General features: G+C 44.9%; 2 protein-coding genes across 4 annotated transcripts in view; one reads left to right on the forward strand and one right to left on the reverse strand.

The window, feature by feature from the left end:
* The window catches only part of LOC145359198 (growth factor receptor-bound protein 7-like), a 138526-nt gene extending 100668 nt beyond the window's left edge, over positions 1-37858 (forward strand). For both annotated transcript variants that reach the window (XM_080213663.1, XM_080213664.1), the window contains 8 exons: positions 4304-4411; positions 11232-11330; positions 11921-12001; positions 14726-14842; positions 20790-20850; positions 23474-23561; positions 25225-25318; positions 37379-37858. In XM_080213663.1, the coding sequence (XP_080069789.1) occupies positions 4304-4411; positions 11232-11330; positions 11921-12001; positions 14726-14842; positions 20790-20850; positions 23474-23561; positions 25225-25318; positions 37379-37525 (795 nt within the window). In that variant the 3' untranslated portion in view covers positions 37526-37858. The remainder of the gene's footprint in view (positions 1-4303; positions 4412-11231; positions 11331-11920; positions 12002-14725; positions 14843-20789; positions 20851-23473; positions 23562-25224; positions 25319-37378) is intronic.
* Positions 37859-107368: 69510 nt separating this feature from the next.
* On the reverse strand, positions 107369-234231 carry LOC145359049 (zinc finger protein Aiolos-like). 2 transcript variants are annotated; one of them, XM_080213408.1, is made up of 7 exons: positions 234183-234231; positions 231428-231544; positions 184547-184807; positions 181124-181291; positions 145607-145723; positions 123147-123269; positions 107369-112053 (listed from the first exon to the last, which is right to left on the reverse strand). In XM_080213408.1, the coding sequence occupies exons 1-7, from the start codon at positions 234229-234231 to the stop codon at positions 111341-111343; spliced, it is 1548 nt and encodes a 515-aa protein (XP_080069534.1). In that variant the 3' UTR covers positions 107369-111340. The 2 variants fall into 2 exon arrangements, with proteins under 2 accessions (XP_080069534.1, XP_080069535.1); XM_080213409.1 differs by lacking the exons at positions 181124-181291; positions 184547-184807; positions 231428-231544; positions 234183-234231 and having other exon boundaries at positions 123147-123272; positions 145607-145686.
* Between the last annotated feature and the right edge of the window lie 27815 nt (positions 234232-262046).

Genomic DNA, 262046 nt, shown 5'->3' on the forward strand with positions numbered 1-262046 from the left:
GACACTTTAAATTCTTATACAGAAACAAAAGAACAGACAGGTCAGATCAGACAGGCAGACTGCCGAAACCTTTATCCTTCTCTTCCTGTTACTTCATCACAAATTGCAGTCAGGCTGATGAAGAGTGATCTTCACTTTCAGAATCAGGGTTGATTATTCTTTATTATATTTTTGGTTTCTAGATGGTTCCTACTGCACCTCGCAGTGAAGATTCCATTGCCCTTTCAACACTGACACTCAGCAAATTAGTCTAAAGTTTTCTAGTCATGTTCTTTCCCATTGTAAACGTAGCAGTAACATTAACTGTCCACCAATTGTCTAGCACCATTCCCTTTGGAAATGAATGTTTCTATCTATATTAATTCTGAGCTATTTCTTCCCTTGCTTCCTTTACAATCCACCATGCAATCCATATCGACCAGACCTTCTTATCTGCTCAGAGTTTGACTCAGTTACTCCGTGGGTGGGATTTTACAGCCTCACTCACCCCAAAACCATAAAATCCTCCCCAAGGTCAACAGACCTTCCCATGCTCCATTCCTCACTCACTCCGATTCCCGTGGTGGGTAGAATGGTAAAATTCTGGCCCTTTTCTCCCTCCCTTTCCCCAACACCCAGCCCTCAAGCCTCAATTTTCTAACTTCCATTTATCGATCTGTTCTTCTCCTGTTACAATGTGGAGATGCCGGCGTTGGACTGGAGTAAACACAGTGAGAAGTCTCACAACACCAGGTTAAAATCCAACAGGTTTATTTAGAATCACGAGCTTTTGGAGCACTGCTCCTTCATCTAGAAACCTGTTGGACTTTAACCTGTTGTTGTGAGACGTCTCCTGTTAGTCTGCCTGATAATTGTGTTGCCCTGTATTTGTAAGGCAGGTTTGGTGCTGAGTTGAAGATCCCCCTGGTTTATTTCAGCTCTAATCATGCCGTCTGGAGTTTGATGTCTTCCAATGGACAACACTTTAGCTACAATGAATCCCATCAACCATTGCTCCGCCTGCTCAGACATTTTCATTTTGGAATCCTGTCTAATTGTTGTTTGAAATTATAGTTGTTCAGATGATGCTGAAGGTTACAGCGGATAAGCAGTCCCACCAGTTTACATGGAGTGAATCTGTGGTTACGTGTTCCAAATGCAACTCCTAATGTCAACCTGGGCCACATTCTCAATGATGCTAATTATGTAGAAAGAGATGCAGATTATTGCATGAATGCAAATTCTGCCAACTTCAATCTGAAATGAAAGTTAGTGCGGGGGAAAGGTCAGGAAGCAGCTTCCAATCACACATCAGCAAACAAAGGACAAGGATTCCTGTGCCTCTGCATTTTTGCGAAAATCTTTAAAAACTTTGTGACAATTTTATAGCGAAAAGGACAAAAAATACATTCAAAGAGCTGACAGACTTGGTGTGAGATCAGGTTTTGGAAGATTACTAAACTAGTTTGTGGATTAAAGGATTATTTATTTGCTGGCTTTTTGCTCATCTACTGACATGACCACAAGAATGTTGGATAAATTGGGATCTGATTCCCATTGTGGGCCCACACACTCACATCATTCACAAACTGAATTTATGCATCCTCTTCTGATTGACAATAATAAGACTGAAAATTAGAAAAGCAGATTTTTTTTCTAGTGGTGAGACGCTGGGAATGTTGTTATTCAGAGGAATCTGGGTGTATATTCCACAAATCACAAAAGGTTACACTGCAGGTACAGCAAGCAATTGGGTAATAAAACATTGTGTTACCCTTTAAGACAAAGGGATTGAATATAAGAGTCTCGTTACAATTATACAGAGTGTTGGCAGTTCCCCTCTTGTGGAATCTAGAATTCAAGGTTGCATTAACAATAGCACAGTTCCAGCAACACACAGAAAGCTTATCACCATCCATAGAATCTCCATAGAATCCCTATGGTGAAGAAGGAGACCATTCAGCCCATCAAGACTGCACCAGCTCTCTAAAAGAGCATCTTACCAGTCCCCCTGGACCCTATCCTCATTACCCTATGCATTTCCTACAGCTATTCCACCTAACCTACACATCTTTGGACACTCAGGAGCAATTTAACATGGCCAATCCACCTAAAAAAGCAGCCTGATTGGCACCCTATCCACAAACATTCACTCCCTCCACTACTGACAGTGGCAGCCATGTGTACCATGATGCACTGCCAAAAACCCAGCACTCAGCCCAAACTCTGTTCACAGCTGTGGGACTGGAGAATCCCAGCCACGGACAAGGTCGGAGAGTCCCAGCTGTGGGCAAAGTCAGAGAATCCCAGCAGTGAGCAAAATGGGAGAATCCCAGCTGTGGGCAAGGTCGGAGAATCCCGACCATTGTCTCTCTCCACTAATCTATATAACCAGTCTAATTTGGCCAATTAAATCCTTGTACCTTCATATTTCCTGTCCTCTAAGTTTAACACTGATATTTCAATCCCAATTTTCTCATACTCAAGCTGAATGCTAAATTCCATCATATTATGATCACTATTTTCCGGAGGATCTTAAACCAACACATTACAGATCCAGAACAGCCTGTCCCCAGTTGGCTCCATGATGTTTGCTCCAAGAAGTCATCCCGAATGTGCTCTCGTGGCTGCCATTTCCAATTTGATTTTCCAATCTATATAAACATTAAATGTACCCATGATTAAATGCATTGCTCTTTCTACATGCAACTTTATTTCTTGATTTAAACTCTTTCCTACACTGTGGCTACTCTTCAGGGGTCGAGACAAAACTCCTGCCACTCTTTTCCTTCCTCTGGTATTTGTGACTTTCACCCAAATCGACTCCACATCCTCTGATCCGAGACCATCCCTCAGAACTGGAATTACTTCCTCTCTGATTAGCAGAGCTGTTCCCACCAGCCTTCCCTTCCCTTCCCTTCCAGCGTGTCTTTCCTAAAAGTCAAATTACCCTAAAACCCAATTTCCCAACTTGGATTTCTTTACAACCATTTCAAAATGGAATTTGATGAATCCAGCCCAGAATTCCAGGATTCCCGTGATGGGAGTGTCCAGGGCGGAGCTTGAATCCTGTACCCACAGACCAATCAATGATTTGTTTCAGTGCCCAGGTGAGACAGACCTGACTCACCTCTCCACCGTTGTGACTCCTGGCACTGTGCTTGGTAGGAGGTACCATTGCCCCAGTGATTCCTCTGTCTTTGCGAACTCCTACAGAAGCCCCACGAGAATGATATCAATGCCCAGGGCACCTTGTGACCTCTCTGCACTGGGTGAAACATTAAACCAAATTCCCAACTGCCCTCTCAGGACAGATGCAAACAATCCCATGACACTACAGGTACCGGCTGGATTCTGTATCCAGGGAGCTCGGGACTGAGAGAATCGTGGATTTGGGAATTTGCTGCATTTTGGATCAGGGAATGGGGTGGGGTGGGGGGGGGGGGCGATAGGATAATTGAAACCAGGCTGATTTCTTTGTGGATCTTGATGGGAAAAGGAAGGGATGAGGGGTGAACCTAAACAGCTGTCACTGTTAATGCCGATGCAGAGATTAGCACACAGTGACCCAGTAATGACAGAGAGTAATGCCTGATGGGGGTTGTGGGGCAGGACCCAGATTTTGGATGTGCCTGGAACTGGGGTGCCTGATAAGGGGGTGCAGGACCTGTACTTGCCAGAAGTGCTGGAGCAAAGGCAGTTCTCTCCAGTGTGGCTCAGTCAACATCACTAAAACTGATTATCTGGTTATTATCACATTGCTGCTTGTGGGATCTTGCTGTGTGTAAATTGGCTGCTGCGTTTCCTACATTACAACAGAGACTACGCTTCAAAAATACTTCATTGGCTGAAAAATATTATCCAATGGTTTGAAAAGTGCAGCAGAAATCATGGCCTGAATTTCTAGTCTCCACCACCCCTGCCGACTCGGACAGCCTGGCGCTATTTCACTCTCCAACAAATATTGATTGGCGTTAGGTGGGAATTCGGCCCCTCACTCAGGAGAATCTGATAGGTTGGCAGCTCTCAAATCCCTCCAGCAACAGCGCTCCAGTGGCTGGAAGAGAAACTGCATGGAGCTGCCTGATACAGAGTCCCAGAACGGGTGAAAAAGACAAGTCAGGAAAAGGCTGCCTGTCCCCAAGTAAAATCTCAGAGAGATCGGGGCAGACAGGATCCCAGACACACTCCCCATCACCTCAGAACCAACCGGTGTGGGGCGTGGGGGAGGGGGTTAAATCCTGCCCCAAGAGTTTCTTTTCTCTGTAATCCAGCAGTCTCTGTTTATATTCCTGTTCATTTTTTTCTTTTGTTTTCTGATCAGGAACCAAGGCACCTTCAGTATTTTGCGGATGTGAAAGAGAGTAACATTTACACAATAACAAACAGAAAGATGTACAATTCACCAACAGAGTTTGGGTTCTGTATAAAGGTATGTGCCTTTGTGTTTATTACAGACTGTCACCACTGGGGGGTAGTATTTGCTGCAAACATGCTTTATTTGTGGTGTTTGAATTTTGGGGATTCTGTAAACCTTCCCATTCTCAAGGCCAATCCTGCATCTGAGACGTGATAAATCTCTGATATTCTTCATAATCCCATCACATACCCCAGAAACCAAAATCACTCAGTAATCCCCCCACCCCCAGCACCCAGCACCCTGTGTTACCAACTGTATCTGTACTGATGTTAAGAACATAAGAAATAGGAGCAGGAGTAGGCCATCTAGCCCTTCGAGCCTGCCCCGCCATTCAATAAGATCATGGCTGATCTGAAGTGGATCAGTTCCACATTCCCGCCCTCTCCCCATAACCCTTAATCCCCTCTCTTATCAAAAACCCATCAACCCGCATCTTAAAAATATTTAGCGAGGCAGCCTCCACCACTTCAACGGGCAGAGAATTCCAGAGGTTCACCACCCTTTGAGTGAAGAAGTTCCTCCTCAACTCCGATCTAAACCGCCCCCCCTTTATCTTGAGGCTGTGCCCCCTAGTCCTACTATCCTTTCTGAGCAGGAAGAATCTCTCTACCTCTACCCTATCCATCCCCTTCGTTATCTTATAGGTCTCTATAAGATCCCCCCTCATCCTTCTAAACTCTAACGAGTACAGACCCAGTCTATTTAGTCTCTCTTCATAGTCCAACCCCCTCATCTCCGGTATCAGCCTGGTGAACCTCCTCTGCACTCCCTCCAAGGCCAAAATATCTTTGCACGAGTGCAGCGACCAAAACTGCACACAGTACTCCAGCTGCGGCCTCACCAGTGCCCTGTACAGTTGCAGCAAGACCTCCCTGCTTTTATATTCTATCCCCCTCGCTATAAAGGTCAGCATCCCATTCGCCTTCTTGATCACCTGCTGCACCTGCAGGCTGGGTTTTTGCGACTCATGCACAAGGACCCCCAGGTCCCTCTGCACCGTAGCATGCTGCAGCTTTTCGCCCTTTAAATAGTAATCCCTCCTACTATTATTCCTGCCAAAGTGGATAACCTCACACTTGGTAACATTATACTCCATCTGCCAGGTCCTCGCCCACTCGCTCAGCCTATCCAGATCAGAAAGGACAGTAGGACTAGGGGGCACAGCCTCAAGATAAAGGGAGGGCGGTTTAGAACGGAGTTGAGGAGGAACTTCTTCACTCAAAGGGTGGTGAATCTCTGGAATTCTCTGCCCATTGAAGTGGTGGAGGCTGCCTCGCTAAATGTATTTAAGACACGGGTAGATAGGTTTTTGGTAGGCAAGGGGATTAAGGGTTATGGGGAGAAAGCGGGAAAGTGGAACTGATCCACTTCAGATCAGCCATGATCTTATTGAATGGCGGGGCAGGCTCGAAGGGCTAGATGGCCTACTCCTGCTCCTATTTCTTATGTTCTTATGTTTAGATCCCTCTGCAGACTTTCCACACCCTCCATGCAATTTGCTTTTCCACTCATCTTCGTGTCATCAGCAAATTTCGTCACCCTACACTCAGCCCCCTCCTCCAGATCATCTATATAAATGGTAAATAGCTGAGGCCCCAGCACCGATCCCTGCGGCACTCCACTAGTTACCAACCGCCAATCAGAATAGCACCCATTGATACCAACTCTCTGCTTCCTATTAGACAACCAATCCTCTATCCACGCTAACACCTTACCCCCAACTCCGTGCACCCTAACCTTCTGGATCAACCTTTTATGAGGTTAATCCAGCTCCCTCACACTGTCACTCAGTGACCCCTCTCCCCCAGCACCCTGTGTTACTGACTGTATCTATACTGATGTTAATCCAGCTCCCTCACACTGTCACTCAGTAACCCCTCTCCCCCGCCAGCACCCTGTGTTACTGACTATATCTGTACTGATGTTAATCCAGCTCCCTCGCACTGTCACTCAGTAACCCCTCTCTCCCCAGCACCCTGTGTTACTGACTGTATCTGTACTGATGTTAATCCAGCTCCCTCACACTGTCACTCAGTAACCCCTCTCTCCCCCCAGCACCCTGTGTTACTGACTGTATCTGTACTGATGTTAATCCAGCTCCCTCACACTGTCACTCAGTAACCCCTCACCCCCAGCACCCTGTGTTACTGACTGTATCTGTACTGATGTTAATCCAGCTCCCTCACACTGTCACTCAGTAACCCCTCTCCCCCCAGCACCCTGTGTTACTGACTGTATCTGTACTGATGTTAATCCAGCTCCCTCACACTGTCACTCAGTAACCCCTCTCTCCCCCCAGCACCCTGTGTTACTGACTGTATCTGTACTGATGTTAATCCAGCTCCCTCACACTGTCACTCAGTAACCCCTCTCTCCCCCCAGCACCCTGTGTTACTGACTGTATCTGTACTGATGTTAATCCAGCTCCCTCACACTGTCACTCAGTAACCCCTCTCCCCCCCAGCACCCTGTGTTACTGACTGTATCTGTACTGATGTTAATCCAGCTCCCTCACACTGTCACTCAGTAACCTCTCTCTCCCCCCAGCACCCTGTGTTACTGACTGTATCTGTACTGATGTTAATCCAGCTCCCTCACACTGTCACTCAGTAACCCCTCACCCCCAGCACCCTGTGTTACTGACTGTATCTGTACTGATGTTAATCCAGCTCCCTCACACTGTCACTCAGTAACCCCTCTCCCCCAGCACCCTGTGTTACTGACTGTATCTGTACTGATGTTAATCCAGCTCCCTCACACTGTCACTCAGTAACCCCTCTCTCCCCCCAGCACCCTGTGTTACTGACTGTATCTGTACTGATGTTAATCCAGTTCCCTCACACTGTCACTCAGTAACCCCTCACCCCCAGCACCCTGTGTTACTGACTGTATCTGTACTGATGTTAATCCAGCTCCCTCACACTGTCACTCAGCAACCCCTCTCTCCCCCCAGCACCCTGTGTTACTGACTGTATCTGTACTGATGTTAATCCAGCTCCCTCACACTGTCACTCAGTAACCCCTCTCTCCCCCAGCACCCTGTGTTACTGATTGTATCTGTACTGATGTTAATCCAGCTCCCTCACACTGTCACTCAGTAACCCCTCTCCCCCCCAGCACCCTGTGTTACTGACTGTTTCTGTACTGATGTTAATCCAGCTCCCTCACACTGTCACTCAGTAACCCCTCTCTCCCCCCAGCACCCTGTGTTACTGACTGTATCTGTACTGATGTTAATCCAGCTCCCTCACACTGTCACTCAGTAACCCCTCTCTCCCCCCCCCCCCGAGCACCCTGTGTTACTGACTGTATCTGTACTGATGTTAATCCAGCTCCCTCACACTGTCACTCAGTAACCCCTCTCCCCCCAGCACCCTGTGTTACTGATTGTATCTGTACTGATGTTAATCCAGCTCCCTCACACTGTCACTCAGTAACCCCTCTCCCCCAGCACCCTGTGTTACTGACTGTATCTGTACTGATGTTAATCCAGCTCCCTCACACTGTCACTCAGTAACCCCTCTCTCCCCCCCCCCGAGCACCCTGTGTTACTGACTGTATCTGTACTGATGTTAATCCAGCTCCCTCACACTGTCACTCAGTAACCCCTCTCCCCCCAGCACCCTGTGTTACTGACTGTATCTGTACTGATGTTAATCCAGCTCCCTCACACTGTCACTCAGTAACCCCTCTCTCCCCCCCAGCACCCTGTGTTACTGACTGTATCTGTACTGATGTTAATCCAGCTCCCTCACACTGTCACTCAGTAACTTGTTGTACCTGCATACTAACTCTGTGTTTCCTGTACTACAACACCCAGATCCCTCTGTACCATTGAGTTCTACAAACTCCCTCTATTTAGTACTTTCAGAAGAATGAGTTTCCACTCTTCCTGAAATGAACATGTTTATATTTTCCATGTTTTATTCCATCTGCCAAATGTAATCACCCTAACTCCTGCTGTATATTCTCTACCTGCTCTTGACAACTTTCTTTCCCATCTGCCTTGGTGTTATTAACACATTTTGCTACCATACATTTGGTCCCTTCATCCAAACAGATGCAGATTGTTGTTGTGACCCCAGCATAGATCCTTTGAGATTCCACTAGCTACCGCTTGCCAAGCTACAAAAGACCCATTTTCCCTCCTCTGTCCTTGCTGTTAGTTAACCAATCCTTTATTCATGTTAATATGTACCCCCCACCCAATACACTACATGGTCTTATCTTGTGTATTAACCTTTGACATGGCATCTTATCAAATATCTTTTGGATTTTCAAATACACCACATCTCCAGATTCCACTTTATCCACTTTGCCTATTTCTTCCTCAAAAAACTTGTGAATGAGTTAAACACAAGTTCCTTTTCACAAATCCATATTGACTTTGCCTGATTCCATTATGATTTTCTAACCTCCTTAATAATGGAATTCCGTCAATGTTCTTGTGACAGGTTTTAGGCTAAATGGCCTGTAGTTTCCTGCTTTCTGTTTCTCTCCTTTCACGAATAAAGGTGTTACATTTGCTATTTCCCGATCTACTGGGACCCTTCCAGATGCAGACCATCTGGTCCTGAGGACTTGTCAGCCCTTTGGGTTGAATAGTTTTCCCAGTCCTTTTCCCTGCTGATGGTGATTGTTTTAAGTTCCTCCTTCCCAATCACCTCTTGAAAATCAAGTATTTTTGGGGAACTTTCCAAGTTTTCTATAATGAAGAGGGTGGTGAGTGTCTGAAACAAGCTGCCAGAGGTAGTAGGAGAGGCGGGTACATTTTTGTCTTTTAAAAAGTGTTTGGGCAGTTACATGGGTACGATGGGTATAGAGGGATATGGGCCAAATGCAGGTCATTGGGACTAGCTTAATGATAAAAAAGGGCAGCATGGACAAGTTGCGCTGAAGAGCCTGTTTCCATGCTGTCAGCCTCTATGACTTTATGACAAACACCTCTGCCATTTCCTTGTTTCTCATTATCAATTCTGCAGCTGTCTAGAGGACCAACACTAGTTTTTGCTTACCTATTTCAAATTTAGTTTTCCATTTAAACACTTGTAGAAACTCTATCTGTTTTCTATTTCTAGCCAGCTTTCTCTCAGCCCCTGCTTTATTCCTCTTCATTTTTTTTTAGTCTTTTTTTGCTGGTTCTGAAAATTTATCCAATCCCCTGCCCTTCCAGTGACCTTTGTAGATTCGTACAGCCTTTCTCACAATGCTAATCTAAACTTCTTATTCAGACATGGGTGATGCATCTTTCTCAAAGAACCTTTCTTTCTCACTGGGCTAAATCTTTGCTGAGAATTATTAAATATTTCCTTAAACATCAGCACTCTACTGTTCCCACCCTCCCTTTAACCTAGTTTCTCAGTTCAGTTAGGCAAATCTGTCTCATATTCTGACAGCTATCTACATTTAGGTTTAAGACACTAGTCTTAGACCCATACTTAGACCCCTTCAAACTGAACATGAAATTCTATTGCATTATGATAGCTGTCATTGAGAGGTCCCTTTAACAAGAAGTGATCGATTTCTCTTGTCTAATTGTACATTGGAGTCAGTGGCTTGATTTTCTAATCCCATTCCCGGGGTTTCTGATTTTCAGGAGTGTCTTTTAAAGTTGTGATTTTTGTTCACAATCTGTGACCTGACCCCTGACCTGGCTGGCTCCAGTGCAGGTATAGGCACAATCTTGTCCTTTCTTGCATTTTCCATGGAGTGACACTTGATTTCCAAAGAGTTACAGACCACTGCCCTGAAGAGGTGTCACCAACCGTAGGGTGAAAGGTAAGTTCAAACGGTCCTCCTCATGCCAAACCCCACCCCCTTGCAAAGGGACAGCACTTTCATGCTTATTTATCCACGAGACACTGTATAGACAATAGGACTTATAAAAATAGCTTTTAAAGGAAGTCATTCATCGATAACTTTTGACTTACTTAAAAATAATCAAGCAGCCAGTCGTCTTGAGATACCAATAACAAAAATCACAAGCCCTTGAAACCTCTTTAAATTTGTAAATAAACATTGTGAAATTGACAGAAGAGATCAGAGAGCCTGAACTGTCAAACAAGCAATGTTTTCTCTGGGGCTCAGGTGTTTCAATACTTCAATGGATGTTTCAGTTCCTCACTATTCTTGTGAGCCACAGGGCCTTAGTGGAGATTAAGTGCTAAGACGACTCTTTTAAATAGCCCACACAGGCACCCAAACTCCTATGGCTTTCCGGATTCTTCCCTAGGTCAGCTGGCCTGACTGCGACTGATCCCTCCATACGATAAAATTCCCGTCTTTTTCCTGGCACTTTCTCTCAAAGCAGTCAGCTCATGCTGGGAAAAAAACAGAAAATGCTGGAAAATCTCAGGAGGTCTGACAGCATCTGAAGAGAGAGAATAGAGCCAATATTTTGAGTCTAGATGACCCATCATCAGACTTCTGTTACCTCTCCGCAGAGGCTATCAGACCTTCTGAGATTTTCCAGCATTTTCTGTTTTTGTTTCAAATTTCAGCATCCGTGGTATTTGCTTTTATCTAAGGTCATACTGGAAGTTTTCCCAACTCCCACAGGGATAGAACTCCAGCACAAAATCTCTCCTGATGTTAATCCAGCTCCCTCACACTGTCACTCAGTAACCCCTCTCTCCCCCAGCACCCTGTGTTACTGACTGTATCTGTACTGATGTTAATCCAGCTCCCTCACACTGTCACTCAGTAACCCCTCTCTCCCCCAGCACCCTGTGTTACTGACTGTATCTGTACTGATGTTAATCCAGCTCCCTCACACTGTCACTCAGTTAGGCCAGCCCTCTGTGTCTGTTTTTGACAATGTTCTTGCTGACAGTTTGACAGGATGGGCAATAGCCGGAATGATTTGGGAGCACTGTGCTCCGAGGATGAGCAGAGTCGTACCTGCTGGATGACTGCGTTCCGCCTCTTCAAGGTCAGTCTGATTGGTGTGGATGTGAATGTGGACAGTGAGTATGTGAGGACCCAGGGCAGAGTCCATGTGCAGGGGGCACTAATATTCCGGTGTGGGGGTGTTTCTGGGGTGGTGATTTTGGACTGTAGGAGGTGTGTGGGGAGAGATATCCTGACGGGACCTGTGTCCCGAATTTTACGATCTCACTTGGACAAGGCTTGTGAAATCCTGCCCGAGGCCATTGGAGAATTCTGTTCCGTGAGCCACACTCGCCCCGATTCCTGAGAGGGCAAGGTGGTAAAATTCTGGCCCTGTGTCTGGGGGGGAGCGGTGATTACTCTATGAAAGCATGTTTTACACTCACTAACCCCAGGACTCTGCAGCTCTCGGGCCCAAACCCAAATTGGAAAAGTATCTCATGAGGGAAACATTTCATTTTTACAAATAGGGGAGAATCAGAGAAGTGAGATCATCCTTTCAAAGTGCCAGCAGAGACAGGATGAGCTGAATAGGCTCCTTCTGCACTGAATGATTCCATGATCTCTGCAATGATTAATGTGCTGATACTTGCTGGAACTGTCTGCTGCTCACTATCTCTCTTTGTTCTGTAGCTGGGTGAGCAACTCTGCCTGAACCATCAGATAACACAACAAATGAAGAAACAGCAATCCTGGATCCAGCCGTCCATCGTGGTGAGTCTCCCCCATCTGCCCCCCAGCCCCAGTCACACAACAGTGATTCAACACAGTCCCTGAAGCCCAGACACAGTCCCTGAACCCCAGACACAGTCCCTGAACCCCAGACACAGTCCCTGAACCCGAGTCACCCCCTGAAGCCCAGACACAGTCCCTGAACCCCAGACACAGTCCCTGAACCCGAGTCACCCCCTGAAGCCCAGACACAGTCCCTGAACCCCAGACACAGTCCCTGAACCCCAGACACAGTCCCTGAACCCGAGTCACCCCCTGAACCCGAGTCACCCCCTGAACCCCAGACGCACCCTGTGAACGCCAGATATAGCCAGAGAACACCAGATGCAGTCTGTGCACCCTAGACGCTGCCCCAGTATCCTAGACAGTTCCTGAACTCCAGACGCAGTCTGTGCACTCCAGACACAGTCCCTGAACCTCAGACCTAGCCTGTGTACTTGCCGACACACAGTTTTATTATTTAATGATTTGCAGAATCATTTGATGATTGAGAAATGTTTCTGTGTTTTTATGCTTTCTCAGTTTCAGTTCTGACACCTCATGTGAAATTGACAGAACATCACGTTTTACATTCATTACATTTCAGAAATGACAGGTCATTTCTAACCTCAGCGATTTCTTACCAACTCCAACCCTTCACATCGCTCGGATAAGCAAACTGCAACAGTTGTGATTGAGTCACACTGACTGCCTTCAGTTCTCGGTTTAGCTGAGTGGAAGATGCTTGGGATAAGGACTGGGGGCCTTAATTATTGATGGGGAGCAGGGTGGAGGCATCAGTGAACAGGGCTTGGAAAGAGAAACCAATCACTGCCCCATATCCCCCTCTCTGCCCCGTATCCCCCTCACTACCCCATATCCCCCTCACTGCCCCATATCCCCCTCTCTGCCCCGTATCCCCCTCACTACCCCATATCCCCCTCTCTGCCCCGTATCCCCCTCTCTGCCCCGTATCCCCCTCACTGCCCCATATCCCCCTCTCTGCCCCGTATCCCCCTCACTACCCCATATCCCCCTCACTGCCCCATATCCCCCTCTCTGCCCCGTATCCCCCTCACTGCCCCATATCTCCCTCACTACCCCATATCCCCCTCACTGCCCCATATCCCCCTCACTGCCCCATATCCTCCTCACTGCCCCGTATCCCCCTCACTGCCCCATATCTCCATCACTACTCCGTATCCCCCTCCCTGCCCCGTATCCCCCTCCCTGCCCCGTATCCCCCTCCCTGCCCCGTATCCCCCTCCCTGCCCCGTATCCCCCTCCCTGCCCCATATCCCCCTCCCTGCCCCGTATCCCCCTCACTGCCCCATATCCCCCTCACTGCTCCGTATCTCCATCACTACCCCATATCTCCATCACTACCCCGTATCGTCCTCACTGCCCCATATCTCCATCACTACCCTGTATCCTCCTCACTGCCCCGTATCCTCCTCACTGCCCCGTATCCCCCTCACTGCCCCGTATCCCCCTCACTGCCCCGTATCCCCCTCACTGCCCCGTATCTCCATCACTACCCCGTATCCCCCTCACTGCCCCTTATCCCCCTCCCTGCCCCTTATCCCCCTCCCTGCCCCGTATCCCCCTCCCTGCCCCGTATCCCCCTCCCTGCCCCGTATCCCCCTCCCTGCCCCGTATCCTCCTCACTGCCCCGTATCCCCCTCCCTGCCCCGTATCCTCCTCTCTGCCCCATATCCCCCTCTCTGCCCCATATCCCCCTCTCTGCCCCATAACCCCCTCTCTGCCCCATATCCCCCTCACTGCCCCATATCTCCATCACTACCCCATATCCCCCTCCCTGCCCCGTATCCCCCTCCCTGCCCCGTATCCCCCTCACTGCTCAGTGTTTGTGTGAGGCGGTGTCAGGAGGAATGGAATTTGGGATTTTGGATAAGGGCAGAAGTGGGTTTTCTGTGATGCTGCTATGGTTGAACAGCCCTTAGAATGCAGTCCTGGGTCAAAGCCCAAAACAATGAACTTCCATTCAAAGGAAAATTGGGCAGGGGTAAATCTGAATGGGTTTAAATTGGGCTGCAGTAAATAGTGGGGTAAATTAGGGGATGAATTGGCAGGGGTAAATGAGGGGATAAGTTAGTGGCAGTAAATCAATGGAGTGTGGATCAGATGGGGGGGTAAACCTGGTTGAAGTTAAATTGGGCAGTAGTTAGATAGGATGGGGATTAAATCAGGTGAGAGTTAGGTTGGGTGGGAGGTAAATTGGGCAGAGGTTAACTAGGGCCATGATCTGCATGTTCTCCCCATCTCTGCGTGGGTTTCCTCTGGGTGCTCCAGTTTCCACCCACAGTCCAGAGGTATGCGGTTAGGTTGATTGGCCATGCTAAATTGCCCCTCACTGTCAGGGGGATTAACAGGGTGAATACATGGGGTTACAGGGATGGGGCCTGAGTGGGATTGTTGTTGGTGCAGGCTCAGTGGGCTGAATGGCCTCCTCCTGCACTGTAGGGATTCTAAATCGGGGATAAATCAGTGGGTAAATTGAGGGAGTAAATTGGGGGGAGGAGGGTTAAGTGTGTTCTTTGTGTTGGTAATGAGTGATATTGGGGAACCTGTGGGGGAGGTGTTGAATTTCCTCTCCATACCTGTGTGAGTTCCGACAGGTGAGTGTGGCTTAGGAGTGGGCTGTGGGTGATAGCCGTGTCAGTACACATCATTGATCATGTTTCCATTTCTTCACCTTGTCCACAGAGGAATGTGTCGGAGAATTGCCTGGTTCCTATGGATTTCTCGGGATGCACGGGCAGAGTGATCGAGAATCTGAAGGAAGCTTCATCAGTTGCTGAGGAAGAGGGACACGCCTGGAGAGTACGGATCCCCGTCACAGGGTCACTCCTGCCAGCTGTTCACACATTTGGCAGATGTTTCTGACTGTGATAAAGAATGATGCGACACAGAAGGAGGCCATTCTGCCCATTGTGCTTGTGCTAGCTCTTTGAAGAGCTATCCAATTAGTCTTCTCCACAGCCACACCCCCATCCCGCTCCCACTCATTCCCAATATCCTGTCATTTTTTTTCAACTAGTATTTATCCTTTTGAAATTTACCTTTGAATTTGCTCTCACTGCCTTTTCAGTAAGAAATCTCCCAGCGCCAGGTTAAAGCCCAACAGTTTTATTTAGAATCACAAGCTTTTAGAGTACTGCTCCTTCATCATGTGAGTGTGGGTTTGAAGGGTTTTAGATATAAGGAGAGGTTGGATAAACTCCGTTTGTTCTCACTGGAGCAACAGAAGCTGAGGGGTGACCTGATAGTGGTGTGGACAGAGTGGATAGTGAGTGGTGTGGACAGAGTGGATAGTGAGTGTTGGACAGAGTGGATAGTGAGTGTTGGACAGAGTGGATAGTGAGTGTTGGACAGAGTGGATAGTGAGTGGTGGACAGAGTGGATAGTGAGTGGTGGACAGAGTGGATAGTGAGTGGTGGACAGAGTGGATAGTGAGTGGTGGACAGAGTGGATACTGAGTGGTGTGGACAGAGTGGATAGTGAGTGTTGGACAGAGTGGATAGTGAGTGGTGGACAGAGTGGATAGTGAGTGGTGTGGACAGAGTGGATGGTGAGTGGTGTGGACAGAGTGGATAGTGAGTGGTGGACAGAGTGGATAGTGAGTGGTGTGGACAGAGTGGATAGTGAGTGTTGGACAGAGTGGATAGTGAGTGGTGGTCAGAGTGGATAGTGAGTGGTGTGGACAGAGTGGATAGTGAGTGGTGTGGACAGAGTGGATAGTGAGTGGTGGACAGAGTGGATAGTGAGTGGTGTGGACAGAGTGGATAGTGAGTGTTGGACAGAGTGGATAGTGAGTGGTGGACAGAGTGGATAGTGAGTGGTGGTCAGAGTGGATAGTGAGTGGTGGACAGAGTGGATAGTGAGTGGTGTGGACAGAGTGGATAGTGAGTGGTGGACAGAGTGGATAGTGAGTGGTGTGGACAGAGTGGATAGTGAGTGGTGGACAGAGTGGATAGTGAGTGGTGGTCAGAGTGGATAGTGAGTGGTGGACAGAGTGGATAGTGAGTGGTGTGGACAGAGTGGATAGTGAGTGGTGGACAGAGTGGATAGTGAGTGGTGTGGACAGAGTGGATAGTGAGTGGTGGACAGAGTGGATAGTGAGTGGTGTGGACAGAGTGGATAGTGAGTGGTGGACAGAGTGGATAGTGAGTGGTGGACAGAGTGGATAGTGAGTGGTGGACAGAGTGGATAGTGAGTGTTGGACAGAGTGGATAGTGAGTGGTGTGGACAGAGTGGATAGTGAGTGGTGTGGACAGAGTGGATAGTGAGTGGTGTGGACAGAGCGGATAGTGAGTGTTGGACAGAGTGGATAGTGAGTGGTGTGGACAGAGTGGATAGTGAGTGGTGGACAGAGTGGATAGTGAGTGGTGTGGACAGAGTGGATAGTGAGTGGTGTGGACAGAGTGGATAGTGAGTGGTGGACAGAGTGGATAGTGAGTGTTGGACAGAGTGGATAGTGAGTGGTGTGGACAGAGTGGATAGTCAGTGGTGTGGACAGAGTGGATAGTGAGTGGTGTGGACAGAGTGGATAGTGAGTGTTGGACAGAGTGGATAGTGAGTGGTTTGGACAGAGTGGATAGTGAGTGGTGTGGACAGAGTGGATAGTGAGTGGTGGACAGAGTGGATAGTGAGTGGTGTGGACAGAGTGGATAGTGAGTGGTGTGGACAGAGTGGATAGTGAGTGGTGGACAGAGTGGATAGTGAGTGGTGTGGACAGAGTGGATAGTGAGTGGTGGACAGAGTGGATAGTGAGTGTTGGACAGAGTGGATAGTGAGTGGTGTGGACAGAGTGGATAGTGAGTGGTGGACAGAGTGGATAGTGAGTGGTGGACAGAGTGGATAGTGAGTGGTGGACAGAGTGGATAGTGAGTGGTGTGGACAGAGTGGATAGTGAGTGGTGGACAGAGTGGATGGTCAGATGCTCTTTCCTAGGGTTGAAAAATCAGGTAAGGGGACAAAGGTTTAAGGTGCATGGGGAAAAGTTTAGAGGTGATGTGCAAGGCAAGTTTTTTACACAGAGGGTGGTCAATGTCTGGGACACGCTGCCCGGGGAGGTGGTGGGAACAGATACAATAGCGGGATTTTCGGGGCAACTAGACGGATACATGAATAGGAGGGAATGGAAGGATACGGACTCCAAAAGTGTGTACGGTTTTAGTTTAGTTTGGGCATCATGATCGGCACAGGCTCAGAGGGCCAAAGGGCCTGTTCTTTGTTCAATCAGGTGCCTTTTCAGACAGATCACAATAACTTGCAGAATTAACACTCTTCTTCTTAGTCTCCCTCTCAGTTCTTTTACCAATGATCTTAAATCTGTTGTGACCAACCCCTCTGCCCCCAGAAATTATTTCTTCTTTGTTGCTCTATCAAAACTATGCCTGATTTTAAACTCCTCAATTAAATCTCCTCTTTACTGAAAGGAGAACAAGGCTGCTCCCTACAGCGCTAACTGCAATCTCTCCTTGCTGCTTTAACTGCATTCTGCTCAGTCTGTTGCTCAGAGCTGGCTCCAGCTCTCCAGGCTGAGACAGTGCTTTATAACACTTCATTCCCTTGCTTTATGTGCTCACTGCCTCTATCTATACATTGTTGTAACAGGCTTCTCAACTTGCCACCTTCAATCATTTGTTTACAAAAGCCCCCATGTCACAACAACAACTGGCATTGATATAGCACCTTTAAAGTAACCAAATGTCAGAATCCATTCTGAGAAGCAATTATCAAAAAAAATTAACATAAGCTACTTCAGGAGATACCAGCACCGATGATAAAAACTTAGTCAGAGATGTAGATTTGTTCAGAATTAGTCTGTGTAACAAGATCTGCACAACATCCCAGACAGATCTGATAATGAACAAGTAACATTTCACCACACACATGTCAGGTAAGAGAGAATTTAACCACCGCCCTTTGACATTTAATGGCATTGCCATCACTGAATTCCCCAACTGTCAACATCTTTGGAGTTACTGTTGATCAGAAACTCAACTGGATTCACCACATAAACACAGTGGCTACAAGAACAGATCACAAGCTGGGAATCCTGTGGTGAGGAACTGACTCCCCAAATCCTGTCCGCCATCTACAAGGCTCAAGTCAGGAGTGTGATGGAATACTCCACATTTGCCTGGATGATGCAGCTCCAAAAACTCAAGAAGCTCTCCCCCATCCAGGACAAAGCAACCCATTTAATTGGCACTCCATCTGCAAACATTCACTCCCTCCACCACTGACACACAGTGACAGCTTTGTGTACTATCTACATGCACGGCAGAAACTTATCAAGGCTTTTTTGACAACACCTTCCACTACCTTCTAGAAGGACAAGGGCAGCAGATAAATGGGAACACTACCAGCTGGAGGCTCCCCTCCGAGTCCCTCACTCACTATCCTGACTTGGAAATATATCACCATTCCTTCACTGTCACTGGGTCAAATTCCTGGAACTCCCTCCCTAACAGCAGTGTGGGTGTACCTACACCTGAGGGATAGCAGCGACTCAAGAAGGCAGCTCACCACTGCCTTCTGAAGGGTAACTAGGGATGGGCAATAAATGCTGGCCAGCTAGCGATGCCCACTGTAACATATATATATATTTCTTTTAAATAAAGCAGTATTTTAACAGACAACGGAGAGGCTGTGATTTAGGGGGAAATTTCAGATTTAGGTCCCCGACTACTGAAGGCACAGCTGCCAGGTTCGGAGGGATAACTGTCAGGGCCGTGCAAGAAGCCAGGATTGGAGGAGTCAGTTCGCAGAGGGTTGGATAAAGAAGAAAGGGTGATGGTCGTGTCAAAGACTGCAGGCAGCTCAGATAAACTTGCTCCAGTCACACAGCAGCTGTATTTGTGCTATTTTACTGGTTCAACATACAGTTACCTCATCAGTTTGCACTGCTCTGTTGGTGTGTGACAGCAGCCTCCACCCAATCGGCTAATCAGTCGACAGCCAGGATGTGTGTGAGCATCAGGAGTGGAATTGAGTTTGTTCTGATGCCCAAAGCTGAGTGACTGGCCTCACAGAGAAAGCAATCTCTAATGTATACACTGTTACCGTTCCACTCAACAGCACTTCTCCTCTGGCTATTTAGGACTTGAACTTCTCCAGGTTAATATCAAATACTACAGATATCACTATACTGCATTGATACAGAGTTACACTGTGTCGATACAGAGTTACACTGTGTCGATACAGAGTTACACTGCGTCGATACAGAGTTACACTGCGTCGATACAGAGTTACACTGCGTCGATACAGAGTTACACTGCGTCGATACAGAGTTACACTGCGTCGATACAGAGTTACACTGCGTCGATACAGAGTTACACTGCGTCGATACAGAGTTACACTGCGTCGATACAGAGTTACACTGCGTCGATACAGAATTACACTGCGTCGATACAGAGTTACACTGCGTCGATACAGAGTTACACTGCGTCGATACAGAGTTACACTGCGTCGATACAGAGTTACACTGCGTCGATACAGAGTTACACTGCGTCGATACAGAATTACACTGCGTCGATACAGAGTTACACTGCGTCGATACAGAGTTACACTGCGTCGATACAGAGTTACACTGCGTCGATACAGAGTTACACTGCGTCGATACAGAGTTACACTGTGTCGATACAGAGTTACACTGTGTCGATACAGAGTTATACTTTGGGCACCAAGTGTAGTGTGTCAAAATTCGCAGATGACACTGAGATGGGTGGAAGAGCAAAGTGTACAGAGGACGCTGAAAGTCTACAAAGGGATATAGATAATCTGAGTGAGTGGGTGAGGGTCTGGCAGATGGAGTACAATGTTGGTTAATGTGAGGTCATCCATTTTGGTTGGAATAACAACAAAATGGACTATTATTTAAGTGGTACAAAAATGTAGTATACTGCTGTGCAGAGGGTCCTGGTCCTTGTACAGGAATCTCAAGGAGTTTGTTTGCAGATGCAGCAGGTAATTAAGAAGGCAAATGGAATTTTGTCCTTCATTGCTAGAGGGATGGAGTTTAAAAACAGTGAGGTTATGTTGCAGCTGTATAAGGTGCTGGTGAGGCCACACCTGGAGTTACTGTGTACAGTTTTGGTCTCCTTACTTGAGAAAGGATATACTGGCACTGGAGGGGGTGCAGAGGAGATTCACTAGGTTGATTCCAGAGTTGAGAGGGTTGGCTTATGAGGAGAGATTGAGTACACTGGGGTTATACTCATTGGAATTCAGAAGAATGAGGGGAGATCTTATAGAAAACTATAAGATTATGAAGGGAATAGATAAGATAGAAGCAGGGAAGTTGTTTCCACTGGGGGGGTGAAACTAGAACTAGGGGGGCATGGCGTAGGACTGAGTTGAGGAGGAACTTCTTCACACAAAGGGTTGTGAATCTGTGGAATTCCCTGTCCAGTGAAGCAGTTGAGGCTGCCTCATTAAATGTTTTTAGGGCAAGGATAGATAAATTTTTGAACAGTAAAGGAATTAATGGTTATGGTGAGTGGGTGGGTAAGTGGAGCTGAGTCCATGAAAAGATCAGCCATGATCTTATTGAATGGTGGAGCAGACTCGAAGGGCCAGATGGCCGACTCCTGCTCCTGGTTCTTATGTTCTTATGATACAGAATTATACTGCATCCATACAGAGTTACACGGCATAGGTATAGGGAAATTCTCACCCCAATTTAGGTCCAAGTCAAGTTTTTTTCATCTGTGATTCAATGTATCTTTTTACAAACAAACCTTGTTCTTTGTTTTTGCAGAAGAAAGGCTCCCAGAGGCACAGTTTGCCTAGTTCCTGTCAAGGTTCAGTACTCAGTGCAGGTGAGTTACCTTCAGCAGATGAGGAAAAAACTCGTGTGATATAAACAGATTCTTTGAATGAAAAAACTGACAAATAGATTTCAATGTAGGCATGAGTAAGCGTGTCCGCCTTGGGTCAAAGAGGTCAAAATGGAAACTTGGTCTCCAAGAAGCATTGGAGATACAAAGAGACTGAAATCTCTGTCCTATACTGACTCATTGTCCATGGAACATCCTTCTTATTTACTCAATCAAAACCCTTCATAATTTCAACACAATTAAATCTCTGAACTTTCTCTGCTCTGAAAGGAAGTATTCCAGCATCTCCATTCTCTCTGAGTTGAGTCTTTCCAATGATTTGTACAAAGTCAAACAGCAGGAACATAACCAGAGTTCCATAAATGTGTAAACTGCGATGTCGCAGGTCCGATATCCCAGACTGCTAAAAACACTCCTTCATTCAAATCAGAAACCACAAAGCTTTCCAATCAAAACTCCCAACTTCTCAAGTGTGAGGTTATCCATTGCAAGTGTGAGGTTATCCACTTTGGCAGAAATAATAGTAGGAGGGATTACTATTTAAAGGGTGAAAAGCTGCAGCATGCGACGGTGCAGAGGGACCTAGGGGTCCTTGTGCATGAGTCGCAAAAACCCAGTCTGCAGGTGCAGCAGGTGATCAGGAAGGCAAATGGGATGCTGGCCTTTATAGCAAGGGGGATAGAATATAAAAGCAGAGAGGTCTTGCTGCAACTGTACAGGGCACTGGTGAGGCCGCAGCTGGAGTACTGTGTGCAGTTTTGGTCGCCGCACTTGTGCAAGGATATATTGGCCTTGGAGGGAGTGCAGAGGAGGTTCACTAGGCTGATACCGGAGATGAGGGGGTTGGACTATGAAGAGAGGCTGAATAGACTGGGTCTGTACTCGTTGGAGTTTAGAAGGATGAGGGGGGATCTTATAGAGACGTATAAGATAATGAAGGGGATGGATAGGGTAGAGGTAGAGAGATTCTTCCCGCTTAGAAAGGACAACAGGACTAGAGGGCACAGCCTCAAGATAAGTGGGGGGCAGTTTAGAACGGAGTTGAGGAGGAACTTCTTCACTCAAAGGGTGGTGAATCTCTGGAATTCTCTGCCCATTGAAGTGGTGGAGGCTACCTCGCTAAATATATTTAAGTCACGGGTAGATAGGTTTTGACAGACAAGGGAATTAAGGGTTATGGGGAGAAAGCGGGAAAGTGGAACTGGGCCACGACAGATCAGCCATGATCTTATTGAATGGCGGGGCAGGCTCGAAGGGCTAGATGGCCTATTCCTGCTCCTATTTCTTATGTTCTTATGTTCAACATTGACCCATTTAAAAGCAGAGTTCAGATCCCCATAGTAATATTGTACAGATAGGCATCTTCAAAGGGTAAACCAGCACTTAAGCGATAGCGGTAGGGTGCATGGTGTGTGCTTGATGGGCTGAATGGCCTTTATTGGTCAGTGCTGTCCAGAATCCCATCAATTATGTTTTTAACCATGGTCATTTTAGCTACAGAAATGGGGAGTTGTGATTGTTAAAGGCCTTTAAATTCTACCCTTCTCTCTCTCCCTTTTTTGATTCCTGCATTTGCCTCTCATCTTCTCAGACTGTCTCGCTCTCTCCCTCTACTCTCTCTCTTCCATTTTCTCTCCCTCTTTCTCCCTCTGTCCCTCTTTCTGTCCCCTCCCTCTCCCTTCCTCTGTCTCTCCCTCAGATTCTCTTTCTGCCCTCTCCCTCTCACTCCCCCTTTCTTTCCCTGTCCATGTCTCTTTTTCTGTCCCACTTCCTCTTCCTCTGTCTGTCTATTTCTGTGTCTTAGCCCCCTTCCTCTCTCTGTCTTTCCCTCCTTCTTTCTCTGTTGACCTCTCTCTCTCTCTCTTGCCCTCACACTCTCTGTCTCCTTTCTCTCTACATGCCTCTGCCCCCTTTCTCTGCCATTCTTGTTCCCTCATTCTCCCCCTACTCTCTCTGTCTGTCTCTCTGCCTCTTTCTGTCACTAACTCTGCCTTTGTCTGTCTGTCTCTCTCTCTCTCTCTCTTTTTCCCTCTCTGTCACAGCCTATATGTCTTTCTTTCTCTGTTCCCCTGACTCTATCTTCTCTCTTTGACTCTGTCCCCCTGTTCTTCTGTCTGCCCCTCTGTTGCTGTCTCTCCCTGGGTATCTCTGTTTCTCTGTTTTCTGTCTCTCTCTTTATCTCTGCCTTTCTACTTGTGCCTACCACAAAGGTTTTTTCCCTATCTACTCTCAAGATTACACAGATCACTTTATTACGGGAGAAACAGTGAGAGGTGGTGTTACACTTATCTGTGTTTTTAAATATTATAATCAGTGTAGCACAAACACTGAGACCAGTGTGATTGCTGAGGGCAGAGAGGAGCCAGAGGACTAGACAGCAAGTTCCCACATTCTGACACATCCTGCAGGAATCCAGGTTCTGTGAGGGATGATCCAGGGAGAGACAGGGAGAATAAAGTGTCACCGATCCTGTGATAGTGCAGGTGTACTGGGCAGGTGGTTTTAGCTGTTATTGCAGTAGGTTTTTTCCTGTGGTGAATATGGATGTGGGGCAGAGTGTGAGGTGGAATAATGACAATAACAGTTTCATTTCTCATGGATCCAGCAATACACAGGAGTCAGCCCTGGTTTCACGGAAGGATCTCGAGAGAAGAAGCTCACAGACTGATTATCCAACATGGCCACATTGATGGGTGAGAACACAAGACTGGGACCGAGATCCAACCTGGGGGAGGGTTTCACTGTTTCATTTCAGAATAATTTTGCAAATGAGCTGTGAGTGTGAAAGTCTGAGAGGGAATCAGGAATTCACTGACTACAGATAAGAAAGTCTGAGAGGGAATCAGGAATTCACTGACTACAGATAAACACAAGAACAGAACAGATAGGAGTCTTCATAGAACAAACCATCTTGGAGATCTCTGGGTGAGTGAGTGGGGAGCCCCAGAGTCCCAAGTAACCAATTGATGGTCGACTAGTTAGGTTAACTAGTCCCTTACACCATTCCCAGTAATTCCCAGGAATGTGTGTGAGCCACTCTCTGCAGGAACAGGGGAAAGGGCAAAGAACAGCATTGCTTCAGAACCTCATACCCAGGTGAAGGGATGGAGCTAAAATATCGCCCAGTCCCCAAATTACATTGGATCCCCCCAGGTTCAAACTCGAGCCAGCAATTTAACCCTGGTCACTCAGACAGCACGTGGGCTGACTGTGGCTGTAAACCCATCTCCAAAACCATCCAAATCGTTTAACGTGGAAAACGTTCTGAAAAACACGGTCCTGTCTCACTGATTGTATCGCTATTAAATCTCCACTTTCTAAATGTTCTCCCAGCCAGTTTTACATCTTCAACCCCCTGTAAAACTTGTCGCTTTCAATGATTTCATCCAAACCTCTGCCATCCAATTCCTAACTGACAGCAAACCCAGTTCCCTATCACCCCCGTACTCACTGACTAATTAATGTCTCAATTTCAAAGTTCTCATCCCTGCCTCTCCATGACTTTCTCTTTCCAAATGTCTGCAATCTTCTCTAGCTGCGCAACCCTCCCGGATCTCTGTGTTCTTCTCAGTCTGGCTGAGTCAGCATTCCGAGTGCTGGTTACATCTTCAGCCAACATCTTTCAGCTGCCTGGACCCTGAGCGCTGAAATTCCACCACCCCCACCCCATCCTCTCTGCTTCTCTCCCTCTCTCTTGGGTCAGCACGGTGGCACAGTGGGCTAGCACTGCTGCCTCACAGTGTCAGGGACCAGGGTTTGATTTCCAGCTTGGGTCACTGTCTGTGTAGAGTCTGCACATTCTCCCCATGTCTGTGTGGGTTTTCTCCGGGTGTTCCTATTTCCCCCCACAGTCTGAAAGCTGTGCTGGTTAGATGCATTGGCTGTGCTAAATTCTCCCTCTGTGTACCCGAATAGGAGTGTGGCGACTCGGGGATTTTCACAGTAACTTCACTGCAGTGTTAATGTAAGCCTACTTGTAACACTAATAAATAAACTTTATCTTCAGTTCCTTCGATCCTGCCTCTCTGACTGAGCTCCTATCCTCTGATCTCCTCACACAGTTTGGTGTATTTTGCCAGACACCATTGTATGGCTGAAGCCACCAATGATAATAGCTCACTATTACCAATGTCCAATCGATCTCTCTGAGCCATTTGTCTGGGATATGATCACATTCATCAGGAACACATTGAACCACGAGACAGGTGCACATTATCACAAATATTCCAGTTGTGTTGTTGGTGCTCTGAGATTTAATACATGGGAATAAACAGCACCGGTTAATGCAGACAGTCAGAGCTTTCAGTATTGCCCTGAGTAACAGATGTTTATTTCTCTCTTTTCCTTTCGATGCAGAGTGTTTCTGATTCGAGAGAGTCAGAGGACACCCAGGAGCTTTGTGCTGACCCTCAGCCACCACCACAAGACCAAGCACTTCCTGGTTGTTCCGGTAATCTCCGCTCACACAATTATTTGGTTGTATTCAGTTATAGATCCAACACTGATGACACAGCCCAGAGACCCAACACACCACAGGCTGCTCCAGCCAGCAGGTCACTGACATGGTGAATCACTAACCTGACTGGACAGAAAACAACAACATTAGCAAACCACAACAGGGGCTATCAGGGGTGGTGAATTGTAACTGTACAGGTACCGTATCCCAGTGAGAGTCAGTATGTGTGGAACTGTATCCCAGTGAGAGTCAGTGTGTGTGGAATTGTATCCCAGTGAGAGTCAGTGTGTGTGGAACTGTACCCCAGTGAGAGTCAGTGTGTGTGGGACTGTATCCCAGTGAGAGTCAGTGTGTGTGGGACTGTACCCCAGTGAGAGTCAGTGTGTGTGGGACTGTATCCCAGTGAGAGTCAGTGTGTGTGGAACTGTACCCCAGTGAGAGTCAGTGTGTGTGGAACTGTACCCCAGTGAGAGTCAGTGTGTGTGGGACTGTATCCCAGTGAGAATCAGTGTGTGTGGGACTGTATCCCAGTGAGAGTCAGTGTGTGTGGAACTGTATCCCAGTGAGAGTCAGTGTGTGTGGAACTGTATCCCAGTGAGAATCAGTGTGTGTGGGACTGTATCCCAGTGAGAATCAGTGTGTGTGGAACTGTATCCCAGTGAGAGTCAGTGTGTGTGGAACTGTATCCCAGTGAGAGTCAGTGTGTGTGGAACTGTATCCCAGTGAGAGTCAGTGTGTGTGGGACTGTATCCCAGTGAGAGTCAGTGTGTGTGGGACTGTATCCCAGTGAGAGTCAGTGTGTGTGGAACTGTATCCCAGTGAGAGTCAGTGTGTGTGGAACTGTATCCCAGTGAGAGTCAGTGTGTGTGGAACTGTATCCCAGTGAGAGTCAGCGTGTGTGGAACTGTATCCCAGTGAGAGTCAGTGTGTGTGGAACTGTATCCCAGTGAGAGTCAGTGTGTGTGGGACTGTATCCCAGTGAGAATCAGTAGGTTGATTCAATGGGCTCAAAAACATGATAAGGTTGGTACGAGATGTGTAGTGTGATCCGAGGCTGCCTCTGTGGCCCTGCCCCCTTTACCAAGAGCCTTAAATGGCGGCGTTTGTGACTGTGCCTGGAATGGGTGTGACAGCAATTTAAACACATTTGGATTGAATTAATGAGCTGCACACCAACTTTACCAGCATTTCCCCCTTTGCCACCGCATTCGCCAATTCAGAATCGGTGTGGATCAGGCACGCCCCATAAAAGTCTGATTCAGGTGTTCCATCAGTGAGGGTTAGTGAGGAGGTCAGTGCATAGTCCGACAGCTCTCTGCTGCTCACGGGTGTCCTGTTCTTGCAGCAATTTTCTGTCTTGAGTTGGTGAGGACTCTGTGGGTGTGTGTGGGGGTGGGGGGGGCAGTTGCTCTACAGGGTCTCCGATGCCCCACTTGCAGCACGGATCCGGGCCTCAGCACTGACCTCAGGTCTTGCGATGCTGCTGGGTCCTAGTGCACTCAGCTCACTTCCAGCTGAAGGATGTGCAAAAAGGCCTTGCAAATTGCACTGCTGCAGCCTCTCAACTTTGCAAGAGGCTGTGATTGAGGGGAGCATGTGGCTGGGGAAATTGGGGAATTATGGACAGTGACTGTTGATGTGCTAGGGGCAAGCAGTGTTCCATAATCCTTACATGTGTTGCTCTCCATCTCCAACTCCCCCACCTTCCGCGCAACAACATGGCTTTTTCTCTGCAAGCAATTGATCTTGCTGTTCTTTTGGTTGCTACTGGAGCTGATCAGGGAGAGAGGAGAATGAATTGCGGGCACAGGAGGCCCAGGTCTTACTACATGCAGGAATAGAGGGAGACAACCACCAGAGGCAGGAAGTGGCCATCGTTCATCGGGGGGAGGGGGGAAGGCAGGGGATGGTCATCGGAGAAGGAGGGAGTAGAGACCCCGGCAGTTCCATGCACGAGTGTCCTTCGAGCAGATATTGGACACCATGTACCACCACCATCCGTGACTCCGAAAGGAGACCGTGCGACAGCCGTGCGAACTGTTGCAGGAGCTGGCATCTTGGGGAGGGGGAGGCGGGGGTGGGGGTGGGGGGGGGCGGTGGTGCGGGTAGGTGGTGCACCCACTCTCAGTAGCTGTCAAATTGACGGCTGCTCTAAACTTCTAGGTGTCTGGCTCTTTCCAGACTCCGAGTGGAGGCGTCTGTGGCATCTCCCAATCTGCTGTGCACGCCTGTGTGAGGCAGGTCACTGAGGCCCTGTGTGCCCAGGCCGGTCACTTCATCAACTTCAACCTGGACCAGGCCCAGCCTGAAGCCTGGACTGCAGGGTTCACTGCCATTGCAGGAATGCCTAATGTACAGGGGGCAATCGACTGTACACGTCACCCTCAAGTCCCCTACAGAATCTGCAGAGATTTGTCAATAGGAAGGGGTTCCACTCCCTGAATGAGTTTTTTGAAGGGGTAATCAAGAAGGTAGATGAGGGCAGTGCAGTTGATGTTGTCTACATGGACTTTAGCAAGGCCTTTGACAAGGTACCACATGGTAGGTTGTTGCATAAGGTTAAATCTCACAGGATCCAGGGTGAGGTATCTAAATGGATATAAAACTGGCTTCTTGACAGAAGCCAGAGGGTGATTGTAAAGAGTTGTTTTTCAAACTGGAGGCCTGTGACCAGTGGTGTGCCTCAGGGATCAGTGCTGGGTCCATTGTTATTTGTCATTTATATTAATGATTTGAATGAGAATATAGGGGGCAGGGTTAGTAAGTTTGCAGATGACAGTAAGATTGGTGGCATAGTCGACAGTGAGGAAAGTTATCTCCAATTGCAATGGGATCTTGATCAATTGGGCCAGTGGGCTGACGAATGGCAGATGGAATTTAATTTAGACAAATGCAAGGCGATGCATTTTGGTAGATTGAGCCAGGGCTGAACTTACTCAGTTAATGGTAGGGCATTGGGGAAAGTTACAGAACAAAGAGATGTAGGGGTACAGGTTCATAACTTGTAGCCACCCACATGACAGTAGAGAGGTGCATTGGAGTCCTCAAAATGTGATCCTGGTGCCTGGATCAATCTGGCAGGGTACCTACAATACAACCCAGTGATCTGTTCCTGTACAGGGGTCATGTGCTATGCCTTGCACTACCTGGAACAACACAGAGGTGATCTACTGGAGGAGGAGGAGGGTGTGGAGGTTGGGGTGGGTGACCAGCAGGAGGAGGAGGAAGAAAAGGAAGAGCACCAAGGAACACCAACCAGGCACTGGAGGCCTGGCAGCCCAAATGAGGCAGCAAGGGAGGCCCTGATAACCAGGTAGTCCTGCAACTAGGGGTTTGTGTCTGTGGGTTCAATCCCCCTCCCCTTCCACAATATCTTGCACATTGTCACACCAGAGTGGTGGGTACTCTGTGTTAGTGAGTTTCTTTGGCAGGCAGGAGGGTGATGATGACACCATTACGATGATGCCCTGGTGCAAACTCTGACTCTGTCCTGAGCTTCTCGTGCACGCTGGCACCTGGGCCCATGTTTGTGTAGTGGGTAAGGGGTCTGAAAGCCCCATACAGGGCCCCGGGGCGGGTGAGGTGGGGGGATGGGAGGGAATCACTGATCTGGGGGACCAGTGCCCTCCTTTTCTAAGTGACACAGCATTGAGGGGCCTCCCCAACTGACATCAACATGAAACATCCCCCAGTGATGGTCAAGAGGATTCCTATTGGAGACAAATCAGTCACAGGTCAGTGGTGAAAAAGCATTTAATTGCAATAAAGGTGTTTAATAAGATGTTGTAACATAAACACTTGTGAACAGAAATATGAAGGTGATTAAATATCTTTCTAATTAGTGCAGTCCTCCACCCATGCCACCTCAATACAACTACAACATCTGAACCTTATGTGGTCTGTGTCTCAGTGACTCCCCAGAACGTACGGTGAGGGTGGAGGGGGCAGCCGGCCTTGCCCCGTGGCCTGTAATGTGTGCGGCGGGCTGGGTCTTTGAAAGCCCTGGCCTGTTTCCAAGCATCTGGGATGTTTCCATGACAACCCCTTCAGCCTGCTGCCCTCAGATGCCCCATGTCAGGAAGGGGAGAGTCAGAAGGTGTGGCCACAGCCACAGTCTCCAGGCTGGGAGGCCCCAGCGTGGGTTCACACCCTTCCTCCTCCTCCCTTGGGGTTCCGGTGGGCCCCTGGATCACTCCACGGGACGGTGATGCTTCTATAGCGAGCTCCAGAAACTCCAGCGTTACCTGGCGCTGCCAGTCCTCTGCGATGGCCACTTGAGTCATGGGCCACCTCTCACTGCCTCAGCAAGTGCCCTCTGAGACTGGGCCACCTTCTCAAGGGCTGCTGCTGTAGTGGGCTGGGTCTCAGCCCTGTCCCACTGGGTCGCCTGTAAGCTCTCGAACCTCTCAGCTGTGACCCGCTGTGACTCAGGCATCGCTTGGAGCCTGCTACTCATGGTGAGGATTCCCTGCCCCAGACTTTCACCGCAGACACCACCCCTACAGTGTTGGCCTGGGAAGCACACAAAACAGGCAATAGCTGGTCTGCCTGAAAGCTTTGGGACTCCTCCCAACAGCCTCACAGGGGGCCCAGTGTGGCCGTCATTCCCTCTGACATTCCCTGACTCTGTTGCTGCTTCTCCAGCAGTTGAGGGAGAAGATGATCTCAGAGGCTCGGTATGTATCCTGGGGCCAGTGAGACCACGCGTCCCGCAGGCCCCCGCGTGCCAGAGGCCTCGAATGTTCCCTCCTCCACCCGGTGTACATTATCAGGTGTGTGGTGCCCACCAGGGAGTGACCCAGAAGCCTCAGCACTAACTGGACCCCCCGATGTGTCAGTATCTGGGATGGTGAGCTGTGAGGTGGAAGCTGACACCAAAACGGTGCCACCCTCGGCAATCTCTTCGGCCGTATCCTCCGAGGATTTGTCCGAGCTGTCCTGAAGGCCAGAAGGCCCCAAAGTGTCCGGATCTGTGCCTGTAACACAGGACACAAGTGCAAAGGGAGAGAGAAGAATCCAGGATGCCAAACACATCAATCACATTTCCCCATTGAACATAGAGCAAAGCAGCAAGAAAATTACATCACAGGAACAGATTCTTCAGCTGTCCAAGCCTGTAGTGACCCCCTACCCTTCCGGGGACCGTATGCCTCCATTCCCATCCCATTCACGTAGCTGGAGAGAGGCCCCTTAAAGATCGTTTCTGCATCTGTGACCTCCCCTGGCAGCAAGTTCCAGGATCCATTACTCTCTCTGCACAGATAAACATGCCTTGTACATCTCCTTTAAACCTCATCCCTCGCACCCAAAACTCCTGCCCCAAGAAGCTGCCTCAAAGTGATTGAAGGAATGACAGGCGCTTACATCCTGACAGCAATCTGACCATGCTGACAGCCCACATCTCCCTCTGAGAGCTCCAACACCCACCCCGCAAAGGGGGGGTGAGGACCCCCCGGCAGTCTGCCTCACCTCCTCATGGGTGTTATTGTCAATCTTCTCCTCCAGAGACAGAAGAAGCCATGAGAGAAATGGTGGTGTGACTCCTGCAGAGTATCGGGTGGTGGTTCTGAGAGGACAAGCACAGTGGGGCTCACTGGGGGAGAGGAAGGAGGTGCCTGGGGGGGTCAGGGTGCTGGGGATAGGAGGATCTGGGGGAAGATGCAAGATGATATCCAGCATTAACCATTGCTGCATGAGTGAGGGCACTGAAGATTTTCCAGCCCTGCTTCCCGGTTTCCCGGTTCGGGAGGGGGGCCAGTGCCCCGGCACTGACTGAGGCAGCAACTTCCTGCCAGGCCACATTTCCATCAGCCCCCCCCCCCATGGTCTGCATCCTCCTGGGGGGGGCAGAGGATGTTCTGCCTCGTCTCTGCTGCACCCAGCAGCCCCCCCCCAGGTCACCCTCAGAGTATGGGGGGTGGGGGGGGCTGGCCATGCGCACATTTTGTGCAGGATTGCCTACCTGTCTGTCTATTCTTGAGTTTTTAATGGAGTTGCCCCTGCTGAGGGCAGATCAGCTGCAGGTAGTTTGACAGAACATTCCAGCAAGTTCCATGCACTTTGCTTGTTAGAACTGAGGGGAAAGCAAGTGAGAACTTGCAGGATTGCTGCTGGGGGGGTTGTTTGGGGGGGGAGTTGGATCAGTGTCTCAGTGATTGGGGACAGGGGAGATGGAGGGAGGTGTCACACACCCATTGGAGTCTGGGGGAGATGGGGGCCTTGTGCGGGAGGGTCCGGGGAGAGGGTGAGGGGGAATCAACCTGCCTGAGATCTGTAGACTGGAGGGGGAGGGAGGATCACTCTGCCTGAGGTGAGTGAGGGGGAAGAGGGGTCTGCTGCCACTCTGCCTAAGTTTGTTGTGGGGGAGGGAGCCGCGATCAGTCTGGGTGGCTGGTGGGTGGGGGATGAGGGGGTGAGTAATGTTGTGGGGGGTGGGGCAATGTCTGTGTGAGCCATTATCCACCTTTCTTTTCTGCACATGCGCAATTGGAGGTGCCAATCAGAGCAGCAGGGTTTTCGGGTGCGTTAAGCCTCGCCCACGGGCTTGTGCATCACAATTCGGAATTGCTGATACGTTTCTAGGCAGGGTGCGTACAGGGGCACCTGAGAATGGGTCTAAAAGTCGGATCTCAAACACTCCCAGTTTCAAGTCCGTCCAGCACTTAAAATCAAAATGGTAAAATAGGGCCCAGTGTATGTGTGGAACTGTATCCCAGTGAGAGTCAGTGTGTGTGGAACTGTATCCCAGTGAGAGTCAGTGTGTGTGGAACTGTATCCCAGTGAGAGTCAGTGTGTGTGGAACTGTACCCCAGTGAGAGTCAGTGTGTGTGGGACTGTACCCCAGTGAGAGTCAGTGTGTGTGGAACTGTATCCCAGTGAGAGTCAGTGTGTGTGGGACTGTATCCCAGTGAGAGTCAGTGTGTGTGGAACTGTATCCCAGTGAGAGTCAGTGTGTGTGGAACTGTACCCCAGTGAGAGTCAGTGTGTGTGGGACTGTATCCCAGTGAGAGTCAGTGTGTGTGGAACTGTATCCCAGTGAGAGTCAGTGTGTGTGGGACTGTATCCCAGTGAGAGTCAGTGTGTGTGGAACTGTATCCCAGTGAGAGTCAGTGTGTGTGGAACTGTACCCCAGTGAGAGTCAGTGTGTGTGGGACTGTACCCCAGTGAGAGTCAGTGTGTGTGGAACTGTATCCCAGTGAGAGTCAGTGTGTGTGGGACTGTATCCCAGTGAGAGTCAGTGTGTGTGGAACTGTATCCCAGTGAGAGTCAGTGTGTGTGGAACTGTACCCCAGTGAGAGTCAGTGTGTGTGGAACTGTACCCCAGTGAGAGTCAGTGTGTGTGGAACTGTATCCCAGTGAGAGTCAGTGTGTGTGGGACTGTATCCCAGTGAGAGTCAGTGTGTGTGGAACTGTATCCCAGTGAGAGTCAGTGTGTGTGGAACTGTATCCCAGTGAGAGTCAGTGTGTGTGGGACTGTATCCCAGTGAGAGTCAGTGTGTGTGGGACTGTATCCCAGTGAGAGTCAGTGTGTGTGGAACTGTATCCCAGTGAGAGTCAGTGTGTGTGGAACTGTATCCCAGTGAGAGTCAGTGTGTGTGGGACTGTATCCCAGTGAGAGTCAGTGTGTGTGGAACTGTATCCCAGTGAGAGTCAGTGTGTGTGGAACTGTATCCCAGTGAGAGTCAGTGTGTGTGGGACTGTATCCCAGTGAGAGTCAGTGTGTGTGGAACTGTACCCCAGTGAGAGTCAGTGTGTGTGGAACTGTACCCCAGTGAGAGTCAGTGTGTGTGGAACTGTATCCCAGTGAGAGTCAGTGTGTGTGGAACTGTATCCCAGTGAGAGTCAGTGTGTGTGGGACTGTATCCCAGTGAGAGTCAGTGTGTGTGGGACTGTATCCCAGTGAGAGTCAGTGTGTGTGGAACTGTATCCCAGTGAGAGTCAGTGTGTGTGGAACTGTATCCCAGTGAGAGTCAGTGTGTGTGGGACTGTATCCCAGTGAGAGTCAGTGTGTGTGGAACTGTACCCCAGTGAGAGTCAGTGTGTGTGGAACTGTATCCCAGTGAGAGTCAGTGTGTGTGGGACTGTATCCCAGTGAGAGTCAGTGTGTGTGGGACTGTATCCCAGTGAGAGTCAGTGTGTGTGGAACTGTATCCCAGTGAGAGTCAGTGTGTGTGGGACTGTATCCCAGTGAGAGTCAGTGTGTGTGGAACTGTATCCCAGTGAGAGTCAGTGTGTGTGGGACTGTATCCCAGTGAGAGTCAGTGTGTGTGGAACTGTATCCCAGTGAGAGTCAGTGTGTGTGGAACTGTATCCCAGTGAGAGTCAGTGTGTGTGGGACTGTATCCCAGTGAGAGTCAGTGTGTGTGGGACTGTATCCCAGTGAGAGTCAGCGTGTGTGGGACTGTATCCCAGTGAGAGTCAGCGTGTGTGGGACTGTATCCCAGTGAGAGTCAGTGTGTGTGGGACTGTATCCCAGTGAGAGTCAGTGTGTGTGGGACTGTATCCCAGTGAGAGTCAGTGTGTGTGGGACTGTATCCCAGTGAGAGTCAGTGTGTGTGGGACTGTATCCCAGTGAGAGTCAGTGTGTGTGGGACTGTATCCCAGTGAGAGTCAGTGTGTGTGGAACTGTATCCCAGTGAGAGTCAGTGTGTGTGGGACTGTATCCCAGTGAGAGTCAGTGTGTGTGGAACTGTATCCCAGTGAGAGTCAGTGTGTGTGGAACTGTATCCCAGTGAGAGTCAGTGTGTGTGGGACTGTATCCCAGTGAGAGTCAGTGTGTGTGGGACTGTATCCCAGTGAGAGTCAGCGTGTGTGGGACTGTATCCCAGTGAGAGTCAGTGTGTGTGGTTCTGTGTCCCAGTGAGAGTCAGTGTGTGTGGGACTGTATCCCAGTGAGAGTCAGTGTGTGTGGGACTGTGTCCCAGTGAGAGTCAGCGTGTGTGGGACTGTATCCCAGTGAGAGTCAGTGTGTGTGGAACTGTGTCCCAGTGAGAGTCAGTGTGTGTGGGACTGTATCCCAGTGAGAGTCAGTGTGTGTGGGACTGTATCCCAGTGAGAGTCAGTGTGTGTGGAACTGTATCCCAGTGAGAGTCAGTGTGTGTGGGACTGTATCCCAGTGAGAGTCAGCGTGTGTGGGACTGTATCCCAGTGAGAGTCAGTGTGTGTGGAGCTGTATCCCAGTGAGAGTCAGTGTGTGTGGGACTGTATCCCAGTGAGAGTCAGTGTGTGTGGAACTGTATCCCAGTGAGAGTCAGTGTGTGTGGAACTGTATCCCAGTGAGAGTCAGTGTGTGTGGAACTGTATCCCAGTGAGAGTCAGTGTGTGTGGGACTGTATCCCAGTGAGAGTCAGTGTGTGTGGGACTGTATCCCAGTGAGAGTCAGCGTGTGTGGGACTGTATCCCAGTGAGAGTCAGTGTGTGTGGAACTGTGTCCCAGTGAGAGTCAGTGTGTGTGGAACTGTATCCCAGTGAGAGTCAGTGTGTGTGGGACTGTATCCCAGTGAGAGTCAGTGTGTGTGGGACTGTATCCCAGTGAGAGTCAGCGTGTGTGGGACTGTATCCCAGTGAGAGTCAGTGTGTGTGGAACTGTGTCCCAGTGAGAGTCAGTGTGTGTGGGACTGTATCCCAGTGAGAGTCAGTGTGTGTGGGACTGTATCCCAGTGAGAGTCAGTGTGTGTGGAACTGTATCCCAGTGAGAGTCAGTGTGTGTGGGACTGTATCCCAGTGAGAGTCAGTGTGTGTGGGACTGTATCCCAGTGAGAGTCAGTGTGTGTGGAACTGTATCCCAGTGAGAGTCAGTGTGTGTGGGACTGTATCCCAGTGAGAGTCAGTGTGTGTGGAACTGTATCCCAGTGAGAGTCAGTGTGTGTGGAACTGTACCCCAGTGAGAGTCAGTGTGTGTGGAACTGTATCCCAGTGAGAGTCAGTGTGTGTGGAACTGTATCCCAGTGAGAGTCAGTGTGTGTGGAACTGTATCCCAGTGAGAGTCAGTGTGTGTGGGACTGTATCCCAGTGAGAGTCAGTGTGTGTGGGACTGTATCCCAGTGAGAGTCAGTGTGTGTGGAACTGTACCCCAGTGAGAGTCAGTGTGTGTGGAACTGTACCCCAGTGAGAGTCAGTGTGTGTGGAACTGTACCCCAGTGAGAGTCAGTGTGTGTGGAACTGTACCCCAGTGAGAGTCAGTGTGTGTGGAACTGTATCCCAGTGAGAGTCAGTGTGTGTGGAACTGTATCCCAGTGAGAGTCAGTGTGTGTGGAACTGTATCCCAGTGAGAGTCAGTGTGTGTGGAACTGTATCCCAGTGAGAGTCAGTGTGTGTGGAGCTGTATCCCAGTGAGAGTCAGTGTGTGTGGAACTGTATCCCAGTGAGAGTCAGTGTGTGTGGGACTGTATCCCAGTGAGAGTCAGTGTGTGTGGAGCTGTATCCCAGTGAGAGTCAGTGTGTGTGGGACTGTATCCCAGTGAGAGTCAGTGTGTGTGGAACTGTACCCCAGTGAGAGTCAGTGTGTGTGGAACTGTACCCCAGTGAGAGTCAGTGTGTGTGGAACTGTACCCCAGTGAGAGTCAGTGTATGTGGAACTGTACCCCAGTGAGAGTCAGTGTGTGTGGAACTGTATCCCAGTGAGAGTCAGTGTGTGTGGGACTGTATCCCAGTGAGAGTCAGTGTGTGTGGAACTGTACCCCAGTGAGAGTCAGTGTGTGGGGAACTGTATCCCAGTGAGAGTCAGTGTGTGTGGAACTGTACCCCAGTGAGAGTCAGTGTGTGTGGAACTGTACCCCAGTGAGAGTCAGTGTGTGGGGAACTGTACCCCAGTGAGAGTCAGCGTGTGTGGAACTGTATCCCAGTGAGAGTCAGCGTGTGTGGGACTGTATCCCAGTGAGAGTCAGCGTGTGTGGGACTGTATCCCAGTGAGAGTCAGCGTGTGTGGGACTGTATCCCAGTGAGAGTCAGCGTGTGTGGGACTGTATCCCAGTGAGAGTCAGCGTGTGTGGGACTGTATCCCAGTGAGAGTCAGCGTGTGTGGGACTGTATCCCAGTGAGAGTCAGCGTGTGTGGGACTGTATCCCAGTGAGAGTCAGCGTGTGTGGGACTGTATCCCAGTGAGAGTCAGCGTGTGTGGGACTGTATCCCAGTGAGAGTCAGCGTGTGTGGGACTGTATCCCAGTGAGAGTCAGCGTGTGTGGGACTGTATCCCAGTGAGAGTCAGCGTGTGTGGGACTGTATCCCAGTGAGAGTCAGCGTGTGTGGGACTGTATCCCAGTGAGAGTCAGCGTGTGTGGGACTGTATCCCAGTGAGAGTCAGCGTGTGTGGGACTGTATCCCAGTGAGAGTCAGCGTGTGTGGGACTGTATCCCAGTGAGAGTCAGCGTGTGTGGGACTGTATCCCAGTGAGAGTCAGCGTGTGTGGGACTGTATCCCAGTGAGAGTCAGCGTGTGTGGGACTGTATCCCAGTGAGAGTCAGCGTGTGTGGGACTGTATCCCAGTGAGAGTCAGCGTGTGTGGGACTGTATCCCAGTCAGAGTGATTGGTTTCTGGTATGAAGGAGAGAATCTATGAAGGTCAGTATTAACGAATGCTAGTTGGGATTAAATGTTGAGTTTATGGGATTTAAAATGAAATTGTGAATCTGTGCCGGCACCCAGGAGGGTGCTCAGAGTGAATCATAGAATCCCTACAGTGCAGAAGGAAGCCATTCGGCCCATTAAATCTGCACCAACCACAATCCCATCAGTCCCTATCTCTATATCCCCACATATTTACCTCGCCGATCCCCCAACACTCCTGTGGATGTCCAATCCACCTAACCCGCACATCTTTGGAATGACAGATGGTGTATGTGCCAGGCTGTTGGGTGGGGGGGGGGGGGGTGGTGGGGGGAGGTGATGGGGTGAGGGTGTGTTGGGGGAATCCAGCATCCCTGGACTGACAGAGTTTAAATGAATCCCAAAGAGGATTTACAGTTGGCCAAGGGAGAGACGCAAAGCACCAACAGCAGTGTGTGAAGCAGGGCTCTGGGGAGGATTGTCAATGTCTGTTTTCTTTCTCCGAGGCAGTGTGAGGAAGACGGCCAAACGTATTTCACCGTGGACACTGGGCAGACCAAATTCTCTGACCTCATCCAGCTGGTCGACTTCTATCAGATCAATCGGGGAGTGCTGCCGTGCAGTCTGAAACACTATTGTACCCGCATATCGCTTTAACCCTGGCACCTGCACAATAGACATCAAACACTGCCTTGCCAAACTGCTCTAATGTATGCACTTGCTGCACAGCGCCCGACAACTCACTCATGAATTGGCAGAGTTCAGCCAGCCTGCATCTACAGGGGGTGTGAAGGAATATCTCGTTCTCACCGGTTGTTCCATTTTTAAACAACGTTTTGAAGAATTTCCCTAATTTTTGAGAATGTGGAAGGGTGGGATCTGAAACCAATGTTCTTCAATCCGGAGACTGCGGAGGCAACAGTGATTGGTCCTTTCTGAAAGGCCATGTGACTCAGGGTCACAGCTCCATCATTGCTTGTAGAGTAAGTGGTGTGAAATTAGATTGAATCAGAGAATTGTCTGCTGCTGAAGAAAGTGTGAAGATGATCGGAGCGTGTAGTCCCAGGGCAGAGACAGCAGCCCCAGTGACACGCCAGCACACGTGTGGAACTCATCATGTCATTACTCTGATGGAACGGACACAACACGGACACACATGACCGGTTACACACACCCTGCGCCCGTGACATATCAAATCCCAAACCAGCCAATTATTCTTATCCTGAAGATTCCCACACACCGTCAGTTACTGCGCGACTGAGCGGTTCCCCTTCGCTGTCCTCGTAAACACAGAGTTTAATTTCCTCTGATTGTTGGCAGTGGGAAATCAGAACTGCAATAAATATCATGGAAATCCACCCCCCCCCCACACCCCCAGACACACAGCTCCTTAAACTGATCCCCTCATTAACATAAACAGGTCCTCATTAACATAAAGAGCTCCTTATTAACATAATCTCCTCATTAGCATCAACAGATCCTCAATAATAGACATATTCTCATTAACATAATGAGCAGCTGATTGACATAAACAGATCCTCATTAACATAATGAGCTCCTCATTAACATAATGAGTTCTGTTCGACTCCAGTCGCTGCTGAGTTCATTAATTATTACAGTAATTAGCCAATTGCTGACCAGTCACCACAGCAACTAATAGAAAGAAATGAATGAGGGGAGAGTGACCAAGGGGAGAGAGTGAGCGAGGGAGAGAGTGAGCGAGGGAGAGAGTGACCGAGGGGAGAGTGACCAAGGGAGAGAGTGACCGAGGGGGAGAATGACCAAGAGGGAGAGTGACTGAGGAGAGAGTGACCAAGAGGAAGAGTGACGGAGGGGAAAGTGAGCGAGGGAGAGAGTGACCGAGGAGAGAGTGGCCGAGGAAGAGCATGACCGAGGGAGAGAGTGACCAAGGGAGAGAGTGACTGAAGGGAGAGAGTGACTGAAGGGAGAGAGTGACCAAGGGAAAGAGTGACCGAGGGAAAGAGTGACCGAGGGGAGACTGACCAACGGGAGAGAGATCAAGAGGAGAGTAACTGAGGGTAGAATGACTGAGGAGAGAGTGACCTCGGCAAAGAGTGACTGAGGGACAAAGTGACCAAGGGAGAGAGTAACGGAGGAGAGAGTGACTAAGGGAAGAGAGTGACCGAGTGGAAACTGACCAAGGGGAAAGAGTGACCGACAGGAGAGTGACCGAGGAGAGAATGACCGAGGGAGAGAGTCACCAAGGAGAAAGGGGAGAATGGCTGAGGTGAGAGTGATTGAAGGAGAGAGTGACCGAGCAGAGACTGACCAAGGCGATAGTGATTGAGGACATAGTGACTGAAAGGAGAGTGACCAAGGGCAGAAAGTGACCAAGGGAAGAGGGGAAAGTGACCGAGGGGATAGTGACCAAGAGGAGAGAGTGACTGAAAGGAGAGGGGAGAGTGACCGATGGGAACGTGATTGAGGGGAGAGGGTGTCTGAGGGGAGAGTGACCATGGGCAGAGTTATGAACAGTGTGTCCAGTAGTGGAGGATTCGCTACTGTTGGGGTCAGATGTCAGGGAGGGAGTGTCCGGGTTAATTTGTTTCCAGCAAATCTGTTGATGAATTCCGTTCTCTACATTCTGTCAGCTTAGTGGGGTTTAAACGCACACTCTCTATTTCTACAGGATGCACTGTCCTATAGGGTGATGTTGGTTTTCTATAGGGTGCACTTTCCCCTGATATCTCCTCTGTACCTACTCCCCAGCACCCTAAACCTGTGTCCTTTTGTGGCAGCCATTTCAGCCCTGGGAAAAAGCCTCTGAGAATCCACTCGATCAATACCTCTCATCATCTTATACACCTCTATCAGGTCACCCCTCATCCTTCATCTCTCTAAGGAGAAAAGACCAGCTCTCTCAACCTATCCTCATAAGGCATGTCGCCTAATCCAGGCAACATCCTTGTAAATCTCCTCTGCATCCTTTCAATGGCTTCCACATCCTTCCTGTAATGAGGCTACCAGAACTGAGCACAGTACTCCAAGTGGGGACTGACCAGGGTCTTATACAGAGGCAGCATTATCTCCCAACTCCTAAACTCAATTCCTCAATTGATGAAAGCCAGTATACCATATACCTTCTTAACCACATTCTCTATCTGCAAAGCTGATTTGAGCGTCCTTTGAACCCGGACCCCAAGATCGTTCTGATCTTCCAGACTGCCAAGAGTCTTACCTTTAATATTATATTCTGTCATCCTATTTGACCTGCCAAAATGAACCACTTCACACTTATCCGTGTTGAACTCCATCTGCCACTTCTCCGCCCAGTCTTGCATCCTATCCATGTCTTGCTGCAACTTCTGACAGCCCTCCAAACGATCCACAACACCTCCAACCTTTGTGTCATCAGCAAACTTACCAACCCATCCCTCCACTTCCTCATCCACATCATTTATAAAAATCACAATGAGTTAGGGTCCCTGGACAGATCCCTGGGGCACTCCACTGGTGACCCACCTCCATCATTCCCAGCATCTAACCTGCTCCTATAGCCATAGTATTTATACAGCTGGGTCCAGTCCAGTTTCTGGTCAATAGTAACTCCCAGGATGTTGATAGTGGGGGATTCCATGACGGGGAGTCTGGATTGGTGACTGTTTAAGCACCAAAGTATGAACATATGAACATAAGAACTAGGAGCAGGATTAGGCCATCTGGCCCCTCCAGCCTGTTCCGCCATTCAATAAGATCATGGCTGATCTTTTCACGGAGTCAGCTCCACTTAACCTCCCTGCCTCCGCACCCCCTCCCCCCAACCCCCCAATTACCCTTAATTCCTGTCCTGTTCAAAAATCTATCTATCCTTGCCTTAAAAGCAGTTAAAGACGAATCTGGGAATTCCACAGATTCACAACCCTTTGTGTGAAGAAGTTCCTCCTCAACTCAGTCCTAAATCTGCTCCCCCTTATTTTGAGGCCATGCCCCTTAGTTCTAGTTTCACCCGCCAGTGGAAACAACTTCCCTGCTTCTATCTTATCGATTCCCTTCATCATCTTATATGTTTCTATAAGATCTCCCCTCATTCTTCTGAATTCCAATGAGTATAGCCCCAGTCTACTCAGTCTCTCCTCATCAATCAACCCTCTCAACTCCGGAATCAGCCTAGTGAATCTCCTCTGCACCCCCTCCAGTGCCAGTATATCCTTTCTCAAGTAAGGAGATCAAAACTGTACACAGTACTCCAGGTGTGGCCTCACCAGCACCTTATACAGCTGCAACATAACCTCACTGTTTTAAACTCCATCCCTCTAGCAATGAAGGACAAAATTCCATTTGCCTTCTTAATTACCTGCTGGACCTGCAAACCAACTCCTTGAGATTCCTGGACCTACTCTCGAGATTGGGGAAGGAGCAACTGTTTATGAATTCCCTGAATCACATATCCATCTTTTCTGTCCTGTCAGGTTTCTACTAAGGCAGCTGAGTTCAGTGACAATGTCAAATCCCTCCTGTAGTTACACAGCGCAAACAGCAGCTGAACACGAGATTCAGAATGGTTCCTGCAAAAATTACTGTACGTTTTGAAAAAGTCCTTTGTAATTCACCAGACAGATCCCACAGAAACAGTTCTGTCTCCTCGAGTCACCTCCTTCTCTCTAAACCTGTGCTCCTGCACTGGGAATCAGCTAAACAGTTTAGAATAACGTGTAATGAAACAGAACGTCTGAAAAGACAGAACCAAGATAAATATGAAGACTTTGCTTACACCGAAATCATTCAATTTCTTCATTGAACAAGTTTGGAGATTATATTGAGGCTAAGATTTAATGTTTAAAATAACTGGAAATGTGAATGATCTCTGATCACCATTATATTATTAATGATGTTTCAATGGTTCTGCCATTATTTACAATGATGTCATTTCCTCTCATTCTCTTTTCAGGATTTGTGGAATAAAATACATTTTACTGATTGTTTTATTTCCAATTACATCATTTCCTTTAACGGTGAATGCTGTTTCCCTACTTCCTGGTACTGTGTATATTCTCAAGGCCAGTAAACAGTTAATGTATTTTTCTACAAAAGATTGGTTTGTGTTTGAAATCATTTGAAATAAATTTATTTGCTACTGTTACAGCACCAACATCTGTATTTTCTTCCCGATTTTCTAGAATCTTCTGCCTCAATGTGATTTGTCAGACAGACTGTAATAACTCATGGAGGCGAAAGTCCCATCACCAAGTTACTTTATTTACACCGTGTACACAGCCAGCTCGCCAGACGCTCCCTGCCGAATGCAGGCTGGGAGTCTGACACACCTGCTTTAAATAGGGAGCATGAGGTTCCCTGATTTAACTATCAATTAGGAACCATCAGATAGTCTATACTCTAGCAAACCAACCTCATTAGCCTTGGCTGAAGTCAGCACAGAAACCCTCCGTAGAGGTACAAGAGGTGTAATGGTATAGTGACAGGAAACCTGGAACCATGTGTCAGGTGCAACGTCCCAAGTCTGACAGAAAACAGAGTATTTCTTTACACAAAAAGGTGGTGAGCTGCACTGTAGGACAGAGTATATAGCAAGAAGTGGGAATTTTCAGCTCTGAGGAGAGACTGGATAGGCTGGCCTTGTTTCCCTTGGAGCAGGGGAGGCTGAGGGGGATCTGATAGAAGTGGACAAAATTATGAGAGGCACAGATAGGCTGGGTTGTAAGAATCTTTTCTCCATGGCAGAGGTGTCTAAGATGTGGAGATGCTGGCGTTGGACTGGGGTAAACACAGTAAGAAGTCTCACAACACCAGGTTAAAGGCATGGAGATGCTTAAAACCAGACCTTAGAGGTGTCCACTAAAACCGGACAGACCACCCACAATTCATCGAGGCACTAGAAATGACAGCGGCAAACCCAGTCCTGGTGACCATGCAAGTCCTTCTTCACTAATGTCCGGAGACTTGTGCCAGAATTAGGAGAGCCATCTCACAGAACAGCCAAACAACAGCCTGACATGGTCATCTGGCGGAATCATACTTTACAGACACTGCCCCAAACACCACATACGATATCCCACTGTGTCGCCACTGCTGGGTCTGTCCTGCTGGTGGAACAGGACATATCCAGGGATAGTGATGATGACACCACCATTACCATCCTTGGGTATGGCCTGTCCCACCAGCAGGAGAGACCCAGCAGAGGTGGTGGCGACACACTGGTATACAGTTGAGAGGGAGTTACCCTGGGAGTCCTCAACATTGACTCCAGACCCCATGAAGTCTCATGGCTTCAGATCAAACACGGGCAAGGACACCTCTTGTTGCTTACCACTTCCTGCCCACCATTGTTCCCTACCCACACCCCACCCTCCCTCAGCTGATGGATCAGTTCTCCTACATGTTGAACACCACTTGGAGGAAGCACTGAGGATGGCAAGGGTGCAGAATGGACTCTGGGTGGGGATTTCAATGTCCAATATCGGGGATGGCTCAGCAGCTCCATCATAGTCTGAGGCCACCTAAGGGACATCACTGCAGCAGGTGGTGAGGGAACCCACAAGAGATAAAAACATACTTGACCTCATCCCCACCAATCTACCTATCACCTATTGTAACTATCCATGGCAGTAGCGGGGGAGTGACCACTGCACAGCCTTTGTGGAGACAAAGTTCTGTCTTCACATTGACACAATATCATTTAGTGGGATGCTAAATGGGGTGGATTCCAAACTAATCTAACAACTCATCCAGGAGGCACTGTGAGCCATCAGCAGCAGCAGAATTATACTCCAGCACAATCTGTAACCTCACGGCCCGGTATATCCCCCACTCAACCATTACCATCAAACCAGGGCATCAACCCTGGCTCCAGTGCAGGAGGGCACGCTGGGAGCAGCACCAGGCATATCTAAAAATGAGGTGTTAACCTGGTGAAGCTACAACACAGAACTATTTGCATACAAAACAGCAAAAACAGCAAGTGATAGACAGAGCCAAGCAATCCCACAACCAATGGATCAGATTAAGCTCTGCAGTCCTGCCACATCCTGTTGTGAATGGTGGTGGACCATTGAACAACTCACTGGAGGGGGTGGTCCCACAAATATCCCTGTCCTCGATGATGGAGGAGCCCGGCACATCAGTGTAAAAGATACGGCTGAAACACTCGCAACAATCTTCAGCCAGAAGTGCCAAGTGGATGATCCATCTCTTTCCAGACTGTGTGGGTGTTGCTGGCTGGGTCAGTATTTATTGTTCATCCCTAATTGTCCATGAACTGAGTGTCTTGTTGGGCCATTTTGAAGAGCATTGCTGTGGCTCTGGAGTCACATGTAGGCCAGACTGGGTAAGAACAGCAGATTTCCTTCTCTAAAGGACGTTAGTGATTCAGATGTGTTTTTACAACAAAAACTGCAACAAAGGTCAGCCTCAGTTTAAATTCCACCAGCTGCCATGGGATTTGAACCTGTGACCCCAGAGTATCATCCTGGGCTTCTGGAGTGTTAGTCCAGTGACGATATCACTACATCACAATCTTCCCCACTTGAGGTCCTCACATCTCAGATGCCAGTCTTCAGCTGACTCGATTCACTCCATGTGATATTAAGAAATGGTCAGAGGCACTGGATGCTGCCTGATAACAGGCCCTGGGTGGGCCCTGATAACGTTCCGGCAACAGTATTGAAGGCTTGTGCTCCAGAACTTGCTGCTCCCCGAGCCCGGTACAGTTACAGCACTGGCATCTACCCAGCAATGTGGAAGATTGCCCAGGTATGTCCTGTACACAAAAACCAGGACAAATCCAACCCGGCCAATTACCACCCAATTGTTGTTGGGTGTTCTCCGGGCCAGTGGTTAGACCGCATTTGGAGGACTGCATCCAGTTCTGGTTACTCCACAGGTGCGTGGGTTCACCTTGTTGTCTGACGAGGGGCATACACACGGTGGGTCATGCGTGGGCTGCTCTTGGATGTTTCGAGAGTGGCCCAGTATTTCACGTTGTTGTGTGTGCTTAAAATTGGACCAGCAGATGGGCACCACGACAGCTCAGTGACTATCACTGTTTGCTGTGCAGATACATGGATTTGGGTCGGTGTCTGTGGGAGTTTGCGCATTCTCCCCGTGCTTGCGTGGGTTTTCTCCGGGTGCTCCGGTTTCCTCCCACACCCCAAAAATGTGCTGTTAGGCTGATTGGTGTAACAAATTGTCCCTAAATTATTCTCCCCTTAATCTGGTTTCCAATGGGGGAACCATAAGCATAGACATGGGTCAAGGGTAGAGGAGGAAAAACACATTGTTAAGATGGCAGTGCGGGCTCGTTGGGCCGAAGGGCCTGTTTCCCGTGCTGTGTTGTTCTTTGTTCTTTAATCCGTCTGCTCTCGATCATCAGTAAAGTGATGGAAGGGGTCATCAACAGCACTATCAAGCAGCACCTGCTCAGTGCCGCCCAGTTTGTGTTTCACCAGGGTCACTCAGCTCCTGATCTCATTACAATCTTCATTCAAACATGGACAAAGAGCTGACTGCCAGAGGTGAAAGGTGAGAGTGACAGCGCTTGACATCAAAGTCACATTCAGCCGAGTGTGGCATCTGGAATCAGTGGGTATCAGGGAGCAAACTCTCTGCTGGTTGGAATCATACCTGGTACATAGGAAAATGGTTGTGGGGGGTCAGTCATCTCAGCTCCAGGACATCTCTGTAGGAGTCCCTCAGGGCAGTGTCCTAGACCTGACAATCTTCAGCTGCTTCGTCAATGACCTTCCCTCCATCATAAGGTCAGAAGTGGGGATGTTCGCCGATGATTGCACAATGTTCAGCACCATTCACCACTCTTCAGATACTAAAGCACTCCATGTCCAAATGCAGCAAGATCTGGACAATATCCAAGCTTGAGCTGACAAGTAACAGTTATGTCACACAAGTGGCAATCCATTCATTTCCCCTTGACATTCAATGGCAGTCCCATTGCTGAATCCCCTCCCCCACCCTCCCCCACTATCAACATCCTGGGGGTTACCATTGACCAGAAACTGAACTGGAGCCAGCCAGATAAACACTGTGGCTACGAAAGCAGGTCAAAGATTAAGAATCCTGCCGTGAGTAACTCACCTCCTGACACCCCCTCCCCCATCATTCCCTCTCTCTCCCTTCCACCCCCAAAAGTCTGTCCACCATCTACAAGGCTGAAGTCAGGAGTGTGATGGATATTATTTGCCTGAATGAGTGTAGATCCAACAACCCACGAGACAAAGCAGCCCACTTGATTGGGCTCTCCACAAACATTCATTCCATCCATCACTAGCGCACAGTGGCAGCGTGTGAACCACCCACAGGATCCACTGCAACAAGTCAACAAGGTTCCTGAGGCAGCACCTTCCAAACCCACCACCTCTACCATCTAGAAGGACAAGGGCAGCAGACACCTGGGGACACCATCACCTGCAAGATCCCCTCCAAGTCACTCACCATCCTGACTTGGAAATAAATAGCCTGTTCCTTCACTGTCGCTGGGTCAAAATCCTGGAACTCCCTCCCTAACAGCACTGTGGGTGTACCTACACCACATGGACCAAAGCGGGTTTGAGAAGGCAGCTCACTTACCACCTTCTCAAGGGGCAATTAGGGATAGGTAATAAATGCTGACCTGGCCAATGGAGCAGAGGGGGTAGATTTGGCTCTCCACCGTTTTATAAGATGATGGCCGATCTGCTTGAGAAAGCTTCACTTTACCACCTGCCCTACGTAACCCTGTCCTCAACAAAAATCTGTCTCATTTCCTCAGCCGTGCAATAAATGCAAAGAGCCCCGTTTGCTGTCTGGGGAAAAAAATTCCACAATCCTCTGAGAAAATAAATCTCTTTATCTTTGTGTTAAATGGGTGACTGCTTCTTGTTAAACTGAGACCCTGAGTTCTTGTTTCTCCCAGAAGAGGAAACGTCCCGTCAGAGTCCACACTATTCAGTCCCTTTGGAGAACGGGGGATAGACAGAAATAGACAGCTGAACTCATGGGGAAATCAACCAGGATCTAATGAATGGCTATGGAGGCTCGAGGGGCCAAATGGCCTCCTCCTGCTCATAATTTAATGTTCTTATTAAACAATGGAGTAGGTTGGGGAAGATGATGGAGACTAAGTGGTGATGTAGTTGAGTAGGGGATGTTTCACAGCTCCTGTGTGTCTTTTGTGAGCAGAGGAATTCCCAAAACAAACTCTTTCTATTTTTAATGTATCGTTGCCGTTGTAACGTGGGGTTTGCAGAAGCCAATTTGTGCACAGCAAAATCCCACAAGCAGCGCTGTGATAATAATTCTGGAAAGAGACAGCAAGGTTTGTTTGCCATCAAACTGATCTCACAGTGAAACTCCAGACCACCAGCTTCAGAATTTGTAAAAATAACAGTTGGGTTTGATCAAGAGAGTTGTCAGGAGCAACAGTCAATGAGAAGCAGAATTTAAATGTTGCTATTGATCCAAGCACATATGAAACCTGTCAGTTTGGAAAAGCGAGCTGTTATAAGTTTCATGAACAGAGTCAGGTCCAACCACAACGACACTTGATGGTATTTGGGTTTCAATAAATGACTAACCATTCCCTCCCTAACAAGTTAGCTGACTGCTTCTCTGCACAATTTGCAACAAAGGAGATTTTTCTGATTATTGCACACTCCTGCCACTGGGAGAGCTGCGTTCAGCATTTTCACACATATCAAAGAGGCATCAAACTCACCGTGATTCCAATAACCAGCTCCTCCCGGCTCCCAGATCCTCCCAGATCCTGCCACTCACCCATGGATCTATGAGTATGACCATCCTCAACTCTTTCAAAGAAACAGACTGGGTCCTGCCACCTTTACCCTGACTAATAAGACATTGACATATTTAGTTTTCAAATCTCTCAGTCACTTTGCCCTCCCAGTCTCTGTGACCTCCTCCAACTAGTCCCCAAACCCTTAGCGATGTCTGTGCTCCTTTAACTCTGGCCTTTCCTGCAATAACTCCACCATTTTGCAAGAACACAAGAGATTGGACCAGAAATAGGCTGTTCGGCCCATCGAGTCTGCTCTGCCATTCAATGCGACCATGGCTGATCTTGGGTTTCGACTCCATTTTTCCAGCCACTCGCCACATTCCTTCATTCCCGAGACACCAAAAATCTTCCAGCTCCAGCTTTAAGTATATTCAACACTGGAGCATCCACAATCCTCTCGGGGAGAGAATTCTGAAGATTCATAGCCCATTGAGTGGAGGAACTTCCCCTCATCTCAGTCCTAAATGATTGGCCCCCCGAGACTGAGCACCCCCCCCCCACTCCACTCCACCCCACTGCACAACCCGCCGCCCCCAACACCCCCGCGCCTGTTCCCCCCAACCACCCTGTGTTTTTGACTCTCCAACGAATGGAAACAGCTTCTCTGCATCCACTCAATCAAACCCCCCTCAGAATCCTGTCGGTTTCTGTGAGATCATCTCAACATTTTTCTAAACTCCAGAGAATATAAACCCAATTTACTCAGCCTCTCATCGTTGGATAACCCCCTCATCCCAGTGAACCAATCTAGTGAACCTCGCTGTACTCTCTCCAGTGCCTGGATATCCTTTCCTAAATGTGAAGACCAAAACTGACACAGTGTTCCAGATGTGGCCTCACCAAATCCCTGTAAAACGGCATCAAGACTTCTTTATTCTTGTATTCCAATCCCCTTGCACCAAAGGCTAACAAGTCATCTGCCTTCCTAATTACTTGCTGCATCTGCATGCTAACTGTATGTTCTTGTACAAACACACCCAAGTCTCTTTGACCATCAACACGAACAAGTTTCACACCTTTTAAAAATATTCTGCTTTACTATTCTTGTGACTAAAGTGAATAAGTTCACACTTCCCTACATTACATTCCATCTGCCGTCTTGTTGCCCATTCACTTAATCTGTCTATGTCTCTTTACAGCCCCTCTGTGTCCTCCCCACAGCTTACCCTCCAACCTACTTGATATCATCAGCAAATTTTGTTACATTGCCCTCTGTCTCTTCAACTAAATCATGGGTGGCACAGTGACACAGTGTTCAGCACAGCGCCTCACAGTGCCAGGGCCCTGGGTTCAATTCCCAGTTTGGGTCACTGACTGTCACAACTTAAGAAGAATGTGACTGATTGAGGGAGGATTGTGGAGCGTGTCTGAGGCACCAGCGTAGATCACTCTGTTATTCTGGCCGTGTGACAATGAACACGGGGTAGTGTCATTTTTTGGGGAGAATTCTGCCCTGTGTGTATACAGAGGCTGCACTGGAGAATCAGCTAGAACATCTCCCCCCTCCCGAATAGCAATGGTCCTACTGAGCCCCAAACTTCATTACACAACACAGACAGCGTTCAAACTAAGGCAGACAGGGTATTGGAGGCCAGAGAGCTAATGCCTGCACCTTTCATAGAAGCTGCAATTCTCTCGAATATATTCAGGCTTTACTATTCCTTGTGATAAACATAGGGGTTGTTATTTTCTATAATACAGAGCTTTCTATTCTCTAGAATACATACAGACTTCTATTCCCAATAACATGTATAGGGGCTATCAGTCTTTGTAGCTTTCACTGCAGCTGCGACTCTCTATAAAACAAACCCAACGGCTGCTGGTGTCTGTGACTGAGTGGAAACTTTGCACTGAGGTCTGAAACACACACAAGGCTTTCAGAATCCACAGAAAGGCAGACATGCAGTCTCTAAACATCGTCTCTAACAATGTCTCATTTTAGAGCTGTACGACTTCTGGAAAATAATTTCACAACGAGATTTGTGGCCATTTGTATCCAGCACATTCACAATTTAAACAGATTTAAATCTTTAAAACAGAGAGCAGCTTGAATCAATGGTGATTCTTTGTTTCCAGTTGTTCTCAGTATTAAGACAAATATCTGTCTCAGTCATCAGAAACCAAAGTGCAGATAACTGGGATTACAATCTGAGAATCTGGAATACTTGCTCTTGGAATCCTGGAAAAAATCCATAAGGAAAAGTGGAACAAAAGGTTGTTTTGGTAACTGGCAGTTCCTGAGGGAAGGGGCTGGCCAATGCTCCCAAAACTAACCAACGCTCAACTGAAGCAGTTGGAAGGTTTTTGGTCTGTCGCTGCTCTTCCTTGTCCAGTCATGCCTCAATTTTAAAATACTCAACCTTGTTTTCAAGTTTCTCCATCAACATAGTTCTCCCTATTCCTTTAATCCAGACCCACATCCCTTGTAGATACCCGCTCTCATTCAATTCCACCTTCTGGAACCTTCTCAATTTTAATCACCCCACCAGCTCTGGGGTTTGGCTATGGTTTCCTGGGCCCTAAATTCTGCAAGTTTCTGTTTAAATATCTCAGTTTCTCCACCTCCTTCCCTTTAATGGCCCTTCCTCTTTGATCAGGTTTTTGGTCACATGTCTGTATATCTTCTTATGTGGCGAGTATCACATCCTGTTTGATAACTCTCTTGTGAAGCATTGTGGGATGTTACAATGTTAAAGTTGCTATATAAATGCAGGCTGTTAGAACCATAGAACATTACAGCTCAGAAAGAGGCCTTTTGGCCCTTCTTGTCTGTGCTGAACCATTTTTTGCCTAGTCCCACTGACCTGCACTTGGACCATATCCCTCCACACCCCTCTCATCCATGAGCACGTCCAAGTTTTTCTTAAATGTTAAAAGTGATCCCACATTTACCACTTTATCCGGCAGCTCATTCCACACTCCCACCACTCTCTGTGTGAAGAATCCCCCCCAATATTCCCTTTAAACTTTTCTCCTTTCACCCTTAACCCATGCCCTCTGGTTTTTTTCTCCCCTAGCCTCAGTGGAAAAAGCCTGCTTGCATTCACTCTATCTCTACCCATCAAAATCTTATACACCTCTATCAAATCTCCCCTCATTCTCCAGGGAATAAAGTCCTAACCTATTCAATCTCTCTCTGTAACTCAGCTTCTCAAGTCCTGGCAACATCCTTGTGAACCTTCTCTGCGCTCTTTCAACCTTATTTACATCCTTCCTGTAATTAGGTGACCAAAACTGTACACAATACTCTAAATTCAGCCTCACCAATGCCTTATATAACCTTACCATAACACTCCAACTTTTATACTCGATACTCCAATTTATAAAGGCCAATGTACCAAAAGCACTCTCTACGACCCTATCCACCTGTGACATCACTCTTAGGGAATTCTGTACCTGTATTCCCAGATCCCTCTGTTCTACTGCACTCTTCAGTGTCCTACCATTTACCCTGTATGTTCTACTTTGGTTTGTCCTTCCAAAGTGCAATACCTCACATGTGTTAAATGTGTTAAATTCCATTTGTTATTGGAGTTATGTGAATGTGCACAGTGTGAACTACAGAAGAGTTCTGTGCAGTGTCAGAGAGGAAAATCATCCCCTCAGCGGGAAACACATTGCAGCAAATCTCCTGGTAACAAATCTGAGGTTTTACCTGCGTCTTCACCAATCTGTACACGGACAAAAATGTGTGGCTACAAACACTCCGGCCCGTATCCAATCAGGCTCTTGCTGTGTACAGAACATTTGGGAATTTCTCCCAGTGAATTTGAACTTTCCCCGGGGAGGAACTAGGATTCAAAGCCGAAAATCTCCTGATCGCCCAGACACAGATACTTTCTGCCTGTCACTCAATATCCACCCTGTCCAACTGGGTGGGATATCCCAGCAGCCAATTCCAGAACTTTCACTGCTGGCATCAGCCAAAGATTGTATCATCGAATCAAACAGGAAGAGGCCATTCAGCCCATTGTGTCTGTGCTAGTAATTGGGTGTTTTAGCTCAGCCCCAGTGATCGACACGGTTATCAGGGAAGTTCCAGTATCTCTTTTCTGTTCCATGTCCCTCTCATGTTCTGAGAGGCTGTGCAGTGACTGACAGACCAAATAGCACCAATGGCAAACGGTGATTCTCAGTCAGAATGTGAACCTGGCACAGAACATTGGCAGTAAAAAAATCACCATTCCCCATCAGCCAGTCTGCTCTTTGCCTCAGGATGTGCCCAATACAGGATCAGCTTTCTGCAAATTGAGAAACCTTTTCTAAGATCAGGCAAGGGAAGCGATAATGAAACTGAAGGATGAAATTGTTATAGACTGGGTGCCCAGTGTTCAAGCACACGCCGCGGTGGCACAGTGGTTAGCACTGCTGCCTTACATCGCCAGGGACCCGGGTTCAATTCTTGGCTTGGGTCACTGTCAATGTGGAGTCTGCATGTTCTCCCCATGTCTGCGTGGGTTTCCTCTGAGTGCTCCAGTTTCTTCCCACAGTCTGAAAGATGTGCTGGTTAGATGGATTGGCCGTGCTAAATTCTCACTTAGTATCAGGGAGACTAGATGGGTAAATGGATGGGGTTATGGGAATAAGGTGTGGGTGGGATTGTGATCGGTACAGATTCAATGGGCTGAATGGCCTCCTTCTGCACTGTAGGATTCTATGAATCTAAGTGAGCAAAGGGTCTGGGAGCAAAAACTGATCCAGTTTCCCAAAAGCAGAAAAGCCAAATTAAACAATTAATCCTAAACATGATGACTTATAACAGGGGGAATGAAATATCTTTCATTCATTATGGATTCATTCATATCGAAACCTTTGTCTTCCTGAAAGCATTGCCACAATGAGGGATCTGAGTAAACGGTGAACAGGAGGGTCCCCACTCTGCAGCTGGATGTGGGTGGAGAAAGCTCAATTCAGAAGTGTATAAGCAGCATTTTCCAGGCACCACATCAACACTCACAACATGGCACCCACGTTACACTCTGACCCTAGGCACATAGCAACCTCCACAGGTGTTGAGTGCTGGCCAGGCGGCTGAACCTGACACAGTTCAAAGTGGGGAGATGCTGGGGAGATCTCTGAAACATGAGGATCCCATAACTGGGCCACTGCCAGGGGCCAAGTAACTCGCTAAGGAGGCTGATATTTTTCAGCTTTTAATTCTCGTGCCATAGCACAGAATGGTTAAACAGCCTGTTCTTGTACACTCACTTCCTGGGACTTGATATCAAGTGTAATTTAATCAGTGGTTTTAGCACCTTGTGAGTCATGTATTCTTTACAGTAAAATAAAGTGAAATCATACAGCCCTGGGTCTAATATTCTCTCTGAATCTTCCCCTACCAGCGCAGAGCGACTGGAATATTCAGCAGTGAAAGCAGAGTTCTGGTTCCTGCTGACACTGCTTCATCGTCATAAGAAAGTGCCTTTCACCCCAGTACCAGTGAACGTTCAGGTCCCAGTTAGAATATTCCCCACCCTCTGTCACAGACACAAAAAGTCAAGGCAGGCTCAATTGGGTAAAATCTTGTTTAAAAACCACTAGATATCTAATTCCACTCACAGGGATGAACCTTCCTCAGCGAGTAAACAACTATTTCACAGGGCCGTAACAAAGCGTTTCAAATAATCAGTAAATCCAGAGCGACACATGGGCAGGATGTTCAGAGGCAGTGAAACAGAGCAAGGGCAAAAAGTGTGTGAGTTCCACCAACAGTGAGCTGGAGGTCTCTCTTTCTGATTATCTTGTAAATTGAGTTTGTGCCTGTACACGCCCTGTTTGTGAACACAACTCCCACTCACCTGATGAAGAGACAACACTCTGAAAGTTCGTGCTACCAATAAACCTGTTGGACTTTAACTGGTGTGAGATTTCTTACAGTTTCTTTCTCTCCAGAGATTGTGCCTGTTGCTGTCAAGTTGTTACAAGAGTTTGGAATTTTGAGACATCTACACTGAATATGTGTTCAGGAACAATCTTCTAGAAGAGGAATGTGGAGGAATTTCCCAGAAACCATTTTGGAATATATCTGTCTCAAATTAGTTTTCCTTCCTCTCTCTCAGAATCTACACAATTGCTGGTGGTTGAGGAGATCAGCACTACACCTTGATCGATCTGTTTCCATACCTTATTTCAATGCTTGTTTCATTGTCCTCTGTCCCTTGTTTAACACAAATAATAAGTTTAACCCCAACAAACAGTTTGAGGGAAGGTTACTAGCTGTTCCAAATGGGGAGATGTGTGACTGTGTCTATGTGTGTATCTGTGTTTGCTTCTGCGTGCGTGTGTGTGGAATCCCTCCTCAAACCTCTTCACCTCGTTACCTCCCTATCCTCCTTTCAAACGCTCCCTCAAACTTACCTCTGTGATCAAGCTGTGCCAGAGTTTAGCTGACGTTACCTGTGTGACCAAGCTGTCTGAATATCAGTGCCAGGTTTAATCTGATGCTGCAGTGAAGAACTTTGAGAGGTTAGAAGATGATCCAGGATTTTCATGAACCCAGCCTGCTGTTGTGTGGAACAGATACATAATCTGTAACTTCAACCACTTTAAACAAATAAATATAATTTATAACTATTTATTGAGAAGTTTGAGTCAGGAGTCTTTGGTTTGGGGAAACTGGGACTGCGGAAACAGAGAAGGGTGAAGGGGAAATTAAAGATTTTTAAATAATGGGATGAGAGGTCACATGGCACAGGTGATTTATGGATGAACTATATGGCCTTCACCTGATGAAGGAGCGACACTACGAAAGCTCGTGATTGAAAATAAACCTGTTGGACTTTAACCTGGTGTCATGTGACCTCTCATCCTGTCTACCCCAGTCCAAAGCCGGCATCTCCACACCAAAATAACGGAGGGGGTTTGATAGAGCTAGCAGGGAGAAACTTCCAACTGGCAAGCAGTCAATAACCGGGGCTTAAATATTTCAAATCATCATCCAAAAAACCACGGGGAAATGTGGAGAAATTCCTGGTTTATTTGAAATTCCCAAACCTGAAAGAAACGACCTGAAATGGGGGCGTGAACAGATCCCAGAGAAATGTTCCAATTGGACAAAGATCTGAAGAGGATGAACTTACAGCAGGTTTGGGAAAAGCTGGATGAGGAACAAATACAAATAACCATCACTCCAGGCTGAATAACCTCATTCTGTGCTGAAGGATGTAAAATCTTCTTCCATGAAGAAAGACAGGAATGTGTAGAATTCTCTGCAGACTGTGAGGAGAATGAGCCCACTCACTAGATTCTCTTTTAATGAGGGCCCTACACTATTAACACAATTTGAAAGTTGTGTGATTGACAGGGGGAAAGTCACAATATGATCATTCCTTCCTTCTTTGTAATTCAAATCCCTGAAGTCTCCATTTGGGTCTGGTCAGGTGTCATGTTCACTGATGCCTAAGCTGCTTTGCAGGAGAAGGGTTTAGAGAGTGCTTTTATGTACAAATTCTAAAATTTAGTATCAAGTCTCTTGTCTCTCTCACTGAAAGAAAACATGGACACTGGAGCAAGGGTTTGATGCACAAAATATGGGAAATAAATGGCAGTGACTGAACAGAAAGATGGAGACTCTGTGGCACTCACAGAAGCTTGATACAAAACTGGGCAATTTGGAACTTGATCTGTGGAGGATTCGGACAGTTACAGAAGCTGTGGAGGAGTTACATAGACAGAGTCAGTCTGGCTGGAACTCGGGCTTGTCCAGTTCCAACATGCTGAGTGTGGTGAGTACACCAACAGCCCACTAACTTGGGAAGCTCCCAGCAGCGAGTGGGGACTTTGAGTCAGAGAGAGGAACATTCTATCAAGTCTTCTTTGAGCAGAGTTTCTAGCAGGAAGCTTTCAGTGCTGAGACAGAAAGATCTGCAAAGAGGATATATTCTATCAAAAAAACAAATTCACCAGGAATTCCAGAATGCCAATGAGAGACTTGGACAATTCCAATCGATGAAGGATAATAGTGACCAGAATCATTCTGAAAACTGAAGAAGAATGTGAGAAAATAAAAGAAATGGGTCCTAATTGGGAGGGAGGGAGGGGGGCGGGGGGAGAGAGAGGAGAAGAAGGAAAGCAAGAGGAGGAGGTAAACATTCTTTAAAAATCAAATGGAAACACAAGCTGATGTCAGTGAAGATTTTGACAATGCTGCCGGCTTGACAAACACAAAGATAGACTGGAAAAATCTTATCCTTTTTCATTCAAACACAGAAGAGATATTTAAAGAGGACTGGCTGTCCTCAGAATTAACATGCAGACAGCAAGCAAAGGAAAGCTGGGAGGGGATTGGAGTACACGAGTAAGGAAGATGCAGATCCAGGTTAGAGAAGTTAAAGATGATGGAGTCACGGAAAGTTGCAGGGGATAAGGTGGTGGAATAGAATTGGTTACAGAGCGGCAAATTTAATGAAATGTCATCAGTGAGCTGCGATGTGCTTCACTGAGAAAGAAACAGCAAAATATTGTGAATGAGAGGAGGCTGGAGGGATCTGCCAGACAGTAAAGACTGTTCCTCGGGTTCATAAGGTTGTTAAAAAAAATTAATGGAATTGTGGGAAATAACATGATGTACGAAATAGAAAAACCAGAGATATTAATGAGTTGAGATGGGACTTGGAGAAGGTCTCAGTTTGATAGTGTGAGGTGTATCACCTCGACGCTCAGAGCCAATATTGGAAAGATTGCCATTTTAAAGAAGGTTCAGTTCAGGTTCTGGAAGCTTTCCAGTTTGATAAACACAAATAAAGATTTGAAAAATTGCATCCTTTTTCATTTGAACACAGATTCCAGAATGATTACTTACATGAGGATTGGGCAGCTTTATAGAGAAGGAGGTAATTCATGTTGATTGAATGTTCTCGAAGGGAAATAAATAGAAAATTAAACCCAGAAAACTTCAGATTCAAATTCAGGAGAAAGTCCTTTACCAATAGGAGCTGCAAAGGAATTATATCCACATTAAGATTACATGAGATGGACAGGTAGATGAGTTTATTTATTAATCACAAGTAAGGCTTACATTAACAGTGCAATCAGTAGCCTCACAAACACCGGGTTAAAGTCCAGCAGGTTTATTTGGTAGCACCAGCTTTCGGAGTGTTGTGCCTTCATCAGGTGGATGATGAAAGAGCAGTGCTCCAAAAGCCTTTGCTACCCAATAAACCTGTTGGACTTTAACCTGGTGTTTATGAGACTCCTTACTGTACCAACCCCAATCCAATGCTGGCAACTCCACATCATCATTGCAATGAGGTTACTGTGAAAATCCCCTAGTCACCACACGCTGGCGCCTGTTCAGCTACACTGGGGGAGGATTTAGCCCGGCTAATGTATCCTAACCAGCATGTCTTTCATCAGCATGACTGTGGGAGGAAACAGGAGCACCCGGAGGGAACCCACAAAGACATGGGGAGAACATGTAGACTCTGCACAGACTGTGACCCAAGGCCAGATGTCGAACCCGGGTCCCTGGCACTGTGAGGCAGCAGTGCTAACCCCATTGTGCTATCGTAAGGAGATGGGATGAAGGTGATTGCAACTATTGGTCACACAGAGGGTAAAGGGTATCAGAGGCTGGCTGCACTGAATGGTATGTTTCTGGTTAGGAATTGTCTGCTCCAACCTCTCTATCCAGGCCCAATGTCTCAGTGTAACGTTTCTGTCACTATCACCCGGGTTGCTCAACTGGGGCTTAGTTTGAGAAGAAGGTTTCTGAGGAGACAATGGAAGTGGATTACTCGATACAGGTCCAGAGAGGACTAACATGTTACCGAGAAATGACAACGAACATAATTCTGAGCATAGGACAGAGGCCTGAGGATGTGGCAGAGGGCAGGATGCAAGAATTGGTAACAGGAGATTGGGAGCAGAGAGAATTGTAGCAACAGTGAACCTGCTGAAGAGTTTGTTACTGCACCAACCCAGAGCAGAATTTTCCCACACACCACAGGAATCGTATCGGGCGTGGCACCCACCAACAACGATCTGCTGATCTCAGCGGGATTTTCCAGCCTTGGGGCGAGCGTGGACGGAAAGTCCCACCCACAGATTCAACAGCAGATTAAATAACGCTGAGACTCCAGCATTAACAAACTGTTCTCAAAGTTAGCACGGACCTGGGACAGGACTGCCTCTGCACTGCAACAATTAACATTCAGCACTGTCAGAGGGTCAGTACTGAGGGAGTGCTGCACTGTCAGAGGGTCAGTACTGAGGGAGTGCCGCACTGTCAGAGGGTCAGTACTGAGGGAGTGCCGCACTGTCAGAGGGTCAGTGCTGAGGGAGTGCCGCACTGTCAGAGGGTCAGTACTGAGGGAGTGCCGCACTGTCAGAGGGTCAGTGCTGAGGGAGTGCCGCACTGTCAGAGGGTCAGTGCTGAGGGAGTGCCGCACTGTCAGAGGGTCAGTACTGAGGGAGTGCCGCACTGTCAGAGAGTCAGTGCCGAGGGAGCGCCGCACTGTCAGAGGGTCAGTGCCGAGGGAGCGCCGCACTGTCAGAGAGTCAGTGCTGAGGGAGCGCCGCACAGTCAGAGGGTCAGTGCCGAGGGCTGTCTGCTGGATATAAACAATCCCATGGCACTGTTTCAGGGTGTTCCGATGTGTTTTCCCCGTGTCTCCGGCAGCATCACCGACCCAGACAGTCAGTTTCTCATACTCCTGCTTGTGGGATCTTACTGTGTGTCAATTGATGCTGCTTTTCATACATTCTTCTCAGAATTCATCGGCTGTCAAGTGCCCTCAGGAGGCCTGAGGGAGGTGAAAGGTACTACATAAATGCACATCTTTCTAACTTTAACGTGGCACTGAGGCACTCACCTGAAGAAGAAGCGACACTCTGAAACTCGTGCTACTAAATAAATCTATTGAATCTTTAACATGTTGAGCCGAGCAGGTACCACTTATCAGAATGTTTTATTCTGCGACAGTGTCAGACTGGGCTGGGTGACTGCGTTCTGTCTAATTTTGGATTTAGTTTGATCAGTAACTCCTGCCTGGAATCCAAAGCTACCTTAGCAGAGCTGCTTCTGTTACGAAATATGCAAAAATACAAAGTGAAACAATTTGAGAAAGGTAACTCTCACAGGGGGGCAATATGTTCTGCTTCCCGCATCACAGGATTGGGGCATCAGGTGTTTGTGTTTCTGCTTTCTTTTATTGTCACAAGTAGGCTTGCATTAACACTGCAATGAAGTTAGTGTGAAAATGTCCTATTTGCCACACTCTGTACATTGAGGGAGAATTTAGCGTGGCCAATTCACCCAACCAGCTAAGGTGAGGATGAGGCCTGATGCCCAGGAGGTGACGTGCGTTGGTGCAACATTACAACGGGGTGGGGGAGACCAAACTCTGTTAAATAATCTGCATCTGAATGTCTTTGGCAGCAGACATGTTCATTAGTGAGAAGCAGTATTTTAACATCAGATAAATCCTCAGCATTTCCCCCGTGAGAGCTTTAAAGCTGATCAAAGCCCGGAATTTGCAACAGATCTGGTCCACAAGACGTTATTCCAGTATAACAAGCTGATGTGTGAGAGTGTAAGTGCAGCCCACCCTCACACACACAAGGTACAGCAACACATGCAATAGTTGTGAATTTAAGATTCAGTCTGGAGGGTGCTAAATTTGCCTCATCTCTGAGTTAATTCCAACCCACTGTCATCTCGAGGGTCTTAACTGCATCCAACAGCTTGGCATTCCTTCCTGTTCAACACCCTCACAGAGACCTCCTGTAAAAACTGACACCCTCACAGGGAGCCCCCTGTAAATACTGACACACTCCCCGGGGACCCCCTGTAAATACTGACACACTCCCCGGGGACCCTCTGTAAATACTGACACACTCCCCGGGGACCCCCTGTAAATACTGACACACTCCCCGGGGACCCCCTGTAAATACTGACACACTCCCCGGGGACCCTCTGTAAATACTGACACACTCCCCGGGGACCCTCTGTAAATACTGACACACTCCCCGTGGACCCCCTGTAAATACTGACACACTCCCCGGGGACCCTCTGTAAATACTGACACACTCCCCGGGGACCCTCTGTAAATACTAACACACTCCCCGGGGACCCTCTGTAAATACTGACACACTCCCCGGGGACCCCCTGTAAATACTGACACACTCCCCGGGGACCCTCTGTAAATACTGACACACTCCCCGTGGACCCCCTGTAAATACTGACACACTCCCCGGGGACCCTCTGTAAATACTGACACACTCCCCGGGGACCCTCTGTAAATACTAACACACTCCCCGGGGACCCTCTGTAAATACTGGCACACTCCCCGGGGACCCCCTGTAAATACTGACACACTCCCCGGGGACCCCCTGTAAATACTGACACACTCCCCGGGGACCCTCTGTAAATACTGACACACTCCCCGGGGACCCCCTGTAAATACTGACACACTCCCTGGGGACCCCCTGTAAATACTAACACACTCCCTGGGGACCCCCCTGTAAATACTAACACACTCCCTGGGGACCCCCTGTAAATACTAACACACTCCCTGGAGACCCCCTGTAAATACTAACACACTCCCCGGGGACCCCCCTGTAAACACTGACACACTCCCCGGGGACCCCCTGTAAATACTAACACACTCCCTGGGGACCCCCCTGTAAATACTAACACACTCCCTGGGGACCCCCCTGTAAATACTGACACACTCCCCATGGACCCTCTGTAAATACTGACACACTCCCTGGGAACTCCCTGTAAATACTGACACACTCCCCGGGAACTCCCTGTAAATACTGACACACTCCCCGGGGACCCCCTGTAAATACTGACACACTCCCCGGTGACCCCCTGTAAATACTAACACACTCCCCGGGGACCCCCTGTAAACACTGACACACTCCCCGGGGACCCCCCTGTAAATACTGACACACTCCCCGGGGACCCCCTGTAAATACTAACACACTCCCCGGGGACCCCCTGTAAACACTGACACACTCCCCGGGGACCCCCTGTAAATACTGACACACTCCCCGGGGACCCCCTGTAAATACTAACACACTCCCCGGGGACCCCCCTGTAAATACTGACACACTCCCCGGGAACTCCCTGTAAATACTGACACACTCCCCGGGGACCCCCTGTAAATACTGACACACTCCCCGGGGACCCTCTGTAAATACTGACACACTCCCCGTGGACCCCCTGTAAATACTGACACACTCCCCGTGGACCCCCTGTAAATACTGACACACTCCCCGTGGACCCCCTGTAAATACTGAGACACTCCCCATGGACCCCCTGTAAATACTGACACACTCCCTGGGGACCCCCCTGTAAATACTGACACACTCCCCGGGAACTCCCTGTAAATACTGACACACTCCCCGGGGACCCCCTGTAAATACTGACACACTCCCCATGGACCCCCTGTAAATACTGACACACTCCCCGGGGACCCCCTGTAAATACTGACACACTCCCCATGGACCCTCTGTAAATACTGACACACTCCCCGTGGACCCCCCTGTAAATACTGACACACTCCCCAGGGACCCCCTGTAAATACTGACACACTCCCCCTGGGGACCCTCTGTAAATACTGACACACTCCCTGGGGACCCCCTGTAAATACTGACACACTCCCCGGGGACCCTCTGTAAATACTAACACACTCCCCGGGGACCCCCTGTAAATACTGACACACTCCCCGGGGACCCCATGTAAATACTGACACACTCCCCGGGGACCCCCCTGTAAATACTGACACACTCCCCCTGGGGACCCTCTGTAAATACTGACACACTCCCTGGGGACCCCCTGTAAATACTGACACACTCCCCGGGGACCCTCTGTAAATACTAACACACTCCCCGGGGACCCCCTGTAAATACTGACACACTCCCCGGGGACCCTCTGTAAATACTGACACACTCCCCGGGGACCCCATGTAAATACTGACACACTCCCCGGGGACCCCCTGTAAATACTGACACACTCCCCGGGGACCCCCTGTAAATACTGACACACTCCCCGGGGACCCCCTGTAAATACTGACACACTCACCTAGGGGCCCCCTGTAAATACTGACACACTCCCCGGGGACCCCCTGTAAATACTGACACACTCCCCGGGGACCCCCTGTAAATACTAACACACTCCCCATGGACCCTCTGTAAATACTGACACACTCCCCGGGGACCCCCCTGTAAATACTGACACACTCCCCGGGAACCCCCTGTAAATACTGACACACTCCCCGGGGACCCCCTGTAAATACTGACACACTCCCCGGGGACCCCCTGTAAATAGTGACACACTCCCCGGGGACCCCCTGTAAATACTGACACACTCGCCTAGGGACCCCCTGTAAATACTGACACCTCCCCACCACACCTCCCCCCCCACCTCCCTCCCTCCAGGAGGAATGGATTTATTTAGAAATCCTTGGTTAATATCCGTACTGTCTCAGGGACCCCCTTGTAAACAACGTTAAATCAAAGTATCAGACTGGATCCTGAAGTGACTGTTATTCTCACTGACAGGATTAGCAGCCAATGGAGTTCTTGACTTGCAATCCAGTGTTCAAAGCAGAAACTCAATAATCTTGTAGTTTTGAGATTAAGAAGCTGAGAATGAACAGGAGCCCAATCTGACTGTCAGTCTGTGATTGGAGGAGAATGTTCCACTCCTCAAGCAGCTCCATCATCCTCTCTGCGCCACAGCCTCACTCCCATTGCAGTCAAAACATTTACCCACTTCTCCTCACAACATCCTCAATGACTGAATATCCACAGCTCTCTGGTTAGAAATTTCCAAACATTCACAACCCGCTGAGTGAAAGCATTCTTCCTCATCGGAATCCTGAAAGTCCATCTCCTTGGGGAGTGAGAGAGAGAGTTAATCTTATATATTTCATCAGATCAACTCTTATTCTTTTAAACTCACAGCCATTCGACACAATCTCCCCTCATAAGAGAACTGTCTGAGCCTCGGACTCAATCTAGTGAACCTTCATTGCAAAGCAAGCATATCATTTCCTTATTCCAAATGAGACAGATACAAGGAGCTGAAAAGCCCAATCCTGGAACGATGGGATTATTCTGCAAAATCTACCCACGCAAAGTGGGACCGTTATACACAGCATTGATCTTGTGTTTGATTGGCTAGTCCTGTGTTTGATTAATTAATTAGTTGTATAATTTCATGATTGTATTGGACATTGGATTAGTTAATTGGTTAGTTGGTTAATTGGTTAGTTGGTAAATTGGTTAGTTGGTAGACTGGTTAGTTATGCATTTGATAAATAAATAGCAAACACATTGAGTGATTAAATTGTCTATATTTAATTAGTCGGTGATGCACCCTCTCACTGATTGGTGTCAGTGTTGCTTTGTGCAAATGGTTCTCAGATTCTGATTCCTTTCATTTAATCACTTGACTGCAAAAAGCAAATGGTTCAAACAAGGGAAGGTTCAATGAATTTTATGAAATGTGGCTCAGATTTCGCATAATCTCAGCAGTTTGATGTGGTTAATTTACTGCATGTTATAATAATTCCCGGATTGTTCTGGCCATTTACACCAGCAGGATTTTCCCTTCCCATTGCACTGAACAGCTGGTCACCAAATTCTCCGACCTTATTGGAACGTGAGGTGAGTAACGGGATCCGCACCCGTTCCCCTTTAGCAAGACCCAAAAATGACCGCGATTGGGGGCTATTCCAGAAACGGATGTGACGGCCACTCAAATGCATTGACTTAATGGGCTTCACGCTCAACTTTACCGGCACTTCCCCCTTCACCATCACGTTCGCCCATCCAGAATCAACGTGAAACATACGTGCTCCATCTAAGTCCAATTTGGGCTATCCAGTTAGTGAGGAGGTAAGTGCTGAGCGACCGACGGAGTGGACAAAGGGGGTGGTCCGCTGCCTCTCTGTCTGAGATCCGTGGGGGAAGGGGGGGAGGGACCCGCGATCAGTCTGGGTGGTGGAGGGGTGCAGCAATGAGGGGGTCAGTAATGATGTGGGGGTGGGGCAATGTCTGTGGGGGGCCAGAGGGAGGCGTTATCTGGCCCGGGAGGGATGTGGCAGGGGAGCCGCGTTCCATCATTTGTTTCTCTGCACATGCCAATCGGAGATGCGGGATTTCGGGCGCGTTAAGCCCCGCCCACAGACTTGCGCAGCACCATTTGGAATCGCTGATATTTTTGCAGATAAGGTGTGTCCTGAGAATGGGTCTAAAAGTCAGATCTGAAACACTCCCAGTTTCAAGTCTGCACAACACTTAGAATCAAAATGGTAAAATAAGGTCCCAAGAATCTGTGCCTCTGTGAGACTGCTTTACACCGGCTCCCCGTCTGGCAACTCCTCAAACTTAAAATTCTCACCTTTGTTTTCAAATCTCTCCCTCCAGAGAAACTCTTCAGTGCAGAAGGAAGCCACTTGGCCTCAAGTCTGTACCGACCACAATCCCATCTCGGCTCTATCTCTGTAACTGCACACATTTACCCTGCTAATTGCCTGGTACCAAGGGGTAACTTAGCATGGCCAATCAAACTAACCTGCACATCTTTGGGCTGTGGAAGGAAACTGGAGCACCCGGAGGAGACCCACACAGATACGGGAGAACATGCAAACTCCATACAGTCAGTGACCCAAGACTGGAATTGAACCCAGGTCCCTGGCGCTATGAGGCAGCAGTGCTAACACTGTGCCACCGTGCCATCCTCCCTATCACTGAAATCTCCTCCAGCCCCACACAGATTTCTGTGCTTCTAGAATTCTGCTCTCTTGAACATTATCCTGCCGTTGGCGGCTGTGCCTTCAGCAGCCTGGGGTCCTGAGCTCTGGAATTCGTTCTGGGAATCTCTCTGCCTCTCGCCTCATTTCAAAATTGACCCTCTGTGACTGAGCATTTGTTCACAGGTCCCAATATCTCCTTAAGGAGCTCAGTGTCTACCTGTCTCTGATATCATTCCTCTGGAATTCCTGGGAATATCCTACTGGAATAAAGACGCTGGTAAATGTGCATCCCAGTTTTTGTTCTATTTCAGGAGTGATGCTGTGTAACCTGATGGACACAGTGGGCAGAGATGGGCTTTGGGACTCAGAGGTTTCTGTCAGAGGGTTAACATGCTGACAGATGTCAGAAGTGCAGGATTGTGTGTGACTGTTTCTCTCTGAACACACACGGAATTGTAGATGCATCAACTGTGACAAACAAAGTTTCACTTCCCAATCAACAATTAAAATAAACTAAAATAAGAATTGCTAATTTTATCCTGTGTTATATTTACTCCAATCTGAGAAGGTGCTGAGATGTGGTCACAGCAGCAGAAACAGCAGCATCTGTCAGAACGGTGATAAAATTCCTCCGGGGCCCTGGGTTGAGGATGCTCACTTCAGTTTCCGATATTTCCCTGTGCAATCCAAAGTTAAAGTTTACTTATTAGTCACGATAAGGCTTACATTAACACTGCAGTGAAGTCACTGTGAAATTTCCCGAGTTGTTGTTCAGGTCAATGCAGCTAACCACTGCGCTCCTTTAGAATGTGGGGGGAAACTGGAGCATCCATAGGAAATTCACGTAGACATGGGGAGAATGTGCAGATTCTGCACAGACAGTGACCCAAGCTGGGAATCGAACCTGGCTCCCTGATGCTGTGAGGCAGCAGTGCTAACGCACTGTGCTAACATGCTGCCCTTGTCTCTGACCATCCATCATTATGAGAAAGGAACTGGGACAGTCAGTGGGATGGGATGGTCAGCGGGTGTGGGACACACAGGGGGGTGGGCAGGGGTGTGGGACACACAGTGGGGTGGGCAGGGGTGTGGGACACACAGTGGGGTGGGCAGGGGTGTGGGACACACAGTGGGGTGGGCAGGGGTGTGGGACACACAGTGGGGTGGGCAGGGGTGTGGGACACACAGTGGGGTGGGCAGGGGTGTGGGACACACAGGGGGATGGGCAGGGGTGTGGGACAGGTAGCAGGTGTGAAAAGTCACTAGTTTGTCCTCAGTTGGAATATTACAAAGAGTCCTGGGGACTGTACGTTAGGAGGAATGTTAAGGCACAAGGCAAGGTACAGAAAAGATTCAGGAGAATGGTTCCTGGGATGGCATTAATGAATCATCTGAGAGTGAAGATGCCCCTCAGAACAATGTCCTTTTGGAAGGACAAACCAAGGTAGAATGTATAGGGTAAATGGTAGGACACTGAAGAGCATAGTGGAACAGAGGGATTTGGGATACAGATACATAATTCCCTAAAAGTGGCATCACAGGTGGATAGGGTGGTAAAGAGTGCTTTTGGTACATTGGCCTTTATAAATCAAAGTATTGAGTATAAGAGTTGGAGTGTTATGGTAAGGTTATATAAGACATTGGTGAGGCTGAATTTAGAGTATTGTGTACAGTTTTGGTCACCTAATTACAGGAAGGATGTAAATAAGGTTGAAAGAGCGCAGAGAAGGTTCACAAGGACGTTGCCGGGACTTGAGAAGCTGAGTTACGGAGAAAGGTTGAATAGGTTAGGACTTTATTCCCTGGAGCGTAGAAGAATGAGGGGAGATTTGATAGAGGTGTATAAGATTTTGATGGGTAGAGATAGAGTGAATGCAAACAGGCTTTTTCCACTGAGGCTAGGGGAGAAAAAAACCAGAGGGCATGGGTTAAGGGTGAAAGGAGAAAAGTTTAAAGAGAATATTAGGGGGGGGCTTCTTCACACAGAGAGTGGTGGGAGTGTGGAATGAGCTGCCGGATAAAGTGGTAAATGCGGGATCACTTTTAACATTTAAGAAAAACTTGGACGGGTTCATGGATGAGAGGGGTGTGGAGGGATATGGTCCAAGTGCAGGTCAGTGGGGCTAAGCAAAAAATGGTTCAGCACAGACAAGAAGGGCCAAAAGGCCTGTTTCTGAGCTGTAATTTTCTATGGTTCTATGATTCTAATGACCATAGAACAAAGAACAAAGAACAATACAGCGCAGGAAGCAGGCTCTTCGGCCCTCCAAGCCTGCGCCACTCATTGGTCTAACTAGACCATTCGTTTGTATCCCTCCATTCCCAGCCTGTTCATGTGGCTATCCAAATAAGCCTTAAACGATCCCAGCGTGTCTGCCTCCACCACCCTGCTAGGCAGTGTATTCCAGGTCCCCATCACCCTCTGTGAAAAATATGTCCCTCTGATATCTGAGTTAAACCTCGCCCCCTTCACTTTGAACCTGTGACCCCTCGTGATTGTCACCTCCGACATGGGAAAAAACTTCCCACTGTTCACCCTATCTATGCCCTTCATAATTTTATACACCTCTATTAGGTCTCCCTTCATTCTCCGTCTTTCCAGGGAGAACAACCCCAGTTTACCTAATCCCTCCTCATAGCTAAGACTCTCCATACCAGGCAACATCCTGGTAAACCTTTTCTGTACTCTCTCCAAAGCCTCCATGTCTTTCTGGTAGTGCGGTGACCAGAACTGGACGCAGTACTCCAAATGTGGCCTAACCAGCGTTCTATACAGCTGTGACATCAGACACCAATTTTAAACTCTCTGACCTGTCCTATAAAGGCAAGCATGCCATATGCCTTCTTCACCACCTTCTCCACCTGTGCTGCCACCTTCAAGGATTTGTGGACTTGCACACCCAGGTCCCTCTGTGTGTCTATACTCTTGATGGTTCTGCCATTTATTGTGTAGCTCCGCCCACATTTGTTCTACCAAAATGCATCACTTTGCATTTATCTGGATTAAATTCCATCTGCCATTTCTCCACCCAATTTTCCAGCCTATCTATATCCTGCTGTATTCTCTGACAATGTTCATCGCTATCCGCAAGTCCAGCCATCTTTGTGTCGTCCGCAAACATACTGGTCACACCAGTTACACCTTCTTCCAAATCATTTATATATATATTACAAACAGCAGACATCCCAGTACAGAGCCCTGTGGAACACCACTAGTCATAACCTGCAGCCGGAAAATGACCCCTCCACTGCTACCCTCTGTCTTCTGTGGCCAAGCCAGTTCTCCACCCATCTAGCCACCTGTCCTTGTATCCCATGAGCCTTAACCTTCTTAACCAACCTGCCATGAGAGACTTTGTCAAACGCCTTACTGAAATCCATATAGACGACATCCACGGCCCTTCCTTCGTCAACTGCTTTTGTCACCTGCTCAAAAAACTCTACCAAATTTGTAAGGCACGACCTCCATCTTACAAAACCATGCTGTCTATCACTAATGAGACTAATGAGTCTCATTAGTGACCATAATATGATTGAATTTTACACTCAGTTTGAGGGAGGAAAGAGTGGGTCCGAGAATATGTTTTTAAATTTAAACAAGGATACTTATGAGGACACCTGAACAGAGTTGTCCAAAGTGAATTAGCAAATAAGGTTTGTGAAAAGATCAATTGAGATCCCATGGTAAATATTACAGGCGATATTTCAGAATGCTCAGAATAGATACATTCCAATGAGTAAGAAAATGTCCAGGAGACAGATACACCATCGTGGTTAACTGGGAGGGTTAAAGATTGTATCAAACTTAAAGAAAAAAATATATAAAGGTGCAAAGATAGCTGGAAGGTTAGAAGATTGGACAGAATATCAGGAATAGAATGACTTAAATCATAGAATCATAGAACCATAGAATCATAGAACTCTACAGTGCAGAAAGAGGCCCTTCGGCCCATCGAGTCTGCACCCACCACAATCCCACCCAGGCCGTACCCCCATATCCCTACAGTTAGGCCAGAATTTTACCATCCCTCCCACCACAGGAATCGGAGCAGACGAGGATTATGGAAAGGTCCGTTGGCATCGGGTGGGATTTTAAGTATCTCAATGAGTGAGCCATAAGGTTCCGACATTAGTCTTCACGAGGTTGGACAAATCTCTGGCTCTGATCAGACCACATTTAGAATATTGTGAGCAATTTTGGGCCCTGTATCGAATGAACGATGTGCTGGCCTTGGAGAGGATCCAGAGGAGGTTCGCGAGAATGATCCCGGGAATGAAAAACTTGACATATGAGGAGTGTTTGAGGACTCTGGGTCTGTACTCGATGGAGTTTAGAAGGATGAGGGAGATCTCATTGAAACTTACAGAATAATGAAAGGTCTGGATAGAGTGGACATGGGGAAGATGTTTCCATAACTAGGGGAGACTAGGATCTGAGGGCACAGACTCAGAATAAAGGGACAACCCTTTAGAACCAGAATGAGGAGGAGCTTCTTCAGCCAGAGGGTGGTGAATCTGTGGAATTCAGGAATATTACAATCACCGGGGAAGTGATATTGAGTAAATTGTAGGAGTAACAGGCTGACAAAGAACAAAGAATAAAGAAAATTACAGCACAGGAACAGGCCCTTCAGCCCTCCGAGCCTGCATTGACCATGCTGCCCAACTTAACTAAAATCCCCTACCCTTCCAGGGACCATATCCCTCTATTCCCAACCTATTCATGTAATTGTCAAGACGCCCCTTAAAAGTCACTACCGTATCCGCTTCCACTCCCTCCCCCGGCAACGAGTTCCAGGCCCCACCACCTTCTGTGTAAAAAACTTGCCTCGTACATCTCCTTTAAACCTTCCCCCTCGCACCTTAAACCTGTGCCCCGAGTAATTGACTCTTCCACCCTGGGAAAAAGCTTCTGACTATCCACTCTGTCCATGCCCCTCATAATCTTGTAGACTTCTATCAGGTCTCCCCTCAACCTCCGTCACTCCAGTGAGAACAAACCAAGTTTCTCCAACCTCTCCTCATAGCTAATGCCCTCCATACCAGGCATCTTTTCTGTTCCCTCTCCAAAGCCTCCACATCCTTCTGGTAGTGTGGCGACCAGAATTGAACACTATATTCCAAGTGCGGCCTAACTAAGGTTCTATAAAGCTGCAACATGACTTGCCAATTTTTAAACTCAATGCCCCAGCCGATGAAGGTAAGCATGCCGTATGCCTTCTTCACTACCTCCTCCACCTGCATTGCCACTTTCAGTGACCTGTGTACCTGTACACCCAGATCCCTCTGCCTATCAATACCCCTAAGGGTTCTGCCATTTACTATATATTTCCTATCTGTATTAGACCTTCGAAAATGCATTACTTCACATTTGTCCGGATTAAACTCCATCTGCCATCTCTCCACCCATGTCTCCGACTGATCTATATCCTGCTGTATCCTCTGATGGTCCTCATCGCTATCCACAAATCCATCAGTCTTTGTGTTGTCCTCAAACTTACAAATCAATCCAGTTACGTTTTCCTCCAAATCATTAATATTAATTACAAACAGCAAAGGTTCCAGCACTGATCCCTGAGGAACACCACTTGTCACAGCCCACAAGAGATCAAATCCTGATGGGCCTCATCCTAGTGTCTTAAAGGAAGTGTTGAGTGAGATAGTTGATGCATTGGTTTTAATTTTCCAAAATTCACTGGACTCGGTGAAAGTCCCACTTTATTGGAAAAAGCAAATGTAACTCCATTATTCAAAAAGGGAGGGAGACAGAAAGGGGGAAGTTACAGGCCAGCTAGCTTCACATCTGTCATAGGGAAGTAAGTTGTAGCAGGGCACTGGATAAGTTCAAGATATTCGGGCAGAGCCAACATGGTTTTGAGGGAAGGGAAATCATGTTCAACCAACTTGTTGGAGTTCCTTGAGGAAGTAAGTTATGCTGTGGATAAAGGGGAACTGATGGATGTTTGGTACTTAGATTTCCATAAGAAATTTGATAAAGTATAACGTTAAAGTTTATTGTGGAAAATAGAAGCTGATGTTATTGGGGTAACATTATCGGCACAGATAGAGGATTGGCTGACTAACAGGAAACAGAGAGTAGGCATAAATTGGTCATTTCCTGGTTGGCAGGGTGTAACCAGTGGTGTGCCACAGGGATCAGTGCCAAGGCTTCAACTTTTTATAATCTATATAAATGACTTGGATGAAGCAATGCCAAATTCACTGATGACTCAAAGACTGGGAGGAAAGTAAGTTATGAAGGATACACATGAAAGCCACAAAATGATTTCAATTGATTAAATGTGTGGGCAGAGATTTCACAAATGGAGTAAAATGTGAACTTTTAAAATTCAACCTCTTCTCACAGCTAATATCCTCCATACCCGGCAACATCCTGGTAAATCTTTTCTGTACCCTCACCAAAGCCTGCACATCCATCTGGTAGTGTGGTAACCAGAATTGGACACATTATTCCAAATATGGCCTAACCAACGTTTTATATAACTGTAACATAATTTGCCAACTTTTACACTCAATGCCCTATCTGATGAAGGGAAGCCTGCCATATGCTTTCCTCACCACCTTTTCTACCTGTTGCTGCCTTTTTTAAGGATCCGTGAACCTGTACTCCCGGATCTCTCTGTGTGTCTACGCTCCTGATGGTTCTGCCATTTATGTTATAGCTCCCACCTGAATTGGATCGACCAAAATGCATCACCTCACATTTGTTTGTTTTAAATTCCATTCACCATTTCTTCACCCAATTTTCCCGCCTGTCTCTATCTTGCTGTGTTCTCTGACAATCTTCATCACTATTTGCAACTCCACCAATCACAGTATCATGCAGAAACTCGCTAATCAGACCAGCTATGTTTTCTTCCAAGTTATTTTTAAACATTACAAACAGCAGAGGTCCCAGTACTGATCTTGCGGAACACCACTAGTTACAGACCTCCATTCAGAAAAACACCCTCACTACCCTCTGTCCTCTATGGCCAAGATGTGGGTATGCCGGCGTTGGACTGGCGTAAACACAGTAAAAAGTCTGACAACACCAGGTTTTAGTCCAACCTATTTATTTGATAATATACTCACAAGCTTTCAGGGTTAGCCCCTTCGTCAGGTGAATGGAGAGTTCTGGCCTCAGACAGAGCATATAAAGCACAGACAGTTTAGAGATTACTGATTAGAATGCGAATCCTTACACCTAACCTGCTGTTCAAGACCTGAAGTGGCTGAGAATGTGAGTGGAAGGAGCACTGATCACAGTTTAAAGAGATGTGTATTGTCTCCAGACAGTACAGTAAGTGAGGTTTTGCGACACTACGGACTTCCTACTGAAACTCAGCACACATGGAGCAGTTGAACCAGGGACACTCCTCGTCACAATGGATGTCTCAGCGCTCTACACCAACATCCCCCACAACGATGGCATTGCTGCGACTGCCTCAGTACTCAATGCTGACAACTGCCAGTTTCCAGATGCAATTTTACAACTCATCCGCTTTATCCTGGACCACAATGTCTTCACCTTCAACAACCAGTTTTTCATCCAGACACATGGAACAGCCATGGGGACCAAATTTGCACCTCAATATGCCAACATCTTCATGCACAGGTTCGAACAAGACTTCTTCACTGCACAGAATCTTCAACCAATGCTATACACTAGATACATCGATGACATTTTCTTCCTTTGGCCTCATGGTGAAGAATCACTGAAACAACTATATGATGATATCAACAAATTCCACCCCACCATCAGACTCACCATGGACTATTCCCCAGAATGAGTTGCAATCTTGGACACACGCATCTCCATTAAGGACGGTCACCTCAGCACCTCACTGTACCGCAAGCCCACAGACAATCTCACAATGCTCCACTTCTCCAGTTTCCACCCTAAACATGTTAAAGAAGCCATTCCCTATGGACAAGCCCTCCGTATACACAGGATTTGCTCAGATGAGGAGGATCGTGACAGACACCTCCAGACCCTGAAAGATGCCCTCATAAGAACAGGATATGGTGCTCGACTCATAGATCGACAGTTCCGATGTGCCACAGTGAAAAACCGCACCGATCTCCTCAGAAGGCAAACACGGGACACAGTGGACAGAGTACCCTTCGTCGTCCAGTACTTCCCCGGAGCGGAGAAGCTACGACATCTTCTCCGGAGTCTTCAACATATCATTGACGAAGACGAACATCTCGCCAGGGCCATCCCCACACCCCCACTTCTTGCTTTCAGACAACCACACAACCTCAAACAGACCATTGTTCGCAGCAAACTACCCAGCCTTCAGGAGAACAGTGACCACAATACCACACAACCCTGCCACAGCAACCTCTGCAAGACATGCCGGATCATCGACATGGATACCATCATCACACGTGAGAATACCATCCACCAGGTACATGGTAAATACTCTTGCAACTCGGCCAACATTGTCTACCTGATATGTTGCAAGAAAGGATGTCCCGAAGCATGGTACATTGGGGAGACCATGCAGATGCTACGACAACGGATGAATGAACATCGCTCGACAATCACCAGGCAAGACTGTTCCCTTCCTGTTGGCGAACACTTCAGTGGTCACGGGCATTCAGCCTCTGACCTTCGGGTAAGCATTCTCCAAGGCGGCCTTCACGACACACGACAGCGCAGAGTCGCTGAACAGAGACTGATAGCCAAGTTCCGCACACATGAGGACGGTCTCAACAGGGATCTTGGGTTCATGTCGCACTATCTGTAACCCCCGTGACTTGCCTGAGTTTGCAAAACCTCACTTACCGTACTGTCTGGAGACAATACACATCTCTTTAAACTGTGATCAGTGCTCCTTCCACTCACATTGTCGGCCACTTTAAGACTTGAACAGCAGGTTAGGTGTAAATATTCGCATTCTAATCAGTAATCTGTAAACTGTCTGTGCTTTATATGCTCTGTCTGAGGCCAGAGCTCTCCATTCACCTGATGAAGGGGCTAACCCCGAAAGCTTGTGAGTATATTATCAAACAAATAGGTTGGACTAAAACCTGGTGTTGTCAGACTTTTTACTGTCTCTATGGCCAAGCCAGTTCTGAATCCATCCATCTATTTCTCCCCGATCCCGTGAGATTTAATCTTTTGCACCAGCCTGCCATGAGGGACCTCGTCAAACGCTTTACTAAAGTCCGTATAGACGACATCCACGGCCCTTCCCTCGTCAATCATTTTTGTCACCTCCTCAAAAAACTCAATTAAATTAGTGAGACATGACCTCCCTCACACAAAGCCATGCTGTCTCTTGCTAACTCAGTTCCAAATGAGTTTAGATCCTATTCCTAAGAATCTGCTCCAACAATTTCACTATCATTGACGTCAAGCTCACTGGCCTATAACTGTGCACAGTGTTGGTCACTGTATTTGTGTAAATGTGCTAGAAACACCCAGAGGAAACCCACATAGACACGGGGAGAATGTGCAAACCTCACACTGACAGTCACCCAAGTCGGGAATTGAACCTGGGTTCCTGGTGCTGTGAGGCAGCAGTGCTAATCACTGTGCCACCGGGCCGTCCCAAAAAGTCTGGGAATTTTTTTAAGGGAGAGGCAGATAGATTAACAAGAGGATGAAAGGTTATTGGGGGTCAGCAGGAATGTAAGATTGAAGTTACAATCAGATCAGCTGTGACCTTATTGAATGGTAGAGCAGGCTGACGGAGCAGAGTGGCTTACTGCTGCTTCTTGTTCACACGCTGGTATGAGCTATAAGGATAGACTGGGGAGGTTGGGACTGTTCTCCTTGGAGAGGAGACTGATGAGGAGATTTGTTAGAGATGTTCAAAATCATGAGGGGGCTAGACGGAGTAAATAGGGAGAAACTGTTCCAGCTGACAAAAGGATCGAGAACAAGGGGGCTCAGATTTAAAGTGATTTGCAAAAGAAGTAAATATGATGTTCACCCAGCGAGTGGTTAGTGTCTGGAATTCTCTGTCTCAGAGAGGCAGTGGAGGCAGGTTCAAGATTTAAGAGAATGAAACAGCTGAAAGGAGAGAGGGTGCAGGGTCACAGGAAGAAGGCGGGAGAATGACATTTAATGTATGGCTCATTTAGAGAGTCAAGAGCGATAATGATGGGTGAATGGCCTCCAGCATGGTAACAATACAGCGAATCAGAATCCTGACTCTAATGTTCGCACGATAACAGATTTTCAGATAAAGAGATGAGATCATTTGGAGATGGAAATAGAACATAGAACATAGAACATAACAGCGCAGTACAGGCCCTTCGGCCCTCGATGCTGCACCGACCAGTGGAACCAATCTAATGAGCCTCTAACCTGAACTATTCCAATATTATCCATATGCCTATCCACTGACCATTTGAACACCCTTAAAGTTGGCAAGTCCACAACTGCTGCAGGCAGGGCATTCCACGACCTTACTACCCTCTGAGTAAAGAACCTACCTCTGACATCCGTCCTATAATTACCACGCCTTAATTTAAAGCTATGTCCCCTTGTGTTAGCCATCACCATCCGAGGTAAAAGGCTCTCACTGTCCACCCTATCCAATCCTCTGATCATCTTGTCTGCCTCATACAATGAGGATAGAACAAAGAAAATTCCAGCACAGGAACAGGCCCTTCGGCCCTCCAATCCTGCACTGACCATGCTGCCCGACTGAACTAAAACCCCCTACCCTTCCGGGGACCATATCCCTCTATTCCCATCCTGTTCATGTATTTGTCAAGACACCCCTTAAAACTCACTATCGTATCCGCTTCCACTGTTATTGATGATGATGGTGTCGAAACTAGCGCTTGATTTGGATTAAGCTTCCACTAACTCTCCCGGCAACAAGTTCCAGGCACCCACCACCCTCTATGTAAAAATCTGCCTCGTACATCTCCTTTAAACCTTACCCCTCGCACCTTAAACCTGTGCCCCCGAGTAATTGACTCTTCCACCCTGGGAAAAAGCTTCTGACTATCCACTCTGTCCACGCCTCTCATAATCTTGTAGACTTCTATCAGGTCCCCCCTCAACCTCCATTGTTCCAGTGAGAACAAACCAAGTTTCTCCAACTGACTTACAGAGAAAGGTTGAATAGGTTAGGATCTATTCTGGAGTGTAGAGGAATGAGGGGAGATTTGATAGAGGTGTATAAGATTTTGATGGGTATAGATAGAGTGAACGCAAGCAGGCTTTTTCCATGGAGGCTAGGGGAGAAAAAAACCAGAGGACACGGGTTAAGGGTGAAGGGGGAGAAGTTTAAAGGGAATATTAGGGGGGATTCTTCACACAGAGAGTGGTGGGAGTGTGGAATGAGCTGCCAGATAAAGTGGTAAATGCGGGGTCACTTTTAACATTTAAGAAAAACTTGGACAGGTTCATGGATGAGAGGGGTGTGGAGGGATATGGTCCAAGTGCAGGTCAGTGGGACTAGGCAAAAAATGGTTCAGCACAGACAAGAAGGGCCAAAGGGCCTGTTTCTGAGCTGTAATGTTCAATGGTTCTATAGTTCTAACCTCTCCTCATAGCTAATGCCCTCCATACCAGGCAACATCCTGGTAAACACTATATTCCAAGTGCAGCCTAACCAAGGTTCTATAAAGCTGCAACATGACTTGCCAATTTCTAAACTCAATGTCCCAGCTGATGAAGGCAAGCCATATACATAGAACATAGAACACTACAGCACAAACAGGCCCTTCGGCCCACAAGTTGCACCGATCACATCCATACCTACCAAGCCATAGAACTATCTGTAACTCCCAATCCCATTAAATCTTGACTACCTTCTCCACCTGCATTGCCACTTTCAGTGACCTGTGTACCTGTACACCCAGATCCCCCTGCCTATCAATACCTTAAGAGTTCTGCCATTTACTGTCTCTTTCCTATTTGTGTTAGACTTTCCAAAATGCATTACCTCACATTTGTATGAATGTGATGGTTCTGTAAATAACTCAGACTAACACACTTCCCATTCCCCAACACTGATCGTCAGCTCTCAGACCCAGATCCACTGCTGGCTTCTATCTCTCAAGTTCCAAATGCTGGGACCAGATTCCAATTCTCAGGAATGCTGGAAATGCTGTTCCTGAGACTCGGAGCATGGCTCCCTCTGAATGGAGCTCAGATAATAGGCAGCTGATCCCTGTGCGGATCCCTGTGCGGATCCCTGTGCGGATCCCTGTGCAGATCACTGTGTAGATCACTGTGTAGATCACCGTGAGGATCCCTGTGCGGATCACCGTGAGGATCACTGCAGTTTCTCCTGTGGGAAAGGAACTCCGAGCTGAGGAATATTTAAAAGCAGCTGCTCGACATTCAGGCAGTTTGGGTGAGATTTGCCCTCTGGGGATTTTCGCTGTTCAGGTTATCTTTCCAGCTTTTGACTGGGAAATTCCTGCTGCTATTGCCTATTGCTGGCAGCATGGCAAATCCTGGGAGAATCCCATAAACACAGTCACATGGAGCAATGTGAGCTCAGTGGGCTGGATGGTTGGGTTAGTGATGCAAAGCAACGCCAACAGCGTTCGATGCGGGTTCAGTTCCCTGATTGGCTGAAGTTATTCATGAAGGCCCCACCTTCTGAACCTTGCCCCTGGCCTGAGGGGTTAAAGGTTAAATTGCCAGCTCTCCATCTCAGTGTAAAGCCAAGATGGTACTGGACAGAACTGACTCCTTGTGAGCTGGGCCCAGAAAACTCCCGAATTCTCGACACCCTAGCTGTGACTGTAACACTCCATTCTGCACTCTCTCCTTTCCTTCTCTATGAATGGTATGCTTTGTCTGTATAGTGCGCAAGAAACAATACTTTTCACTGTACATGAATATATGAGACAATAATAAATCAAATCAAAGGGGGAGTGGCCTATGTCTTTTTTTTTATACTTTATTCATAATGTTTATAAAAGTACATGTTATCAAAGTTGACTTTACATAAAATGTAAATCAGATCTGATTCTTTCAACACAATATGTGGCACTCTGACTATATTTACAAATCCAGCTTCAATCTAGCATATCGATTCCATGTCAGACACACCGTCCACGAGGTTTCCTCTCATTCCCTGTCAAAGGTGAACAACATTAAACAAATCCCCAAAGACCAGCTCCTATTGCTGGAAACACAGGTATTCATATCCAACCAACTTTACTCTCTTACTCTCAGGGTAATCGGCACCAGGTACAACACATCAAACTTGTCCCGGGGAGTTAGTCAAAGCTTCCTGCTTGCGAGGGAAGGAGTTACACTGAGCACAGCTTCTCTGTAACAATAACTAATTCTGCACAAAACAATGACTCAAATAAAAAAATCATTAATTAGCAGAAAATTGGAAGGCTGGTGTGTGGGTTTAAATATCTGATCAACAGTGAGGTTTCCAGGGAAATAAACCACGAATTGACATCACCTATCATCTGTGGGTTATGAGGTTCATGTTATTAGTGTTTATATTTCAGTAAAATCTCCGTTTTTGGTATCAATAATGGGCCTTGTTTTTTACTGATTTGCTCACAATACAAACCATATGAAACAGTCAGTATCACACCCCCCATTGTAACAGTCCCTGATACACCACATCCTCCAGTGCACGCGGGTCCACCTGCAAAACAGAAACTAGATCAAAACAGATTGGGGGAGACGCCTAAAACTCACCTCATAACAGAATGCTGCTCGCAGAGACATCCCATTGCTCCAAGACACATCAAACTAACAATGGGTGTGACAAGACAGAGCTCCGTCCTGAATGATTGCAGAGCCCAGCACACAAGTGCAAAAACCTTTGCAACAATCTTCAGCAATAATTGTCGAGTGAATGAAGCATCTCAGCCTCTCCTCACACTCACCGCATCACAAACATCGTTCCTTGGACAATTCAATTCACAGCTGAAGTCACTGGATACTGCAAAAACTACCAGCCCTGACAACAGTGTTACTGAAGGTTTGTGTTCCAGAACTTGTTGCGTCTCTGGCCAAGCTGTTCCAGTACAGCTACAACACTGGCATCTACCCGGCAATGTGGAACGTTGCCCCATGTGTCCCAGTACACAAAAAACAGGAAAAATCCAACTGGCCAATTACATCTCCACCAGTCTCTCGCAACTGGTGTTCAGAATTATGAGGTGTTTTATAGACAAATCACGATCATTTGTTCTCACTGATCAATGGGTGGGTAACCAGAGGAATTTTACAAGTCATTGGTTAACTCATGCACACCACCATCTTGGGTGGGATCCTGAGAGGTTTGGCAGGAGTGGTGAGCCTGCTTCAGATAGGAGACTTCTGCCCTCCCATTGCCCCTGCAATTACCCCCCCCACTATACGACTGCCCCTTCCACTGCCCCTCGCACTGCCTCTCGCACTGCCTCTCACACTATAGCCTCGCGCTGCCCCTCACAATGTCCCTGCAACTACCCCCCCCACTGTACAACAGCCCCTCCCATTGCCCCTCACACTGCCCCAAGCACTGCCCCTCCCACTGCCCTTCGCACTATCCCTCCCACTGCTTATCTGGGCCTAAGGAGCCTTGGTGAGTTTCTGCAGTGTATCTTGTAGATGGTTCACACGGCTACTACTGTACATCAGAGTGGAGGGTGTGAATACTTGTGACTAGGGAATCAGTCAATGGCTGCTTTGTCCTGGATGGCGTTGAGCTTCCTGAGTGTGGTTGGAGCTGGTCCTCTTGTTAAACAGCTACCTCTAGTTTTAGATTCCCCCAAAGACCTGCATCACCCTCCCAGTGTATATCCTGTCAAAGCCCACTCATAATCTTATTGAATAGGAGCAGTGTACGGAGCCCCAAACAGAAACCACAAGGTAGGAGAGGGTTTAAACCAGCAAATAACAGGAGCATGTAAAAATAATACAGCAATAATTATGGGCGACTTTAATTTTCATGTTGATTGGGTTAACCAAGTTGGAAGGGGTAGCTATGACAATGTATTCACAGAGTGAATTAGGGATAGTTTCCCAGAACGATATGTCACGGAGCAGGGAACGGGTAACGGAGCAGGTTTAATAAATTAACTCAGAGTGAAAGATCTCCTAGGGAGTCATGATCATAACATGATAGAATTTAATATTCAGTTTGAGGGTGAGATACTTGGGTCTAAAACAACTGTATTTAATTTAAATAAAGAGAATTACAATGAAATGAGGATAGAGTTAGCTAAAACGGACTAGACAGATAGATTAGCAGGAAAGCAGTGCTTACAAAACTATATCCCAGTAAGGGGAAAGATTCAAAGAGAGGGATAAACCAACCATGGAGAGTATTAACTTGAAAGAAAAGCATATAAAGAGGCAAAAGTCAGCGATAGCCCCAAAGATTGGGATAAATTCAGAATCCAGCAGAGGAGAACTAAAAAGATAATAAAGAGAAAATAAACAGTAACAGCAAACTACTGAGGAATATAAAAACTGACAATGAAAGATTTTTAAATGTCATTCACAAGAATGATCCCTGGAATGAAGAGCTTGTCCCGTGAGGAACGGGTTGAGGACTCTGGGTCTGTACTGATTGGAGTTTAGAAGGATAAGGGGGGATCTTATTGAAACTTACAGGATACAGAAAGGCCTGGGTAAAGTGGAAGTGGAGAGGATGTTTCCACCAGTAGGAAAAACTAGAACCAGAGGGCACAACCTCAGGCTAAAGGGATGATCCTTTAAAACAGAGACGAGGAGGAATTTCTTCAGCCAGAGAGTGGGGAATCTGTGGAACTCTTTGCCACAGAAGGCTGTGGAGACCAGGTCATTGAGTGTCTTTAAGGCAGAGATAGAAAGGTTCTTGATTAATAAGGGGAATCAGAGGTTATGGGGATGAGAAAAATATCAGCCATAATTGAATGAAGCAGACTCAATGGGCCGAGTGGCCTAATTCTGCTCCTTTGTCTTATGATCTTATGGTCTTATAAATATATAAAAAGAAAGAGAGAGTTCAAAGTCAATATAGGCTCCTTAGAAAATGAATCTGGGGAGATAGTTATGGGGAATGAGGAAATGGCAGTGAAGTTAAACAGATATTTTGCATCAGTTTTCATGGTGGAAAATATTTTGAACATCCCATTAATACTAAAGGATACAGGGAGGAATTATTTACCATCACCATCACTGGAGAAGCAGCATTAGACAAACTCATGGGGCTAAAGGCAGACCCGTCTCGCGGCCCTGATGGTTTGTATCCTCGGATCCTAAAAGCAGCAGCTACAGAGAGAGTGGACACATTGGCTGTAATTTCCCAAAAACCCTTGGATTCTGGAGAAATACCAGAGGGTTGGAAAACTGCCAAAGTGACACCTCCATTCAAAAAGGGAGGGAGGCAGAAAGGGGTAACTATAGGCTGATTAGCCTGACATCTATTGTTGGAAAAATGTTGGAATTAATTATTAAGGAAGCAATAGCAACACATTTGGAAAATTATAACCTAATTAAGCAGGGTCAGCACGGCTTCATGGAAGGGAAATCATGTCTGAATAATTTATTAGAGTTTTTCAAGGAAATCCAGAGTGGATAGAGGGGAACCAGTAGATGTGATATATTTATGCTTTCAGGAGGCATTTGATATCTCACAAAAGGTTAAATCATAACATAAGAGCCCGTGGTACTGGAGATAGTTTAATGGCACAGAGAAAGAGAATTGGTCAATGGGCAGGAAACAGCGAGTGGGGAGAAAGGTTCATTTTCAGGTTGGCGACCTGTAACCAATGGGGTTTCACAGGAATCAGCACTGGGACTGCAACTGTTTACAATATATATTAATGGAGGAAGGAAGTGAATGTTCTGTAACCAAATTTACAGAAGACACAAAAATAGGTGGAAAGACAAGAAGTGAGAGAAATTGACAGGTTCAGTAAGTGGGCAAAATGTTGGCCAATGGAATACAATGTGGAAAATGTGAAGTTGTTCACTTTGGAAAAGAGAACAAAAGAACAGAGTATTATTTAAATGGAGAAAAACTGCAGAAAGCTGTTCTTGTGCACAAAGGGGAAACTTGCGCATGAAATACTGAAAGCTCTCACACAGGTACAGCAGGTAATCAGGAAGGGTAATGGAATGGAAAGAGCCAGAAAGTGGACATGAGGATTGTGAGATCAACCATGATCCTATTAGACCGTAAGACCATATAACGGAAGAGCAGAAGGAGGCCCTTTGGCCCATTGAGTCTGCTCTGCCATTCAATGAGATCATGGCTGATCTGATGTAATCCACAACTCCACTTTCCTGCCTTCTCCTATAACCTCGATTCCCTATCTCCACCTTGAACATACTGAATGACCCAGCCCTTACAGCTGTCTGAGGGAAAGAATTCCACAGACTTACGCCCCCCGAGAAAAGAAATTCCTCCTCATTTCTGTCTTAAATGGGCAGCAGCTTACACTGACATCGTGCTTTCTGGTCCTAGACTTTCCCACAAGGGGGAACAATCTCTCAGCTTCTACCTGGTTAACCCCCCTGAGATTACTGTGGACGAAATATTACCAAAAAGATTCAAAGTTTTGAACGAGCATGAAAGTGGGAGAGTTTTGTTGGCAAGGTCACAAGTCCAATCTTATGCCATTCTGTGCAAAAAAATGCTAAATTTGTTTCCCGCCAGTAGGAGGAGGGGGCGGGCCTGAGCTTGCCAGAAAGCCAGTGTTGGCAGTGTGCCAGGGTGGCACTGATTAAGGGGTATCCGTCCTGCCCCTGACCTCCCAGGGGGCCTCAATAACCTCCTGTCCTACCATCAAGGCCATGACCACAGCTCCCCATTGATGGGGCCCAGATGTGATCGTCACCGGTAAGGTCTTCACCAGGAAGGTTGCTAATGCAAATAAGCTGGACAATTGCATCTGGTAACACTTGTAATATTTAAATCAACATTTTCATTGATTTAAATATTATAATCAGCCTCGTGCCCTTCCCAGGTGTCAGATCACACTGCAAATCCAGGCACTGTCAGATAGTGAGAGGCCAGAAATTGGGCGTGAATATTTCACCTCTTTTGCAATCTTACCCACTCATCAACCGACAGGATGAGAAGGTAAGATCACTCCTTATACATCTCAATAAGGTTGCTTCTCATTCTTCTAAACTCCAACGAGTACAGGCCCAACCTACTCAATCTCTCCACATAGCAAAATCCCTCTATACCCGGGATCAACCTAACGAGTCTAACCTGGACCGTGTCCAATGCCGTTACATCTTTCCTTTGATAAAGGGACCAAAATTGTTCACAGTATTCCAGGTGTGGTCTAACTGGTTCCTTGCATAATTTCAACAAAATGTCCCTATTTTGATAATCCATTCATAAGAACATAAGAAATAGGAGCAGGAGTAGGCCATCTAGCCCTTCGAGCCTGCCCCGCCATTCAATAAGATCATGGCTGATCTGAAGTGGCTCAGTTCCACTTTCCCGCTTTCTCCCCGTAACCCTTAATTCCCTTGTCTATCAGAAACATATCTACCTGTGACTTAAATATATTTAGCGAGGTAGCCTCCACCACTTCAACGGGCAGAGAATTCCAGAGATTCACCACCCTTTGAGTGAAGAAGTTCCTCCTCAACTCCGATCTAAACTGCACCCCCCTTAACTTGAGGCTGTGCCCTCTAGTCCCGCTATCCTTTCTGAGCGGGAAGAATCTCTCTACCTCTACCCGATCCATTCCTATCATTATCTTATATGTCTCTATAAGATCCCCCCTCATCCTTCTAAACTCCAACGAGTACAGACCCAGTCTATTTAGTCTCTCTTCATAGTCCAACCCCCTCATCTCCGGTATCAGCCTAGTGAACCTCCTCTGCACTCCCTCCAAGGCCAATATATCCTTCCACAAGTGTGGCAACCAAAACTGCACACAGTACTCCAGCTGCGGCCTCACCAGTACCCTGTACAGTTGCAGCAAGACCTCTCTGCTTTTATATTCTATCCCCCTCGCTATAAAGGCCAACATCCCATTTGCCTTCCTGATCACCTGCTGCACCTGCAGACTGGGTTTTTGCGATTCATGCACAAGGACCCCCAGGTCCCTCTGCACCGTAGCATGCTGCAGCTTTTCGCCCTTTAAATAGTAATCCCTCCTACTATTATTTCTGCCAAAGTGGATAACCTCACACTTGCTAACATTGTACTCCATCTGCCAGATCCTCGCCCACTCGCTCAGCCTATCCAGATCCCTCTGCAGACTTTCCACACCCTCCGCGCAATTTGCTTTTCCACTCATCTTCGTGTCATCAGCAGATTTCGACACCCTACACTCAGCCCCCTCCCCCAGATCATCTATATAAATGGTAAATAGCTGAGGCCCCAGCACCGATCCCTGCGGCACTCCACTAGTCACCAACCGCCAATCAGAATAGCACCCATTGATACCAACTCTCTGCTTCCTATTAGACAGCCAATCCTCTATCCACGCTAACACCTTACCCCCAACTCCGTGCACCCTAACCTTCTGAAGCAACCTTTTATGAGGCACCTTATCAAACGCCTTTTGAAAATTGAGAAACACCACATTCACCAGTTCTCCTCTGTCTACCGCACTAGTCACATCCTCATAGAAATCCAATAAATTCATCAAACACAACTTCCCCTTAAAGAATCCATGCTGTGTCTGCTCTATCAAATTATTCCTTTCCAGGTGCCTCGCTATTTCTTCTTTGATGACGGATTCAAGCATTTTTCCAACAACAGACGTTAAACTAACCGGCCTATAATTCCCTGTCTTCTGCCTGCTACCTTTTTTAAACAGCAGCATAACATTAGCCGTTTTCCAATCTTCCGGCACTTCCCCGGAATCCAGCGAATTTTGGTAAATAATCACTAAGGCATCCACTATCACCTCTGCCATTTCCTTCAGAACCCTGGGATGCATTCCATCCGGTCCTGGGGACTTGTCCACCTTCAGTCCCATTAGTCTATCAAGCACTACCTCTGTAGTGACAGTAATCGCATTCAGGCCCTCAACTCCTACCATCCTTCTACCTTTAATAGCCGGCAAACTATTCGCGTCCTCCTCTGTGAAGACCGAGGCAAAAAAACTTATTCAAGGCCTCAACCATTTCCTCATCTCCCACCACTAAATCCCCCCTCTCATCCTCTAAGGGTCCAACATTCACTCTAGCCAGCCTCCTCCTCTTTATATATTTGTAAAAACTCTTACTGTCCTTTTTTATATTTAGTGCTAGTTTAGCTTCATAGTCTATCCTTCTTTTCTTTATCAACTTCTTAGTCATTCTTTGTTGATTTTTAAATTTTTCCCAATCTTCTACTTGCCCACTACTTTTAACCACTCTGAATGCATCAGCTTTTAATGTAATACTCTCCTTTATTTCCTCTGATAACCACGGCTGGTTATCCCTTCTCCTACATTCCTTCTTTACCATCGGAATAAATTTCTGCTGAACACCGGAAAAGATCTCCTTAAAGATCCTCCACTGTCCCTTAGCCGTCCTACCAACCAATCTGCGCCCCCAATCTACATTCGCCAATTCCTCTCTCATCCTATCGTACTCCCCTCTGTTCAAACAGAGGACACAGGTTCGGGACCCTACTTTCTCATCCTCCATCTGCATCAAAAACTCAACCACACAATGATCACTCGTCCCAAGAGGATCCCTCACAAGAAGATCCCTAATTCTTCCTGCCTCGTTACACAACACCAGATCTAAGATAGCTCGCTCCCTCGTAGGTTCCGTCACACACTGTTCAAGGAAACTATCCCGACAGCATTCCTTTTGAAGTAAAGGCCAACATTCCATTCGCCTTCCCTATTACCTGCTGAACATGTACAGTAGCCCTTTGTGATTTATGCCCAAATCTGTCTATGCTGCAGCTTTCTGCTGTCTTTCTCCATTTACATAATCTTCAGCTCATTTATTCTTCCTGCTAAAGTACATAGCTTTGTGTTTTCCTATATTGTATTCCATCTGCCAAGTTTTTACCCACTCACTTAACCTGTCGATACAGAGTCATGGAGGTTTACAGCATGGAAAGAAGCCCATATCTCTCTGTAGACTCTGGACATAATCCTCAGCACTTACCTTCTTGCATATTATTGTCTCATCCAGAAATCTGTCAATGTTACATTCATTTCCCTCATCCAAGTCATTTATATATATTATAAATAATTGCGGCCCCAGCACTGATCTCTACGGCACTCCTCTGGTTACAGGTTGCCATCCAGATCCACATTGACACACCCAGAAGCCAGAGAAACCCAGACGCACCCAGATACCTGGATGCATCCAGACACATACAGACACCCAGATCCAGATACACACAGAATGACAAATACACCCCTGCACATCAAGACACTCAGACACCAGGACAGACACCAGGACAGACAGACACCAGGACAGACAGACAGTAGGACTAGACTGGAGAAGCTGGGATTGCGTTTTGAGCAGAGAAGTTTTGGGGGGTGGAATTTAATTGAAATGTTTAAATTAATGAGGGATTTTGATGGGGTAAAAACAGATAGTCTGTAACCCGAGGGACACAGAGAATGTTTCAAATTATTCTCATTCCTGGATCTTGTTATTTTTCCCTCTCCATCATTCTGATATCCTTCAGCATTGGCAGAACGGAACCCTTTCCCCAGTTATAGTCTGACTAATCCAATGGGAGCACATTAACCAGCTGCATGGAGCAGAGATTCAGAAAGAGAGAGTTGAATTTTTCTTGTGCATTTGAACAAGTCACAATGTGGCAAAGTGTGTTCAGCCACTTGCTGTGTGCCTGCTGTAATGTGAAAAATAAAGCCAACAATGTAATTACAGCCAATTTCCACAGAGATACAGTCTGAAACATTCACCCCAACCAGAACTGGGGAAATCACTGTGGCCTTGGGCAGGATTTTACAATCTCGCCCAGACAAGGCTGGAAAATCCAGCCAATAAGGTTTTGAGAACCTATTTTTAATGAGGTTTGGTTCAGAGGTAAACATTGGTGAGCTTTTTGAATGAGTGTAATGGGATCATGTGTAGGGACAGCAGGAAGGGCCTCAGTTTAATATTTCATTCTAAATATGGCCCCTCCGACAGTGCAGTGTTCCCCCAGTACTAGCCCACTTCAAGACATTCGAGTTAGACCAAATGGGATTCATAAACTGAATGATCTTTTCCTGCCTCAGGCTTTGGATCCCAGTACTGTCATTAAAGATGTGTTTGAGGACTCTGGGTCTGTACTTGATGGAGTTTAGAAAGATGAGGGGGGAATCTCATTGAAACTTACAGAATAATGAAAGTCATGATGTGGAGATGCCGGCGTTGGACTTGGGCGGGGGGTGGGGGGGCGGTGGTGCGGAGGGGGTGGAGGGGGGGCACAGTAAGAAATCTCACAACACCAGGTTAAAGTCCAACAAATTTATTTGGCAGCATGAACTTTTGGAGCTCCGAAAGCTCGTGCTACCAAATCAATCTTTAACCTGGTATTGTGAGACTTCTTACTGAGAGTACTGAAAGGTCTGGATAGAGTGGACATGGGGAAGATGTTTCCATTACTAGGGGAGGCTAGGATCCGAGGGCACAGCCTCAGAATAAAGGGACAACCCTTTAGAACAGAGATGAAGAGGAATTTCTTCAGCCAGAGGGTGGTGAATCTGTGGAACTCTTTGCCACAGAGAGCTGTGGAGGCCAGGTCACTGAACTTAATACAGAGATAGGTTCTTGATTGGTAAGGGGATCAAAGGTTAGGGGGGAAAGATGGAAAATGCCATGGGTGGCACGCTGGCACAGTGGTTAGCACGGCTGCTTCACAGCACCAGGGGCCCAGTTTCAATTCTAGCCTCGGGCCACTGTCTGTGTGGAGTTTGCACATTCTCCCCATGTCTGCATGGATTTCGTCCGGGTACTCTAATTTCTCCACACACTCCAAAGATGTGTGGGTTAGAGATAGTAGTGGGGTAAATACATGGTGTTATGGTGATAAGGCTTGGGTAAGGTGCTCTGTTGGAAAGTCAGTGCAGACTTGATGGGCCAAATGGCCTCCTTGTGCACTGTGGAGGTTCTATGAAATAAATGAGAATCTTTATTTTTAAAACTTGTGTACACAGGACTCCCAGTTGATGCAGTTACTCACAAAATTCCCATCTGTAATTCAAGCCTTTAATAGATTGTCCACTATTGGACATTGCTCCAGTAACTACTGTCCTGTTAAGTTATAACTCGCAATGATTCCACTTGTCTGAAATTTCACATCAGAATGAGAAATGTAAGTCCAGGTACAGCATTCAATTGTAATTGGGCAGCACAGTGGTTAGCGCTGCTACCTCAAAGTGCCAGGGACCCAGGTTCAATTCCTGGCTTGGGTCACTGTCTATGTGGAGTCTGCATGTTCTCCTTGTGTCTGTGTGGGTTTCCTCCGGGTGCTCCAGTTTCCTCCCACAGTCTGAAAAACGTGGTGATTGGGTGGTTTGGCCGTGCTGTATTCTCCCTCAGTGTACCCGAAGAGGCGCTGGAGTGTGGCGTAGTAACTTCATTGCAGTGTAAATGTAAGCCCACTTTAAACACAATCGTTTGAGTCTGCCCAATCCTGCCGATCTTCAATAGTTTGGAGTCCAGTGATTAGTGCTGGTGTCAGAGAGTTGTAGAGGTTTACAGCAGGGAAACAGGCCCTTCGGCCCAACCTGTCCATACCGCCCTTCTTTTTAAAATTCCTAACCTAATCCCAATTGCCCGTATTTGCCCCATATCCCTCTCTACCCATCTTAGCCATGGAACTCTCTAAATGCTTTTTAAAAGATAAAATTGTACCTGCCTCTACTACTGCCTCTGGCAGCTCGTTCCAGACACTCACCACCCTCTGTGTGAAAAAATTGCCCCTCTGGACCCTTTTGTATCTCTCCCCTCTCACCTTAAACTGATGCCCTCTAGTTTTAGACTCCCCACCTTTTGGGAAAAGATATTGACTATCTAGCTGATCTGTGCCCCTCATTATTTTATAGACCTCTATAAGGTCACCCCTCAGCCTCCTACGCTCCAGAGAAAAAAGTCCCAGTCTATCCAGCCTCTCCTTATAACTCAATCCATCAAATCCTGGTAGCATCCTAGTAAATTTTTTCTGCACTCTTTCTAGTTTAATAATATCCTTTCTATAATAGGGTGACCAGAACTGTACACAGTATTCCAAGTGTGGCCTTACCAATGTCTTATACAACTTCAACAAGACGTCCCAACTCCTGTATTCAATGTTCTGACCGATGAAACCAACCATGCTGAATGCCTTCTTCACCACCCTGTCCACCTGTGACTCCACTTTCAAGGAGCTAGGAACCTGTACCCCTAGATCTCTTTGTTCTGTAACTCTCCCCAACACCCTACCATTAACTGAGTGAGTCCTGCCCTGGTTCAATCTACCAAAATGCATCATCTCGCATTTATCTAAATTAAACTCCATCTGCCATTCGTCAGCCCACTGGCCCAATTGATCAAGATCCCATTGCAATCAGAGATAACTTTCTTCACTGTCCACTATGCCACGAATCTTAGTGTCATCTGCAAACTTATTAACCATGCCTCCTATATTCTCATCCAAATCATTAATATAAATGACAAATAACAGTGGGCCCAGCACTGATCCCTGAGGCACACCACTGGTCACGGGCCTCCAGTTTGAAAAACAACCCTCTACAACCACCCTCTGGCTTCTGTCAAGAAGCCAATTTTGTATCCATTTAGATACCTCACCCTGGATCCCGTGAGATTTAACTTTATGCAACAACCTACCATGCGGTACCTTGTCAAAGGCCTTGCTAAAGTCCATGTAGACAACATCAACTGCACTGCCCTCATCTACCTTCTTGGTTACCCCTTCAAAAAACTCAATCAAATTTGTGAGACACGATTTTCCACTCACAAAGCAATGTTGACTGTCCCTAATCAGTCCTTGTGTCTCTAAATGCCTGTAGATCCTGTCTCTCAAAATACCTTCCAACAATTTACCCAGCACAGATGTGAGGCTCACTGGCCTGTAGTTCCCAGACTTTTCCCTGCAGCCCTTTTTAAACAAAGGCACAACATTTGCTGCTGTCCAATCTTCAGGCACCTCACCTGTGACTATCGATGATTCAAATATCTCTGCCTGGGGACCCGCAATTTCCTCCCTAGTCTCCCACAGTGTCCTGGGATATACCTCATCAGGTCCCGGGGATTTATATACCTAGTTGTACTTTAAGACTTCCAGCACCTCCTTCTCTGTAATATGTTCACTCCTCAAAACATCAATATTTATTTCCCCAAGTTCCCTAACATCCATGCTTTTCTCAACAGTAAATACTGATGAGAAATATTCATTTAGGATCTCACCCATCTCTTGTGAATCCGCACATAGATGACCTTGTTGATCTTAGAGGCCCTACTCTCTCCCTTGTTACTCTTTTGCCCTTTATGTATTTGTAGAAGCTTTTTGGATCCTCCTTTGCCTTATCTGCCAAAACAATCTCATGTCCCCTTTTTGCCCTCCTGATTTCTCTCTTAATTCTACTCCTACACCCCCTTATACTCTTCAGAGTAGCTAAACTTAAAGGTTATCTTAGAGAATGATGCTGGAGGGATGGGGGATGATTGGAGGTGAGAAGCGATTCCCAGTCAAAGATCAGGTGAACTAACAGAGGAATTGTTGAATAGAATTGGGAAAACTAGAAATAAAACGATAAAGGGGGTCTGAGTCACAGAGTTTCTCTCTGAAACCCTACAGAAAACCTGTCTCTCTCTGTTCAGATGCTGTACATCTCACTAGCCCAATCTTCAAAGGAGAATTACCAGGCCACTTTCACACTCCTTCACACACACACACACACACACACACACAGACACACACACACACACACACACTCACACACACACACACACAGACACACACACAGACACACACATACACTCACACCCACACACACATACTCACACACCCACACCCAGACACACACACTCACACACACTCACACAGACACACACACACTCACAGACACACACAGACACAGACACACACCCAGACACACACACTCACACACACTCACACAGACACACACACACTCAGACACACACAGACACAGACACACACCCAGACACACACACTCACACACTCACACAGACACACACACACTCAGACACACACAGACACAGACACACACACACAAAGACACACACACTCACACACACACACAGACACACACACACACCCACAAAGACACACACACTCACACACACACACCCACACAGACACAGACACACTCACACACACTCACACACACACACACACACACACTCACAGACACACACACACTCACTCACAGACACACACACTCACAGACACACACATACACACAAACACACACTCACAGATACACACACACACTCACTCAGACACACACACCCACACTCACACACACACACTCTCACAGACACACACACACACACACACACTCACACACATTCACAGACACACACACACACACTCACTCACAGACACACACACCCACACACACTCACACACAGTCACACACACACATTTGCAAACACACTCACATTCACGCACACACACTCACATTCACACACACACTCACACACTTACGCACTCGCACACTCACACACACTCTCCCACTCACACTCGCCCACACACGCACACTCATACTCACACACTTGCACTCACACCCGCTCACACACGCACACTCATACTCACACATACACACACACACTCTCCCACTCACACTCGCTCACACACGCACACTCATAGTCACACATACACACACACACACACTTGTACTCACACACTCTGACACTCATACACTCACATACACTCTCTCACACTCACTTAAACACACTCTCTCTCACACTCATTCACACACACACTCTCGCACTCACACTCATACACTGTCGCACTTACACACACACACTCACACACACCTTCTGTCTCACACACATGCTCTCTCACACACACCCTCTCACACACACACACACTTGCACACACACACTCACACACACTCTCACACACACACTCACACACTCTTGCACTCACACACACTGTCTCACACACACTGTCTCACACACACTGTCTCTCACACACTGTCTCACGCACACACTCTCACACACACTGTCTCACGCACACACTCTCACACACACTCTCACACTCACACAGTCATGCACATTCACTCTCGCACACACATTCACTCACACACTCACTCACACACACACTCTCGCGCTCACACACACTCACTCACACACACACTCGCACTCACACACACTCACTCACACACACACTCGCACTCACACACACACTCGCACTCACACACACTCACTCACACACACACTCGCACTCACACACACACACTCATACACACACATACTCATACACACACACACTCATACACACTCATACACACACACACATACACACTCATACACACACACACATACACACTCATACACACACTCACTCACACACACACATACACATACACACACACTCACACACAGAAACTCTCTCTCTCACATACACTCTCTCACACACACACTCTCGCACACACTCTCGCACTCACACACGCACACACACACATTCACTCTCTCTCTCTCACACATACACTTTCACACATACACTCTCTCACACACACTCACTCTTGCACACACACACTTTTGCACTCTCACACACACTCACTCACACACACACTCTCGCACTCACATACTCTCACACATACACACACACTCTTGCACTCACACACACATTCACTCATACACGCACACATTCACACACACACACACTCACTCACACACGCACACATTCACACACACACACTCTCACTCACACACACACTCTCGCACTCACATACTCTCACACATACACACACACTCTTGCACTCACACACACATTCACTCATACACGCACACATTCACACACACACACACACACACACACACACTCACTCACACACAGTCTCCATTGGGCTGTTAGGAAGTTTGACTGTTGTGCGCAGTGAGAGATGGGAATCAGCTGGAGAAGTTTTATGTAGAAAATGGAATGGACACATTCAAGGACGAGGCAAGCTGCTGACATTGAAATAGAAATAGCAGCAACTCCCCCTAAAGCAGAAACAAGTTGTTCCTTTAATCATTTAGTTTTGTAAAACTGTTTGAGGACTAAGCGATAAAGTGTCTGTACAGACTCGTAATTTGAAGCGTTATATTTTGTGGTTAAATTCTTTGTGATCGCTATCTCTGAGATCTACAGTTATTTGTATGGGGAGCAGTGGAAATTGCAGTTCTGAGCTCCAGCACTGATAGCAAAGCATTAAAAATAGATGAAAGAATTCGGATGGAGTCTTGCTGCTACATCTCACAGACAGGCTGAGAGTATCACTGCCTCGGTGATCGGTCCGAGCTGATAAAAACCTTTCTTCACTTGTAACAGTCTGGATAGAAACTGTTTCAATGTCAAATATCACCTCTTTAACCACTGATGCACATCCAGCTGGATTGAATTAAGGGCTTATGTTAACACTGCAATGAAGTTACTGTGAAAATCCCCAAGTTGCCACACTCCTGTGCCTGTTGGGGCCAATGCACCATAACAGCCTGTCTTTCAGACTGTGAGAAAAAACCGGAGCACCCGGAGGAAACCCACGCAGACATGGGGAGAATGTGCAGACTCCACACAGACAGTGACCCAAGCTGGGAATCGAACCCGGGTCTCTGGCGCTGGGAGGCAGCAGCGCTAACCCACTGTGCCACCTCAGCTTGGATTGTGGGAGGTTCCAAGATAAGCAAAGAGGTCACTTGTTCAAAATGGTGAAAGGGAATATGGGAGTGGCAGAATGTGCAACAGGCGGCCAATCAAAGAGTGAGTGGATAATTCCAGAATCATCTAGAAGCTTTTCAATCTGAAGGGAGTCCCTGGTCACTCCGCACATGTCCATTTGCCAGTGGAATCTGATTTGTGTCTCCCAGTTATTAACAGTCTCTGTGTAAGGACATTTTCTTCATTTCCCTCCAAATTTTTATGCTAATTACTATAAATCCGCACCCTCTGTCCCTAACCCGAAAATAAATCATTTTCTCTATTTGTTCGAACACAACTCCGCTAAGTTTCAATATTCTGTTGTGAAGAAAGCAATCCCAGCTTTCCAAATTCACCAATCTCCTGGGAATCCTTCTCTGAACCAATCCTGAGACCACGACATCCACCCTACAGTTTGGTGTGCCAGGTTCAACAACCTTCTCCAGCTCAGGTCGAACTGGGGATCTGTCAAAGTTCATATTCAATGAGCTATTTTCAAAACCAGTTGAATGTAGTGTCAGCGCACCATTCATTACATCGGATGGATTTCAGGAAAGAAAGGCAAAAACATTTTCACTCGTCAACCAATCAGCATTCTCTTCTCAAACATTGTAAAGTTGTTCTTTCCCCTGATATCGGGATTTTTGAGATTATCCTGATGAGTACAAGACTAAAAGCTTTGACAAAATGTCCTTTTTTCAACAATATTTAAAACTGACTGCCAAATGGTGATTAACATTGAGATGTTGTGAATGGATAAATTAGATGGTCTGAATAAACTTACTATACTGTAACTAGCTTGTGATTTTGTGAAGAGCTTCACACAGGACACAGCGTTCTAAACACAATGAGAACTATTTAATACAGTGTAGATACCAGGAGCGGGAGAACCGGGGGACTGGGAGCAGGGCAGGGTGTAAGGCAGAGAGAGAAATTATGGGACAGGGAAACTGGAGTTTAGAGGAACAAAATCGATAATCTCTGAGAATTCAAAACTTCTGACAAAGCAAAAACAGGAATGAATAAGATGTGAGACAGAGACAGATACAGGGAGGGACAAAGAGGGAGAGAGAGACAGGGAGACAGACAGATAGACAGAGAGAAACAGACAGAAGGAGAGACAAAGACAGAGAGACAGACAGGGAGAGAGGGAGGGAGCGAGCGACAGAGAGAGACACACACAGAGACAAAGAGATATATATGGAGAGACAGAGGAAGACAGAGAAAGAGATAGACAAGCAGATATAAAGACAGACAGAGAGATATAGAGACAGACAGAGAGATATAGAGACAGACAGAGAGATATAGAAACAAACAGACAGAGAGAGAGAGAAGGAGAAACAGAGACAGACAGATAGAGAGAGACAGAATGAGAGAGAGAGAGGTAGGGAAACAGAGCGACAGAGAGAGACAGACAGAGGGAGACACAGAGACAGAGAGAGAGATATAGAGAGAGAGGGAAACAGAGGCAGAAGGAGACAGAGAGCGGCAGACAAACAGAGAGATATAGAAAGATGGAGACAGAGAAAGAGAGACAGAGGTATATAATGACAGACGTATAGACAGCCAGACAGAGGCAGAGGGAGAGAGAGACAGAGTGAAACAAACAGAGATATATAGAGAGAGAGTCACACAAAAAATACAGAACAGAACAAAAGATATAGAGAGAGAGAGTGACAGAGGGAGTCAGAGAGAGAGAGAGAGACAAACAAAGATATATATAGAGAGACAGACATAGAAAAACAGAGAGAGAAAAACTGAGAGATAGAGACAGAGAGAGACGCACAGAGAGAGACAGAGAGACACACCCACAGAGACAGAGAGAGAGATATATAGAGAGAGAGAGACAAAGAGACAGAAAGAGAGGGACTGAGAGAGAGGGAGACAGGCATAGTGAGACAGAGAGAGAGATTGGAGTCTCGTGCTAAGAGTGGGATTAGAGTATCGGGTTCTGCTTAAATATATTTGACAAGTTCTGTTAGTCACAGTCTAATGAAATGTTTTATTAAATCCAATTCCTCTTTCAAAAAGAGTGTCTCTGAGCAGGTGTAACCGCAGTGTGTGAGAGTCTCTGCCTTCCAGCTGAGTCCCTGTTGGGTGGATTGTTTAGCAGCTTTAATGAGAGATTAGCAGTTGGAACTGTCTGAGAGCAATAAGGGTTACACAGCATTCCAGCACAGTCTGAAAGAGAAACTGACAATGCCAAAAACCAACCAGAGACTGGGATCAGGATGTGTGTGTCCCAGAAATAACTGGTAATGAGAACCAGACACAGAGACCAGCAAAACAGAACAGCCCCAATAACTGGGGCAGGTTAAAAACACTGACATTGCTTCACTTAGCATTTCCTAACACTTTTGTGCAACATTTTTCTACTCAGTGAGTTACACTGCACTGCACACCCTGTCTGCAATGCAGCCGGTAAACAAATCACTTACATTTAATCTACAGCTTCCAAATGTTGGCCTTTATCTCCTGGTGGCTGAATGATAGAATGGATGGAACGATGCTTCAGCCAATCAGAACCTTGGCTACATCCTGCTTTCGGTTCCAACTGCAAGATACATCAGTTTTAAATTGGTTACAGCTTGGATTCAGGACAATAATACTGGCACTTAACGGGCTAAATGATGACAACAGTTATATTGGTCAGAGCTTGGAGTTCTCCAATGTTGTAAAACTAGAGAATCCCAGCCCCGGGGTGAGGTCGGAGAATCCCAGCCCTGGGGCGAGGTCGGAGAATCCCAGCCCCGGGGTGAGGTCGGAGAATCCCAGCCTGGGGTGAGGTCGGAGAATCCCAGCCCTGGGGTGAGGTCGGAGAATCCCAGCCCGGGGTGAGGTCGGAGAATCCCAGCCCCGGGCGAGGTCGGAGAATCCCAGCCCTGGGGTGAGGTCGGAGAATCCCAGCCCCAGGTGAGGTCGGAGAATCCCAGCCCCGGGGGTGAGGTCGGAGAATCCCAGCCCCGGGGTGAGGTCGGAGAATCCCAGCCCGGGGTGAGGTCGGAGAATCCCAGCCTGGGGTGAGGTCGGAGAATCCCAGCCTGGGGCGAGGTCGGAGAATCCCAGCCTGGGGCGAGGTCGGAGAATCCCAGCCTGGGGTGAGGTCGGAGAATCCCAGCCTGGGGCGAGGTCGGAGAATCCCAGCCCCGGGCGAGGTCGGAGAATCCCAGCCTGGGGTGAGGTTGGAGAATCCCAGCCTGGGGCGAGGTCGGAGAATCCCAGCCCCGGGGTGAGGTCGGAGAATCCCAGCCTGGGGTGAGGTCGGAGAATCCCAGCCTGGGGTGAGGTCGGAGAATCCCAGCCTGGGGTGAGGTCGGAGAATCCCAGCCTGGGGTGAGGTCGGAGAATCCCAGCCTGGGGTGAGGTCGGAGAATCCCAGCCCCGGGGTGAGGTCGGAGAATCCCAGCCCCGGGGTGAGGTCGGAGAATCCCAGCCCCGGGGTGAGGTCGGAGAATCCCAGCCCCGGGGTGAGGTCGGAGAATCCCAGCCCTGGGGCGAGGTCGGAGAATCCCAGCCCCAGGGTGAGGTTGGAGAATCCCAGCCCCGGGGTGAGGTCGGAGAATCCCAGCCCCGGGGTGAGGTCGGAGAATCCCAGCCCCAGGGTGAGGTCGGAGAATCCCAGCCCCGGGGTGAGGTCGGAGAATCCCAGCCCTGGGGCGAGGTCGGAGAATCCCAGCCTGGGGCGAGGTCGGAGAATCCCAGCCTGGGGCGAGGTCGGAGAATCCCAGCCCCAGGGTGAGGTCGGAGAATCCCAGCCCGGGGTGAGGTCGGAGAATCCCAGCCCTGGGGCGAGGTCGGAGAATCCCAGCCCCAGGGTGAGGTTGGAGAATCCCAGCCCTGGGGCGAGGTCGGAGAATCCCAGCCCCAGGGTGAGGTCGGAGAATCCCAGCCCCAGGGTGAGGTTGGAGAATCCCAGCCCCGGGGTGAGGTCGGAGAATCCCAGCCCCGGGGTGAGGTCGGAGAATCCCAGCCTGGGGCGAGGTCGGAGAATCCCAGCCTGGGGCGAGGTCGGAGAATCCCAGCCCCAGGGTGAGGTCGGAGAATCCCAGCCCGGGGTGAGGTCGGAGAATCCCAGCCCCGGGGTGAGGTCGGAGAATCCCAGCCTGGGGTGAGGTCGGAGAATCCCAGCCCCAGGGTGAGGTCGGAGAATCCCAGCCCTGGGGTGAGGTCGGAGAATCCCAGCCCCTGGGGTGAGGTCGGAGAATCCCAGCCCCAGGGTGAGGTCGGAGAATCCCAGCCCCGGGGTGAGGTCGGAGAATCCCAGCCCCAGGGTGAGGTCGGAGAATCCCAGCCCCGGGGCGAGGTCGGAGAATCCCAGCCTGGGGTGAGGTCGGAGAATCCCAGCCCTGGGGCGAGGTCGGAGAATCCCAGCCCCGGGGGTGAGGTCGGAGAATCCCAGCCTGGGGTGAGGTCGGAGAATCCCAGCCCTGGGGTGAGGTCGGAGAATCCCAGCCTGGGGTGAGGTCGGAGAATCCCAGCCCCGGGGGTGAGGTCGGAGAATCCCAGCCTGGGGTGAGGTCGGAGAATCCCAGCCCCGGGGTGAGGTCGGAGAATCCCAGCCTGGGGTGAGGTCGGAGAATCCCAGCCCCAGGTGAGGTCGGAGAATCCCAGCCCCGGGGGTGAGGTCGGAGAATCCCAGCCCTGGGGTGAGTTCGGAGAATCCCAGCCCCGGGGGTGAGGTCGGAGAATCCCAGCCTGGGGTGAGGTCGGAGAATCCCAGCCTGGGGTGAGGTCGGAGAATCCCAGCCTGGGGTGAGGGCGGAGAATCCCAGCCCCGGGGGTGAGGTCGGAGAATCCCAGCCTGGGGTGAGGTCGGAGAATCCCAGCCCTGGGGCGAGGTCGGAGAATTCTGCCTAAGTTTTTTTGGAACGTTGAATCTTGAGAAAGATAAGCTCAGCAATGACAGGTCAGTCAGTTTAATTTGTTAGGAAATAGAGATAATTTTAAGTAAGTTTGTATTTGTGTGTGTGTTTATAGTTCTTCAGTTTTAAAAATTGCCTGTAAATCTGTAGGTTTGTTTAGGTGCCTGAATTGGAATGAGATTTTACGGCACTGAAACAAACACAGGGTATAAAAAACACTGCCCTAGTGACAGAGGAACTGAGGGCCGTTTGGGTGCAGTTGAAAAATTGTAACCTAGAACTGAGGAGGTTTTCACAGAATCTCCTGAAACATGAAGAGCGATTCAGAAACAGAGAAACTGGAAGCAGGAGGGGGCCATTCGGCCCATCGAGCCTGCTCCACCATTCATTTTGATCATGGCTGATCATCAAATTCAATATCCTGATCCCTCCCTTCCTCCCATATCCCTCAATCCCTTTAGCCCCAAGAGTGATACCTAATTCCTTCTTGAAATTCTTCTTGAAATAGCAGTCCGAGACATTCCTGATCCTAGCACCAAGGAGGCAACATACCATCCTGGAGTCTCTTTTGCAGCTACAAAAACACCTGCCTATTCCTCTATTTCCAACTGAATCCCCTATAACTACAGCATTCCCACACTTTTTACCCCTCCCCTCTACAGCAGAACCAATCGTGGTGTGTGTGTTTATAGTGTGTATATAGATTTGGCTGTGGCTGCTTTCCCCTGAAAGGCCATTCCCCTCAACAATATCCAAAGTGGTTTATCTGTTTTGCAGGGGAATGGCCACAGGAGATTCCTGTACCGCCTGCCCAGCTCTCTTGCTCTGCCTGGTGGTCACACATTCCCTTCCTGCCTATGGAGCCTGAGCCTGCAGTCTGACTACCTCTCTGTACGTGCTATCCATGGACTCTCCACCTTGCAGATGCTCCACTGCGTCCCCAGCTGCTGCTCCAGCTCTGAATCACGGGTTTCCAGGAACTGCAGCTGGAGATACTTACTGCACACGTTAGCCCTGGGCACAGGAAATGTTCCCGGCCTCCCACATGGAGCATGAAGAGCAGACCACAGCTTGGAGCTCTCCTGTCATGACTTTCCACCTTTAAATTAAACTTGTGTAAAATACTTGATATCAGACTATATCCAATTCTCCAGGGCTCTTCTTTCCTGCTCCTCGTTACTTCTAAATATAATCTTTACAAACTATAAACCCCCAAAAATGACTGCTGAAACAATAAGTGATAAAACTATTAAATACACACTACTTACCAATCAGAGGATGTAGGTGGTTTAAAGTTTAAAAGTGTATTCATTAGTGTCACAAGTAGGCTTACATTAACATTGCAATAACAATTACTATGACAATCCCTGAAACACCACATTCTGGCACCTGTTTGTGTACACTGAGGGGGAATTTAGCACGGCCAGTACACCTAATCAGCAAGTCTTTTGGACTGTGAGAGGAAACCAGAGCACCTGGAGTAAACCCACACAGACAAAGTGACAATGTGCAAACTCTGCACAGACAGTGACCCAAGCTGGGAATTGAACCCAGGTCGCTGGTGCTATGAGGCAGCAGTGCTAACCACTGTGCTACCGGGCCACCCTGTAGAATAGGGTTAGTAGAGCTAACCAAAGAGAACCAGGGGATCGGGTTTATTTAGACTTTCAGAAGGCTTTCGACAAGGTCTCACATAGCAGACGTAAAGATGTTAATAGAACATAGAATAGTACAGTACAGGCCCTTCAGCCCTCGATGTTGTGCTGAGCTATGTCCGAACCCAAGATCAAGCTATCCCTCTTCCTATCATTTAGTAATTGGCAAATAAAGCAAAAGTGACATGAGGTGAAAGGTTTTCACACAGCGAGTAGTTAATGTCTGGAATACACTGACTGAGAGTGTGCTGGAGATAGGCTTAATCAAGGCTTCCAAAGAGGAATGAGACAGTTACCCGAAGAAGAAGAATGTGCAGGGTTACATGGAAAAGGCAGGAGAATGGCACTAAGTAAATTGCTCATTCGGAGAGCCAGTACAGGCACAATGGGCTGAATGGCCTTTGTCTGCACAGTAACAATTTTGTGATTCTGTACTCTCTTGAGTTTAAAACATGAAGGAACCGTCTCCTCGGATATTTAAATGATTAAAGGTGGTAATAATTATTCTTTATTTCAAATTGCTCTCTTTCTGCAGGTTAACAACAGAAAATAAAACAGGGAGAGCAGCTAACCTGACAATCCCCTTCATGTGTTGACAAATTTAGTGTGTGTGGTGACAGGCACAAATTCACTGTTAATATCAAAACTGAAATTCACTCCTCAACATCCCACACAAAGTCAGTTATCAGTGCAATCACTGATGACCCTCCACAATTCCTGTCACTTCACACAGTGCTCATAACTTTCCTGTAAATCAACTCTGCCAGTTTTGAAATATTGGATTTCATTATGTGTGAAATCATTAAATAATCAGTGAAACCTCCCACTGACCATCACCAATTCACTGATTAGTACATTTTCAATGATTCAGTGACTTCGGAACATTGCACAGTCAGGTCAAAGTAACTAACACAGACATCCTGGAGAGATTATCGGGTCAATGAGTGTGCCCAGGAATTTATTACAGAGACAGGGAGTGTGCATTGGAGTTTATTAGAGACAGGGAGTGTGCACTGGAGTTCATTACAGAGACAGTGAGTGTGCACTGGAATTTATTACAGAGACAGGGAGTGTGCACTGGAGTTTATTACAGAGACAGTGAGTGTGCACTGGAGTTTATTACAGAGATAGTGAGTGTGCACTGGAGTTTATTACAGAGACAGTGAGTGTGCACTGGAGTTTATTACAGAGACAGTGAGTGTGCACTGGAGTTTATTACAGAGACAGTGAGTGTGCACTGGAGTTTATTACAGAGACAGTGAGTGTGCACTGGAGTTTATTACGGAGACAGAGAGTGTGCACTGGAGTTTATTACAGAGACAGTGAGTGTGCACTGGAGTTCATTACAGAGACAGTGAGTGTGCACTGGAGTTTATTACAGAGACAGGGAGTGTGCACTGGAGTTTATTACAGAGGCAGTGAGTGTGCACTGGAGTTTATTACAGAGACGGGGAGTGTGCATTGGAGTTTATTAGAGACAGGGAGTGTGCACTGGAGTTTATTACAGAGACAGTGAGTGTGCACTGGAGTTTATTACAGAGACAGGGAGTGTGCACTGGAGTTTATTACAGAGACGGGGAGTGTGCATTGGAGTTTATTAGAGACAGGGAGTGTCACTGGAGTTTATTACAGAGACAGGGAGTGTGCACTGGAGTTTATTACAGAGAAAGGGAGTGTGCGCTGGAGTTTATTACAGAGACAGTGAGTGTGCACTGGAGTTTATTACAGAGACAGGGAGTGTGCACTGGAGTTTATTACAGAGACAGGGAGTGTGCGCTGGAGTTTATTACAGAGACAGGGAGTGTGCACTGGAGTTTATTACAGAGACAGGGAGTGTGCGCTGGAGTTTATTACAGAGACAGTGAGTGTGCACTGGAGTTTATTACAGAGACAGTGAGTGTGCACTGGAGTTTATTACAGAGACAGTGAGTGTGCACTGGAGTTTATTACGGAGACAGAGAGTGTGCACTGGAGTTTATTACAGAGACAGGGAGTGTGCACTGGAGTTTATTACAGAGACAGTGAGTGTGCACTGGAGTTTATTACGGAGACAGAGAGTGTGCACTGGAGTTTATTACAGAGACAGGGAGTGTGCACTGGAGTTTATTACGGAGACAGAGAGTGTGCACTGGAGTTTATTACAGAGACAGGGAGTGTGCACTGGAGTTCATTACAGAGACAGTGAGTGTGCACTGGAGTTTATTACAGAGACAGTGAGTGTGCACTGGAGTTTATTACAGAGACAGTGAGTGTGCACTGGAGTTTATTACAGGGGCAGTGAATGTGCACTGGAGTTTATTAAAGGGACAGTGAGCATGCACTGGAGTTTATTACAGGGGCAGGGAGTGTGCACTGGAGTTTATTAAAGGGACAGTGAGCGTGCACTGGAGTTTATTAAAGGGACAGTGAGCGTGCACTGGAGTTTATTAAAGGGACAGTGAGTGTGCACTGGAGTTTATTACAGGGACAGTGAGCGTGCACTGGAGTTTATTACAGAGTCAGTGAGTGTCACTGGAGTTTATTACAGGGACAGAAAGTGTGCACTGGAGTTTATTACAGGGACAGAAAGTGTGCACTGGAGTTTATTACAGGGACAGAGACAGCACACTGGAGTTTATTAAAAGGACAGAGACAGTGTAGTAGAGTTTATTACAAGGACAGTGAGTACACACTGGAATTTATTGCAGGGACAGTGAATGTGCATGAAGTTTATTACAGGGACAGGGACTGCACACTGGAGTTTATTATGGCATTGTTGTTGATCCTGGAATAGGTGATAATATCACAGGAGTCACTGCAGGAACTTTGTGTTGCTGCATCTCCACTATTTCTGGACAATAATCCCAAGTTCAATCTTGTGGCAGTTGGTTACTGTTCACTTCGAGCTCTTGGGTCAAATCATGTTCAGATCAATGTGACGAAGCGTTCGCCAGACTGTGGATTAAGTGTTTTGGAAAACATTTAATCAATTTTTTTTTGCAGCACTTAATATATTTCTAACTGATAAATGTGGCTGATGGGAGGCGGCAGGATATCTGAGCGGTTGGCGGATTGCCTGGTTTGGGGCAAGAAAAGATTCTCCACAATTTTGGATAAAAATACATTTTACTTTTTGAGAGTTAAACAGCAATCTGCAAATTTGATCATATTTACGGAATTGTTTGTGTTTGGCACAACATCAGATATAAATTCTCATTCCGTTTTGTATTCAAATGACTTCTTAAAATACTTCAGATGATCTGCATCTGTTCTGATCTTCCCAGTAGCCGCGTGTGTGGACAATGTCTGTGATCACTGACCTGTGATATACTCGACAAATGACAAGGCCGCAGTCTGGTATCTAAAACAGCAGGAGGATGCCGACCGTTGATTACACTCAGAATTAATTCATGCCACAGCCAATCCCCTGGTCTGTTTGTTAGTTCCTCAGAAACAATGAAACTGATTAATGTCCCTCAGGACTGCTCACAATCCTCTGTTTCACTCAGTGGCATTCTAATTATAAAAATAAATTTGAATTGCCAGCACAGAATGGGCTGGAGTGAATGGTGTGATATGTGTCAGTCTGTTGGGAAACCTCTACAAGTGGGAGGTGTGTGCGAGGTCTGTTTATCGGGGAAATTTATAACATTTGCACAAATTGCCAAGGGACTGGGAGTTGGTGATGCCAGCATTCTGAGAATGCATCAAAAACCCTGCCATGGCTATCTCCTGCAGTCGTTGCACAAATAATGTACACAGTCACTGCCTTTGTGTTAATACAAGTGGTCCAGTCTCCTCACCATCAGGGATATCTAATACATACGGGCAACTGAACTGCTCTCTTCCCATGAGTTGTGCAGTCAGTGCTGGGCCCTCTAAAACCAGTGGTCAAACAGGCAGTTAAAAATCAAACCTACTTACAATATTAGAAAATATTCCAGTTTCTCTAAGTAAAAGGCAAAAGGCACAGGTACGTTGTAACCAGAATGAACACTCAATGATTTGATTTGTTTGGGGCAGCACGGTGGCACAGTAGTTAGCACTGCTGCCTCACAGGGACCTCGGTTCGATTCCCAGCCTCGGCTGTGCTGAGTCTGCACATTCTCCCCATGTCTGCGTGAGTTTCCTCCGGATGCTCCGGTTTCCTCCCACAGTCCAAAAACGTGCAGGTTGGGTGGATTGGCAAATCTAAACCGGCCCTTAGTGTCAGGGGGACTTAGCTAGGGTAAATGCTATGGTAAATTTGGGGTTATGGGGATAGGGCCAGGGTGGGATTGTGGTCGGTGCAGACCTGATGGGCCAAATGGCCTCCTTCGCACTGTAGAGATTCTATAGATTCTGTTAGTTTAACATTTGTGCTTTTCAATTGCAATCTGAGTACCTCCCAATATCCCAACAAAGAAAATAAAACGGACTTCACATCACAACAGAGTATTTGCTAATTCTTTATTTGATTGACAAGTTGTTAAACAGTAACATAATTCTGCATTACACCAGAGAATGATTTAAAAATAGAATGTTTGACATTGACATCGTGCTTTTGGTAACCTCCCCAAAGTACTTTACAGCCAACGGAATCATTTGGAACACAGATACCGTTACATCATAGAAACTTTTCTGCAAATACATCAATTTGCAAACAGCGCACTCCCACAAAGAGCTATGCAATCATGACCAGATCATCCGTTTTTCAGTAATGTTGATTGAAAGATAAATATCGGTAAGGTCACTTGGAAGAAATCCCCTACTCATCTTCAAAACAGCCCTGGGAGATTTTAGGTCCAGCTGACTGGATAGATGGAGTCTTGGTTTAAAGTTTCATCTGAAAGACAGCACCTCCGACCGTGCAGCTCTCACTCAATATCGCAATGGAAGGCCAGCCTCAATTTTTACAGAGAGTTGAGTGGAGTAGGAATATGAACGTACAGCCTCCTGACTTGGCAAAAATCTTCCCCACTCAACCAGGGCGGAGACAAATATTAGAGCAGGATTTTCCAGTCTGGCCTGTTGGCGGGGCCTCCTGGTGCCACCGAAAGCCATTGGAACTTTGGCTGGCCTACTCCATCTCGTGACGGAGAAGCCAGGCTGGTGTCAGGAAATCCTGGCCTAAAACCCAAAGCAGCAAAGTCCTGTTGAAGAGAAACTTTAGTTCTGTCTGGTTTGGCCGGAAAGTTAAAATTCTAAATTGGGGCAAGGCCAATTTTGATAAATTCAGGCAGGAACTTTCAACAACTGGGGGAGTCTGTGGGAAGGCAAAGGGACATCTGGTAAGTGGGAGGCTTTCAAAGTGTGTTAACCAGGGTTCAAGATAAGCACATTCCTCTTTGAGTGAAGGGCAAGGCTGGTAGAAGTTGGGAACCCTGGATGACTCGGGATATTGAGGCCCTGGTTAAGAAGGGGGCACATGACATGCATAGATCAACTGAATCCTTGAAGAGTATAAGGGGTGTAGGAGTAGAATTAAGAGAGAAAGCAAGAGGGCAAAAAGGGGACACAAGATTGTTTTGGATAATAAGGCAAAGGAGAATCCAAAAAGCTTTTACAAATGCATAAAGGGCAAAAGAGTAACAAGGGAAAGAATATGGCCTCCTAAAGATCAACAAGGTCATCTATGTGCAGATTCACAAGAGATGGGCGAGATCCTAAATGAATATTTCTCATCAGTATTTACTGTTGAAAAAAGCGTGGATGTTAGGGAACTTGAGGAAATAAATATCGATGTCGTGAGGAGTGTACATATTACAGAGAAGGAGGTGCTGGAAGTCTTAAAGCGCATCAAGGTACATAATTCCCCAGGACCTGATGAAGTGTATCCCAGGACATTGTGGGAGGCTAGAGAGGAAATTGCAGGTCCCCAGGCAGAGATATTTGAATCATCGATAGTCACAGGTGAGGTGCCTGAAGATTGGAGAGTGACAAACGTTGTACCTTTGTTTAAAAAAGGGCTGCAGAGAAAAGCCTGGGAACTAGAAGTCAGTGAGCCTCACATCTATGGTGGGTAAATTGTTAGAAGATATTTTGAGAGACAGGATGTACAGGCATTTAAAGACACAAGGACCGATTAGGGACAGTCAGCATTGTTTCGTGAGTGGAAAATCATGTCTCACAACTTTGATTGAGATTTTTGAAGGGGTAACCAAGAAGGTAGATGAGGGCAGTGCAGTTGATGTTGTCTACATGGACTTTAGCAAGGCCTTTGACAAGGTACCACATGGTAGGCTGTTGCATAATGTTAAATCTCACGGGATCCACGGTAAGGTATCTAAATGGATACAAAATTGGCTTAGGGTGGTTGTAGAGGGTTGTTTTTCGAACTGGAGACCTGTGACCAGCGGTGTGCCTCAGGGATCAGTGCTGGGTCCACCGTTATTTGTCATTTATATTAATGATTTGGATGAGAATGTAGGGGGCATGGTTAGTAAGTTTGCAGATGACACCAAGATTGGTGGCATGGTGGACAGTGAAGAAAGTTATTTCTGATTGCAACGGGATCTTGATCAATTGGGCCAGTGGGCTGATGAATGGCAGATGGAGTTTAATTTCGGTAAATGTGAGGTGATGCATTTTGGTAGAATGAACCAGGGCAGGACTTACTCAGTTAATGGTAGGGCGCTGGGGAGAGTTATAGACCAAACAGCCTAGGGATACAGGTTCATAATTCCTTGAAAGTGGAGTCACAGGTGGACAGAGTGGTGAAGAAAGCATTCGGCATGCTTGGTTTCATCGGTCAGAACATTGAATACAGGACTTGGGACGTCTTGTTGAAGTTGCACAAGACATTGGTAAGGCCACACTTGGAATACTGTGTGCAATTCTGGTCACCGTATAACAGAAAGGATATTATTAAACTAGAAAGAGTGCAGAAAAGATTTACTAGGATGCTATTGGGACTTGATGGATTGAGTTATAAGGAGAGGCTGGATAGGCTGGGACTTTTTCCTCTAGAGTGTAGGAGGCTGAGGGGTGATCTTATAGAGGTCTATAAAATAATGAGGGGCACAGATCAGCTAGAAAGTTAATATCTTTTCCCAAAGGGAGGGGAGACTAAAACTAGAGGTCATAGGTTTAAGGTGAGAGAGGAGAGATACAAAAGTGTCCAGGGGGGCAATTTTTTCAAACAAAGGGTGTCGAGTGTCTGGAACAAGCTGCCAGAGGTAATAATAGAGACGGGTATAATTTTGTCCTTTAAAAATTGTTTAGACAGTTACATAGATGAGTATAGAGGGTTATGGGCGAAAGGCGAGCAATTGGGACTAGCTTTGGGGTTTAAAAAAGGGGCGGCAGGGACAAGTTGGGCTGAAGGGCCTGTTTCCACACTGTAAACCTCTATAACTCTATGAAGTTCACAGGTCAGGTTCCGGGGCTGCAAGATTAAAAACAGAGACCACTTGACAATTTGACAGCTGATGTGTGACTCAATCTACATATTATTAACCTACTTCCACCAATCTTGATTGTCTGTCTCTACCTGAAAGGGAGGTGTGGGTGATTGTTATTGTTACAAAGGTGAGACTGTGAGCCACCTGTTCATTCTCTAAGTTCAGACAAACTCACTCACAGTCACCTGCCCATGGTTGGGTGAGGTGAGGCTGGGGGTCGAAGGGGCTGGGGGAGGTGAGGCTGGAGGCAGGGGAGGCTGGTCTGGGAAAGAGTGATTTTGGCTGAATTTGGATTTCATCCCAGAACCTCTGATCAATGACAACTTGCAACTGGATCAAACGGCAGTGACTTCTACAGCACAGGAATATAGGGGGTTCCATTGAGCTGAGCAATAGGCAGTTCAAAATCCTGTTAGGGTGAGGTGCCCCCTAAAGTGACTCTGTGCAGTTCTTGTGCTGAAAGTACTCACACAATGATAGAGTTAGGTGTGTTACAAAGCTGCTTACTGCTCTTGCTAATTTTGAAGGGGGAGGCTTGTAAGTATTTTAAAATCTAACTGACCCAATGACCAGGACTGGGTTCAGTGTAAAGGCTCATTGGTTATTTGAAGGGTGGAATTTTCCAGCTCCACCCACCCGGGGAATGGTAGCAGGCGGGCTGGATCTTGCAAAAGTCCACTGACTTCAGGCAGAATTTCCAGCCCAAACTGGAGTTCACAGGTACAGCGTGGCTGGTTTGGGATTTTGCCCACTCCAACAAGGCTAATTTCCAGTGGCTGGAATCAGTGTCTATTTCAAACATGATTGTATTCCACTTTTTAAAATATTACGAGCAACAAGCTCCCCATCAGTATTCTGTCGTCAGTGAGTTGGACTCACCAATACATGGGGGGCGGTCTGTTGCTTCAGAAATCATGATCATTGCATGGAACCTTCATTTTCAAAGATTCTATTCACTTCACTAATTAAAAAAAAATGAGTCCAGATAAAAAGAATTATATTACAGAAAGCAAACAAAGCACAGCTCAATAGTTACAAACACAAACTATATAAAATTTTAAAAATCTTTTGTTTAGAAATAACTTTACTGTTTCAATCTAGTGTAAAATCTAGTGAAGCAGGAAATATAAAAACGTTTTGCATTTACATTCACAATAGAAATAGTTATTTTGGGTGTTTATACAGCAACAGCTGTTTATTTCAGACAGCACAGTGCATCTACTTTCCTGTTTTCACAGACTGTTCCCGCGGGTCACCAATCACTTAGTCTGCTGTCTCAATTACTGCCCTAATAATGGAACCTGATTCAAATGTCAGCAAGTGGTGGACAATGCAGAAGGCTGACTGCCTGTTATCTCCCTTTGCCCCATTCCAATTCTTCCCAACACCACTCTGTTGAATGTTTCTGACAGCAGAACGCTGTGCAGACAGCCTCTAAGCTACGACACAAGTAAAACAGGGAATGCTCAAAGGTGAAAAATTCTTCAATCAGATTAATAAATCAAACAGCACAGCCATTCACCTCTGGAAGGCAAAGACAAGATTCCTACTGAGACTGTTGGTTAGAACTTCCCATGCCAACTTGACTTTTCCCTTTTCTGATACTGACAGGATTGCTGTGCATCTCCAGAATTTAGATATTTTTGGGTTTAAGTTCTCTGTTATGAAGTTGCATTGGTTACTTTGCAATAGATAAAAAAGCCGAGAGAAGGTAAAGGATTAATGAGTTGGGGATGCAATATGAACCATAGAAGCTATAGAAATGTGAACAAACTCTTGTAATTAGATGCTGTGTGTGAGATATATATATATTAATGAACGATATCACAAGTCTATGTCTCAGGCCAAAAAGGACAGGCTCCTAGGAAAACTGTAACTGCTGTGCACATTACACAGTCCATTAGATCTGCACTGGAAAATGAGATGATCTGAAAAGGTTTATTTACTGTGCCATCCACGTGCTGAATTTGAACCCACTGTGCAGGCTCCAGCAAACTGCTTTCAATATTTACAAGGTCATCCAAAATTTCTGATGTTAATAGATTACATTTCAGTAAATGTAACTGAAAGTGGGTTCACAACCTGCCAAGATGAGATTAATAGTTTCAGGATTCTCATGGACTCCCCACTCACAATATTACTGGATATTGTAAAGCTTCCAGCAAAACTTGTCAAGTATAGAAACATATCGGGAGTAACTGGGGTTCCCCAGGGCACAGGCTGGGCAGAGGCTGAATTTAGACACACAGTTGGAAGGATGGCTTGAAAGACTCAAAAGGTTGTCCAAGAAAAGAACAAAAACTAAAGCAGAAATGATTTGGGAATCTAAAGCCAATCACAGGGCATTAAACTCTGATGGGGTAACTTGTCATGTTACAGTGAATTTCACATTAACAAAAAGGAATACTTGGGTTCACAGGAAATCTGAGGGGACTGTGTCAACACACAAGGCCTTGCTGCAGAGTGACACTGTTTAGGTGCAGCTGTTAATGAGCACAGGTTACTCTGTGACGCCTGCGCAATACCATTAGACAATTAGAAAAGGGAATACTTTCTGCATTTCTTATTTAGTCGTGCAGAATTGGGAAATAAAAGTGCTTTGTCAGTACATCCTGAGATCTGAGATTCCTATCTTCCCTGCAACACACAGAATTGCTGTCTATAATTTTGTGTGTTTAGTATCTTACAGCAACACTAGGAAAAAGTACAATGATGAAATTCATTAAAACAAATACAAAAATTAAAATGATGTCACTAAGGATGGAATATAAAGAATCATGGAATCATCAAATCCCTCCAGTAAAGGAGGAGGCTACTCGATTCACCAAGTCTGCATCTACAACAATCCCACCCAGGCCCTATCCCCATAACCACACGCATTTACCCTGCTAATCCCCTGACACTAAGGGACAATTTAGCATGGCCAATCCCTCAAACCCACACATCTTTGGACTGTGGGAGGAAACCAGAGCACCCGGAGGAAACCCACACAGACATGGGGAGAATGTGCAGACTCCACATAGACAGTGACCCAAGGTTGGGATTGAACCCAGGTCCTTGGTGCTGTGAGGCAGCAGCGTGAACCACTGTGGTACTGTTATTGAAGCCAGTATTCTAAAAGATTTGTATAAATTCAGAACTACACCATTACATGATTTTTTCTGCATGTAGTTAAAGGAAGGAGCAAGAAGACTGCTCATTCTTGGTGTGCACCTAGTGCACGGGGTCATCCTCAGGGTAACTTCACTCAAGCAATAAGGGAAGTCAAAACTTGACAAGGCACCAACTCTGCAACAGACACTTGTGAAACTATTGTTTTGTTCTGTTCCAAAATGACTGCCTTTACACAATACAAAAGCAGTGTTAAAATGAAGGTGGAAGCCATTTACAAAAGCTGAAAAAATATGACAAGGAAAGCAATCCCGAAATGTCTTTCTGAGGTTTGATGTTGTCCGTGCGAGTTTCTCCCTTTGGTTGGCAGATAACAGCACCTGATGCTGCTCCAATCCAACTGGGAATGTGGGCCATTCTTCCCTTCAGCACAGATGGAAGGAAGTGACATTTCCTTGGCAATCTGCATTTGATAACACTCATCCAGGTAACTCTGAGATGACCCTTCGAATTGCAGTGAATGTTCGGGTGTCAGGGGCACTGGAATGAGCTCCTATCATAACAGGTGCATGAGTTCTGAACACCAGAAAGCTCTGGAATTGATATCTATCTGGTAGAAGCCAAGAGATTGAGTTAATGGAATCAAGAAAAAATACTCTTTGCAGAGAGTTCCACAGCAATTGGTGGAATGGAGAGGTGTCTGACTCCATCAAGGCTAGAATTCCACTAACTTCCAGAAAGAACAAATGGCATCCTGTTACAGGGACACAGACAGATCTTCATTAAATACCTGAGGAAGCAATGAAGTACGCTGCTCACAATGGTAACTGTGATGGATCATCTGATTGCCCTACAGCTGCTAACACAGGAGGATGATTTATAAGAAGATGGCAACTCAATCTGGTGCCCTACTTTTTCCACAGAGAGTCACAGAATATTGAAGATTAACTGTACTAATTGGTTAAGTTCATTATTCTTTTAGAAGGTATTTGTGCAATGTTCAGATCCAACCTGTGTGCCTGGACAACACCTTACTGAAGATACAGTCACTCCATGTTTAGCATTGCTCGATGAGTTCATTACTGCTACAATGTAATGCCTCCAAGTGATTCACGTTATTGCTCAACAAATGAAACATCTTTTACCTGAGTGCAGGTATATAGATTTTAGATTTGTGCATAATAAGGCACACAGCGTTAAGTATGAAAGCTAAGCATGAGGTTTAAAAATATTTTTGTTCTATTTTGACCCCTGGGTAGAATATGATCTCTACAGCTCATTTCCTGTAGTAACGGTGCTCGCCTCGTGCTATATGTGAGGAGAACTCGTATCTGTCCTGGCTGTGATACCCACACACATTACATTCAAAAGGATCACGAAAACCGTGGCAGCCCATGTGTATCGTGAACATCACGTAATCCAGGTACAGCACTCGACAGTGGTCACACTTGAACACTCTGACTTGTTCACCCTCGTTAGTGATCACTTTGAGCATATCACGACCCAATCCCCCAGCTGTTTTGATGATGTCAAATGGTTTGGGACCCTCTTTGGTGGCAGGGATCCCATTTCTTATTCGGGGTGCAATCATCTGATGCTGTAGGTAGGCCTGATTTTGCCGCTCCTCGTGGTTACTCTCTGTGTCTGTGGAGTCCTGGCAACTGTTGCTGGGGGATGTTCCTCTTTCTGAGGACTTGGTTTTTAATTGGGAGCCGCTGTTCTCTGTGGCTGCTTCTCGCGTGTGGCCATTTGGGGCATCTGAACGTGTGAGTGACAGTGGATAAAGGCTGCTGATAACAGATACCATCTCTGATGTGGGAGCAGGGGCTGTCTGGACGAGGGGTCGCAAAGATTCTGCCCCCAGGTAAGAGATGGCATTGTTGATGGCCTGGTCCATGAAGCGGCTCTGCATCATTTCACCCTCCTTGTCATAAGATGGGGCTGAGGTGTACTGCAGGTCAGGGTAGCCTAGACAATACTGTTTCTCACCTGTATACAAAAAAAGCATATTTTAGGGTTCAGGAGAAGCATCACAAAACTCAAATTCTGCATCAGCTGAAGAGGTTAGAGACATCAGGGGGGAATGATTCAAATCCTGTGGATAACCGGTTTCATGGACAACCATAAAATGCAATTTGTTGTAAGGAGCTGGTTCACCCACTGAAATGGGAGTCTAATATCTGGGCCAATATGAAGTGGGCTCTGTGAGGGGAGGCAGATCTGCAATTTAGCTAGTCTGGTTACTCACTGTCACTGCCTCAGCCACCAGGGAATATCCAGGATTTGCCCCGGAGCCCAGTATGTGTGAAATATCCCGCAGTAGGCTTTCAGGATTCTGCTTAGTCCACACTTTTAATGTTTGTGTGTTTTACTACAGGTGGGAATGAGTTCTGCAAAATGAGAGAAACCATTTGTTATGTTACTATGAACTAATGCTATACGAAACTGAGACTGTCGTATTAGATATCAGCAATCAAAACCCTTGTTAAGTTCTTCTTAATGTTAATTTCCTGTTGTATATTTATGTCACCCACATTATGAATTTTCCAAATGTCACTTTTTGGGGGTTGCTGTTATGGTCTTAACCCAAAGTTCAAAACCTTTTCATTTCTTTGCCTCTATTATATTTTCTAAAATATTGCCACCATTTCTATTTTCTTTACAATACCAATCCTCAGCATTCAATTTCAACCCATTCGCTACCATTGGAAGGGTAAATTTATGATCCTATGTTCCCAGTATTCAGGTACATGTGTAGGGAAACATATGAGATAGGAGCAGGAGAAGGCCATTTGGCCCTTTGAGCCTGCTCCACTATTCATTATGATCATGGCTGATCATCCAACTCAATAGCCTAATCCTGTTTTCTCCCCATAACCTTTGATCCCATTTGCTCCAAGTGCTATATCCAGCTGCCTCTTGAATATATTCAACATTTTGGCATCTACTACTTCCTGCGGTAATGAATTCCACAGGCTCACCACTCTTCGGGTGAAGAAATGTCTCCTCACCTCCATCCTAAATGACCTACCCTGAATCCCCAGACTGCGACCCCTGGTTCCGGACTCCCCCACCATCAGGAACATCATCCCTACACCTACCCTGTCTAGTCCTGTTAGAATTTTGTAAGTCTTAATGAGGTCCCCTCTCATTCGTCTGAACTCCAGCAAAAACAATCCTAACCTAGTCAATCTCTCCTCATACATCAGTCCCGCTATCCCCGGAATCAGCCTGATAAACCTTCGCTGCAAGAGAGCAAAGAAAATCCTTCCTCAGAAAAGGAGGTCAAAACTGCACATAACAGTCTAGGTGTGGCCTCATCAGGGCCTAGAGTTATAGAATGTTACAGGTTTTTCTCCAACTTTGCCTCCTGGTGGGGGGGAAAAAAGATGGAAAGTGCGATTTTAAAAAGTTAAAAATGAAACAATTTAAGAAATGAAACTAAAAGAAAATAAAAATAAAAAAATGAAATAAACTAAATTGATGGAAATGAGCTGAAGGTGGAGGGGAGAGTTCATCTCTGAAGTTGTTGAACTCAATGTTCAGTCTGGGAGGCTGTAAAGTGCCCAATTGGAGGATGAGGTGTTGTTCCTCCTGACTGCGATGGGCTTCCCTGGAACATTGCAAAAGGCCCAAGATGGACATGAGAATGAGAGCATGCTAGTGTGTTGAAATGGTAAGTGACAGGAAGGCACAGGCCATGCTTGCAGGCGGACTGAAGGTATTCTGCAAAGCAATCAGTCCAATTGGTCGATCAGCATGGCAAGCCAGTAAGCTTGTGAGAGAGTTAAAATCCTGGGTGGGAGTGGACAGATGGATACGATGTTCTGGATGGGTTGGGGGGGGGGATAATATCAGAGGTGGGAGTACCTGTACACTGGGATATCAAAGTGCATGTGCAATAACACCCTCTAGCAATCAGCTTCCCGACGAGATAGACCAGGAGGTGCACAAGAAACACTGCTTCAAATGAAAAGTGGGTTTTGCCCTAGAACAGTGAGTAGTAAGGGGGTAGGTGTTACGACTTCTGCAGTTGCAATGGGAAGGTGGTGTGGGAAGGGGTGAGGTGTTGGGTATGATGGAGGAGTGAACCAGGGTGGAATGCTGACAGAGGAGAGAGGGGAAGATGGTTTTAGTGACATCATGCTGGAGTTGGTGGAAATGGTGGAAGATGATCCTTTGGAGGTGGCATTCAAAGGATTGAAAGGATCATCTTTACATTCGCCTCCTTTAATCTGATCTTTTCCACCATAATTTAATTCCCTATGTCGTTTTGTCCATGACAACTTTGTCAATTTCTCCCATCTCCACCAACCAGTGGCTTTTTACCAGCCACTCCTCCTCCTCCTCCCCCCTCTCCACAACAGAATAAACCTCATCCCATTTTCTATTATCTTTAGCACTGACGAGGGGTCATCCAGACTCAAAACTTTGCCTCTGTTCTCTCTCCACACTTGCTGTCAGAGCTGTTGAGATTTTCCAGCATTTTCTGTTTTCACTGTTGGCTGATACTGGAGATTGGGAGCGGGATGGGTGTGTGTTAAACGATTGTAGAGATTACCGGACAGAATAAAGTCACCCTGCCTGTGCTGGCTCTTCAAATGGGAAGTGACACAATTGGTCCAGATTAGATTGCAGCTCCCCATGCACAGTTTCTCCAAACCTGTTGAACTTTGTTAGACATCTGTTTTTCACACAGTTGTTCACAGCTTTGTTGCAGTGACTAACATTTCAAAAAATGAAGCTTAATGACTGGAACCCTCTAAATTCTGCTGAATTCTCTGAAGACAGTCAGGATGACTGGGTCTGCCAGAGTGGGCAGGGTATGTGGGGGAGTGTCACTGAAGGAAACCAGGTGGGAGCAAGTTCATGTGGATGACAGGAACAGTTTCTTTGCTGTAAATCCCATGTAACCTCTTGACTGATCAGTCTGTCCCAAGTCTGTTCTGCGGATATTGTAGCTTAGTAAGACCACAAGTTGTGATTGCACAGACATGCCATTAAGATTTAAAGGGGTCATGCACTTGTCTCTGTACTCAAAAAAAATTAGAGAGTATGTTGCTTCTGATTCCCCAGATAGGGAAACGTTATCGAACCGGCTCCAGATGACTCAGTGTGAACAGATAGATATGTGAATTATACCTTTTTAAACTCAGCACGAAAAAAAGAGATTTCACTTTTAACAATTAAGAATAATCAAATCACTTTACATTCAGACTTCAATCAAACATCTGGGTGAAAAGGAAAATAAATCCAATATCTGTTTTTGTGCCAATGTTAAAGACCCTAGAGCAAAACAGACCGCTGAAACTCACTGAGTAAAACAGAGGTTCCGATTAACAACAATCTCCCCCCTGGGCTGCACTTTGTACTTGTACTTCAAAGGTCAGACAGATACAGTAGATACCTCCCTGTGTGCGACTACTCATTGCTCCTGGTTTCCTGTATATTTCAGTGCAGACAGATGTGACCAGACACAGCAAAAGGTGAAAAAGAATGAAAGTGTTAGTATACTTACTGCACTGACTTCCCAGTCATGTGTACACATCAACATTCCTGATGTGATCACTGAATATGATTGCTGTCTCTCTCTTACATCAGATGAAGTAACTCTCTATTCCATTCCTTCATATCCTTCTCTAAACTCTGCTTAAAGGTATCCTCTCCACCCCAACTGCTCCCTCTGGTAACAAGTTCCACATTCTCACCACTCTCTGGGTAAATAAAGAAGTTTCTTCTGAATTCCCGATTTGATTTCTTGCTATCTCAGAGCGACTGTCTTTAAGCTTTCTCTGTGTCTACTCTATCAAAACCGCTCACAATTTTAAAGGTCAGGCCCTCACTCTATATTTCAGCTTTCAGCTTCCCTCTTTTAGCTTGAAGATTGGAGAGTGGCAAATGTTGTGCCTTTATTTAAAAAGGGCTGCAGGGAAAAGCCTGGGAACTACAGGACAGTGAGTCTCACATCTGTGGTGGGTAAATTGTTGGAAGGTATTTTGAAAGACAGGATCTACAGACATTTAGAGAGGCAATGACTGATCAGGGACAGTCAGCATGGCTTTGTGAGTGGAAAATCATGCCTCACAAATTTGATTGAGTTTTGTGCAGTTTTGGGCGCCGTACTTACGCAAGGATATTTTGGCCTTGGAGGGAGTGCAGAGGAGGTTTACTAGGCTGATGTCGGAGTTGAGGGGGTTGAGCTATGAGGAGAGGCTGAATAAATTAGGCTTGTACTCGTTAGAGTTTAGAAGAATGAGGGGACATCTCATTGAGACGTATAAAATGTCTAAACCGCCCCCCTTTATCTTGAGGCTGTGCCCCCTAGTCCTACTGTCCTTTCTGAGTGGGAAGAGTCTCTCCACCTCTATCCTATCCATCCCATTCATCATCTTATAAGAACATAAGAACATAAGAAATAGGAGCAGGAGTAGGCCATCTAGCCCTTCGAGCCTGCCCCGCCATTCAATAAGATCATGGCTGATCTGTCGTGGCTCAGTTCCACTTTCCCGCCCTCTCCCCATAACCCTTAATCCCTTCTCTTATCAAAAACCCATCAACCCGCTTCTTAAAAATATTTAGTGAAGTGGTGGAGGCTGCCTCGCTAAATATTTTTAAGAAGCGGGTTGATGGGTTTTTGATAAGAGAAGGGATTAAGGGTTATGGGGAGAGGGCGGGAAAGTGGAACTGAGCCACGACAGATCAGCCATGATCTTATTGAATGGCGGGGCAGGCTCGAAGGGCTAGATGGCCTACTCCTGCTCCTATTTCTTATGTTCTTATGTTCTTATAAGATGATGAATGGGATGGATAGGATAGAGGTGGAGAGACTCTTCCCACTCAGAAAGGACAGTAGGACTAGGGGGCACAGCCTCAAGATAAAGGGGGGCGGTTTAGAACGGAGTTGAGGAGGAACTTCTTCACTCAAAGGGTGGTGAATCTCTGGAATTCTCTGCCCGTTGAAGTGGTGGAGGCTGCCTCGCTAAATATTTTTAAGACGCGGGTTGATGGGTTTTTGATAAGAGAGGGGATTAAGGGTTATGGGGAGAGGGCGGGAATGTGGAACTGAGCCACGACAGATCAGCCATGATCTTATTGAATGGCGGGGCAGGCTCGAAGGGCTAGTTGGCCTACTCCTGCTCCTATTTCTTATGTTCTTATGTAGGTAGATGAGGGCAGTGCAGTTGATGTTGTCGACATGGACTTTAGCAAGGCCTTTGTCAAGGTACCGCATGGGAGGTTGTTGCATAAAGTTACAAAATTGGCTTCTTGACAGAAGCCAGAGGGTAGTTGTAGAGGGTTGTTTTTCAAACTGGAGACCTATGACCAGTGGTGTGCCTCAGGGATCAGTGCTGGGTCCATTGTTATTTGTTATTTATATTAATGATTTGGATGAGAATATAGGAGGCATGGTTAGTAAGTTTGCAGATGACACTAAGATTGGTGGCATAGTCGACAGTGAAGAAAGTTATCTCCAATTGCAATGGGATCTTGATCAATTGGGCCAGTGGGCTGATGAATGGCAGACGGAGTTTAATTTAAACAAATGCGAGGTGATGCATTTTAGTAGATTGAACAAAGGCAGCACTTACTCAGTTAATGGTAGGGCATTGGGGAGAGTTACAGAAAAGTGGTCTAGGAGTACATGTTCATTGCTCCTTGAAAGCAGAGTCACAAGTGGACAGAGTGGTGAAGAAGGCATTCAGCATGCTTCGTTTCATCGGTCAGAACATCGAATACAGGAGTTGGGACGACTTGTTGAAGTTGTACAAGACATTGGTAAGGCTATACTTGGAATACTATATGCAATTCTGGTCACCGTATAACACAAAGGATATTATTAAACTAGAAAGAGTGCAGAAAAAGTTTACTAGGATGCTACTGGGACTTGATGGATTGAGTTATAAGGAAAGGCTGGATAGACTGGGACTTTTTTCTCTGGAGTGTAGGAGGCTGAGGGGTGATCTTATACAGGTCTATAAAATAATGAGGGGCGTAGATCAGCTAGATAATCAATATCTTTTCCCAAAGGTAGGGGAGTCTAAAACTAGAGGGCATCAGTTTAAGGTGAGAGGGGAGAGATATCAAAGTGTCCAGAGGGGCGATTTTTTCACACAGAGGGTGGTGAGTGTCTGGAACAAGCTGCCAGAAATAATAGTACAGGCAGGTACAATTTTGTCTTTTAAAACGCATTTAGATTTTTACATGCATACGATGGGTATAAGGGGATATGGGCCAAATGCAGGCAATTGGGATTAGCTTACGGGTTTTAAAAAAAAGAGCGGCATGGACAAGTTGGGCTGAAGGGCCTGTTTCCATACTGTAAACCTCTATGACTCTATAACTAACATCTATGACTGTGACTCAACTCCAAGGCTTCAAACTACAATGCCAACCTTTTTGAAGCAATCATGGAATCCCTCCAGTGCAAAAGGAGGACATTCAGCCCATTGCGTCTGCACTGACTCTTGGAAAAAGCATTCCACCCTGCTATCCTGGTAATCCTGTACAATTTACCTAACCTACACATCTTGGGACACTAAGGGGCAATTTAGCATGGTCAATCAACCTAACCCGCACACCTCTGGAGTGTGGTTGGAAACCAGAGGAAACCCATGCAGACTCAGACATGCAAACTCCATACCTTCACCCAAGGCTGGAATCAAACCCGGGTCCCTGCTGTGTGAGGCAGCAATGCTAATCACTGTGCCACCGTGTCACTGTGAGGCAGCAGTGCTAACCACTGTGCCACCATGCCGCTATGAGGCAGCAGTGCTAACCCCTGTGCCACCGTGTCACTGTGAGGCAGCAGTGCTAACCACTGTGCCACCATGCCGCTATGAGGCAGCAGTACTAACCACCGTGCCACTGTGAGGCAGCAGTACTAACCACTGTGCCACGGTGCCACTGTGAGGCAGCAGTGTTAACCCCTGTGCCACCGTGCTGCAATAGTTGTCAACATTTTGTGTCTTTAGCAGTAATCACTAGACAGATCCAACCAACCTTCCCTGCTCCACATTGTGGAACTTGGCTCTTCTGCTATCAGAATATACTCAACAGCTCAGGTTAATGCATTTCCACTGGAGGAAAGGAAATCTTTGGAAGATATGACCCAAGGCCGAGAAGTGTAAGTGATGGGCACTCAACTAGCTGGACTCGGAGCAATGGCAACTAATTATCTCTTTCCAAAGGCCACTTTATAATTAGCTGGAATACAGGCGAGAAAACCAAATTCTCCCATTCTGGGGCAATAATAGTCCCTATTCAAGTTATTTTACAAAGGACAAAATCCAGGGAGACAGGGATGGGGGAGGAGGAGATGGATTGATATTCAGAGTTTTCCTCATTTCTTTAGCAAACAGGAAGTACTGAGAGCAAGTGGGGTAAAGCCTATAATGTGGATAGGCTGTGGCAGGAGTAGGTTTGGCAGATTGCACTGTTCGCTTCTGCATTTAATGTTTACTGAAAACCTTTCCTTACAGGAAAGGAACACAGATAATAAGAGAGAGAAGCCTGCAACATGAAAATCAATGAAACAGTTCCACATGTGACCACTTCTGCATGGTGCAAGTGGAAATGTACAGTACTTGAAACTGAAATTCTTACCACATTCATCGCCTGCTTAAACTTATTGTCTATTTTACACCGTCTGTTAGTGATCCAGAAACAGAGTTGTTTAAATGTACAGGAATACTTTACAGTGAAAACAAGTAGCTAATGTATTATTGACCATTGTTAAAAACTCTGAAATATAAGGTGAGAAATTACTTACATTTTCTTTACTGAATAAACTAATTGATTGAGTTACAGTCTAACATTGTTCAATAAGATGCTCTGTCTCTCTAGATTTTAACGGCCGCAGTTGTGAAACAATAAACACCTTCCGTATTTACATCAAGTTTAACATTTTACAAAGTTGATACTGGTGAAGCTGTGTCAACAACAAATGTTTTGTGCAAACTATTTAATTTAATAAATTATAATTGCTTCTGGTGAAAATGGCAATGTACCTATTGTTTTAATTTAGTTATTTTCAGTCAGTTTTGTCCCTTCCGCAATGAGGAGCATTGTTGCTCAGAGGGAGATTTACATTTTTCTTCCCCGGGTTGATGTTAAACAGTTTCAGGTCAAGGTTGAGCATAGATTAGATAGAAGGAAACACATCAGCTGACCCTGTGACCCCCTCGGAACAAATCTGTGCTCAGTTATGGACAGATTAATACTGTGCACCTGCTTGGAATTGGTAAGAATATTAAAGCTTAATTCTGAAAAGATACAGAATTAGACTTGGATAGAGGCAGAAGCAGTGAAGCACAGAAATCTATCGCACAAGACCAGCTCCTGAAAACATGGACTGATTTTGTACTTCTGTGAATTTAGAATGTGGCGGGATGGTCTGAGGGAGGTAGTTACAATGATGTCAAGCCAGGTTTATCCAATTTATCCTCACTGTTTAAACATTCTCCTGTGATACCTATCTGGTGAATCTGCTCTGCACTCCTTCCAAGGGAATATACTCTTATTGCAATGCAATGCCCAGAACTGAGTGGAGTTCCCAATCCAACAGGCTCACAGGGGATTTACAGACAGATCTTACATCCAGCAAGATCAAGTTCTTGTCCTTCACTCAATACTTTTACAAGGAAGAACAAAGAAAAGTACAGCACAGGAACAGGCCCTTCGGCCCTCCGAGCCTATACCGATCATGATGCCCTAACTTGTACAAGGAAGCCACAAAACTGCAGGTTCTGAGTGAAGCAGAAAAGCTGCTGGGAGCTAAATCAAAATGCCTAGTACATTCAGGTTCATCCTGTATAGAATATAGAAGCTGAGTACAGTTAAGGTGGATCTGTGCACAGCTTTTGGAAGCCTTGAATGTATGGCAGAGAGTCACTGATATTAACAGATCCGCCTTCATTTGAAACTGAGAAAAGTGACTCACAAGCTTAAAGAGTCATCACTACAATGCAGAGTAGGCTGACCCTGTGAGGATCTCGCTTCTTCCCTCTCCCACTAAACATGCATAATCCAGATGGTATTGTGGGTTTGGTCTAAATGAGTAAAACATACAGATATCTATCACAACATCCTTACATTTACGGGTAACAGAAATGTCAAGACATCTCGAGCAGAAGAAAGCAATCGTTTAAATGATCTTGGTTGGATTCTTGTTACTTTCTCTCTTATTTTACAGAATACCGATAACAAGAGTTCAGAAAAACCGGTGTGAAAATGCCTCTAGTGAACAGGAAAAGAGCTCTGGCACTTTGATCCACATTAACACTTTAGCTACTGGGTTTCAATACAGCTTTGCAGAATCACTTTGAAAACTCTTTGTAGAGTATCTTTCTGTGGTAAATATCTGGGAACAAAACAATATGAACTGGGAACATTCAGATAAGAAGTTCGTTTTTAATAAGCGTGTTTCCTGTAAAGTGGAAACCTTTAGGAGTTGTGAAGTACAGATAGAGAACTCCTAGAAACTTTAAAAGAGTTAAAATACCACAGGCACAGAGGTGTCATAAAGTTTAGTATTTTTATCTCTTGCAACTGCTGCCAAAATGAAACTATAATATTGCACTTTGATAGATCGGACATGGGGAATTTTATTTGATGTACTGAGTTAACCCTTACGTTACTGCAAACCAATATTCAGCTGCAAAGAAAACTATGCTGATAAAATGTGACAGTTTGCAATTATACCAGCAGCTGAACCAGGGCCTGCACTGAATCCCCCAATGTCACATGCAGCACTATTTGGTTTTTCACTATTTAATAGAACAATTTAAAATTCACTGATCCACATAAAGAGTAAAGAACAAAGCAAAGTGCAATAACTTCTGATAGATGAATTTACATGTAAACACATTGTAAACGGATGTTATGCACCTGTGTGCACTACTTTTACATGAGTGTTAATCCAGTTAAATTGGTAAAATTAGCACATACAGGAATGCAATTCAAGCTCTTTAAAATTTTCAGCCTGAGTCTTGTATTGAAATATCTGACTTTTCTAAAGTCTCTAAATATTGATTCGATTTTCAACGTCAAAATCTACTGGTTAAATATCTGAACGCTCTAAACAGCAGAAAATCTTAACAGAATACAAACTGTTTCATTTTTCTAAGGTGATTCACACCTGTCAATAAATGCAATTATATAAATTGTAAAGTTTCTGTTTTTTTAAATTCTGCAGCGCAGAATTTCAAACATGACAAATGGCAGCATGAGAAAGATACAGTGCAGAACACAGAAAACACAGAACACACTGGCACAAAGTGAAGGGCTAAACTAACTTCTGAGTTTCCTGTCAGGCTGGAATGAAGAGTGTTTTGTACCAGGAGTTGATGAACATTTAACATGATTTGCCTCTTATTTTCCAGATATGTTATTTGACTAAGAACAACCCGCTTCGCTTTAATTAACATTTTAGTTAACATTAATTAGAAAACCTGTTATTATTTCACTGAAACTTTTTGTTTAAAAAGGGGACACTGTTGATGAAACTGAACTGATTAATCCTTCAGCAAAGCTTGAATATAAATGAGTAATTATATGACAGTCTCAAATAACAACGCAGCAATAGTAAATCAAGCTCTGAATCCTGAAGCTTCGCAATGAAGGTTTAAGTTCATAATGAAATGGTCATTACATTGTAGACAGTGTCTTTACAGGCACACAGTCTGTATATTAAATGCATGCAGTTCTGCAGACAAAATCTGCAAGTTACCGTGTAACACAATATTTTTTCAACAGCAACTTTTCCAAGATCCACTACAAAAATATCTTTTTTTTGAAAGAACAAGTTGCTAAAATTTTTAGAACTTCAACCTACATTCAATCTTCAATTGCACAAAAAGTTTCAACAGTCCAGCAACTGCCAACTCTACAGCAAAGATCTATTTCTGTAAAGGTTGATCATTGGTACAAGTAACAGCAGAAAAAGCGACACTGCCATTTGTGAAAATATAAGTTCAATGCAAACAGCAGAGTGTAAAAATCCTCAGCTTCACCTGCAGGAACTGGTGGGCGTCAGAAGCCAGCTTACAATGACTGAAATAAACTGTCTAAGCACTAGGTCTTACCAATAAATTTTTGAGGCATTGAGCTTTTCCGTTTGGCCACATTGCTAGCGAGCCTGTCAAGGACCAGAGCTCTCTCGGATCCCATCTCTGCCTTCAGGCCGTGCTGTCGAACTTCTTCAGTCTCTGCTGAAAGAAAAAAATCAACAGAATAACATGAGGTTTCACCTCTGAACAGTTTGTGTGGCAGGTGGAAGGAAGTTCTGACGTAATGACTGAGGGTACTGACTATGACCAGTGGGGGCATGGAGAGAAACCTTGTGGTTACCCAAGTTATGCTGGAGATGTATTATCAGGGTTATTTCATCAATAGAGGAAATAACTGATCAAAACTGGGCTTGGGGTGAAAACAGAGGGAGACAATGAGGAACACTTGTCAAATCAGCACTAAACTCCGTGATTCTGACTCATCATGCAAAAAAAATTGTTCTAAAGTAAGACAATTCTGCTAATTTGGTGAAAAATAATCAGCTCCATGCTAGACGGTTTTATTATTTATAAGTAATGTGCTATCTCCAAATGAAATCGTGTGGAGCTCATGCAAACCCATAGACTGCAACTACTCACACTGCAACTCATAAAAACGAGTTCAATTTATTGCGTACATTAATAAAGCACTAAAGAATTTTAGAGCAGTAAATACCTGGAAAGGTCCAGGTTACTTGCAGGAGAATTTGGCACTGAAATTTCTTGGAACATGAAATGTAAAGTTACTCATGTTCCTTTGCATCAGCAGCCCATCAACTATTGAGCTTGACAGACATTCTCCCTACTTCTGAAAAAAAGGACGATTACTTATCTTAATTATAAAGTAACTTTCTTTTTTGATCCTTGGTTTCCAGTTGTCTGCTTTTTTGTCTGTGCGTCCCAATGTTGGGAAATTCATGCTGATTTCCCAGTATTGCCCACATCCCATAAAGTCAACCACAGAAACTTGTTAAGGTAGAATCGATCTGCCCGTGAGCATATCAGAAAGGTCGGAGAATACACCTGCCACTTATGCAAAAACTTTTGGTAACAAACACCAGTTAATGTACCCAAGGCATTAAGAATGAAGGGAAGTGGGATGGGATGAGGCACGAGGTTAGGATATTGGAGTGTGGGAGAAAACCCACGCAGACATGGGGAGAACGGGCAAACTCCACATAGATAGTCATCCAAGGACGGAATTGAACCCGGGTCCCTGATGCTGTGAGACAGCAGTGCAACTGTGCTGCACCCACAAAAACTTCCCTGGGCTGTGTATACTCTTTAGCTGAACAAATAAATGAAAAGTGAAACAGTTCTCCATGTGAAGTGACTGCAAAAGCCTCAATAACCAGATTTAAGAATTTCTTTAAAGGGGAAAAGGTGGGACAAATAGATCCAGAGCATCTTGGATGACAAGACAGATAGAGGGAAAGATGAAAAGGAAGAAGTGTGAGACGATAGATGTCAAGTACAAAATACAATGGAGAATCAGGCTGTACATAAAAGCACCAGAGAGGAAGTGAAGAAACTAATCAGAAAAACAAGGAGAGAGCATGAGAAGAGACAGACAGCTAACATAAAAGGAATTCCGAGATCTTCTATGAGCATATAAATAACGAAAGCGTGGTAGAAGAAACAGTAGACCCAATTAGGGATAAAAAAAGGGGACTTGTGCATGGAGCAGGAGAAGTAATGAAGGTAGTAAAAGACTACTTTGCCTCTGTCTTTATAAAGGAAAAAGATGCTAACCAGGCTGAGGTGACTGGTACACTCAATGGAATTGTGGTTCTCCACCCACTGTGGTTGACAAGGCTCTCAACTGCATTTGACCCATCCCCAGGGCCACTGCTCTCACCTCCTCCCCTCCCTCCCATAAGAACATAAGAAATAGGAGCAGGAGTAGGCCATCTAGCCCTTCGAGCCTGCCCCGCCATTTAATAAGATCATGCCTGATCTCAAGTGGATCAGTTCCACTTTCCCGCCTTCTCCCCATAACCCTTAATCGCCTTGCCTACCAAAACCTATCTATCCGCGTCTTAAATATATTCAACGACGTAGCCTCCACCACTTCAATGGGCAGAGAATTCCAGAGATTCACCCCCCTCGGAGAAGAAGTTCCTCCTCAACTCCGTTCTAAACTGCACCCCTCCCCCCCCCCCCTTATTTTGAGGCTGTGCCCTCTAGTTCTGTTTTCCTTTTTAAGCGGAAAGAATCTCTCTACCTCTAGAGAGAGTAGAATCTCTCTACTCTCTACCTCCAGAACCAGGGTAGGATCCCTTTTACCATCACTTTTCACCCCACCAACCTCTGCATTCAAAGGATCATCCTCCACCATTTCCAGCACGGTGCCACCACTCAACACACCTTCCCCTCACTCCTCCTGTCAGCATTCTGCAGGGACTGTTCTCTCTGGGACACCCTGATCCACCCACCCATCACCTCATCCCCTGCTCACCACACCTTCCCATGCAAGAAGTTGCAACACCTCCCCCTCTACCTCCTCCCTACTCACCACCTCAGGTCCTAATTACAGCAGTGCTTCAAATGCCCCTCCTTCAATCTGGTCTATTGCATTTGCTGCTGGTTTACTCTACATCGCAGAGACCAAACGCAGACTGGGTGACCGCTTTACTGAACATCTTCAGTCCGTCTGCAAACAGGACCCAGACCTTTCTGTCGCTTGCCACTCCAACACCACCCTGCTGTTCTGTCCACATGTCCGTCCTGGGCCTGTTGCAATGTTCCAGTGAATCCCAACACAAACTGGAGGAACAGCACCTCATCTTCCGACTGGGCACTTTACAGCCTTCCAGACTGAACACTGAGTTCAACAACTTCAGAGGTTGAACTCTCCCCTCCACCTTCACCCCAGTCCTATTAATTTTATTTCATTTTGTTTCATCTCATTCACCCATTTTATCATCCTTCTCTCTCACTTCCATTTTCCACTTCCCCATTCCAGCTCTCCTAGTTGACCGCCTTCAGGGCTCTGCCAAATTTCCTTTAACAATCAGTACCTCTGCACTGTCATTTACGCATTCGGATCATTTAACGGACACTTTTAGCATCTTCCCAGTCTTCTGTATCCTCATTTACAGTCCCTTTGTCCCATTCCACCCTCCTTTCCCCCCACCCTCTGCTAAGTCCCTTCGCTCTCAGCTCTGACAAAGGGTCATCCAGACTGGAAACGTTGGTACTGTTCTCTCCCCATAGATGCTGTCAGATCTGGTGAGATTTCCAGCATTTTCTGTTTCAGTTTCAGATTCCAGCATCGCAGTATTTTACTTTTAACAATATTCATGTGGTTTATATTGATTTTCAAAACCTATTTGATACAGTGCTACGCAACAGATTTATGCGCAAAATTCTAGCTTGTAGAAGAAAAAGGAAAGCATGCACTTGGGCAAGAGATTGGCTCAATGGTAGGAAACAGAGGTTTTTGTATCTGCTTCTTTTTAAGGCTGGAAGAGGTTTTCTAATGGAGTTCCCCAGAGGTCAGTGTTAGAAGCCTTGTTCTTCTTGATACATAAAAATGACCTAGATTGGGGTGTTCAGGGCATGATTTCAGAATTTGTAGATGATAAGGAGATGGGAAATGTTGTCAAATGTGAAAAGGATAGTCTTAAACTTCAAGTGGATATAAATATGTTGGTGGATTGGGCAAACAAGTGGCAGATGATGTTCAATGTAGAGAAGTGTGAGGTGATACACTTTTGCAGGAAGAATATGAGGAGATTAAATAAAACATAGGGAGAAACTCCAAAGAAGGTGCAAGAACAAGGGAATTCGGTGCACGTGTACATAAGCCTTTGAAGGTGGCAGAGCACGTTGAGAGAACAGTTAATAAAGTAAATGGCATCTTCACTTTTATTCATAGGGGCTTTGAATAAGGAGGTCATATTGAGCTTGCATAAGACATTAGTTAGGCCTCATCTGAAGACTGTGTGCAGTTCTAGGGACCATTCTTGAGGAAGAATGTGAAAGCATTGGAGAGAAGACAGAGAAGGTTCACAAGAATGATTCCAGGGATAAAGAACTGTAGCTATGAGGATAGATTGGTGAGATTAGGACTGTTATCCTTGGAAAAAAAATGGCTGAGAGGAGATTTGACAGAGGCATTCAAGATGCTATGGAGTATCGACAGGATAAATGGTGAGAAACTGCTCCCAGGGAGCATCAAGCAGAAGAGGGCACAGATTCATAATAATTGGCAAAAGGAGTAGAAATTATAGAGGGAAAGAGATTTTCATCCAGAGGGTGGTTGGAATCTGAAACAAACTTCCTGAAAGGGTGGTAAAAGCAGCCTTGATTGAGGTATTAAAAATAGAACTGGATTGCTTTCTAAAAAGAAAAATGATCTGATTTGATTTATTATTGTCACATGTATTAGCTGACTGTGAAAGGCATTGTTTCCTTAATTATTCCCGAGGCAGCTGGAATTGTAGACAGTGTCAATAGACGGGAGGCTGGTTTGCCTGATGGATTGGGCTTTGTTCACAATTTTCCATAGTTTCAAAATGTGCAAGGTTATGGGGACAAGGACTGGACAGAATGCTCTTTCAGAGAGCCAGTGCAGACTCGATGGGCCAAAGGGCCTCCATTCACACTATAAATATTTTGCGATGTGAAAAACTGGGATTTGTTATTATATTCAGTTTGTGTCTTTAAATGATCAAACTGTCTACATTCTTCAGAGTTATCTTTCTTCAACTACAATCAGACTCAGGTCCAGGAACATTGAATATCTAACCCACTGCACTAACCAATACCTTGAATGTTAGATGGTTCACTGAGCTAATGTTTTACATAATGACAGTGAAGAGGTAAGAGTTTGTTATTGTGATACAAGTGCATGACAGGTTTGGAGTTCCCTCAATTAGATGTACAGCAACATGTATAATTGTACACAAGACTTTCATACAAGTCACAAAATAGCTACAGCATGGAAGGAGGCCATTTGGCCCATTGTGTCTATGCCAGCTGTCTGAAGGAACAATTCACCGAGGACCATTCTCTCCCCCTCTTCTCTAATAGTAATCAATTCCCTCTCGATGCCGCAAATGGGCGGCACGGTAGCACAGTGGTTAGCACTGCTGCTTCACAGCTCCAGGGACCTGGGTTCGATTCCCGGCTTGGGTCACTGTCTATGTGGAGTCTGCACATTCTTCTCGTGTCTGCGTGGGTTTCCTCCAGGTGCTCCGGTTTCCTTCCACAGTCCAAAGATGTGCAGGTTAGGTTTATTGGCCATGCTAAAATTGTCCCTTAGTGTCCTGAGATGCGCAGATTACAGGGATTAGCAGGTAAATGTGTAGGGATATGGGATTAGGGCCTGGGTGGATTGTGGTCAGTGCAGAGTTGGTGGGCCGAATGGCCTCTTTCTGCACTGTAGGGTTTCTATGAATTGGACCTGCCTCCACCACACAGGCAGTGCATTCCTAACCACTCACTGTCCGAAAACTTTTATCCCTCATGTCATAATTGCAACTGACCATTATCTTAAATATGCATCCTCTGATTCACAATCCTTCCAGCAGTGGGAACATTTCTCCCTCTATACTCTGCCCAGACCTCTCACAATTCTGAATACCTCTTTCAAACCTTCTCTTTTCCAAACAAAAGAGTCCCAACTTCTCCAATTTATCCAGGGAGAATCATGTATTTATGACACAAAAATAGGTGGGAAGGCAAGTGGTGAGGATGGCACTATCGCCTACGGAGGGTTATGGACAGGTTAAATGAGTGGGCAAAAGCTTGGCAGATGGAATATAATGTAGGAAAGTGTGAAGATTTGTACTTGGGTAGGAATAAGAAGCTAAATACTATTTAAATGGAGAAAAACTGCAGAAAGCTGAGGCGCAGAGGGATTTGGGGGTCCTTGTGCATAAAGCACAGAAAGCTAGCATGCAAATTCAGCAGGTAATAGGGAAAGCAAATAGAATGTTGGCCTTTATTTCAATGGGAACAGGGCATAAAAATACAGAATTCTCGCTAAAACTACACAAGTTAAACCACACCTGGAATACTGTGAACATTTCAGAATCCTCACCTAAGGAAAGATACTCTGGCATTGGATGCAGTGCAGAGAAGGTTCACTAAGTTGTTCCCGGGTATGGAGAGATTTTCTTATGAGGAGAGGTTGAGTAGGATAAGCCTTACTCATTAGAGTTTAGAAGAATGAGAGGTGACCTTATTGAGACAGAGTTCTCAGGGAGCTTGACAGAGTAGATGCTGAGAGATTGTTTCTCCTTGCTGAAGAGTCTAGGACCAGCGGGCATAATCTCAGCATATAGTTTCGTACATCTAAGACAGCGCTTAGAAGGAACTTGTTCTCTCAGAGAATAGTGAATCTGTGGAATTATTGAATCAGTAAGGGATCATAGGGATAAGACAGGAAAGTGGAGTTAAGGATTATCACATCAATCGTGATTTCACTGAATGGCAGAACAGACTCGATGGGCCGAATGGCTCCTCTGCCTTATGGTCTTACTTGTGAAGACCTGAAGTGGGAGGAGGAAAGTATAACAGCAGCATTTTCCTTCACATGAAATAGCTCCTTACTTTGTTTCAGCTGCACCTTCGGGATAGTATCACTCACCTCAGAGCGAGAAGGTCAGGAATTCAAGTCTGAATCCAGAAACTTGACCACATAATCCAGGTGAATCTCAAGTGAAGTACTGATTGAGAGTTCTACAGTTAGAGGGTCAGTACTAAGGGAGGGCTGCATTGTTTAGCTGTCAGTACTGAGACAGCACTACATTGTTGGCGGGTTAGTACCAAAGGAATATTGCACTGTTGGACAGTCAATTCTAAGATAGTGTTGCAATGTTAAATAGTTGGTACTGAGGGACAGCTGCACTGTCAAATAGGCAGTACTCAGAAAGTACTATACGGTGGGAGAGCTGCATAGTTGAAAGAGCAGTATTGAGTAAGTGCTGAACTATGAAGGCAATATTCAGGGAGCACTGTACTGAGGCAGTGCTGCACTATACAGAGGGACAACACTGCTGGAATGCTGCACTGACACGGGAATGGTACTCAGAGAGCACTGCACTGTAAGAGGGTCAGCATTGTCAGAGGGGCATTACCAAAGGAGTGATGTACTGTTGGAAGGTCATTGTTGAGGGAATACATATATATCCTAGGCGAAGTTACCTAATCCTAGGTAGGCTTTCCTGATTCATATTACCTCTGTTGTAAATGTACAAATAATGAAAATACTGTATGATGGTATTAAAGCCAGAAGCAACTAACAGCTATCTGAACTTTGAATGCTCTCTCATCTCCACCAACATCCTGAATAACCTACAACTGAAAACTGCAGAACAGGATGGAACGAGCAAACTCTTTCAATAATGCTCACATACAAAATGATTTTATTATGTACATATATTTGAGAGTTTTAATTTCTGGAGAATTGCTGCATTGCAAAGTTTTGAAATGAGAAATTAACAGTACGTCACAGATCAGAAGCTGTGACCTATATAAAGAGATGTGATGTGATTATATCTGAATGTAATGCCCTATTTAATAAAATGGAAATTTTACATGAAGGAAAATAAAGTGATCACATTTTTAACCTTTAGACTAATGGTAGGCATAGGGAGATGGTGAGCTTTCTACTCCCGCCAATCACTTTTTAAAAAATCAGCCACACAGCCCAATGATGAAACGCATTGAGTAAAGCTCTGTAATTAAGTGTCCGTTGTTACAAAATATCTCCCTTCCACAAACATTGCATTAATGGGGTCTACTTTAGATCCCATCACAGAGTCTGGTCTACACTTCCTGATAAATGTGCCTTGTGACAAGGTCAAACTGTAGTCATCTCACAAAGCACTGGGCATTTGAAATGATGATGATGCCTGCCCCATCAAACTGAGGACATCCAAACAGTGTTTGCTGTAAAGTGTGACCTCTCAAGTGTCTCCAAAGGACTGCAGTCCAAGTCTGAGGCAATGTCAACCTTTCTCAAGGATGCTTGCCCATCAAAAACCTATCTACCCGTGTCTTAAATATATTTTGCGAGGAAGCCTCAACCACTTCAACGGGCAGAGAATTCCAGAGATTCACCACCCTTTGAGTGAAGAAGTTCCTCCTCAACTCCATTCTAAACTGCCCCCCCTTTATCTTGAGGCTGTGCCCTCTAGTCCTGCTGTCTTTTCTGAGCGGGAAGAACCTCTCCACCTCTACCCTATCCATCCCTTTCATCATCTTGTACATCTCAATGAGATCTCCCCTCATCCTTCTAAACTCTAATGAGTACAAGCCCAGTTTATTCAGCCTCTCCTCATAGCTCAACCCCCTCAATTCCGGTATCAGCCTAGTGAACCTCCTCTGCACTCCCTCCAAGGCCAAAATATCCTTGCGCAAGTGCGGCGACCAAAACTGCACACAGTACTCCAGCTGCGGCCTCACCAGTGCCCTGTACAGTTGCAGCAAGACCTCCCTACTTCTATATTCAATCCCCCTTGCTATAAAGGCCAGCATCCCATTTGCCTTCCTGACCACCTGCTGCACCTGCAGACTGGGTTTTTGCGACTCATGCACAAGGACCCCCAGGTCCCTCTGCACCGTAGCATGCTGCAGCTTTTCGCCATGTAAGTAGTAGTCCTTCCTACCATTATTCCTACCAAAGTGGATAACTTCACACTTGCCAACATTGTATTCCATCTGCCAGGTCCTCGCCCACTCGCTCAGCCTATCTAGATCCCTCTGCAGACTTTCCACACCCTCCGCACAATTTGCCGTTCCACCAATCTTTGGGTCATCAACAAATTTCGACACCATACACTCGGTTCCCTCCTCCAGATCATCTATATAAATGGTAAATAGCTGAGGCCCCAGCACCAATCCCTGGGGCACTCCACTAGTCACCAACCGCCAATCCGAATAGCACCCATTGACACCCACTCTCTGCCTCCTATCTGACAGCCAATCCTCTATCCACGCTAACACCCTACCCCCAACTCCATGCCCCCTAACCTTCTGTAACAATCTCTTGTGCGGCACCTTATCAAATGCCTTCTGAAAATCGAGAAACACCACATCCACCGGTTCCCCTCTATCCACCGCACTAGACACATCCTCGTAGAATTCCAATAAATTCGTCAGACACGACTTCCCCTTAACAAAACCATGCTGCGTCTGCTCTATCAAACAATTCTTCTCAAGATGCCTCGCTATTTTCTCCTTACTTACGGATTCAAGCATTTTTCCTACAACAGATGTTAAACTAACTGGCCTATAATTCCCTGCCTTTTGCCTGCTACCCTTTTTAAACAGCGGCGTAACATTAGCTGTTTTCCAATCTTCCGGCACTTCCCCGGAATCCAGCGAGGTTTGGAAAATAATCACCAAGGCATCCACTATCACCTCTGCCATTTCCTTCAGAACCCTTGGATGCATTCCATCCGGTCCTGGGGACTTGTCCACCATCAGTCCCTCGAGTCTGCACTGCCTCTCTAGTAACAATGATCTCATTCAGGCCCTCCACTCCTACCATCTTTCCATCGTTAACATCTGGCAAACTATTCGCATCCTCCTCCGTGAAGACCGAAGCAAAAAACTTATTCAAGGCCTCAGCCATTTCCTCATCCCCCGCCACTAAATCCCCCCTCTCATCCTCTAAGGGTCCAACATTCACCCTAGCCAGCCTCCTCCTTTCTATATATTTATAAAAACTCTTACTATCCTTTCTTATATTTAGCACTAACCCAGCTTCATAGTTTATCCTTCCGGGTTTAATTCCGGTCTTGGATCATTCTATGTGCGGAGTCTGCACGTTCTCTTCGTGTCTGTGTGGGTTTCCTCTGGGTGCTCCAGTTTCCTCCCACAGCCTGAAAGACGTACATGGCCAATTGGATTGGCCATGCTAAATTCTCCCTCAGTGTATCCAAACAGGCGCCAGAGTGTGGCAACTAGGGGATTGTCACTGCATTTTAATGTAAGTTTACTTGTGACACTGATAAATAAGTTTTAATGTGTACGGTTTTCTGATATGCACAGAAAAAGACAAGGGCTGTTTGTGCGGGCAGGATCTTCTCATCGCGCCAATAATGTACCCCTGCAGTGGGTTTCCTGCAGCAAGGGATCCATTCAATTGGAAACTCTGCTGACAATGACTGGACCAGCAGATCCCACTGCCAGCCAATGGCTGGCTGCCTCTGTCACGGGTTTGGTGGAAATCTTGCCCGGGAATTTGCAATGCTGCGTCCTGATTTGTTTCCAAATGAGATGACAATGCTGAACTGGTCAGCAGGAGGGTGAATATTTGTGGAATAATCATCCAAGCTGTTTTTCAACAGTAAACCATTGGAGTACAGTGTAACATTCTAACATCAGCTATGACAACCATTAAGCAATCACCCTTGGTGCTGAGGAACACTTTGTGTTGGCTACAATCACCCTGCAAATTGAACTAAAGATACATAAAGTGAAAATTCTAAATGGGGATTTGAATGATCAGCTGAAGAGTAATTTAGGATGGGACAGTGGCACAGTGGTTAGCATTGCTGCCTCAAAGCACCAGGGACCCAGGTTCAATTCTGGCCTGGGGTCACTGTCTGTGTGGAGTTAGCACTTTCTCCCCGTGTCTGCGTGGGTTTTCTCCGGGTGCTCCAGTTTCCTCCCACAGTCCAAAGATGTGAGGGTTAGGTTGATTTTCCATGCTAAATTGCCCCTTAGTGTAGGGGGATTAGCAGGACAAATATGTGGAGTTATGGGAATAGGGTCTGGGTGGGACTTTGTGGCTGGTACAGATTTGATGGGCTGAATGGCCTCCTTCTGTACTGTAGAGACTCTATGATTTCTGTGTTAACGTTTGTAATTGGGACCAGCCCATTTTTTTGTGGACTGACTACATGATTAACTTGAGGCAAAATTAGGAATCTGAACCTCTCCTTCAAGAATTTGTCGAATCTCCTGGAACAGCATCCCCATGAAGTAAAACTTGTTTGGTTCTTGAAATTGAGAAATGTGTTTAAGTTTTATAGCTAAGATTCAGCAGCACTGTGTGTGTCTGATTATTTCAATCCGGAGATATACGTCCACCCTTCACAGTGGAGTCTTCAACCCTTAAACTCCTTGATGGTTGAGCATTTCAGACAAGGCAGAGCGACAAACAAAATAGAGCAAAAATATGTGATAGTGAGGATATGCTGCTGGGCCTGTGAGTGGGTGAGGATGTTATGTTGCTGCTGCTGTACGGGTAGAGGGATAGTGCGCAAAAAATGATTTTCTTCTACACTCTCATAGAAATGATTATAGTCCAAAGTCTGGTTCAATCCAGCACCAATATTATACTGGTACCTGAATGCAATGGATGAGGGAAAAGTGTGAAAAATGGTTCCCACTGTCATCCTCACTTTCACTGGTGACACAATCACATCAGACTATCTTAACTCCCTCTGAATGATCAGCTGAAGAGGGCACATTACAGTCAAGGACAGTTGAAGAGCTGACAAAACAGCAAGATCCAGGGCATGGCAGCACCAATCACATGCCTAATGGCTCTGCAAAAACTCTTTCTGCCCTTCTCTGCCAGGTCTTTGCTTTTTAGGGTGAAACTGAAGTGAAGCTCAGCACAAATTGGTGCTAAAATATTTGCAACACGCAAACATGCCAGGATCTGGTGAATGGAGTCCTTCTTATGTTTTATTTTTCTATCAATCAATCCTGAATTATGCTGGACTGCGTTTGGAGTCAGTCCAGCCAGTGAGATAAAGATGTCATGCTTTGAAAACAGATGGTTCAGCAATGCTGCAAGTTCAATGTTTAGAGCAGCATTTGGAATTTATTTGCTGGCTAATGTTTAGCGTGATTACCAACTGTACCATGGAATCTTCAGTTGCAATCTTTGGTGTCAACCAAGAAAAATGACGACAGACAACAGTTGGTGCTGAGATAAAGATCAACTGTGGTAATGGTATTGTACGTTGGTTGCAGAGCTCCGAAGTAGTGCAGAAAACAAGATAATGGCCAGCTCTGAGCATCGGCTGACTAACACTGTCAATCAATATCGGCCACAATAACAATAAAGCTGCCTGAGAGTCAACAATATATTCCTCTGTCAGAAATACTCATCGATCCTGCCTCCCACCAAATGGTTTGTGTGATCAGCCTGCTTTGCTCCAGCAATGTGGGGAAGATGCCAAAAGAGGAATAATGGAAGAGGCTGGTTTATTGAAAAGTTACTTGAGAGAGTGAATTGAAGGATGTTCAAATTATTGGATTCTAAATCAAAACAAAATGAAAGCATCTTAAATTCACATTATATGATTGGCAAACTGGAAATCCACTCCTTGGGAATTTATAATGTGTAAATGAATGGTTGAAGGAAATCTGTATTACAAGAGTAAATGGAAAAGGAGTTTAGACTGAGGAATTCTGTAATGCTAAATGGGAAGGGAGTTTAGAGTGTTCAGGACTGATCTTAAGTTGACCCATCCAGCAGAAATCGCTTAGCAATCCACTGCCAAATATATTGGGATATTGTGTTGGAAGGTTCAGGCTACCTGCTGAAATTAGGCAGGAGGAATGTCACGATGAGTAAACTGGGGACCAATACTGGGATAGGTGGGATGTAAATGCAACTTCAAGTGACAATGAATGGAGCATGGACTGTAAACATTTCACCATTTGGATTGGGTGGTGCAAAGGAAAAGGACCCATAAATGACCTCCAGGAGAATTATGTGGCCAGATAGAACTTGGGCCATCTACCTGCGATTAGCACATGCGCTCCTGAGCACTGGTTTACCTGCCTTGCAGGCAGTTCAGCTTCTGCACCTCCCACTATTGTGCCAGCCCATGCAGCTGGAGAGATGCACTGGGATAGACAACTGGCTAACAGCACTGCCTTTGACCCTCAGAAAGAATCAGGCATTCCTCTACCAGCCTGCTCCTGATGCTCATAGTTCAAATTTACCCCTTGGAATTTGATCAACTGAAAGTTGAGGTGATACAAAACTTGGAAACATTGTGACCTCTAAGGAAGGTAATGCAATACTTCCAAAGGACACAAGGTAATTAGTGGAATGGATGGCAAAGTGGCAGATAAAATTTAATTCAGAGAACAATGAAGTGATGTATTTTGGTTGGAAGAGTGCAGAGAGATAAGATAAAGGATACAATTTTTAAAGTGCCGAGGAACCTGGGTATATAATGTACATAATGAATCATTGAAGGTGGCAGGAAAGGTCAAGAGAAATGAGCATACAACATTCTAGACATTATTAATAGAGGCATGGAGTATAAAAGCAAGGAAGTTATGGTAGGCTTGTATAGGACACTGGTTGAGCCTCAACTGGAATATTTCATCTGTTCTGCCACATTTTAGGAAAGACACGAAGACATTAGAATGCAGAAAAGACACACAAGGATGGTCCCAAGGATGAGGAACCTCAGATACATAGACAAACTGTAAAAGTTAGGATTATTTTCCTTGGAGAAGAGAAGGTTGAGAGTAGGTTAAACGGAGGTTTTCAAATTCATGAGGGGGTCTGGATAGAACAGATAAAGAAAAGCTGTTCCCATTGTTGGAAGCATTGAGAACAAGAAGGCATAGATTTAAAGCAAAGTTTTAAAGTTTATTTATTAGTGTCACAAGTAGGCTTGCATTAATGCTGCAATGAAATTACTGTGAAAAGCTTCTTGTCGCCACACTCCAGCATCTGTTTGGGTACACTGAGGGAGAATTTAGCACGGTCAATGCACCTCACCGGCACGCCTTTCAGACTGCGGGGAGGAAACTGGAGGAAAACCCACACAGACACGGGGAGAACATGCAGACTCTGCACAGACAATGCCCCAAGCTGGGAATCACTTCCTGGTGCTGTGAGGCAACAGTGCTAACTGCAGAAGCGATAGTCCCACGAGGTAAAACTTTATCACACAGTGAGTGGTTAGGAGTGCAGTGCCTGAGATTGTGGTGGTGGACTGATTCATTCAAGACATTAAAAAGGGAATTGGAATATTATTTAAAAAGACAAAATGTTGGGCCCAAGACGGGGGAGTAGTACTCGGTAAATTAATCCTGCGGAAAGCTGATGCAAACACGATGGGCGGAATGGCCTCCTTCTGTGCGGTAACCATTCTGTGAAAACTGTGAAGATGGTTTAATTTCATGTGTTTTGCCTTCAGTCTAGAAAACATGCTCACCTGACCTTGAAATAAACCACAGTTTATTAATGAACTGGTACATTTTGAAGCAACGTAATGAACAAATTTTCCTGCCACAATCATCATTATTTGGTGTCCAGATTTGTCAGATGTACAATGATGAAAAAATACCAGGTTCAACCACCTAGGCTGAGCACAAGTAAAGGAAAATGCTCATTTCCTGTTGAGATGTGTAATGTGGTTGGCTCGTGATAGAGGGATGTGCACAGAGGTAGATTATTTTGCAATCACAACTGCCTATCTGATTAACAATGATTATTATCAGAGGCAGCTGGGATCCTCTGATAATGATTGCATAAAAAGAAACTTGTTTGATTTCAGGATATGTTTGTGACTGACAGCTGCAGTAGGAAACGGCTGCTGTGTGTGTGTGTGTGTGTGCTGGAATGTCACACTTTGAAATACTTTGTACAAACGTTCCATTGCCTGTCAATATTTTAATTTGTGAATTTGGTTTTTTTGAAAATGATTGAAGTGGACAATGAGTGACAGGCTGCCTGGGATAACTGGGACTCTTCTAATTTTGAAAGTAATATAGCCCCATTCTTACTGAATTCAGTGCCTCCTTGAGAAAAAAAAAACTTCCTCTGAAATTCGCCCCCTTCCTTCTTCGGAAAGTCCACCTGCCACTTGGTGTTTGCCCAAAGTGAAAACATCTCAAATCAGGTATTTTCATATTCCTTTAAAATTGTTCCACATGATTTTTATCCCACGGGAATGACGCACTTTGGTTCATTACACATTCTCCACAATAGCTTCTGCAACATAGTTCATGTATTTTGGTCCCTGAGAATGGAGGGAGTGTGCACCAGGGGTTCTCAGTGTTGTGAGGGTTAGAAATCTGGCATCCCACATTGTGCTGAGGGGGCAGCGAAAAGATAAAAAGCACAGAACTCATGAAGAATAACAAACCAAACAATTCTTGGGAAGTTAGGTACTTTTAGACACAGTTTCTTTTTCAATGATTTCAGCAGCAACTTTGCACCACCACCACTGAGTGGTTTACTAGGTTATTTCAGAGGGCAATTAAAGAGTCAACCACATTGCTTTGGGTCTGGAATCGCATGTAGGCCAGACCGGGTAAGGACAACAGATTTCCTTCTCTAAAGGACATTAGTTGGACTATGAAGAGAGACTAAATAGACTGGGTCTGTACTCGTTGGAGTTTAGAAGGATGAGGGGGGGGTCTTACAGAGACGTATAAGATAATGAAAGGGATGGATAGGGTAGAGGTAGAGAGATTCTTCCCGCTCAGAAAGGACAGTAGGACTAGAGGGCACAGCCTCAAGATGGGGGGGGGGAGCAGTTTAGAACGGAGTTGAGGAGGAACTTCTTCACTCAAAGGGTGGTGAATCTCTGGAATTCTCTGCCCGTTGAAGTGGTGGAGGCTGCCTCGCTAAATATATTTAAATCACGGGTAGATAGGTTTTTGGTAGGCAAGGGAATTATAGGTCATGGGGAGAGGGCGGGAAAGTGGAACTGATCCACTTCAGATCAGCCATGATCTTATTGAATGGCGGGGCAGGCTCGAAGGGCTAGATGGCCTACTCCTGCTCCTATTTCTTATGTTCTTAGTGAACCAGATAGATTCTAAGTACTTTAGTCTGTTTATGTTCAAGAACTGAATAGTGCTTCCACTTCTCCAGCATTCCATTTACTTTCCTTGAAAAGTATAAAATAATCCTGTTATCTGACACAGAATTCATCTTCCATGTGCAGATTTTGTTCTCCGACACAGTCTTTCACATCCCCCTCACTCATAAAATTGAACTTGCCAATTCATATCTAAATCACCAGGTAATCCATCTCAGTTATGGCATTGTTGGTTAAAATATTAGGAAAACTATTCTTCTTAAAAGAGTGGAATCTTTTATATCCACCTCAGGGGGGCAAACTGGCCTTTGGTTTAATTTAACGTTGCATTCAGGACTATTAATCCAGAAACTTAGCTAATGCTCTGGGGACCTGGGTTCAAATCTCATCAGGACAGACAGTGGAATTTAAATTCAATAAAAAATATCTGGAATTAAGAATCTGCGGATGACCATGAAACCATTGCTGATTGTCGGAAAAACCCATCTGGTTCACTAACATCCTTTAGGGAAGGGAATCTGCCGTCCTCACCCTGTCTGGCCTACACGAGACTCCAGAGCCACAGCAATGTGGTTGACTCTCAACTGCCCTCAGGCAACAAGGGATGGGCAATAAACACTGGCCCAGCCAGCGATGCCCATGTCCCACGAATGGATGAAAGAAAAGTGCAATTCTGAATTGTCAGTCTAGATTATGTGCTCAAATCCTGAAGCTTCAAGTGGGGTTCAAACCAATGACATTTTCACTGAGAGAGAGCACAATGCTACCACTGAACCAAAGCTGACACAGCACTCCACAAAGTTCCTGCTATTTTGAATTTTCATCCTGTAATTCTTCTGCGCTCCAGATATCCTATTCTATGCACTCTTACTCCACACCCAAGAATTTGACATGAATAAGTTTTACATCGTAAGAAATTTAATCCACAATAAATTAATCAAAATTAGTGCTACAGCCAATACCTTTTGTTATATAGATAACCTGACCTAAAATGGGCTAATTTTATGGGTCACTGCTGCTGGCGGGGAAGGGGGGGTGGGGAGGGCACCACTCACCCACTGAGTTTGATGGAAATATGACCAGTGTCCATAATTTTATGAACTTGTTTGGCAAACTATAGCAGTTCATATGTCAGAAGCATGAGATCACACCAGCTACACACTCTCAATGTGACCACTTTATATGTGAGCTCAATGCTACATGGTCAGCATTTCCATACATACTGCGATGAGGGCTGGAATTTTCTGGCCATTCGCGCTGGCCGGATTCTCTGGTTCAGGTTCAGGATCTACCAAAGGAATCAAGCCGAAGGCGAAAGAATTGCTCAGTCTGTGGCAATCTTATAAAGGTTGGCATAACATTGTGAGTTTGGTGAGTCCATGGAAGATACTCTTCAAAATAGTCTAATTTGTGCTCCCCAAAATGAGCTATCCGAAGAGGATTGCTCGCTGAGCATGCTTTACTGTAAAGACAGCAGTGGAAATTGCCTTGTCGATGGAACTAGCTGCTAAAGTGTCTTCACATTTTGGTGCAGGAATAAGAATGTTGGGAATTGTCCATAAAAAGTCAAAACAGCAACAAGCGTATCACAAATGTGCCAAAATGGGCCATTCAGTGAGTGAATGCTGGAGCAAGGAGAGTCAATTCAACAATTGTGGCAAAATGGGTCACACTGCAAAAGCTTATTGGGTTCGACCAGCTTCCCCTGGGAAGAATATTCAGAAGAACACTCTGGGTATCTTCAAGAAGAATAAATTGCGTTCTACAAAGAGAATTTATAACATGGAAGAATTACGACTGTGAAGAAGAGAAGAGGATCTCCAACAGAATCTCTGACCAATGCAGGGTGAATCACATAGATTCTGGTGATTCTAAAGTTAAGTGGACAACCTATTAGGATGGAGTTTGGTACAGGTGCCACTCTATCTTTAATTCCTGAGAGTACATACCAACAAAAGCTGAAGCATCTTCCTTTAAAACCAGATGATATGATTTTAAGGACACACACGGAAGAGATCTTACCATTGAAAGGTTAAATCATGGTCAATAGTGAGTGATGACAATAGACCAGTCGATGCCAAACCAGACCCTATGGCACCTTCTTGATAAATACAAGAGTGTTTTCAAAGAGACACTTGGCTCAATGAAGGGACTTCAAGTGAAACTAAAGGTAAAACCTAATAGTCAACCAAAAAGTTTCAAAGAAAGAGCGGTGCTATATGCAATTCAGCCCAAGGTTGAAGAAGAATTAGTATGAATTATTAACACTGCTGTGTTAGAGCCGGTTACGATGAGTGACTGGGCTATCCCCATCATACCTGTCATGAAACCAAATGGTCAGTTCGTATTTGTGGTGATTTAAAAACAACCACAAATCCAATGTTGTGCACTGATCAATATCTGCTTCCTTTAATTGAAGATTTGTTTGCTGTGTTATCAGGGAGGTAGAAGTTCATCAACTTTGATCTTTTATAAACATATTTACAGATGAATGTACCCACTGAATCTCAACTATTGTTTACCTCGTTACTCATAAAGGTCTTCTTCATTATAAAGGATTTACTTTTGGAATAACACCTGCTCCAGTCCGATTCCAAAGATCAATGGATCAAATTTTATGTGGTCTCTCTGGTGTACAATGTTACCTGGATAATATTCTGATTAGAGTCCAGTGAACAGAGCACTTGAATAATTTCATAGAATAACTACAGTGCAAAAGAAGGCCATTCAGTCCATTGGGTCTGCACCAACACTTTACAGAATATCTTACCCAGGCCCTCTGCCCTGCCCTATACCTGTAATCTCACACATTTACCATGACTAATCCACTTAATCTGCAAAGGACTGGAATAACTCAGTAAGCTTCTCAATAAGCACAGGAACAACAGCTTTATAGATCTCTGCGGGTATGGCATCTGCCCCTGGGGCTTTGCCACTGGATAGCTGGCTGACAGCTTTCGTGACTTTGGCTACTACTGGTGGGTTATCCATGGCGCTGTTGATATCAACCTGGGGAATCCTGTCTTTTGCCTCATCGTTAATAGATGACAGTCGATTGAGGACGACTTTGAAGTGTTCAGCCCATCTCTGCAGGATCTGAACCCTCTCTGTAATGAGAGTTGTACCATCTGTACTCAGGAGGGTGGAACTCCTGAGAGATTGAGGTCCGTAGGGGGTACTGAGGGCTTCATAGAACCGTTTCAAGTTGTTTCTGTCAGCGTATCCCTGTATTTCCCTTGGCGCTTAGCCAGACATTCTGCATTTTATGCAGTTTATTCTGGACTGTCATGCGAGAACTGGGAAAAGCATTTTTCTTGGCAGCTTCAGAGACAGTAGAGTATGAAGAACAATATCAAGCTGCTAGATGGGAAGCGAGGACAAAACAACACTCACTTCAAGAAGGATATCGAGTGTTAGCTAGTGAAAAATGGGCTCCAGCCACAGTTTTAGCAAAAACAGGTCCAATTTCTTACATGGATCAAACCAAAGATGAATTAGTTTAGCGACACCATGCTGATCAATTATTGAAAGCTTGAAATGATTTCTCACAGTCATCTCCAGAAGCACCAACCTCTTTAGTCCCTTGTGTTGTGAATACTATGACAGGAGAGTTAGTTGAATCTGAGTTGCCTGATGATTGTGTTTATGTTACTATCATAGAATCCCTACAGTGCAGAAGGAGGCCATTCAGCCCTTTGAGTGTACACCGACCACAATCCCACCCTGGTCCTATTCCCATAATCCCACATATTTCCACTGCTAATCTCCACCCCGACACTAACGGGCTACTTATCATGGCCAATCGACCTAACTCACACATCCTTTGAGTGTGGGAGGAAACCAGAGCACCCGGAGGAAATCCACACAGGCACAGGGAGAACGTGCAGACTCCGCACAGACAGTGACCCAAGGCCGAGAACTGAACCCGGCTCCCTGGCACTGTGAGGCAGCAAAGCTAACCACTGTGTCACCATGCTGCCCAATGCTATACCTTGTGAGAATGATGAAGAATTAGTTTCAAGAGAAGAAGTGTCTACTGAAGTTCCGAATCATAATTCTAGGGTCAAAGACAGCCAGATTCCAGAACATTATATATAACCAAAGAGGAATAGACGCTCTCCTGATTGACTTTCTTATTGACTGCGCAGTGACTAATGACTGTGTCGACAGTATTACTGATCCTGTGTACAACATCGTAGTAACTTGTTGCCATGACCACAAAATAAAGTGGAAGGGGTGTAGCGGCACAATTCTTTAAGAGTAGGTCACATGATTGGATGGTGATGTCACTGGGATGTTTCAAAGGCTCTGCTTTTAGTTACAGTGTCTGTTATGTGCAGAGAACATCTCTTTCAATAAACCTGTTGTGTGGTCCTTTGAATCTATGTGTGCAAACTGTGGAGGGAATTCTTGGCACCTCATGCCGATGGGATTCTCCAGTCATGTTGGCAGCACATATTCTCCCACAAGTTTCACGGCACATGTGGGGTGACATGTGACAGCGTGTCACATGTGCCATGAAACACCCCACATGTCCCATTGCTGTCAATCCCAGTGATAGCAATGGGAAACCTGCCATCAGCAAACAGCATGCCACCTCCCGCTGCCGAGAAAGATGCGGCTGGAGAATTCCTCATGGCTTTTTCTTCTCATTTAAAACCCACAATCCCTAACATAATTAGGCCATTCCACTGTTGTTGTGAATATTTTATTTATCACATCAACACTAGCAACCTGTAAGTTTAACATAGTAAAGGCACATCAGGGGAGCTTTGTCAAACAAAATGTGACTCTGAGACACTTTAGGTGATATTAATGCAAATGACCAGCTACCGTTTAGAAGACTCAAACAACCTCAGTGCTCGTCCAATCGGTGTTCAACATGGAGGAGGACCAATTCATCAGCTGGGGGGACGGTGGGGGTTGGTGCTCAACAACAGGAGTTTAGATGCCCATGCCATGAGACTTCATGGAGACCAAGATTGATGTTTAAGACTCCCTGGACAACTCCCCCCAACCGTTCAGCATTGTGCCACACCTGCTGGCTCTGTCCTGCTGGTGTGCCACGCCCGGTGATGGTGATTAAGCTTAACGGAAGAGAGGTTAAAAAAAAGCAGGGAGATTTAACTTGAGATTTCCAGAGCTACCCATAGTGAAGCAATTAAAATTAGGGATGTTCAAGAGGTTAGGAGGAGGTTCTAAGAATAGGGGGGCGGTTGAGGCCTTGGGGAAACAATGAACATAGAACATTACAGCACAGTACAGGCCCTTCAGCCCTCAATGTTGTGCCGAGCTATGTTCGAACCCAAGATCAAGCTATCCCACTCCCTATCATTCTGGAGTGCTCCCTGTGCCTATCCAATAACTGCTTGAAAGTTCCTAAAGTGTCCGACTCCACCATCACAGCAGGCAGTGCATTCCACACCCCAACCACTCTCTAAGTGAAGCATCTACCTCGGACATCCCTCCAATATCTCCCACCATGAACCTTATAGCTATGCCCCCTAGTAACAGCTATATCCACTTGAGGAAATAGTCTCTGCACATCCACTCTATCTATCCCCCTCATCATCTTATAAACCTCTATTAAGTCGCCTCTCATCCTCCTCCACTCTAAAGAGAAAAGCCTCAGCTCCCTCAACCTTTCCTCATAAGACCTACCCTCCAAACCAGGCAGCATCCTGGTAAATCTCTTCTGCACTCTCTCCAATGCTTCCACATCCTTCTTATAGTGAGGTGACCAGAACTGCACACAATATTCCAACTGTATAGTTGCAGTATAACCCCACGGCTGTTAAACTCAAACCCCCTGTTAATAAACGCTAACACACTATAAGCCTTCTTCACGGCTCTATCCACTTGAGTGGCAACCTTCAGGGATCTGTGGATATGAACCCCAAGATCTCTCTGTTCCTCCACATTCCGCAGAACCCTGCCATTGACCCTGTAATCTGCATTCAAGTTTGTCCTACCAAAATGAATCACCTCACACTTATCAGGGTTAAACTCCATCTGCCACTTTTCTGCCCAGCTCTGCATCCTATCAATGTCTCTTTGCAGCCTACAAGTGCCCTCCACCTCATCCACTACTCCACCAATCTTGGTGTCATCAGCAAATTTACTAACCTACCCTTCAGCCCCCTCTTCCAAGTCATTGATAAAAATCACAAATAGCAGAGGACCCAGCACTGATCCCTGTGGTACACTGCTGGTAACTGGCCTCCAGTCTGATAATTTTCCCTCCACCACCACCCTCTGTCTTCTATGAGACAGCCAGTTATTTATCCAATCAACCAAATTTCTTTTTATCCCACATCTCCTTACTTTCTTCATGAGCCTACCATGGGGAATCTTCTCAAATGTCTTACTAAAATCCATGTATATGACATCAACTGCTCTACCTTCGTCTACACTTCTTTCTGTGAATTCCATGGCCAGGTGACCTGCTTTGGGCTGGCCGAAAGATAAATGTTGGTCACTGAAAGAACTCCTTGCTTTTTTTCATATCAACTCGAGAGATTTAACAGCAATTCTGACAATGCAACATAAGGAAGGTTTTCTTTAATGTGTTGGGCTAGAGAAAAAAATACATTGTTATGTGGAGCTCATATTACTTTACAAGATTCATTCTTCAATTGCCACTCGACAGAGAGCTGTATAAGTTTCTTTTTAGAAACTTCAACTAATTTTTTTTGAAAATATATAAATATATATTTATCTCACCCGGAGCACTGAGAGCTGTACTCTCCAGGTAACTGTGGCAACGATCCTTGTGCTCTTCAAGGGAGCTGCGCTGTTTATAACTGCGTCCGCAGAAGCTACACTTGTAGGGCTTATCAACTGTAATGAGAACATGCAAATAGTGAGACATCTCACAGGAATACAAGGTAAACACATGCGAGTACAAGAGCTATTATTAGCAGCAATATTTTTAAGGTCTAGTCAGTTTAAGTGTAAATAGTAATTGTGGCGTATATAACAGTCGCCTGTTTATGTTAATAAAAATATCACAGAGAGAATTAAGTGTGACATCCAAACACAACCACTTTGGCCCTCTGCCTTACATTCAAGAGGCAAGAGTTTAATCTGTTGAAGTTATGTTCGCTTCGTTCAATGGCAGCTTTACAAGGCCAGAACCATAATCATTTGGCCAATATCTATTCAGCCAGCAAACTTGCCATTTCAGCAAACCATAAAACTTCTTCATTTGTCTCTATGTCAGATTTCTTGTCATTTGGACTCTGGGACCCAGATGTCCATGAGTGAGCTGCCAACCTTTACATTTTTTAACCCACTCTCACTAAATCTGTCCGTCCAACTTTATCCAGAATATTTTTTGTTAATTGATTCGCAGGATATGGTGGCACTGGGGCAAGGTTAACATTTATTACCCACCCCAGGCTGTCCTGAGAAGTTATCCTTTGTAATTTATATCCACATTGGGATGGTGCTTTTGAAGTGATGATATGTCCCTAACATGTTGCCCACAAGGGAGCCAGTACACAACAGAGTGCAAGATGATCATCTTTAATCCAGAAACTTTCAAAACCACTTAATTCCCTTCCATTGCAGTTTATGCCCATTTTGGAACAAGAGGAGGAGGCCATTCAGTCTCCTTAGTTGTTCTACTGTTCAGTTAGGTCATGGATGATTGATGTCTCAGCTCTTATTTATCCGCTTTTGCTTGATGTCTCAAGACATCCTGACCCAACAACATTCCATTAGTGGACAGCAAGTTCCAGATTTATCCTCCTGATTGGATGGTAGGTTATTTCCTGATTTTATTCCTAAATATTGCATTTACTCATTGATAACAAACATCTAGTTCACTGTTGTAGATGGAAAGAATTTAGTTGCTGTGAGATATTAGGGAGAATCTTATTTGCAAAGCAGTTTTGTCCAACTGGTCTACGTTCCAAGTAGTTGTGTATCACCAGCGCAAGCCCATTGGGCTGAATGGCCTATCTCTACGCTGCAACAATTTATAATTATGCAGTCTTATCCGTCGAGCAGGCAAAAAGCAACTTAAAGACCAGTTTTGAAAATTATTTTCTCACAAAATGAGGGTATCCTCGCAGCTGTAAAGACATTTATAGCAAGCTCACTGAAGAGACGAACTTATACTTTTGACCTTTGATCCTTCTGATGTTATCACATGACAATGTTCCCCTCTCGTTTGGGATAATCAGACTTTCTCTCATGCCAGGTAATAGGATATCCCAATACATTCTCATCAATAACCACACAAGTTTGGAACTCAGCACTGTTTTGCTGGGGAGGTGGTGGCATAGTGTCACTGGACTAGTAATCCAGAAGGCCCAGGTTACTACTATGGGGACACAGGTTACAATCCCATCATGCCAGGGTGGGTCTGCAGCAGGTGTGGGGGAACAACATATATGTAAGCCTGATGGAACTCGTCCTCACCAATCTCTCTGTCCATGAAAGTATCAGTCATAGAGACCATCACTTTAGCTTATGAAGAGAGACTGAATAGACTGGGCCTGTACTCGTTAGAGTTTAGAAGGCTGAGGGGGGGTCTTATAGAGACTTACAAGATAATGAAGGGGCTAGATAGGATAGAGTAGAGAGATTCTTTCCGCTTAGAAAGGAAAACAGAACTAGATGGCACAGCCTCAAAATAAGGGGGCGGGGGGGCAGTTTAGAACGGAGTTGAGGAGGAACTTCTTCACTCAAAGGGTGGTGAATCTCTGGAATTCTCTGCCCGTTGAAGTGGTGGAGGCTATCTCGCTAAATATATTTAAGTCACGGGTAGATAGGTTTTTGATAGGCAAGGGGATTAAGGGTTATGGGGAGAAAGCGGGAATGTGGAACTGATCCACTTCAGATCAGCCATGATCTTATTGAATGGCGGGGCAGGCTCGAAGGGCTAGATGGCCTACTCCTGCTCCTATTTCTTATGTTCTTATCACACAGACTTGTGAAGTCAAAGTCCTGCCTTCCTAATGATGATACTTGCCACTGTGTTGTGCGGCACTCTCATTGCGCTAAATGGGATCGATTTTGAATATATCTAGCAACTCAAAACTGAGCATCCATAAAGCATTGTGGGCCATCAAGAATTGTATCCAACCATAATCTGTCAGTTCAGGCCTTTACATATCTCCCACTGTACTATCCTTGTTAAGCTAAGCTCAATGAAGAGGCAGGAGGGCATGCCAAGAGAAACACCAGCTGTCAACCTAGTGAAGATACAACACAGGACTACTTGAATGCCAAACAGATAAAGCAGCATGAAATAGACAGAGCTAAGCAATCCAACAACCAACCGAACAGATCTAAGCTCTGAGTCCTGCCACATCCAGTTGTGAATTGTGGTCAACAATTAAACAACAAGGAGAGGAAGTTCCACAAATATCCCTATTAATGATGGGAGAACCCAGCACATCAATACAATGGAAAAGGCTGAAGCATTTGCAACCATCTTCAGCCAAAAGTGCCGAGTGGATGATCCATCTCAGCCTCTTCCTCAGATTCTGAACATCAAAGTTGCCAGTCTGCATTCTATTTGATTCACTCTAAGTGAGAGCACTGGGTACTGCAAAGGTTATGGACTTTGACAACTAGCTGAGTCCCTACCCAAGCTATTCCAGTACAGCTACAAAACTGGCATCTACCTGGCAATATGGAAAATTGCCCAGTCCACAGAAAGCTGGAAAATCCAACAAGACCAATTACTGTCCCATTAATTTACTCTTGATCATCTGAAAAATGTTGGAAGGGATTGTCAACAGTGCTATCATGCACTGTTACTCAGTAATAATCTGCTCACTGACGAGCAGCTTGATCATCAGATCAGAGCCTTGAGCCAAGTCCTGGTCTCAAGTTTCTAGTCTGACTAAGATTGGATGCTTGAAGTGAATGTTGCTGGCTTGTTCAGTTGTGTGTTTAAGAGTCCTGTGGTTTCAAATTATCTGTGTGAGTTGATAAGGCTGAAATCTATCATACAAGAGGGCTGACTTACTACTACAAGGTTTCCTTTTACTGCAAGTATCAGAATGGAATCAGAATGAAAGCGTCCAAAATGGATGTAATTCAGCACAATTAGAGGGCTTGATGGAACCTATGTGTGTCACACATGAGCAAAGTTTCACATCTCTACCAGAAATTTCTTTTGCTACATTAACCACAACTTAAAAAATCAAACAGAGAGCACATTCAGGACAAGTCCCATACCAGACTGAACATGCTGTTGTGGACACTTGCAGATTGCCACATTGTCAAAATGGCAATTTGTAGACAATTCAAATGGGGCCACAGCATATCTCAGTACAACAATATTAAAACAATGGTTGATCAATGATGTCCATTGGTCATGGACAAAAGGCCAGTTGACAGTCTCCAACTCCAGTTTTATTTGCCAGCTCATCATTTTATTCTTCAGTCAGCCATTCTTTAATTTGAGAAACACAGATGAAGAACATCACTAAGTGAAAGGTCCAACGTGGATGATGGCAGTAAGGAGAAACCGATATAAACTACTCGTTACATGAAGAGGTGTGCAAGACTATACATTGGAAGAACATAAAAAATAGGAGCAAGGTAGGCCATTCAGCCCTTCTAGCCTGTTAAACCGTTCAATGGGATCACGGCTGATTTTCCACTTTTCAGACCATTTTCCTGCACTAACCCTATATCCCTTAATGTTTTTAATACCTTGATCATACTCAATGACTAAGCCTCAACAGCCCTCTGGGCAGAGAATTCCAAAGATTCACCACCCTCTGAGTGAAGACATTCCTCCCAATCTTTGTCCTAAATGGCCTGTCCCTTATTCACAGACTGGTTCTCCTGATTCTAGACCTCCAGCTAGGAAAATGTACCTTTTTGAATCCTGTAAGAATTCTGCATTCTTCATTGAGATTACCACTCATTCTTCTTAATTCCAGATAATAAAGACCCAATCTATTTAATCGTTCCTCTTAGAGCAATCCCTCCATCCCAGGAATTAATTTAGTGAACCTCTGTTGTTCCCTCTGGATGGCAAGTATATTGTTCCTTACATAAGGAGATAAAAACTACACATGATACTTTGGGTGATCTCTCACCAAATCTTTACACAACAGCAGCAAAACATCTATACTCAAATCTCTTGCAAAAGGCCAACATACCATTGACCTTCTTAATTGCTTGCTGTATCTGCATGTTAATTTTCAATGGCTCATGAACAAAGACACCCAAATTCCTTTGAAGTTTAATACTTTCCAGCCTCTCACTCTTTAAGAGCTATTCCTTCCTCTTCTTCCAACCAAAGTGGATAGCCTCTCCTTTCTCCGCATTGTATTCCATTTGCCACATTTTTGCTCACTCACTTAGCATTTCCAAATCCCTTTGAAGCATCTTTGCATTCTCCTCACAACTCACACTTCCAGCTAGTTTTGTATCATTTGCAAACTTGTAAATATGGGTAAGGTTCTCTGACCGTTCATGCCAATGGGATTCTCCCGTACTGCTACCGTGAACGGAGATGTGGTTGAGCACCAAATTCTCAGTTCACTCTGGCAGTGGAGCGTGAATGGCTGGAGTATTCGGCCATTAAAAAGAACAAAGAAAATTACAGCATAGGAACAGGCCCTTCGGCCCTCCAAGCCTGTACCGACCATGCTGCCCGACTTAACTAAAACCCCCTACGCTTCCAGGGACTGTATCCCTCTATTCCCATCCTATTCATGCACTTGTCAAGATGCCTCTTAAACGTCACTATTGTATCCGCTTCCACTACCTCCCCCAGCAACGAGTTCCAGGCACTCACCACTCTCTGTGTAAAAAAATCTGCCTCGTACATCTCTTCTAAACTTTGCCCCTCATACCTTAAATCTGTGCAACTGAGTAATTGACTCTTCCATTCTGGGAAAAAGCTTCTGACTATCCACTCTGTCCACGCCTCTCATAATCTTGTAGACTTCTATCAGGTCTCCCCTCAACCTCTGTCACTCCAGTGAGAACAAACCAAGTTTCTCCAATCTCTCATGAAGCTAATGCCCTCCATACCAGGCAACATCCTGGTTAATCTTTTCTGTACCCTCCCTAAAGCTTCCACATCCTTCTGGTAGTGTGGCGACCAGAATTGAACACTATATTCCAAGTGCAGCCTCACTAAGGTTCTATAAAGCTGCAACATGATTTGCCAATTTTTAAACTCAATACCCCAGCCAATGAAGGCAAGCATGTTGTACGTCTTCTCCACCTGCACTGCCACTTTCAGTGACCTGTGTACCTGTACACCCGGATCCCTTTGCCTAGCAATACTCTAAAGAGTTCTGCCATTTACTGTATATTTCCTATCTGTATTAAACCTTCCAAAATGCATTACCTCACATTTGTCCGGATTAAACTCCATCTGCCATCTCTCCGCCCAAGTCTCCAACTGATCTATATCCTGCTGTATCCTCTGATGCTCCTCGTCGCTATCCGCAAATCCACCAATCTTTGTGTCATCCGCAAACTTACTAATCAATCCAATTACATTTTCCTCCAAATCATTTATATATATTACAAACAGCAAAAGTCCCAGCGCTGATTCCTGAGGAACATCACTTGTCACAGCCCTCCGTTCAGAAATGCATCCTTCCACTGTTACCCTCTGCCTTCTTTGACCAAACCAGTTCTGTATCCACCTTGCCAGCTCACCTCTGATTCCATGCAACTTCATCTTCTGCACCAGTCTGCCATGAGTGACCTTGTCAAAGGCCTTACTGAAGTCCATGTAGACAACATCTACTGCCCTACCCTCATCAATCATCTTCGTCACTTCCTCGAAAAACGCGATCAAATTCATGAGACACGACCTCCCCTTCACAAAACCATAGAGTCATAGAGGTTTACAGCATGGAAACAGGCCCTTCGGCCCAACTTGTCCATGCTGCCCTTTTTTTTAAACCCACTAAGCTAATCCCAATGGCATGCATTTGACCCATATCCCTCTATACCCATCTTACCCCTGTAACTGTCTAAATGCTTTTTAAAACACAAAATTGTACTCGCCTCTACTGCTACTTCTGACAGCTTGTTCCAGACACTCATCACCGTCTGTGTGGAAAAACTGCCCCTCTGGACACTTTTGAATCTCTCCCCTCTCACCCTAAACCTATACCCTCTAGTTTTAGACTCCCTCCCTTTGAGAAAAGACATTGACCATCTAGATGATCTGTGCCCCTTATTATTTTATAGACCTCTGTAAGATCACCCCTGCAGAGAAAAAAGTCCCAGTCTATCCAGTCTCTCCTTATAACTCAATCCATCAAGTCCCAGTAGTAAATCTTTTCTGCACTCTTTCTAGTTCAATAATATCCTTTCTATAATAGGGTGACCAGAATTGCACACAGTATTCCAAGTGTGGCCTTCCCAATGTCTTGTCAACAAGACGTCCCAACTCCTGTTTTGACCAATGAAACCCAGCATGCTAAATGCCTTTTTCACCACTCTGTCCATCTGTGACTCCACTTTCAAGGAGCTATGAACCTGTACCCCTAGATTTCTTTGTCCTGTAACTCTCCCCAACACCCTACCATTAACTGAGTAAGTCCTGCCCTGGTTCAATCTACCAAAATGCATCACCTCACATTTATCTAAATTAAACTCCATCCTTCATTTGCCTCTCACTAATACGTCCACTTATTTCCATGTGGGAATAAATCCTGACTTGAAGAATCCTCTTCAATAATTACCCTACTACTGATGTAAGGCACACCAGCCTGTAATTACCTGGATTATTCTTGCTACCCTTCTTAAACTAAGGAACAACATTGGTTATTCTCCAATCCTCTGGGACCTCCCCTGGACACAATAAAATGTCTGACAACACCAGGTTTTAGTCCAACCGATTTATTTGATAATACTCACAAGCTTTCGAGGGGACTGCCTCTTTTTACTGTGTTTACGCCAGTCCAACGCCGGCATTCCCACATCATGACCTCCCCTGGAGCCAGTGAGGATACAAAGATTTCTCTCAAGGCCCCAGCAATTTCCTCCCTTTTCTCTCTCAGTATTCTGGGGTATATCCCATCAGGCCCTGGTGACTTGTCTGCTTTAATGTTTCTCAAGAGCCCCAACACCGCCTCCTTTTTTATCTCAATTTGACTCAAACTTTCTACACATCCTTTCCCAAGCTCATCATCCACCAATTCCTTCTCTTTGGTGAATACTGACACAAAGTACTCATTTAATACCTCGCCCATTACCTTTAGTCCCCATATCCAAATCATTGATATACATTGTACAATGTTGGAGCCCAAACACTCAACATTGCCGTACTTCACTAGTCAGTCAGCCAACCTGAAAATGCCCTATTTATTCCTAATCTCTATTTTCTGTCCATTAACCAGTTCTTAATCCATTCCATTATATTCTTCCAGTTCTAAGTGCTCCAATTTTATCAACCTTCTGTGTGGGATCTTTCTGAAAATCTAAATATATCACATTAACTGTTCCCCCCTTATCTATCCTGCTAGTTACATCCTCACAAAACTCCAACTGATGTGTTAAACATAATTTTCCTTTTCTAATCTATGTTGACTCTGTCCAATCTCCAAGCATCCTTTTATTATATTCTTCATTATAGTTTCTAGCATTTTTCATATTCCTGATGTCAGATTAACAGTTCTATAATTCCTCATTTTCTCTCCTCGTCCTTAATGAGGTTATATTTGCTAATTTCCAATCTACAGGAACCACTCCAGAGTCTACAGAATTTTGAAAAACTGCCACCAATGCATCGCCTACTCTGCAGCAACGCCTTTCAACACTGAGATGTAGATCAGCCGCTCCAGGGGATATACGTCTAGTACTTTTTTAAACTAATATTAATAGCTTGCCATTCCTCGTTTACACTGTTCCTTGATTAATTCTGGGATGTTTTTAGTACTCCCCCCCCACCCCCGAGACAGATGCAATTTGTTTAGTTTCTCTGTTATTTCCTTATTAGAAATTCTTCTGGCTCCACTTGCAATAAGCCCATATTTGCTTTTGCTAATCTGTTCCTTTTTTACATACCTATAGAAGCTTTCAGAGTCTGGTTTAACACTAATTTACACTCGAATTCTATTTTCCTTTTCTTAATATTTTTCTTGATTCTGCTTTGCAGAATTCTGAAATATGCTCAATTCTCAGGCCTTTTTTGGCCAACTTTATTCACCTCTTCCTTTGATCTAATACAATCCTTGATTTGTTAGCCATGATTGGAACACTTGCTTTTTTATTTGCATTATTGGAATGATCTTTGTTGCAAACAATGGTTTAAATGTTAGCCATTGCCTGTTTACTTTCATACCTCAGTTTCCCAAACAGCAAAAGCTAACTTGCCCCTCATAGTTTCCTAGATTTAGAACTTTAGTCTCTGATTGAATTATATCACTTTCAAACTGGTGTAAAATTCCATCGTATTATGACCACTTTTCCCCAAAGGATTTTTTACAAGATGATCAATTAGCCTTTTTTTCATTGCACAATACTAGATCTAAAACAATCCAGTTAGATTATCAATGCACTACTATAGAAACTCATCTCACATACATTCCAACAATTTGTCCATTATTACTATTTAGGTTCATGCAGTCTATTTGCAGATTGAAATCCCCCCATTTCTGTATTACCCTTGTTGCACACACCTCTACTTTCCTGATGTATACTGTGATTTACATCATCACTGCAGTTTGGTGGCCCATAAACACCTTCCACCAATGTTTTCTAACTCTTGCTGTTTCTTATTTCCACTGATTACATGCGTTGATCTTTAGGACAAAGGTCATCTCTCATGACAGTACTGATACCCTCCTAATTAACAGAGCTATCCCATCACCTTTTTGCCAATTTCTGTCCTTCCTGAATGTCACATACCCTTCGATATTCAGGTCTCAGCTTTGCATTCCTTGTAGCCATGTGTCTATAATGGCTATCTATGAATCTGAATTATCTGTTTTGTTGCAAATATCACAAGCATGCAGATACAGAGCCATTCATTCAGTACTTTTACTGCTTTTGTAAACTCTGGCCTTATCAGCTGCCATGCTCTTAAGTTTGCCTCGCTGTTCCTTGCTGTCACACACTCATTATCTTCATAGCTGCCTTGATCTATTGATTTGTCATTTCCCTTTAATTTGCTCAACCTTCCCCAGCATGATTCCTTCTTCCTTTATTTAGTTGGCAGTTAGGGCAGTGGTATGCTCCTCCTGCCAGATGTGCGAAATCAGGGAGCAATCATGTCTCCCTGACAATTTTGTCTGCAAGAAGTGTGACCAGCTGCAGCTCCTTACAGACTGCAGTGTTCAGTTGGAGCAGCAGCTGGACACACTGTGGAGCACACAGGAGGCAGGGAGTATGATAGACACTAGTTACAGGGAGGTTGTCACACCACAGGTTCAGTCAGGTAGATGGGTGACTGCCAGGGGAGACAGACAGGTAGTGCAGGAGTCTCCTGTGGCTATTCCCCTTTCAGATAGATATACTGTTTTGGATACTGTTGGGATAGCCTCTCAGGAGAAAATTTCCTGAGAGGATATTTTCCTCTCAGAAAATATCTGCAGCCAGGCTTGTAGCATAACTGGTTCTGCTGTAGAGTCGGGCAAAGAGCAAGCCAGCAGTAGTAATAGGGGACTCGCTAGTTAGAGGCACAGACAGGCGTTTCTGTGGCCATGATCGAGACTCCAGGATGATGTGTTGCTTCCCTGTTGCCAGGGTCAAGAACCTCTCTGAGCGCGTGCAGGACATTCTTATGGGGAGGGTGAGCAGCCAGAGGCTATTGTACAAATTGGTACCAACAACATAGGTAGAAAAAGGGATGAGGTCCTGAAGTGTGAATATAGTGAGTTAGGCAGCCCTGTCTACCTCCTTTATTATGCGACTTGCAGGATTCCCACACGATTCAGATGAAGTCTGTCCCAACACTATAGCCCCCAATTTCCCTAGTACTGGTGCCAGTGACCCACAAGCCAGAACCCATGTACATCACACCAGCCTTTGAGCCACACATTAATCTCTCTAACTTTATTTACTGTATGCCAACTAACACATGGCTCAGGCAAAGGGATTACTACATTTGAAGGTCTGCTTTCTGGATCTTAATTTAGTGACTAGTTCCTCGTCCTCGCTATGGAGCACCACTTTCCTAGTTCTATCTGTTTGGTACTTACATGGATCATGACAGCTGGATCTTTGCCGTCCAACTGCAAATTTCTCTCCAGCTCTGAGGAGATGATTTGACCCCTATCATTGGGCAGACAGCACAGCCCTCTGGATTCTTGCTCCTGGCGAAAGAGAATGGTGTCTATGTCCCTGACTGTACTGCCCTCTACTATCACTACATTTCTTTTAACTCCTCTACTTGAATGGTTTCCTATGTCAGTTTCCATGGTCAAGATGCTCATTTGCACTGAGACCTCATTCTTTCCCATAAAGTGATGATAGTAGGCAGTTGTTATAGAAAGATATAGGTTTTATGTTTCTGTAGCATATTTAAAATTTCAGCTTTATTCTACAGGCAATCTGGAAAACATTCCGCTCAAGGATTGTAAAAGCAAATTAATAACTCATTTCAGCTCAGAATTTGTTACTTTGATAGTTAGTGGACTTATGTTTACACAAAATATTCCTTGGAAAGTTTATTAAAAGGGTCATGTGATAATGTGGCTAATATGCAGTGATATGTGTTTATTTAAAAGTGATGTTGATCTATGCGTGAATAGGGTTTATTTGGAACTGGAACAGTGATAAGCTAGAAAGTAAAATTGCTTTCTTCAATTTTTAAATATTTGTTCAACTGTTAATGGTTAAGCTGCTTCACTTGTTAGTGTTATATTTAAATTGTGATATTAAATAAAGTTTGTTTTATTATAAAAGACCCCCACTTTGTCAGTGGAATCACTCCTGCAGAGAAATAGCCTATTCTCACATTTATGTCAAAAAGTAAAACTGTTGGGTCTGCTCTGGCTCCTTGGGGTCCAGCACCCTAACAATACAAATTTCAAACGTTTCAGCCTTGTTGGGTCAATTCCCCCTTTTTCAATTCCCTTACCTACCTGTCTCAGTCACATCTTCCTGTCCCTAACCACTGACCAAATCTGATGGCCCTAACTTAAGCAATGCCACTGCCTTCTGGAACAAAGGTAACTTTCTGCCCCCCTGGTGGTTACAATGGCAATAAGAAGTCTCACAACACCAGGTTAAAGTCCAACAGGTTTATCTGGTAGCAAACACCACTACCTTTCGGAACGCTGTTCCTTCGTCAGGTGAGTGGGGAGTTCCGATCAGAAAAACGTTTGTGATTGGAACTCCCCATTCACCTGATAAAGGAGCAGCGCTCCAAAAGCTAGTGCCGTCTGCTATCAAATAAACCTGTTGGACTTTAACCTGGTGTTGTGAGACTTCTTGGTGTGTTTACCCCAGTCCATAGCTGGTATCTCCACATCATGGTTACAATGGCTGCAGTTCAGCCTCCAGCTCAATAACTCTGAGCCTAAGCTCCTCCAGCCAAAGTCACTTGCTATGGATGCAGCTGCCATGGATTGCAGTGACATCCAAGAGTTCCTTCATGTTGGAGCCATGACACACCATCAACCCTGCCAGCTTTATGGTGTTAATTAAATAAACGTACTCAGTTAATCCCTGTTTACCTTTGTCACCAAACTTCCTCGCTCATCAAACTCCCGACCAGGTCCATTCAAAATAATACACAATGCAGACTTCCCTGTACATTGCTTCCTCCCTTACTCACCCTGTGTCCATCCTAACCTCTTCCTGGGTGCATTACCAGCCATGATGTGGAGATGTCAGCGTTGGACTGGGGTAAACACAGTAAAAAGTCTGACAACACCAGGTTTAAGTCCAACCGATTTATTTGATAGTAAACTCACAAGCTTTCGGGGTTTGCCCCTTCGTCAGGTGAATGGAGAGTTCTGGCCTCAGACAGAGCATATAAAGCACAGACAGTTTACAGATTACTGATTAGAATGCGAATCTTTACAACTAACCTGCTGTTCAAGTCTTAAAGAGGCCGGCAATGTGAGTGGAAAGAGCATTGCGCACAGGTTAAAGAGATGTGTATTGTCTCCAGACAGTACAGTAAGTGAGGTTTTGCAAACCCAGGCAAGTCACAGGGGTTACAGATAGTGCGACATGAACCCAAGATCCCTGTTGAGACCGTCCTCATGTGTGCGGAACTTGGCTATCAGTCTCTGCTCAGCGACTCTGCGCTGTCGTGTGTCGTGAAGGCCGCCTTGGAGAACACTTACCTGAAGGTCAGAGGCCGAATGCCCGTGACCACTGAAGTGTTTGCCAACAGGAAGGGAACAGTCTTGCCTGGTAATTGTCGAGCGATGTTCATTCATCCATCGTTGTAGTGTCTGCATGGTCTCCCCAACGTACCATGCTTCGGGACATCCTTTCCTGCAGCGTATCGGGTAGACAATCTTGGCCGAGCTGCAGGAGTATGTACCGTGTACCTGGTGGATGGTATTCTCACGTGATGATGTCATCCGTGTCGATGATCCGGCATGTCTTGCAGCGGTTGCTGTGGCAGGGTTGTGTGGTGTGGTCACTTCAGGAGAACAGTGACCACAACACCACACAACCCTGCCACAGCAACCTCTGCAAGACATGCCGGATCATCGACACGGATGACATCATCACATGTGAGAATACCATCCACCAGGTACACGGTAAATACTCTTGCAACTCAGCCAACATTGTCTACCCGATACGCTGCAGGAAAGGATGTCCCGAAGCATGGTACATTGGGGAGACCATGCAGACACTACAACGATGGATGAATGAACATCGCTCGACAATCACCAGGCAAGACTGTTCCCTTCCTGTTGGCAAACACTTCAGTGGTCACGGGCATTCAGACTCTGACCTTCGGGTAAGCATTCTCCAAGGCAGCCTTCACGACACACGACAGCGCAGAGTCGCTGAGCAGAGACTGATAGCTAAGTTCCGCACACATGAGGACGGCCTCAACCAGGATTCATGTCGCACTATCTGTAACCCCTGTGACTTGCCTGGGTTTGCAAAACCTCACTTACTGTACTGTCTGGAGACAATACACATAGGACATAGAACATTACAGTGCAGTACAGGCCCTTCGGCCCTCGATGTTGCGCCGACCAGCAGAACTCTAATGACCCTCTAACCTAAACTATTCCAATGTTATCCATATGCCTATCCACTGACCATTTGAATGCCCTTAAAGTTGGCGAGTCCACAACTGCTGCAGGCAGGGCATTCCACGCCCTTACTACCCTCTGAGTAAAGAACCTTCCTCTGACATCCGTCCGAAAATTACCACCCCTTAATTTAAAGCTACGTCTCCTTGTGTTAGCCATCACCATCCGAGGTAAAAGGCTCTCACTGTCCACCCTATCATCTTGTATGCCTCAATCATCTTTGATCATCTTGTATGCCGCAATCAGGTCACCTCGTAACCTTCTTCTCTCCAATGAAAATAACCTCAAGTCCCTCAGCCTTTCCTCATAAGACCTTCCCACCATACCAGCCAACATCCTGGTAAACTTCCTCTGCATCCTTTCAAATGCCCCCACATCTTTCTCATAATGCGGCGACCAGAACTGTACGCAATACTCCAAGTGTGGCCGCACCAGAGTTTTGTACAGTTGTAACATGACCTCACGGCTCCAAAATTCAATCCCTCTACCAATAAAAGCTAACACACCGTACGCCTTCTTAACAACCTTATCAACCTGGGTGCCAACTTTCAGGGAGCTATGCACATGTACACCGAGATCTCTCTGCTCGTCAACACTACCAAGAGTCCTTCTATTAGCCCTATATTCTGTACGCCTGTTATTCTTACCAAAGTAAATCACCTCACACTTTTCTGTATTAAACTCCATTTGCCACCTCTCAGCCCAGCTCTGTAGCTTATCTATGCCCCTCTGCAAACTGTAACATCCATCCTCACTGTCTACAACTCCTCCAACTTTGGTGTCATCAGCAAATTTACTAATCCATCCTTCTACACCCTCATCTAGGTCATTTATAAAAATGACAAACAGCAGTGGCCCCAAAACAGATCCCTGAGGTACACCACTTGTAACTGAACTCCAGGTTGAATATTTCCCATCAACCACCACCCTCTGTCTTTTATCAGCTAGCCAATTCCTGATCCAAACTGCTAAATCACCCTCAATCCCATGCATCTGCATTTTCTGCAGTAGCCTACCATGGGGAACCTTATCAAACGCATTGCTAAAATCCATATACACCACGTCAACTGCCTTACCCTTATCCACCTCTTTGGTCACCTTTTCAAAAAAACTCGATAAGGTTTGTGAGGCAAGACCTACCCTTTACAAAACCGTGTTGACTATCCCTAATCAATTTATTTCCCTCTAGATGATTATAAATCCTATCCCTTATAATTCTTTCCAAAACTTTGCCCACAACAGAAGTAAGGCTCACTGGTCTATAATTTCCAAGATGGTCTCTACTCCTCTTCTTGAACAAGGGGACAACATTTGCTATCCTCCAGTCTTCTGGCACTATACCTGAAGCCAATGACGACATGAAGATCAAAGTCAAAGGCTCTGCAATCTCCTCCCTAGCCTCCCAAAGAATCCTAGGTAAATCCCATCCGGCCCAGGGGACTTATCTATTTTCACACTCTCAAGAATTGCCAACACCTCCTCCTTATGTACCACAACCCCGTCTCATCTACATCTCTTTAACCTGAGCTCAGAGCTCCTTCCACTCACATTGTCGGCCACTTTAAGACTTGAACAGCAGGTTCGGTGTAAAGATTCGCATTCTAATCAGTAATCTATAAACTGTCTGTGCTTTATATGCTCTGTCTGAGGCCAGAACTCTCCATTCACCTGACGAAGGGGGTAACCTGAAAGTTTGTGAGTTTACTATCAAATAAATTGGTTGGATTAAACCTGGTGTTGTCAGACTTCTTACTGCATTACCAGCAGCAGCCACTGCTCTCAGTGGCACTACTGGCCTCTGATTGGCCACCCGTTCTCAGTGGGTGGGATTTCAGTAATTTCCTACGAGAAAGGGGTTAAATTCTTCATATTTCGTTGAAGGCCTGCTATGTAATACAGGGTGGAAAACCTGTCTCCTGCATATGCAAATTTAAGATATTTTTAAAAACTGACCCTTTTCTTCAGGAACCACAGAGAGAGCTACTCCTGCTTTCTATTACCGAAGACCAAACACTTCAGAGACACTCTAGACCATCCTGCCACCAGCTACCTCTGGAAACCTCACTAGAGTCAGCACAGGGGATGTTAGACAGATACAAAGCCAAAAGCTCTCAGTTAAAGTTTATCTATCAGTCACAAGTAGGTTTACATTAACACTCCAGTGAAGTTACTGTGAGAATTCCTTTAAGGCCTGATGTTTATTCAATGTGGAAAATCTGGCATAGAGGTACATCTTAGAAACTGATTAAAGATTTTATTCCCTGCATTGTCCTCACCTGCTCATAAGCAGCAGCTGACTGTGCAAACTGTCACTCTTCAGGGCAGACAAATTACAGCTGGCCAGCCTCACCAGGGTTATTTTCAGGATTACAGTGAATTAGACTACCTTCCAGCACCTCACTATCCACTATTTTGTGACCTTGCATCTTTGAGGCATTCCTACCTTTAGCTAGGACAACTATTGACGGTCCTCAGTCATCAGACACTTCTGCCAAATCCCACGCACACAAGTATGTGTGCTTATTTTTATTAAATTAAAATACTACACAAAATAAACCTAGTGTCTTACAGCAAGTTAATGGGGTACATTTGTAGCTAATAAGTAATCCTGCATAAGCTAATGCAGCTAAAAGATGAGTTATGTCTTTAATTAGTTTTTACCATGCTGTTGTTGAGCCACTCTTCAGAATTGCGACATATTGGAGCATGAGGGCATCATACAGGATGCACAAGGAGAGCCAGCTCCAGTTCCTCTCCTGAATGCAGCAGGGTCACTCCTCTTCCACTGTCTGCCTGGAAAGGCCCGAGGATCTTTCCATTAATTTTCACTAAAAATGCTTTCCCAGAGGCTGGGGCAAGAGATGTTTCAAAATAAGGTATCTGGTTCAGATTGAAAGCTAGATTGTCCACTATTAAACTGGATGAATAGTTAACAATCTTCAATATAACCTTAAAACCTAGGTACGCATTCAATCTGTGAGGTAGACTTTATGTCCTGTGCTTAACCTGAAGGTGCTCTATCCAAGCACTGGTGTGAGTCGGAACATAGTTTCTCCTGATACGGCCAATCTGGCACCAATCCAAGATAGTGGCCACTGCCAAGCCACAGAGACAACTCAATGATTCATGCAGCTACCATAGGTACATATAAGGTAGGAGAACACCTTCTGCTAAATAGACTGACTGAGTCCCATCCTGAAAGCAGTGATATCCCCCCAAAAAGCAGGTTGCTGTACACACAGCAACTGCTCTGACATGTCCTGATACTGGATTCACAAATTGGGCTGGCTTTCAAGGAGACAGAAACCATCTTTGTTGAATTATCCTACACATGTGGAAGTGTGGCGCACAGGCATACTACAAAAATAAAATGCAGGATAAGAAATAAATTTCAAAACTAATGTGCGGGGATGTGTAATGTACATGAACCTATTGATCTTTCTGATGTGGCAAGTGGTTTAAAGCAGCAAGATGAGGTCGCAAGAGGGAGGATCTGACGAATGCTAATTACTTTCAGTTGTTCATAGATGTGATAAATCTTCTGCACATGTAAATTTCACTTCAGCTAACAGCAAATGTATTGTCATTTCAGGAGAGCTTGTTTTTGCAGAGGAAGGGTGTAGTGAAATGAGAAAGCTGTTGGTTAGATTACTTGCCATTTGTAGCTTCAGTGATAGCCTTACCCTGCACATCAACTCCCACACCCACAGCCCTCCCTCTATCTCGCAATCACCCGCCACCTCAGAAACTTCTTCACTATCCGCCTCCATCCTCGACACCTTCGCCTCTTTTCCTGCCTCCAATAACACCTTCATATACTTTAAAAAGTCACTCCACCAACTCTCTCCTGAAGACATCCTCAAACTTCACAACTCGCCAGGGCGGAGGGGTGAAGGCAACAGTGGGATGGAGATGGTTGGGGAATTGAGTCATGTAGGGTTGGGGAAAGGGTGGAGTCAGGACCAGGGAGATGTGATGCTGGGAGCAGGGCTGGCTACATTGGGTACTGAGATGTGGTGAGATAAGAAAGGGTGAGGAGGGGGTATCACAGGGTCACATTCTGAGCTGGAAGAGAGGCTGCCAAAATATCTTCAGTTTCAAGTCATTCATCTCAGGAGCTCAAAATTAAACCCACAGTCTGCAGAGACACATCGTCTTTCACATTAGGGTGGCACAGTGGTTAGCACTGCTGCCTCACAGCATCAGGGACCTGGGTTCAATTCCTGGCTTGGGTCACTGCCTGTGTAGAGTTCGCACATTTTCCCTGTGCCTACGCGAGTTTCCTCCGAGTGCACCAGTTTCCACCCACAGTCCAAAGGTGTGTGGGTTAGGTTGATTGGCCATGCTAAATTGTTCCTTGGTGTCAGGGGGACTAGCAGGGTAAATGGGGATAGGGCCTGGGTGGGATTGTGGTCACTGCAGTCTCAATGGGCCAAATGGCTTCCTTCTACACTGTAAGTTTTTTATGATTCCTTTCTATGCCCCAATCCATATCTGCAAGAATACTGAGCATGCCTGCACTATCAAATTTCATGCATCTCATGGTAGCAACAAGCCAGTGCGGGGGTGGAGAAGCTTCAGACATAAGTCTAAAACCAATTTTTAGTGGTCAACAATATCAGAATGAGACCTGAAACTAGACCAGATATGGTGGGTCTGGTTTAAACTACCGCTAACTGGGAAGCATAACAGTTACTACATTCTAGAAGAGTAACTCATTATATGAAACATTTTATGATGTGGCTAATGAAGCAAATTAATGAAAGTCTTTAGATTTTTATTTCTGAACAAAACGTGCCACATTCAAAGTGGTTTTGTGTTGCATTAATTGTAGCTCCATTCATAATTCTCCTGATACGGACACGTGTTTAACTTTCTGCACAGCTGCTAGCTTTAATATGGATATACTCTCAAATACAGCAACAAATCCAAATGCAGCTGCCTTCAGTATTCAGTAAGATATCTTGTTAGCAAGTGCACTGTCATCAGAACATTGCTGCCAAACACCCTTTGAACTAACATTGACAAACAAATCTCTTAAAATGATAGGAACAATTAGGGGGGGGGGGGGTGTGTGTGTGTGTGTGTGTGTGTGTGTGTGTGTGTGTGTGTGTGTGTGTGTGTGTATGTTTGTGTGCATGTGTTGTGTGCATGTGTGAGAGAGAGAGAGCGTGGGGCTAATAGTAAACAAAGAGTAGACATAAATAGGTAATTTTCGAGTTGGCAGGATATACAAGTGCAGTGAATAAGTTGTGAAGATGTCATAAGGAGCCTGCAAAGGAATATAAATAAGTTAAGTGAGTGCTCAAAAATTTGGCACATGAAGTATAATAGAGGAAAATGTGAACTTGTCTGTTTTGGCAGGAAGAACAGAAAAGCAGCATATAACTTAAATGAAGATTGCAGAACTTGGGGGTACAGAGGGATCTGGGTGTCCTAGTATATGAATCACAAAAAGTTAGAATGCAGGCACAGGAAGTGATTAGGATGGCAACTGGAATGTTGTCATTTATTGCAAGGGGGTGGATTATAAAAGTAGGGATTTTTTGCTATTTTTGTACAGGGCTTCAGTGAGGCCATGCCCAGAATATTCTGTACAACTTTCGTTTCCTTACGTAAGAAAGGACATAATTGTATTGGGAGCAGTTCAGAGAATGTTCACTCAAACCGACTAGTTTAGAGGTTAAAAAACAGGGGTGATTGGACAAGTTGAACAGAAGAGCCTGTTTCCATGCTGTAAACCTCTATGATGCAAGATCAGCCATGACCTTATTGAACAGTGCTGTAGGCTCAAGGGCTGTAATGGTTCACTCCTGTTACTAATTTGCATGTTTGTCGCACCATATTTGTATTAAGAAAAAATGGTAAAATTCAAAATTGAGTAAGTTCCTAAAGGGAAAGGGTAAATCATTGTTTTCTACTTGTATGAACGCAGTGCTTTTTTGGATCACTTTAATGACATACATTCTTTGAAAAGATGCAAAATACTAACATGGTGTACCACTAACTCCTGATCCCAGCCCCTTTGGCGAGCATGGAAGGAAGGGAATAGTTTTACACATTTCCATCGCACACAGCTCACTGCTAGATGGAGGGCAGCATAGTTGAGGGCCTCAGAATACAAGCATTAGCTTGGCTCAGGGAATGGTGTGTAGTTGTAAGGATCTAAAAGGAGGAAATTATTATTGCATAAATAGCGGAGGAGGAGGTAACTGTACTGCTGTTATATTGTTAATCACCCACACATTACAGTACGTGCTTTTGTTGTGTAGGTGACAATGTGAAACTTTCCGCTGTGCCGATGAGGCGATGAATCAATAATAACACGGCTATAAATTGCTAAACCGAGAAGCTGGCAGCAACAAGGAGAGCCAGACTTGAAAACTGTTCAGTCTCATTAGTACATGACTAATAAATATATTTGGACTGGGCATGAGAACTTCAGTTACAAGGATAGGTTGGAATCATTAGAACTGTTCTCTTGATAGTGAGAAGACTAAGAGGTAAGTGAGCTCATGGCGGTTTCAGATGATGAGAGGATTTGGTAGAGTAGATGGAGATAAACTATTGCCCCTGTTGAATGGGTCAATAAGCAGAGATCATTAGTTTAAAATCACTGGGAAAAGATACAAGGTGAAGTGAAGAGAAATTTTCTGAGAGTTATCTAGAACGCACTACCTGAAAAGATAGTGGAAGCTGATTCTATGAATAACTTTAAAAGGGAGTTGGATAGATATGTAACAGAATTATTGAATGATTACTACACAGGAAATTATTCTGCAAGAGTGACTCTGTAGTCCTACTCTCCTGCTTTTTCCCTGTAACCCTGCAAATCTTTTCTTTTTAGATAACTACAGAGTTCACTTATGAAAGCCACAATTGAATCTGCGCCCACCACACTCTCAGGCAGTGTATTCCAAATCGTAACCACTCCCCATATAAAAAGTTTTTCCACATGTCAGCTTCAGTTCTCTTGCCAAGAGATTTATTGTGTCACTGTACTTTGTGTCCTCTTGTTCTTGAGCTTTCCACCAATGGGAACAATTTCTCCCCATCTGCTCTGTTCAGACACTTCATGATTCTGAACAATAATATTAAATCTCTTCCCAACATCCTCTTCTCTAAGGAGAATAATCCCAGCTTCTCCAAACTATCCACATCATTATCCTCTGAACCATTTGTGCAAATATTTTCTACACATATGGACGAACAAATTAGAAGCAGGAGGAGGCTACTCAGCCCCTCAAACTGACTCCACCATTCAATAAAATCATGGCTGCTCTGATAGTAACCTAAAGTATATTTATTAGTGTCACAAGTAGGCTTACATTACTGCAATGAAATTACTGTGAAAATCCCCTCAACCCCACATTCCTGCTGATCGCTCTGATAATCTTCCACCCCCTTGCTTATCAAGAATCTATCTAGTTCCGCAGGAGTCTGTGTTGGGACCACAACTTTTCACTTTATAAGTCAATGATCTAGATGAAGGAACTGGGGGCCTTGTGGCTACGTTTACAAATGATACAACGATAGGTGAAGGGACAGGTGGTATTGAGGAGGCAGGGAGGCTGCAGAAGACTTGGACAGGTTAAGAGAGTGGTAAAGAAGTAGTAGATGGAATATCAAGTGAGAAAGTGTGAGGTTATGCACTTTGGTAGGAAGAAGAGGCATAGACTATTTTCTAAATGGATAGAGAATTCAGCAATCAAAAGTGTAAAGGGACTTGGGAGTCCTAGTTCAGGATTCTCTGAAGGTTAATGTGCGGGTTCAGTCGGCAGTTAGGAAGGTAAATGCAGCATTAGCATTCATTTCAAGAGGACTAGAATACAAAAGCAGTGATATACTGCTGAAGCTCTATAAGGCTCTGATCCAACCAAATCTGGAATATTGTGAACAATTTTGGGCCCTGTATCTAAGGAACGATGTGCTGGCCTTGGAGAGGATCCAGAGGAGGTACACGAGAACGTTCCCAGGAATGAAAAACTTGAAGCATGAGGAGCATTTTCAGTCGCGAAAACTTGGTAAAGTCAGGTGTAAGGCAGTTGGCATGATCTAGACGAAGGAACTGACGGCCTTGTGGCTACGTTTACAGATGATACAACGATAGGTGAAGGGACAGGTGGCCACTTTACCAAGGCCCAAAGATGGCCGTGATCTGAACCATGCTCGAAAAGGGAGCAACAGCCCGCATGCATTTAAACTGAGTTAATGGGCTGCCCATCCAACTTCACCGGCATTTCCCCCTTTACCATCACCGGCATTTCCCCCTTTACCATCACCGGCATTTCCCCCTTTACCATCACCGGCATTTCCCCCTTTACCATCACCGGCATTTCCCCCTTTACCATCACGTTCGCCCATCCAGATTCGGCGCAAAACAAGAGTTGCTCGGCAAAGGTCTGTCACGGGTGCTCCAGCTTCTGAAGAGCTAAGTTCGAGATAGAACATAGAACACCACAGCACAAATCTTCCAATGGCTCTCTGACTCAGACCGGTGGTGGGGGGGCAGGGAGGTAGGCCAGATCATTCTCTGGTGGGGGTGTGGGGGTGTGGAGAGGAGGGAAGCCAGATCGTTCTGTTGGGTGGGGGAGGGAGGGGCAGGAGCGATGTGCGTTTTTCAAATCTTTTCCTCCCTGCGCATGTGCAGTTCAAGGCTATGATTGGAGCAGCAGCGTTTCGGGCGTGTTAAACCCCGCCCACAGCACGATTTTTCTTTTCAGACTGAGTGCGTATAGGTGCAGCTGGAAGCAGGTTTCCTAGTCGGATCTGAATTGTGCCCAGATTCAGCACTTAGAATCAAAATGGTAATATCAATCCCTGGGTCTGTACTCCATGGAGTTTAGAAGGATGAGGGGGAATCTCATTGAAACATACAGAATACTGAAAGGCTGGATAGATTGGATGTGGAGAGGATGTTTCCACCAGTAGGATAGACTAGGATCTGAGGGCACAGCTTTTAGAACCATGATGAGGGCGAATTTATTCAGCCAGAGGGTGATGAATCTGTGAAATTCATTGTCACAGGGGGCTGTGGAGGCCAAGTCATTGAGTGTACTTAAGACAGAGATAGATTGGTTCTTGTTGAATAAGGGGATCAGAGGTTACAGGAAAAAGGCAGGAGAATGGGGTTGAGAAATTTATCAGCCATGATCAAATGGTGGCGGAGACTTGATGGGCCAAATGGCCTAATTCTACTCCTATATCGTATGGTCTAATGGTCCTCTGAAATGCCCTGGCAAGCCACCTAGTTCAAGGGGAGTTAGGCATTGACAATAAATGTTGTCCTATGCAGAAACACTCACATCTCCTGAATTAATAAAAAAACTCCCTACTTTTGTATTCAATTCTTCTCACAATTCTATTTCTTAATCTTTTGCAATTCATACATCCAGATCCCTCTGCAATTCAGAGCTCTGCAATCTCTCACCATTTAGATAATACTTCTTTTATTTTTCCTGCCAAACTGGACAAATTTTCCAACATTTGCTAGATTTTCACTCACTCATTTAACCTATCTATATTCACTTAACCTATCTATATTCATCCTTACGTCCTCTTCACAACTCACTCTCCTACTTATTTTTGTGTCATCAGCATATTTGGTAACTATCTCTTCAATTGCTTCATCCAAGTCATTCATACTCTCTCCAATGCCTTCATATCCTTTCCAAAGGCATTTCTTTTTTATATTTTTTATTTTTCTGCTGGTAATTGCTTCAGGGATGGCAGTTCAGGCAGTAAGCTGCATCTCCTGTGGGATGTATGTGGTGAGGGAATCTAGTAGTGTTTCAGGTGATTTTACTTGTAGGAAGTGTGTACGATTGCAGCTTCTGGAGGAGCGTGTAAAGGAGCTGGAGGTGGAGTTAGAGGAACTCCGCATAATTCGGGAGGCGGAGGTGGAAATTGATAGGAGTTATAAGGAGATTGTCACTCCTAGAAATGAGTCTTGGGTCACTGCCAGGAAGAGGGGAAAGAAGCAGGTGGGGGGACAATCCCCTGGGGCTGTTCCCCTCCAAAATAGGTTTTTGGTCCTGGAGGCTACAGTTGAGGAGGAATCAACTGGGGATAGCCAAAGGGAGCAGGCTGCTGGGGGTGAGCCTAGTGTGAAAGCTCAGGTGGTTAGGGGCTGTAAAAGATTGGGCCTCGTGATTGGGGACTCCACAGTTAAAGGGACAGATAAGAGAGTTGGAAGTAAAGGTAGGGACTCAGGGCTGGTGTGTTGCCTACCAGGGGCTGGGGTCCAGGATGTATCGGAAAGGGTATTCAGGACTCTTAGGGGAGAGGGAGAACAACCCCAAGTTATAGTTCATGTGGGGACACATGACATAGGGAGGTTAAGGGAAGGGGATATTAAGCAGAGATTTATGGAGTTGGGGTGGAAGCTAAAGGCCAAGTCTGATAGAGTGGTTATCTCCGGACTCTTGCCTGTGCCACGGGATAGTTTAGAGAGGAATAGAGAGAGGGAAAGTTTGAACTCGTGGCTGAGGGGTTGGTGCAGGAGGGAGGGGTTCAGGTACTTGAGCAATTGGGGCTCATTCTGGGGAAGGTGGGACCTCTATATGAGGGATGGTCTGCACCTGAATCAGAGGGGGACCAATATCCTGGGGGGTAAATTTGCTAAGGCTATCCAGTTAGGTTTAAACTGATTCGGAGGGGGGGTGGGATCCTGAGTAGAGGGGTTGAAAGTGAGGGGGGCATAGATGGGGACTGCAATGCACAGCATCGCAGGGGTGGGGTGGAGCAGGGTTTGAAATGTGTATACTTTAATGCGAGGAGTATTCACAATAAAGTGGATGAACTTGCAGCGTGGATCAGTACCTGGGACTTCGATGTTGTGGCCATTTCAGAGACATGGATAGAGCAGGGGCAGGAATGGTTGCTGCAGGTCCCGGGGTTCAAATGTTTTAGTCGGAGTAGAGAAGGAGGTAGGAAGGGGGGAGGGGTAGCTTTATTGGTCAGGGATTGTATCACAGTGTCAGAGAGGAAGTTTGATGAGGACTTGTCTGTTGAGGTAGTATGGACAGAGATTAGAAATAGGAGAGGGGAGGTCACCCTGTTGGGAGTCTTTTATAGACCTCCTAAAAGTTCTAGAGAGGTTGAGGAAAGGATTGCGGAGACGATCCTGGTTAGGAGTGAAAGTAATAGGGTAATTGTTATGGGGGATTTTAACTTTACTAATATTGATTGGAATTGTTATAGCTCTAGCTCGTTAGAGGGGTCAGTTTTAGTACAAAGCGTGCAGGAAGGTTTTTTGACTCAGTATGTAGATAGGCCAACTAGAGGTGAGGCTATATTGGATTTGGTGCTGGGAAATGAGCCAGACCAGGTGCTAGACTTGGAAGTTGGTGTGCATTTTGGTGATAGTGACCACAATTTGGTTACATTCACCTTAGTGATGGAAAGGGATAGGAATGAACCTCGGGCTAGTGGTTTTAGCTGGGGGAAGGGTAATTATGAGGCTATTAGGAGAGAATTAGGAAGCATAGGTTGGACTAGGAGATTACAGGGACTGGGAACGTCTGAAATGTGGAGTTTTTTCAAGGAGCAGCTACTGCGAGTCCGTGATAGGTATGTCCCTGTCAGGCAAGGAGGAATTGGTAGGGCTAGGGAACCGTGGTGCACCAAAAAAGTTTTTTCGTTGGTTAAGAGGAAAAAGGAGGCTTATGTTCGGATGAGACGTGAGGGCTCGGGTAGTGCACTAGAAAACTTTAGATTGGCTAGGAGGGAGTTGAAGAGTGAGCTAAGAAGGGCTAAAAGAGGACATGAGAAGACTTTGGCTGATAGGGTTAAGGAGAATCCTAAGGCGTTCTATAGGTATGTTAAGAACAGAAGGTTGGTTAGGGCAAGATTAGGGCCAGTTATAGACAGCAGAGGGAAGTTATGTGTGGAACCGGAGGAGATTGGAGAGGCATTGAACCAATATTTCTCTTCGGTGTTCACACAAGGGGACATGGATATAGCTGAGGAGGACACTGGATTGCAGGGGAGTAGAATTGACAGTGTTGCAGTTGATAAGGAGGATGTGCTAGATATTCTGGAGGGTCTGAAAATTGATAAGTCCCCTGGTCCGGATGGGATTTACCCCAGGATTCTCTGGGAGGCAAGAGAAGTGATTGCAGAGCCTCTGGCTCTGATCTTCAGGTCGTCGTTGGCCTCTGGTATAGTACCGGAAGATTGGAGGTTAGCGAATGTTGTCCCATTGTTTAAGAAGGGGAACAGAGACTTCCCCGGGAATTATAGACCGGTGAGTCTCACTTCTGTTGTGGGCAAGGTTTTAGAAAAAATTATTCGGGATAGGATTTATAGTTATTTGGAGAGTAAAGAATTGATTGGAGATAGTCAGCATGGTTTTGTGGCGGGTAGGTCGTGCCTTACTAACCTTATTGAGTTTTTTGAGAAAGTGACCAAAGAGGTAGATGGGGGTAAGGCAGTGGACGTGGTGTATATGGATTTTAGTAAGGCATTTGATAAGGTTCACCATGGTAGGCTTCTGCAGAAAATGCAGATGTATGGGATTGGGGGTGATCTAGGGAATTGGATCAGGAATTGGCTAGCGGATAGGAGACAGAGGGTGGTGGTTGATGGTAAATATTCATCATGGAGTTCGGTTTCGAGTGGTGTGCCTCAGGGATCTGTTTTGGGGCCACTGCTGTTTGTAATTTTTATTAATGATCTGGATGAGGGTATAGTTGGGTGGATTAGTAAGTTTGCTGATGACACCAAAGTCGGAGGTGTGGTAGATAGTGATGAAGGGTGTCATAGTTTGCAGGAAGACTTAGACAGGTTGCAGAGCTGGGCCGAGAGGTGGCGGATGGAGTTTAATGTGGAGAAATGTGAGGTAATTCACTTTGGTAGGAATAACAGATGTGTCGAGTATAGGGCTAACGGGAGGACTTTGAATAGTGTGGATGAGCAGAGGGATCTAGGTGTATGTGTACATAGATCCCTGAAAGTTGGGAGTCAAGTAGATAAGGTTGTTAAGAAGGCATACGGTGTCTTGGCGTTTATTGGTAGGGGGATTGAATTTAGGAGTCGCAGCGTCATGTTGCAACTGTACACTACTCTAGTGCGGCCGCACTTGGAGTACTGTGTGCAGTTCTGGTCCCCACATTACAGGAAGGATGTGGAGGCTTTGGAGAGGGTGCAGAGGAGGTTTACCAGGATGTTGCCTGGTATGGAAGGGAGGTCCTATGAGGAGAGGCTGAGGGATTTGGGGTTGTTTTTGCTGGAAAGAAGGCAGCTAAGAGGGGATCTTATTGAAACATATAAGATGATTAGAGGTTTAGATAGGGTGGATAGTAATAGCCTTTTTCCTCTGATGGAGAAATCTAGCACGAGGGGGCACGGCTTTAAATTAAGGGGTGGTAGTTATAGGACGGATGTCAGGGGTAGGTTCTTTACCCAGAGGGTGGTGAGGGATTGGAATGCCCTGCCTGCTGCAGTTGTAAATGCGCCTAGTTTGGGGGCGTTTAAGAGATCCGTGGATAGGTTTATGGATGAGAAGGGATTGGTTTAGGTTAGTGGGTCATTGTTTTGTAACTGGTCGGCGCAACATCGTGGGCCGAAGGGCCTGTTCTGCGCTGTAATGTTCTATGTTCTATGTTAAAGCATGCTGCCAAGAATTGGACATAATACTCTAGCTGAAGCTGTACTAGTATCTTATGAAAGTTTAAAGTTTATTTATTATTATCACAAGTAAGCTTACAATAACACTTAACAATTAAGGTACTGTGAAAATTCCCTAGTCGCCACACTCCGGCGCCTGTTCAGGTACACTGAGGGAGAATTTAGCACAGCCAATGCATCTAATCAGCAATCTTTTGGACTGTGGGAGTAAACTGGAGCACCCGGAGGAAACCCACGCAGGCATGGAGAGAACGTGCAAACTCCACACAGACAGCAACATGAAATAGACAGGAATCAAACCGGGGATTCTGGTGCTGTGAGCAGCAGTCTTTACCACTGTTCCGCCATAACCATAACTTCCTTGCTTTTGTACTTTATATCGCTATTCACAAAGCCTGAGATCACCAATGTACCATTAACCATTTTCTCAACCTGCCCTTCCACCTTCAATAATTTGTACATTTACTTCCAGGTCCCTTTGCTCCTTCACCTCAAAAAGTGCCTCACCTTGTTCTTCCTACGAAGAAGTATTACTTTACACTTTTTCAGTCACTTGTTTGCCACCAGCCTATGTTCTCTTGAAGTCTATCATGATCCTTGTCAAAGTTCACAATACTCCCAGGCTTTGTGTCATGTGGAACTTAAGAGGTTTCTGGACAAAAAGCATCACCACATCTCTATCAAAGAGCTATACAGACATGATGATGGGCTGAGCGCCCTCTTTCCGTGCTGTAAGTCTCTATTATTCTCTAAGTTGGGTCTTAGTTTTCTTAATCGTTACTGAGGTTTTCATGCTGCAGTGTGTCCCATTTCAACAAGAACTCTGAAGGGATGTTTCACATCTTATTTGAATAGTCAAATGCCTTTATTTCTCTTGAATGCTTTACTCCTTTAAAGTAGCTTTGCTTTAGTTTTTAACAGAGTGTCTCCAGGTCAGGTAGTTATAGCATCAACAATGTATTTCACCAGTTGTGAGTAACAGAAGTAGACAGAACTGGACTGCACTTCCATCTAGTTCCATTACTAAACTAAGGGGAAATTAAGGGGTGGTAGTTATAGGACGGATGTCAGGGGTAGGTTCTTTACCCAGAGGGTGGTGAGGGATTGGAATGCCCTGCCTGCTGCAGTTGTAAATGCGCCTAGTTTGGGGGTGTTTAAGAGATCCGTGGATAGGTTTATGGATGGTAAGGGTTTGGTTTAGGTTAGAGGGTCATTGTTTTTTAACTGGTCGGCGCAACATCATGGGCCGAAGGGCCTGTTCTGCGCTGTAATGTTCTATGTTCTAAACTGGCAATTACATTTTTATTTACTATTTATGCAGCTCTGTTAAGGCATTTATCATTTGCAGTACAGTGGGTAGCATTGTTGTCTCACAGCACCAGAGACCCAGGTTCAATTCCGGCCTCAAGTCACTGTCTGTATGGAGTTTGCACCTTCTCCCCATGTCTGCGTGGGTTTCATCCAGGTGCTCCAGTTTCCTCCCACAGTCCAAAAGATGTGTGGGTTAGATGGATTGGCCATGCTAAATTGACCCTTAGTGTCGGGGCGGGGGGGATAAGTAGGATAAATATGTGGGGTTACGGCATTAGGGCTCGGGTGGGGTTGTAGTCAGTGCAGACTCGATGGGCCAAATTCTGTACTATAGACACGCTATGATTCTGTGTCGAAGTATATTTTCTGGAATGGGTGGTGGAGGGGGGGGGGAACTTCTCTCTATTGCTTCCCATTTCTGCTTTTACACTCGATTCAGTCAGGAATGTATGATGAGCTGCCTTTTCCACTGTCCCTTCTGGTGACATGCCCCAAGCTAATAGATGGCAATTGTGCAGTTATCTGAAGCTATTCAGATAAGAAAAGGGAGAGGAATATGAACTGGAACTAAATTAGTGAAAAATTCAATCATTGCTATCAATGATATGGATAATCTACAGCACAAAAGCAGGTCATTCAGATAGACTGAAATAAAAGGAAATACTGCGGACAATGGAAATCTGAAATTAAAAATATGACAGGTCTGGCAGCATCTCTCAAGAGAGAAATGGAATGACATTTCAAGTCTGTATGACTTTTCTTCTGGTATTCTTCATTTAATATTCTGGGCTATACAGCGATAATGTCCCACAAGCTGCCTCCTTCTTCACGCATATCCTTTCATTCCACTTTCCCACGTATGTTTATTTAGTTCTGGGGGATTTTGTTCAGTCAATAATAGATTGAGGCAGATGACGTTTAATGTTTACTGTCTTGAGCCAATGGTTATGGACTGTGACTCAGATTCCCTTACAGAAAACATTTCTTGTAATCGAGATAGATGCTTGTGGTTTAACAGCCAGATGTTAGCGCTCTGTCCCAGTGAACAATACTCCTTTCGCCTTAGAGACCAATGAAATTAGTGTAGTTCATTCTCAAACTACTCCAGCCATGTGATCAGCTTTTCTTTAGCAGGAATTTAGCCTCACCCTGCCCAGCAAACATCTCTGTATCCCCACTCAAAGACACCACATAAGAAATTGTTATACCTCGTGTCAACAAACTGAATCCTGATCAAAAGAGGCATTTCAGAGCTCCAATTTCAATTCAGTTTAATAATATTCTTTCCAATGATATACATATAGAACTAATTACTTTGTTGACAAAGGAATAGTGTGAATATACAAACATTATAGAAGTAGTATAGATATAGGGACATTGTGGATATGGGAGCTTTAAAGGAACTAAGGAACAGACCCCATAACTGGAAGATTTCAGTTAGTCCTGCATGGGCAATTTTCTGAGGAACTGAATTCCAGTTGATCACGTTGCATTTTGTGAAAAGTGCTTCCTGGTTTATCCTGCGTGGCCCTAACACTAATTTTTAAAGTTATTCTGCCTTGCTCTGGACTCCCCCACCAGAGGAAATAGTTTCTCTACCACACTGAATCCTTTAACCAGTCTAACGTAGTTAATTAGATTACCCTTCAAACTTCTAAACTCAAAGGAATTAAAAGCAAGTGCATGCAATCTGTTCTTTTCATACAATTTAATCCTTTCAGCTGTGAGGGATAGGATGTATGCACATTTGGAGGAAAATGGACTAGTTAGTGACAGGCAGCATGGTTTTGTACAGGAAAGGTCATGTCTTGCCAACTTGATTGAAATTTTTGAAGAGGCGACAAAGATATTTGATGAGGGAAGCGCCGTGGATATAGTTTATATGGACTTTAGTAAGGCATTTGACAAGGTTCCACATGGCAGACTGGTACGAAAACTAAATTCACATGGGATTCGGGGTGGGCTGGCTAGAAGGATACAGAGACATATGTATCCATCTTACATATGATATGATGTGTATGATACCTAACATCACACTGGTACTGAAATTCATAACTATAAGAACATAAGAACATAAATAGGCGCAGGAGTAGGCCATCCAGCCCCTCGAGCCTGCTCTGCCATTCAATAAGATCAAGGTTGATCTGATAGTGGGTTCAGTTCCACTTACCCACCTGCTCCCCATAACCCTTAATTCCCTTATTGGTTAAAAATCTATCTACCTGTGACTTAAACATATTTAACGAGGTAGCCTCTACTGCTTCAATGGGCAGAGAATCCCAAAGATTCACTACCCTCTGGGAGAAGAAGTTCCTCCCCAACTCTGTTCTAAATTGACTCCCCCGTATTTTGAGGCTGTGCCCCCTAGTTCTTGTTTCCACTGTAAGTGGAAATAACCTCGCTGCCTCTACCCTGTCTAGCCCCTTCATTATCTTATATGTCTCTATAAGATCTCCCCTCAACCTTCTAAACTCCAATGACTACAGGCCCAGTCTACTCAATCTCTCCTCATATTACTCGTTTGTGTGATAGAGAGAGCATCTTTTGGTTTAACAGCAGCATCCTGTTAGTAGGGAATACTATTTGTGTTGTTCCTGCAAAACAGTGGCACAAAACAGCTAGCTTCACCTGCTGCTTTTCAGAGCTGAAAGTGACAGTCCTTCGGCCTGTTCACGTGGTTCCACCACGAAATAGATGCTGTCCTGCAAGATGCCTTTGATGTCCCCACGTCAACATCTAGCATGCATGGCAAACATCAGAATGTAAGAACTAGGAACAGGAGTGGGCCATCTGGCCCCTCGAGCCTGCTCCGCCATTCAGTGTGATCATGGCTGATCTTTTTGTGGACTCAGCTCCACTTACCCGCCCGCTCACCATAACCCTTAATTCTTTTACTGTTCAAAATCTATATATTTTTTCTTTAAAAACATTCAACTGCTTCATTGGGCAGGGAATTCCACTGATTCCAATGAGTATAGCCCCAGTCTACTCAGTCTCTCCTCATAAGCCAAACCTCTCAACTCCGGAATCAACCTAGTGAATCTCCTCTGCACCCCCTCCAGTGCCAGTATATCCTTTCTCAAGTAAAGAGACCAAAACTGTACACAGTAACTCCAGGTGTGGCCTCACCAGCACCTTATACAGCTGCAACATAATCTCGCTGTTTTTAAACTCCATCCCTCTAGCAGTGAAGGACAAAATTCCATTTGCCTTCTTAATTACCTGCTGGACCTGCAAACCAACTCCTTGAGATTCCTGCATAAGGACACCCAGGTCCCTCTGCACAGCAGCATGCAGCGATTTTTTGCCATTTAAATAATAGTCCATTTTGCTGTTACTCCTACCAAAATGGATTTCCTCACATTTACCAACATTGTACTCCATCTGCCAGACCCTCATCCACTCACTTAGACTATCTATATCCCTTTGCAGACTTTAAGCGTCCTCTGCTCACTTTGCTCTTTCACCCATCTTAGTGTCATCTGTGAATTTTGACACACAACACTTGGTCCCCAACTCCAAATCATCTATGTAAATCGTAAACTATTGCAATCCCTGAGGCACACCACTCGTCACTGATCGCCAACCAGAAAAACACCCATTTACCTCCACTCTTTGCTTTCTGTTAGTTAGGGGGGAACATGCAGACTCTGCACAGAGTCTTATATGTCCTAATAAATGCAAGAGGAAAGATTTCACCAAAAATGTCACTTTTTCAGCAATACTCAAGCTCTGTGATTCTGTACCGTGAAAAGATTATTTGCTGGACATCAAAATCTCTTTGCTCCTTATGTTTCTAGTTCGCACCAAATAATCAAATATTTAAGTCTGTCTTCCTCAGATACATTTCCCCATATGGAACTCTATCGACCATTGTTTTGTCCACTTGCTTTATCTGTCTAAGCTCCTTCATAAATTCCTACTTCCACCTCACAAATTATTGTGCCACCTGGTTTAGTGTCAACTGAAAATCTGGACTTCTAACTCCAAACAACTCAAATGCAAAGGTAATAAATTCTTAAAGTTACAAATGCTGCAACTTCTATCTGTGTGAAGTCTGTACCTCCGGGTGCTCCGGTTTCCTCCCACAGTCCAAAGATGTGCAGGTTAAGTTGATTGGCCATGGTAAATTACCCCTAGTGTCAAGGGAATTAGCAGGTTAATATATCGGGTTACGGGAATAGGGCCTGGGTGGATTATGGTCGGTGTAAACTCGATGGGCCAAATGGCCTCCTTCTGCACTGTAGGGATTTTATGAAATTAAGTTACTGAAACTGGAATTACGGGTAATTTACTGTGATTAGAAACATTCTTACTGATAAGGAAACATTAAACGTTAAAATTACTTCTAAAAGAGTACTTCAATTAAGATAAAACTATTAGAATCATAGAATCCCTACAGTGCACGAGGTAGGCATTTGGCCCATCAAACGTACACCAACTCTCTTGGTGGGGACACAGTGGTGTCAGTTGGGCGGGGAGATGCTCAAATTCTGCTAAAGCCAAACTGATCATGTGGGTGGAGTGGTTTGAGAAAGAGCATCTTACAGGGAGATCATGGGCCTTGTGGGCGTTGTCACAGTTACGTATAATACAGATTGGCCGTTCTTCAGCGATTCACGGAAAATTATTTATTGATTTGGTATAGATTTGTAGGAAATGGATTACTGGTAAGTACTGATGGATAAGAGATAAGTTATTGATAGGGTGTAGATTGCTCTGTCATCAAATTTGTCTCTTAAGTATTAATGTCAGTGTCATTGTAATGCAAACCATTTCTCCCAACTCGACAAAGTTTCATAGAATGTTGGCTAGATCGTGGGAACTGACAGTTGCTGATGGATATAAATCAACAGATACTTGTTAAAGGAGTTATATAGCTGAGGGTTGTAATAAGTCAGATACCCCAAGTATTGCTGTTGACACCACAATTTGTTTTAATTTAATTCAATGGCTTACATTGAGAAGCGCAAAACAAATTAGTCAAATTTGTAGATGATACCAAACCAGAAAAACTAATGGAATTGGCAGTGACAGCTCAGAAGTTACAGAATGATTTGAAATAAGTAAATAGATAGAAACAAAACAGGTGAAATTTAATACAAACACATTTAAAGTATCGCACATTGAATAATGGCTAATACTCCATGAATGGCGTTGAAGGATAAAGCAGAAAGATATCTCAGAGTTTTAGTGTACTCAACACACAACATAGCCAAAAAATGCAGCACCAACCAACAAAGCCAACAGAATGTTAAGCTCCACACAAGTCAGAGTGTCACAAGCAGAAGTATAAAGAGTGTGCCAACACTGCATTGAGTACAGTTTCGACATCAAGGCAAAAGCGAGAAGTCCAAGAGTTGGAGGTTGTGCAAAGATGGACCATGAGCCTGATTCCTTGTGATAGAGGGGTTAAGCTCTGAGGAAGAAATTGAGGAACTCTTCAGTGGTGTCTGAGAGATACCCTTACAGCAACAAGGAGGACTAAAAAGATTATGGAAAAGATACATCAGAAAACTACTTCACATTAAATTACTTGAATAGGACAAGAGGACAATTCGAACTAACATAGAGGCAAAATTATTTGATTTGATTTATTATTGTCCTATGTATTAACATACAGTGAAAAGTATTGTTTCTTGCGCGCTATACAGTCAAAGCATACCGTTCATAGAGAAGGAAACAAGACAGTGCAAAATGTAGTGTTACAGCGATAGCTAGAGAAAGATCAACTTAATGCAAGGTGGGTCCATTCAAGAATCTGACAGCAGCAGGGAAGAAGCTGTTCTTGAGTCGGCTGGTACATGACCTCAGACTTTTGTATCTTTTTCCCAATGGAAGAAGGTGGAAGAGAGAATGTCCGGGTGCGTGGGGTCCTCAATTGTGTTGGCTGCTTTGCTGATGCAACGGGAAGTGTAGACAGAGTCAATGGATGGGAGGATGGTTTGCGTGATGGATTGGGCTACATTCACGACTTTTTGTAGTTCCTTGCAGTCTTGGGCAGAGCAGGAGCCCATACCAATTAGGAGCCAATTAGGCTAAATGTCAGGAGCTTCCTCTTCACAAGAAAAGTGATCACTACCTGGAAATGGTTTTTAGTTGGTCTATTTGAAGTGAAAGCCCTGAAATAATTTAAGAGCAACTGGATGCTACACAGGGAACAACCAAAAGGTTTTCCAGATGGACGAATCAGAATGGTCTTCCTTATCCATAATTAACACATGACGTCAGTTTGAACATACTGAGATAACTTAATAACTTTGAAATGTTCAAAGTCGTTCTAAATATAAGGTGCAGAATGTTTGAGCCTGGCCCACTGGCAGGATCTTCTGGTTCCACCTAAGCCAATGGACTTTTGAATGGCTCGCTGCATTTTCTAGTCCCACCCCCTCCAGGACAGGGCTGTAAAATTCCGCCTGTGGACTAGTTGAATGGTAGTAAGGATTTACTGCAGCAGAATGCAAATCAAGTTACTATGAAAAGGTGAAACTAAATACATTGATGGTACATTGAATATTTGACTTTCACACTATTTCCTGTCTTGTTACTTCCGATGAGTCCTAATCTAAAGTTTAAAGTTAAAGTTTATTTGTTAGTCACAAGTAAGGCTTACATTAACACTGCAATGAAGGTACTGTGTAATTCCCCTACTCGCCACACTCTGGCACCTGTTTGGGTCAATGCACCTAACCAGCAAACCTTTCAGAATGCGAGAGGAAACTGGAGTACCGGGAGGAACCCCCACGCAGATACGGAGAGAATGTGCAAACTCCGCACAGACAGTGACCCAAGCCAGGAATTGAACTCAGTTCCCTGGTGCTGTGAGGCAGCAGTGCTAACCACCTTATTACCGTAATTTATATAAGCATGCTGCAAGCAATCATGGCAGACAGATACGTTAACAAGAAAATCACTGAAACTTACTGTCTTTACAAACAGTTTACATTTCTTCTTGAAATTATAATTTTATAGGTATGAAATAGTTCGATTTGCTTCCGGCCTATTTCCTCAAATGAAGCTTGCATGCAAATCATGACCTTTACTCATACTTCTTGGAAGCTGATCTGAAACAATGTAAAAAATTTTGATGACACTAAATAGTTGAATTCACTGATTGACTTACTGGAATGTGTACGCAGGTGACCTGACAGAGCATCTCTGCGTCGACAGGCATAATTACAGAGGTGACATTTGAAGGGCTTTTCGCCAGTGTGAAGTTTAATGTGGCGCAGAAGATTTCCTTTCTGAGTAAAGGATGCTCCACACTGGTTACAGTGAAAGGGGCGCTCACCTGCAAAAGTAAGAGATATCATTAATGATTTTAAGAAATTCACCCATTTTACAAACTCACACATTCATGTAATATTTTGGGAGGCACATTGTAACACGTGTTTGCAGTGATCTCTTGCGCTAAAATGTTGCTTCAGAAACAAAGCACTAACAAACATGAGAGAAAGCGTTTGTTGGCCAGTAGCAATGGGCACTTTCAGCATTTCACACTCCTGGCAGTACACCCGCCATGATTTTCCACCTGTTTATTCTTAACATGCAGAAAACCATCATGAACACGTGCTTGAACTCTCAACACATGACCTGGAGATGAATCTCTGTGCAAGAATGTGAATGTGTAAGATTAATCCTGATGAATTTATTTCAGAGTGCTGGTGATGATCAGGAACATGGAGTTGATTTGAACTGTAATGACAATAAAAGATTGTATCCTTAGGCCAGGATTTCATGCTGATTCCCTCTGTTTATGCCACATGTGAGTGGGTGTCTTCAGCGTTATGTTAATATTTACTGATGGACAAATAGAATTTTAACGCGGAAATCCAATTTGCTAGGCATGAGAAAAACAAACCAATAGCCTCATTCTTCCCACCTCTTCTCTTTAATAATCCACATCATCCCAACAGCAAAGCATCAACACTATTGTTATCTTGAAAATTACTAATGGTGGGTGCCCCAGAAAACTGGTTTTGTTTCACTGCAGGCAGCCTGTTCATTGTGCTGACTTTTCAATAGACACAGCTAGATGGCAGAATTCTGATTTCTGTAATGGGCTGCTGCGACTTGGTTCCTCAAAGCTTTGGTCAATCTTCAGATGAGCTCATAATACTTGTGCCAAATGTAGTACTCAACAGTACAAAGAAATTTAAACAGCTACATCTTTGTTACAGATGAGTTGTGAAATACTGAGAAACTACTAGGGGACGGGGTGAAGTGATCGAAATTTGGATATAAATAATTTGCACAAATGCTTTCCCTTTCCTGATAAAACCACCAAAGCTTGTGCCGTTGAAATAACCAAAGCAGACATTGATGGAAATTATATACCAATTCATGCACGGGAGAAGAGGCACCATGTACTGCCTAAGAATGTGGTGGAGACAAGTTCAAACAAGGCATTTAAGAAGGAATTGGATTATTATCTAAAAACAAAGTGTAAAATTTATACAGATTTGAAACACAGACACTAACAAATATGATAAAGTGTTTGTTAGCTAGTAGCAATGGGTACTTTATTCTAACAGGGTTAGACAGGGTAGATTCAGGAAGAATGTTCCCAATGATGGGGGAGTCCAGAGCTAGGGGTCGTAGTTTGAGGATAAGAATAAACCTTTTAGAACTGAGGAGAAATTTCTTCACCCAGAGGATGGTGACTGTGTGGAATTCACTCCCACAGAATGTAGTTGATTTCAGGAAGAAATTAGATGTAGCTCTTAGGGCTAAAGGGATATAGGGGCAGGGGGGAAATCAGGATATTGAATTTGATGATCAACCATGATTATAATGAATGGTGGAGAAGGCTCGAAGGGCCAAATGGCCTACACCTGCTTTCTATGTTTCTACATGAAGAGCTATGGGGGGAAGGCTGGGGAGTAGCACTTGGTAAATTGTTCCTTTGTACATCCTGCACAGACATGATAGGCCAAGCAGCCTTCTTCTGCACCATAACCATTCATAATCATATTGTCAGCATTGTATAAAGACATGTAGACTGCAGAATCTTGTTTCTTAGGTTTCCCGTGGAAACAAAAGCCAACATTTCAACATTAGTTTCTATAATGTTTCAGGCACACTGCTTTCCTTGTTAAACCTCATTTAACATTATTGTAGTGTCTTATTTACAATTTATGGAACCATTATTAAATAAAGCAAAGTATAGATGCAGGGCTGGGTTTAAGCCCCTCTGTGATTGTCAACTAAATTGCGAAGAAAATGAATGATTTATAGCTTTAAAATCATTAGAAAGGAACAAATCTTTGTTTTGGGATTAATCTGAGGGGAAAATGAAGAGTGCATGTTCTGTTCAAACACACAGTTCCACTGGACAATTACATGGAAGCAGTGAACGCATCTCTGACTGGCCAATTGTGCACATGGTACAGGCAACAAACACTGGCCGATGAATTTGTCAATGAACACCCTGTTACTCGCCAAGTGGAAAAAGGACATTGATAAAGGGGACACCTTCTATTGGCTAACTAGTGAAACGTTATCCTTTAATGAGCATCTGTCATGGGATTGTACTGATAGTGGGCTGCATTTTATGGGGGCGGGGGGGGGGGGGGGGGTTGCGGGGGCTGTGTGTGTGTGTGAACTGATCCCCACCCATTCACAATGGAAGGAAAGTCGACCAGACAGGACTTCTGCCACTCAGTGAGAGGAAGCTCCACCTTCCATTAGTCTCAGCAGTGCAGGAATTCAGGATGGGGCAATGGTGGGACATCAGGAAGAAGCTCAAAAAAGATCAAGGCTGTCCAGAATAAGCATATTGTGAAGTTTTAGGCCAGGGAGAGACCCTAGCACCCCGGGGGGGGAGCTGAGGAGTGCTGGGCTTTGCAGAAGAAGAGGTGGGGAGTTATCATCTTGGGGGGGGGTATGGTCATGGTGTGCACAGGGCACGGACCAAATGAGATGCCCCCCTTCCACTGCCTTCTCTCATGACAGTCTTAAAAAACGCCTGCCATTGCCGACTGACTGCCCATGCCAACTGTTTTAGAACATGGGCGGTCAACAGACTTGTTAGCAAACCTAATTAACTTTTAATTATTCATTTAACTGCGGCAGGGGAGCTGATTTTAGAGCCCGCGCACCCGGTGTGTTATGGGGATTAGGTTGGGGTGGGAGGGAAGGTGGCAGACTTGCTCCCGAACTATTTACATGGTCCCTCCTCTCCCCTCGTTGCAAACATGACAGACGGGGACATATAAAATACAGACCAAAGAGTGCACCTTCCACTAATTATCGTGCAGTCACACTGCCAGGAAGCACTCCTTTCACTAAAAATGATCATCTTGCACTGAGAGTGCCTGTGGAGAAGTACAAGATTCAGATTCTAACCTACTCTAGCATTTAAGGGATCCTGCAAAGAAATACTGTTGGGTTAAAAAAAATCCTGTATTCGGCAGGTAAAACAATTATACATTAAATTAACACTGAAGTGTGATATTTGTTTAAATGTTATGCATTTAAATTGGTTCCACTGTACAATGCTGAATGGATTATGGTCTTGTATTGTAAATTTAGTAACACCAATTACCAGTGTGGCTTCGCTTGTGTACCATGAGGACATTTGGCCCAACACATGACAGTCCACAGATATCACATGTCAGTTTTCCATTAGACGCTCTAATACCATCGGCTGAAGTTGATCGATGATTCAAGTGATCCCCGTCATAACTTTCATTCTCCAGCAGACAGCTGCTGTTGTTGGTGCCTTCATATTCTTCAACGTGTCGTCCATCCTCTCTTAGATCTAGAGCTTGCTCATTCTCATCATAATCAGGATTTACTGCATCTGCTGTATCATAAGCAATAAAATAGCCATCAGTTCATTCTTCCAGTGAATAACATCTTGCCTCAAAAAGTACTTATTCGCATGAACAAATTAGGAGCAGAAGTAGGCCTCTTGGCCCCTTGAGCCTGCTCTGCCATTCAGTAAGACCGCGGCTAATCTATTTTTAGCCTCAACTCCACATTTCCACTCACCTTTCCATTAAAAATATACAAAGATCCTGCCTCTGCCACCTTTTGAGGAACACAGTAAAAAGTCTGACAACACCAGGTTTTAGTCCAACCTATTTATTTGATAATATTCTCACAAGCTTTCGAGGGGTTACCCTCTTCGTCAGGTGAATGGAGAGTTCTGGCCTCAGACAGAGCATATAAAGCACAGACAGTTTAGAGATTACTGATTAAAATGCGAATCCTTACACCTAACCTGCTGTTCAAGACCTGAAGTGGCTGATAATGTGAGTGGTAGGAGCACTGATCACAGTTTAAAGAGATGTGTATTGTCTCCAGACAGTACAGTAAGTGAGGTTTTGCAAACCCAGGCAAGTCACGGGGGTTACAGATAGTGCGACATGAACCCAAGATCCCTGTTGAGACCGTCCTCATGTGTGCGGAACTTGGCTATCAGTCTCTGCTCAGCGACTCTGCGCTGTCGTGTGTCGTGAAGGCCGCCTTGGAGAATGCTTACCCGAAGGTCAGAGGCTGAATGCCCGTGACCACTGAAGTGTTCGCCAACAGGAAGGGAACAGTCTTGCCTGGTGACTGATAGCCAAGTTCCGCACACATGAGGACGGTCTCAACAGGGATCTTGGGTTCATGTCGCACTATCTGTAACCCCCGTGACTTGCCTGGGTTTGCAAAACCTCACTTACTGTACTGTCTGGAGACAATACACATCTCTTTAAACTGTGATCAGTGCTCCTACCACTCACATTATCAGCCACTTCAGGTCTTGAACAGCAGGTTAGGTGTAAGGATTCGCATTTTAATCAGTAATCTCTAAACTGTCTGTGCTTTATATGCTCTGTCTGAGGCCAGAACTCTCCATTCACCTGACGAAGAGGGTAACCCCTCGAAAGCTTGTGAGAATATTATCAAATAAATAGGTTGGACTAAAACCTGGTGTTGTCAGACTTTTTACTGTGTTTACACCAGTCCAACGCCGGCATACCCACATCATGACCTTTTGAGGAAGACAGCTCCAAAGACTCACAACCCTCTGACAGAAAAAATTTCTCCTCATCGCTGCTCAAATGGATGTCCCCTTATTTATAAACAGTGACCGCCCCCCCACCTAGATTCTCCTAGAAGAGGGAACACATTCTCTCCACATTCACCGTCAGTACTCCTCAGGACCTTAAACGTTTCAGTCAAGTCACCTCTCACTTTTCTAAATTCCAGCAGATACAAGCCCAGCCTGTCCAATCTTTCCTCATAAGACACACCATTCCAGGTAATGGTCTGGTAAACCTTTCCTGAAATGCTCCCAGTACATTTCCATCTTTCTTAAGTAAGCAGACACTACAGTATATAATAGTTTCACCCTTTGTAGCCACTTTATGTTCTCTTTGCAATTTATCCTACCTACCTTTGTGTCATCAGCAAGTTTACCAGACCTTTGGTCCCTTCATCCAAGTCATTTATATAAATTGTATAAGGTTGAAGTCCCAGCATACCACAGTGGCACACCACTCGTTACATCATGTCAACCAGAAAATGACCCATTTATGCCGACTCTGTTTACTGTTAGCCAGCTAATCTTCTACCCATGCCAAAATGATTCAGGGAGTATCCCTGCAACATGAGCTTTCCCCACACAATAACCTTTGATGTGGTAGCTTATCAAATGCTTTCTTGCATTCTAAGTACAGTACATCCCTTTATCCTGATATCCCTTTATCCACAGAACTCTAATACATTGGTTAAACATGGTTTCTTTCTCACAGAACCATGCTAACTCTGTCTGATTAACTTGAATTTTCCAAGAGTTCTGCTACAACATCCTAAATATTAACTGCTAACATTTCCCCATGGCAGATATTAACCTAACTGGCCTGTAATTTTCTGCTTTCATCTCCTTCCTTTTTTAAATAAGGGAGTTACATTTGCCATTTTCCAATCTAATGAAACCTTTCCTAAATCTGGACAATTTTGAACAATTAAAACCAATACATCAATGACCCCATTAGCCACTTTGTTTTTACATCCTCAGATGAAGTCCATCAGGATACAGAGACTTGACAATTTACAATTCCAACTATTTGCTCAGTACCATTTCCCAGGTGATTGTATTTTCCTTGAGTTCTTCAGTTTCATTAACTGCTAATTCTGGGATGTCACTTGTATCCTCCACGGTGAAGACAGATGCAAAATATATGTTCATTTCATTGCCTTATTTTCCAATGTTAATTCTGCAGACTCACGTTCTATACGACCAAGGCTTAGTTTATTAACTCTCTTTTTTAACATCCACAGAAACGTTTATATCCGCCTTAATATTTCTAGCTAGCTTCCCCTCGTACTCTATGTCTTCCCTCTGTAATAATCCTCTAACTGTTCTTTGCTTTTTTTTAATGTTCTGCCCAATCTTCAGACCTGCCTCTCACCTTTGGCAAATACTTGAACTTTTTTTGTTTTTTTTAGATGGATCCTCCCCTTGGAATTTTTCTTTCTCATTGCAAAGTATCAATTCTATGTATTCTGAAAAATCCCCTTAAACCTCTGCCACTGTATCGCTATTGAACTTTCCCTTCACCTAAACAGAAAAGGCTGTAAAATCTCAGCAGGTCTGACAGCACCTGGGAAGAGAGGTCAGAGTTAACATTGAGGTCAGAATTTTACCGTCATACTCGCCCTGATGCCGGGGGCAGGCAAGGCTCAGCGAACGGCATTGTCTTTTGGCCTCGGGCAGGATCATACACACCTCGGGTAGGTGTGCCGGTAAAATTCTGCCCTGAGTCTCAATGACCCTTCGTCAGAGCTAAGACAATGGAAAATAAGATGACATTTATACTGTTGTGGAGTGGAGACAGGAAAGCTGTGGAAACTGGATAGAGAGCCAGTGACACAACAACAGAATATGCTGGAAAATCTCAGCAGCATGGGGCGACACGGTGGCACAGTGGTTAGCACTGCTGCCTCATAGCACCAGGGACCCAGGTTCAATTCTGGCCTCGGGTCACTGTCTGTATGGAGTTTGCATATTCTCCCCATGTCTGCATGGGTTTCCTCCAGGTGCTCCAGTTTCCTCCCACTGTCCAAAGACATGCAGGTTAGGTGGATTGGTCATGGTAAATGCTTGGGGCTTATGGGGTTAGGTCAGAGGGGAGGGCCTGGGTGGAATGATCTTTCAGAGAGTCAGTGAACTTGATGGGCTGAATGGCCTCTTTCTGCACTGTAGAGGTTCTATGGTAATCCAGTGAGTGAACATGGTAGCAAATTTTCACTTGTTATCCTGATGAATCCAGGCATGTTCATTTATCTCTAGTGCAATGCATCCCACATTTATTTTTAAGCACTGTGTTGTGTAGGTTGTATGGCTCATTGTAGTGGCACAGTGGTTAGCACTGCCACCTCACAGCGCCAGGAACCCGGGGCTGATTCCCAGCTTGTGTCACTCTCTTTGTGGCATTTGCACGTTCTTCCCATGTTGGCCACAGTCAAAAAGACGTGCTGGTCAGGTGCACTGACCTTGCTAAATTCTCCCTCAATGTGCCTAAGCAAGCGCCAGAGTGTGGTCACTAGAGAATTTTCATTGCAGTGTTAATGTACACTTACATGTAACACTAATAAATAAACAAACTTAAAAACTTAAACTTAAAAACAATGTGGGTAGGACCCTATGAACTTGTATTTTTGTTTTGGGTGATAGAATCTCTGGTTAACTCCTGTTATGATCCAGACAGACTATGTATCCTGGGAAAAGACATTGTATCGTATCATTGATGCCTCCAGGATTGCTGGGTTTGGGCGAAGCATCCTTTGGTGCCTGCCCAAGTATGGCACAAAAATCCTTGATGGTTCAACCACCATTTAACCTGTGCCAACATAGAAATAGAAACCCTACAGCACAGAAAGAGGCCATTTGGCCCGTCAGTCTGCACCGACCACAATCCCACCCAGGCCCTACCCCCATCCCTAAATATTTACCCACTAATCCCTCTAATCTACGCATCTCAGGACACCAAGGGCAATTTTAGCATGGCCAATCAACCTAACCCGCACATCTTTGTGGGAGGAAACCAGAGCACCCAGAGGAAACCCATGCAGACACGAGGAGAATGTACAAACTCCACACAGTCAGTAACCCAAGCCAGGAATCGAACCCAGGTCCCTGGAGCTGTGAAGCAGCAGTGCTAACCCACTGAGCTACCGTGCCGCCCTTATAGTTGAATAAGCAATGGCAGTATGTTCTGTAGCTGTGTCACCATTATCCTATGAGTTTGGATGTGTGTTGCTAAGTCAATTGAGACGGTTGAAATGTGGTTTAAAGATGGATGCTTAAATTTCCACATACAGAGCGTAAGACAAACATGCTTGAAATTGAAAGGGCAAAAAGAACGCTAAAAAATGACATTTAGAAAAGAAACTCAGTCATTTGATCATGTGATCAGGCTAAAAAACGACACAGATCTTTTCTGGACGGCAACGCAAAGCGAGCAGAGAGAGGGGTCGGGCTAAGCATAGCTGGAAGACAGCTGTCACGGAGTGGTGAGGATGAGCTAGAGCGGATGTGTGAGAATGGCACAATGCAGAAAAGTGTGACACACCACAATAGCAGATCTCCTGGTAGGAGTAACTACAATCAGAAGAGGATGGGGCAGTATAAATATTGCAATAGAACTCAATGAGATAGGATTGCACTGAAATGTATATTATAAAATAAATAAAATGAAAATATTATAAAAATATGCAAAGGAGCAGAATATAATAAAATGCCAGCTGATTTTCCATGACTTTGCCTATGGACAATTTTAAAATAAATATGTTGTTCAGTCATCAAATATGTCTCAGTTTCTAATTCTTATTAACTGTAACTTGACTCAACTGGACAATCAACAACAATTTGCATTTATATAACACCTTTGATATAGTCAAACATCCCAGGATGTTTCACAGGAGTATTATGAAATAAGTTTAACATTGAGATACTTAGGGATAAATTTCGGCAGATGGCCAACAGCTCGAACAAAAAGAAGTGTCTTTTTTAAATTCTTTCATGGGGTGTGGGAGTCACTGCCTTAGCCAGCTTTCGTTGCATAATCGTAATTAACTGTGAGAAGAAGGTGGTGAGCTGCCTTCTGAAACCGCTGCAATCCATGTAGTGTAGGTACACCCACAGTGCTGTTAGGAAAGGAGTTCCAGGATTCTGATCCAGTGACGGTGAAGGAACAGTGATAGAGTTCCAAGTCAAGGTGTTGTATGGTTATGATGGGAACTTCCAGCTGGTGGTCTTGCCATTCATTTGCTACCCTTGTCCTTCTAGGTAGTTGATCTAATGATTTTGGAAAGTGCTGTTAAAGGATCCTTGGTGAGTTGCTACAGAGCATCTAGTAGATGGTGCACACGGCTGTTACTGTCTGTTGCTGGTGGAGGGAGTGAATGTTGAAAGTGGTAGATGGTTTACCAATCAAGTGGGCTTTGCCCTGGAGGATTTGATTTATTATTGGCATATGCAATGATGGTGAGCAAGTTACTAATGTAAATATGGAAAGTGATGCTGTACTTTTTGATGATGTCACTAAGAGACACCATGTAGATGAAAAAAGGACCATAAGATATAGGCAGAAGTAAACCATTCAACCCATCGATTCTGCTCCATCTTCAATGCTCTCATGACTAATAATAGTGAAAAGTATTGTTCCTTGCATGCTACACACGCAAAAGATAAATGTAGTGTTACAATCATAACTAGGGTGTTTGGAAAGTTCAGTTTAATATATGGTAGGTCCATTCAAAAATCTGATGGCAGTAGGGGAAAAGCTGTTCTTGAGTCAGTTGGTACATGACCTCAGACTTTTGTATCTCTTTCCTGATGGAAGAAGATGGAAGAGAGAATGTCCAGGGTACGAGGGATCCTTGACTATGCCAACTGCTTTTCTGAGGCAGCAGGGATTGCAAACAAAGTCAATGGCTGGTTTGTGTGATGGACTGAGCTATGAGGTAAGGGAAGATAGTTGGAGAGGGATAGGGAAGGATAAAGCCATGGAGTGATCTGAAAACACGGATGATTTTTATTAATTGAGGTACTGTTTCACCAGAAGTCAATATAGTTCAGGAAGCACAGGGACAGTAGTTGGGTAGGATTTGGTCTGAGTTAGGGTATGAGCAGCAGAGTATTAGATAAAATTAGTTTACTGGTGGGGTGGGAAATGGGATGTTGGCCAGGAAAATGTTGGAATAAAAATATAGAAATAACAAAGGCATGGATGAGGGTTTCAGCAGCAGGAGGTAAGGCAGGGATGGAATCAGATAATAGAAGTGGAAACAGAAATCTTAGCAATGGTATGGATATGTAGTCAAAAGTTCAGCTCAAGATCAAGTATGACACATACAAACATTGCAAACAGTCTTGTTCAGTCTTAATCACCAGACAGAGGGATGGAGTCAATAACTAGGGAACTGAACCTGTACTGCGGTCTGAAAACAATGGCTTTAGTCTTCTAATTGCTTAATGGGAGGACATTTCTGCTCATCCATATTGAACAAGTAATTTGATAGTTTAGATATAGCAGAAGGGTCAAGATCAATGATGGTGAGGAAGTTACTAATGTAAATATGGAAAGTGATGCTGTACCTTTTGATGATGTCACTAAGAGACACTATGTAGATGAGAAAAGAACCATAAGATATAGGCAGAAGTAAGCCATTCGACCCATCGATTCTGCTTCACCTTCAATGCTCTCATGACTAATAATCATAAAGTCTACTTTTCCACCTTGTCCCCCATAACCCTCGATTCCCTTCCTGATTAAAAATCTATCTATTTCAGCCTTGGGCATAGTTAATGACCCAGCCTCTACAGCCCTCTATATTAAAGAATTCCACAGATTGATTCTGCCCTCAGAACTGAAATTTTCCTCACCTCTGTGTTAAATGGGCTACCCGTACTCTGAGATTATGCCCTCTGGTCCTAGGCTCCCCCACAAGGGGAAACAACCTCCCCACATCTACCCTGGCTAGCTCCCTGAGAATCCTGGGTTTTAATCAGTAGCTATTGCTGCTTATTCTGAGATGGTGGACTTCTCAGCTTCAACACCGAGCCAGCCCACTGGGCCAAATTTGACTAATTTGGGGAAATTCACTACCAGGTAACTGTCTCCCAAAGTTCAGAGTTAGAACCCTGATAGGACCTCCCAACATCAGCATCCTGACCCAAAACCCAAAGCCTTGCCCTGCAAGTCTGGCCTCCTTCTGCACTGGAGAGATTCTACGAATCTACATGTGACTTCAGAACACAGCAACGTGGTTGACTCTCAACTGCCTTGGGCAACTAGGGACGGGCAATAAATGCTGGCCAGCCAGCGATGCCCATGTCCCATGAATAAAAAAAAGCATTCTGAAATATAAGCACTTGTGTGATGTAAGAAGACAAAACACACCTTACTTGAGAAAGGATATACTGGTACTAGAGGGGGTGCAGAGGAGATTCACTAGGTTGATTCCATGGTTTAGAGGTAAGAGGAGAGACTGAGTAGACTGGGGCTATACTCATTGGAATCAGTGGAATTCAGAAGATCTCTGTAACTCAGTTTCTCAAGTCCTGGCAACATCCTTGTAAACCTTCTCTGCACTCTTTCAACCTTATTAATATCCTTCCTGTAACTAGGTAAGCAAAACTGCATACAATACTTTAAATTCAGCCTCACCAATGTCTCATACAATCTCACCAACATTCTAACTCTTATACTCAATACTTTGACTTATAAAGGCCAATGTACCAAAAAGATCAGCCACGATCTCATTGAATGGTGGAGCCGGCTTGAGGGGCCAGGTGGCCTACTCCTGCTCCGAGTTCTTATGTTCTTATAGGCTCACAGCACACTTCCATAAACAGTTTGGCCAACACACAGGAAGAGCTCCCTTCCTCTTGCAAAATACTTCCAAGGGATCTTTTACATCCACCTAAAGGGGTTCACAGGGGCTTGGTGTAACATTTCAGCTGAAAGACCGCTTCTGTGCTAACACAGCATTCACACAGTATTAGCAACAGAGTGTGTTTAGAAGGAAAGAACATGTATGTAGATACTATGTCATATCCTCAGGATACCCAGAAGCACTTCAGAACCAATGATTGTATTTTGATATGAAAACAGCAGCAATTGTGCAAAGTATGATCGAATTTGTGCTCTGAAGAAGCTGTGTGCAAATGGAAATTTTACACATAAGCAAGCAAATTGCAGTGGATGCAAACATTTTTATGTTTCAGTTGCGGATCAGATGTATTGCGAAGTGAAATCTGCTGTGAGGACAATCTTTGTTCTCCTGAAAATCAGCTTTTATATGTTGTGTGACCTTCACACTTCAATAAGAAGTAGTTTGCTAAAGGATGCACCTGACTTTCGGTCTCCTCAGCTGTGCTGCCATCCCGCCAAAGTCTGGTTGTTCAAGTGTAGGCGTAAAAAGTACAAAGGCAGCATCAACATATAAAGCTGAGCAGGCTGAACACAGAACTCTGCCTTTTCTCTCAATACTTTCGAAAAAAAGAGGCTGCTGTTTTTTGATGCATGGTCAGAATCCTAGGCACTCTCACACGCACTCAACATACTTTTTTTTATTCATTCATGGGACACGGGCATCGTTGGCTGCCAGTATTTATTCTCAATCCCAAGTTATCCAAGGGCAGCTGAGAGTCAACCACATTGCTATGGATCTGGAGTTAAATGTAGGCCAGGCCAGGTAAGAACGGCACATTTCCTTCCCTAAAGGACATAGTGAAACAGATGGGTTTTTCCAACAATTGACAATGGTTTCATGGTCATCAGTAGACTCTTAATTCCAGATATTTTTTATCGAATTCAAATTCTATCACCTGCCATGACGAGATTTGAACTCAGGTCTCCAGAACATTAGCTGAGTTTCTGGATTAAGAGTCTAACACCAGGCCATCCCTACTTGCTAATATTGTGAAAGCAAAATACTGCAGATGCTGGAATCTGAAACAAAAACAGAAAATACTGGACATACTTGCTATATTCTTGCCAGCAAAACCCTATCAACTGTACGTTACATCAAGCTGATTACAATGATTATACAGAAATTGCATTATTTATACCCTCCCGTCAGTTTAAGGTATTTATTTTCTTTTAAATTTCCCATTATTTGTTGAATCAGGTGACGAGAAACTTTGTAATTGCTGTCAATCAGCCAAACTGCCACCCTCCTCCATTTCCTTTCTTGACTTTAGGAGGATCTCCATTGCTCACCGCAACTTAATGGCAGCTGTGGTTGGCTAACACTAACCGTCACATACTGATGTATACCCATAGGCTGTACTCTAATGCAGCAACTCTTGATGTGGCTCCTGGTTAAGCAATGCTGCCATTTTATAATTCTCATACTTGTTCTGAAATTCCTCTTTCACCTTGCCCCTCCCTTTCTCTGAAACCTCCTCTCATCTTAAAACTGATTGGAGCTCTGTGTGTCTTACAACTCTGGACTCTTCAGCACGCCTGATTTTAACCCCACCACTGGCAGCCATGTAGCAATTTCAAATATTTCATAATTTTTAGCTTCATTAAGAGAGTCATTAAGTGACAAACACATTGATGTGGGACTGGAGTCAGCACATACAGGCCAACATTGAGTAAGAACAACAGAATTCTTTTCCCAAGGATATTAATCAACAACTGGGTTTTCACAACAATCCAGTAATTTAATTGGGTGGAATTTAATGTTTGAGATGCAGCCTATCCCACTGGCTGTAGGACTGATGGCAACCCCATTTCACTTCCATTGGTGAAGGCCCTCAGGCAGTAAGTGCTCATTGGGTATTTCCCTGGCCAATGTCAGGCCTTCTCCCTGGACTAAAAACACTCAGGGTGGAAATTCTGTCAATTCGAAGCCACCAGCTATCCATTGCAGGTAGTGCCACCAGTAATGATGGCAACTTTCAGGAATTACACCCAACAGAGGTCCAAGATTGTTGAGGGACCCCAAAGCAAAAGTTAGTGAGGATGGAATGAGGGTCAGGGTGAGGCGGGCAGGACTTATCACAGAAACTTTGCAGTGCAGAAGGAGGCCATTCAGCCCATCAACTATGCAGCGACAACAATCCCACCCCAGGCCCTAACCATACAACCCCACACATTTACCCTGCTAATCCCTCTAATCTACACATCCCGGGACACTATGGGCAATTTAGCATGGCTAATCAACCTAACCCACTCATCACTGAAGGCAAGGACTGGAAGGTGGTTCTCAGCGGACCCCCTCCTTTCCCAATGCCTAGTTCTTTGATCTAGCACTGAATTCCCTTGAATGAGGAAATCCCCACCCCACAGAACCCTGCCAGCAAACTTGACAGGGTTTGCTTTTCAGGCTTCTCTCCATTAGTTAAACATCAGCAGTGGCAAGATGAGGTCCTTGCAACCTTCTATCAGTGCTTGGGTGGGAAGGCCATCCAGAATAAAAGAATGACTAGGGTAAGATTAGGGCCAGTCAAAGACAGCAGTGGGAAGTTGTGTGTGGAGTCCAAAGAGATAGGAGAGGCGCTAAATGAATATTTTTTTGTCAGTATTCACACAGGAAAAAGACATTGTTGTCGAGGAGAATACTGACATACATGCTATTAGACTAGATGGGATTGAGGTTCATAAGGACAAGGTGTGAGCAATTCTGGAAAGTATGAAAATAGATAAGTCCCCTGGGCCAGATGGAATTCATCCTAGGATTCTCCGGGAGGATAGGGAGGAGATTGCAGAGCCTTTGGCTTTGATCTTTAGGTCATCATTGTCTACAGGAATAGTGCCAGAAGACTGGAGGATAGCAAATGTTGTCCCCTTGTTCAAGAAGGGGAGTAGAGACAACCCTGGTAATTATAGACCAGTGAGCCTTATTTCTGTTGTGGGCAAAGTTTTGGGAAGGATTATAAGAGATCAGATTTATAATCATCTAGAAAGGAATAATTTGATTAGGGATAGTCAACATGGTTTTGTGAAGGGTAGGTCGTGCCTCACAAACCTTAGTGAGTTCTTTGAGAAGGTGACCAAAGAGGTGGATGAGGGTAAAGCAGTTGATCTGGTGTACATGGATTTCAGTAAAGTGTTTGATAAGGTTCCCCACAGTAAGCTATTGCAAAAGATACGGAGGCATGGGATTGAGGGTGATTTAGCGGTTTGGATCAGGAATTGGCTAGCTGTAAGAAGACAGAGGGTGGTGGTTGATGGGAAATGTTCATCCTGGAGTTCAGTTACTAGTGGTGTATCGCAGGGATCTGTTTTTGGGGCCACTGTTGTTTGTCATTTTTATAAATGACCTGGTTGAGGGTGTAGAAGGATGGATTAGTAAATTTGCGGATGACACTAAAGTCGGTGGAGTTGTGGACAGTGTGGAAGGATGTTGCAGGTTACAGAAGGACATAGATAAGCTGCAGAGCTGGGCTGAGAGGTGGCAAATGGAGTTTAATGCGGAAAAGTGTGAGGTGATTCACTTTGGAAGGAGTAACAGAAATACAGAGTATTGGGCTAATGGTAAGTTACTTGGTAGTGTGGATAAGCAGAAAGATCTCGGTGTACATGTGCATAGATCCCTTAAAGTTGGCACCCAGGTTGATAGGGTTGTTAAGAAGGCGTACGGTGTGTTAGCTTTTATTGGTAGAGGGACTGAGTTTAACAGCCATGAGATCATGTTGCAGCTGTACAAAACTCTGGTGTGGCCGCACTTGTACTGCGTACAGTTCTGGTCACCGTATTATAGGAAGGATGTGGAAGCATTGGAAAGGGTGCAGAGGAGATTTACAGGATGTTTCCTGTTATGGTGGGAAGGTCTTATGAGGAAAGGCTGCGGGACTTGAGGCTGTTTTCGCTGACGTGACTTACTAGAGGCATATGGTGATCAGAGGATTAGTTAGAGTGGACAGTGAGAGCCTTTTTCCTTGGATGTAGATGGCTAGCATGAGGGGACATAGCTTTAAATTGAGTGGTGATAGATATCGGACTGATGTCAGAGGTAGGTTCTTTACTCAGATAGTAGTAAGGACGTGGAATGCCCTGCCTGCAGCAGTAGTGGATTCGCCAACACTAAGGGCATTTAAATGGTCACTGGATAAATGTATGGATGATATTGGAATAGGGTAGGTTAGACGGGCTTCAGATTGGTTTCACAGGTCAGCGCAACATCGAGGGCCAAAGGGCCTGTACTGTGCTGTAATGTTCTATGTTCTGGAAGCCTATCCATCCCAGAATTAATTGGGTAGAGGTGGGAAGATGTCAGAATCCATAAACTTTGCCTGAATTTTTAGACCATCTGCTGCAATTCCAGTCCAGTAACATAACTACCATATTAGTATTCCTTATTATTTATGTGCACAAAGAAACCAAAGGGAAGAAAGTGATTGGGTGGTACAACTGCAAGTTTTTTGAAATCTGTTCAAGGCATGAAGCAGTAGCAAAATAAAGCAGCTTTGATCGAGTGATCTCGAGGCCTGGAGTTAGTGAGTGATCACAAGCAGCCAGATGGTGTTAAGGCATTGCATTTAAATGAGTAGCAGGGGGCCAAGGAAGGGTTGGGATCTGTACAGCTGCACCTCAACAAGAAGCAGGATATTCAAGAGAAGTAAGAAAGGGGAGAGAAATTGGGAAAAAAGAATTGGAGGGGGTGTAAACTGTACACCAATTAGTGAAATTGCTCAGCGTCTTCAGTAAGAGTTTAAATGAGTGATTTGGATTACAGTAACATGCCTGCCAAAATGCTTTGCATAATAAAGGCGGCCAATAAGGGAATTAATCATTTCAGTGCACCTCCAACACAAATATGTAATAAAAGCCTTTACTTTTCAGATTTCTCAGAGTGAAATTCTTAGAAGGGCAGTAAAACTGATAGCAGATTTTCCATGGGCCTCCCGCCTAACCATAGATTTAATTTTCAAGCACTCGTATTACAGTAACAATCCTACGAAAGCATGGGGTTAAACTTTACTTTTTTTTTAAAGCAGCAATAATTTGAGCCATGTGGAAAAGATAAAGATGCTTCAGCCACGCAATGTGGAAGTCACAACACAGTGACTGATTTAAAAAGCTGTTTGCAGCTCGGGCTAGAACAGGACTCTGTACAAACGTTACAGGCAACTTTTTGAAACTGAAAAAGTAGAAACTCGTTTGCACCATATTGTCCATTGAACACTTTTATGCTGGACAAGATCTCTGTGACTGTCAGAACAATGGTTCCCAACAAACTACTACAAAAAAAACAGCAGGACACAGGTTTTTAGCAGCGATTCTCTAAAAGGCAAGATCCTTATTACAGCAGATGCAACAAAAGAGTTACAGAGTTAATCACTAAAAACTGGTGGAGAGGTATAAATTGTAATTTGGAAGTCTAATGGACTGTTGTCCTTTATCTCAAAGACGCTGGAACACAGAACTAAAGAAGCCACTTTACAGTCATGTTAGGCCCCATCTAGACGACATGTTAAGTTCCAATTACCAAAGCTAGGAATCGGAATGGGTGGAGTACTAATTTATTAGGATAACACGGGAGATAAAAGGCCTAAATTGAGAGCTTGTGGCAACACTAGGTTTGTATTCCTTGACTATAGAAGATTAAATGGTAATAAAATCAAGGTGTTAAAAATGATTGAGGGATTTGATAGGATAAATAGAGAGAAACTGGTTGGGTAGAAATAAACTATTTCCTTTGACGAGAGGAGTCCAGAACAAGGTAAAATTTTAAAAGTAGAGCTAAGCCATTCGGGGTGAAAGTCCTTTTTTAAATGAAGGGTAGTGGAAATTTCTCTTTCAAAAAGCTGTTGGGGCTGGGGACATTGGAAATTTCAGAACTGAGATCAGCAGATTATTGTTGTCCAAGGGTAACAGGGGTTAGAGCACCAAGGCGGCACACTTTAAATGAGTGGAACATACCTCATATGTTCCCCCACATCAAACCTACATTGTAGAAGAGGCCCAGTCAAGAATTTCAGTTAGTGCTTAAGCCGAGACTTCCTGGGTTAGAGCGCATTATTCTACTGTTTAAGTTAGCACATTAATAGAGTGTGTTTGCTTTCCTTCTTCTGAAGCCAGTGAATCTAATCAGCAAGTGTTGATAAACTACTTGAACTTGGAAAAGAGAATCCATTGCAGCACAGATCATGTCTCTGTGCAGCAACTCTTGCACACGTAGATTCCTGCATCAGCACTGAATAGCAATTGGAAATGGGAATCCTGACCAACGTTTACATTTTCTCTCTTGGGTAACAGTGAAGGTAATTGGAACTTCTTTCACACCTCTGGTTTGAGACAGACCAGTAAATTCAGCACAGCTAGACCTGGGACCTCCTGATGATTGTGGCTCACAAGATTGGAAATGCATCAACTCCCAACCTCACTGGCAGAAAGAACAGGCACAAAGTCTACTAGGCTAGCGGCAGGGGCTTCTCTCATTGGGAAGTCCTTTTGCTTCCCCAGCTTTGGCAGTAAGCCCAATGCCCGGAACCTATGGACTCGAAGACATCCGTTTAATGCTTGTCTAAAGACTTCAAAGGACTAAATTCTGAGGTCAAAATGAGGAATTAAGGCCAGAATCCTCTGGCCATTCACACCAGTTGGGATTCTTTGGTCCTGCCAACAGTGCACCCCCTTTTGCAGGTTTCCTGGCGGCATGAGGTGGCTTCAATGGGAATTCCCATTGTCAGTGGCAAGCCTATAGGATCCCGCCACCAGTAAAGGGTGTATCATCTCCCACTGCCAAGAAAAACTCTGAGAGGAGGCCAGAGGATTGTACCCTAAATGTTTTCTAAACTATATTACTCTTGGTTCTTAAACAACCTGTATTACCTTCACTTGGCGCTGATTCTGAATTATGGAGGTTAAGATTGCAATCTTATTATAATGCTGTGCCTCGTTTTAATGCTTCCTTTTCTGAGTTTTCTCACAGCAGGTATTGGCCCTGGTTGAGAGGATGGGTATAACCAGGCATAAGCCCACACAGCGGTTCCCCAGGGATAAGTCTCATTTCTGCTCTCCATCTCTGCATTTTCCTGAGCAGATAGATACCATGGGGCAAAATTTCATAATCAAGCACTGTCTACTGTGCCACTTCATCCTGATTGCCTTTCTTGCTTCTGTTATGATGAGGCCATCCTCTAAGCAGTTTCCTCAATCACTTACAACACAGCTCAGCAACCCTGAAATACTGAAAGAGAACAAGTCTTTGACATTTCTAAACATCCACAGGATCCATAATGTTGCACGGTCAAGATCCATTCTAGCTATTAAACAAAAGGATAACATAGGGTGGCAAACAGCAACACCAAAATCAGGAAAAATTACAAAAAACTGACAAGTTCAGCTTGACTATCATTTGTTAACACCTACAGAAAATCCCCAGCTATTGAGTTACTGCAGCAAAGCTGTGATGCCGCGAGATAAGTCTCGCTCCCATGAGATAGGGTTTATCTGGGCTTGAGAGATGTAGCATGCTGATAAAGACTTCCTCTCACAGCCGATATGAGCAAGTCTGCAGCAGGGCCTCAGTGTATGTGCAGTCAAGTGAGCAGGGTGTGCAGACTTCTCACCTCTCCAGTCTCACTCCACAGCAATAAATAGAAATCCTTTCCAATTGTATACTGAACAGAATTTGACATCCATGAACCACAATGTACTTTGCTGAGAAGCTTAAAACCCACAAGAACCTGCTCAGCTGAAAAGGCAGCAGTCTGGTAATATTCACTGTAGATTGACTGTGTTAAAAATGCTGTACACCCCGGTCGCTGTGTACCTCAGCTTATTTACCAAGGATATGTTTCCTGTGAACTGTACACCGAGGCAAACTTATTAAAGTGTAGAGTGCCTAGAACTGAAATGGTGAAGGAAACAAATTCAGTGATAACTTTCAAAGAGCCATAGACAAAGAAAAAGTGCTGGTCTATGGGAAAAAGCAGGTGGTGGGATAATTCTTTCAAGGAGTTGGCACAATGGCCTCCTTTCATGCTGAATGGGTCTATGATGTTCCCATTCCCAAGCACTGAAATATACCTGCCATTTAGGTTCAGTTGTGTTGGCCTGGACAGACTCACAAGCCTGATTATAGAATTTGTAAAGGTGTCAAGAGGAAGCTCCAGTCCCAATATCTAATAATGGTGGGCAGGTGAAACATTATAAAGGCACAGACCGTGATGTCTTGCAGCATTAATTCCAATTAAGACATAGACACTGACAAACCATGATGGCAGCCTAACTGTTAGGTCAGTTCAAATGAAACCAGGACACAGGTTGTGAGCTCAGTCTGCTAAGCAACTCGCCTTGCTTTCACTGCAACATGTGCATTTGGGATAAGGTTCTTCTTCACCCCAACTGAGACCTGTCTGGCAACTCAGTATAGGGTCTATTAGATCTGGTCTGTGTAGCAGTCCCAGCAGTGCTACACAGGCCAGATCTAATAGACCTTATACTGAGTTGCCAGACAGGTCTCAGTCAAGAAAGACATTTTGTTTGTCATACAGTCATAGAGGTTTACAGCATGGAAACAGGCCCTTCGGCCCAACTTGTCCATGCTGCCCTTTTTTTTAAACCCGCTAAGCTAATCCCAATGGCATGCATTTGGCCCATATCCCTCTATACCCATCTTACCCCTGTAACTGTCTAAATGCTTTTTAAAAGACAAAATTGTACTCGCCTCTACTGCTACTTCTGGCAGCTTGTTCCAGACACTCATCACCGTCTGTGTGGAAAAACTGCCCCTCTGGACACTTTTGAATCTCTCCTCTGTCACCCTAAACCTATACCCTCTAGTTTTAGACTCCCCTCCCTTTGGGAAAAGACATTGACCATCTAGCTGATCTGTGCCCCTTATTATTTTATAGACCTCTGTAAGATCACCCCTGCAGAGAAAAAAGTCCCAGTCTATCCAGTCTCTCCTTATAACTCAATCCATCAAGTCCCAGTAGCATCCTAGTAAATCTTTTCTGCACTCTTTCTAGTTTAACAATATCCTTTCTATAATAGGGTGACCAGAATTTAATATAGTATTCCAAGTGTGGCCTTCCCAATGTCTTGTCAACAAGACGTCCCAACTCCTGTATTCAATGTTTTGACCGATGAAACCCAGCATGCTAAATGCCTTTTTCACCACTCTGTCCACCTGTGACTCCACTTTCAAGGAGCTATGAACCTGTACCCCTAGATTTCTTTGTTCTGTAACTCTCCCCAACACCCTCCCATTAACTGAGTAAGTCCCGCCCTGGTTCAATCTACCAAAATGCATCACCTTGCATTCGTCTAAATTAAACTTCATCTTTCATTCGCCAGCCCACTGGCCAATTAATCAAGATCCCGTTGCAATAGGAGATAACTTTCTTCACTGTTTATGATGAATAATTTGTCAGTCAGGCTGCTGGGTGAGATGTCAGCCAAGGTTTAATACCTGATCAGGACAGAACAGAACCACGCAGGAAATTTCCAAACCATCACTGAAAATTACTTCATTCATATGAGCTCTTCACAGATTACCGAGTAATATTGGTTAATCTACACCATCCATTGTGACCAGCGTTCAGGCGATTCTACAGATATGTGCTGCTGTCAGGTGACATGTGACATACTGGGAGTGGGACGACACAGCTTCTAAAATGCTGCAGTGTCTGAAACTCAAAATACTGAAATAACATGGAGAATTGTCTGCCCTAGGCTGTCCATGACCTCAGGAAGCAGTGTAAAAGGTGGTGAGGGACTTAAGGAATAGCAAGGAATAGCAGTGAGCAGTATACATCAATAAGGAGACTGAAGAAGTCAGAATTCATTTAAAAATGGAATTAGCAATTTGATGGTGATTAATTTTAAGCAATTGAAAGTTCCAAGTTAAGTGACAAATAGTGAATTTACATCATCAGCTAATACAGATCTCTGCCTTTAGTATTCACTGCAACATAACAGCCTGAGAAGGCATTTTATTTGTTATGCAAGAACTTATAGGAATAGGAAACATTTGCTATGGACCTAACAATCTCCCCCTTTATCAGAAATGAATGGCACTTTCTTTCCTCAATTCCTACTCTCTCCAGAAATCCAACCTCTTCCTGCATTTATACTTCCACTGTAGTATCTTTTCTAACAACATATTTCACAACTCCAATGCCATTAAGGCAAAAGCTTCAGTGTGACCTTCCTTCACACTCCCAACAATTCATGTTCTTGGGATTGAACCTTTTATTGCAATTAACTTTTATTTTACATAAAGGGATGCATTAACATCCAAGGAGAACAGTGCAAGTTCCTGTGGCAGTTGCATATTGACCCAAGATTTGGGGCATGTACCACACTGCTGGACACTCCATTGAGATGGGCAGTGGGATTTGCATGATGTCTGTTACAATGTAAGTCTTGTTTCTGATCAAAGGTTGTAAATAGAATTTACAACTCTCCCCCTTCCAAAGGGCTATTTAAAACTTAGCCCCCGCTGCCCCACCTCATGTAGTTATATTGGAGTCTATGGACACAAAGTCAGCCATTACGGCTAATGTTAATAAGATGTTACACAACAACACTGCACATTTGGAAGGATATATTATGTACCTGATGCCACTTCTGGTGGAAAATGTGGGGTCATCAGGATTTATCCCTGCCAAGGTTTCCATTAAAGTTTAGTTGTTGTGCATGGCCCATTCTCTTCAGTGTGCAGTCCTTCAAATTATTTTGCACCATCTTACACATGCTTTGTTTACCATAGTCTCGAGTGCAGGCAGCTGTGCACCTGCGCAGTTTAGCTGCAACTTTGCTTCTCACCCAATTTTTCTTTTCTGCCGTACAGATTAGAACACAGGAGTTACCAGACAGCAATTTCAGCAATCAGAGCTTCAGGTGCAAGCACAGAAATCCAAATGATCAAGATGATTTCCACACCACAACATTCTGCATCTTCTTATTCAATATAGTATGTCAACTCTATCCACATAATCCAGGTAATACTGCTGGCAGGGTTAGCAACAGAATGTCTGATATGTTCTGGTGACATTCTGTTGTTTGCCAGTTTAGCTTTCACTCAGTGAGGGCTTTCTTAAAATAGCAGCAAAGGAATGAGATATGATTAAGTTAAGCATTTGGCTGCTAATCCCACCAACAAGTATCTCTGGGCTCAAACGGTTTTGCTGTAGGGAGATGAAGCACATTACCCACGAATACCAACAATAAACATTTTGGCGGTCAGTCAGCTCATCAGACCGATCTTCCTGCTGTTATTCTCAGCAGCACTTTCTCTGACAGACTCAATGTTCCTCACAAATAGTGGCTGTTCATTATTTCTCCAATCAAAGGCTCATAAAGGTTTTGTTCCAGAAGACCCTTCTACCCTTCATTTACCGAGTCCTAGTTCCTCACCACAGCTATCCAATCTGAATAATCAGTGGAATTGCATTAGTGTTGCTGGGGGTCCACACATGTCCCTATTTAGTTTCGACAAACTAGCCCAGCAGAGTTTTAGCAATGTGACTCAATTTGCTGATTTCATGTGTGAGGGTTTTCTAATAATGCACATTTTTACTTCTGAAGAGATTATATGTAAGGGATTAAATATTTTGTTGCAATCGTTTCCTGTCTACAAAGTCCTACTTCCTGTTGTCATTTTGCCACATTTTTGTATAAATGTGTTCCATTAGATTTCTATCCATATTTACATTACAATAACATACTCTGCCAGTGCTGGTGGGTCTCAGTTTTGTAATTCCCAGCTGGTCATCAGAAAACTCATGTTCCAATAACTTGATTTCACCCCTTTCCAAATTGGCATACTTAACTGTAGGCAACAACACAAATTCAGAGTATTATATAAAAATAAAAATAGAGTGTACAAATTTATAAATTGATTGAATTACATCTTAAACTTTACTTCAACTATCTCTTGCCCACCAAGACTGATTTAAATCTAATTCATACATTAGGTGTTGGCTTGTCAGCTATAACATTTAGATTCAAGATCAATGTAACATCTATTTGAGATTAACTAGTAGTAAAAGAAACCAAGGAAGTTTTGAAAATTAATGGGTTAATATATTCACTAAATTAGCAAGAGGAATTTCATACAAATTATTCAAAATTTTCACAATATCAATAATGAGCAAAAATTGCAGGGTGCCTTTTAGGAGTCAAATTCTGAATAAGAAGATTGGTACACCGATTAGCACATTTAATTAGTGTTTACAGAACAGAAACAGGCCACTTGACAAAACTGGTCCATTTTGCTGCTTATACTCCAAATGAGCCATCGACAACAACTTACTATAAAAAGTTAACCTTTTTTACAAGGCAGGGTCAATAATAAATATTTTTAGCACAGCTTATTATAAACTCAGTCTACCTGGGGACTTCCTCTGGGAGGGATGAAACTCAGCCGGTTGTGTCTCAATAGAAGTGGTCTTAGTTGGATTCTCAGAAACCTCACTTTGGTCTTGCTAACATTCCATCAGTGCTTATTACTTCTACAGCACCCACTGGAAAAGTACTTTTCCCTTCTTCGGCCTCTTCAGTTCCTTGACTAACAGTCACATAATGTCGGGTACAAACAGGGCAGAATATCCTACCGGTTCTTTAAGTGGCCCCCGTCTCCTCAAGTGATCCACATACATTTTTTGGATTTTGTCCTGTGCCTCCTACTCATGTTCTGGCCACCACAACACCTGGGACCCGACTTGGTCCACTTCCAAAATTTTTGACAAACACTATATCATCTACTTCAAATGTCACGCTCTTTGGCCCAAATGGCCAATCAGGTCACATGACCTTTTGAAACCACACCCTTTCAAGGTGCACTCTTTACAATCAGCATATCCTTTTAATAATTTCTTCCCTCAGAATCATGGAATCCCTACAGTGCAGAAGGAGGCCAATTGGTCCATCAAGCCTGCGCCTCCAATAATCCCACCCAGGCCCTATTCTCGTTACTGCACGAAGGGGTGACCTGGTGGCACAGTGCTTAGCACTGCTGCCTCACAACGCCAGGGACCCGGATTCTATCCTGATTTGGGTCACATTTGTGTGGAGTTTGCACATTCTCCCTGGGTCTGCATGGGTTTCCTTTGGGTGCTCTGGTTTCCTCCCATAGTCTGAAAGATGTGTTGGTTAGGTGCATTGACCTGAACAGGTGCCGGACTGTAGAGACTCAGGGAATTTCACAGTTACTTCATTGTAGTGTTAATGTAAGCCTTACTTGTGACTAATAAATTTTAACTTTACTTTATTTATCCTACTTCTCCCCTGGACAGTAAGGAGCAATTTAGCAGAGTCAATCAACTCAACCCACACATCGCTGGAGTGTGGGAGGAAACTGGAGCACCTAGAGGGAACCCACACAGACATGGGAGAAAGTGCAGACTCCAAACAGATAGTCACTCGAGATCAGAATTGAGCCTGGTGCTGTGAGGCAACAGTGCTAACCACAGTGTCACCATGCCGCCCATATTATCGAGTTTACCATTACAGGCAGTCCTTGGGCTTACGACACAACTGGCTCCTGAAAACTGCAACTTAAGTTGAAAGATTGTAAGTCAGAACTTGCAGTGTTTTCTTTGAGAATTGGGGACAGTTTTCTGCACTGACCCATTTCCTATTTCTAATAGGTCTCTTGAAATGCAATGCCAAGGGCTAGGTAACACTGAGGGCTCCTCTAATGAAGCAAGTGGCTAGATTTTCATAGAATCTAGAATGCTCCAAGGACCTATTGTTGAAGTTCCATTGCTATTTCTGACAAATCCAATTTTAGCCAGTAGGGGAGAGGGTGCTGGGACTCCATTTTGGCTGTTGCAAAAGCCCTAGTTTACAGGATAGGTGTCACAAATTGATGGAGTAGAGATATGCACTCTTCAAGCCACATGTGATTAACTATCATGATCTGAAATTGTCTTTAAATTCCCTGCTCCTTAAAAAGCAGGCTGCAGCTGTCACAGAATTAAAAAGAACTCTGGTGATGCTTTGATTGGCAGGTCACCTGCTGCAGGTTAGGAAAATACAGCAATGCCTGGCCTCACAGCTTCAATAGCATTTTTTGTTGGCCCAAGAGTGAATATGTCATTATGAATTCTTGGCTGAGTTTCAAACGTTATAAATATCTAAGCAGGTGTTTCTAAACTCACAGTTTGACAAGTTAAATAAGTTATTAAAGGAGTAGCTGTCTTGGATGGGGGATGCGAATAGAAGTTTGTTTTTGTAAGAGATTAACTACTTGAGAAGATTCTAAAACTTTGAATGAGTTCTATGAATGGGTATTTCTTTTCTCATTATTAAGTATATGTGTGTAAGAACTGTATTAGATTGTTAGAAGTTTATCTCTTTTCAGCTCCACAAGGTTCCTGAGATCTGCCATAGTGGATTCTGGGTGAGAGGCTATGAAGGTGGCTAAATGCATGATGGGCCCTTCAAAGCTGTAAATTTATTCAATTTACCCAAGCAATTATTTTGGGGCCAAAATAAAGTCTAGGGAAAATTCTGAGAAAAAGCAGCTGATTTTCTTAGTGAATTTTTTACAACTTTCCAGAAACAAATCTAACGCATCATTTCCCAAAGTGATCACAGTTTGAAAGCTGGTGCTTGGCTCTTGTGAAGTTGAATACCTGAGCACATGTGGTAGTGAACCCTGGCAATTGTTAGTCAGTGCTACTGTTAATCTGAGAATTTGTCAGTAAAAAGACACAGGACCATTGCTGTGTGATGTTTATTTTCAATTTGCGACATGATATAAATCAGAGCTATCTTTTATAGGAACATTTTCACTTTGGCAGGCATGGGTTGGCAACAGCTAGCACTAAGTTGGCATGGGAGCTGTAAAGGAGGTGGGGGGAGGGAAGTGGTTGCCATGGAGGGTGGCACAGAAGATTATGATAGGCCTTGGTGAGTGGGTGGAGGGCACAGAATGAGATGGGGACAAAAGACAGTAGGACTAGGGGGCACAGCCTCAAGATAAAAGGGGGGCGGTTTAGAACGGAGTTGAGGAGGAACTTCTTCACTCAAACGGTGGTGAATCTCTGGAATTCTCTGCCCGTTGAAGTGGTGGAGGCTGCCTTGCTAAATATTTTTAAGACGCGGGTTGATGGGTTTTTGATAAGAGAGGGGATTAAGGGTTATGGGGAGAGGGCGGGAAAGTGGAACTGAGCAGCGACAGATCAGCCATGATCTTATTGAATGGCGGGGCAGGCTCGAAGGGCCAGATGGCCTACTCCTGCTCCTATTTCTTATGTTCTTAAATGAGCCTTGGCGAGTGAGTAGGGGGAGAAGGATTTTGTTTCTTTTGCAGCTGGCCTGACACTCGATCCACATCTGGACTCCACCATCTTGGAATGTTTCTGGCAGCGGCCAGCATGACTCTTGCAAACACCCACCTTTCCCTGAACAAAAATGAGAAATTCCAGGACTGTTTTTGTAGAGTTGGGTTTGAGAGCCAGGAGTTCCTGGGAACGAAAATTCAGGATGCTTTATCTTGAACAATGCAAAGTAAATATACAGGCATAGTAGGCAATTAGGAAGGCAAATGGTATATTGGCCTTTATTGTGAAGGTATTTGAGTACAACAGTAAGGAACATTTGCTGCAATTGTACAGGGTTCTCCTGAGAGTTGAAGTACTGTGTGCAATTTTGGGCCCAGGATTTTGCCACAATGGAGTGGTTCTTTGTTCTGGAATATTGAAAATGGCTGAAATTTTACCCAACCCCGTACCTGGCATTTACCAGTTTACCATCTTCATGGAGCGAGTCTGGAGTCTGGCCAGGTTTCGCTCATGAGCAATTTGTGGACGCAGCTAGCCATTTAAATTGCCAGCAGTCAGTGAGAAGACTGTAACTAGCAGCGTTCCACAGGGATCAGTTCTGGGACCTGTTAGTAGTATATACAAATGATTTGGAAGAAAATGTAGCTGGTCTGATTAGTAAATTCACAGACGACAGAAAAATTGGTGGAGTTGCAGATAGGGAAGAGGATTGTCAGAGTATACAACAAGATATAGACCGGTTGGACACTTGGGCTGGGAAATGGTAGATGGCATTTAATCCGGCTAAGTGTGAGGTAATGTATTTTGGAATGTAGGAATTATACAGTATATGGTCGCTTGCCTTCATCGGTTGGGGCATTGAGTATAAAAATTGGCAGGTCATGCTGAAGCTGTACAGAACCTTAGTTAGGCCTCATTTTGAATATTGTGAACAATTCTGATCGCCACACTACCAGAAGGATGGAGATGCTTTAGAGGTTTATCAGGATGTTGCCTCGTCTGGAGGGTATTAGTCATGAGGAGAGATTGGATAAACTCGGTTTGTTCTCACTGGAATTACAGAGGTTGAGGGCTGACCTGATACAGGTTTACGAGATTATGAGTGGCATGGATAGAGTGGATAGTTAGAGTCTCTTTCCTAGGGTAAAAAATCAAGTACTGGGGACATAGGTTTAAGGTGCATGGGGAAAAGTTTAGAGCAGATGTGCAAAGCAAGTTTTTTTTTACACAGAGGGTGGTGAATGTCTGGAACGCGCTGCCTGGGGAGGTGGTGGGAGTGGATATGATAGTGGCATTTAAGGGGCAACTAGACAAATACATGACTAGGAAGGAACGGAAGGATACGGACTTCATAAGTGCATATGGTTTCAGTTTAGGCAGACATGATTGGTGCAGGCTTGGAGGGCCAAAGGATTTGTTCCTGTGCTGAACTGTTCTTTGAACTGTTAAGTTCCAGTTGTCGAGCCTGTCAGAACTATCTGAGTGCCAAAGCTGTCAAGAAACTGTGCAAGGATACCAGGTGAGTTGGCATGGAAGGCTAAGGGTAAAGGGTGGTGGATGGAGGCAGGGGTTGGTACAGGTGGTTTGAGGCCATGATTGTGGGTAGAGTGGCTCTAAATTGGTATGAGATTATGGAGGTGGGTGAGGATACAAATTGGCATAATGGGGCATAGGGAATGTGTGGGGGAAGGCATTCGGTGAATGTATGTTTTCTATTTTATTAATTTTTAGTTATTTAAACACAGTGCCAGGACACAGGGGTAGGCTTTATGCCCACACTCCCTCTGCACACAGGCTTCCAGACTCGAATCATTAGTTCCATTCTCTCTTCACAGATGCTGAGATTTCCAGCATTTTCTGTTTTTATGCCAACTCTGGAGCTAGCGCCCTGCCCATTCGTTCTGGGTCACCGCCCCAACTACTGCTTCAGCCTGTCACCCTGACCTGCGGGCCAATACTTTTTAAGGTTGGGTTTGCCGAGCCAGGAAATCTCCTGTGTTACCCTCTCCTCCTGCCCCGCTGTAACACCACTCATGTCCAAGGCCTCACCATGTGTGGGACTGGGACCTTCCTCTAAGCCACCTTCTAAAATATGCAAAAGTGCCAGTATCTTATTTGGAGGCTGCAAGTGTGAGCGAGTGATGGTATTTGTTCTTAATCAGCATCTTCTTCCTCTTTCACTTCTTGCTCCTGCAAAACATCCTGGCCAGCTGGATATCCAAAAAGAGAATGGCACAAGAAAGGATTGCGGTGAGGTGCTGGTTGAAAGCAAGAGGTGCATGCGAGACAATCTTCAGCTTGTAAATAAGAAGAGATTGTGCATGAGGGGGAAGTGAGATATGAGGGTGAGGTAAAAGTATCGTCAGTCATTTCTGTCATGACCTCAATCGTGGGGATCAATTTTACCAGGGGGTGCACTATTCACCCACAAGTTAGACAAGTCACCATAGACTAACTGACTTTGAAAAATGAGGCCTCACAGTGATATTATCCTTCGAGAGGCCTCAACAAGCTGAATATGGAACGTCTATACTTCAGAGGAAGTTCCACATTTGGGAGCTGTTGGCCAATCAGATTTCCTGGCATTCTTATGGTCCTAGCAATGTAAAACTCAGTAGTGGGCAAACAGTGCCACCAAGAACAGCGCTGGATCCTTGACTCAAATAGTCCAAACTTTTTGGGTGGACTGGGATCCGGCACCTTGGGAGAGTGGGGTTGCCATTTTCATGGAGGATGCCCCTGATGAGCACAGGCTGTCCCCTCCCACAATGTAGGTTCCCCCATTTCTATTTTTCACCACAGTTAGAACATAAGAAATAGGAGCAGGAGTAGGCCATCTAGCCCTTCGAGCCTGCCCCGCCATTCAATAAGATCATGGCTGATCTGAAGTGGATCAGTTCCACTTTCCCGCTTTCTCCCCATAACCCTTAATTCCCTTGCCTACCAAAAACCTATCTACCCGTGACTTAAATATATTTAGCGACGTAGCCTCCACCACTTCAATGAACAGAGAATTCCAGAGATTCACCACCCTTTGAGTGAAGAAGTTCCTCCTCAACTCCGTTCTAAACTGCACCCCCCTTATGTTGAGGCTGTGCCCTCTAGTCCTGTTGTCCTTTCTGAGCAGGAAGAATCTCTCTACCTCTACCCTATCCATCCCTTTCATTATCTTATACGTCTCTATAAGATCCCCTCTCATCCTTCTAAACTCCAACGAGTACAGACCCAGTCTATTTAGTCTCTCTTCATAGTCCAACTCCCTCATCTCCAGTATCAGCCTAGTGAACCCCCTCTGCACTCCCTCCAAGGCCAAAATATCCCTGCGCAAGTGCGGCAACCAAAACTGCACACAGTACTCCAGCTGCGGCCTCACCAGTACCCTGTACAGTTGCAGCAAGACCTCCCTGCTTTTATATTCTATCCCCCTCGCTATAAAGGCCAGCATTCCATTTGCCTTCTTGATCACCTGCTACACCTGCAGGCTGGGTTTTTGCGATTCGTGCACAAGGACCCCCAGGTCCCTCTGCACCGTAGCATGCTGAAGCTTTTCACCCTTTAAATAGTAATCCCTCCTACTATTATTCCTGCCAAAGTGGATAACCTCACACTTGCTAACATTATACTCCAGTTAGTGAAAAAGCAGCCTGCCCACTCTCGTATGCCTTCCTCTGCCAACCATATTATGGTGCAGAATTAGGCCATTAATTGCTCCTGAATCGGGCAATAAAAGACCTCAATGGGTCTAAAAACAGGCAGGCTAGTGGGCACCATACCCACTCATCATGTTATGGGGAATGGGTTGGGGTGGTGGGTAAGCAATGGAGTAGCCATCCATCATATTTTATTTCTTCTGCCCATCAAAACTACACCCGTTGGAGGGCTGTAAATTCACCCATGGATGCTCCAATTATAGCGGGCACTGTTTTAAGCATTGGAGTGAGGGCATGCGGATACACATGCCCCAATAGCTTGGTGCTGCTGCCTACAGTTGTGTGCTACCTTGTTGCTGCAAAGGTGTTCTGGAAGAGTATAGTGAGTTGGTGCAGTGTGCTTGAATATTGTTGAATACCTGGCTAAATGTGCAAATTGTGAGGTGTGATTGTGAGGCGAGTTGGTGTGTGAGGATGAGGTGAAACTCTAACGTGTGAGTCGTGGTTGATAGACATTGTTGGGGTTTGTGTATTTCTAGAAGGCCTACTGGAACCCACTGGATAAAGCACATCTCTCTTTCTTTCCACCAAAGCCTTCAGTGTTGTGTTGGAGAACCCTGCTCTGTTGCATTCTTATTCAATATTCATCCTGCTTGATTACGTTTTCTTAGCAAACTTCCAGCACTGCGCCATTCAAAATGCTCCTTCTCTTTTAGAGATGCAAGCTAGCTTTAAGTCCTGTTGGCTAGTTTTGAGTTAGCCTCTCTCGATTTTGTGCTCCATGTTCAGGTATGCAGCCTCTCAGTAGCACGTTTAGCACAGTCTGCATGCTATAATCATGAGAAAGAGCAGGCAACACAATGTTTGCATGCTGCCAGCATGGAAAGATATGGACATTGCTTAATCCTGTAGAAAGATCTCTGCACCCATGTTTGGACCTTATCGAATTTCACAAAAAAGTGCGATCAAAAATTGTTAAATCAAACTTCCCTATTTGTAGACGATAATTCTCCAGTGGACTTTTTCAGAATAATTTTTGTCAGGGTATTTTATTGATTTCTTTTCCAGGATAAGTGGTAAATCTATATATAAAGTTTCCACCCTGCCAGTGCCATTGTTCAAGGTGCAATAAGAACAAGCTAGTGGTTAAGTCAATAGCTTCAAGTTTGACGCAAGTTTAAACCACTCAGACTCTTATTGGTGACATGTGGATGGGGGTTTCCAGGAGTGTTGCTGCTAATCACATAATGTTCAACAAATTGAAAATACTTTGGGTTACTGACAGTCTGGAAGTGGCATGAGTAAGGTCAGACCACAAAACCAATACAAGATCTGAACAGCAATTGCAGAAAGAAATACTGCAAACAGAGCGACCTTCGACAGCTCCTCAAAAAGCAAAAATTAATGTTCACAGATGCACAGAGAATATTTTATATTATATAAACACATCTATTCAGCTTATCCCCAAAAGGACAAAAGAAGCAGCAGATTAGAGACAGGAATGAATCAGCTCAGTGTTCTGTGCAACTTGTGATTCCTACAATCAAGCAGCGGGAAAGCAGTTGCAACACAATTGGGAAGTGCCACAGTGATGGGACATGGTTTCTTCTGGTTGCGCGTGATATGTTCAAATCCATCCACAGCATGAAAACTAACAAGAGCAAGAGTAATTATTTCCCCAATATCTCTTTAAAACCAATTCACAACCTTATAACCCAAGTGTAACAACAACTTGCATTTATATAGCTCCTTTAACGTAATACCGTATCTCAAGCACTTTGCAGACATATTATCAGCCATGTAAGGCTATCAGGAGAGATAAATAAAACCTTGGTCAATGAGGTAAGTTTCAAGAAGCATCTTAAATGTGGGGAGGGAAAGACAAAAGCAGAGAGGCATTTCTTTCAAGTGCATCTAATATCTTCTTGAAATTATTGATTGTCACTGCTTCTTCCACCATGGAAGTTCATGTCATTGCCACTTGCAGTTTAACAAAATTCTTCTTCACATTCACTTTGCATCTCTCACCCCAAACATTAAATCAGCCTCCCCCAGTCCTTCTGCAATCAGTTAATGGAATGGCTTTACTTTTCACCTGATTTAATCCTGTCACAATCTTGTATGGACACGGAATTCTAGAGTTTATGATCTAAATAGCTGATGAAGCAATTACAATTGGCAATGCGTTCTTAAGAAACTCAAATATTTACCTTCTATAGTTCATAGGTCAGGAACTTCAATCCAGATGATACTCAGCGCAGCTGGAAAATGGCTGCTTATGCATGGTTTGATTAGTTTTACATTCTTCAAGTCAGGAACCGGCTTTGTTCATCAGCGCTGAAGGGAAAAGAGAGAACAGCACTAAAGGGCAGGTCATATGACCTGATAGAGAGTGCTGTCATCTTGTAAGTGTCCCAGAGAGCAGGACATGAGGAGGTCAGGGAGAAGGTCCCAAACAAAGTAGGGGAATAAGAGGAGGTGCCAAAAGGTATTTCTATGGATACTTGGCAAGAATACTGATATAGGGGCTCGCAGCGTGGTGCGTGTGTGTGACTGGAAGCTACATACATTAATACACATGGCCCCGTTCTTTGCAGGCATGAAAAACATGCACACACCCACACTGTGCCTCTGTCAGCTAAACAAAATAAATGACAACCATTCACTAACTCATTCCTCAGGGCAATGCCTTGACTGACCAGGGTCAAACTGCCTGGTTTAAGTCTCAATGCATGGCAGTTAACTGTCAGTCACCTAGTGCATTCTCCATGGCAACACCTCCAACCAGTTGATTTACCAATCAATCAGTGCTTCCTTCCCATACAGTACAAATTATTGTTTTCTTCCTATATTGGTATTCTTGCTAAGTGTCCTGACAAAAGGCTTTGCCACATCTCTTTTATCAGCAATACTCAAGTTCTGTACAACTAAAATAAATGTTACTAATTGTTTTTTTTCTGAAATTGTTAATAAAGTTTATTTGAATCTTGTGGCTTTATTCACATAGTAAATGTTTTGAATCTCAAACATTATCTACTTCTTTAACTGAAGTGTTACTGGCCTTATGTGAAGGGTCAGTCATGAGGGGACATGGGTTAAAGATGAGGGGCAGGAGATTTGGGGGAGGGGGGATGTGGGGAAAAATGTTTTATCCAGAGGGTAATAACTGTCTGGAATACGCTGCCTGGGAGGCTGGTAGAGATTTGTCTCACATCCTTTAAACAGTACCTGGATGAGAGCTTGGCACACCATAACATTCAAGGCTAAGGGCCAAGTGCTGGTAAATGGGATTAGGTGGAGATCAGGTGTTTCTAGTGCATCGGTGCAGACTTGATGGACTGAAGGGTTTTTCTGATTCTAACTGACTCCTGTCCTGGCCGATCACCATGGTGCAGAGCTTCCCCCCTTCCCATGACCCCACAGCTCCATTGCACCCCAACGCCCCTCCCCCACCCAAATCAGGCCCTACACCCTTGACACTGCCAGGGTGCAAGATTGGCAGTGCACCCAACCTCCCAGGGGGCTTCAATGGCCTTCGTTCCTACCAGCAAAGTGGGGACCTTGATCGGCAAGCAGCTCCCGGAAAGTGAGGCCGGACAACACTATCTGGGATTCACCAATAAGATTTAAATTGGGTTTTGAATATTGAGATTGGCTTCCCCAATTTCACCGGCAAAACAGTGCCAGAAACATCGTGAGAAACAAGAAACCAGACATGGTCTCGATTTTTCACCTCTCACCCAATCTTACCAGCTCATCTTGCTGATCGACTGGCGTGGCGAGCCAGTAAGGTTGCCCAAAGAGTCACTTTGGGTGAGAAAACTGGTGTGATTTGTGAATCAGCTCACAAATCTCCCATAATGTTTCAATTTTTGGAAGGGGACAAGTTTTCGTTCAGAAAGGGTAGGGCCTAACGACGTCAGCAAGCCCAGATTCAGAGAAGTGAATTGAAGGCCCTCTTCCTTCCCCTGCGGACATCGGGACCCCTGCCTCATTGAAGATATATTTCCCCACCCCCTCCTCAACATCGATCACCAGCACTGAGGGTCTCCCAAAGGGCCCCTTACTGCCCTTCCCACCAATGATGGTCTCCATCGTGCTCTAAACCCACTGCTGCTCCATCACCTTCATGCCTCCCTCCGGCCCCACCCCCTTAACACCCACCCCAGCAGCCTGACAGTGCTTATCTGGTGATGCCCACCTGGCACTGTCAGGGTGACAGTCAGCACTGCCAGGTAGACAGTGCCTCCACCCACCCACAACGACTCATCCCAGGGTTTCAGTGGCCTCCAAGCCCCAGCATGGCCACACGCTTGGTCTCTGTTTGTGGGGACCAGTAGTGACTCTCACTGGGTACCCACTGCGCCTAGGGTGAAGGGATCCCGGAAGCAGGGATCCTCCCGGATCAGACAAAGCATATTTAAATGCTTATTTAAATATGTTACTCTGGTCCCTGCTTTCACTGGGCGGGTACCAGATTGTGTATGTGTGCGGTAGCTGGGAGAATCCCATCAGGGGTCTGCGTCAGCGCTAAGCAAACTCGACCCTCTGGCTCACAATTCTCTTACCGTGCGCCACCCAGTGCAATCTGAACCAGGCAGGTTGTGGCTGGAATATCACAGCCAAAGTTTCCATAACAACCCTGCTGACATTTGGCTTAATTTTACAATATGCATACGGGATTAAGTATTTATTGATAAGGAGTAAATTTCTCAGCCATTCAAAAAAATTAAAATCAGCACAGAAACATTGGCAAAGGAAAAATACTGCAGAAGCTGGAATCTGAAACAAAAACAGAGTATGCTGGAAAATCTCAGCGGGTCTGACAGCATCTGCGGAGAGAGAATAGAGACAACATTTCGTGTCTGGATGACCCTTCAACTTAAATTGTTGATTATTTCCTACATTTTAGAATCATACAGCCAGAAGCTGCCCTTCAGCCCATCGAGTCCGCATCAACACATTTTCTGTTTCTATATTCCAGCTTTCCAGTAACCACAGTATTTACCTTGTGTATATTATGCATTCTTTCTAATATGTGTTGTTTTACATATAAATGTAAGAGAAAGGCACTGAATAAGACACAGCAGCTGTAGGGAGAAGGGGGCGGGGGGTATTGAAGCTGAGGCCATAGACTAAATGTTCCAACACTGACTGAGGTGATACTGGGTTTCAGAAAGGCAGATCTCAGCACCGGCTGACGGCTCAGCCAGAAAGGAGGTCTGACTGGAGTAACTACAGAGGAATTTCCAAACTGTTGGCCACAGGGAAAGCTCATTGCAAGAGTCTACTTTAATCGCTTTCTCCCTGAGGATGTAGAGCTCCCCCCAGAACTTCAGTGAGGATTCCACCCACTGACGGATAGAATGGACATACCCTTCACCAAATCAACAACTTCAAAAGAAATGCAGGGAACAGTGAACATGGCCTCCTTTGATCTCACAAAGACCTTATATGCTGTCATGAGGGATTTTGGAGAGTCCTCCTCCATTTCAGCTGCCCCCAAGCATTTGTCACCATCCTCCACCTGCTCCACAATGACCTGCAACCCACGAGACGTGATACTGATCCAATTCATCTTCGGACTGGGGTCAAGCAAGACTGTCAACAACCAACTCTCTTCTCGAGCTTCCTTGCTACAATGCTTCATCTCACTCTCAGGAAGCTCCCCACTGGAGTGGAGCTAAACCACAGAACAAATAGGAATCCGTTCAACCTCTGACCCCTGCAAGCCAGATCCGAGGTTGACCAATCCTCGGTCATTGACCAACAGAATGTAGATGATGCTTGTATCTGCGCACACTCAAAGTCTGAGTTCCAAGCCACCATCAACATTTTCACCAAGGAAACAGGAACTTGGGCCTTACACTAAACATCTGTAAGACAACGGTCCTTTACTAACCTGCCCCACCACACAGTATTGCTTCCCCCACCCGCTTATCAAAATCCATGACGAGGCCTTGGACAATGCGGACCACTTTTGACATCTTGGGAGCCTACTGTCAACAAGGGCAGATCTCGATGATGAGGTTCAACATGATCTTCAGTTGCCTGAGGAAGAATGTGTTTGAAGTCCAGGACCTCAGACCTCAATCTCATGGTCTCCAGCAGGCACCTCAGAACACTGGAGAAATATCACCAGTGCTGCCTCTGCAAGATGCTGGAAATCCATTGACAGGATAGGCACATCACCATCAGTGTTCTCACTCAGGCCAACATCCCTGGTATCGAAGCAATGGTCATGTTTGATCAGCTCTGCTGGGCAGGCCACACCATCCACATGCCTGACACGGGATTCCTCAAGTAAGCACTCAACTCAGAATGTCAATGAGGCAATCGAGCATCAGGAGGGTGGAGGAAACGCTTCCAGACACCCTCAAAGCCTCCTTAAAAAAGTGCAACGTCCCCATGGACACCTGGGAATCCCTGGCCCAGCAGTGCCTGAAATGCAGGAAAAGCATCCGGGAAGGAGCTCAATGCCTCAAGTTTCATTGTCGAAACGTTCAGGGGAAATGTTGGAAGCATTTCTACACTCCAAGAGTGGGAGAGGTTTGGAACTCTCTTCCACAAATGGCAGTTAATGTTAGATCAGTTGCTATCTTTAAATCTGAGATAGGTAAATTTTTGTTAAGCAAAGTATTAAAGAATATGGGCCATATCCAGTGCTTCAGCAGCTAATGTGCTCTTTATTACTCTTTTTATTTTCTTGGCCTCTCAAGTCAATGGACAACATTTCTCATTTCTTCCCATTAAGAATACGATAAACCCAGCTGTGTTCGAGTACCCATCTGGCAGGTTGGCGTGTAAAGTATCACCAAAAATAACTAACCTCATATCTTCCAACTCACCTAAGGCTGGAAACTTGAGCATGCATCTTTCCGATTTACGTTTGTACTTTCCTCAACTGAAGCACATTTCATCATGTTATTCAGTTCTAACACATCATAGCTAGCGTCAGGTCTAATTTGAGTGCACAACAAATTCAACTGCCCTATTCTTTTTTTGTGCAGATCTTACCCAAGATATCGGGATATGATTCGTGTTTTCTCAGACAGCTAATTCAGTGTCACTTCTGACCTGGCTTGCGTAATATCTAAACCTATGAATTTAAAAGCCTCTGAAGCTTGAATTCCTTCTTTATCTTCTCAAATTCCCTTGCTCAAATTCACCACAGCCTCCCCACAAGGAAGTCATCGAAATGAATAATGAAAATCCCAGCTAGTTTCTCTTCATGATACCTGTACAACATTGTGGGGACCACTTTTAACTTAACACAATTTGTTTTCAACAGGATAGACCTCACGGAAAAATACCATACTCTTGATGCATCATTCAATTCGTAAACACGGGTTCAATTTCCATCATTTTTCTTCTACATCGCTAAATTCTTTGAGTGGTTTCAAAAAAGATGTGCACGTTAGGTGGATTGGCCCTGTTAAATTGCCCCTTAGTGTCCAAAGATGTGTCATTTGGGTGGATTAACCAAGGTAAATGTGTGGGATTAGAGGGATAGGCAGAAGGTAGTCCTTGGTAACATGATCTTTTGGGAAGTTGGTGCAGATTCAATAGGCCAAATAGCCTCTTCTTGCACTGTAGGGATTTAGTGGTTCTACTCAGTCAAGATGACTTCTACTTCTATTGAGATTGCCAGCTTGCCTCATTCTTGCTAAACTACGGCCTCTCCTTACATTCCTGTCTATTTCTGGACTACTACAATACAAGCAGAACTTCATTCACAAGAGTTCGTTTGCAGGTAATTAAGAAGGCAAATGGAATTTTGTCCTTCATTGCGAGAGGGATGGAGTTTAAAAACAGTGAGGTTATGTTGCAGCTGTATAAGGTGCTGGTGAGGCCACACCTGGAGTACTGTGTACAGTTTTGGTCTCCTTACTTGAGAAGGGATATACTGGCACTGGAGGGAGTGCAGAGGAGATTCACTAGGTTGATTCCGGAGTTGAGAGGGTTGGCTTATGAGGAGAGACTGAGTAGACTGGGGCTATACTCACTGGAATTCAGAAGAATGAGGGGAAATCTTACAGAAACATGTAAGATTATGAAGGGAATAGATAAGATAGAAGCAGGGAAGTTGTTTCCACTGGCAGGCGAAACTAGAACTAGGGGGCATAGACGCAAAATAAGGGGAAGCAGATTTAGGACTGAGTTGAGGAGGAACTTCTTCACACACAGGGTTGTGAATCTGTGGAATTCCCTGCCCAGTTGAGAAGCAGTTGAGGCTACCTCATTGAATGTTTTTAAGGCAAGGATAGATAAATTTTTGAACAGGAAAGAAATTAAGAGTAATGGTGAGTGGGCGGGTAAGTGGAGTTGAGTCCACAAAAAGATCAGCCATGATGTTATTGAATGGCGGGGCAGGCTCAAGGGACCAGATCGCCTACTCCTGCTTCTAGTTCTTATGTTCTTATGTGTCTTAGGGCACCAAAACTTCAGCATTAATGAAAGCTTTTCAGTCTGCATGCAAGGCATTCAAATGAGCTGAAGTGGAGCTAGTGCTAGTCCCTTCTACAATAGGAGCAGCATCTGGTAGCATGGAAGTCATCATTGGATTTCTTCTGTGCACCAACTGATACGGACTCCACCCCCCCTCACAACCATTTACAAAGAGTTATCTGTGTGCATTATCCATACCATTTGTTATCTTGAAGGTAGAGGTAGGGGTAGGGGTAGAGATAGGGGTAGAGATAGAGAGATTCTTCCCGCTTAGAAAGGATAGCAGAACTAGAGGGCACAGCCTCAAGATAAGGGGGGGGCTGCAGTTTGGATCGGAGCTGAGGAGGAACTTCTTCACTCAAAGGGTGGTGAATCTCTGGAATTCTCTGCCCGTTGAAGTGGTGGAGGCTGCCTCGCTAAATATATTTAAGTCACGGGTAGATGGATTTCTGACAGACAAGGGGATTAAGGGTTATAGGGAGAAAGCAGGAAAGTGGAACCGATCCACTTCAGATCAGCCATGATCTTATTGAATGGCAGGGAGGCTCGAAGGGCTAGATGGCCTACTCCTGCTCCTATTTCTTATGTTCTTATACTGTTTGCAATTTACAATCTGGTTGATCAGCTGATATTTTATAGAACATAATCGTCTATTACCGCATGGTTTCTTTTGCAAAGACTATCACTAAACTGGCTCTCAGCTGCAGTGTGCATAACACAATGTTTAGATTTTCACACATATCTTGAAATTCCTCACTGGCAAATTCACCACCATTATCTGTCAAGAACTTTGTTGGTGTTCCTAATCCTATTCCTACCCATTTCTCTATGACTTTATCAACAATGGCCCTTTTGTTTTTACAGTGTCACATAGTGGATAGGCTAAATCTGGTTGCCATACATATGAAGTGCAGGACATAAATACCCCCATCCTTGTCCCAAACTTTTAAGTCCATTAGCCCTGCATCATTAAACTAGCTTACAACAGGACGCGGTGGTGTCTTGGGATAGTTGATGCAGATTTCACATTGTGGTCATCATATCCTTCATCCAGCACTCCAGCACCTCGAAGTAGAGCCTTCAGTTTTTGTGCTGCTCAATGTGCAAACTGTGTAATTTCCAAATTATCTTCTTTTTATCCACGAAATTCTTACTCTCAGTGGTTAAGAAAATTTGGTGCATTTTCTGATGAGAAATATCTGGCTTCTTTGAGATAAGCAGTAATGGCCAGGTTGACTAAAACATAGATCCATACATTTTCCAAACACGATTATTCTTCACATCTAGCATCATCTGAGCCTTCTTCATCACAAACTGACTTAACAGTAGCTGTATCTCAGAAAAAACCACATCAGTACTGATAACAGTCAATCTTACATGGGAAGACCACTTGTCCGGACGGTATTAAATGTATTGTCATCTCTGAACCTGAAGCAGGTGTTGCTTTCATACTCCTTGACTTGCCACTGGTCTGTCTCATCAAAAGACCCTAGAAAGCAGTTAGGCCAGTCCACACCACACACTGAAGTGCAACCACTGTGCAAAACTGCACATCTAAAGAAATTGACCATCAATATGCTCATTACTGTGACCAATACGTAGCAGTCACCATTGTCGTTTCAGTTTCAAATCAATTTGTCTCATGGATTACTTCAGAAACACTGTTCCATCGCTATGGGCAATTCATCCCATAATGATACTGGGAATCACACGGGAAGCACCGATTAACTGTGCCCTGTGCATTTTTTGGGTTTAAATGCCTACAATCACCATCTCAGGCCTAGCTTGGGGCAAGGCTAATTATAATAATATTAAGCAGGAACTGAAGAATGTAGATTGGGGGCAGATGATTGAGGGCAAATCAACATCTGGCATGTGGGAGGTTTTCAAGTGTAAGTTGATAGGAATTCAGGACCGGCACATTCCTGCAAGGATGAAGGATAAGTATGGCAAGTTTTGGGAATGTTGGAGAACGAGAGATATTGTGAGCCTCGTCAAGAGATAAAGGAAGCATTTGTCAAGGCTAGGAGGCTGGGAACACATGAAGCGAGTGGGGAATGTATATTTAACTAGCAATAACCGTAACAAGGTAATTGCCATTCACAGTGATTAATAGTACATTGGCACTGTTCTACCAACCACTGCCCACCTGTGACAGAGACTGTAGCTCATTTGAAAATTCATTTTTAATGTGGCAGCAAGTCATCTTCAACCCCAAGGAACTGCCAAAGAAGAATACTTACTTATCTTGTGGTGCCAGAAGGAATACGCAGGGTTCTCTGCACTCATCTTAGCCTGTCAGAATCACTCTAATATCTCTCTTTCATCTCACTAATTTCATATTATTTTCATAACTCTCCTAATCGATGTAGCATTCTGCAGTTCTCCCATTTTTTTTAAATGAAATTTAATTTCCCTTCTGCTCACACACCATTTTCAGTAATTCAACAGACTTCTGCTTCATTGTTAACCTGCAAGGCCCCAAATAATTCCATCAGCTTAACTCGGATTCCGCCAAGCTCCTTGACCTCGCCCTCATCTTCAGTTTTACTTCTTACGGCATATCTGCCTGCTCCCCAATGAATCCTCCCCACCACTGAATTGTATCTGCTGTTCATGGAACATTTTGAAAACCAGTTCTTATCTTACTTGCTATTATCAATAGGCTGAGTGGAACGGTTCTCATTAATTCTTTGGTGGGTTTTTCTGGTTCAACTATTGGTTTCACTTTTCTGATAACCAAATAGAAGAAAATGCATCAGGAGGTCAACAATACGTGGAGGAAGTAGAACCATCAATGTCATGCACAAAATAATGAAAAAAATCATTCGACCATAAACAAAATAAAGCTTGGTTGAGAGTTAGTGAGGGACAATTTTGTATTGAAGAGGAGAAAGGAGTATGCAAATGTCTGCTTTGAAAAAGATTTCTGGGTGTGCAATAAATTGACCAAAGAGGTGACTCTTTGCTTTACAGTTAGGAATGAGTGTTTGACAAGGTTAAACATCAAATATTAACCAATTAAAGCAAAATACTGCAGATGCTGGAAATATGAAATAAAAACAGAATATGCTGGATAAATTTAGCAGGTCTGCCAGCATCTGTGGAGAGAAACAGAGTTAATGTTTCAGATCTAAGAGATTCTTCTACAGAATATTAATCAATGTTTTGCAGTGGATAGGAACTTATTAGACATCTTTATTGAGAACAAGAAGTAGTTGGTTTCACCTTGACAGTTCTGGCCCAATCTACATTCAATTGTTTAGTTTACAACATGGTTGTCCTCCTAGTGACTTTAAACCCTCTTAAAAATCTTTGCAAGTCGGCATTTAAACATTTTGTTAAAACTACTTTGTTGCTTTGAAAGTCTCCGAAGGTTTGGACAGGTTCTGGCACCTTACACTCCAACACAGGTTTTCAGAATGTGGCCTCCCAACACAGCTCTGACCAAGGTTCCCAAGTTTCCTCTCACATCACTTTATTCAGGTTACGGTTCATGTCTGATCCTCTGATTCTTTCCATTAATGTAAGAGTTACCAAGGCTCTGTGCTTCCAATCTGTTACTTCACCCAATCAGTAACCTCCCTCACTCACCATCAACCCATTTCCCACCATCCTGTTGATCTCTCCGCTCACCAGTTAAGCTCAGTTGGTTGGATCTCTGGTTAGTGATGCAGAGCGACACCAACAGCGTGGGTTCAATTCCCGTACCAGCTGACATTATTCACAATGGCCCCACCTTGTCAACCTTGCCCCTCGCCTGAGGTGTGGTGATCCTCAGGTTATATCACCACCAATCAGCTCTCCCCCATCAAAGGAGAGAGCAGCCTATGGTCATCTGGGACTACAGCAACTTTACATTTTACCATGCATAGACTGCACTTAGTAGACAGCTTGCCATTTGATCAACCCAGCTCTCACCTGAGTCTCCAATCTCCATCACTGTCACAAACTCTCCTTTCACTTTTTCAATTTAAGTCATACTTATATTTAAGTCATAGTTCTCTTCTACCTAACGTCGACATGGGTAAAAACAAAACCTGCCACAGTCTCATTCTCTAACCACTCTTTCTTAGTTTCCCAAAACTGTCAAGTAACTTAACTATCAAAGCCTTCAGTTTCCCAATTATTTTTTAAATCAAAGTTTGTGCTGCCCAGTCACCAGTTCCTGATATCCTTATTCTGCTTTTTGTGTTACCAAATTGGTCATGTTCTGAAACAAATCATCTTGAGTTCTCATCCATGGCCCCCTCCCCCCCACCATCCCCTAACTCACGTTCACCCCATTTTCCAACTGTAACCAACATTACTAAGCCTCCTTCTGTGCGGGGAAAGAACCCCTGCTAGTACTCAAAATACTATTTTGAATTTTCCTCCTAAGTTGATATTTGTGAAGCAAATTGCTCTGAAACAAAGGGCTGAACTTTCCTAGTCCTGCGGATTGGAAAGTGAGACTTGGAATAAAAGCAGAGAACAGCGCATTAGGTCAGTGACCTGACATGTGCCAGTGTTTTGTAATTCCACCAGTTGGTCATTGCTGCAAGCCCTCGCATTGGGCTTGGTCCATCCGCCATCCTCCGAGGGACAGAGCTCCTGCAGACGGCTTTTTAAATCAGCCACGCTCTGCGAATGAGTGGTTTACCACCACCACCACTTCCCAGGTTGAGACCAACATCAGGATCACGACCCAACCAGAAAAATCCCAGTCGAAAGTTAATTGCTGAGGCTGTAAGTGTGGAAGCAGCCTTTTAGGTGTTGGTAGTGATTGGAAGGTAGTGATGTCCGGTCTTCTTTATTGCTCTGCTGAAGTGCTCTCTTGCACTTGTACAATATAAAGAAACTCATTGAGAATTTGAAGTGGATGTTTTATTACTGCCACAACACTGTTACACAAACAGGGTTATGGTAAGAACATAAGAACTAGGAGCAGGATTAGGCCATCTGGCCCCTCAAGCCTGCTCTGCCATTCAATAAGATCATGGCTGATCTTTTTGTGGACTCAGCTCCACTTACCCGCCCGCTCTCCATATTCCTTTACTGTTGAAAAATTTATCTATCCTTGCCTTAAAAACATTCAATGAGGCAGCCTCAACTGCTTCTCAACTGGGCAGGGAATTCCACAGATTCACAACCCTGTGTGTGAAGAAGTTCCTCCTCAACTCAGTCCGAAATCTGCTTCCCCTTATTTTGAGGCTATAGCTCCTAGTTCTAGTCTCAACCGCCAATGGAAACAACTTCCCTGCATCTATCTTACTATTGTCTTGATAGTCTTATATGTTTCTATAAGACCTCCCCTCATTCTTCTAAATTCCAATGAGAATAGCCCCAGTCTACTCAGTCTCTTCTCATAAGCCAACCCTCTTAACTCCAGAATCAACCAAGTTTCTCCAACCTCTCCTCATAGCTAATGCCCTCCATACCAGGCAACATCCTGGTTAATCTTTTCTGTACCCTCTCCAAAGCCTCCACATCCTTCTGGTAGTGTGGCGACCAGAATTGAACACTATATTCCAAGTGCAGCCTCACTAAGGTTCTATAAAGCTGCAACATGATTTGCCGATTTTTAAACTCAATACCCCAGCCAATGAAGGCAAGCATGTTGTATGTCTTCTCCACCTGCATTGCCACTTTCAATGATCTATGTACCTGTACACCCAGATCCCTTCGCCTAGCAATACTCTTAAGGGTTCTACCATTTACTGTATATTTCCTATCTGTATTAGACCTTCCAAAATGCATTACCTCACATTTGTCCAGATTAAACCCCATCTGCCATCTCTCCACCCAAGTCTCCAACTGATCTATATCCTGCTGTATCCTTTGATGGTCCTCATCGCTATCTGCAAATCCACCAACCTTCGTGTCGTCTGCAAACTTACGAATCAATCCAATTACATTTTCCTCCAAATCATTTATATATATTACAAACAGCAAAGGTCCCAGCACTGATTCCTGAGGAACATCACTTGTCACAGCCCTCCATTCAGAGACATACCCTCTGTCTTCTTTGACTGAGCCAGTTTTGTATCCACCTTGTCAGCTTACCTCTGATCCCATGCAACTTTACCTTCTGCAACAGTCTGTCATGTGTAACGTTATCAAAGGCCTTACTGAAGTCCATGTAGACAACATCCACTGTCCTACCCTCATCAATCATCTTCGTCACTTCCTCAAAAAACTCAATCAAGTTCATGAGACATGACTTCTCCTTCACAAAACCATGTTGCCTCTCACTAATACGTCCACTTATTTCCAAGTGGGAATAAATCCTGTCTCGAAGAATCCGCTCCAAAAATTTCCCTACCACTGGTATAAGGCTCACCGGCCTGTAATTACCTGGATTATTCTTGCTACCCTTCTTAAACAAAGGAACAACATTGGCTATTCTCCAATCCTCTGGGACCTCCCCTGGAGCCAGTGAGGATACAAAGATTTCTCTTAAGACCCCAGCAATTTCCTCCCTTGCCTCTCTCAGTATTCTGGGGTATATCCCATCAGGCCCTGGGGACTTGTCTGCTTTAATGTTTCTCAAGAATCCCAATACCTCCTCCTTTCTAATCTCAACATGACTCAAACTATCTACACCTCCTTTCCCAGGCTCATCATCCACTAAATCCTTCTCTTTGGTGAATACTGACACAAAGTACTCATTTAATACCTCGCCCATTTCCTCTGGCTCAACACATAGATTCCCTCCCTTGTCCTCAAGTGGGCCAGCCCTCTTGCTCTTTATATATGTGTAATAAGCCTTGGCATATTTGATATTTGATTGAATTCTTTGAGGACGTAACTATTTGATTGAATTCTTTGAGGAGGTAACTAAGTGTGTGGATGAAAGTAGAGCAGTTGATGCTGTATACATGAATTTTAGTAAGGCATTTGATAAGGTTCCCTATGGTTGGCTCATGAAGTAAAGAGTTGTGGGATAGAGGAAAATTTGGCCGATTGGATAAGTATTTGGCTGTCTCATAGAAGACAGAGGGTGGTGGTGGATGCAAAATTTTCAGACTGGAGACCAGTTACCAGTAGTGTACCACAGGGATCAGTGCTGGGTCCTTTGCTATTTGTGATTTTTATCAATGACTTGAAGGAAGGGGCTGAAGGTGGGGGTTCAGTAAATTTGTTGATGACATCAAGATTGGTGGAGTAGTGGATGAGGTGGAGGGCTGTTGTAGGCTGCAAAGAGACATTGATAGGATGCAGAGCTGAGCCAAAAATGGCAGATGGAGTTTAACCCTGATAAGTGTGAGGTGATTCCTTTTAGTAGGAAAAATTTCCATGCTGATTAAAGGGTCAACGGCAGGGTTCTGAGGAATGTGGAGGAACAGAGAGATCTTGGGGTTTATATCCACAGATCTCTGAAGGTTGCCACTCAAGTGGGTAAAGCCATGATGAAAGCTCATAGTGTGTTAGCGTTTATTAACAGGGGGTTTGAGTTTAACAAGTTTACAAGCAATGAGGTTATGCTGCAACTGCACAGAACCTTGGTGAGACCACATTTGGAATATTGTGTTCAGTTCTGGTCACCTCACTATAAGAAGAATGTGGAAGCATTGGAGAGAGTGCAAAAGGAAATTTACCAGGATGCTGCCTGGTTTGGAGGATAGGTTTTATGAGGAAAGGTTGAGGGAGCTGGGGCTTTTCTCTTTAGAGTGGAGGAAGAGAAGAGGTGACTTAACAGAGGTTTATAAGATGATGAGAGGGATTGATAGAGTGGACATGCAGAGACAACTTCCTTGGGTGGACGTAGCTGTTACTAGGGGGCATAACTATAGGGTTCATGGTGGGAGACGTAGGAGGGATGTCCGAAATAGGCTCTTTACTCAGAGTGTGGTTGGTGTGTGGAATAGACTGCCTGCTGTGATAGTGGAGTCGGACACTTTGGGAACTTTCAAGTGGTTATTGGGTAGGCACATGGAGCACACCAGAATGATAGGGAGTGGGATAGCTTGATCTTGGTTCGAACAAAGCTCGGCACAACATCGAGAGCCTGTACTGTGCTGTAATGTGCTTTACTGTTCTATGTTTTAATCCTACTGGCCAATGCTTTCTCATGACCCATTTTTGCTCTTCTTACTCCTTGCTTAAGTTTCTTTCTACTTTCCTTGTATTCCACACTTGCTTTGTGTGTTCCCAGCTTCCTAGCTTTGACAACTTCTTCCTTTTTTCCTTTGACTAGGTTCACAATATCTCTCATTATTCAAGGTTCCCAAAACTTGCCATACTTATCCTTCATCCTTACAGGAATGTGCTGGTCCTGAATCCCTATCAACTTACACTTGAAAGCCTCCCATATGCCAGATGTTGATTTGCCCTCAAACATCTGCCCCCAATCTACATTCTTCAGTTCCTGCCTAATATTGTTGTAATTAGCCTTCCCCCAATTTAGCACCTTAACCTGAGGACAACACTTTACCCATCAGTACCTTAAAGCTTACTGAATTGTGGTCACTGTTCCCGAATTGCTCCCCAACTGAAATGTTGACCACTTGGCATGGCTCATTCCCCAATATCAGGTCCAGAATGGCCTCTTGCCTAGTTGGACGATCTACATACTGTTTCAAGAAGCCCTCCTGGATGCTCCTTACAAACTCTGCCCCATCCACGCCCCTAACACTAAGTGAGTCCCAGTCAATATAGGGGAAGTTAAAGTCTCCCACCACAAAACCCTGTTACTTTTACACCTTGCCAAAATCTGCCACTGGCAGGTGGGTGGCCTATAGTAAACCCCGAACATTGTGACTACACTTTTCCTATTCATGGGCTCTACCCATATTGCCTCGCTGTATGAGCCCTCCAAGTCTCCTGGAGTTCAGCTGTGATATTCTCTTTAACCAGCAGTGCAACTCCCCCGCTCTATTTTACATCCCCCTCTATCCCACCTGAAACATCTGTATCCTGGAATGTTAAGCTGCCAATCCTGTCCTTCCCTTAACAAAATCTCTGTAATGGCAACAACATCATAGTTCCTAGTACTAATCCAAGCTCTAAGTTCATCTGCCTTACCTGTTACACTTCTCACATTGAAACAAATGCAGTTCAATCCACCAGACTCTCTCTGATTAACAACCCCACCCTGCCTGCTCTTTCTGAGTCTTACTGGCCCTACTCTCTGGTTCCCCTTCAGCTCATTCACTTTTGCTAAACTAGTTTAAATCCTCTCGTGTGACACTAGCAAACCTTCTGGCCAGAATATTTGTGCCCTTCTAGTTTAGATGCAACCCATCCTTCTTGTACAGGTCCCATCTGCCCCAGAGAAGACCCCAATGGTCCAGATATCTGAAGCCCTCCCTTTTACACCAGCTGTTTAGCCACGTGTTGAGCTGCACTATCTTCCTATTCCTGGCCTCACCAGCACATGGTGTGGGTATGCCGGCGTTGGACTGGCGTAAACACAGTAAAAAGTCTCACCAGCACGTGGCACAGGGAATAATCCTGAGATTACAATCCGAGAGGTCCTGCTTTTTTAACTTTCTACCTAACTCCCTAAACTGCTGCCGCAGGACTTCATCACTCTTCCTGCCTATGTCACTAGTACCAATATGTATGATGTTATTATTTGGTGGTCTATGTAAACATGTAAATATAAAAAAGGGTTAAACCATACAGGAACAAGATGCAAATATTACACTATTCACAACCATAATCAGCCCAACTGGTCTATGCCATGTTTAAGCTCTGTGATCGCCTCCGTTTACCCTGAGGTATATGAAAGAAGAACCAGAGGGGAAATGAGAATTTTTTTTAATGAGTTGTGTAATGACCAATGTCTGTGCTGTATTATTCGATTCTGTAAGCCTAATCAATTAATGTTACATCAAGTTCCATTCTCGAGTAAGTTCCTCATGAATTCCTTCAGGGTCTATCCGTGACCCTGTTATATTCATGACCCCTAATTTTGGATAATGCTCAAGTGGAAACATCTTGTCTGTGTCTATTCTATAAAATCCCTTCATAATTTTAAAAACAGCCATCAGGTCACCCTTCAATCTTCCCTCTTCTTGAGAAAAAGCACCAGCCTGTTCAGAACTTTCCTGATAGTCAGTTTCGGTATCATCATTCTAAATGCTTTTTGCACCTTTTCCAATACTTTCATATCTTTAATGTAGTATAGAGACCTGGCATTCTAAGTGTAAAATTCAAAGTGTGATCAAACTAAGATTCGATAATAACTTCTCTACTTTTAACAAAACTTGTGTTTGCGTTCATTTAAAAAGCAGGAGAAATGCATTCATGTAGTACCACGTCCAGTGGTGCCATACAGATTTATTTCCCAGGGTAGACAGTGCCATGAACCGTGCAGTCTGCAGCGTTAGAAGTGGCGTTACTGGAACAAGTTCCTCCCCCATAAACTTTATTATTTTAGGTCAGGGAAGTCGCCATTTACCATTTTGTGAAATCAGTTGGCACCATTAGGCGAAATATGCTTTCTATTTTCATAATTGTAGACTAACGTCTACTAACAAAGCAGTAGAAATAACTCATTTTAACTTGCTTCAACACCGATGGTAAGATGTTTTGCAGTGTAGTGGGTAGCATCCTTGCCTCTCAACCACAAATTGCTGGTTTGAATCCCACTCTGGGGCTTGGTGGCCAAGAAAGGTGTGTTAATAATGTGGCCAAACCCTGAAAATCTTTCCAATATGCCGACGGCATGTGGTAAGAGGGGGAGAGACTGCCGCGTTTGATGCAGAATGATGCCAATCAAGATATAGCTTCTGGTTCCTCCAGGCTGGTGACCTGTTCCAGGAAAAACAAGCTGCAGAAAACAGATGGAAGCATGTGTTTACCTGCTCCATGAATCTCTGGATGTGGGAAATCTTTGAAGTGTAAGGGATCCGGCTAGTCCACATACAAGAAAGATTTTCGATGAAAATATTGCTGGAAACAAGCACATTATGTTGCTTCTAAATCCTAAATAAAGATTATAACCAGATAGGGACAATCCAATATTAGAATTTTGAGGCTCAATTCTGTAGATCAATGAGTCTAGTCTGGCTACAGCATCATGAATAGGAGGCAGTTCTCACAAAAGGTCGATAAAGACCATCTTGATCCAATGAAACAGCCTGAACGTGAGCAACCACCTAACAAGATAATCTGCTAAAAGTCTGATTAATTGTCTTACCAATAATGGCATCGGTGTTGACCTGTTCCTGATTACTGGGCTCCTGAACAGAGTCAGGGGCTTCACACTTCTCTGGAAGATCCGGAGCTTCACTTACAGTGGGGATTGACTCAACGTCTAAAGAATAAAAATGTCATACATTATTGTACATTACAATGGGAAGTGTAAATGCCACAAGGTTTGAAAGTACCATCCAAGGTCACATCGTTAGAAGCAAAATTGCTCAAATTGTTAAGTCTTCTGTTACAAGCTTACGCAACTAACTCCCGCAGAAAAATGACGGAACATACAAGGCACTTCAAGTCAAAGTACTCAGTCTAAAACAGGCAAGTTTACTTTAATAACACTGAGTTTAACAATTTCAGATCATAATCTTTGCCCTCACTTTTTAGAGCAGCAATTACTGTGAGTGATCCTGCTATTCCCGTTTCCACCTCCTCTAGGCCCATTTAATGTTTTTTTCCCTTATTCTGTCACCACATAAGAAATAGGAGCAGGAGTAGGCCAACTTTATAAGACTTTTGTCAGGCCTCATTTGGAGTACTGTGCGCAGTTCTGGTCGCCTCACTATAGGAAAGACGTAGAAGCTATTGAAAGGGTACAGAGGAGATTTACAAGGATGTTGCCTGGATTGGGAGGCATGCCTTATGAAGTTAGGTTGAGGGAGCTGGGTCTCTTTTCCCTGGAGAGACGAAGGTTGAGAGGCGACCTGATAGAGGTTTATAAAATGTTGAGAGGAATGGATAGGGTGGATTCTCAGAGGCTATTTCCCCGGGTTGAAATGGTCGCTACGAGAGGACACAGATTTAAGGTGCGGGGAGGAAAGTACAGAAGTGATGTTAGGGGTAAGTTTTTCACTCAGAGGGTGGTGAGTGAGTGGAATCGGCTGCCGTCAGTGGTGGTGGAGGCGAACTCGCTGGGGTCTTTTAAAAGACTTCTGGATGAGTATATGGGGTTTTATGGGATTGGGGGTTATAGATAGGTGTTGATGTGATCGGCGCAACTCGTGGGCCGAAGGGCCTGTTTGTGCTGTAGTGTTCTATGTTCTATCTAGCCCTTCGAGCCTGCCCCGCCATTCAATAAGATCATGGCTGATCTGTCATGGCTCAGTTCCACATTCCCACCCTCTCCCCATAACCCTTAATCCCCTTGCCTATCAAAAACCTATCACCTTTTTTTCGTCTTGCAGCATTACTGTTTAATCTCTCCAACCTTCTGTTTCATTCACTCAAAATCATTTCCCTGCCTCTCTACTTACATAAAGCCTGTTCAATCCAGTTTAGAAGAAAGGTCAAGATGCTGCCTGATTTGCAGAGTATTTCTAGCATTTTCTGTTTTTCAAATTTCCAGCAATATTTCACTATTTTCCACGTTATCTTCCTTAACAATCGTTAAATTTCCTAAAAATTAAACTTGTCTCCTTTCAGCTGGATTCAAATCATCTGCTAAGTTGAAGCACAGAATCATATAGAGCAGAAGAGGCCCTTCGGCCCATCAAATCCGCACCAACACATTAGAAACTCCTTAGCCCCCACCTAATCTCACCAGCCAGCACTGGGCCATAGCCCTGAATGTTATGATGTGCCGTGTGCTCATCCAGGTACTTTTTAAAGGATATGGGGCAAACTGCCTCCACCACCCTCCGAGGCAGCACATTCCAGACCGTCACCACCCTCTGGGTAAAAAGGTTTTGCCCAACATCCCCCCTAATTCTCCTGCCCCTCACCTTGAACCTATGTCCTGCTCGTGACTGACCCTTCAATTAAGGGGTACAGCTGCTCCTTAGCCACTCTGAACATGTCTCTCAATCTTGTACACCTATCCATCTTGTCGCCTGTCAGTCTTCTCTGCTCCAACGAAAACAACTCAAGCCTATCCAACCTCTTGTCACAGAATCATAGAAACCCTACAGAACAGAAAAAGACCATTTGGCCCATCGAGTTTGCACCGACCACAATCCCACCCAGGCCCTACCCTAATATCTCTCCATATTTTACCCACTAATCCCTCTAACCTACGCACCTCAGAACACTAAGGGGCAATCTTTTAAGCATGGCCAATCAACCTAACGCGCACATCTTTGGACTGTGGGAGGAAAGCGGAGCACCCGGAGAAAACCCATGCATAACTTGCATAATCTCTTCATAACTTAAATGTTCTACCCAGGCAGCATCCTGGTCAATCTCTTCTGTACCCCTTCCAGTGCAATCACATCCTTCCTATAATGTGGCAACCAGAACTGCACACAATACTCTGGCTGTGACCTCACCAAAGTTCTATATAACTCCAACATGACTTCCCTGCTTCTGTAATCGGTGCCTCGACTGATAAAGGCAAGTAGCCCATACGCCCTTTTCATAATCCTACTAACATGTCCTTCAGAGGTCTATGGACAAACGTGTCAAGGTCCCTTTGTTCCACAGAACTTCTTGTTTCCCACCATTCATTGAGTACTTACATGTCAAATTGCTCCTCCCAAAATGCTTCACCTTCCACTGCCACTTACCTGCCCATTTGACATTCCATCTATACCTTTTTGTAGTCCAAGACAGTCCACCTCACTGTTCACCACCCATCCAATCTTTGTGTCATTCACAAACTTAATAATCCTACCCCCCAACACTGAGATGATAGTGAGCTCAACTGGTAGCACACCCTTGCTTACCCTAAAACTCTGATCCTTTAGGTGTTGGAAAGGCCGAAGCCAACATTATTTTTCATGACATTCTGATAATTAAGGTAAAAGAAGCATTACCTTCTTGCTGAGACTTTTCTTGGATCTCTTCTATTCCCATGTCAGACATATTCTGGAAGAGAAAGTATTAAAATCACACAAGTTTAAGAAACATATTCAGAAAATATTAATATCAGAATGGAATATGTTTAACTATAATAAACAGATTTTAATTCCCCTCATTAGTGAACTGAGGAATTTCAATACAGTAGAATATAAAAAAACTAGCCTCTTGGATCAATTTTTATGTAAATTGAAAACACAAATGCCACTATTTGCATGACTAAATTAATACATTAATACTGGATCCCATTGATAATCTTCTGTGGCTTTTATAGTTGTGATTTTTAAAAATTCATTTATGGGATGCGAACTGGGCCAGTATTTATTGCCCAATACTAACTGCTCGAGAAGGTGCTGTTGAGTTGCTTTCTTGAACGCTGAAGTCCATGTGATTGTAGGTACATCCACCATGCTGTTAGGAATTGTGTTCCACGATTCTGACCTAGCAATAGTGAAGGAATGCCGAGATAGTTCAAAACAAGATGATATATAGTTTGCAAGGGAAGTTGCAGGTGGATTTGTTCCCATGCACCTGCTGCCATTGTCCTTCACGTGATAGAGGTTGCCAGCTTGAAGGTGCTTCTGAAAGAACCTTGATGAGTTGCTGCAGTGCATCTTGGAGATGGTACACACTGTTGTCACTGAGGCCTGGCGGTGGGGGGCGTGAAATGTTGAAGGTGGTGGAAGGGGTGCCAAGTAAATGGGCTGTTCAGTATCGAGCTTCTTGAGTGTTGTTGAAGCTTCACTTATCCATGCACCATCGCACCCTGATGTGTGCTTTGTAGATGGTGGACAAGCTTTAGAGTCAGGAGGTGAGTTACTCATCACAGGATTCTGAGCCTCTGACCTGCTCTGGTAGCCACAGCATTTATATGATTAGTCCAGCTCAGTTCCCTGGGTAACCCCCAGGATGTTGATGCTGGGAGATTCAGCAATGGTAATGACATTGAATGTCATTGAATGGGCAATGGTTAGATTGTCTCCTGTTGGAGAGTCATTGCCTGGCACTTAGGTGGCACGAATGTCATTTGCCACTCGTCATCCCTAACCTGGACATTCTCCAGATCTTGCTGCATTTGGACATGGATTGCTTCAGTATCAGAGGAGTCACAAATAGTGCTAGACATTGTTCACTGATGATTGCACATCACCACTTCTGTACTTATGATGGAAGGAAGGTCATTGATAAGGCAGATGAAAATAGGCTGGGTTGAGAACACTATCCTGAGGAACTCCAGCTGTGATGTAGTAGAACTGAGATGACTGAACTTCTGCAACTGAATCATCTTCCTTTGTATTAAGTAGACCTCCAACTAGAAGAAAGTTTCTCCCGATTCCCAATTATTCCAGTTTTGCTAGGGTTCCTTGATGCCACGCTGTGTCAAATGCTGCCTTGATGTCAAGAGCAGTCACTCATCTCACCTCTGGAGTTCACAATCAGACAACCTGTAACATTTAAGTTCACCTTTTCCCAAGGTCAGGCATTTTTTGACATGGGTGAAGAATTGTTCTGGTTGTGTTTATGAATCATTTGAAATTATTCATGGAAATTTACTAATCTACTGTCATGGATTAGTTATTGTCATTCCTGTATTTTACATTTTTAAACTGCTGGTTAGTTAGGGGAGTCTGGGAGCAGACATTTAATGAGTTAGCTCGATACTATATGTGGCAGCACAGTGGCAAAGTGGTTAGCACTGCTGCCTCACAGCACCTGGGACCTGGGTTCAATTCCCGGCTTGGGTCACTGTCTGTGCGGATCTGCACATTTTCCCCATGTCCGTTTGGGTTTCCTCCGTGTAATCCAGTTCCCTCCCATAGCATGAAAGGTGTGCTGGTCAGATGCATTGGCCATGCTAAATTCTCCCTCAGTGTACCTGAACAGGTGCCGGAATGTGGTGACTAGGGGATTTTCACAGTAACTTCATTACAGTGTTAATGCAAGCCTACTTGTGAAAATAATAAATAAGGGCATCATTGAAATAGGACTTTATAAAATCATCGTTACCAGATTACCCTGACCAGCCATTTGAAAGAAAAAAAAATTCAATCAGGAAAGAACTAAGAGATTTCAGCAACGTGGATATCTGACATAAAGATACAAAACTGTATATCTGTTCAGTGGAAAAGCCCTGAGCAAAAGTTAAAATCAGTTTTTTACCTCTACTAGCACTCTTTGATATAATACAGCCTGGCTCAACATTACTGTGGCAGCTACCTCCAATATCAGATAGTTTGCAGCAATCTTTCAGAATGGTTGTTCCAGCAGTACGCAGAAACATTTCTTCACACTTCATGGTTGGTGCACGATTCTGCGTTGTGGGATTCTATGATTTCAACATCACAGGAATTTTGAGAGTGCATGAACATACTCAGAATGCTCCATAAGGTGGTATCACTACATCTCATTCACAGGATCATAGAACAGGTCCAAACTAGTTAATATTCAATAGAACCATTCAGCTGGAACCTACAATGGTGTATTCTTTTTAAGACTGTAGCACATTTTGCGTCATTATCCTACCCAGAAATCTATTCCTTGTATTGATCACTCTTCATATGCAGAACAGCTGCCTGTTAGCCTTTTCATAACTTTAGGCAAGAATATTAATCAAAATATTGCTGATGATTTTAAAAATTGTTCAGTGTGTTTTGTCATAAAATGTAGAACAGCTGCCTTGGGCTGTGATGTAATGGAGTTTCTGACTATCCTTGCCCTCTTAACCTCGGTACTTAAAAAGGTATAAATCATCTTTATGCCGAAACTGCATTGCTAAAAGGCATGTAGCACTCCTGCTCTTTACTACAGAACTAGGGAGCTTCATGGGATCAACGCCCATTTTATCTCAAATCCTAAAAATTGTTCTCTCATGTGCATTTCATATACCTTAAAAAGATGATCCTCTTCAAAAGGAATTCTGTAAGTTAATATTATTTTAAAATGAGTCTGGATCAGCTGATCTCTTTCCAATGCTACAAATGGATCATTATCATTGGCTGCTCTGGAGCTGAAGAGGAATAAAATCATTTAAGGTTCCCCCACTTGTCCCTGGAGTCCTGTTTGCAGTTTTGGTCTCCATATTTAAGAAAGGACATATTTGTATTGGAATTGGTACAGCAAAGGTTCACGAGAATGGTCCCTGGGATAAGATGGTTGTGCTATGATGAGAGGCTGAGTAAACTGAGTCTATATTCTCTGGAATTTAGAAGAATGAGAGATAATTGCATTGGAATACAGAAGATTCTAAAGGGGCTTTCTAGGGTAGATACTAAAAGATTGTTTCCTCTGATTGGGGAATCTAGACCATGCAGTACTCTCCCAGGATGAGGGGTGGATCATTTAGGACTGAGATGAGTAGAGATTTCTTCACTCAAAGGATTGTGAAACTTTGGATTGTGAATCTTTCTCTACCCTCACCACTATGTGTGTGTGTGTGTGTTGGTGTGTGTGGGTGTTGGTGTGTGTGGGTGTGGGCATGCGCATGCATGCGGGTATGAGAGTTTGTGGGGTCTGTGCACTTGTGTAGGATAGCTGTTCAAGTAGTTTGTGTGTGGGGGAATGGGAGTGTGAGTGTGCCTATGATGGATATGAGTGTAATGTGTGTCAATGGAGTGAACGGGTAGGGTGTGTGTGGTGGGGCGGAAGCTTGGTGGGTTTATGTGTGAACTGCTGACTGACGTGTGTGGTGTGGCAGATGGGGTGTGGAAGTGGGTGTGTTTGGGGTGGGGTGTAGAATATGTGTATGTGTAGGTGTGTGTGCATGTGTACAAAAGTAAGGTGAGTGTGGTGGTGTATGTCTGAAGTTCACACAGGTGTGTGTGTAAGGGATGGGTGTGTATGGCAGTGAATTCCGGGAAAAGACAGGATTGGATGAAGCTACAACATGCCCCATAGTCAAATAGTTTTGTGATTCTTCTGGAAGGCCACTGGCATCTGTTGAACCACAACCCTGCAACGGTTAACAACTTGAGGGGGTAAAGGGTTGAAAATAGGCAAGTCTAAGTGCCAAATCTTCCTCTGCAAAAGATGCTCTATTAGAAAGCCAGATGGCCTGTCTCCTCCTTTAACCACTCATGTTATTTTCCTTTGTGGGTTTTAAAACCCCTGAGAATACAGAAATGTCATTCCAGTAATACTCTCTGAATAAAGTAACAACTGAAATGTTGATCTGTTTTTCGTTTTGATGCAAACACGAAACTGCTGGTCTCAAAGAGTTAAACCCACGACTGCTCTGCCTGCTCCTAACCTATTCCATTGGTTACTTCTGAAAACAGCTTCTGGTTAAATATGCTAAAATTTAATAAAACCAAATAACCAAGATTCTAAACTTAAAAATTGTTCTCATGGCCGTTTATTCTCTAGTTCTTGTACAAATAAAATTAACTTTGAAGAGGGTTGTACTAGAGGAGCAGAGTTCCCCTTCCTTCTACTGAAATTGGGGGGCCATTAAAGTCTATTTGAATCATAGGATTTTTTCCAAGCTATTTATGTACAGAGATCCCGTTCAGTTAGTGCGATTATTTTGTTAATGAAATGCCATCAAAAGGAGTCCCTCTCAGATGATCTTGTGAAGAAGCTTGTATCTGGTGATATCATTCGAGCCTAACTGCAACCAGCAAGGAGACAGCACAGAGGCGATTCTCCCAAAAACATTCTAAGTATCAAACTGCGTGAATACTGGAGTAAATCCCACTGTTTTTTCAACGGGACTGCCAAAATGAATCTTCCACACTCTTTGCACTGCAGCGTGCACTAGTGTAAATTGCATGAATAATCAGGGGGTGATGCCTATCCCCAACTAGGGGGTCGGCAGCATAGTGCTGAGCGGGCTATTGCGCGTGTGTGATCTGTCAGTGCTGAGATCAGCACGTGCGCAGTGGCCCCATACGCCGGCTTCCAGATTGCTGGCCAGCCCTGTGACTCCCCATTCTCTGTCCTCCCCACCCCTACAGACTGATGGCTGACCCCCCCCCCCACGCATGCCTAGCCAGCCTTGACCAACCCCCGCCCCCCCTCCCCCCAACTTCATAGCCACTATCTCCTGTTCCACCCCCATCGGTAGTCCCAACCCCCCCACGCAGTTCCAAATCAAATCCCATGCAGTCCTGACCCCACCCCGCTGGCTGCAGACAGCCAGCCCCAGTCACTGAACTCCATCCCACCAATCCCATCTGCAGAGTGGCAGGGGGGATGCCCTCCACCAATTGCCTCTATTAAGCTCCGTCCCCTTGGAACTGCCCCATGCCCGATGGACATTGCCAAGGTGCCCTCTAGGCATTGGCACTCTGCCCTTGGGCCTGAGAGGGATGGCCAAATCACCTCCAACACCCAGTTATCAACAGCTTTGGACACAAGAACAGCTATGGCACAGGAGATAATAGCCAGGTGATGACAAGGATTGTTGTCAGGAGACAAGCAGAACCAGAACTAATGCTTTTCTTTTGGTCAGTTTGTCCCTTCACAAATCTTCATCAACTTCATGGTGGAGGTGGACATTTCCAAGGAGATCTTTCACTGCATAGTGATCACCATCTTGATCCATTAACCAAGCGGCATAGATCTGGGATAATATTAATTTTAAAAATTCCTGATCACCATTTCACAAAATAAGTCATTACAGCCTTAAGGGTTGCTGTGAAAGTAGGCTAATAGAAACATAGAAAATAGGTGTATGAGGAGGCCATTTGGCCCTTCGAGCCTGCACCACCATTCAATATGATCATGGCTGATCATGACTTTCAGCATCCCACTCTCCATACTGCTTGATTCCTTCAGCCACAAGGGACACGTCCAGCTCCCTTGTGAACAAATCTAACAAACTGGTCCCAACAGTTTTTTGTGGTAGAGAATTCCACAGGTTCACAACTCTCTGAGTAAAGAAGTTCTTCCTCATCGGAGATTCTTAGACTATGACCTCTCGTTCTGTACTTCCCCAACATCAGAACATTCTTCCCTTATCTAGCTGTCCAGTCCCATCAGGATTTTATGTTTCTATGAAACGTATAAATCTGCATACATCAATGGTGGGTAAGCTGTCTGAAGGTATTTTGAGAGACAGGATCTACAGTCATTTAGAGAGGCAAGGACTGATTAGGGACAGTCAGCATGGTTTTGTGAGTGGAAAATCATGTCTCACAAATTTGATTGAGTTTTTTGAAGGGGTAATCAAGAAAGTAGATGAGGGCAGTGCAGTTGATGTTGTCTACATGGACTTTAGCAAGGCCTTTGACAAGGTACCACATGGTAGAATGTTCCATAAGGTTAAATCTCACAGGATCCAGGGTGAGGTAGCTAAATGGATACAAAATTGGCTTGACGACCAAAGCCAGAGGGTGATTGTAGAGAGTTGTTTTTCAAACTGGAGGCCCGTGACCAGCGGTGTGCCTCAGGGATCAGTGCTGGGTCCACTGTTATTTGTCATTTATATTAATGATTTGGATGAGAATATAGAAGGCATAGTTAATAAGTTTGCATATGACACGAAGATTGGTGGCATGTTGGACAGTGAGGAAGGTTATCTCCAATTGCAGCAGTATCTTGATCAATTGGCCAGCGGGCTGACATATAGTAGATGGAGTTTAATTTGGATAAATGCGAGGTGATGCATTTTGGGGTAGATTAACTGCCTGGTTCAATGGTAGGGCACTGGGTGGAGTTATAAACAAATAAATCTAGGGTTACGTGTTCATAACTCCTTGAAAGTGGAGTCACAGGTGGGCAGAATGGTGAAGAAAGCATTCAATATGCTTGATTTCATTGGTCAGAACATTGATTATAGGACTTGGGACAGCTTGCTGAAGTTGTACAAGACATTGGTAAGGCCACACTTGAAATATTCTGCGCTGTTCTGGTCACCTTATTATAGAAAGGATATTATTAAACTAGAAAGAATGCTGAAGAGATTTACTAGGATGCTACCAGGACTTGATGGTTTGAGTTATAAGGAGAGGCTGGATAATTGGGGCTTTTTTCTCTGGAGTGTAGAAGGCTGAGGGGTGATCTTATAGAGGTCTATAAAATAATAAGGGGCACAGATCAGCTAGATAGTCAATATCTTTTCCCAAAGATAGGGGAGTCTAAAACTATAGGGCATAGGTTTAAGACGTGAGGAGAGAGATACAAAAGGGTTCAGAGGGGCAGTTTTTTCACACAGAGGGTGGTGAGTGTCTGGAACAAGCTGCCAGAGGTAGTAGTAGAGGCAGGGGCAATTTTGTATTTTAAAAAGCGTTTAGATAGTTACATGTGTAAGATGGGTATAGAGGGATATGGGCTAAATGCGGGTCATTGGGACTAGCTTAGGAGTTTAAAAAAAACAAGGGCAGTATGGACATGTTGGGCTAAAGGGCCTGTTTCCGTGCTGTAAACCTCTATGACTCTACGAGATCCCCTTTTATTCTTCTAAATTCAAGTACAAGCCCAGTTGACTCAGCCTCTTCGAATCATAAGATACCTACAGAGCAGAAGGAGGCCATTCGGCTCATCGAGCCTGCACCGGCAACAATCCCCCATGTCCCTATCCTCATAACCCCATGTATTTACCCTGCTAATCGTCCTGACACTAAGAGGCAATTTTGTGCAGCACGGTTGTACAGTGATTAGCACTGCTGCTTCACAGCTCCAGGGTCCTGGATCCGATTCCTGACTCAGGTCACTGTCTGTGCGGAGTTTGCACATTCTCGTGTCCGCATGGGTTTCCTCTGGGTACTCAAGTTTCCTCCCACAGTCCAAAGATGTGCGGGTTAGGTTGATTGACCATGCTAAAAAATTGCTCCATAGTGTCGTGAGATGCGTAGGTTAGAGGGATTAGTGGGTAAAATATGTAGGGATATGGGGGTAGGGCCTGGGTGGGATTGCGTTCGATGCAGACTCAATGGGCTGAAGGGCCTCTTTCTGCACTGTAGGGTTCTCTGATCTCTATGATCTCTTCTATGATCTCAATCTAACCCACACATCTTTGGACTGCGGGAGGAAACCAGAGCACCTGGAAGAAACTCACGCAGACATGGGGAGAACATACAAACTCCACACAGATAGTGACCCGAGGCTAGAACTTAACCGGGTCCCTATTGCTGTGAGGCAGTAGTGCTAACCACTGTGCCACCATGCCACATGATCAACAGGCCCTATACCCTACAAGTGATAACGTGTGTAATTCTAGGGAAATCTTGTGGTGCAGTGGTAGCACCCTACCGCTGGATAAGAAGCTCTAGGTTTGAGTCCAATGCCAGGACTTGTTGGCCACAGGAAGAGCATTTAATATGGTTCAAGTTGCTGATAATCAGCTCAGGAATCCCTCCAACATTTTCTCACCATTCCCCAAAGGTAAAAATGTGTGAGATGATCGGTTAAAAAAAGTACAAATCCTATATATACATATATCTTAAATAATCACTGACCGTCATTTAAGTGCACCATGATTAACTCTTCCTACAGTGATTGCACCCCAAACAGATTTTGCTGTCTTGCAAACATAACCCAGTAGCTACAGTTCCTAGTTGATCGATGGTTAGCTAAAGCCAACCAGTTTTCTGATTTCATGGTACACGGGGCCTGCCAAGTCTTTGGCATTTTTGGTTTCACGGCTTAAGACTTGATTGAGGATATCTCTCTCTGCTCTAAGTTTTTCAATTTCATTTTTAATCAGTCCAAATCCTGCCATTCCAGGAATCAGTCCGGTGAACCTTTCGCTGGACTCCCTCAATAACAAGAATGTCCTGACTCAGACTAGGAGACCAAAAATGCACACAATACTCAAGGTGTGGTCTCACCAAGGCCCTGTATAACTGCAACAAGACATCCTTACTCCTATACTCAAATCCTCTTGTTATATGAAGGCCAGAATGCCATTAGCTTTCCTCACCCCTTGCTGTACCTGCATGCCAACCTTCAGCGACTGTTCCATCATGACACCCAGGTCACGTTGCACTTCTCCTTTTCCTACACTGCCATCGTTCTGATAATAATCTTCCTTCCTGTTTTTGCCACCAAAGTGGATAACCTCAATTTATTCATATTAGATTGCATTTGCCAGGTATTTGCCCAATCAGCCAGCCTGTCCAAGTCATCCGGCAGCCTCTTAGCATCCTCCTCACAGCACACACTGCCACCCAGCTTAGTGTTGTCAGTAAATTTGGAGATATTGCATTCAATTCCTTTGCTGGGGACCCAGCACTGAATCCTGTGGCACCCTACTAGTCACTGCCTGACACTCTCAAAAGGACATTTATTTCCACTCTCTGCTTCCTGTCTGCCAACCAGTTCTCTATCCACAGTACAGTACAGTACTCCATCTCTCCACAGATGCTGCCTGACCTGCTGAGTCTTCACAGCATTTTCTGTTCTTTTTTCACTTAATAAACTTGCATCACATTCTATCATACTGAAATATTTTTTGGAATGAACACTGTGCACCATGTAAGTAGTAAACAGAACTGAAGTTAGAATTGATTTATTAGTCACAAGTAAGGCTTGCATTAACACTGCAATGAAGTTACTGTGAAATTCTCCAAGTCATCACACTCTGGCGTCTGTTCAGGTCAATGCAATGTGTGAGGAAACCAGATCGCCTGGAAGAAACCCATGCAGACACAGGAAGAACATGCAAACTCTACACAGACAGTGACTTAAGCCAAGAATCGAACCTGGATCCTGGTGCTGTGAAGCAGTAGTGCTAACCACTGTGCCACTATGCTGCCTCTGTGCTAATAGTCAAGATAGCTCTGTTTAATTGAAATTCCCAACTGAAAATATTTCCAAATTAGAACATAGACCATTACAGCACAGTACAGGCCCATTGGCCCTCAATGTTGTGCTGAGCTGTGTCCAATCCCAAGATCAAGCTATCCCACTCCCTATCATTCTGGAGTGCTCCATGTGCCTATCCAATGACCACTTGAAAGTTCCTAAAGTGTCCAACTCCACTATCACAGCAGGCAGTGTATTCCACACCCCAACCACTCTCTGAGTAAAGAATCTACCTCGGACATCCCTCCTATATCTCCCACCATGAACCTTATAATTATGCCTCCTAGTAACAGCTACATCCAGCAAAGGAAATAGTCTCTGCATGTCCACTCTATCAATCCCTCTCATCTTATAAACCTCTATTAAGTCACCTGTCATCCTCCTCTGCTCCAAAGAGAAAAGCCCCAGCTCCCTCAACCTTTCCTCATAAGACCTACCCTCCAAACCAGGCAGCATCCTGGTAAATCTCGTCTGCACTCTCTCCAATGCTTCCACATCCTTCTTATAATGAGGTGACCAGAACTGAACACAATATTCCAAATGCGATCTCACCAATGTCTGGTATACTTGCAGCATAACCCCACAGCTCTTAAACTCAAACCCCTTGTTAATAAACGCTAATATACTATAAACCTTCTTCACATCTCTATCCTCGAGTGGCAACCTTCAGAGATCTGTGGATATGAACCCCAAGATCTCTCTGTTCCTCCACATTCCTCAGAACCCTACCGTTGACCCTATAACCCGCATTCAAGTTTATCCTACCAAAATGAATCACCTCCCATTTATCAGGGTTAAACTCCATCTGCCACTTTCTGGCCCAGCTCTGCATCCTATCAATGTCTCTTTGCAAGTGCCCTCCACCTCATCCACTACTCCACCAATCAGTGTCAACAGCAAATTTACTAACCCACCCTTCAGCCCCCTAGTCATTGATAAAAATCACAAATAGCAGAGGACCCAGCACTGACCCCTGTGGTACACCGCTGGTAACTGGCCTCCAGTCTGAAAATTTTCCTTCCATCACCACCCTCTGTCTTCTATGAGACAGCCAGTTACTTATCCAATTGGCCAAATTTCCTTCTATCCCACACATCCTTATCTTGTTCATCAGCCTACCACGGGGAACCTTATCAAATGCCTTACTAAAATCCATGTATATGACATCAGCTGCTCTACCTTCATCTACGCACTTAGTTACCTCCTCAAAGAATTCAATCAAATTTGAGAGGCAGGACTTACCCCTCACGAAACCATGCTGACTATCCCAGATTAAACTGCATCTTTCCAAATGGTCATAAATCCTATCTCTCAGGACCCTTTCCATTAACTTACCAACCACCAAAGTAAGACTAACTGGCCTATAATTACCAGAGTCATTCCTATTTCCTTTCTTGAAGAGAGGAACAACATTTGTCACTCTCCAGTCGTCTGGCACTATCCTCGTGATGTGGAGATGCCGGTGTTGGACTGGGGTAAACACAGTAAGAAGTCTCACAACACCAGGTTTAAGTCCAACCAGTTTATTTGATAGTAAACCCACAAGCTTTCAGAAATGGTGTTCCTTCGTCTGGTGTGTGGAAGGGTTTTCCTTTATCCGACCCACCAAGGACTTCTCATGCCCCCTCCTAGCTCTCCTAAGCCCTTTCTTTAACTCATTCCTAGCTACCTTGTAACACTCAAGCGACCCAACTGAACCTTGTTTTTTCATCCTTACATACGCTTCCTTTTTCCTCTTAACAAGACATTCAACCTCCTTTATGAACCATGGTTCCCCAACTTGGCCATTTCCTTCCTGCCTGACAGGGAAATACCTATCAAGGACACGCAGTACTTGTTCCTTGAAAAAGCTCCACTTTTCGTTTGTGCCCATACCTGACAGTTTCTGCTCCCATCTTATGCTCCCTAATTAGGCTCAGCATTCCAAAGGCAGTTACGTACCCCATCCTCAGCAACCCCCCCAGGCCGGGAGGATGAAAGGCATATTCTTGTTTTCAATCAGGGAGAAATGATACTGAAGACATCAGTGAGAATAAACATATTTTAATGAAACAACTAGAAATGTAACACAGATGTTTTAGAAGTTATTTTGCGGGATGTGTGCTTCACTGACTGGCCAGCATTTATTGCTCATCCTTGACAGCTCTCGAGAAGATGGTATTGAGCCACCTTCTTGAACCACCAAAGTCCATGTGGGTGCACCCAAAGTTCTATTAGAAAGGGGTGTAACCCATCGACAGTGAAGGAACAGCCATATAGTTACAAGTCAAGATGGTGTGTGGCTTGAAGGGGAACTAGCACATGGTTGTATTCCCATGCATCTGCTGTCCTTGTCCTTCAGATGGTAAAGGTTGCCTGTTTGGAAGATGCTTTTGAAGGAGCCTTGGCAAGTTGCTACAGTGCATCTTGCAGATGGTATACACTATGACTCAAGGATGGAAGGAGTGAATGTTGAAGATGGTGAGTGGGGTACCAGTTAAATAGGCTGCTTTGTCCTGGATGGTGTCAAGCTTCTTGAATGTTGTTGGATCATGTCAAGAGGGCTAGAATATAATGAGGAAACTTTGCTATACAAAGCCCTGGTTTGAAAAGAAAATTGTAGGTAGATATAGAGAAACTACTTCCATGAATAGGGCAGTCTAGGACATTAAGACATAACCTTAAAATCAGCTCCAGGTCATTCAGGAGGGAAGTTAGTTAAGGCGTTTGACAAGGTACCTCACAAGAGGTTATTGCAGAAGGTCAGGGGACATGGAGTTGGGGGTAGGGTGTTAGCGTGGATAGAGGATTGGTTGTCAAATAGGAGGCAGAGAGTGGGGGTCAATGGGTGCTATTCGGATTGGCGGTTGGTGACTAGTGGAGTGTCCCAGGGGTCGGTGCTGGGGCCTCAGCTATTTACCATTTATATAGATGATCTGGAGGAGGGAACCGAGTGCAGGGTGTCGAAATTTGCTGATGACACCAAGATTGGTGGAATGGCAAATTGTGTGGAGGGTGTGGAGAGTCTACAGAAGGATCTAGATAGGCTGGGCGAATGGGCCAGGAACTGGCAAATGGAATTTAATGTTGGCAAGTGCGAGGTGGTACACTTTGGTAGGAATAATGGTAGGAAGGATTATTACTTACGTGGCGAAAAACTGCAGCAGGCGATCGTGCAGAGGGACCTCGGGGTCCTTGTGCATGAGTCGCAAAAACCCAGCCTGCAGGTGCAGCAGGTGGTCAGGAAGGCGAATGGGATGCTGGCCTTCATAGCGAGGGGGATTGAATATAAAAGTAGGGAGGTCTTGCTGCGGCTGTATAGGGCATTGGTGAGGCCGCAGCTGGAGTACTGTGTGCAGTTTTGGGCGCCATACTTACGCAAGGATATTTTGGCCTTGGAGGGAGTGCAGAGGAGGTTTACTAGGCTGATACCGGAGTTGAGGGGGTTGAGCTATGAGGAGAGGCTGAATAAATTAGGCTTGTACTCGTTAGAGTTTAGAAGAATGAGGGGAGATCTCATTGAGACATATAAGATGATGAATGGGATGGATAGGATAGAGGTGGAGAGACTCTTCCCGCTCAGAAAGGACAGTAGGACTAGGGGGCACAGCCTCAAGATAAAGGGGGGGTGGTTTAGAACGGAGTTGAGGGTGGTGAATCTCTGGAATTCTCTGCCCGTTGAAGTGGTGGACGCTACCTCGCTAAATATTTTTAAGACGCGGGTTGATGGGTTTTTGATAAGAGAGGGGATTAAGGGTTATGGGGAGAGGGCGGGAATGTGGAACTGAGCCACGACAGATCAGCCATGATCTTATTGAATGGCGGGGCAGGCTCGAAGGGCTAGATGGCCTACTCCTGCTCCTATTTCTTATGTTCTTATGTAAAAGGTATAAGTGGGAATTGTGGGAATTATCTCCCACAAGAAGCAGTAAACCCTCAGAAAGGTACTTTGGGTGGATTATCAACTTATTGCCCAGTTATAAATGGGCTGTATAATCTGTCCAATTACTTTTGAACCTCCCACAGTTTTCATTTCCATTGGTTTACAGATAATGCTCACTGCTTTGAAGATGGAAAGGATGGAAAGGAAAGAACGTCCCAAGGCACGGTAGATCAGCAGACGCTACGACAATGGATGAATGAACACCACACGACAATCACCAGGTAAGAGTGTTCCCTTCCAGTTGGGGAACACTTCAGCAGTCACGGGCATTCAGCCTCTGATCTTCGGGTAAGCGTTCTCCAAGGTGGCCTTCAAGGCACATGACAACGCAGAATCACCGAGCAAAAACTGATAGCCAAGGTCCACACATATGAGGACGGCCTCAACTGAGATCTTGGGTTTATGTCATGCTACATGTAACCCCCACCATTTGGCCTGAGTTTGCAAAATCCTACTAACTGTCCTGGCTTGTGACAATTCACACCTCTTTATCCTATGATTATCCCTCTCTCCCCTCACACTGTCCATACCTATAACGATTTGATTACCTATGAAGACTCACATTCCAACCATTCTTCACATTCCAATCTGTAAATATCTTGCAATTTATGAACCTTCCTATCCACTCACCTGATGAAGGAGCAGCGTTCCAAAAGCTCGTGATTCCAAATAAACCTGTTGGATTTTAACCTGGTGTTGTGAAACTTCTTACTGTGTCACCCCAGTCCAACACCAGCATCTCCACATTTTGAAGGAGTTTGGCAGAATAGTGTGGGACCTTATTAGTCAGCAGATTATTGTAGCGGAAGGAACAGTTAATAGCTCAGGGAAATCAGGATATAGAAAATCAATTGCTGGATTATGAGGGACAAGGTCTGTTTATGGAAGAGGCAGTTTCACCACTAAAACTGTATAAGGTGCTGGTGAGGCCACACCTGGAGTACTGTGTACAGTTTTGATCTCCTTACTTGAGAAAGGATAGACTGGCACTGGAGGGGGTACAGAGGATATTCACTAGGTTGATTCCTGAGTTGAGAGGGTTGGATTATGAGGAGAGACTGAGTAGACTGGGGCTATACTCATTGGAATTTAGAAGAATGAGAGATCTGATATAAATATATAAGATTATGAAAGGAATAAATAAGATAGAAGCAGGGAAGTTGTTTCCACTGGTGGGTGAAACTAGAATTGGGGGCATAGCCTCAAAATAAGGGGAACAGATTTAGGACTGAGTTGAGGGGGAACTCCTTCACGGAAAGGGTTGTGAATCTGTGGAATTCCCTGCCCAGTGAAGCAGTTGAGGCTCCCTCATTGAATGTTTTTAAGGCAAGGATGGATAAATTTTTGAACAGTAAAGGAATTAAGGGTTGTGGTGATTGGGCGGGTAAATGGAGTTGAGTCCACAAAAAGATCAGCCTCGATCTTATTGAATGGCGGAGCAGGCTCGAGGGGCCAGATGGCCCACTCCTGCTCCTAGTTCTTGTATTCTTATGTAAAACACAAAAACAGAAAATGCTGGAAAACCTCAGCAGGTCTGACAGCACCTGTAGAGAGAGAATAGAGCCAAGGGCTTGAGTCTGGGTAACTCTTTATCAGAGCGCCATTAAAAGGTTGCATAGATTTCTACGAAGCATTGTGATTCATTCATCAAGATGATGCTTCATAGCTGTTTTGTTTCATATGGCTAGGTTTGGGAAAATTTCAATAGCTACTACCCACCTGCACAGACAAGTATAATTATTGAGCTAAAAGCCAATTACTGCAGATGCTAGAATCTGAAACAAAATAATTTCGGGGTTCTTTGATCAGAAGTCTTCAGAATTTTTTTCCATTTTACAAGTTTTCTAATTTCTCATGTTCATTCATTTTTATTATAATTTAATATGTCATTTTGATTTAATATCCTTTCTAAGTTTGATGGCCAGAACTATACACAGTGCTTCAGATGCGGTCAAACCAGGGCTTTATATAGCTGCGGCAAAAAAACTTCCTCCTCAATAAATTCTGCCCCTCTTGACATAAAGCCTGACATTCAATTCACCTTTTTATTAATATTCATAATTGTTTATTATATTTTAGTGATCTATATGCATGGACCTCTAGTTCTTTCTGGAGCTCCACTGTTCTTAACCATTTGAATATACATAATATTAAATAAATTATTCAATATCATTGAAATGATTAGTACAAAATCAAAATTTAGGCATAAAAACATAAGAAATAGGAGCAGGAGTAGGCCATCTAGCCCTTCGAGCCTGCCCCGCCATTCAATAAGATCATGGCTGATCTGAAGTGGATCAGTTCCACTTTCCCACTTTCTCCCCATAACCCTTAATTCCCTTGTCTGTCAAAAACCTATCTACCCGTGACTTAAACATATTTAGCGAGGTAGCCTCCACCACTTCAACGGGCAGAGAATTCCAGAGACTCACTACCCTTTGAGTGAAGAAATTCCACCTCAACTCCGTTCTAAACTGCCCCCCCCCCCTTATCTTGAGGCTGTGCCCTCTAGTCCCGCTATCCTTTCTAAGCGGGAAGAATCTCTCTACCTCTACCCTGTCCATCCCTTTCATTATCTTATATGTCTCTATAAGATCCCCTCTCATCCTTCTAAACTCCAACGAGTACAGACCCAGTCTATTTAGTCTCTCTTCAAAGTCCAACCCCCTTATCTCCGGTATCAGCCTGGTGAACCTCCTCTGTACTCCCTCCAAGGCCAAAATATCCTTGTGCAAGTGCGGCGACCAAAACTGCACACAGTACTCCAGCTGCGGCCTCACCAGTACCCTGTACAGTTGCAGCAAGACCTCCCTACTTTTATATTCTATCCCCCTCGCTATAAAGGCCAGCATTCCATTTGCCTTCTTGATCACCTGCTGCACCTGCAGACTGGATTTTTGCAACTCGTGCACAAGGACCCCCAGATCCCTCTGCACCGTAGCATGCTGCAGCTTTTTGTCCTTTAAATAATAATCCCTCCCACTATTATTTCCGCCAAAGTGGGTAACCTCACACTTGCTAACATTATACTTTGTCTGCCAGGTCCTCGCCCACTCGCTCAGCCTATCCAGATTCCTCTGCAGACTTTCCACACCCTCCACGCAATTTGCTTTACCACTCATCTTCGTGTCATCAGCAAATTTTGTCACCCTACACTCAGCCCCCTCCTCCAGATCATCTATCGAACATAGAACATAGAACATTACAGTGCAATACAGGCCCTTTGGCCCTCGATGTTACGCCGACCAGTGGAACCAATCTAATCACCCTCTAATTCCAATGTTACCCATATGTCTATCCACAGACCATTTGAACACCCTTAAAGTTGGCGAGTCCACAACTGCTGCAGGCAGGGCATTCCACGACCTTACTACCCTCTGGGTAAAGAACCTACCTCTGACATCCATCCTATAATTACCACCCCTTAATTTAAAGCTATGTCCCCTTGTGTTAGCCATCACCTTCCGAGGTAAAAGGTATATAAATGGGAAATAGCTGAGGCCCCAAGCACCGATCCCTGCGGCTCCACTTCAGATCAGCATCTTTCTTCAATCTGAGTCAGAATAACTAGTACTTACTTTTCGTGAATCATACAATCCCTACTTTGCAGAAGGTGGCTATTCGGTCCATTTAACCTGCACTAACAAAAATCCAACCCAGGCCCTATTCTTGTAATTCCACATATTTACCCTGCTAATACCCCTGACACTAAGGAACATTTTGGAATGGCCAATCCACCTAATCTGCACATTTTTGGGCTGTGGGAAGAAACCAGAGCATCCAGAAGAAACCCGGTAGATAGATTTCTGATAGACAAGGGGAATTAAGGGTTATGGGGAGAAAGCGGGAAAGTGGAACTGATCCACTTCAGATCAGGCATAATCTTGTTGAATGGCGGGTCAGGCTCGAAGGGCTAGATGGCCTACTCCTGCTCCTTTTTCTTATGTTCTGTTGTTGACACAGGGAGAACATGCACACTCCACACAGGCAGTGGTCCGATGTCAGAATTGAACTCGGGTCCGGGTGTCAAAGTTCAAATGTTAAAATTAATTTACAAATCAGAAGCGAAGCAACTTAAATCTGTTCTTAGCATTGGTGCTTTATTCAATGGATGATGCCTTATTGGCCCTCTGTGTATCAATCTTTGCATCAATATAAATTTCCAAAGATTAAGTCATCTCTAACAAATCTGGTTGGCTTTTTCAGGAGATAACTAACATGGTAGCTAAGTGTCTGTGGATGTTTTTAATATTTACTCTTATTTGTTCACAGGATGGTGTCAGTGGCTAGCATTACTGCCCATCCCTAATTGCCCTTCAGAAGGTGGCGGTGAGCTGTCTTCTTGAACCGCTTCAGTCCATGTGGCGTAGTTACACCCACAGTGCTGTTAGAGAGGGACTGCCAGGATTTAGAGCCAGGATAATTCCAAGTCAGGATGGTGTGTGGCTTGGAGGAGAAATTGCAGGGGATGGTGTTTCCATGCGTCAGCTGCACTTGTGCTTTGAGGTTACAGAGGTCGTGGGTTTGGAAGTTGCTGTTGAAGGAACATTATTGAGTTGCTGCAGCATATCTTGTAGATGATGCTCACTGCTGCCACTATGCACCAATGGTGGATGAAGTGAATGCTTTTCATTTTGGACTTCCAGAAGGCAAGTAACAAGGCAAGGGACTGTTAACAAAAGTGAGAGCATCTAAAATTGGAGGCAACCTATTGACATGAGGAATTTGTCAAGATGTTAGAAGCATCAAGTACTCCAATTGGCAGGAAACACCTGGTGATGTCCCTCAGGAGTCTATATTAGGGTCTTAGCCTTTCACAATATTCATAAGACACTCACCACCCTCTGTGTGAAAAAATTGCCCCTCTGGGCCCTTTTGTATCTCTCCCCTCTCACCCTTAAATCTACGCCCTCTCGTTTTAGACTCCGCTAACTTTGGAGAAGATATTGACTGTCTAGCTGATCTGTGCCTCTCATTATTTTATAGATCTCTATAAAATCACCCCTCAGTCTTCTACGCTCCAGAGAAAAAAGTCCCAGTCTATCCAGCCTCTCCTTATTATCAAACCATCAAGTCCTGGTAGCATCCTAATAAATGTTTTCTGAACTCTTTCTATTTAATAATATCCTTTCTATAATAGGGTGACAAAACTGTACACAGTATTCCAAGGGTGGCCTTACCAATGTCTTGTACAACATCAACAAGACGTCCTAACTCCTGTATTCAATATTCTGACCGATGAAACCAAACATGCCGAATGTCTTCTTCACCACTCTGTCCACTTGTGACTCCACTTTCAAGGAGCTATGAACCTGCACCCCTAGATCTCTTTGTTCTATAACTCTCCCCAAAGCCCTACCATTAACCGAGTAACTCTTGCCTGGCTCGATCAGTCAAAATGCAACACCTTGTATTTATTTAAATTGAACTCCATGTACCAGCCGTCAGCCCACTGGCCCAATTGATCAAGATCCATTGCAATCCTCAATAACCTTTTTCACTGTCCACTATGCCACCAATCTTGGTGTCATCTGCCAATTTACTAATCATGACTATTGAATTTTCATCCAAATCATTAATGTAAATAACAAATAACAGTAGACCCAGCACTGATCTCTGAGGTACACCGCTGATCACAGGCCTCTAGTTTGAAAAACAACTCTCTACAAACATCCTCTGTCTTCTGTCATCCAGCCAATTTTATATCCATTTGGTTATCTCACCCCGGATCCCGTGAGATTTAACCTTATGCAACAACCTACCACGTGGTACCTTGTCAAAGGCCTTGCTAAAGTCCAACATCAATTGCACTCCCCTCATCGACCTTCTTGGTTACCCCTTCAAAAAATGCAATTGAATTTGTCAGACATGATTTTCTACTCACAAAGCCACGCTGGCTGTCCCTAATCAGTCCTTGCCTCTCTAAATGCCTGTAGATCCTGTCTCTCAGAATACTTTTTAACAACTGGGAAGAAGTTAGGAACTGCAGAGGAATAGAGATTTAGGGGTCCAGTACAGAAATCACCAAAAGTTCATGGACAGATTCAAAAAATAATCTAAAAGGAAAATAGGATGTTGGTCTTTATTAAGGAGACTGAAAGATAAAATTGTGGAAATCATTTTACATATGTACAGATCTGGTTAGAGTATGGCACTCATTTGTCAGCACCACATCTTAGGAAGGACATATCAGCCTGGGAAAGCTGGAAAACAAATTCACCAGAATGATATCAGAACTAAAAGGGTTATATTTATAAGGATAGGTTGTATTGGTTAGGCTTGTATTCTCTCGAAATACAAAATTAATGTGTTTTAAGATGATTAAAGGGATTGATAGGATTGAAACTATTTCCTCACGGAATTATTACCTCAATCGGGAGATGTAAGTTTTACAGGGTTGTTTCTTTCAGTAACTATTTTCTACATTTCGCCACTTGTTCCTGTGTCAACAACTTCAGATAATATCTACTGATCTGTAAACATATCCCCAGTGGAGGGGGCCGTCCAGGACAAGGGGAAATAATGTTAACATTTGAGTTAAGTCCTTCAGGGTGATGTCAGGAATCACTTCTTCACCAAAAGGGTATTTGAAATCTGAAACTCTCTCCCCTAACAAAGAACAAAGAAAATTACAGCACAGGAACAGGCCCTTCAGCCCTCCAGACCTGCACCAACCATGTTGCCTGACTTAACTAAAACTCCCTACGCTTCCAGGGACCATATCCCTCTATTCCCATCCTATTCATGGATTTGTCAAGATGCCCCTTAAAAGTCACAACTATATCCGCTTCCACTACCTCCCCCGGCAATGAGTTCCAGGCACCCACCACTGTAAAAAATCTGCCTCATACATCTCCTTTAAACTTTGCCCTTCGCACCTTAAACATGTGTCCCCTAATAATTGACTCTTCCACCCTGGGAAAAAGCTTCTGACTATCCACTCTGTCTGTGCCTCTCATAATCTTGTAGGCTTCTATCAGGTCTCCCCTCAACATCCGTCGCTCCAGTGAGAACAAACCAAGTTTCTCCAACCTCGCCTCATAGCTAATGCCCTCCATACCAGGCAACATCCTGGTAAATCTTTTCTGTATCCTCTCCAAAGCCTCTACATCCTTCTGTAGTGTGGTGACCAGAATTGAACACTATATTCCAAGTGCAGCCTCACTAAGGTTCTATAAAGCTGCAACATGACTTGTCAATTTTTAAACTCAATGCCCCGGCCAATGAAGGCAAGCATGCCGTATGCCTTCTTCACTACCTCCTCCACCTGCATTGCCACTTTCAGTGACTGTGCACCTGTACACCCAGATCCCTTTGCTTATCAATACTCCTAAGTGTTCTGCCATTTACTATCTATCTCCTATCTGTATTAGACCTTCCAAAACGATTACCTCTTATTTGTCTGGATTAAACTCCATCTGCCGTCTCTCTGCCCAAATCTCCAACTGATCTATATTCTGCTGTATCCTCGGATGGTCCTCATCGCTATCCACAAATCCACCAACTTTTGTGTCGTCCACAAACTTGCTAATCAATCCAGTTCCATTTTCCTCCAAATCATTTATATATATTACAAACAGCAAAGGTCTCAGCACTGATCCCTGAGGAACACCACTTGTCACAGCCCTCCATTCAGAAACACACCCTTCCACTGCTACATATCAGGAAGCTGAACAAATTGGAAGGTTGTCGAGGCTGGAGGTCAACAGAAAATGTCAAAACTGAGGTGGATAGATTTTTGGTTGAGTCACGGTATTAATGGTTACAAAACCAAGGCAAATAAATGGAGTTAATATATACGTTGGTCATGATCTAATTGTAGTGGAACTGGCTGGTGGGACTGAATGTCCAATTCCTGTTTGTTTGTGATCCAAGGGTAACACACTGCTTATACTTTCTCCATTGTAGCACAATATTCCTCTAACTCCACAGTGTGGAATATCATTTTTACACAAATGACTGGCAGATTTTACATACTTGTCATTAGCTTTCAAGCATTAGGATTTTTTTTAAGTATTACACTCGTTGACATAGGAACAAACCAGTGCCACTTGCCAGAACTTTCTCTCTCCCTGCTTGTCTCAAGTCATTCTTTTTCACTTTCTGATCCTTCAGATACGATTGTCTAGCACCGCTCTTGTATTTTCTTCCCTCATCTTTTCTGCTCCATTTTCCTCTCCACTTTGTCATATACTTCATTCCTGGACAGCCATGATTCCCACCCATGCTTTTTACTGTACTTGTAACAGTCCAGCCCGTTATAGGAAACTGAATGGAGTAGTACTGCCAGGCTGATCCAGCCTCCTATCAGCTCCAGTTTAACTGGGAAGCAGATTTATTACCTCTGTTGAGAGATGAAAAGTTTACGGGGTTGTTTCTTTAAGGAACTATTTTCGACGTTTGGCCACTTGTTCCTGTGTCAACAACTTCAGATAATATCTACAGATCTGTAAACTCATCTCCAGTATTACTCCTGCCAACTGCTTGGCTAAGATCGAGTGTGGTATGGACATGGTGCGTTTGGTTGAAGTCATTAGGTTACATTTCAGCTTCATTTGAAGCAATTTTTAAAAGCAGCATCTCGGCATTTTGGCTAAGATGCAAATGAGATCGAGCCTTGGAGGAGGAGCTATGCCTACTCCAATCAGCTTGGATCATGTAGATCAAACCCAGGACGGGAGGGGAGAGTCCTGTCTTGTCAGCTTGGATCGGGAATGTCCCAACTTGTTGGGACTCTGAATTGGACTTGATTCGATTAAATTGGAATAAAGATGAAACAAAACTGCTAGCTGCCATTTTGCTCTACTTGTCTCTAATTTACCTTGTTCCTAAATTCGAAACCCCACTCTCAAATAACAGCAGATTTCTAATTCCATTCCAGTCTATCAAATCGTCAAATAATTTTGTTTCCCTTGATGTTACTTTTTTTCAAATCTTTATCATTGTTCTTTGTGAAAGCTTGCTGAAATTAGACTGGGTACCATGCCTGTTTGTATAACAGTGACAGCAATTCCAAAGTAGCTCATTGTCTCTGAACCACTTTGAGACATTCTAAGGGAATGTAGAAATGAAAATTCTTTCTTCTTACTTTTACTTCAAAACCACTTTCAGCTTTTTTCAAAGGTACCAGGAATGCCATCCTTCCAAGTAGAGGAATCTTCTCAGCTGCTCTCCTTAATCAGACACCCTATAGCAGGCAGTATGGTCACCACAGGACAGTTGATAAGATTGTTAAGTCTGTGGCCAGAACAGGGAGAGGCAAAAATAGCGACTCACAGTGCTCTTTTCACAGCATCTTTCAAGACAAGCGTGTATTCTTCTAACCTCAACCCACCCATTCCAGTTAGTTATTTACCACATAAAGATTCATTACCTATTTTGTTGCCAAGTTAAAATTCATGTAGATACCTTGTACATCTGTTGATCGGAGAACACTTCTAAAGGTGAACAAGTAATCAATGGTTTTATAGGGCTGTATGCAAGATTACCATAATTAATGTGTGTAAATTAAATCTATACACAAAACATAGCAAAGTTATGGAAAGTGGTGTATAATTTAAGAACTATTCCCAACAGAATGCAACCTACAGGTAAGGAGATCACTGTATAACTTTCACAGTAACTTCACTGCAGTGTTAATGCAAGCCTTACTTGTGACTAATAAATAAATAAGCTTAATTTAACAGACTGAGAAGCAGCTAACAGTAAGGTTGCACGGAAGCAGATTATCAGTATTAGTCTGTGAAACACACACACACTACTCCACTCACCTCCAACATATCCAGTAATCAGCAAACACTCATTCGTTTTAAATCTTGCTTTTATGTGACTCATTTCACCAGATGTTTCTAATCTCTCAAATTCCAAGGAATAAAGAAATATTTGTATGTATTTTCAAAATTGACTAAGGGACTGTAATGGTGATTATTTTCAGACTGGAGGCAGGTTTGTGGTAGTACACTGAATGAAGATGGTGTAAAACCAGAAATATGTTGGACTGAGGATTAGTTACAGACCTGAGGGAAACATGAACAGATTGGTGAAATGGACAGACATATGGGAAATGAAATTTAAATTTAATGCAGTAAAGTGTTGGGTAATGCACTTTGACAGGAAATAGGAGGACAAGCAATATAAACAAAATGGTACATTAAAGGGGAGGCAGGAACAGAGCCTGTGGTTTATTCGTAAATCTTTGAAGGAGACAGAACATATTGTAACACCATTAAAAAAGCTTTAGAAAAGAGACGTAAGGCAAAATTTTCCCAGTCCAACTTTGGCAATCTTGGAGGTAGGGGACAGGAGATGATGTGAGAATGGTCTGAGGCGGGGTTGGTTAGCAAGGAAGATCAGAAATATCAACATTGAGCTGAATCTTATTGAGGCGTCCACAGACTTGCCTGCCAGCTTGAGAGCTGGGAAGATCTGCCTCCTACTGGAAAGACCTGCTGAACTATACAAACCAGGCAATGGTGAGGTCAGTGGTGGGTCTTCCATTGGAATCAAAACCCCACAGGCAGATGACTTGCCTACTGAAAGCTACTGGCCAATTACAAAGGGACAGGAGGATCAACAGTACCTAGGGTGGCTTCTGGTGGGTTCATCCCTTCCTGATGTCAAATCCTTCATTCAAAAGGCACTCAATGCCTGATTGAGGAACTCTGACCATTGCATCCACCTCCCCCACCCCATCCCTCTCCTGCCTTCCTCAAGGTGATAATCTGGCTGCTCAACTTGTCATATATACCGCATGGCCTGCCTACGCTGGGTTAATACCAGCAGTGGTGGGATAGGGATGTCAACCATGGACCTTTCCACCCAGAACCTACTTCCAGTGGGATGGTTTTGTTCTGCCACCATCCTGCCCATGTAAATGCCCTACACAGTATTCCAGCTGACGCTCCCCAACATGTTCCCACTTCTTTACACTATTTCCAGGAAGTGGGATCTCAGCAGTGACATAGTCTACCTGGCAGCAGCAGGAATCCAATCGAGGTATTTAATGAGCCAGTTAACACCTATTTTACTCGAGCAATGCAATATTCAGAGAATGACACAGACCAACTGTATCAGTATTTCAGCAACTCGGACGAGATCCACTGCATTACAGGAAAGTGAAGATCTGGTTAATTTGAAAGATTTTAAATGTGCACACACAAAAAAAGGCAAGGATACTGTTATCCCGGGTCAGAGACTTGCTGTTGTGCCTGGGTCTCTCAGAGACTTATGCCTCCAACAATGCTGTGGCTGATGCAGTCCTTGCTCCCTTGGTAAGGACGGCACCTCCATTGAGATCCTCTGCTTGGGCCGCAGCAACATTCTCATCAGTGAAGCAGCAAAGACTGCTGGTTGTTTAAGCAATGACCCCCAATGTCAATCCCTCACCTCTGATACCTACACACCATCCCTTATTGCACAGCGAACTTGGCCGCCTCCAGTATGATTTTGCCGGAGCCTCACTGCTGCAAAAAGCAGGGTTGGGACTTGAACTTGAAATTATGCTGTGCACACTCGCTGCATCAAAAAGTCCAGTGGCCTCACAACTGAGCCCTGGAGATCACTGCTGCAAACCTACCTAAGGCAATATAGCACAATAGCAGGAACGTTTTGCTTAATTTTTAAAAGCACTGATTAGGACTCAGCTAGCGGTTAAGCGTGCAATGCTTTAGAAAAGATGTCAAGGAAATTAGACAAATATTCAAAGTGGGGAAGTCTAAAGGGACATGAGGCGTTGGACTAATTGGGAAGCACTATCAAAGAGCTGGCACAGGTCATTGGGCCAATGACCTCCTTCTATGCTGTACCGTTCTTTGATCCTTTTGGAATATGAGCAGTGAGGCCCCAGGTTACATGTTAACCAGTCCAGGCACTAATGGACAGTTCCAGTTGGATTGATACAATAGTCCAACAGCTCTTGCGGTTATTTTAATGGTGACCACCCACAAATTATGAGATTTATTGGATTCAATTTCACAATGTGCCATAATGAGGTTAGAATTTACAAACTCTGGTTGCTGGTACCACAGTCACTAGGCTTATGTACCCATCAGATACTGCTGTTCTGAAATAGAAAAAGACAGCAATGTCTTCTAACACTTGCTACTCCTTTCCTGTTCCATCTGAGCAAGGTTGTTCTGGTTATTTATTCGACATTAGAATACTGGAAATTTTGAATCAAAGAATTTCAGTGTTAGAGACCATGCAAACACCCAAAATAATTTCAGACCTCATTGGACGAGGTGGTATAAATCCAGTGGTCCTATCCTCAGCCTTGAATCTCAGGTTTGGTGCAATAATTAAGGATTCCTGCTAGTGAGCAAGTGATCAATGTCATCCCATTCTAGAATTTTAAATAGCTGAACAACTATTTAAGGAAGTTTTCATTAAACAAGTAACACAGATCACTTGGGGCCGAACAATCCAACACAAAAGAATGAAATTTTGCTAACAATATCCTGCAAGCTGTCACCAAGGAATGTTGGAAGTTGCCATGGAGTTAATCTGCTTCAGATTTTCCCTCCTTCCTTTTGGTGTTACCTTTCCCATAACCACAAAGATATGATCAAAGAATTATGATGAGTGTGGAACACACAACACTTCTATTAAAGCACTGGGCAGGCTCTTTAATCATTGCATTATTGTAATGCCATAAAGACATATAATGTTTTAAAAACATGCATTTGAAATGTATTGGATAAATAGGAGATAGATTATTTCTGCTCTTCAAGATGAACACAAACTCACATCCTTAGAATTTATCATTGTCTCACTTCGGAACAAATCTATCTTCTATCACTACAGGTAGAAGCATGTCTTATATCTATACCTGGGCATCACAGTGGCACAGTGGTTAGCACTGCTGCTTCACAGCACCAGGGACCCGGGTTCGATTCCCAGCTTGGGTCTCTGTGCGGAGTTTGCACCTTCTCCCCAGGTCTGCGTGGGTTTCCTCTGGGTGCTCCAGTTTCGTCCCACAGTCTGAAAGATGTGCTGGTTAGGTGCATTGGGCCATGCAAAATTCTCCCTCAATGTACCCGAACAGATGCCAGAATGTGGCGACTACGGGACTTTCACAGTAACTTCATTGCAGTATTAATGTAAGTCTACAATAAACTTAAACTTTAAAAAAATTAGCTGGCTGAGATGTCCCTGCATGTGGTACCACAAGTTAATTCATCACTCCTTGTCTCCAGTACCAAGCAATCTGTCATGTTCATGATTCTTCCTTCAAAATGGCTGACCATGCCCATTTCCACAGCACTGCCTATGGGTGGGTAAACAAGCCAGTTAAAGTTGTGTCAGTGAGCACAAGGGAATATTAGACACGTTTAAAATCACTGTATCATACACACTGGGTATTTCAGTCTGAATCCAATTTGGATTAACAGTCTAACATGCCAAATAATGTCTAGCTGTAAAAGGAGAAGTTACAGACCAAACATTCAGGCTAAATTCTGTTGAAATTACTTGACAGGATTATAATAATCTATTGGCTGTGAAACATAAGAACTAGCAGCATGAGTAGGCCATCTGGCCCCTCGAGCCTGCCCCGCCATTCAATAAGACCATGGCTGACCTTTCTGTGGACTCAGCTCCACTTACCCACCATAACCATTAATTCCTTTACTGTTCAAAAATTTATCTATCCTTGCCTTAAAAACATTCAATGAGGTAGCCTCAACTGCTTCACTGGGCAGGGAATTCCACAGATTCACAACCCTTTGTGTGAAGAAGTTCCTCCTCAACTCAGTCCTAAATCTGCTCCCCCTTATTTTGAGGCCATGCCCCTTAGTTCTAGTTTCACCTGCCAGTGGAAACAACTTCCCTGCTTCTATCTTATCGATTCCCTTCATAATCTTATAGTTTTCTATAAGGTCTCCCCTCATTCTTCTGAATTCCAGTGAGTATAACCCCAGTGTACTCAGTCTCTCCTCATAAGCCAACCCTCTCAACTCCGGAATCAACCAAGTGAATCTCCTCTGCACCCCCTCCAGTGCCAGTATATCCTTTCTCAAGTAAGGAGATCAAAACTGTACACAGTACTCCAGGTGTGGCCTCATCAGCACCTTATACAGCTGCAACATAACCTCCCTGTTTTTAAACTCCATCCCTCCAGCAATGAAGGACAAAATTCCATTTGCCTTCTTAATTACCT

The sequence above is a fragment of the Carcharhinus amblyrhynchos genome, chromosome 27 (assembly GCF_965287045.1).
Source record: "Carcharhinus amblyrhynchos chromosome 27, sCarAmb.v2.hapA, whole genome shotgun sequence".
NCBI lineage: Eukaryota > Metazoa > Chordata > Chondrichthyes > Carcharhiniformes > Carcharhinidae > Carcharhinus > Carcharhinus amblyrhynchos.

What these genes read in the sequence shown, in the direction of transcription:
- LOC145359049 (XM_080213408.1), bottom strand. Translation starts at nt 234,231, where the DNA reads ATGTCTGACATGGGAATAGAAGAGATCCAAGAAAAGTCTCAGCAAGAA. An exon ending in ACACAAGCGAAGCCACACTG is followed by an intron (nt 181,292 to 184,546) that starts GTAATTGGTGTT and finishes TTACTTTTGCAG; the next exon opens with GTGAGCGCCCCTTTCACTGT. An exon ending in TCACCTGCGTACACATTCCA is followed by an intron (nt 145,724 to 181,123) that starts GTAAGTCAATCA and finishes TTCTCATTACAG; the next exon opens with TTGATAAGCCCTACAAGTGT.